At 40.0% G+C, this 265,190-nt stretch overlaps 1 protein-coding gene across 3 annotated transcripts; it reads right to left on the reverse strand.

The window, feature by feature from the left end:
* Window positions 1–22,729: 22,729 nt before the first annotated feature.
* CHD9 (chromodomain helicase DNA binding protein 9) lies at window positions 22,730–241,716 on the reverse strand. 3 transcript variants are annotated; one of them, XM_080827902.1, is made up of 39 exons: window positions 241,621–241,716; window positions 165,361–166,983; window positions 121,696–122,027; window positions 109,338–109,449; window positions 105,239–105,385; window positions 104,267–104,335; window positions 104,128–104,183; window positions 103,381–103,498; window positions 99,714–99,800; window positions 99,369–99,506; window positions 97,452–97,573; window positions 93,841–94,084; window positions 89,343–89,519; window positions 88,084–88,227; window positions 87,710–87,965; window positions 86,397–86,607; window positions 84,146–84,341; window positions 81,479–81,646; window positions 80,598–80,777; window positions 73,775–73,885; window positions 68,702–68,898; window positions 68,020–68,219; window positions 63,853–64,012; window positions 63,323–63,412; window positions 57,984–58,087; window positions 57,368–57,485; window positions 56,516–56,573; window positions 53,608–53,650; window positions 52,203–52,422; window positions 48,999–49,201; window positions 45,349–46,257; window positions 44,119–44,282; window positions 43,136–43,408; window positions 42,230–42,398; window positions 35,567–35,706; window positions 35,055–35,276; window positions 31,697–31,825; window positions 29,116–29,220; window positions 22,730–26,240 (listed from the first exon to the last, which is right to left on the reverse strand). In XM_080827902.1, the coding sequence occupies exons 2-39, from the start codon at window positions 166,816–166,818 to the stop codon at window positions 25,362–25,364; spliced, it is 8,709 nt and encodes a 2,902-aa protein (XP_080684028.1). In that variant the 5' UTR covers window positions 166,819–166,983; window positions 241,621–241,716; the 3' UTR covers window positions 22,730–25,361. The 3 variants fall into 3 exon arrangements, with proteins under 3 accessions (XP_080684028.1, XP_080684029.1, XP_080684030.1); XM_080827903.1 differs by lacking the exon at window positions 241,621–241,716 and adding an exon at window positions 188,349–188,451; XM_080827904.1 differs by lacking the exons at window positions 165,361–166,983; window positions 241,621–241,716 and adding an exon at window positions 123,179–123,681.
* Window positions 241,717–265,190: the final 23,474 nt, after the last annotated feature.

Genomic DNA, 265,190 nt, shown 5'->3' on the forward strand with positions numbered 1-265,190 from the left:
TGCATGTGTAAAATTCTTACCCTGTTATGATATGATAGCCCAAAGGAATGTCGAAGCCCCTAAATGGCAGTTATCTAGAAGTAAACTTTATTTTTACTCTGTATATATGATCTTAAAATACACGGCTTAACTGTGAATATTCACATAAACTTTTATAAGACAAAACAAACAAACAAAAATGCAGTGGTCTTGAAACTTTTTGGTTATGTCCCCCTAAAAGTACTACCTTCTAGCATATTTTAAATTTGACATCTAAATTTTTCTAAAAGTTTAATCAGGTGTAATATCCAACATGCAACTATAAACCTTTGAAAACAAAACTGTTACTAACCTATATCCAATGGACTCATAACAGTTTGATACTCACTATCATCTATTTCAAAACTCCATGAACAAAACTTTGCTTTAGCAATTAGAAATTTATATCCTACTATCGCTTCTCGGCCTTTTGGCTAAGATCAAGTGTAGAAATTTATATCCTACCTTTCTCTCCTTTACCTCATATTCCCATTCTACTCCAACATAATTTTATCCTGGTAAGTTTTGTGTTCAAAAGTTCTTTATGGATTCTCTTCCCATTTTCTTTCAGCAAAAACATACATACAAATGAATTTTTTCAAGTATCTTCTGTTTATTCTTTTACGTCAGATTCGTCAAGGTATAATTTGTATGTGGTAAAATTTACTCTTGTTAAGTAAACAGTTCTATGAATTTTGACAACTACACAAAGCTATGTTCACCACAATCATACTATAGAACATTTCCATCGCCTGAAAAGTTTCCTAGTGCCCCTTGTTAGTAAATCCCTGGCAACCATGGACCAATTTTCTGTCCCCATAGTTTTTCCTCTTTTCCAAAATGTCACATGAATGCCATCATACAATATGTAGCCTTTGAGGGGCACCTGGGTGGCTCAGTGGGTTAAAGCCTCTGCCTTCGGCTCAGGTCATGATCCCAGGGTCCTGGGATTGAGCCCCACATCAGGCTCTCTGCTCAGGAGGGAGCCTGCTTCCCCCGCCCCCCTCTGCCTGCCTCTCTACCTACTTGTAATCTCTGTCAAATAAATAATAAATAAAATCTGTAAAAAAAAATATGTAGACTTTGAGTCTGGCTTTTTTCAACTTAGCATAATGACTTTCAGATTCATCCATGTGCCCATAGTTTGTTCCTTTTTATTGATAATATTCTACTGTACGAATGTCCCAAGGTTTATTTATCCATTCAACAGTTGAAGACAGCTTGGTTGTTGCCAGTTTGGGGCGATTGTGAGTAAAGCTACCATCACATTTAGGTAAATGTTTTTGCAGAACATACGTTTTTTATTACTCTTGGGTCAACACCTAGGAGTGTGTTATGGACTAAATGTTTGGGTCCTCCCCAAATTCATATGTGGAAGCCCTAACCCCCAAAGTGATTGTATCTGCAGATAGGGCTTTTAGTAGGTATGTAAGGTTAAATGAGGTCATAAATGTGTGGCCTCATAAGAAAGTCACATGTACAGATGGAGGAAAGGCTTATATGGGCACACAGGGAGAAGTCTAGCAGACGAAGATAGAGTGGTATTACTGGGTTATATGGCAAATGTTAAACTTTATATGTAACTGTCAATTTTTTTTTCTAAAGTGGCTCTATCATTTCACATTCCCACCCACAATGAAATTTACGTTTGGGGACTAAGTGGTACAAACTTCCAATTGCAAAATAAATAGGTTATAGGGATGTAATGTACCGCATAGGGAACAGAGTCAATAATAGTCTGATAACTTTGTACAGTGACAGGTGGTAACTAGGATTATCATGAGGACCATTTCGTAATGTATAAAAATAACGAGTCACGGCAATATACACCAGAAACGGATAGAGCGTCATTATTCTTAAATTAAAAAAATACATACCTTTAAATTTATTTCCTATGATCATGAAGCTATAAGTGTTGTATTCCTTTCAGATGAGTGATCAGATGGCTTTTACAGCTGCTATGGCTTCAACTTGTGTTTGCAATTTGTTTATGTGTCTCCCACAATTATTCAAAGAAAGAAGTGTTGGTACCAGCAAAAGCCAGTTGAGGGCGCCATCAACTTAGGCAAAGCTGAGACAATGTACTTTTTTTTTTTTTTTTTTAAGATTTTATTTATTTATTTGTCAGAGAGAGAGGGAGAGAGAGCGAACGAGCACAGGCAGGCAGAGTGGCAGGTAGAGGCAAAGGGAGAAGCAGGCTCCCTGCTGAGCAAGGAGCCCGATGCGGGACTCGATCCCAGGACGCTGGGATCATGACCTGAGCCGAAGGCAGCTGCTTAACCAACTGAGCCACCCAGGCATCCCAAGACAATGTATTTTTCACCGGGTATGTGAGGAGCCTCTCTGGTTGAGACCTGAGTTAACTAGCATTTTATCTGTGATTAATTCTAGTCAGGCACCTGTGTCCCTTATGGGCCCATACTATAAGCCCCTCAAACCAGCTTTCCCTACTGGGAATCAGAATCTGCCTGCTAAAAATTCAGTTCGCAGTATAAACTACAAAAACATCTAGACTGAGGGGCACCTGGGTGACTCAGTCAGCTAAGTGGCCCGCTGGATTTCAGTTCAGGTCATGATCTCGGGTCCTGGGACTGAGCCCCCACATCAGGCTCTGCACTCAGTGGCGAGCCTGCTTGAGGATTCTCTCTCTCCCTCTCCTATTGGCCCTCCCCCAGCTTGTGCTCCCTTTCCTTCTCTCTCTCTCAGATAAATAAATTAATCTTAAACAACAAACAAACAAACAAAATAGCTAGATTGAATATACAGGGAAGCCTTGGCAGTCTGGAATGAATGCAACCTGTCTTTTCAGTCCTCTATAAACAATTATAAACAATTGTTATTATAAACCATCATTGTCTTCTGATGCCTACCAGGTCTGTTGGAATAGGTATTGGGTTACATACCTTCAACTGCTTTGTACTGTTGAGTTTTAAGACACTCTGTCTAATTTGTGAATAACATTTTTTCTCTCATTTATAACATCCCATCAGTAATTTAATTACAAGATTTAAAAAAATAAAAAATAAATGCTTTGTCTATTTTTATCTTCGTTTCTGGATTCAGGCAATAAGATGTTTCTTTTCACTGAAGTCACTGTATGACCTGCTGATAACCCAGGAGGAGGGCTTGCAAACAAAGTAACCCACCCTGAGGTGGCTGGGAATGTGTGTGTCATGTTAATGACCAATAGGGCATGAGTGAGGGCCTTGCTTTGAGTGGAGAGCACGGACACTAATGACTGAGTTTAAGTAATCAATCTAGACTACAAAAGACCCCCAGAAGCCTAAACAACCTTGACAAAGTAGAACGAACTATACTACAAAGCTATAGTAATCAAATCAGTATGGTATTGGCCTAAACAGACTAAAGCCCAGAAATTAACCCACACATATACAAAAATCAATTCAAAATGGACTTGGACATAGAACTTGAAAATGTAAAACACTTAGAAGAAAACAAAGGCAGTAAGCACCTCAACTTTGATCTCGGCAGTGATTTCCTGGATTTGATGATAAAAGCAAAGGCAACAAAAGCAAAAATAAGTAAGTGGGACTACAACAAACTAAAAGGCTTTTGTATAGCAAAAGAAAATCAACAAAATGAAAAGGGAAACTACAGAATGGGAGAAAATATTTGCAAATCATATATCTGATAAGGGATTAATAGCCAAAATATATAAAGAACTCATACAACTGAATAGAAACAAAGAATTCCAGTTAAAAAAATGGAGGATCTGAATAGAATTATTCCAAAGAGGACATACAAATGGCCAACAGATATATGAAAAGGTGCTTGTCATCATTAATCATCAAAGAAATGCAAATCAAAAATCACAAGATAACATTTCACGCCTGTTGGAACGGCCATTCTTTTCTTTTTTTAAAGATTTTATGTATTTATTTGACAAAGAGAGATGGAACACAAGCAGGGGGAATTGGAGAGGGAGGAGCAGACTGCCCACTGAGCAGGTGGCCTGACGCAGGGCTCAAACTCGGGACGCTGGGATCATAACCTGAACTGAAGGCAGACACTTAACAACTGAGCCACCTGGCGCCCCTGGAATGGCTATTCTTAAAAAGCTAAGAAAAAGTGTGAGGATGTGGAGAAAAGGACACGCTTGTGCACTTTGGTGGGAATGCAAAATGGTGCAGCTGCTTTGGTAAACAGTATAGAAGTTCCTTAAAAGAATTGAAAATACAATTACTAAGGGCTCCTGGGTGGCTCAGTCAGTTAGGCACCTGGCTCTTGATCTCAGTTCAGGTCTTGATCTCTGGGGCCTGAGTTCAAGCCCTGCATTGGGCTCCATGCTGGGTGCGGAGCCTACATTTAAAAAAAAAAAAAAAAATTACCAAATGACTCGACAATCCCACTTTTGGGTATTTACCTAAAGGAATTGAAATCAGGATCTTGATGAGATATCTGTACCCCTACATTCATTGCAGCACTAAGCACAACAGCCAAGACATGGAAACAACCTAAGCAATCATCGATGGATGAACAGGTAAAGATAATGTGTGTGTGCGTATAAAATGGACCATTATCCAGCTATAAGAAGAAGGAATTGAATCCCTGCCACTTGAAACAACATGGACGGACCTCAAGGGCATTATGCTAAGTAAAATAAGTCAGACAGAGGAAGGCAAATACTGTATGATCTCATTTATATGTGAAATCTAAAAACAAATAAACTCATAAATACAAAGAAAAATTGGTGGTTGCCAGAAGCAGGGGGTAGGGAGTGGGCAAAATGGGTGAAAGTGGTCAAAAAATACAAACTTCCAGTTATCAAATGGATGAGTGCTGGGGATATAATGGACAGTATCGTGACTATACGTCATGGTGCTCTATTGCATGTTTGAAAGTTGCTAAGAGTAAATCATAAAAGTTCACATCACAAGAAAAAAATGTGTAACTCTGTGGTTGTGGGTGTTAACTAATTTTACAACATGCATAGACACCGAATAATTATGTTATACACCTAACATAATACAATGTTATAAGTCAGTTATATCTCAATTAAAAAAAAAAAAAAGAGGGGCGCCTGGGTGGCTCAGATGTTAAGCCTCTGCCCTCAGCTCAGGTCATGATCCCAGGGTCCTGGGATCGAGCCCCGCATCGGGCTCTCTGCTTGGCGAGGAGCCTGCTTTCCCCTCTCCCACTTCCCCCTGCTTGTGTTCCCCTTTCTCTCTGTATCTCTATCTGTCAAATAAATAAAATCCTTAAAAAAAAAAAAAAAAAAGATTAGGGGCTCCAGGGTGGCTCCGTCAGCTAACCGACTGACTCTTGATTTCTGCTCAGGTTGTGAGCTCAGGGTTGTGGGATTGAGCCCCATACGGGGTGGTCCATGCCAGTGGGAAGTCTCTCTCCTCTCTTCCCTCCCCTCCTCTAAAATGAATAAATAAATTTTATGGCTATTAACTAAACTTACAGTGTTCATCATTTCATAACATATGCATATATCAAATCATGGCTAGCAGAAGAGAAGAAGGATTGGTTTCAGGTGGAAAAAAAGGCTTACAGAGAGAGAGAGAGAGAGAGAGAAGACACATGAGCTGGTGGTGGGGACAGAGGAGAGAGGGAATCACAAGCAGATTCCCCGCTCAGCGAGGAGCCCAACCCAGGGCTCAATTCCACGACCCTAAGATCACGACCTGAGCTGCAATCAAGAGTCAGATGCCAGATCCTGGGGTGTCTCAGTCATTAAGTGTCTGCCTTTGGCTCAGGTCATGATCCTCAGGGTCCTGGAATCAAGCCCTGCTTCAGGCTCCCTGCACAGTGGGAAGCCTGCTTCTCCCTCCCCCACTCCCCCTGCTCCTGTTCCCTCGATCTCTGTGTCTCTGTCAAATAAATAAAATCTTTAAAAAAAAAAGAGAGTCATATGCTTCATTAGCTGAGCCACCCAGGGGCCCCTAAACAAATAAATCTTAAAAAATAAATAAATCTTTTTTAAAAAGAATTAAAAAGAAATCAGTCTTCATTGTTCAGAGGTTTTCTTTCTTTCATTCCCTCATTCATTCATTTACTCAGAGAGCCTACCATCAACCCTTCCAAACACTCAACAAATGCTTAGTAACCATCTATTATAGGTCAAGTTTGCCAACAACGGAGGATACAGTAGCGAATGAGACAAGTGTGGTCTCTGTCCTCACAGAGCTTGTGATCTCATGAGGAAACCAGACCCAGAATAAACAACGGTCAAATATAAATATGTTATAAAAAATAAATTAAGCAGTCTACGGGAATGCATCACAGAAGCCCTTAACCGTGTGTGTGTGTGTGTGTTGTGTGCACACACATGTGCAGGAGTGGGAGTGGGGGTGACTGAGTGGTTGGAGGTGCACAAAGGCTTTGCCCTCCTCCCTTTCATTTCCCTGAAGAGAAAGCTAAAAAAGAGAGAGAGAGGGCGCCTGGGTGGCTCAGTGGGTTAAAGCCGCTGCCTTCGGCTCAGGTCATGATCCCAGGGTCCTGGGATCGAGCCCCGCATCGGGCTCTCTGCTCAGCAGGGAGCCTGCTTCCTCCCTTCTCTCTCTGCCTGCCTCTCTGCCTACTTGTGATCTCTGTCTGTCAAATAAATAAATAAAATCTTTTTAAAAAAAGAGAGAGAGAGAATAACTATGTGTGGTTATGGATGTTACTAAAATTACGGTGTTAATCATTTCATAATATATACATATATCAAATCATAGCTACAGGACGGGAAGGAGGTTTGGTTTCGGGTGGAGAAAAAAGCTTATGCAAAGACCTGGAGTCGGGAAAAGACATGGGTCATTCAGGGAATTGCAGGACCGCAAATGTGGTTTTTTGTTTTTTTAAAGATTTTTATTTATTTGACAGAGATCACAAGTAGGCAGAGAGGCAGGCAGAGAGAGAGGAGGATGCGGGCTCTCCGTGGAGCGAGAGCCCGACGTGGGGCTCGATCCCAGGACCCCGGGATCATGACCTGAGCCGAAGGCAGAGGCTTTAACCCACTGAGCCACCCAGGCGCCCCGCGAATGTGGTTTTAGTGTGAAAATGGAGAAGGAAAGGCACGATGTGTGGATAGAGATGAAGGCAAAGACCTGGGAAAGATTTGGGACTTGATTCTAAAGCTGAAGCCACTTAGGTTTTTAGGTTAAGGAGGGCAGTGACACACCTCTGTCCCTGAAACCTAGAAGAGTGTTGTGGCCTTAGTAGGTGTTCAACAAATTTTTTTTTAATATTTTTATTTATTTATTTGACAGACAGAGATCACTAGTAGGCAGAGAGGCAGGCAGAGAGAGAGAGGAGGAAGCAGGCTCCCCGCTGAGCAGAGAGCCCGATGTGGGGCTCGATCCCAGGACCCTGAGATCATGACCTGAGCCGAAGGCAGAGGCTTTAACCCGCTGAGCCACCCAGGTGCCCCGGTGTTCAACAAATATTAATGAACTAAACACCTAGCTTGATTTCCAGCCCTGCATTCCCCAAATAAAATTGATTGTGCTGATTGGATTGATTTCCTCTGGCATCATTAAGAATGGGACACCTGGGTGGCTCAGTCGGTTAAGTGGCTGCCTTTAGCTCAGGTCATGATCTCAGGGTCCTGGGATCGAGTCCTGTATTGGTCTCCTTGCTCAGCAGGGAGTCAGCTTCTCCCTCTGCCTGCTGCTCCCCCTGCTTGTGCTCTCTTACTCTCTCTCTGTCTCTCAAATAAATAAAACATTAAAAAAAAAAAAAAAGAATGTAAGGCACCTTGGGGTGTCTGGGTGGCTCAGTTGGTTGAATGGTCAACTCTTGGTTCTTGCTCAGGTCATGATCTCAGGGTCATGAGACTGAGCCATGTATCAGGCTCTGAGCCCAGGATGAAGTCCGCTTGCTTGTCCCTCTCCCTCTGCTCCCCCCATCACTTCTGCACTCTCTCTCTAAAAATAAATAAATACATCTGTTCTTTTTCAGATTTTATTTATTCATTTGACAGAGAGAGTGAGCACAAGCGGGGGGGGGTGCCGCGGGGCATCAGAGAGAGGGAGAGGGAGAAGCAGGCTTCGGGCCCAGCAGGGAGCCCGACGGGGGAGGGGGGGGTTGGGGGGGGCTCCATCCCAGACCCTAGGAGCATGACTGGAGCTAAAGGCAGACACCTAACGACTGAGCCACGCAGGTGCCCCATAAATAAATAAATCTTAAAAAAAAAAAAAAGAATAAAGAGAGAAAGGAAGGAAGGAAGGAGGAAGGAAGGAAGGAAAGAAAACAAAAGAAAAGAAAAGAAAAAAAGAATGTAAACCTTTCTAGTTATCTCGCTCTCTGAGTGGCTTCAGCCAGGATGAAATCTCCCTCTCCTTTACTATCACCTGTCCTTTTGCTGTGCCCTCTGGAACCCTCAGCATTTCCTTATATCCCACAGGCTTCAAGGTCCGGAGGAGGGACGGTGTCTTGTCCACTGCCCACTGGGCCCACCAGAACCTCACTCTCCATGTCATCAAAGCTCATGCCCTGAGCCCATCATTTCCATTTTTTCCTATCAGGATATGATTTCGACATTGTTCCCGTGGATCAGGCCAAAATACTTTGGCATCATCCTTGATTCCTCTTTCTCTCACCTCCTGCATTCAATTCACCTGCTATTTCTGTCAGCTCAATCTTCAATTATTCAAGACCTAACCAACTCTCATATCTTTCATTGCCAATCCTCCGGCACAAGCTTCCAGCATCTCTTAGCAGCATTATAGCAATTTCCTCCCAACTGGTCTCCCTGCCTCCTTCCCCCTATAGCAATTTCTTCTCAATAGAGAAGCTGTGGTGGTAATTTTATGTGTCAACCTGGCTGGGCCAGAGTGCCTAGATATTCGGTCAAACACTATTCAGTGATTCTGTGGGGATAATTATGGATGAGATTTACATTTAAATCAGTGTACTTTGGGTAAAGCAAATGGCCTTTCATAATGTGGTGGGCCACACCTAATCAATTGAAGGCCTGACTTGACCAAAAAGAGTGACCTCCCCCAAGTAAAAGAGAATTCTGCTAGAGACAGCCTTTGAACTTTAACCCACTGGCTCTCCCCTAGGTCCTCAGCCTCCTGGTGTCACCAGATGGGGGTGTGGAAGGAGAGAGAGAGAGATTGATCAATTTTAAGGAATTGGTTCACATGATTATGCAGCCTGCAAATTTTGGACTTTCCAGGCTGCGTAATCATGTGAACCAATTCCTTAAAATTGATCAATCTATCTCTCTCTCCTTCTACACCCCCATCTCTCTCTCTCTCTCTCTCTCTCTCTCTCACTGGTTCTATTTCTCTGAAGAACCCTAATAGAGCAGCTAAGATAACTTCTTTAAAAAAGTGAGTCATATCCTATCTCTCCTCTGCTCAAATTACTTCAAGGCTTCCCATCTGACTCATAGTAGAAGGCAACCTTGAGAAAACGGCCTTGTAAGGTCCTTCTGGGTCTGCCTCCTCTATCTACTGCCTCAAGCACACCTCCTGCTACCGTTCCTCTCTCTACTTCTGCTACGGCAACCTACATAAATAAAGACGCAAAATGCATAAATGTGTGATGTGTTAGGCAGAGCTGGTGTTTGTAAAGCCGTGAGATTGGGGCGGGATCACCAAGAGGGTGAGTGGGGAAGAGAAGAGGATGAAGGGCAGCCCCCAGTGTTCAGAGGTCTGAGCAAAGAGGAGGAAGAGAGGAGGGAAAGGGAGTGAGTGCCCCTGTCTAGCGACACTGATGGTGCAAGAAGATACACAAGTGGACGCTGCGTTGGTGACAACGTGGTCCTGTGGGCCAAGAGCAGTTATGGAGACCGCTGACCCATAACCAGGTCGAGGCAGGTTTACGAGAGTTTGGGAGGAGAGAAATCAGAACGCAGAGAATTTTTGAGTTTTGCTGCAAAAGGGAGAAGAAAAAATAGTACAGAAGCGGGGAGGGGTGGGAGGTGAGAAGAGTTTTGTTTTGTTCATTCATTTGCTGTTGCATTAGGATAAAAGAAACAAAGGGGCACCTGAGGGGGCCTAGTTCCTTAAGCATCTGACTCTTGGTTTTCTGTTCAGGTCATGATCTCAGGGTTGGGAGATCGAGAGAGGCAGCGGGCTCTGCCCTTAGCGGGGCGTCTGCTAGGAATTCCCTCGCTCTGCCTCTCGCCCCACCTGCACGCGCTCTTGAGCTCTCTCAAATTAATTAATTAATTAAATCTTAAAAGAAAAATAAGAAAGAAAGGAGAGCGAGCATGTTTGGTGTTGGTAGAAATGACTGGGCACCAGCACTCCCTGGTCCTCCCTGGTTCCTGTCCTCTTGGAATAGAGGAAGGGACTTCTCTCCAGGAAGAACCTACTCACTGCCTGTACCCTGGTCGCACCCCACCCCCCCGCACTCTCCCCCTCACCACCCCCCCACCCCCGTCCAGAACCCCTGCCGTTGATGACCCCTCCCTCACCACGCTCCCATAATAAAACCCCACCCCCGCGGGTGTCCCAAATTCCCCGGGGGAACCCACCCTGACCAGCCTCCCAGGGCGCTGGCCATGAAGGAAATCGGTTGCTGGACCAAAGTCTCCCCTCTTTGCCCCCCCTTAACGCTGATCTGACCTCTCCCTGCCCCTGCCACTCTCTTACCTCCCACTCTGGGACTTCCATTTCCAAGTTCCTCCCCTCTGTCCGCCAGCAACGTGGGCAGGAATCACTGTCTCTGCCCCAGAAGCTCTTCCGCACTTTCTCGCCGGCCTCTGGGAAACCCACCGTCTCGGTTTCCCTCCTACCTGTCAGATATCTCCGCGGCTGTCCCCTTTGGGCCTTCCTCAGGCCTCCGTCGCCAGACTTCTTCTCTTTCCACTCAGCCTTCCCTTCCCCAGCAAGCTCACCCATTCCCTCGGCTTTGATCTCCAGCCGGCAGCCACTGCCAAGTGCATCTCTGGGGTACACCTGTCTTCTGAGTGCCTCTACCTGCGGGGCTTGGGAACGCTATGAGATCAACACGGCCAGAAGAGAGTCAGGGTCCTCCTCCACAAACCCGCTTCACCCCCAGCCTCATTACATCTCCTAACTGGAACCTCCACCACTCACCCACTCGCTCCAGCCAGAAACCTGCAGCCCTCCTCGAGTCCCTCATTGTCATCAAGCCCTGTTGATTTCACTGTCCAGATAAGCAAAGTATATATGTTGGGTTCTGTTTTCCTAACCATGGCAGGAGACATGCTGCTCTAGATAGGATGGTCGGAGAAGGCCAGTGACCTTGGCTGAAGGTAGTGAGCCAGCGACGCAGAGATCCCGAGGGAGAGCAGTGCGGGACCAGAGCTAGTGAACGGAGAGGGCTTGAGGTGGGAGGGTGAGTCCAGTGTTGGAGCAACGGCAAGGATGTTAGCGCACCTGGAGCTGAATGACAAGGGCAAGGGTGGCAGGAATCCATGTCAGAGGGGGATGGGGAGGTTGGTGAAGGAGGGTTTTGAACAGAGAGCTGACGTGGTCTGGCTTACGATTTTATTTTATTTTACTTATTTTATTTTACTTTAAAGATTTCATTTATTCATTTGACAGAGAGAGCACAAGCAGGGGGAGCAGGAGGCAGAGGGAAAAGCAGGCTCCCCACTGAGCAGGGAGCCCAACGCAGGACTCGATCCCAGGACCCTGGCATCATATCCTGAGCCGAAGGCAGACGCTTAACCAACTGAGCCACCCAGGTGCCCCATGATTTTAAAAGCTCACCATGGTTGCTGTACGTAAAATAGACTGAATTAATGGAGATAGTAGATAGAGGTAGTGAGTGCCCAGATTCAGGAGATACACACACACATTTTACTATGAAATAATTTATACACACAGGTGTGTATAAAACAAAGTATATATACACAAAGAAGTTCAAAGAATAAAAATAACAAAACCCATACTTGGGTGCCCACCACCCACGTTGAGAGCTATAAATACTTTAGCAGGGCCCCACAGGCCATCTACAATAGTATTCCCTATTCTTTAAGACGTAACCACTAACTTAATTGTTATGCTAATAACCCCCTTGCTTTTCTTTGCAGTTTCACTGCTTATATACATCTCTAAACAATATGGTGCTGTGTTTCGAGAAACTGGGAGGCAAACACAAGCATAACAGTGTCAAGGAAAGGGGAGTCCTGCCTCTGCTTCGTGGATGCAGGCTCCCAGGAGCAGGGAAATGGCCTCAGGGACTTGGTCTTGGCTTTACTGTCTGGAGGCTTTCTAAGGTCTCCTGCTGGGAAGTCAGTGGGGAAGGTCAGGAGAGCTGGAGGGTCTGGTAGGGCAGGGATGAGTCAGGAATGATGTCCAGGAATAGTCAGAGGAAGTGGGCTTCTCTGTAGGTTCAGTTGTAAGCTTCTGACTTGTGTCCTCCACTGACTGAGGTCAGCAGGGCATAGCCTGGGGCTCATCCCCCACAGGGAGAGGAGGAAATTATCAGCCCACGGTGAAGACAAGCCAAATGCAGAGAAGAATCTGGGTCATTTACCAGTGCATCCCGTCCCAGAATTACTAAGGGAGTATCACAGCAGCAGGGATCTTTGTGATGACAAGGCAGTTTCTTGAGTCCCGCTGCTCCAGTCGGACGGGTGGCTCGTCCCACCTCCACGCGATCCCCATGTCTGGAAGTATTGCACTTGTGTTTGGAAATTGCTCGATGATCCGTTCTGTTGCGGGTTCATTTTTATTCATCGTGCTGGACATTCAGAAGTAACTCATGCCCTCCAATCTTGGGAAATCTTCCTGAATTATTTAGTTCGCAGATATTTTCTTTTGTTTGCTCTATTGTCCCTATTGAATATTGGACCTTCTAAATTGCTCTTTGAATTTTTTTTTTAACCTTCCGTCTCTTTGCCTGCTTCCTGAAACATTTTCTTATTATTCCTATTGAACAGTTCTGTTGAATTTTCGTTTCTGCTATCACGTTTTTACTGACTTTTTGTTCTGTTAATTCTATATAAATATATTGTATTGCTAATATATATTATACATGGGCTAATAGACATTTTTTCTTCTTCTTTTTTCTCTCATGAATGCAATTCTCATCTCTTTGAAAGCTTTTGGAAAGATTTCCTCTCTGTGGTTTCTGTTCCTGGCTCTTTGTTTAGATTTCTATCTTCTGTGTTAAAAGTTTTCCTCTGATGTCTGGTAGATCTTGGCAATCGGCTCATAATTAAAAATTGGAGAATAAAAATCTTTTGGGTGCAAACGGACATGAGGTTTCTTTTTAGGGTGATATAAATGTTCTAAAATTAGATTGTGGTGCTGGGGTGCCTGGGTAACCCAGGAAACCTAGGGTCCTGGGATCGAGTCCTGCCCGCATCAGGCTCCTTGCTGGGTTAAGGGGGGGCGGGGCGGGTGGAGCCTGCTTCTCCCTCTGCCTCCGCCTCTCCCTGCTTGTGTGCGCTCGCTCTCTCTCTCTCTCTCTCTCTCTCTCACAAATACGTAAATAAAAACTTAAAAAAAATAAAAATAAAGTATTTTCTCACTCTCCAGTGAATTGTCTTTTAATCTCCTGCTGCGAAATGTAAGTCTGGATGCCAGAATTCTGGGAGCCAACGAGGGGGAGATGGCTCAGGATATTAAGTTTCAGTGTCAGTCACTTAATCCTTTTGTTTCCATGTGGTGGTGACTTCCTTGCCTGAGCCAGGGGCCCCCCAGTACAGAAACAGCTTTCCATGTAACAGACCTCCAGACCTCTGCAGAGACAGGGCTATGTATGAGTGGGGAAGGGGTTCTAAGGCTTTTACTTTTTCTGTTAATAGTCGCTCTTTTATCCTTAGTTGTAGATGAATTTAGTTTGCTAATTTTTAAACTTTTTCAGGATAAAGAAAGGTAACTTGGATAAGTTTTCAGCTTTCCTTTCTCTTTCTCTCTTTTCTCTTTCTCTTTCCTGAAGATCAGATTAGTTTTCCTAAGCAATGCATGAATTTGGCAGCCTCCCATTTAGCAAATAGAAAGGAACTCCCAGTTTTCAGCTTCACCTACTCTCAATTTGGGATTTATCTTTTTTGGAGACTTGTGTTAATTTTCAGTGGTCTGCTTCAGTTTCCGAAATTTTGCAACTGTCGCCCCCCCACCCCCCCACCCCGCCCCCATTCTCCCTGTACTATGGGTTTGTCATTTAAAAGAATTTCCGTAGAGCTCCTCGGTGACTCAGTCAGTTAAGCATCTGCCTTCAGCTCAGGTGGTGATCTCAGGGTCCTGGATCAAGTGCAGGCAGGCTCCCTGCACCTCCCTCTCTGCCCTCCCCTCCCTTCCCTCCAGCTCATCCTTGAGCTCTTCTCTCTCTCTTACTCTCTTGTGTTCTCTCTCAAATAAGTAAAATCTTTAGAAAAAAAATTTAAAAATCAGTAAAAGAGTTCCCTTTACTGCAACTTAGTGGATTTCGTGAGAATGCAAAATTATAGGCATATGTTGAATCCATTCCCTTCGCCTAAGAAAATGGAGATACAGAACAGGATTTGTTGATGGATTGGATATGGAGGGGTGGGGCGGGGGCAGTTGTCAAGGATGACACGTTAGGTCTGAGCAACTCAAAGTACGGAGAGAAGTAATCAGGAGTCTGGGTTTGCCCATGTTAAATTTGAGATACCATTTGGACAAGCACGTGGAGGCGTCACGTAGCAAATCCGATAGTCTAGGCTGGAGTTCAAGTGGAGGGCAGGGCAGAGATGTAAGTTTCCTGGTCTCACCTTGGAAGTAAAGGCACAGGAGAGGAAAAGAAGTTCCAGAACTCTCGCTTTTCTTCTTGGCCCCCAGGGCCTGCTCTTAAGTAGCGGAAATGCTAGGCAGTCTGAACCTCAAGGATCAGCAAAAGTTGTAGGTGGAGGGAGCAGTGGCTTCCGTAATCTCAGGAGCTCGGAGGAGGCCCGTTGGTGTGAGATACCTGGGGGGAAATGATTGAGTTTATTGAGGTTAAAGTTTAAAAGATTTTACACTGAGTTTGTAAATTTCACCTTCTGTGTTTTAAAACAACTTTATTGAGACACAATCCACATACCATACAATTCACCCCTTTAAAGTATACAATTCAGTAGGGTTTTTTTTTTTCTTTTTAAGATTTTTTATTTATTTGATGGAGAGAGACACAGCGGGAGGGAACACAAGCAGGGGGAGTGGGAGAGGGAGAAGTAGGCTTCCTGCCAAGCAGGGAGTCTGATGCGGGGCTGATCTCAGGACCCTGGCAGACGGTTAACCACGGAGCCACCCAGTCCCCCCAAGTCCGTAGCTTTTAGTATACTCATATTTAAGCAACAACCTAAAATCTGTTCTTGGAATATTTGCATCATTTTATTAAAAAAAAACAAAAAACAAAAACAAGGGGTGCCTGGATGGCTCAGTGGGTTAAGCATCTGCCTTCGGCTCAGGTCATGATTTTAGGGTCCTGGGATGGAGCCCTGCATCGGGCTCTCTGCTCAGTGGGAAGCCTGCTTCCTCCTCTTTCTCTCTGCCTGCCTCTCTGCCTACTTGTCAAATAAATAAATAAAATCTTTAAAAAAGCAAAAAAACATACGCAGTAGCAGTCCAACATGCTGAGCCCTGGGCAACCATGAATCTACTTTTCATCTATACAGAAAATTTGCCTATTCAGGGCACTTCATATAAATAGAATCATACAATATGTGATCTTTTCTGACTGGCTTCTTTCACTTAGCATAATATTTTAAAGATTATCCGTGTTGGAGCATGTATTATACTTCATGCCTTTTATTATTTAAAAAAAATTTTTTTAAGATTTTATTTATTTGACAGAGAGAGCACAAGCAGGGGGAGCAGCAGGCAGAGGGAGAGGGCGAAGCAGGCTTCCTGCAGAGCAGGGAGCCCTATGCGGGACTCAGTCCCAGGACCCTGGAGTCATGACCCGAGCCAAAGGCAGATGCTTGACCGACTGAGACTCCCAGGTGTCCCTACTTCATGCCTTTTAATTGGTGAATAATATTCTATTATATGGATATATCACATTTTATTTATCCATTTATCAGCTGATGGACCTTTCGGTTCTTTGTATTTTGGGGCTATTATGAATAACACTAATGTGAATATTTGTTTGCAAATGTTTGCATGGGCATATGTTTTCATTTCTTTGGGTCTATAATTAAGAAAAGAATCGCTAAGGGGCGCCTGGGTGGCTCAGTGGGCTAAAGCCTCTGCCTTCGGCTCAGGTCATGATCTCGGGGTCCTGGGATCGAGCCCCACATCAGGCTCTCTGCTCAGCGGGGAGCCTGCTTCCCTCTCACTCTCTGCCTGCCTCTCTGCCTACTCGTGATCTCTGTCTGTCAAATAAATAAATAAAATCTTTTATTTCTCTTCCATTGATCCTTATTCCTATCCCACCTTCTATGCCACACCACCTTGAGGTTTTGAAATTAGGAAATATGAGTCCTCCAACTTTGTACTTAAAAAAAGAATCGTTTTGGGGGCTCCTAGGTGGCTCGATTGGTTAAACATCTGCCTTCAGTTCAAGTCATGATCCCAGAATCAAGCCCTGAGTTAGGCTCCCTGTTCAGTGGGCGTCTGCTTGTCCCTCTCTCTCTGCCCTCCCTGCTGCTTGTGCTCTCTCTCTGTCTCAAATAAATAAATTTTTAAAAATATGTTTTTTAAAGATTTTATTTATTTATTTATTTGTCAGAGAGAGAGAGCGCGAGAAAGCGCACAAGCAGGCAGAGGCTGAGAAAGAAGCAGGCTCCCCGCTGAGCAAGGACTCCATCCCAGCACCCTGGGATCATGACCTGAGTCAAAGGCAGCGGCTTAACCGACTGAGCCACCCAGGCGTCCCTAAAAAAATATTTTTTAAAAAGAATTATTTTGCCTCTTTGTCCTTGCATTTCTATATGAATTTTGGGATCCAGTTGTCAATTTCTGTAAAGACTCTGTGGATTAGTTTGGGGGTTCTTCTCATTTATTTAGTCCTCTGTAATTTCTTGCAACGATATTTGTAGTTTCCAGTATACAGGTTTTACACTTCCTCTGTTAAACTCATTCCGAGTATTTCTTTTTTATGCTATCATAAATTCATTTTCTTAATTTCATTTACTGATTATTTTTGCTTGCGTACAGAAATCCAATTGATTTTTCTATATTGAACTTGTATCCTGCAGCCTTGCTGAAATTGTTTATTAGTTCTAATGGCTGCTTGTTTTTTAGTGAATTTCTTAGGATTTTCTATTTACAAGACCATGTCGTCCGCAAATAGAGAGTTTTCCTTCTTGCTTCCAGCCTGGATGACTTTTTCTCCTTTTCTTGACTTATTGCCCTGATTAGAACCTCCAGAACCAGGTTCGATGAAAGTGCCAGGAGTGGACACCCTGGTCTGGTCTTGACTTAGAAGATATTCAGTTGTTAGGACGCCTGGGTGGGTCAACAGGTTAAGCGACTGACTCTTTTTTTTTTTTTTTTTTTTTAAGATTTTATTTCTTTCCTTGACAGACAGAGATCACAAGCAGGCAGAGAGGCAGGCAGAGAGAGAGGAAGGGAAGCAGGCTCCCTGCTGAGCAGAGAGCCAGATGCCGGGCTCGATCCCAGGACTCTCGGATCAGGACCCGAGCCGAAGGCAGAGGCTTTAACCCACTGAGCCACCCAGGCGCCCCAAGCTACCGACTCTTGATTTGTGGCTCAGGTCTTGATCTCAGGGTCAAGCCCTGCATGGGGCTCTGTGAGTGGAACCCGCTGGAGATTCTCTCTCTCCCTCTTCTTGTGCCCCTCCCCCTCATTTACTCTCTCAAAAAAAAAAAAAAAATTCAGTCTTTATTAAGTATGATGTTAGCTATAGGTATTTTATAGATGCCCTTTATCAGCTTGAGGAATTTCTCTCCTGTCCCTACCCTTTTTGTTTTTAAATCATGAAACAGTGTTGAATCTATGAATTTTTTTTTAATCAATAACTTTTCTTTTTAGGTTTTATTTACATTCCTGTGTTAACATACAGTGTATTATTAGTTCCAGAGGTCGAATTTGGTGATTCGTCACTTGCATACAACACCCAGTGCCCCTTACAAGTGCCCTCCTTAAAGCCCATCCCCCATTGACCCTATGGCCCCGCCCGCTTCCCTTTGAAATGGTTTTTTTCTGCATCTATTGCGATAATTATGTGGTTCCCACCCCCCTTTCTCTGTTAATAGTACATCAGTTGCTTCCTGTCTGTTGAAGCAGTTTTGCAATCCTGGGATAAACCAACTTGGTCAGGATGTATAATACCTTTCATACGTTGCTGGATTCAGTTTGCTAGCAATTTGCTGAAAATTCTTGCATTTTATAGTCGTAAGGGCTATCCACCGGCAGTTTCCTTAGTGTCTTTGGCTTTGGTCTCAGGATAATACTGGCCTCATAAAACTAATGAGGAAAAGGTGCTCCTTTTTCTTCCTCCCCTCAGTGAAGCCTCCTCATCCAGGGATTTTATCATGTTTTTTGTTGCTGTTAGTAATTTAATCTCAGTACTTTATTATACTCTTTGTTATAGTCTCCATTTTCTTCTTGAATCAGTGTCACTAGTTTGTGCCTCAGAATTTTCCATTTCATCTAGTTTTATCTAACTTATTGGCATACAATTATTCACAAGGTTCCATGTGATCCTTTTTTTTCTGTAAGGATAGTAGGAATGTCCCCTTTCATTTTGAATCTAGTAATTTGAACCTTTTTTTTTTTTTTTAAACTGATCAGTCTAGCTGAAGGGTTTTCAGTTTTGTTGGTTTTTTTTTTGAAGACCTACCTTTTGGTTTTATAAATTTTCTCTACTTTCTATTTCATTCCTCAGGCTCAAGTCTTTATTTCCTAACTTCTTGCTTTGGGTTTAATTCTATCTTTTCCTAGTTTCTTAAGGAAGAAATTTACATCGATTTGAATTATTTTGTTGTTGTTGTTGAAGATTTTACTTATTTATATGACAGAGAGAGACACAGCAAAAGAGGGAACACAAGCAGGGGGAGTAGGATAGGGAGAAGCAGGCTTCCTGCTGAGCAGGGAGCCCGTTTCGGGGCTCGATCCCAGGACTCTGGGATCATGACCTGAGCGGACGGCAGACGCTTAATTGACTGAGCCACCCAGGCTCCCCTCAAATTTTTTTTTCTTGATGTAGATGTTTACACTTACACATTTCTTTTCATGCACCGTCTTGGCTACGTGTCTATGTTTTGATATGTTGTGTATTTGTTTTCATTCATCTCAAATTATTTTCTAACTTCGAGATTGAGATTTCTAGGACTCAGGTTATTTGAGTGTGTTGTCTCATTTCCACATATTTGTGAATATCCATGCTTTCTAACTGATTTCAAATTTCATTCCATTGTGCTGGAGAATATACTTAGTATGGATAAATCTTTTAAAATTGGACACTTGGGGGCGCCTGGGTGGCTCAGTGGGTTAAGCCGCTGCCTTCGGCTCAGGAATGATCTCAGGGTCCTGGGATGGAGCCCCGCATCGGGCTCTCTGCTCGGCAGGGAGCCTGCTTCCCTCTCACTCTCTCTGGCTGCCTCTTTGCCTACTTATGATCTCTTCAAATAAGTAAATAAAATCTTTAAAAAAAATAAAATTGGACACTTGTTTCATCTATTCTGGAGAACGGTCTCCTGTGCCCTAGAAGAATTTTTTTTTTTTGCTATTATTTGGTGGCGTGTTCAACAAATGCTTCTTAGGGCCAGTTGGTTTATAGTATTGCTTGGGCTTCTGTTTTCTTGTTGGCCGTTTGCCTACTTGTTCTATCCATTATTGAAAGTGAGATTTTGAAGTCTCCAAGCATTGTCATTGAGTTTCAGTTTTGTTAGTTTTTGCTGCTTGTGTTTTGTCGGTCTGTTGTAGGTGTCTATGTAAGTGTTATATTTTCCTGATAGAATGACCTTTATAACCATATAAAATATTCTCATTAATTTCTAGCAAAGTTTGTTTTTAAGCTAATCTTTTATTAGTACAGCCTCTCCAGTTTTATGTTTACTGTTTACATGATATATCATAGATACATCATGCATATTTATATGACTTAAATCATTCATATATATCTAAATAATTCACATATATGTACATGAATTATTCAATTATGATCAATGAAGGCATGTCAAATCAGTGGAGACATTATATATTAAATAATGCTGGGATACTGCACAATTATTAATAAATTCAAATTAGGATTCTTATCTTATACCATATGTATGTTACCAAAAATAAATTCTAAGTCAAAAAAGGTACTAAATATTAAAAAAAAAAAAAGTAAACATGTATAGAATTTGGGGGTAAAAAGATTTTTCTGTGGAAAACATCAGGAACTTAAATGTGGAAAAAATGGAGTATCAAAATGACTGCGTAAAAATGTAAGACTTGCACATTAAAAAAAAAGCAAAATTCACAGGCAAATTGGGAAAAATATTTACCTCATATAACAGATATCGCACAGAGAACATGAACGGTTAATATACAGAATACAAATGGCCTTATGAAGAGATATGATAGACTTTATATTACTAATAATCAAAGAAATGTAAACTAAAACAAGAATCTATCTTTTTGGTCTATCAAATTGACAAAGATTGAAAAAGTATTCTAATGCCCAAGGGTGCTAAAGAGACACAGAAGGAAGTAGTTTTATGCTCTGCTGTTGGGGTAGAAAACAGTACAATCCAACTTGTCTTAAATTCAAACGTAACTATTTCATGCCTAGGTATTTCTTTTAATGAAAAGATCCTAAGTGTATGAAGAGACTTAAGTACAGACATATCATTGTTTAGACTCAAACTGAAAAATTCCTAAGTGTTCAAGAATTGGGCATTAAACAGATTATGTTGCATGTGTATAGTGGAATGAGAAAGTCCTTAAAAACGCTGTGGAAGAGTCTTTAATGACGTGGGGATATTATCATGATATAATAAATGAGAGAGAAGTTACAAAATGTATGTACAGTATAACTCCATTCTTATCAAAATAATATATAATATGTATATGCAAAGAAAAATGACCCAAAGGTTAACAGTTATCTCTGAGCATTCAACATCATGGGGGTTTTGGTTGACTTTGTGCTTCTCCAACTCCTCCTCAACCCCCACTCCCACCACCTCCCAGTTTTCTAGAATATGTAGGCCTTATTTTTTAGTAAGAAAAAAGAATAATTTAAGAATTCATCAGGATGGTATTTTTGCCTATTAATTTGGCAGAGATTACTTCAAAAGACAATACACAGTATTGGTAAGATTTTGGGGTGAGCATGCACAAAATGTATGCTGCCAGGGTAGTATAAACGGCTACGCATGGCATCGTTGTAAACTTGGCGATACAAATCAAAATCCTGAAAAACAGAGGAAGTTGTTTCACTTCTAGGGATTAAGGAAGTCCTCGGGATGGACACAAAAGATTCATATTTAAACTCCAATGTCCATTCTTAAGTACATGGTTAAATAAATTACATATGTAGGTGACAATACTATGCATTAAACATCACAACACAGGGTGCTTATTGACATGGGTCAGTATATTAAGGTCAGAACAGTAAGTATGATGTCCCATATAATACTGCTTTAATATGGAAATGTGTTGTGTAAGTTTCCTAGGGCTACCATAACAAATCATCACAAACAGGGTGGCTCAAAGTAACAGAAACTTATTCTCCCACAATTCAGGCCGGAAGTCCAAAATCCAGGTGTCGGCTGGGTTGCCTCCTTCCACAGGCTCTGAAGGAGCATCTCTTCCCACGCTGCTGTCCTAGCTTCTGGTAGTTGCTGACAATCCTTGGTGTTCCTCGGCTACATCTGTATCACTCCAATCTCTGCTTGTTGGCTCATGTCCTTTTTCCCTTTGGCTGGGTGTCCTCTCCTCTTCTTATCGGGAACCAGTCACCGGATCTAGGGCCCACCCTCACCTAGTATAACTGCGTCTTAACTAATTACAGCTGCCAAGACCCTATTTCCAATTGAGGTCACATTCTGAGATTCTGGGCTGACATAGATTTTTGGATAACATGACTCAACCCACTACTTGTATATAACATACATATAAAAACATTGGGTATCTATCTGAACAGTATTGATCTCAGGGTGGGTTTATGATGATTTAAATATTTTTTCTTTGTGCTTTTCTGCATTTTAAAATAAAAAGCTTATGTACTGGAGTTGTATTTACATAGAGACTAAGTTCTAAATTTGTTGTAGAAGATGAACATTACTTGCAGTCGAAAATGACTCTCCCTCCTATAGCTCACAAAACACAGAATCCATCATTTTGTACATAGTATATGTTCTTTCAGAAACATCTAATATAGCTGAATCCTCCTCTAGCACTGGCACAGATTACTGTTCCTCTGGGTGAGCACTAGACTAAGTAATTGATTTGTGTTTATATGCTACATTGTACAAAAAAGGGGAAAAAAGGTTTTCTAAGCACAGAAGTACAGGTAAATGGGTTCCAAGTTAAATGAGTGTATGACGAGACTCTACTGTTCTCCTTTTCTAATTAGGGGAAAACCAAAATTCTTTCATGTTTACAAAAACGCTAAAAACAATAGTGATGAATTAGGAAAGACACTTAAGACCTAGGGGAAAAATAATTACTGATATCCAAAATGTACTCCTTTATGAGCTTTGGTACATCTCTTGAGTCTTTCTGGACATTTTTAAAGGTCAGGGGAAGAAAACTTAAGGAAATAATGATACAGTGGATATAACTATAGCTAGCTTCTGTCTTTTAAAAATTTTTCCAAACTATAACTTTCCTTTTGGAGATTTAGGACTAGGGTTTCACAACTGGATTAAGATAAATTGTAGATAAAAGTCAATTAAAAAAAGGAGTATTGTCATGTACAGAGGCTGACATCATGGGTAGTCAAAGAATATGTTTAATAAAAAATAATTAAACTTCCATTTGCTCTATAGAACATCATAGAAAGTAATTTAATAAATTACAAATGACTTTTTAAGACGTTTGCTCAACTACAGAAAGCAAATTCAGACTACACAAAACACAACTGGTAAATATTGCAAATGTCCAAAAGAAGAATTGGACTAAGACTTGAATCATGAAACCTGAAACAAGGGCTATAAATACAAGGCAATAACAGCTATAATTCTTTTAGTAACTACCAACACATACTTGGATATCCTTTTAACTGCAACTTTAGTATTATGTAATTCTACTGATTTTTTTTTCCTTATAACCCTTATCTTTACACAACCATATTTGCATTTTTAAGCTGACAGGTGGACAACTTTTCCCCAATCAATACTAAATAGAAGTGTCTTGAAACCCGAGAGAAAGTTTGTTAGTATTAGCCTTAATGCTTTGAAAACTGCAATTGCCTTATTACGTAGAAAGAGAATCACTAAGATGTTAACCAAATTCGTCTGATCATAATTAGGAAAATACTTTATCTCATAAATTTGATATAAATTAGCTTTTTAGTGACAAGATCTAGGGCTTCCCCCCCCCCCCTTTTTTTTTTAATTGGGGAAAGAAAGGAATGAAGATTATGTGGATAGAACTAGAGGGAAAGAGGGAAGTATGGATGGTGTTGAAATACCCCACCAGCAAACTAAGTTAACTGTGTTTGAAAAACTTTGGCTATCTCATAGGTGTGTTCTAGTTAAACAAAAGTGCAATACTGCAAAGGGAAGATACTAAATATGTAATATATCATTTTCATGATGAAGAATTACTACCCACTTCTCCTGGATGGGCATTACAGTGACTATTGCTAAGACATTGCATAAAGAACTATCAATTCAAAGTACTATTTTGGGAAAAATACAAAAATCAATACAATCTCAATGGAACTTAAATGATTTTGTAAATACATGTAACACTGTCTCTCTAATGAGGGATTAGTTATCTTACATACAGAAACATAATTTACTGGTAAAGATCTGGGAAAATACAATATAATTGCTGGATTTATGACGAAACAACAAAGTTCTATCAAACGTACTGAGTTATTTTTTTCTGTGGGAGAGAAGTGGGTGCTTTTCCCCCTAAATTTAGCCCCACGCAAACTTTATCACTGACTTATCCAAGTATCAGAAAAATGCTAACATCTTTCTCTCCTTAGGATGTAAATGGTATTTTATGTCCAATTCAGTTCTAATTGTTTTTAATGTACATGAAGGTGATCCTGGACCTCTCCATCTTGTTGGAATTAATAGCAGCTTTAGCAGGAGAAACTGTATCACAAATCAAATATTGGACAAATTTTACATGATAAAGGGTTCTAAGAAATTGATCAGAAGCCTTGGGCTTCATTTTTGTGGTTTACAGGTATAAGTTGTATAAATTTTTTTGAGATCATTCAAAGTGCATATTCAAAATGGGCCAACTCAGTATATTTAATATAAACTGATAACCCAACACTGATTCTGGGCAACATTTAGTCTGCTTATACCTAGCAACTAAAAAAAAAAAAAAGAATTTAGACTATTTTGCATATTACTTTATCACTAAGACCTGTTCATGTTGGAACAGTTCCATGACATAAAACACAAAGAGAAATCTACACGAATAAAGCAAACCAATGGTTTCTTTTACATGAAGTATGCTGTGTGGAAAGATCTTCTCAGTGGTATTTCATGAGTTTGCCTTTTCTGAACCCTGGAAACAGACATTACTCATCAGAGACAGAATGATTTCTTTAGAGGAGGCCAAACTTTGAAAAAGTAAAACTAAGTATGTCTAGAGGGTGCCAAAGTCCCATGACACAGGACTCTTGTAGGACTTAATTTTACTGATATCAGAGTTAAGCTCAGCCGAAAGCAAGTCAGATTTCTTGCCAGATCAACATGATATAGAGGATGCGTTTAAAAAACCCCTGAAAACAAGTAGAGAATTAGAAACGAATGTAAACTTCCTAAACTAACTCAGCTGAGGTAACAGGTAGCCAGTTCAATTGGCTGATTGGGAAACTTATTTCTTCTTTAAAACACACTTGTACCTGAATTGGAAACGTCAGCAGTGCATCACGACACGAGAGCGTTTTCATGGAATTAAAGCAGTGGATGGTGATGTAGACTCTACAGCTTTCATGACATTCATTAGCTGCCCAAATTATTGCTGAGTTTTGATCTGTAAATTATAGGTGTCAAGGAGGCTGTAAAACTATATTCAAATTAAATCAGTAAATATGCATCAAGTATGCTGTGTTCTCTGCAAATATATTAAATATACAACTCTCATGGAGCATAATTTTCATAAAATTAACCCCCAACAAAATTATAATGCCTTTTTGTTGTAATTTTACACCTTTATGTATTTGATAGTACATACGAGTTCAGAAACTTATACGGATCTTAAGAAATAGTACATGCAAAACGTCTCTGAAAGCAGTTTGCACTTCTAAACAAATAACTGAAATGTTCGGTCAGTAAGTTATTGATGCACTCAACACTGGGGTATTTACAATTCATAATTAAAGAAAAAAAAATCCAAAATCAGTTCATAATTTAAGTGCAGTCTGGGAAGTCAGTCTTCGTTACTCGAGTCTGAATCCTCCGACGACGACGACGTACTGTCAGATCCAGACGAAGCATCAGCTTTCTCTGAACCCTCATCTGTGCTGTTCTCGTTGAGAGGACTTGCTTCAGTTCCCCCTTTGTCCTCCTGGTCTCTACCTCTGGACTCTTCCTCCTTTACTTCCTGGGACTTAGATGAGCCCAAGTCACTGTTTCTGTTTTTCTGTACGTCGAAAGTATTGGACTGGGACGAAGTTGGCATGTGGAGATTAAGGCCTGGAGTGAGCAGCATCCCTGGGTAGAGTATATTAGACAGCAGTAGTGGGTTAAGAGCTAGCGGGTTGGCGGCTGCAGCTGTACTTAATGCAGCAGTAGAGGACGTGGAAGGAGAACTCGACACGGAGTTTTCTCCCCCGTTCTCTGAATTTTGACTCTCTGTCCTTTCTTTTTTTCCTTCTAGCTCCTTCGAGTCATTTCCCTTTTTCTCTTCGGTTCCAGATTCAGTAGGCTTTGTCAGGAGCCCCCCCATGCCCAGCAGATTTGGTAAGCCAGTCATTCCCGACAGCAGCATGGGGAACATGGCGGCCACATTTTTAGCTTCTCCTCCAGAAGAAAGACCGGCAGGCATTCCCATCAGCCCCGCGGTTACTTGCAGAGACTGCAAGTTTTGTAGGTTTTGTTGTAAGGCCTGAAGGGTTGTGAGATCCACACCTGGAAGTAATCCGTTGGCTAACAAAGGATTGCCTGACACGCTGGTGGCAGTTGCTGCCGCCGCTGCCGCCGTGGCCTTGGCAATTCCACTTTTAGGCCGTCGCCCACGCCTGCTGACTTCTTCTCTCACAACAGGACCGGTGAGAATACGCTCAAACATACTCTCTGGAAGAAATCCCTGGGGAAAAAAAATCAGTAACAATAGCTACATTAGAATAAAATCAATAGTGATCACATTAAAATTGGTAATTATTCATAGACTGGGTCTGTACTGAAAGAACGTAATCAGTTATGAAAGAGACAGCCTCATTTCAGATAGTAAGGAGGGGTGTGAAACAGTTCCTCCACTTCCCATTTTCTCACAGGGTAAGAAAGCAGGAAGAGGCCTCTAGCTTTCTTCCACACGGTAAGGCATACGTGTGTAGAAGAGTTCTAGGGAACAGAAGGTGCAAAGACATTTTCTCATGAGGTTACTTCCACACCCTCACAGTTTCACATCATCAATTACTCTAAAAGACTACAGAAGTGCCCCTCGTCCAAGCTAGGAGAACGATAAGGAAAGAACAGAGGAAGTAAGTGAAAGGTTAAGGTTACAATGAGATGCTTCATGTGAATCTTTGTCACTTTGGGAGTAAGGGAGGGAGATAGCACCATGCTGAAAAAAGATAGTCGAGTGATTCTCCCATGACTTTCTGGGCTCAGAACTCCTAAAAGTGGTAGGAGTTGTAGAACCTCTAGGCTAGCAGGCTCCAACAGAAATATAACATAAGCCACATATGTAACTTTAAATTTTCTAGTAACTGCATTAAAAAAGGTAGAATAGAAACAGGTGACATTAATTTTAGTAATATAGCCTAACATAATTAAACCAAAATAGTACCATCTCAATATGTAATCTATGAAAATAAAGATATTTCCTATTTTTTCCAAACTTAATCTTCAAAATCCCAAACCAGGGTAGGGAGATGGGCACGATGGGTGAAGGGGAGTGGAAGACAGAGACTCCAGTTACAGAATGAATAAGTTAGGGGATAATTTTTAAATTTAATTAATTAATTAAGGGGGGCGGAATAGAGGGAGAGGGAGAATCCTAAGCAGGCTCCACACCCAGCACAGAGCCTGAAGCGGGGCTTGATCCCAAGACCCTGGAATCATGACCTGAGCCAAAAATCAAGACTTGGCCGCTTAACTGACAGAGCCACCCAGGCGCCCTGAGTCACAGGAATAAAAAGCACAGGGAATAAAATCAGTGAAGCTGTGACAGTGTTGTGTGGTGACAGATGGCAGCTGCACTTGTGGAGCACCGTATAGACCTGTCCAATCACTGTGCTGTACACCTGGAACTAATGTAACATTGTGTGTCAAAAATACTCAAAAAACCCCCCAAATCCCAAAACAGTGTTTTATACTTCTTACACAACCTAATTCAGGCAGCCACATCTCAAATGCTCAACAGCTGCATGTGTCTAGTGACTACCATTTGTGACCCCTCTGCAGAGCAGTTTCAACACCTCTCTCTCTTTTTTTTTTAAAGTAGGCTCCATGCCCAACGTGGGGCTGAACTCACGACCCTGAGGTTAAGAGTCGCATCGTCTACCGACTGAGCCAGCCAGGTGCCCCTAATGGCAGTTTCAAAGACTCTCATGGTACTATTTTAAAATTTTGTTTTGAATTGATCAACTTATTTGTTTTCTTCACAAAAACAACAACAACAACAACAACAACAAATATACAAGGGAAAAAAAATCATCTGTAATTTCACCAGAGAAAACCATGCTAATATTTTAGGGTGTGTATTTCATTTCTCCCTTGTTCATATATACAGATTCTACAATTCTCTCCACTTCCGTTTCTAAAATAAATAGAATCATAATGAACATAGTTTTATAGCCTGCCCTTTTCATTTGGATACTTGTGGAAATAGTAGCTATTCTTTATTCAGCATTTACCACATGGTCAGGCTTTGCTTTTCCGAGGGCTTAATTACTACTCCATTTAACACACCATGACCTATTCCTCCCTTGTCATTGGATGTTCTTCTAAGATATAATTTTTGCCAGTTGTATAGTTTTCCAATATATGGATGGACCATTAATATATTCCCAATTTGTTACTATTATACTATGATGAATATCCTTATATGTCTCTTTCCGCACATCTTTGGTTAATCTTTGTGGCCTTGCTCAAAGAGTTACCTTAGACGTTAAAATAAAAACAGATTAATGATCAGTATATATTGATTCTGCATTCTAACTCAACAAACATCTGAGAAATTTGTAATGTGTACTGCAAAATAAAAACTGTGAACTAAAACACTGGCACATGTTTACACAATATTGCTAATTTTCTTTTTTTTAGACTTATTTATTTATTTATTTATTTGACAGACAGAGATCGCAACTAGGCAAAGAGGCAGGCAGAGAGAGACAGGAAGGGAAGCAGGCTCCCTGCTGAGCTGAGCAGAGAGCCCAACGCGGGGCTCGATCCTAGGACCCTGGATCATGACCTGAGCCGAAGTCAGAGGCTTTAACCCACTGAGCCACCCAGGTGCCCCACACTGTTGCTAATTCTTAATTTAAAACTTCATCTCTGATATCATTAAATGGCAGGTAATTTTCTTTTTTGAGTATAGTTGACACCCAATGTTACATTAGTTTCAGGTGTACAACTTAGTGATTTGACAGGTTTACACAGGCTGCCGCGTTCACCAGAAGTGTAGCTCCCACCTGTCCCATTACATCGCTAGTCAGTGCCACCGACTGTAGTCCTTATGCTCTGCCTTTTATTCCCGTGACTTATTCATTCCATAACTGGAAGCCTGTACCACTCTTTCCCCTTCATCCATTCTGCCCATCTCCCCACCAACCTCCCCTCTGGCAACCATCAGTTTATTCTCTGTATTTATAGATCAGAGTCTGCTTTTTGTTTGTTTTGTTTTCGGTTCTAGATTCCACTTATGAGTGGAATCATATGTTATCTGTGTTTCTCAGTCTGACTAAATGGCGTCTAATTTTTAAGATGATGTGTGAGTTAGTATTTATGAAATTACTCACAGACTGCTTAACAACATCTCCCCATTCAGGAGCTACTCCGTATTCCGAATTTTCTTTTAGGAATCTACATAAGTCTTTCAAAGGGGGAGCAAATGCACCTCCAACCTGTAAATGAAAAAGACTGTTAGACACTTAAAAATTAAATTAATTTTTATTATATATATTATATATATTAAGTACGAAGACTTTCTTGCTTTTATTCTGTGCTATACAGAGCTTATTTAAGACACGTGTTTCTTGAATTACCTTTGACGTTATCTACTATATTAAAAAGGACTACCACATGCCAAAGGCACTGCTAATATACCGTGCAGACATGTGGTATGTAAATTTTAAGTGCTTTAAGTAACTAAAATAGTAAAATGAATAACCACTGTTTCCTGTGCACTCGCTATGCTGGATAGGTCATACAGCCTCGTTAAGAGCACGTGCCCTCTGGAGTCAGACTTACCAGCTACTGGAACTGGGCAAATCAGTACATCTCTTTGAGCCTCCATTTTCTGATCTATAAAAAGGGGATTACAACAACACTTCCCTCATATGGTTTTATAAGGATAAAAATGAAACCAATTCAAGTGCCTTAGCACAGTATCTGGTGCAAACAAATAGTAAGTTCTCCTTCTTCTTCTTATTATATGCCAAGCATCATGCTAAGGACTTTCAGTACGTAAATTTATTTTAGTTCTCACTATATCCTTTGAGAGAGTATTATTTCTGTTTTTCAAATGAAGGAATTAAGCCTCAGAGAAGTTATATAAGTCACCTAAAGCCAGCTAGTAAGCATTAGAGCCAGCTTTCAAACTCAGGTCCCACAAAGTCACGCTCTTACCTATTACGTAAACTAAAACCCTGAAGTATAAAATTAAACACATCTTTTGCATGTGAACAGTGATATAGCCAACTAATCACAATATGAAAAAATTTTAAAACTACATATGATAATTAGTAGGACATTAAAACAAAGTATTTTGAAACTTCAATGATCTGGATCTACCAACTTAATGTTCCTTTGGTGTCCAAAGGTAATTCCTCTTTCCATACCTCTCTGAACATATACTATCTCTTGGGAGAATACAGACAGGACTTTAATATGGCTATACTACCTAGAAGTTACAGGTATCTATAGTTATAATACCTTAAGCACTCTTTTCTAATATTTTCTATTGTCTTTACTTAGTTTCTGTTGCCTTCTCCTTTACGTTACCCCCTTTACTAAGCTCCAGTGTAAGTGGAGGCCCTTTGGGTGGTGTATGGGGATTCAGTAGGTAGATTCTTTTCAATCCTTAAGCCTGTGTGCTACAGACTCAGAACAATAAATAATACAAATTACGGGAGATGAACAGAACCCTTGTCAGGTTATAACAATTAGATAAAATTAGGAGTGTTTAATATCTAATACGTAAAAACACAAAATTGTTCCATTTCCTTAAAACTGGCTAAGACTAATTTATTCCTGTCCAGTAATGCTAACTTTTGTTAGAAGATGAAGTGCTAAGATTTGTAACACCATCTATATAATCACAAAATTAAGTAAAATGCTACTAAAATGTCATCTTGTCTTTTCCCTAATCCCCCTATGACATCATTTTAAAGTACAAACAAATGCTGAATAAGCTCTATAAACTGGGGGAAAATCAGTATTAATTTTAATGAGCTAGTGCACATAACAATATTAAAACAACTGTTAAGGTAATCTGATTTGTGAGTGAAGCAACTCAATGAGAAATTTGCTGTTCTTATTCTGAGGCCTTCTTTTTCTCTTTTTAATTTTATTTTGTTGCATGCTTATCTGCATAAAAAACAGAATAAAAATATCAGAGCTATAGGCCTACAGAAGGGTGCTGTAAGTGTTGTATCATTAACTTTTGAGATGAAGGAGACATCTACCAATCCATAAACAAAAACAATTTGGGGAAACAAATGTTGAGCCACATTTGGTTAAGAAACAGAATTTAGAAAAACTGGACTCTTACCAGTCATCAGTCAAAAAAGCAGTAAGATAAACACAGCAGTGCCTTTTTTCTGTAAGGTACCTTTGTTTAAGACATTTTATTTTCATCTGTCAGAAAATTATGTAATAGGCTCATTTAAAGGAACAAGATACTTTATGGCCATCTGATGGGAAATTTCAGTGATAAAAATGTAGTCTATGATGGCCTGATGAGAATGGTGGCTCTCTCATTAGTTTCTCACCCTCTGCAGCGTGAGGGACTGTCTTATGTGCTGCAGAAAGTTTAGCAGCATCCTGGCCTCTACCTGCTGGATGCCAATAGCATCCTTCCCCTGCCTGCCACCTCCCCACCTCCCAAGTTGGGACCTCCAGACATTGCCAAATGTCCCTGCAAGACAAAACTGCCCCGTGCTGAGAACCGCTGCTTTGGATGTCCGGCCCTTGGGCAATGTCACATGGCTTACACGCAGATGTGTCAAGTGACTTATTTTATCCCATGGCTTAGCCAAAGATGTGGGAATTGAAATTCGATTGCATAAAATTATAGTCCATGTCTCTCTCCACAAATCTGCTAGTTTTAACGCATCTCCAGGTCTGTTTATAAAAAATTAACAATAAATATAAACATACCTTCCTGGCATTTCTTCTGTTAATCAGCTGAACACGTTCGTCTCCAGTAAGACTATTAACATCGAGTTTATTAGGGTTTCTGCAACGATGCCTTTTTTGTTTGGGCCTCCCTTCATGGAGCTGCACTCTCTAAAACATGTAAGCAAAGAAACAGCTTTAAAATCTTTACTTGTGCAAACAGTGCAAAAGAGCTGATCCAAGTAATTTAATTCTATAATACTGAAGATGCATATAATATATATTATACACTGAAGAATATATATATTATACACATATTTTACCTTTAGTATATAATATATACATACATATATATTAAAGAATTTACCCATTACACCTTAAAAATACTTAAACTTTAAATATTTTTATATTTAACACAGTTGACCTTAAACATGGGGATTAGGGGTACTGCCCCTGCATAGTCGAAAATCCACATATAACTCTTGATTCCCCCCAAACTTAACCGATAATAGCCTACTCTTGACCAGAAGTTTTTCTGATACTATAAACAGTTGATTAACACATATTTAGCATGTTATATTTTTATTATATCCTGTATTCTTACAACAAAGTAGTAAGTTGTTGAACCTACTTGTCCAAAGTAGGTTCAAGAAAAGAAAATGTTATTAAGAAAATCATATTGAAGAGAAAATACATTCTCAGTACCATACTGCAAAAAATCCACGTGTAAGCAGACCCACACAATTCAAGCCCAAGTGTTGTTCAAGGGTCAACTGTCTAATAAAAATATTAAATATGACTTTAAGAAATATTATATAAATCTTTTCCTCAAATTACATATTTGAAAACATATTCAAGGCCATCATATGATCGAAACACTATCATTCTGTGTGCGTTCTCGCTCCTGAAATGAGGTCTTTCCTTAAACGCTCTTACAGATCACTGTGTTCCTAGCCTTGTCTGAAGGAGTTACCAATAACACTGGAGCAGCCTCCTCAAAATTGTACAGTTCTTTACTTTTTCTCCTGATAAATTTCATCTGAAACATCAGATGTTTTTCTGCGCTGATACAATCCATGTTTGTGCCAGTTGTGGCTTTCTTCTTCTCTTCGTCTCACTAATAGCCTTTCTTATCTCTCCTCAAGTAATTGTCACGATATTAAAAGATATTCTTATATGTTACGAATGGGAACCAAGGCTTGGAGAAGATACCTTCCTCGAGGTCAGGCAACTAGCAAGTGGTAGTATCTGGTAATGAAACTCTTTCCATCAAACCATGCTACTTACCTCTATAATTTAACAAAGCAGGGCTTGATGTCTGTTTCTGAGCAATGAGAACATTGCAAGAGAGGAATGCTCAAACTCTTCAGCGTGGCAGACCCATCCCTTCACAGCCTGGACCTCAATTCACCTTTTCTATCCTGTTGCTAATCCCCCACAGATTCCAGCACGTGCCCTGCAAAACCGGACTGGCCGCTCTTTTATGAATATGCCTTAGAGTCCTCTCCTTTTTAACTCTTCATACTCATTTTATAATGCTTAGAATATCCTTCTCTTGTGTTAACCTGGTCAAATGCCTACTTATTCTTTATCATTCACCAGTCACAGACGTCATCTCTATCTTCTTTCCACATTTCCCCAGATACTTTGCCTAGGCAGAATCATTCATTACTCTTTTATATGTTTCCACAGTACTCTATACATGGCCCCGCTATTATATAATCTGTTATAATTATTTAGCTCTAGAGATACAATAGAGTGTGAGAGCTAAGAAATATTAATGTGAGATATCCTTCAGAAACCAAAACTAATCATCTTGTATTACCACAACAAATGTTGTTTTAAAATCTTAATATTACATAACGTTACCTAAAAATTATGATAAAAGGTTTATTTGCAGTGGAAATGATGAATGACTTTGAAGTTTAAAAATTAATTAACATTCCTTTGCAGTGATGAGAGAAAGACAGGAGAAACCCTACAGACTACAGTGGGAGTAACACAAGGGCAAGAACTTCGTATGGCTCACGGTTTTATCCTCCATCCTTAAAAGAAGAACCTCATTATTGTTAGAATTGCAGTATTCATTCTATGCTTACCCATCATATTCAGCGAAAACTCCTCCCCTCATAATTATAAAAGCTTTGTTTTTTTTTTTAAATCAAAAGTATTTAAAGTTTGAGAATTAGTGGCATCCTTAGAGAAGACCAGGGATATGAAAGGCATCTGAACACCAAGCCTGAGGCAGTCTGTTGTAGACGACCAGGTTATTTCCTGATGTCAATCATAGCAACGTAAAATTCTAGACAAAGTACACATCACAGACACAAAGACCACTGTAGGGACTGGAGTGTGGAGCTTTTGTGGTTCCTTTATGTAAAAAAGTAACAAGGTAATTTTTTTCTGTTAATAAAATAACAACTTTACCTTTATACAGTAGTTTTTAGTATTCAAAGGACTTTCACTCATTGGCTCAGTAAATGTTTATAGGGAGCTAGACACTATTCTGTGGATCAGGAATTATGTACTAAGGCCTGGGGATACAAAGGTGAATAGGATATCGTCCTTCAGAAGCTCACAGAGTACAAACAGCTGCGCTGGGTTCTCCGTTCTAATGAAGGCAGATACAACAGGCTTGCTACCTTCACTATTTGGGGGATCTGATGCGAATTTGGTATATCAGCACCTGATAGTAAAGTATTGCAAAATGCAATGACAGATTTCTGTGAGTAAGAAAGTCATATGCCTGTGAGACAGTGAGCACAGAGTATCTCAGGAGACAAAAAATGCAAATGAACTGAAACAATTCTCACTCTGATGAGAGTAAACTCAGTGTGTGCCTGCAGAGACACAACAGCAGCACTGCGGCAGCTTGAAGAAGAGCTTACGAGTAGTAGTTTGGACACTGGAATTAAGACTGTGTCCTGGACTACTTACTTCCAATTCTGGTGTTTTAATTTATCCAGAAAATAGTTACAATTATGCCATTCTGATAAAGGTATTAGGAGTGTTAAATGAGATAATGTATGTTAGTATAATGCCTGGCACACAGTTAAGTCTCAATAAATGTTTAATATGATCACTGGTATCACTGGTATTTTAAAGTAAACTCCCTGAGGAAAAGGACTGGAAATTTTATACCTTTACAACCTATTCTGGGTCTAACATAGTACTCTGTATATTGGAGATAATTTTCATTATTAAATGCAGAATGGAAAAATGGAAATGGCACTGTGTTGTATCAGGGGGGAAAAAACGGTCATTATTTTTTTCTGCTTATTTTCCTTACCCTTGGGCAGAACACATATTTACATAAGTGGGTAAAAACGTATGCTTCATCATTATGGATTTGATAAACCACAGAAATAAAATATACCAAGATCTGTAAGGCATCACCTACAGGAATAAAAGCTCCTAAATCTTCCACATAACCTGGGTGCTCCTTAAGCCATTTTTCCAAATCCTTTCTCTTTGGCGCATCATCGCCTGCAAGTCTTGTCCCGTCTTTGAGGTTAATGACTGGAACTGGACTTTCCGTATCAGGAATTCCTTGAGGTTGAGTGTAGGACAGTGCTGGAGTCATCCCTGTAGAAATCTGTGAGGTGGTTAAGCCCAAAGTAACCTGGAGAGAAACAACCAAGTGAAAATTTTATTTCTATGCTTTATCATTCGATTTTTGGTCCAGTAAAGAAAATCTTTTTGAAGAGGAAAAAAGTAAGCTGTTTAAAATTCTGATGAATTTTTCAAGTTTAAAATTTTCATGAGTCTTGGTCAGTGCTAGATTCCTCTGAGATATAATCTAGAAGTACACTCTAATTTCCTAATTAATATTTTTACTCTCTAAGACATTTGTAAAATAGCAATATGTATATTTACATATTTTGGACTCAAAGATCAGTACTTTTTACTTACATGGTTAGGTGGTTTATTTCTGTTAAAAAAGAGGATGTCAACACCTTCTACATTCTTCCTCCTTCCCCGCCTTTTTTTGACTATAGGCTGGTTGTCTAATCTAACGCCATTGGCACCAAGGGTTGACTGAATGGAAGTACCTAATCAAATAAAAACATGCAAAATAGTGATCAAAATTTAGATCTTAAGCAAATTAAAAGTACTTATTTTTCTAAATAGATGAAAGTGTTAGTTCTTATTTACAGCTCCTAAGTCCAGCAATTTTTGGGCTAAAAATACCCCCATTCCTCATTTAAAAACTCAGAGAACTATAAGTAACTTTTTGACTTGTCTCTTCAAATTTTTTACCCAGATATTCACACATCTTATTTTTCCCTTTTATTTATTTATTTTTTTTTTTAAAGATTTTATTTATTTATTTGACAGACAGAGATCACAAGTAGACAGAGAGGCAGGCGGAGAGAGAGGGAAGCAGGCTCCCTGCCGAGCAGAGAGCCCGATGCGGGACTCGATCCCAGGACCCTGAGATCATGACCTGAGCCGAAGGCAGCGGCTTAACCCACTGAGCCACCCAGGCGCCCTTATTTTTCCCTTTTAGAGGAAGAAGCAAGTCTTTCTCATATAAAAAGACAAATCCTTCCTTTTTCTTTGAATCCATTAATTCCTACATTTTCTGAAAGCTTGTTTTTTCAACTATCTTTACTTTCTTGTGCCAAGATTTTTTTTTAATTAATTTATTTATTTGACACACACAGAGAGAGATCACAAGTAGGCAGAGAGGCAGGCAGAGATTGAGAGAGAGAGAGAGAGAGAAGCAGGCTCCCTGCTGAGCAGAGAGCCCCACGCGGGGCTCGATCCCAGGACCCTGGGATCATATCCTGAGCTGAAGGCAGAGAGGCTTTAACCCACTGAGCCACCAAGGCGCCCCTTGTGCCAAGATATTTTATTCTAGAGTCTTCTCCTCAACTTAAAAACATGGCCTAACTCAAACAAAAAATAAACCTCTTTCAGCCTTTTTATAACTTTCAAAACTTTTGAAAGGTTGGTCTTTGTTGTGCTCCTTTTCTTCATGACCAACGCATTCTTCAATGTCCCATAGTCCATTCCCGTGCCAGCCAACTTAGGGTATTTTAAGATCACCACTAACTTTTTAGTTGCCAAGTCAAACTGACCTTTATCATTCCTCATTTCAGTAGACTCAATGAAAATGCGTCTAAGAGGTATGAATGATTCTATGATGGTTCTAAGATGGGTTAAACGCAGTTCCTGTTCTCAAGAAGTACGTAATCTACAACTCTCTTATTAAAAGAAAATATTGGGGTGCCTGGCTGGCACAGATGGTTATGCTCCGACTCTTGGTTTCGGCTTGGGTTGTAATCTCAGGGTCGTGAGATTGGGCCCCCCCGAGTAAGACTCTGTGCTCAGCATGGAGTCTGCTTAAGACAATCTCTCCCTCTCCCCCTGCTTGTGTTCCCTCTCTCGCTGTTTCTGTCAAATAAATAGATAAATAACATATTTAAAATAAATAAACAAACAAATCTTGGGGCACCTGGGTAGCTCAGTGGGTTAGAGCCTCTGCCTTCGGCTCGGGTCATGATCCCAGGGTCCTGGGATTGGGCCCTGCATCGGGCTCTCTGCTCAGCAGGGAGCCTGCTTCCTCCTCTCTCTCTGCCTGCCTCTCTGCCTATTTGTGGTCTCTGTCAAATAAATAAATAAAATCTTTAGAAAAAATAAAATAAAATAAATCTTAAGAAAAAAGAAATTATTAAGGATGAGATTTTTTTTTCTTTAAAACATTTCACAGCTTATAGTGAGAAATGCATTTTGAATCATTCAAGGAGAATTTTTATTTTTTTATTTTTAGACAAATTTGATTGTCACTCCCTTTATTTTATATTATTTTATTAAAGATTCTATTTACTTACTTGACAGAGACAGAGACATTGAGAGCAGAAACACAAGCAGGGGAAGTAGGAGAGGGAGAAGCAGGCCTCCCGCAGAGCAGGGATCCTGATGCAGGGCTCAAGCCCAGGACCCTGGGTTCATGAGCTGAGCCAAAGGCAGATGCTTAATGCTGAGCCAACCAGGCACCACAAAGGAGAATTTTTAGAGCAAGTCCAGTGTATCCCTGAATAAGAAGTTGCCCTGTGGTTGGTCATGTAACCTTATGGAGGCCACTTATATTCGCCACATCTCAGTTTCAAAATGGTACCTTAATTCATATGGTAAGGAATAGCTAGTTACAATGATTAAAAACCATGTTTGCATATAAAAACACAATAGGAATGTCACATAATTTTTTAATTTTAGTCTTACTTTTTTTTTTAATTATTAACATATAATGTATTATTTGTTTCAGGGGTACAGGTCTGTGATGCATCGGTCATACACAATTCACAGTGCTCACCACAGCACATCCTCCTCCCCGGTGTCCATCACCCAGCCACCCTAACCTCTCAGCCTCCTTCCCTCCAGCAACCCTCAGTTTGCTTCCTGAGATTAAGAGTCTCTTATGGTTTTGTCTTGTTTCGTTTTTTTTCCTCTCTTCCCCTATGATCCTCTGCCTAGGAATGTGACATAACTTCATAAAAAAAAAGAAAATTTTCATTACCTACAAAGTGAATTTCATTATAACCAGATTTTATAACCATGATTTAAAAATACTTTCACTGTAGTACATTTTAGCTATAATAATAAACCAACTTTCCCAAGGTATCATTTTTAAAAGTACCATTCTATTTTATAAGACGTTCTCAGGGTTTTTTATTCTAATATGAATGAGATGGCTTTCATCAGCCCCTTTCCTGCATGACGCCCAACCCCTAATTCCTGTCCCAGCTCAGTTTTCATGCTGTCTATAATGTGGATTCACCTTTTCTAAGCAGCCTCTGCTTTCATACAAATCTCTCTCCAGTAGGAATTTACACACTAGCTAGGTCAGTCTTATCACAAAGCCATACTATTAAGCTTCTGGTCTATGCTGTCCCCTGCCCCTCTCCCCCCTCTCCCATGAATGTCACTTTCCATTATCTGACCTTCCTCTTACAGATCCTGTTCAATTCCACCTCTTCCAGGGGACTTCGCCTAAGTTTCTACACAGTAGTGACTTCCCTCTTCTCCAGTACTTTTTAACTATAATGTGCTGTGTAGCAAAACATATTATCTTGTTTTTTAAATATCTTGGCTAATATTTTAACATTTAGGTCTTGGTCTACCAAGTAACTGAAAGGTAGACCATGTCTTACTTACTTTCTACTTTCCCTTTGCTGCTATTCCAATGTTATATAAAGAAGTACTTACTGTAATTCTCTCTGGAAAAACAACTGTATACACACCAAAGTGTACATTTATAAACATACCCTATTTGGCCATTCATAAACATATTCTATTTGGCCAGTTAGGTACTATCGTAATATCTTTATTTTCTTTCTTAAAAAAAATCCAGCTACTGGGACACGTGGGTGGCTTAGTCTGTCAAGTGTCTGACTCTTGGTTTTGACTCAGGTCATAATCCCAGGGTCCTGGGGATGGAGCCCTCTGTTAAGCTCCCTGTTCAGCGGGGAACCTCCTTCTCTCTCTCTCCCCACCCCTTACGCTCTTTCTTGCTATCTCTCTCTCTCAAATAAATTCTTTTTTTTTTTTTTTTTAAAGATTTTATTTATTTATTTGACAGAGAGAGATCACAAGTAGGCAGAGAGGCAGGCAGAGAGAGAGAGAGGAGGAAGCAGGCTCTCCGCTGAGCAGAAAGCCCGACGCGGGACTTGATCCCAGGACCCTGAGATCATGACCCGAGCCGAAGGCAGAGGCTCAACCCACTGAGCCACCCAGGTGCCCCTCAAATAAATTCTTAAAACAACAACAACAAAACGAAAAACAAACAACCCAGTTACCTTGACTTATTTCTCAGAGTGATTTTTTAGAAACATTATTGATTTATTTTAAGCTAGAATCCAAAATGGAAAATTTAACCTATCTATTCTATAAAGCTTGTATTGTACTTATCTTAGATGTAATTATAACAATACTAAAAATAGATTCTTTTCGCTGAATGCCTACTAGGTGCCATACACTGAGCTAGGTTTAACAAATGTTTTCTTAAATCTTCCAAATCAAAACAAAAACATGGAGTATTATTAAGCCTATTTTATAAATGAGATCAGAAACAGTAAATTTTACTAGCCCAATGTCACAGCTGGTAAATGACAGAATTCAGCCCCAGGCTGTGTGGCGGCTCTACCATCATCTTCTGTTCACTTTTCTAGGTAGTTTCTGGAATGGGTTCTTTAGTTTTGCCCTACTGTAATTTAATGCTATTTTACTATTCCCTTCATTAATTAAATTACATGACAACTTGTATCTTTGCTTGAAACTTACAGATACAATTCAGAGTGTACCCACCTAAACGTAAAAAGGACTTGGCTTTGGGACATTAAACTATAATAGTAGCATTTATTCAGTATCTAATTCTAAAACCTGTGAGGTTTTAGATTTTAACATCGGTTAAATTTTAACATCGGTTTAGCATCTAATTAAGTGCCAGGCTCCGTAGTAGCCACTCTACATATATTATTTAACCCACCCAACAAGGCTACCTCTCTCCTACCCCAATGCCTCATTTCATAGACAAGAAAAGGAAGGCAAAATATTATTAACAGATTTCCTAAGAGTTGTGTTGGAAGACAAATCTAGATTTCACATTTGCAATTATTAAGATGGATGAGCTGTAACGCTTAGATAATAACTCTATCTGGTTTTAATGTTTAAGGCTTTTAAATATTTTGATTTGCTGCAGACTGTGTTACAATAACTGCTAATACTATTAACGATGATGTTATTTACCCAAGGGTTACTTAAAGGTGAAGGCTGTACAACCTTCAGCTGCAGTATCAGTAAAATGTTCAGATGACAGAAGTGTCAATCCCATTTATAATGGTGGTATCAGAGTATAAGCAGTGGTATTTCTTATTTTTTTAGAATTTTATTTACATTCAACTAATTAACATACAGTATGTTAGTTTCAGAGGCAGAGTTCAGAGATTCATTAATTGCATCTAATATCCAATGCTCACTACCTCCTTAATGCCCATCACTCATTTACCCCATCCTCCTACACTCTCCTCTCTTTTTTGGTTTTAAGATTTTATTTATTTATTTGAGAGGGAGAAAGAGAGAGAGAGAATGCGCTCAAGCATACAAGCAGGGTGAGAGGCAGAGGGAGAAGCAGGGAGCCTGATGTGGGGCTGGACCCCAGAGATCATGACCTGAGCCAAAGGCAGATGCTTAACTGATTGAGCTACCCAGGCACTTACCCCACCCTTTTCTAAAAAAATCAGAGCTCCATAAATACAATACCGTCAAGGAAAACCACAGTCTGGGGAAGTTATGCTTCAGTGACAGAAGCAGGGCTGGGTCCTATTTGAACTGCAAGCTACACATCTCTCAAAGTCTAGTAACTGGAGAATTATAACGAATGGTTAATGAATCTGTAAGAGACCAAAGTAATGATGATGATACTAATTTATAATTTAATTATAATTTATAATTAAAAAGTCACGGTAGCAGCAATTGGGAATAGCTATCAATTTAACACTTATAATAAAGCATTATGTTCCCCAGTCCTAGGAATTCCACACACCGTGCACATGCACAACAGGAGTTCTGAAATGTTTCCAAGTACTGCATGGCAACCAGATTTAGCAGAATACTGAAACAAACTATGTAGCCTTATGTATATGGAAGGTATAATGGAAATTCAAGTCATTAATGGGCTTTAATCAACAACTTGCACTTTTTAAAGATTCAGCTGATCATGAGTAAAATTCTCAATTTTTTGATACCACATTTTATAAAAGGGACACAGACAAATTAAAGCACGTTACACCAAGATCAACAAAACAAGCTTCTTATTGATTCCTCAATGCCTACAGAGCACACAACTCATGGCTCCAATTTGGTATTTAATAAAAACTGTTGATTCAAAGTGTCAAAATGTTGGAAGAGAGACAGTCCCAATTTGAGAGGAGGAGATACAATCATTGCTTTCAAAATGTGAAGACCATCATGGAGACATGGGAATAAGCTGATTCTGCGATGCATTTATAAGACAGAATTTCGGTCATTAAGAAAAACCAACTGCAGGCAGAATTTGCTTCCAAGTAAGAAGGAATTTTGTGATGATCCAAGCTGCCCAGTAATAAAAAGGGCTGTTTTAGGTCAGCACAATCTTTTCCTGCAAATATTCCATGAGAATGAAGGATTATCTTTCAGGGATTAGTTGTAACATTTCCTGTATCCTGTAGATGACTGAACTACACTATCACTAAAGTCTTTCTAGAACTTCTCATTTTAACTTCCTCTACTAGTCATTTCTAATTTGTGATTTAGGTGTTTGCCTTTACATTGATTATCTGCTTTCATGTTGAAATGCTGTCTGAACTTGTACCGATAAAAAACGACTTGACAGTATTTCCAGCCAAATATTTAGGACCCCAAAACAAAGTTGCACCCTGCTTTAAAATATTATATTAAAAGCCTCAACAGGTATTTATTAAGATCTAAAGATCTAAAATTAGATTATATACAGAAACAGAAATAAATAAAAGAGCATCTGGAAATGACAGCAGGAGTATTTCATGCCTAGGCAGTTACTGTCATCACACTCACCTGATACTGGTGTGGATTTGGGGAAATTGGCGAGGCTGGTCTCTGACGCGCTCTGCAGCTCCCGGAGCCGAGTCAGATACTGCTGCTGTCCCAGAGCACCGTCTTCACTGTCCAGTGGTCTCTTCTGAGCAAGCCCTTGCTTCTGAAATGTCAACTTCAAACCACCTTCCTGTTAATAAACACCATTATTGAGAAAGAAACAATTAAAAAACTCATTTTAGTTATTAAGAGAATTTTACTTAGAAAAAGTGAAATAAAAATGCTGAAACATTATTTAACTTCTCTTCTTATTCAGAAATCAACTAAAGAAAAAAAAACCAACTCCTTTCTATAATGAATATTAAGTTTTCTACCTTAAAAGAAAAAAATCCAGGTACTATACACACTTGTCTGAGCAAAACAAAGCTGTTCATGTGACTAGTACCTTATAACATGATCAGCTTCGGACATACATCTCTAAGTACATTATTCAAATGACATTTCAGAGGATGTTACCCATGTATTAGACACGGAGTAATCCATTTAGCTTCAAAAATCACACTGAAAAATGAAATGTTACTGATAACAGGGCATGCTAAATGTTTAAAAGAGGAAGTGCATTGACATACCACTTAAACATTATATAAAAGAACCAAAATAATTAGAATTTGTCAGACTGTTTAAGAAAAGCATTCTTGATCGGCAGAAGGACTATGTTCAGAAGTATAGGTAGAGAAACATATTAAATGACGATCCTTCTAGTAGAATATTCAAGTTTAATAACCTGGATATCAAAAAGAAAACAATCCAAATACCAGAAAACAAGTATGTGAAGGAAGTAAGAGTGAGAGCAGGCAGCCACTTGCAGAAAAAGCATGCTGCACACGTAATCGCAATCGGGTCCTAGGGCAATAAAAATAAACATACGTCTTTGATTTTCACTGTAAACTCCTTTTCTCGTACATGCTTCTTCACCTTTGACATCTGTGTTGACTGATCGTGTTCTTCTTTAACACCGGCACCTGGGGGAGTGGGTACACTGGGTTCACTGTATTCTGTAGCTGCGCCAGGACTGTCCAGCAGTTTTGTGGTATAGAAAGAAGCCACTGTGTTGGCATCATAGCTTCTTCTAGCTGAAGGCCACTTCCCTTTCAGCACTGTTTGACAAATACTGTCCAGCCGGTTGATCATCACGCGGTCCTGGAAGAGCATGCCACATCAGAGTGTGATTTTAACAATCAGGCCAGACCCCTGGAGACGAAATGGCTCAGGGCCTTGATGGATTTAACCCTGGTACAACATATGTGCATTCGGTATGTATACATATTTGCACACCCATATCATAATTCTGTAAGAATTCAAGTACAAATTTCCACCGGAGTTCAAAAGTATTTAGGATAGAGATAGTCTTCTGTTATTTTTATAACTATACAATACAGGTTCCTTGTAAAAATTCAAATGACTCAGAACTAGATGAGAGTAGAGTTCTCCTAAAGGTAACTACTCTTGTTCTAGTCTAGACACATACTGAAAGAATTGTATGAATCCAACCTGAACTTCTACCACTGAAAGCCTACGTACCTAAGTGAACTTTTTTCCTAAGTCACCAATGACTATGGTAAATTTCTCCGAGGAGACTCAGCTCAAAGCACCTATTTCATAACTTGTATGTGAACCTAAGTGTTCATTATCTCATATTTTAAACATTCTAAGGTTAGGTTGAGAAACATACACATTCAAGTACACCTATTTACTTGATGACAGCAGTTGATACTTATGATGCTAACACCAAAATGTGGCCCTCTGTTTTATGGTGACCTATTTTTCCATATGAGAAGAGTTAAAGCATTAAAGCAACAAGAAAAATACTCAAAAAATGACCTCTTCCCAGCAGGACAGTATTCATTTACCTTCGGCCAATATGAAGCTGCTAGCATGTATCCCCCTTGTAAGATGTAAGCGGACTCTGGTGTGCCATTGTTCATCTGGAAACTATCCTGGGTCTCGTCCTGGGTAGTGCTCAGTGACGCAACACTCTCTTCATCGTAGGCTTTCACGTGAGGGGTACCTTCTGCTAAGAACAATTATAACTGTTTCAAAAAGACTGCATAAAACAAGTTTATATATACTTTTATATATACTTTTCAAAACTTATATAAATATATTTATTTATATAAATAAATAATATATATTTATTTATATATTTAATATAAAGATATTTAATATAAAGATATATAAAGATATATTTAAAAAGGAAAAATAAGTCAAAACAAATGGTAAAAAAAAAAAAAGGAAAAAATTAACCCAAAATACAATTAAGTATTCATTGTTTAAAAAATTAGCACACAAGCAAAATAAGGGCATTAAGGAGCTTGAGGGGAAAGGGTTAACAAAACATCCCTTTCTGCATGAAAATGTGACCTTCAGTTAACTCTGTAGGTCTGCTTGCTGGAAAGAGAAACTCCTGACTGATCAATTGCATTTGGACTGGGGACCATTTAAATACCTGATGGGTGTACTAACGTTCCCTAAGGAGGGGATTCCTATGATGGGGCATATCCTTGTGGCCACCCTGAGACTTAGGTCTCTAGAGTTGTTACAAGGGACTCTGGCTCCTGCACCTCCTCAGTGACAACTCATTTCCCTGCACATGAACTGTGGGCTGTGGCACGCACACTCAGGAGAGGGCCACCTGACACAACCCTGGGGACGAGCTGTAGTTCCTATCCCTTACTGCTCTGAGTAGAGAGCTGCCAAATAGGGCCGAGGATACTCTTGCTGGTCTGACTGCTTAACTTAAAAATCCTGGTGGCGGTTAGAGAATATAATCCCGATTTGTTCACTGATCAACTTGTTCAGAAAAAAATGTAACGCTAAATTGAAGGTAATGACAAAGAACTAAAATTAGTGTGTAAAATGCCTAATTTCTGTTTGACTAACCCACTTTGCAATGCCTTGAATACCAAATAGGGAGTGTGTACCAGTCATGCTGGTTTCCTTCTCACTAGTGCTTCTCTAAGCAAAGCTGGACATGTAAAATTGCAGTCAACAGTTTTAAACAAGCTTAAGTTATCTGAACCAAATGTTTTTCATTTTCACTTGAAATGTCTTAAAATAGCAAAAGCACTTTATGCATATACCTCGCTTTTGGACTTCTTCTTCTTCACTGTCACTTTCTTCTGATGAAGATGAAGAGGATGATGATGAGGAAGAGGATGAGGATGAGGATGAAGACGATGCTGAAGAACAAGAGGAGGATGAGGAAGAACTAGAGCCTGATCGAGAGTGGGAACAAGAAGAGGAGGAAGACGAGGAAGAAGATGATCTGGAAGAACAGGATGATCTCTCAGAATCAGAGTCAGACTCAGAACTAGATTCGGATCCTCTTTTGTGGACTCGCTGTTTCTTAGAAGCTGGGTTTGGAGTTAGGGGTTCTGTTCTGGCTGCAACCATGCGTCTGTCTGTTTCACCTTTTCCACCAGATTTCTGGTCTCCAGTGGCCTGCGGTAAAACACCGTTCTTTGGACTTACAGGCTCAGACTTTATTAGTGTCCTGGTTTCCTCAGAAGACATAGATTCTTCTTCAGAAGACTGAGGCTCCTCTTTAAGATTTTCACTTTTAACTTTCATATCCTCTAGAATAATACCTTTAGCATCTAGGAGCCTAGGTAGAGAGGTAAGAGGAGAAGCAGAAAGTGCTACTTGATATTGCTGTAAAAGTGGGGTAGAAGTCCTTGAATGAGCCATCTTACTTTGACTGTAGTTCCTTTGAGCTGCCATAAAGGAGAGTTCAGGATCACGAAGAATGTGATAGTCTGTTCGGCTCACCCCGTGTTTAGCAGCTCCAATGAGCAAGTCCCTATCGTGAGGGCCACATTCCCACCAGACTGGTAAGTCTGGATTTGGATGGCAAAGCTTCAAGCGTTCAAACAGTTGTGGATGCCGGAGGGCCTGTTCCCGTACTTTCCTTAGAAGTTCAATACGGTACAAAGTCCTAGAAGCACGTTCTTCTGTGATTGGCTGGATAAAAATATTTGGATCCACCAATTCTATGTTAAAACAAGAACAAAAACATTAACCTCAAAAACACTTTGCTATGGAGTTAGAACAAATAATGCAACTTCTAAAATGTACCTCTACTCAGTATCATTGTGTAGTTTCCAGAATTTCTTTTTAATATTTTTAAACGAGGAAAAATAGAAATTTTAAAAAGAAGTGCCCAAATCCATACATATAATATGTAACACTGGATCTTCTGAAAGTAAGTAAAACATAACATTTTTTAGAAGTATGTGAATATAAGAATTTAAGAAATCCCCTAGGAGCTGTCTTTACTAATCGGTGTCTTAATCAAAGAGAAAAACACTTACCTGAACTCATTTATAAATACAAACGAAAACTGTTAAATCCTACCCATAAACAACATATCCCTAGCTGCACCAAGTAACTCAGTGCATTAGAACTCACAGGAACACCAAAGGCTTTCTTAAAATTTGAGGGAAATGCAGGAACATCACCAAATGCTATGTGAAGTAATGGCTTGAGCTGGTTCAGTTTCAACATTAGATCTTGTGCTCTTCCTTCTGATGGGGTTATATCTTTGTGGGTGGAGATACTGGCAGTTTAGAAATATTCAAGAAAAGATAAGGGTTTGTTGAAGTAATGCAGGGGTCACTGAAAGGAGCTCATACAATTTGAGCATCAAAATAATGAGAGTACTGGGTTATAACCTATAGGACAAAATAAATATCTGAGTCCATTCTGATATGAACAAGTAATTGAACAGCGGATGAAACAGAAGCAACAGTCCTTGCCTGCAGCAGAATTCCACAGTAAAAACTGTTATACACAAGGACCTACTCATGGATCCTTAAGTCAATGGGTGAAATATTTGAGAAGAAACAGGATTTCTGTGGTCTGAAAGTATCTCAAGGTAACTTTTAACTGCAGGGGAAAAGGTAGTGATTTTACACTGGAGAAACGTCATAAACTATTGTAACTGAGCGATCGAGGGCAACACCATCAATGTTGGACATTCTGACATTCTGAACCCATGGTACTTTCTGAGAAGGACACACCACTTCTGTGTTGCCATCATATAAAAACATAAGACAAATCCAAATTGGGGGATCTGTGGCAAAAAAACTGATCAGTATTTTTCTAAGGTATCAGAGTCATGAAAGACAAGAAAAAGTGAGGGTCTCTTACAGACTATAGGAGGCTAAGGGAGAAGACCAACCAAACAGAATGTGGGATCCTGGAACAAAAAAGGACATCAGTGGACAAACTGGTAAGATCTGACCAGCTTTACAGTTTAGGTAATGGCATTGTACTAATGTTAATTTCCTGGTCTGATAATGATACTATAAATAGTCACGCAAGAGGCAAGTTAGAGATACATGGAAACTTCTACAGGTTTTTGCAACTTTTCTGAAAGTCTAAAAGTAGTTCAAAATAAAAAGTTAAAAAAAAAAAAAAGAAGTAATGGAACAGGAAACAAGAGTGGGAGTATCCATTCTACCTCCAAGGTTTGAGAGATGTATGGTGCCTGTAGGTGTACACATCTCACTGGTAAGTAAGTGTGGCTATTTAAGAAAGAAAAGTAGTATTTTTTTCTTCAATTTATATTATGTTTTCAAACAATCACTAGACTGTTCAACATACTTATTAAGTTGTTTGGATCTAATTATTCATTAAACAGAACTTTTGGCCTCAGGTGTTGCAAAAAATTAAGAGACAGTGAGGGCTGTGAACTGAGGAAGTTTGGAAAACTGATCTAAGTAAAACTTCACTCCCATTTCCAATAGGAAAATACTATGTTTTCAATCATTATTTAGTAATTAACCCTTCCTTTTTGTTTTAAAACTGGAGTCCAAAGTGGTTAATTTATTCACTGCATTTTGCAGTGTTGATGGGAATTAAAAAAATAAAAAAAGAAATGAGGGCCTCTTGGCAACCATAAATAATAGAAGACACAATACTCTGCTTTATCTGTCTTTTTAAACCCATTGCTAGTCTTACGAAGACGTTTAGGTAGACCAAAATCTACTCTGAATCATCTGATATTTGGGTAATCAAGTAATGGGCTACTCTATCCAGCCAATTGACAGCAGATCTGTTAGGACATAAAACTAAAACAAGCGAACAAACTCACATGAAATTTACGTCCTTTTATTAGCCATTTATATTTTTACTATGAAATAGGAATAGGAAGCCACTGGGTTCAGCATCATCGAGAAGAGTTGCTGACAGGATGAGCTATTCTTCTGGGCTTCGAAGACAATGAAATTCACCCCAGAACAGGGCCTTGGCTGAGTATCAGCCCATCTGATTAGTTGTTCTTTTTTTTTTTTGAGGCTCTGGGTGATTTTTTTCTCCCCCTACTAAAACTCTTTAAAATGTTCTTTAAGCGGAGGCCTCATTCTTTACAAAATTATTCATGTAAATAAGCCCTCCAACACAGTTCCTAGCAGATGGACTAAAAACTACCATATCATAACTACCTCCCCCAATCATCAGTCTAATACTGAATAAGCACTGGCCATTCCTTAAAACTAAAGGTATGCACTGGCCATTCCTTAAAACTAAAGGTATAACTTTATTCTTTTTAGATCTCATTTTAATAGCAGGATTTACAAATAGGGAGATCTTTGAACATAGTTTATTTATAATTCTGAAAAATTACTGATGTGCTGAATTAGCGCAGAAATAAACAAGTTGGAGATTTCTGAATTTTAGTACTTTTTGCTTCTTTGACCCAAACCAGGAAAGACAGAAATTTTATACCTACCTTCTTTGGAAGGAAGACGACAAACCCTCCGACACATAGACATGAATGCATACAAATACTTCTCCAAGCTATCATCAGTTTTCTTATGCAGCCTAGCCATAGCTCTAAATTTTGTCCAATCAAATTGGCCTCTATCAGGGTCAAATACCACTCCAAATGTAGACACCACTCTATAAAAGTCAGCTTCTTCTCTTCTTGTCCATCTATTTTGAGTCAAATTAAAGAAAAAGTCACAATGGTTACTAAAATAAATATTTATTAATGCTGACTATAATGACTATAATAAAATTAAAAACATTTCAAGTATCTAACACTTTGAAGGATTAAGTGCAGGATACTGTCTTGCATATACATTTAAAAATGCTAGTTGAGGGGTGCCCAGATGGCTCTGTCGGTTAAGCGTACGACTCTTGGATTAGGCTCAGGTTCTGATCTCATGGCTTGTGGGATTGAGCCCCGTGTTGGGCTCTTCTCTCTGCAGAAGTCTCCTTGGGTAGTCTCTCCCTCTGTCCCTTCCCCTACTCGTGCGTTCACACTCTCTCTCTCAAATAAATAAAGTCTTTAAAAAAAATGCTAGCTGACTCATCTATTCAACCATGCTTCTTTTCCTTCGGGTAATAATAGTTTTTCGCACATCTACTCTGTAAGACAATATGCAGGGGATACAAGATTATGTAAGGCACAATGACCCTACCTTTAGGGAAAAGATAAAACATTTCAAAGACATTTCTAGTATAAGGTAGTAGGTTATAGTTGTATGCATTATAGAAACCAAGAATTTTAGGAGAGCACAGAAGACAGGAGGACCACTTCAGACTAGAGTGATGAAGAAAGCGTCACAGAAGTAAGTGGCATTTAAGACGGAACAAGGCGAAGATCAGCTTGGGAATTCTAGGAAGAGGTCACAGTATAAGCAAAGTAGGAAGTAATCTGCATTTTGGGCGTATGATGAGCATTCCAGATTGACAAGGATATGGCTCGTATTGGGGACAGAAGGAGATAGAGCTGGGGTCAGATTATGAAACACTCCATATACTTGGCTAAAAACAGTCTCTGTTCAGCTTTAACAGGGTAATATTATCCTCACACACCAAAGATCTCCAAACCCAGTCTAACTTATGGACACTTTTTTCCTGGTTAAGTTACAGAATTGTGTGAATGAGAAAGAATGTACGACACCTTTGCAAAACTTCAACAGGTCGTTTTTTCATCACAGTGCTACCTTAAGAAGATTAATGTAATACTGATGTAAAAATAGCCTGGGAAACCAGTCAAATCATAAGAAACTTGCATCTGGGGAACAAAAGGAGGAACGGAATACAAAAGATGGATTAAAAGATTACACAGGACACACAGAAATATGACACAGTATCCACCCTCAAAGAATTTATAACTTAGAAAGACAAGACATAGAAAGGCAAAGATCAATGTCCTTAACAACATTTCATATTAGTGTGACAATGTGTAGTTTACTTGGATAAGTGCTATCTGAGTGCAGGAAACAGAATACTGTGAGCTGGACTGGTTGAGGAAAAAATTATTAGAAGAGATAGGATAGATGCTGAGCTCTGAAGGAGGGGCTAGGTTTGGAGTAAGGAATAGGAAGAAGGGTGTCCCAGGTGACAGGAACAACATCAGCTAGGTACTGAGTCAAGAATACACAGGACATTATGGCCGAGGGAACAGTACTGTATAGAATTAGAAATGCATGCTGATGCTGAAACTGAAGAGACTCTTGAACCGAAGCTTAAAAACAAACTTTATACCTGTAGTAAATAAGGATCCATGGACTATGACAAAGCTAGACTTTTAGGAAGATTAATCCAGAACCCACCAGCCAAGGGAAAATACATGTGGGAGGTTAAAGATGGCCAAGAATTCCCTGCCACTCTTCCCACGCAATCTATTTCCCTCTCCCTTTAATCTTGGTTGGCCCTGTGTCTTTTTTTGACCCACAGAATGTGGCACAAGTAACACTTTGTAACCCTGAGGCTAGGCCTTAAGAAATCGCAGTTTCTTCTGCCTTTGCCACTGGGAATGCTCCCTTATTCAAGCTCCCAGTGCCAACTGCCAGTCATGTGGGTGAGGCCACTTTCTCCGTCTGGCCCTCTCAGCACTCCCACCAACACCACGGGGAGCAGAAGAACCACCTGGTCAACCCACAGAATCGTGAGAAATAAAAAACTGATGTTTAAGTCACCATATTTTGGGGTGGCGGCTATTATGCAATTATAGATAACTGAAACAGTGTATTTGCTGAGGCGGTAGTATTTGAAGAAGATTATGTCTAGGACATCTAAAAATCTTAAGTTTCAGACTAACTAAATTCTGGTTACAATGAATGTGTTGCAAATAATACAAAAGAAAAATGACATATTTTCCAGAGAACATCCAAGGACCCAGGCTTAACATGGAGGCCAGGTTATTACAGAACATTGCTATTCTTTTCAACATTCTCTATCCTTTTTGAGAAGTTAAAGCTTTTGGGAGGAAGAAGTGTGCCTGTCTTCTTAAGTTCTCTTGCAAAAAGGTCTACATTTGTTCCCCTTTGATATCAGTAGTTCCAAGGCTTCAGCCTCTGTATAGAGCATAAATGGACTTGTCTTCCATACATTCTTCTATTTCATAAATGTCATAATGTAAAAATAAGGTAGAATGAACTTTATTTCATGTAATTTAAATGTATGCTGTATTAATAATTTAATTCTTGAGTTTGCTTTGCAACTTCGTTTTTTAAAAAAAGATATTATTTATTTATTTATTTATTTGACAGATACAGAGAGAGCACAAGTAGAGCAGCAAGCAGAGGGAGAGGGAGAAGCAGGCTTTCTGCTGAGTTGGGAGCCTGATGTGGGGCTTGATCCCAGGACCCTGGGATCATGACCTGAGCCGAAGGCAGCCACTTAACTGACTGAGCCACCCAGGCGCCCCTGCAACTTCATTTTTTTAATAACTCCCTGTTTGTAAGCATGACAAAATAATGACTGAATATGAAGCATGGCTAGGAGCTATAAAATGCAATAATCTTTGACCATATTTGTTGTATACATGTGTGTGCATGCATAAAACACTTTGCTTTGACCAACTTCTCTCCCTATATGTGTTTTTCACAAAATGAGATAATCACACTCTAACAGCCTTCTGAATGAATAACTATATTTATACAATTATACTAATATTAAAAATTTAGTGCTATTGTCTTACCTCTGCTGTCTTTCTATCTTGGCTGCCATTTTAGGATTGAGAGTGGCTTCTTCGTAAAGAGGCTGCATTACACTGGCAGGCACTGAGAAAGTAGGCTGTATCTGCTGGATTTGTCTGTTTTTATTAGTACGCTGATATGCAGTGATGAGACGCCTTAAACGAGTAGTTAAAGCTGACTGAGTCGGCCAATAAATTTTATCACCTTCCATCAGTTGACCATCTATATTTAAAGAAACTCATGTCAATAATAATTAAAAAAACCCAGCTGAAAACCAAAAACAACCCCGCCCCTGAAGACTAAATAGATACTGAAATAAAACTCATAAAAACAGCAAAATTCCCTTACTTAAAATCTTTTTCTTTCCACCTGATTATGTGGGAAAAAACCCACACAAGCCAAACCTCTCATTATAAAAAAGTTTTCTTTTAACAACAGCTCTAAAAACGTTACAATAAACTTAAAGAACAGCTCAAAGTAAGTCACAGGGCACTAAAGAACCATATAGTATCTACTGAACATCCCTTGCACAGGAAACACAACTCCTGCATTTCCAGGTCTAATACATTTTACTGGCTGGCAAATATTCAAATGCCTTACATTTAGACGAATTAAAAGTCAAACTGAAATCCCTGAGAAGTTGAATACTGTAAACTCTTAATTAAAGCCACCTTCTATATTAAATTTATCTCCATTTATGTGAGAATCAAAACAATTTTAAAGGTCATTAGTGAGGAACATATATTATAAAAAATTTCCTATGACAATGTTATCAGTTTTAAGCTTTTATTCACCTAATAAAGTAGAGGTTCTAGCTCTCTATTTCCAGGGTATAATCTTATAATTACATATACCATAATTAAGCAGTAATCATTCTTGCTAAGCAAATACTACTCCTTCCTTCCTAGTTAAACTATGAAAGGATGAGGCCCTATTCCACTTGGGTGTTAGCTGGGAGTGAGTGAGTGTACTCTGGTGACAGCCTGTTTCTAGCTTGATAATCAGAAGGAAGCAGAAGCAGGACCCCGTAAAGAAAGGCTATGCAAAAGAGGGGTGTAAGAAAGGTTGGTTCCTAATATGGTTCTTAATATGGAACTAATAAGCTGTTGAACGGATTGCTGAATCAACATGTTAATGATGAAATCTGATACATAAGTTTAATAATCGTGCCATAAAATCATCAAAGCTTTGATTCCGTAAAAACTCAGTGAGTCATGGCATAAAGATTTGCAACTAAAAATACTGTTAAATTCCTAGTCAACTAGTGTGTCCCATAAAGATTACGATGGTCTTCAATAAAAATTTCATACACATCTAAAACATCATAGAAGTATAACAGTTTATTGATTTCATGGTATCCTGAGAATGCGAGTTTCCACTAAGTAAAAAGAGAGAAATGCAATTTACCTCCATCTGCTATAACGAGATCTCCTGGTGAAGACACATCATCCTTTTAAAAGAAAACAGAAATTTGTCATAGGGTGATTGGGTCACAATACGTTAAAGACACAAAGGGAACCAAACTTCTTAACAGTAACAGAACTTTTTGCAACAGAATTTTTAATGACGTATTTAGCAAAAAAAAAAAATTTTTTAATATATTGTTTTCAATATATTACACTTTTACACTTCTCTATTGCCTTGTACACTTCAGTCCACTTATTTTCCACTAAAACTTTCCCCTTCCATGATCATGCTTAGGCCAGGTGCTTTTCCTCCATCCTTCCTCTAATTGCAAATACACCCTAGGTTTTATCGATAACAGGTTTTTTTTTTGTTCTATATACCGACTCTCATAGCTTATTTATTCTTATATTTGATTATCAGACAACCTGCAAATCTTTCCTCTTTCAGCCTTGAGCAGTTTGCTTGTACTATACATCTCGTTTTTACCTGTCAAGAGAGCATCTCCAATCAGGTATTCCAACATTACTGTAAACACAGTCACTACTTTGGTGGTTTTATTCCAATGACTACTATTTTCTGCCATTTTAGAAAAGCCTGAAGTTAGAACTCTCATCATTCCTTTGTAAGTGGGTCTTTTTCCTTTGGTTGCTTTTAACATCTGCTCTTTGTTTGGAATTCTGTAATTTCACCAGGATGGTTTTTTGGAGTGGATTTAATTTTGTTAACCCTGTCAAGATTCGCTTTATTTCTTGAATCTCAAGATTCATGTTTTTAAGCCTGAAAAACGTCTCAGCCGTTCTCTCTCAGAGCAGGTCTTCTCCCTTAATCTCTCTGGTCGCTCCCTCTGGACTACCTATTAGACATATGCCAGACATTATTATGCCATCCTCTTCATCTCTAAAGAGTTCTTCATATTGATTTACTGCCTCCCGTACCTTTTACTGGCTCTAAGAAAATGGATCTGGGCTCTTTAAATATTTTTTGCCAGCCAGTATGATGTTAAGCTTTCTCAGTTGTGGCAGCCAGAGAGGCATGACAGGAGAAGAAGGGTTTTACTTCTCTGGTTTGGCTGAACTCCTCCCTGGTTTAGCTCCCACAGTACAGAAGCTTCCCCAGCGCCCACCTCTGCAGTTCCAGCAGCTTCTTTACATGCCTGCTGGCCAGCAGCTTTCCCTAGCAGCCTTGGCCTCAGTGGAGTTCCTTCCGTGAGACATTTCCCCAGGAAAAGCTCCCTCGGCAACGCTGGAGGGTGGATTTCCAGCAAGTTGTGCCAGCAGGGCATCCCAGTAACTGTTCTGCCACCCAACAAGGTGTAGCCATGCCCTCTCAAAAAAAAAACAAAACCAAAAAAAACCCCAAACCAAAACAGCATCTCAGCCCTGCCAGGGACAGGGCTCTTCCTTGGCTGCTCCGACAGCCCTCAGCGTAGTGACTAGTCCTCACTTCAGTGCCCCTCCTAGAGTCAGTAATTCTTTACACTGAACTTTCCCTATTCAATGGATTATGTGGTTTCTCTCTCCTGACTGGGCTTAACTGAGCCGTCATGTTACATTATAGATCCTTTCCTCAAATCTGTTTTCTAAATCATTTCTTCTCTCAAGATCTGTGTCTAATCTGCTTCCCCAGCTCAATGTTTACCCTATTTGTTGAGTTTTAATTTTCAATGACTGTATTTTCCACTTCTAATGTTACACAAAATCGTTTTTTCATATATCCCTATATGACTTTTTAAAGTCATATATCTTTCTTTTTTTTGTTCTTGGATCTTTAATGTCTTTAACCATTTAAAAACTTACTTATTTTCTATTTTAATATATCTCCATCACAGGTTCTTAGAGGTCTAATCTTGTTTTTTGTTTGCTAACATTCACTCATGGTAAATTGTTCCTCATATTTAAATTTTTGGATTTTGACCTCATTTCATGGACGGCTTTTACCTTTAGGACTCAAGTAGGGTCTATGCTGATGCTGTTTCTTCCACAATTCTTTTTCTTTTCGTTTCTACTAGATACCTCAGGGTTATTACTAGCCTGGGACCCTTTCTATAATTACATTTTTGGTTCAAGAGTTCCTGGTCCACGAAAATGATGTAAAAGAACCAAACTGTAAGCTCAAGAGAAAGCACGCCTATGGCTATGATTTCTCACAGGAAACAATTTTTTCCCTACCCAGTGCCTATGTGCAGATAAAGTTCCTTGCTGTTGCCCTATGCTGTTTGTCAGAGAGTACTGCTCTCTGAGGGTTCTCATTGTATGCAGGATCTCCATTCTCACTGCCACACACTGGCCCGAACCCTCTCTAGTCCTCCTACAGGGATGGATATCAAAGCCCTTTGGCCACCAAGACCAGCACACCCTACCTGACAGTTACAGCACCGTCTCGTCCTTTCCCATGCCCTCGTATTATAGAATCCCTCATCCCTTTTCACATCCTTGCCCCACGCCACAGAGTATTTTCACCCAACTCTGCCTCTTCCTTTTGACTTTCTATAAGCAGAACACTCAGAACTATGCTTTAGCAGCTCAGAATTCCTCTAGGCTCTACCCTCTATTTTTAACCCTTTATGTAGGTCTAGTTTCTATCTGTTGCTGGGTACTTTCAGTGTCTACTTCTCACTCGGCTTCCGGGTTTTGTCCCTGACACTGTGCACCTAGCTCCTAGTGGTGCAGCATGTGGGCAAGCTCCATTTCATCCACATGTCCACCCTGGCCTCCCGTGTGTCTAGAACGGAGATCAGGCATACTCTGAAGGACTGTTTGTGATGACTGTCAGCCTAAGCGGATCACTAACTTAGCTAACCTTCTGAAGAGCAGAATTGTATATAAGGAAAAACATATGAAGGAAAAACACACAAGAGGAACATGGAATAATCAGAAATGAGGACTTTAAAGCAGGATCCAAAGCATACCTCTATATCATCTTTAAAGATAGCTGGGGCAGGTTTGTATTCTGGATCTTCCACATCCCTGTTAAAATACCAACAGATGCTACAATTATTGTACTGGACTTAAAATTTCTCCTGAAAGGACAAATGGAGTCTTGTTGGAAGGACTTTTTAGCATGTTTTCAGACTGAAATTTCTGTTCGTTAACCTGAGGACCCTAAGTCACAGCATGAAGATGTTATATGGCAAGTCAAAAGAAATCTGCTTCTAATTGACTCTTACTACCAAGCTCGCTTTTAAATTTGGTAATATTAACCTCAACCCAGTCCCCACTTTTCCCTTTTGGTAAGAAAACAAAGACAGTAAAGACCTTATAACACTTACAATGAACAAACATCCCATTTCTCTTCAATTGTAATATTCTTTGTCTTCTTCCCTCTAATGCCCTTAGAACTGTATGGCTTTAATGGCCATGACTGTTAAAAACAGAAAAATGAAGGACTCACCACAAGGATGGGTATGAGGCAGGTGGAGTCTTTTTCTTGATCACACCATTGGATAAACACTAACTTATTAGAGTTTCATTAAGTCTTAGATTGTAAATTCCAATTCCCTTACTACAACTTCTTCTTTCTTTTTAGATTTTATTTATTCACTTGACAGAGAAAGACATGGCGAGAGAGGGAACACAAGCAGGGGGAGTGGGAGAGGGAGAAGCAGGACCCCAGGATCATGACCTGAGCCGAAGGCAGACACCTAACGACTGAGCCACCCAGGTGCCCCACTACTACATTATTTAAAGATACACATAAGCAACAGAACCTACTGCTGTTGATAGAGATATATGGAGAAATCAAGACCCTGAAGCGCACATACCCATCCATATAATCATTTGCCCTCTGTTCCGCAGCGACTGCTTTCTCATCAGGTTTTCCCACTCTTTCCAAGAAGCATAATGCTGGGTCTGCTCGGATGGTGTTATATTTTTCATAACCTGGAGGGATCACCAATTATGAAAGTAAAAATGATAAAAAGAAAAAAGATGGATGAATATAAGCATTCCTCATATTTACAGTGGGTGATGCTCCTGGACGAAAGGGACTGTATATTAAAACATACAGGGTAAGGCAGGTTTTCTAGAACTTATCATCAAAATATTACGTGGTCTGGCGTAGGTATATTTAAAAGTTTAGGCTGAATTTATTAGTTAAAATGAAAAAGAGGAAAACTGATCATACACAATACACTTACGTAAGAACTCTTCCTGAGGGGAAGTTAGTGAGACTTCTGTCCAGGAGGGGCAGGTCATGTAGGCCACCCCCTTCTGTGAGGAAGTGTAGGGACTGACAGACAAAATTTGGTTGTTTGTGCTTTACATGGTATGTATAATAACATCAGTGTTACTGGAATGATGCTATAGGTGGAAATCGTGAAAATGAGAGAATTACATTATACACAGAAGACGACTCTACCTACCTTCCTTCTCACTTACCATGTTTAAAGACTCCAATAAGAAGTGACTTATCAGCATCAAAATCCCACCACTCAGCAGGAACTTCTGAGTGGTCTGGTTCTGGGACCCAAACATCAATGTCACTTAAAAAAAAAAATCACAATACGTGGCACTATGAATTATTATAAACAAGTCAAAGAGGAGGCAAACTTTACCTAGCCTGTAAAAAGCATTATGGCTTTTAAGAAAAAGACATTATGATTTTATTTCATTGATTTTTTCCTTATTTTCCACAATTACCACCAGTTAAAATTACAAAATTGTACAAGATCAACACAGTTACTAAAAAAGTGAATTAATATCCTTAACCTCAACAGAAGACATTTTTCAACAGGTTTACTTTAACTCTTAAGGAATCACACTCTTTCCACTGATTTCCTTTATACATAAAGGAAGTATTTTATGAGAGAGTACAGTCTTATGTCAACAAACAGCTTGACAAAAATCAGCTGGTTCAAATATTTCATTTTGTATATGAGGAGACTGGGGCCCTAGTTGGGCAAATTAATTGCTTTAGGGTGCAAAACAAGTCATATGTTTTCTAGACTGCTACTAGTAAGAAAATTCTACTGACAAATTAAGCATTGCTTACAAGCAGAGGAAAATGGCAAGTTTTGGATTCATAATTTGACTAAAACACTCAAAGTGCTATTTTTATGCTGTACATAAATATCATGCCTAAAAATGACAATATGATAAAGTACTAGAACTATAGTAAATCCATAATACTTTGGTAATTTGGCTGTTTTCATGAGTATTAAACAACCACTAAAGTGCACTTACAATCTGCAAACATAACTTCCTTTGCTTATCATTTGAAATTATTATTTTCCCAGGAACCTTTTATAATAACACATACAACACCATTAAAAATGAAAATATGCCATGCAGAGGTCTGAAATGTTTACTTTTGTACATAGTGATTCACGTTACTGTCTCCCTTAGCCTAGCATATATAGCTAACATCTGACAATAATTAGCAAATGAGTATCATTTTTACACACACACACACACACACACACACACAAACACACCATTCTTATATTTTATTCAACAAAGAAGGCAGAGGGGCACCTAGGTGGGTCAGTTAGTTAAGCATCTGACTCTTGATTTTGGCTCCGGTTATGATCTCAGGGTCGTGGGATCAAGTCCCACGTGGGGCTCTGTGCTCAATGGGGAGTCTACTTTTTCTCCTTCTCCCTCTGCCCCTTGCCCCCTCAAATAAATAAATACATCTTCTTAAAAATTTTTATCTATTTGAGAGAGATAGAAAGAACAAGCAGGGGGACGGGCAGAAGGAGAGAGATAAAGGAGGGGCTGGTTCCCAGGACTCTGAGATCATGACCTGAGTGGATGGCAGATGCTTAACTGAGCCACACAGTCGCCCAGTAACTAAATCTTAAAAAAAAAAAAAAAGCCAGGTAGAGATTGGATGGGATAAATTACCTTGGGAAATCAAATTTTCTTTTTTCTTTTTTTTGGGAAATCAAATTTTCTAGTTGAGAATTTCGCTATTTGATACATGTGAATTATCAATTTTCAAAGAATGAAGATAGAACATAAAAAAATTAAGTAGAATTTCATCTCCTAGTCTTAGCACCAAAATTTCATGTTAATAAACAGGCTTATTGTCCTGAAAAAATGGGAAGTTTCCTACTTACAATTAAGTTGTGTAGCAAAAATTCATTTGTAAGTTCACTGGTCTTTGGGAACTCAAAATAAATTTTCATATAGAAATAAATTGATAAATGGTCAATATGTTCCTGAGCAAGACAAGAACCCGATATTTAGCTACTAATACAGCAGAAATAAAAGAGAGTGGCAATGAAAACAGAAGACTTACAAGTCCTGTACGTAAATAAAACATGAAGTATAGAGAGGAAATTACTTTTTACTTTTCATAAGTGTTTGCCAGCAGAAAAAAAGTTTTTAGTCCAAGGAATACGGAGAAAAGGATGGAGACATTTCTCTAGATTCTTAAAGAAAATTTCTGCACTTAAATGAACATCTACCTTTAATTTTTCTTAAAAAACAAAAGGGTTACCATCACAGTATTTTCTAACTTACTGTAGGAAAATAGAGAAAGAATGATTTTCCTGGGATACAACAAAAGCTAAAAAAGTGATGATGAAAAATACAGTTAAAGAAGGTATTTATTTTTGATTGATTTCCTGACCAGGACTAAAGAAAGCATAAAAACCCAAAGATGAAGGCAAGAGGAAACAAAGTGGGTCACGTAGTTACCCTCACCGACCATCAGGTGGCACTCTAAGCTCAACACACTGACGATCATCAGCGGTGAAAAGATTTCCAGCTCATAAAGAGCATATACCCACCCAGCGTTCCAGGGTAAGTGCCAAGTGCATGGCAAGTGTTGGTTAACTGCTAGGGAAAGGAACACAAGGTGCATGTGCTCCTGTGGTTGATTTCTGTTTTTAAAGATTCAGTTCATGTTCTGTCTCTTGCATAAAGCCGCCTTTAACTTTCCCAGACTAGATCATTCATGCAAAATGTATTTGAACAGCACTCATTATGTGCCAATAATAGAAATAATTGGGCAGACACTCCCTGCTCTTGTGAAGAGGTACCCGCAATACTGCATGGTGAGTGCTGTGACAGCCGATCTTGGATATGTGCCTGACCCGGCCTTAAGAGGCCAGGAAAGGCTGAGTTGACGCCAGAGAAGCATTGAGAGGGAGGAGTATGGAGGCAAGGGGGAAAGGAAATATTCCAGCAAGACCGCAAATGCCTGGAGTATAGTACAGAAACAAACTGACACCGCAGAAAAGATGACAGCATCCAAAAAAAGGAGGTGACAAGAAGAGGGCACCTATGAGAAGACATTTACGAGACAGGCTGAAGGGGAACTGCAAGGCAGCGAGCAGAAAGCTAGAAAGAACCTCTCTCTACAGGTGAATGCCATTACAGAAGCATTTTTAAGAAGAGGGAAGTGGTCAGCAAAGGTAAAGTAGGACAGGGGCACCTGGGTATCTCAGTAGGTTGTGCGTCTGACTGTTGGTTTCGGCTTGGGTTGTGGGATCGAGCCCCATGTTGGGCTCCATGCTCAGCGGAGAGTGTGCTTGAGAAGTCTCTCTCTCTGCCCTTCACCACCACTCTCAAATAAATAAATAAATCTTAAATAAAAAGAAAAGGGAGAGTAAGAAAAACACTCTAATATATCCATGGGTTCAGCAGTAAGAATATTGGTGGCTCAGACGTTAAGCCTCTGCCTTCGGTTCAGGTCACGATCTCAGGGTCCTGGGATCGAGCCCCGCATCAGGCTCTCTGCTCAGCAGGGAGCCTGCTTCCCCCTTCTCTCTGACTACTTGGGATCTCTCTCTCTCTGTCAAATAAATAAATAAAATCTTTAAAAAAAAAAAGAATATTGGTGAGGAACTTCTTGGAGTAGGTGGTGGAGTGAGGGGCAGAGGCTGAACTATGGCGGGGAGCGCGTCGTAAATGGGAGAGGAGAAAAAGCAGACACAGATACAGAAGTCTGGCTGTGAAATCAAGGAGAGTAATCGCATGACAGTGTGAGGAGATACTGGATCCGAAAGTGGTGTGTGTGTGTGTATGTGTGTGTGTGTATGTGTGTGTGTGTCTGTGTCTATGCTGAGGGAGATGTCAACATGTGAAAATCCAAACGAGAAGCCAGAGTGGGGGAAATTAACGAAAGGGGAAAATGTAGGGATAATTCACAGAATGTAGTTTCTAGGAAATCACAAGTGGATAGGATCCCATCAGGCCAAGGGAAAAAAGGAATCATTTAGTCAACAAATATTTACTGGGTGTTATACGTCCCAGATTCTAGGGGCTGTGAAAACAAAGATCAGTAAGATAAAAGATAGCATATTTAACCTTCAAGCAGCTTTAACTACAACGGGAGGAGAAAAGACACACAAATAAATATTACTTTAATAGGCACCATGAATGAGATAAAATAAGGTCAAGCAGTAGTGAGTGACTAAGGGAGGGAGGCCAGGGAAGGCTCTGGGAGGGCCTGAATAGAGACAGGTTTGTAGAAGACGAGTGCGAGAGCATACCAGGAGGCAGAGCCCAGAATGAGCTTAACACACGGGAGAGACAGAAACACCAGGGCGGCTGCAGCAGCGTGGGGGAGGGACAGAATGAAGGAGGAGGTCATAGATTATGTAGGGCCACAGGGAGTATGGATTTTATCCTAAGAGAAATGAGAAGAATCTGGAAGGAGAGGAGTGCCACGGCCTGATTTTCGCTTCAGACAGATCACTCTGGCTGCTGTGTGAAGGTCAGCCTGTAGAAAGGAGGCAGAGAGACCCAATTAGGAGGCCGCTGTAAAAGTCTAAACGTGGCATAGTGGTGGCTGGCACTAGAGGTTTAGCAGAGGATGTGGTGAAAAGTGCTCAGATTTGGGCGTACACTGTACTTTGTGGAGCTCACAGGTCCTCTTGAGGGATTTAAGGGGAGGAGAGGAATCAAGAATGTCATCCAAGCATCTGGGTGGTCCATTTAGTAGGATGAAGGCGGCCTGTGTGTGGGAAGGTGGGAGGAAAAGGGCTGGGGGCGGATCTGGCGAGCCAGGGACTCTGAGATGGCAATCTCACTGTCAAGTGGGAATATTAGGAGGCAGCTCTCAGATTAGAGCTCTAGGATGAACACCTAAGTTTGAGAGTCGTCTGTTTCTTGATCAGATTTGGTCTGATGAGACTGCAGGAGTTTACTGAAGGAGAGTATAGCCGAGAAGCAGAGCTGAGGGCAGAGCTCCTGGACAATCCAATGTGAGAACTAGGAGAATGAAGAGGGAAGACCAGCGAAGGAAAAGGACACTTCGTGGGTAAAGTTGCATGGATGCCTACAGAAGACAGTGTTTCAAAAAAGAAAAAAAGTTAAAAAAAAAAAAAAAAGAACATAGCATTGCAAGAAGGAAGACATAGAGTAAGGCGCTGAGAGACGAGGGCGTTGGATGGATCGTATGCGGACATAAAAGTCAGTTGCCATAAAACCTCTCCCACTGGATTAAGAAGGGAGAGAAAGAATGAGCACAGAAAGGTTAAGTTACAGATTTGGCGGCAAGAAGTTTACTCCTACTGCTGCTGCTGCTGTTTTTGTTGTTGTTGTTATTGTTGTTATTATTATTATTATTATAGCTTTTAGTGACAGAGCCTAGGATTGAGACTAATGGAGGAAAGGCTATAAATTGGCAAGGGTGAATTCTCTACATTTGGTGGAATCTTCTTGTGAACTGCACTGAATAAGGAGCCACTTAATGTACAATTTTCTCGTCCTATAATTTTTGCCTCATCATGTTACTAAAAATACCAGCAGGTTATTTAATTTACCTTGCATCAACTCCATCAAATACTTTCTGACACTCGTTTCCAATGACTTCTTGCTTTAGATAATACAGCATTCTTACACGAAGCAAAACCCTAAAAGTGAGGGAAAAGAAATCAAAAGACACAAAGATATTAATCATTAAAGAAAATTCACCCATGAATTTGGAAATTGGAAAAGAATTTTTATACAGAATTTTTATAATTAAATAATAATTATTTCTGATTAAATAAATCTCATTACTACCATATATAGTAAAATAGGTTTCTCCAAAATCTTCACAATCATCATAATTTAATATCCAAGTAAGATATAATGAGATCATTTGGAGGCCAGTTTTATTTCTCTCTCTGTTGATGAAAACAGTGACACAAGAGGTACCATGATTTGCTGAAGGATACCCTGTAAGATTAAGATTAGGATTGGTCCTAGACCACACTGTCTCTGTACTCAAAATCAGCATGCTTTAAGATTTTTAATAAATTCAGAAATATAAACTTTTAATGAGTTGTGTTAAAAACACCCCACTACCTACTTATTACAGTGGTGTTTTATATGTTTTTTGTATCCTTCATCTTGAAGTAGCTGCTCAGGATTATATTTTCGAAGCCATTCTGCTTTCTGTATATCAAATGAGCTTGTTTGAGTCTTCACTTTCTTCCCTTTTCGACCCCTGGGTACAGGGGCTGATAGGCCTGTTAAAATGAGAAAGACACATGAAATCAGGGATAACTTGTATAAAGTTTTGTAATTTGAAACATTTTTTTCAATACAAGAAATTTCTGGAGACTTTCCAGAGGTCTGTGCAGGCTCCACAGAGATCTTTAACATATTAATGGTAACAATGCTGACCCAATCACAAGGTTAAGTCAATGTGATGACAGTATACACATATTAACAGATTCCCCCTGCAAGAACCTAACAATTCTGTATCTGAAATTAATCATTCTAACTTACTTTTTGTTCCAAAATACATCATTTTTTTCCAGATGTAAAAACCAAAAAGCTCAGCCTGTCCCTCTGCTTTACTTTTAGCTTCCCTAGTTATAAAATAGTAAGTTTTGGCCTCTTGATTTTCAAAACTGGATTACGTTTAATCGTTGTGGGTTCTTGTTTAAGAGAGCTAATTCATTTTATTTCTTTGACCCCTTTGTGAAACATTTCTTTGTGTGTGTGTGTGTGTGTGTGTAAGATTTTAAGCAATCTCTACACCCAACGTGGGGCTTGAACTTAGAACCCCAAGATCAAGAGTCACATCTTGGGGTTCTACTTGGCTCTACTGACTGAGCCAGCTGGGTGCCCTGTAACATTCATTTTTTTTTTTGAAGATTTAGTTATTTGAGGGAGAGAGAGAGAACAAGCACAAGTAGGGAGAACAAGCACAGGGGGCGAACCCTCAAGCAGACTGAGCACGGACCCCTCAAGATGGGTCATGAGATCATGACCTGAGCCGACACCAAGAGTCGGACAGTTAACCGACTCAGTCACCTAGGTGCCCCTGAAATAGTTCAGAAATACAAAGAAGTATTCTTACTCTTAATCGTAACATATTCCATATCTGGTCCGTTTTTCGTTTTTTTTTTTTTTAAAGATTTTATTTATTTATTTGACAGAGCGAGATCACAAGTAGGCAGAGAGGCAGGCAGAGAGAGAGAGGAGGAAGCAGGCTCCCTGCTGAGCAGAGAGCCCAATGCGGGGCTCGATCCCAGGACCCTGAGATCATGACCTGAGCCGAAGGCAGAGGCTTAACCCACTGAGCCACCCAGGCGCCCCCTGGTCCGTTTTTCATTAAAGGAAATAAGCATACATAGGTGACGTTCAACTCACTCCTTCCTTCCCAACTCACTATCCTGAGTTTGTCTAGTCATTCCATGCCCATACGTGTGAGTTGGAGGAATATTTAGTATTTAAGTTTTCAGACATTATATAACACAAGCAATTCTGCAACTTGTTGATTATGTTGGTATCTTTTTGAGATTTATACTTGCTGACTCATAAGGCTATAATTTATCTTTTCCTGCCATGTAAAAACGTACCGTACGACTGTCACTGCATGTATACCACTGCTTACCTATGAATCTTCAACGACACTAGAGCTATTTCACTTACAATTTTCAACAATTACTAAAAAATACACTTTTGATTCCTTTCAGTTCGTATCTCCTGTATCTTTTTCTTGCTATACTCTACGAGCTAGGATTTTCACGACAACGGTAAATAGAAGCTTGATGTGGACTTGTCCATTTCTTCCTAAAATTTTGGCAATTTTGCATTTATATTTTGAGACTATTTTCTTTAGTGTATGAAGTTTATACTTGTTATTTCTTCTTCTTTTTTTAGGGGGGAAGGGCAGCCAGGCACCCCCTGTTACATGTTCTTTTATGGATCTCTTTTTTAACCCAATTAATGCCTTTCACCTTAAATTGTACTTCATTCTCTGTTACTACAAATACTGTTCTATAGTCCAGTCCTCTTCTGCTGACCTGAGATTGAGTTCTCTCTGGTTGGCTGAGTTAGTAGCCACTCATCTATTTTCTTCCAAAATTGTGTTGCTATTTCCTCTCCCCGTCTCGCTCTTCTTTTGAGGGTTTATGCCTATTTATTTTTTAATCATGGAATTAAGCATATTCAAACACAGATGGAATAATACGACAGATCACTATGTCCCATCATCCAACTTTAGTAATGACCAGCTCACGACAATTTTGTTTCATCCATACCCTGTTCACTCCCCAACCTTCCACATTATTTTGAAGTAAATCTAAGACATCACTCATTTTGTTAATAAATATCTGAGTATCTCTTAGTGATAGTACATGGCCTCCTTTTAAAAAAATACCATGACTGGCCCTAAGAAAGGCAATAATACTTCCGTAATACTTTTTTTTTCCAAAGGATTTTATTTATTTACTTGACAGACAGAGATCACAAGTAGGCAGAGAGGCAGGCAGAGAGAGAGAGGAAGAAGCAGGCTCCCTGGTGAGCAGAGAGCCCGATGTGGGGCTTGATCCCAGGACCCTGGGATCATGACCTGAGCAGAAGGCAGAGGCTTTAACCCGCTGAGCCACCCAGGCACCCCTCCCTAATACTTGATATTCACATTTACTATTATCTAATAAATAATAACAATAATTAAAAAACAACTCTGGGTTCATTTTTTTAGTCAGGATCCAGATCAGGCCCCTACACTGCAACTGGTTGAGGACTCTCAAATATTTTAGGTTATAGCAGGGTTTTCAGTCTCAGGACTATTGGTATTTTGAGCTACATCGTTCTTCATCATAGGAGGTGTCTGTGCCCTCTTGGCCTCTACCTACTAGATGCTAGTAACATGCTCAAAGCAGTGACAATGCTGAATGGTGGCAGGACTGGGTGCAAAATCATGTCTGGCTGAGAACCACTGGTTTATAGATAGCCTCTCTATCCAAACCCTTTTGTTTGTTGAAGAAACTAGGACTTTTGCCTGTAGAACAGATCAAGCGTAATGCCTTGATTTTTTTTTCCTCTTTATTGACATGTAAGTGGAGTTTCAAGAAAGAGTGATATACTTGTGTCAGTCTTCCGTCTTCATCAGAAGTCCACTCTTCACATTACTAATTTCACTGCCCCCTATTAAGACAGCCTCCAGGGACCACCCTAATTCAAAACAAGTGATTTCTGTTCTTCTCCATCTCAGCACTTACTTATTTCACAATGCTTAGCACATTCTGAAATTATTTATCTACTTTCTTATTATGTCTGTCTACCTGGCTGGAATGGAAAGTTCCTGAGCTCAGGGATCTTGTTTCTTCTTCTCTTCTCAATACCTTGCACAAGAAGCATATAGTAGGCACTGTAGCAGGTATGTGTTGATTAAATAGAACAAAACTGTAACACAAATTTCAGGACGTAATAATCTTTTTTTATCTTTACAGAAAATTCAATTACTTTAATGCTGTGAAAGAATTACTTCATGCAGAAAAGAACATTCTATCAGAAATGATGTAGAGAAAAGTACTTATATTTATCTCTGACAGAACTGTAAATTGGCACAGCCATATCTGGTGGCAAACTAAAGTACTGAGGAAAACTTAAAATGTATATCAATGTTTCCCAACTTTAATATACATACTAATTGCGAAGGAACTTGTTAAAATGTAAGTTCTGATTCAGTAAGTCTGCTGCCTAAGATTCTGTATTTCGAAGACGCTCCCAAGAGATGCTGATACCATTAATCCACAGACTACATTTTAGGTATTAGGGATGTAATAATGCTGTATCTCCATAATTCCATTTCTTGGTAGGTATCTCAGTGAAAGATTTGTTCGCCATGCAGAAGGACAACTGCAGAAGGATCTTCACTGAAACTTGTTTTTCAATTGTCTAACAACTGGGGATGTCCTAAGAGCCCATCATTAAAGCAGATGCTAAATAAACTACAGGATGTTGGCACTACGAACTACTAAAAAGGAGTTTTAAAAATGAGATAGATCTACATGATGACAGATGGGAAGACCGTGTGATGAAGACCCGCAGGTAAAGCTCCGTGGAAAACCCAACCAAACCAAGAAGTTGGCATTTTCTAAGTTGGAACTTGCATGGAGAGGGAAGTGTAAGGGTTCTGTAATGTCATCTATAGTGCTTCCATATTTTACAGGGTACTATGGTAAGTGCTACCTATATAACCAAAAGTAAATTTGGAAAGAAGCAAGAATCTTCTTACCTAGATGATTCTGTAGCTCTCGTGTCTGCCCATCTTCGGTTGGAGTAATGAGATCCCATATGAAGCCTTTAATTTTCTCATCTCCTCGGTAGTGAACCAGGCAATATGCTAAAAGGGCTCGGCAAATTATTTCTACATCGTGCTCGTTCAGCTGTCTTTTAAAACGGCCGTGAGACAGAATCTCTCTCCATCGGCCCCATCTGGTTAAAAAGGTATATTTACATTAATATTGAGTCAAGTTCTACAGAAAAACAGAACTCATGGACAAAAGGCTTGAAAACTGCCCACATGTTGGGCATGAAAACCCCACATATTGTCATTAATAGGATTTACCTAATAAAGTCTTCCTTCCACCCCTGTGAGTAAAATGCAGAGTCATGGGAGAGTGCTTTCAAGTGTATCTTATTCAATAATGGATAACAAGATTGTCCATTTAATATTACTAAATATGCAAATCTCAGAAGAAGGAATTTGACTTCAGTGATACGTTTATAATTTACAACTTAAGGATATTCCATCATTCTGCTAATAAATATATGTTAAACATAATAAATTTAGAATACTTTAAACAGATTTAATTGATTCTAACAAGATAAAAAACAATACAGTAGAATATAGTATATGTTTTCTGTAACTTCATATAGCATACTACTAACAAGAAACATTAAAAATAGTATTTTACCCATAAACTAGAAGATTTTTCTCTACTCTAAAGCATTCAGTTCTTCCATAGCCATTGGAACGGTCACAGGGTCTCCGGAGTTTGGGCTTTTCATCTCCTTCACTTTCGGCTTCAGATAATTCAGCCAATTCATCTTTTGTGGCACTAAAGGGTCTTGTTTGCTTCCTAATTCTTGGAGTGTCAATAACCAAGCTGTTCTGTAAAATTTAATAGCTATTACTTGACGGTCATTTTACTATTTTGCTTACAATGGTGTTTTTACATTTTCACCTTTCAAATGGTATAGAGAATAATTATAAAAAGCCAGAAAACAGAAATTACTAACAATTTCATCAACCTACCAAGTCAACTTAAAATTTTTTATATTCCTTTAAAATCCTTATTATCATATGCATAAAATATTGTGACTTTACAGTCATAGGATGAAAAGAATTTGGTATCTGGCTTTATTATTAAAATGAGTTATTGTGTTATGCTTCCATAATAACTATAAAATATATTATTAAACTACATTTATGCATCTTAATTTTCTTTATTTAATTTGCAGTTTAGATTGTTTTCAATTTTTTTATTATTTATTTATTTATTTTAAAAAAGATTTTATTTATTTATTTGACAGACAGAGATCACAAGTAGGCAGAGAGGCAGACAGAGAGAGAAGGAGGGGAAGCAGGCTCCCCGCTGAGCAGAGAGCCTGATGCAGGGCTCGATCCCAGGACCCTGGGACCATGACCCGAGCCGAAGGCAGAGGCTTTAAACCACTGAGCCACCGAGGTGCCCCTGTTTTCAATTTTTAAAATAAATAATGCTCAAATAAACCTTTGTAACCTAAGTTTATCCCAGAGATAAATCCCAGAAAGGGGAAATATCCAGGACTGAAATACTGGTCAAAGGATATAAATATTTTATAGATCCAGAAACATGTTTTAGTCTTTTCCAAAAGTTAAATTAATATACAAAAAGCAAGGTAATAAGTATATAAACCTCATCATGTTCATTCCATTTAATTCATTCAAAACAACTTTTAAGTTGATATGCTTTTTACCTTATAATGAAAAGTTTCTAAGCTAGAAAGATATACTTTGAGAATATATAAAAGGTCTGCTTCTCCTTCAGTCTCAACCATTAATTTTAGAATTCATCAATGGCTCGTCTGCTACCGTTATGGCTGTGGTAGGCCAATGGTAGGATTGTTTTCTTATTCCTTCTGTATCTGTTAATCGGCCTTCTTCAGTAAGAAAGAGTTGTCCCTTTGCCCTGCCCCAGCTTGCTTAAAAATTTAAAAAAAAAACACAAAAAACCCTAACTGTATTTTTTGAGTAAATTTTCAAACATCTTTTGCCCACAATCATTTGAGATTTTTTTGATGTGTTTCCTTTTTAAAGATTTATTTATTTGAGAGAAAGCAGGCAAACGCGAAGATGGGCAGAGAGGGAGAGAGAATCTCAAGCAGACTCCCTGCTGAGTGCAGAGCCCCAATGCTGGACTTGATCCCAGGGCCCCAAGATCATGACTTGAGCTGAAATCAAGAGCCAGACGCTCAACCGACTGAGCCACCTAGGTGCCCTTGATTTTGGTATGATTCTGATCACCTTATACTGGCTTTCATATAATAAAGATATTAACTTTCATGTATACTTCTGCTATAAATAAGTCTCACTAGTCTGGCTGCCTTTCTATTGTCCATTATATACTTCTTAGTCTTATATATGAGTATGCCAATCATTCCCTTTGTGATTTTTTTTTTAAAGATTTTATTTATGTATTTGACAGAGAGAGACACAGCAAGAGAGGTAACACAAGCAAGGAGAGTGGGAGAGGGAGAAGCAGGCTTCCCGCCGAGCAGGGAGCCCAATGCAGGGCTCCATCCCAGGACCCTGGGATCATGACCTGAGCTGAAGGAAGAAGCTTAACAACTGAGCCACCCAGGTGCCTCTGTGATATCTTTTTAATTTAGAATGTTTCCTCACCAAGTATTTGATAAAACAGAAATCTAGTTTTTCTATTTTTTTATGCTTTCAAAAATTTTTATTTTATTTGTTGTTGTTAAGATTTTATCCATTTAATAGAGAGAGAGAGAGACAGAGAGCGAGCCAGCGCACAAGCAGGGGGAGCAGCAGAGAGAGAAAAGGAAGCAGGCTCTCTGCTGAGCAGGGAGCCTGATGTGGGGCTTGATCCCAAGACTCTGGGATCACGATCTGAACCGAAGGCAGATTCTTAACTGACTGAGCCACCCAGGTGCCCTACTTTCAAAAAATTTTTAAAAAATTCATCACAAACTGGAGTTTACTTGGCATGGAGTATATCACTATAATGTCCCTCCAGTGCTAAGTCAAAGTCCTAATCATGATTATTAAATAATTCCTTTTTCTCTAATACTATTTCTTTACTAAAACATATAATTTGATCTTCTTCTGTTCTTTGTTCTTTGTACTTTTTCTCAATATCATGCTGTTTTAATTATGTTTCCTTTATAATATTTTAATATGGTTTAACATGTAGTAAACAACACTAGTCTGTATTCTCTGTACTTCATTTTCAGAAAAACTTTAATTTTTTTGGTGAAATATAAATAAGAAAATGTAATTATACAAGTATTAAGTGAATACATGCATACATAAGTTTATTTATAAAGTGCTTAACTCTTCAAGGTAATCTTCAAGGCCCTATGCTATGACCCATACCTACGGTCTCTGACCTTGCCTATCACCTCCTCACTAACTGCCTACATTCCTCCACAATGTCACTTCTATTTCTGGAATACACGGAGCTTATTTCCACCAGCGGCTCAATGCCATCCCCGGCACCTTGAAAGATTTTCCTTGAGTCTTTACATTGTTGGCTCTTTCTGGTCATTCAATCTTAGCACAACTGTCCTCTCAGTGACCTCCCCTGACCACCTGATTCCATGCTGTCACACCTCCCAGCATTCCCAACCATCTGACTATTCTATTTTCTTCACTCTCTGATATCATCTTATCTATGCGTCTACTTCTGTCGCACCCACCAGAATCCCTAAGCTCTATCAAAGCAGTGGTTGATCTGTCTTGTGTGCACGAGCCCTACTGTGAGAATGGTCCTTGACTCACAGTATGCTCTAGCTGGACTACTGCATAAATACATAGGAATGTCTGTGGGTTCCCAATATATCCTTTTGAAAAATCATAAATAAATATGCTATAAGCATCGTTCTATATCTCCCCCTCTTTTAAAATTTTAAAAAAAAACTGTTTTGGAGGTCTTTATGGGCCAGTAGTACATAGGGATATACCTGATTATTTTTACTTATTGCATTAAACAGTAAAGGATGTATTAATCCTCTATCATAAGAAATTTAGTTTACAAATTTTTTCTAAAACAAAGAATGTGGCAATGGGCATCACTGTACCGTATTATCACTGTACATATACGATTATTGCTGAAAGACAGGTTCCTAAAAGTCCATTTAATATTCTTTTTTTTTTTAAATTTTTTTTTAAATTTATTTATTTGTTAGAGAGAGAGAGAGAGTGAGCACAGGCAGACAGAGTGGTAGGCCGAGGCAGAGGGAGAAGCAGGCTCCCTGCCGAGCAAGGAGCCCGATGTGGGACTCGATCCCAGAATGCTGGGATCATGACCTGAGCTGAAGGCAGCCGCTTAACCAACTGAGCCACCCAGGCATCCCCCATTTAATATTCTTGACAATTCATTTTTCCAGGGGAACTTTAGATATCGTTTGGTTATATGAAACAATTGTTAGCTTTTGATTTGGGTTAAATTTCTACGCTTATAAATTCTAAAAATGTTTAAAATATGTAGTTTTCAATTTCCATCGGAGAAATCTTGCAATTAAATTTGATAATTTACTTTATTAAAATCATACACATCTGTCAGTAGGTATACCCCTAAATGTTTTGTAACTTTTTTTCTACAGTGAACAGATGTTTTCTTCCATTGTATTTTTCTACTTCTATTAGTACTGATATTTAAGAGGGCTAAATGGCATATTTGTTTTTCATCCAGTTATTCATTAAACTCATTTACTAATTTTGATAATGGCTTCAAGATTTCCCTGCTTTTTTAGACATATAAACATGCCATACCCAATGATGTTTCATAAATATCTTTTCAAATTTACTTACTTGTTTCATATAGAATTACTTCTATTTCTGAAATATATTAAATAATGATGATGATGTATGGTAGTGGTGTTATTTCTCACTGTAAAGTATTACATTTTATTTTATTTTATTTTCATTTTTTTTAAGATTTTATTTATTTATTTGTTAGATAAAGAGAGAGAGAGCACAAGCAGGCAGAGTGGCAGGCAGAGGCAGAGGGAGAAGCAGGCTCCCCGCCGAGCAAGGAGCTGGATGTGGGACTCGATCCCAGGATGCTGGGATCATGACCTGAGCTGAAGGCAGCCGCTTAACCAACTGAGCCACCCAGGCGTCCCACGTGTTACATTTTAAAAGGCTGTTAAAATAGATCCCATGCATCAATGCTTAACATAAAATTATTTTTTATATTATTTTTTATATTATCTTGATAATGGGTAAGCTGCACAAACACTGATTCCTACACAACAATTAGATGTCTTATGAAGTAAACAGTTATGTTATTATCAGTTCTACAAACTGTTCTTTAGCTTTTTGGTCCTTTCTTAATTCTAAGGGAAGTTACAAAAGAAACAGTTTAAAAACGCTACTTTCTTGAGTGCATTTTTTTCTCCTTTTATATCTGACTGGATCATCATTAATGGGAGCAGACTCCAAGAAAACAAAGTTAAAAAGCAAAATCAAAGTAACTGATGATTTAAAGACATTTTAAAAATTGAAAAACATTGTACTTTTAAGAATGTAAGTATCTAAACTTAAACTTCCCCTGCATTATCACCTATCACGGCAGATAGCAGAGGTATTAAACTGAAGCAGTGTCTGGCTCAACAGGTGCTCATTTTAATACCCCACATCAATTTATTTATTCAGATAGATTTATTTCAGTAACTACACAGTTGAATACCTTGAAATATTACAATAATATTACCAAAGTATCCCAACAGGTTATTTTTTTTTAAGGGAAAGAAATACTTACTCTGCCACTGATGGCATCTATATCTATTTCTGCCTTTTTAGCCCATTTTTGCCAGAAGTTGGGATCATCTAAGGAAATATCTGTCCGATTCCCAGATGCCACAAAGCTTGCCTGAAACACATAATGGCAGTTTCTTAAAATGTTATGAAGCTTAGAGGAAAATCTACCACAGTATATTCACAACATCATCTCTTCACATTTACTGGGGATAGACTATGAATTCATCATACACACATACATTCAAAAGATGTTCTAAATGGGATGGCCTGAAACGTAGCACAGCGAATGCTCAAGGCAAAAGCCTCACTGCCAACACAGGCTGTGGATTTAGGAAAAGATTAAGTAAGTTATTACTCTTGTTTAGCTCAAGCTTTTGGTAAGTAAGGATCAAATCCTTTTGGTGAAGAAACTACACAGGACAGAGATATGCTTTCTAGAAACATTATATGAGTATTAAGAAATTAGGTTAGCACAAGAAATTTCAAACTTGCTTGCCCCATACAATTCATTTTCTGGTATACTACTTTATTTCTATCAAATTTTAAAAAGATATGCCTCCTAAAGAAAATGTAATACAGGATATGAGGAAAAAAATCACCATCTGTCTTTACATTAAAAATATTTTTCCTTACACCAAAAATACTGCATAGTCATTGTAAAAACTTAAGAGATTACAGAGGAACAAAAGAAAAAAATAACTGATTTACTTCCTTAAATATTGTAGAAATTATACAGTCTTTTAGTTGGAAGAAACTTTAGATATTACAGCTCAACACTGGAACTTATAAACTAATAACCATTATTCGCAACTTAAGTTCCTGAAAACAGATATGCCACTTCAAAGAAAGTCATTAAAATGCTTTATAAAGTGCTTTATAAAGAAGTAGTGAAGAGATACATGGTGCTTTAAAAAAGAAAGAGCCTGGAAAATGCATGGTAACACTTACAAGAATTAAAGGGAAGAATACAGTCACATAATTTTCAAAGGAGAATATAATTCGTAAATGGCTTTAAGATAATGACTAATTATCTGGGATATAATCAAATGATAAAAATCTTCATTAGAAAACCCATTTTGATGGAATTTTAAAATGCAGAAAATTACACATTAAAGAGATAATAAAACAGCTATAAACAAGCAAGCTATTTATGACATTTAAAAGAAGTCTGGAACTCTGAAAATTTGAATACTGGAAAGCTGATGATATGAAGGAATTACTGATCGAGATTATGACCTGAGCTGAAATCAAGAGTGGGATGCTCAACTGACCGCACCACTCAGGGGCCCTGATGATTTTATTTTTATTATTTCATTTAATTTAAAAGATTTTATTTATTTATTTGTTGGAGAGAGAGACAGAGAGAGCAGGAGGCTGAGGGAGAAGAAGGCTCCCTGCTGAGCAGGGAGCCCGATGCAGGACTCGATCCCAGGACCCTGGGATCAAGACCTGAGCTGAAGGCAGATGTTTAACTGAGCCATGCAGGAGCTCCTATTTTTAAACATAATAATAAGTATTGTGGCTGTTTTAAAGAAATTTTCATATACCTTATATATATGTTCGTATATATAATGTTTGGGATTTCCTTTAAAATCATATGAAAGATGGAGTAATGATGAAGCAAGCTTGGCATGAGTTGATAATTGCTGATAAATGAAGCTAGGTGACAAGGACATAGGTTTCATTATACCACTGTCTATATTTGTAGTTTGAATTTTTATATTGCATCTAATGAGTAGAAACAAAATCCTAAATGCTTCTTGCTGAACTTTAAGATTCTGTTCATGACACTGCTTACCAAGTAATAAGTACATTCCTTCCATCAAACATGCTTTTGAGGCTGGGTTATTAAGATGCTTGTGTACAGCAAGTGGTGAAATATTATAAATGTTAAATATGTGCATTTTGCTGGCATTTTTATGAAACATAAGTGATGGAAATAAATGTTCTAACGAAATGAATTTAAATTTCTTTTCTTTCTTTTTTTTTTTTTTGCTTGTTCTAAACTATAGCTTTAATATTGGGAAACTACTAAAACTAGGAATTTTTAAAAAATAGTAATTTTTAATTTGTTGACATGATGAGTGTGATAGGGTGAGTAATAGCTCCCAAAGATATTTAGGTCCTAATTCCTGGATCCTTGTGAATGTTTATGGCAAAAGAGACTTGGCAGATGTGATAAAATTAATAATTTTTGAAATGGGGAGATTAGCCTGTATTATACAGGTGAGCCCTAAATATAATCACAACTGTCCTTATAGGAGGGAAAGAGGAAAAGACTATGTGACAACAAAAGCAGAGATTGGAATAATATGGTCACAAGCCACAAAATCCAGGCACTTGAAAAAGCTGGAAGAGATAACAAAGAGATTCCCCCCTAGAGCATCAGAAGAAACCAGCCCTACCGACACCTTGAGTTTTTGCCCTAGAAGACTCATTTTGGACTTCTGACATCCACAACTATAAGAGAATAATTTGTGTTCTGGTTATTTGTTACAGGGGCAACAGGAAATAATACGAGATACCTCTTAATGATAAACCACTCATTACACAAACTCATATCCAACTTAAAAAGAACACAGGCTAACTAGCTTAATGAAATGAAAAGTAGTAGCCCTCATCATCTGCATAAAAGTATCTGATGACAATCAAAGTGTTATGATTGAATATAAGGAACAGACATTTAACTTTACTCAAGTAATTCCTAAACCACAAGGGGATGTCTACTTGTTAACTCAGAAATGAATTTTTCTTAAGTGAGGACATAGGACATCCATACTTTCAAATCTTCATTACTATAAACTCTTCAATTTCTAGAAACACTGAAAAGTTCACTGAAGTTCACAGGGTTTTATTTTATATTATAGTTTCATTGATACTTGCTTCTTGAGATTTAACAGATCTGGCAAATGAGCATCTGCTTTACATGGGCATTGAATATGAAAAGCCGTTAAAGAGAAACAATTAGATTTTTGAAATCAAGCTTATGGTTGCTAACCTTAAAAAAATTTTATGTTGCAGTTAGATAATTGCTTTTATTCTGCTACCAGATAACTACTGATAATTAAAATAATTTACCTGGAAGAAACCATACTTCACAATTCAGTAGCTTCTGTTATACTCATTATAAGAAAAATGATACATTTATTTTTCAAATAAAATAAAAAAACATTTCTAAAGAATTCTAGATGCTATTGTTAAATGACATATAACCTATTTTCAAGATGACTTCCAAAATTCTCAAGGACTGTAATGAATTAATGCCTCCAGAAATAAAATTCCTGTTGTAGAAGATGTCATCGTACAGGTATACTGATTACTTCCAAATGTTAAATCTTAATATCCTAATTCCTCTAAAAATATTTTTCTTTAAATGTTTTCCCTCAATCATTAAATCCTTTTATTATTTACAAGGGAAGACTTTTTGTTTTTATTATTATTATTTTTTATTCTGTTATGTTAGTCACCATATATCATTTTTTCTTTTTTTTTTAAAAGATTTTTTACTTATTTATTTGACAGAGAGAGAGAAAGAGAAAGAACACAAGTAGGCAGAGCAGCAGGCAGAGGGAGAGGGAGAAGCAGACTCTCTGCTGAGCAGGGAGCCTGATGTGGGCTCGATCCCAAGACCCTGAGATCATGACCTGAGCTGAAGGCAGAGGCTTAACCCACTGAGCCAACCAGGCGCCCACATCATTAGTTTTTTGATGTAGTGTTCCATGATTCATTGTTTGCGTAGGGACGACTTTTTAAATGCAGAAATCCATCTTCCTACATCAGAAGGTAGCAGAAGGACAGTGGGCGCCACAGAAGGGCCCTTATAAATAAGCAATTCACTGAAGCTTGATACATAGACTGCTTTGTTTTTGTGAATTAAGCAATTCAAAGTCTTGTTCTCTACTAGAAAATACAGAAATCAAATGAGAAAATTTTCTCTATTTCTTGGATCCACCTGATTGCCCTTACAAAAATATCTTACAACAAGGTTTAGGTGATAGAACCACTTACAAATGAAGCTACCAATAATGAGTTTTATTTGCTGGATATGTACTAAGTCTAAATAAAGAGTCTTATTATGTACTCTGCTCCATATATATGGCTTTTCATAAAAAGAACTTTGATAATGCAAAGACTGAAATTACTTCATGTATCCAAACCACTTTAAAACAATTAAACATAGAGGAAGTCTTTGGAAATTCCAGAGAAAGCATAAAATACTATCAACTTTGCACCTTCCGTACCACTGTACAGGGGTGCTGTATTCTTTTTTTTTTTTTTTTAAAGATTTTATTTATTTATGACAGAGAGAGCTCACAAGTAGACAGAGAGAGAGAGGAGGGAAGCAGGCTCCCTGCTGAGCAGAGAGCCCGATGTGGGGCTTGATCCCAGGACCCTGGGATCATGACCTGAGCTGAAAGCAGAGGCTTCAACCCACTGAGCCACCCAGGCACCCCGGGGTGCTGTATTCTAATATGCCAAATGTCCACCATACAGTGGCATTCGCTCACAACAGTGGAAATGAACAAATTCCAACACAACTACAGGCAAACTCTCTAGACTTCCTCAACTACTAAAGTACCTCTTCAGTCAGCCTTCTTTTCAAATACAAATTACTCCATGGTCTGAGGGTTTTTCAAATAGAAATTTAAATGTTTAAGTATGTCACATTCTTACAGCACAGCTGGTTATGATTAGAGTATACTTGAATAAAATAATACTCATACAGCACTTTACTGTGAAGTGGAAAAGGCCAAGTAAGATTATGACGCTCTCCTCTTTAAGGACAAGAAAGTCTCTTAAAGGTTAATTGTCCAAGGTCACTCAGCTTATGAGTCAGAATTCAAACTCTGGTGTACTGGTTTTCCATAATGATTTTCATTAACACAGTACATGAGGAAACTTGGACTCTACCTGTGGTCATTAAACACTTTACACATGTCCACATTAATTAAAATAGAAAAAAAAAACTTTAAGGAGAGTATCTCTAGGTGCAGCGTAACCAACAAAGGTGATTTCTGTACTATCTGCACAGTGTGTTGACAACTTGGGTATAGCCAAGGAATCCCAAGTAAACAAGATTTCTCATGAAAGAAGTTAGAGTTCAATGGTGACCAGTTGTAGTTCTCAGCCTCATTCTTCTGCAGTATTCCTTTTGTTTCCACAATACTACTTTCTTCTGATTTATTCTCTGTGAACTCTCAAATCTGTCTGTTTCCTAGGCAACTCTCCTGGACACCTCCACCTGAATCCCCTGTAAGTGCCACAAATATAACAGCCTCCAGTATTTTGTTTTCTCTACATAAACTTCCTTCTCATGAATTCTCTATCTTACTTAATGATTCCATTACTTAATGATTCCAAACTATTTGAGCCAGAAATCTTCAAGTCCCTTTGACTCCCCACTTTCATACGTTTCTAACGGGTCATCAGCTCCCGTTGATTCAAGTGGTGCTCCACTACCCTTGTCACCCATCACCATATCCGATATAAGCCTCTTACCTGGTATCCTTGCCTCCAGTTCTTCTCCTTTCAAACTCATTCTCCACACTGCTGCTAGAGTTAAACTCCTCAACTGCATTCATTATGTCCATTTTCTGCTTGAAGGGATTTAAAAGCTTTTTAACTGCCTCAGGATCAAGTTCAAATTCCTCAAAATGGAATTTTTTCGAACCCTTCACAATTTGGGTCTGACCTCCCTAATCCCTTCATTTTCATCTCCATTTAATTCACCCCGTGCATCTATAATGCCTGTACCATATTCCTTCAAATCTTCCTTGTACTTTAGGAACACACGACTCATTTCTGTGACTCTCCCTGTAACACAGTGAAACTCACGCTTCCTTCAAGACTCAGCTCAGATGTGATTTTCTCCGCAAAGGCTTTCCTGAGTCTCTGGCTCTTCTATTTTATGCAAAATTAATCATCTCCTTCTTTGCTTATTTTCAGCAACTAGAATCCTTTCATTCTAGTATTCCCAGCATGTAGCAAGGTATCTGACACATGATTTCATTAGTTTGCTGAATGAATGCATGAGAAAAGTTTTCACTGGAAGACTGATTATTATTTTGGGTGCAGTATCTACACTACTTGCTCTAAAACAGAATTCTCCTAAAGATAAAGAGAGACTTCTGGAGTGAAAGTGGAGAGGAGGATTCAGAAAGGAAAGGAAGGGGAAAAGAGAAAACGTGTATGAACCACTGCAGGTGACACCAGAATACTGCAATATGAAACTCTTCAGATAAACACAAGATATAGGTTTACCCCATATCTCTTTGTAAAAAAAAAGGGGGGGGGGTGAATATAAAGGCAGTTAGTAAACTTTTGAAATGTTTTCCCAAAATAAGGTAGACTGTTATTAATACTTCCTTTCAAGACACAAATTTCGTTTTACCCTCCCCAAATTAGATTTAAGTATTTAAGATGAAATTAGAAATCCTTTCTCTTCTTTAAGTACTTTAAATTATAGTCAGTTAATGTAAGATGATTTAACCTCCTACACTATTACCCACATTTTGCTCTGGCTTCAGCATGTATGTTCTTTAATTTCTAAATCTGGTTTTAAATGTTCTATTCTGATTAATGCACAGAACTATTATACTTACTCCATTTCACTAGGATCAGAAGAGTGCATGTGAAATTTCATATCAGAGGTCAGAAAAAAAATGAAGGAAAAGAATATATAACCTGCTTCTAAGCTAATTTACTTTATTTAAATATTAAGTATATTTAATGTATACTCTGCAAATAATTAATAGACTAAAAGAGGGAAATTTTTTTAATTGTCAACATTACTAGTATATTTATAAAATATCACTCACTGCTACCTTGGCAAATGTTGACCCACGTCCTTCTGATTCAATTGTTATAGTTTTTGTCCGGCGTAGTAAAATCTGATCGATATCCTCCTCACAGAATTTAGAGCCTTCATCTTCTTCCTCCATAATGGCACCATAAGCACCTCTTCGAAGCAGATCTTCTATTTCCTTTTTGGAAAGCTGTTGAATCTAAAGAGAAAATAATTTTGGTAACAGTATTATTATGAAGTTCCTAAAATGAGAAAACCATCCCTAAAAATTTCCAAAGTACACAGAGTCAAGTTTAAACTGCCTCTGGGGTTTATCATATATACAAGAGAGAATTCTCTGAAAGAACACATTGAAGCTGCTGACTTCTTTCTTATTATCTTTAAAGTAGTATTTGCCATGTGCCTCTAATAGCTTCAGTTATGACAAAGCCTATGGGGCAGATAACCTCTGAAGGTTCTTTTTAGTACTAGGATTCTATTGCTGTTACAAGCACTAGATATAGGGTAACAATCTTGAGGGGAAAACATGCCCCCCAAAATCACATAAAACAAAACAAAGCCAATGCCAGTAGTTTGACACAAAAATTTGAAAAGCTGTTTATAGAAATAACGCAGAAAAATTCACAAATTCTGTTTTGCTATGCCATGATACAAACATCCTAAAAGCAGAGCAAAGAAGTCCAGCCTTGAAAACATTCTTAGAATTCATGAGCACTGGAGCAATATAGACAGAACAGAATTCATAAGCATTAACTAAATATAGGTCTATTCTGAAATGCCTCCTTACATGAGAGTATTTCGCATTCAGTATGGATCAAAATGAAATGATATACTACCTAAAGTTAAAATTAAATGCAAGTAAGAACACAAACACTACAAGTGAAAAGAAAATATACATACACCACCAACATTACTTTCTCTTCCACTCATGCTCTGTAACACAGCCTTATCTAGACCCAGTTTCAGACTGGCTCGGTCAAACATCTCTCTCTCATATGAGTTACGAGTTACTAGTCGGTAGACTTTAACTGCTTTATTCTGACCAATTCTGTGGCAACGAGCTTGGGCCTATAAAAAATGAAGTTACAGATTCAGTTTACTTTACAAAGTAGCACAAAAGGGATTACACAAAAGGCATTTAACAATAGACTATCTCAATGGAATATAAAAGTATGGAAGAATTTTTAGAAACTCTTGCTATAAAATTAGCTATAACCTTTATCTAGAAATTAAGGTAGTGCTTACTAAAATGAGAAATGATTCCATAATCAGCAGTAAGTTAAAATTTAAGCTTGTATTTCAGAGATAAATAAATCCATGAAGAATTAATGTTTTTAAAGAGGGTACCATCAAAATAACTTTAGACAGGAATGTAAACTGCTATGAACAGATTATTTTTAGCTGCTGGCAACTCAACCTTTAAACTTAAAACATAACCCTGAATTTCTCCAGTTTTTTCATTATCAATAAACTTTTATCATTATCAATAAACTTTACATTATCAATAAACTTTTCAATACATTTTAGTTACTCTGGGTAATTTGGAGGGGGATAAAAACTTAAGGTGAGTATCTCCAGAGACATAATTTTACTTAAACAAGGAAAGAACTAATTAGTTAATATGCATATGTATTTGAAGTAGAGACCTTGGAGATTACGTAAGAACTTTATTTTTTTCAGAGAGGGGGGAAAAAGTGAGAGAGAGAGAAAGGGGGGCAGGGGCAGGAAAGGGACAGAGAAAGTCTTAAGCGGGTTCCACACCCAGCCTGGAGGCTGAGGCTCGACAACCCTGAGGTCATGATCTGCTCTGAAATCAAGAGTTGGATGCTTAACCAACTGAACCACCAAGTGCCCCAAGAACTTCTTATTTTATCTTGGGGTTCCACAAAACTTAAAATTTGTGTTTTAAATTTAGACTCTAAAGGTTTCAAGGAATCAGCGGCTTTCTCACAAATTGCTAATCACCTTCCCATTATCTTCAGAAGACTAAATTATAATTTGTGGCTTTAAACTTACAAGCGGCATTGATGCAATACTCTGTTGACATCTTTATTCTATCATATACTCTTTGTGCTTTTTACAGCTCAGAATTGTGTGTGAACAACCTTGCTCCAGGTGTAGGGAAAGTATAAGAGGCCACATTTTTCATTGGTCTATGAAGGCTAGATCTACATTAGCAGTAAGTAGAAAAAACCAAGTGAGAGGAAGAAGTTGGGGAGTCTGATACAGTTTTTCCAGTTTCTCCTCAGGTTCTATCATGTGATTTTATTTTAGATTAACTTTTAGAACATCAAATGTGCTGCAGGCTATGTAAGTATAGACATGCATCCAAAAGGCAAAAAATTATAATTTGGGTTTCTCTTAGAGATTGGTAAACTACGCCCTGTGGACCAAAACTGGCCTGCCAACTAAGAATGGCTTTTATACTTTTAAGGGACCATAAACACAAATGACAAAGCACGTGTGGCAGACACCTTATGTAATCCACAAAAGCCTCAAATATTTGCTACCTGGCCTTCTACAGGAAGAGTGTGACGCTGGTCTATTAATTTTGGATCTTTGATATTTTGAACTAGATGATATATAGTTACACAAATGAGAGGTTAAAACCTTATTTTTTATTGAGCTAGGTATATTCTCAGTAAAAATTTACCATACTTGGTATTATAACAGCTTAAAGTAATAATTACAATACAACAAAGCCTACCATGAACAATAAAAGAAGAATTTCTTAATCTTTGTTCTCATACCTATCCTAGATGCTTATCTTCTACAAACTTTGATGCAATTTCATCACCCTACCAATATTAATACTTCTGTTTCTATGAGGTCCAAGTACTATTTTAACTTAGACGTGTATCTTAAATTTTTACAGTATTTCATAAAAGGCACAGTCTATTAGGTCTTAATTCTATGCAGATGATACTATATGATAATTGAGAAGATAAAAGTAGGATAAGTGCTTATCTTTCAGAAAGTAGATTCTGAAATTTTTATTTGTTATAAAGAACTTAAAAAAAGATTTATTTATTTAAGAGAGAAAGAGGGAGGGAGGGAGAGAGATAGGGAGGGAGGGGGAGAGAGAGAGAACGAGCGAGCGAGAGCACACACTTGTGCATGTGGGGCAAGGGAGGGGCAGAGGGAGAGAGAAACTCAAATGGGTTCCACGTTGAGTGTACAGCCCAAGGTGGGCCTCGATCTTTACCACCCTAAGATCAGCACCTGAGCTGAAACCAAGAGTCAGACACTTAACCAACTGAGCCACCCAGGTGCCCCACAAAGAAGTCATTCTTAAAGCTTGGGCCTCTCTCAAATTTACATAATATACTTCAAATAAATATTGTACTCAAGTAAATAAACCTACTTAGAAGACATATAATCTAGATAAGTATATTTTCTTGTCACTAAATTAAAATTAAGATAATTTAATCTCTTTGATTTGGCAGAGATATTCCTTAGGGAAACATACATGTTAGTTTGTTCAGATAAAAACAAGAGGTTGAGGATCAAAAACAGTTCTAGGAATGAAAAAAGAAATTTAATTCTTCTGCCAAGCAATGTATTTACCTGCAGGTCATTCTGAGGATTCCAATCAGAATCAAAAATTATACATGTATCAGCAGCAGTTAGGTTGATGCCCAACCCACCAGCTCGGGTACACAGAAGGAAAACAAATCGATCTGAATCAGGTTTACTAAATCGATCGATAGCAGCTTGTCGAAGATTCCCTCTGACCCTTCCATCGATTCGCTCATATAAGTATCTATCAAATGAAATGTCATAAATTTAGTTAGATGAATATAATGAAAATAAAGATACACTCTATCAAATGTAAAGTCAGTTTCCTTGCAACATTATGTTTACTATAAAATGAAGAGGCAATATCACCCCAACTAGTTTCTACGGTTTTAAAATTCTCAGTGCTGGTAGTAGGGAGGAAACACAAGTAATATAAAGATACAAAATCTTTGCATTCCTCTTGTATAGGTAAAATGCCATCACAATGAATATCATTTTCAGAAGCTGGAATTAAACATGCAAAAACTACCTTGCTGACCTCATTACGATAGTATATAATGACTATTTTTTTAAATAAAAAGCAAAGACTTTCATAGAAGTTCAAGAAGCCTACCAATGTTTCCCTGTCTCAATTAAGTTAATCTCTCAAGATACACTTTTTTTTTTTTTAAGATTTTATTTATTTGAAAGATCAAGAGAGAGCAAGAAAAAGTGCAAGCAGAGAGAAGGCAGAGGGAGAGGGAGAAGCAGACTCCCAGCGAGCAGGAAGCATGACCATGGGGCTAATTCCAGGACCCCAGGATCATGATGTGAGTTGAAGGCAGAGGCTTAACCCACTAAGCCACCCAGGCACCCGTCTCAAGATATACTTGATTGTAAACTCTGTATCTACCAAGGGCGAACTGAAATACTAATTTTTTTTTTCAACTTTTTAAATAAGTACTTATTGAAAGGATTTGAAAATAGTAATAAGGCTTTTTGCCTCATTTAACAGATTTTCAAGATATTAACAATATTTGAAACATTAAGAATTTACGTAAAAAACCCTGTTATCTAAAACATTCTAAAACTTGCTGTAGAATGCCAATTCTTTAGAGTGAATTACTGTTAAGCAGTTAATTTTTAACTTCTTTTATCTTTCCGCATTTACATACAATTCAGAAACGGACAGCCATTAAAAAAATTAAAATACATAAAAATTTAGAAACTAGAAGAGGAATACACAGGATATTTGCCACACCTCTTCTGGTTCAAGACACTTCTTTACAAAAAGAATTTATTAGAGTCTCAGAAGGAGCTCACTGTTGTCTCCAGTACCTGTGAAATGGGGTGTGACTTCTAATAATGTGACACTAAAGATATCTGGGGTTCTCCATGAAGTTCATCTTGATCTTATAAAGTTCTTTGTATCAGGAAATCAAAAAAGAGTAAGAAGAGCTATTTTTAGGAATACTGAAATTTTATCTTCCTTCTTACTTATATGATACGAAGTTGGGAACAAAATACATTTTGGAATTAGACCAAAGAGTAAAACACTGACACTAAAAACAGAACTAGAAATAAATGAAAAATAAAAATGAACTGCACAACTTTTGATAATCTAAATTCCTACAGACCTTTACTTATGTATAAGGGTCAAAACCCGCTGAACCAAAATCTACAGTCACATCTTTAGATTCCCTTTCAGGGTCACATGTTGGTATCTGACTGGAGCACTAACGTTCTGAGAAAATAACCCACGATGAATATCCTATTCATCTAGATCCTAGTTAGACAGTATTGAAGACTATCTTATTGTCGCGCACCAAAACAAAACCAAACCCACATGAAACAAATGATAAAAGACTGAAAGCATGAACAAGGGTCAAATGGTATACAGTGAGAGTCAAAGTACAGCAAGTTCAGGTTCTCATTACAACAATGAAAGATGTGAAAAGGTACTGAACCATTTTTTTTTTAAATTTTTGAAGATGGTTCATTTAAAGTGTCATTACTGCAAGATTTATAAATCAAGTAAGTTGGACACTAATAAACCCATTCTTAAGTCAACAAATACTTGTCAATTTACAAAGGTTTCTTCATCAATCTCCTTAGCCCTGCCTACTATTTGCAACATATGCAGGTTAGAGGAACACCTGACACGTAATCGTAAACTACCTTTACTCAGATTTAAATGGGTTCTTACCTAAAGAGCAAGAGGTGCATAAAGACAGATTACAGTACAATGATGCAAAATCCTGAAGAGCATATCCTTCGTGTAATTCACAGTATAATTCAGTAGATGAATCCTATGTCTTACCTTTTATGAATGAGATAGTCCTCCAGGATGTCAAGGCAGCGTACCATCTGAGAGAAGATGAGCACCTTATGACCTCCGGCTTTCATTTTGGGAAGCAATTTATCAATAAGGACCAATTTACCAGCAGACTGGATCATTGCTTGAAGATGAAAATCAGAAGCAGCTGGATTATATGTATCTCTAAATTCTCCAAGTATTTTCTCCTCAGCACCTGCCAAAGAAACGTAAGAAGATAGCAACAATGCACAGATACAGGTAACCCCCATTCGCTTTCTTTTTAAAAAAATGAAATTAGTGCTCCTCTGTGCTTCTGTAATACATTAAAACTTTCTGATGACAAGTATACTGTTTTCATTAGAATTATTTATGTTTGTGGCTAAACACCCATCATAATTCCACTGAGGATGTGGACAACATCTTAGAGCAAATTTCAGTCTCTCCAGACCTCTGGCTTAATGCCTTATATAAATTTATGTTTGCTAAAAGTTTAATGAATGCTATTAGGGAAAGAATTAATGAAAATGTGGTTCTAACCTACGTGAGTAAACATGTATTTTTAAACAAACATCTCCTATTTAAACACCAATACAACAGTGATCCTCACGAAAGGGTGATCATAATCAATCTGGATGTGTCTATGGGTATCCTGCTGGCCATCAAAACAAGGAAACAAGGACAATTAAAAGGGAAGTCAAGTTATAGGTCTTTGTGATGCATTCTTCCTCAGAGAGTCCAATCAGCATTAAAGGCTCTCTACCTTCCCTCCACCCGTCTGGTCATTAAAGAATAATAGGATTGCAAGAGAGTGAGCTCCAGGGCTAAGAAACCACAGGTCCTGGATAAAGATGGAAATATATTCTCAGGAATGAGTGAAAAGATACACAGAGAGAACACTAGCAAAGAACCTAATAAGACCTTAAAAAGTAACATTACTATCGTCCAAAAGCTGAGACACTAACTGCAGACCTGGACTGGCTGGAAAGAGACTGGGGGCGGGGGGGGGGGGGGTGGAGAAAAAGGAGGAATGCAGAGGCCCAAAGGTAGACTCTGCTGTCTTTGCCCAGGAGGAGGATTCAGCTGGAGAAGGAAATCCAGTCCAGGTTAGACTGAATGCGAGTCCAGTTCCAGTAAGCTGGCATGCAACTGATCATGGAGTGCCCTCATTCTGAAACACTCATACCCCCTCAGAGCACCAGAGTGGGGAGCTGGAGCATCGCTGCCTTTCCTTGTAACAGCCATTGCCGCTGTAGTGGGTTTTTAAATTTTTTTAAATTCATGAGTATTTGTTCAAGGAAATAATCTTTTTTAGCTACCTTTGATAAGATACGGATGATTACAGCACTTCCTGAGCTCCATCATGGTATTGACCAAGTTAGGGACATTAGTCTGCCCTGCTCCTTTGGATAAAAATGAGAAGTTCTTCTCCAAAATAGCCCGGTAGTATTTCTTCTGAATGTTAGTAAGTTCCACTTCAATGATGGTTTCTTCCTTTGGCGCCAGCTTCTTCTCTACATCTTCTTTCAATCTTCTCAACATCATTGGCTTTAGAATAGCCTGAAGTTTCTGCACCTGCATAAGAAAACGATGAAAAGATGTAACACGTATACACGTGCAGTTGCAAACTCACATACACAATCACAGTGATAAGAGGGTTGATGGCCTTATTTACAAAGACCAATGAGGATACCTGCTCCTCTGTTTTCAGATCCCCAAATTCTTGCATAAATGTTGATTCAGAAGGAAACCTTAAAGGTTCCAGAAAGTGAAGAAGACTGAACAGTTCTTCTACTGTATTTTGGAGAGGTGTGCCAGTCAGAAGCACCTTGTGTTCCTACATAAAGCAAGAATAATTCATGTCAAACACCACAGGACTAAAGTTATATGAAAGCTGATATAGGTTATTAAATATTCAGTGTTTCAAAAGCAAGTATTTTTCTGACCACAATTTTTAAGTCAATTCAAAATAAATCTCTAAAGAATCTTCATTAATTTACTTTCTCAATCACCTTTTAAAAACTCTGTATCATTCTTGTAATACTTGACTTAGCATGCTATTTTTACCTATTCAAGAATGCTTTTAAGAGAAAGATTCTAAATAATTAAGCATATTTTAGATTTTCTCAAAGAAACAGGCCTGAAAAAGAACAAAGAAGGTATTTGTTTCTTTTGTACTCAACAATTCTTGATATGGCAATTTGAATACAAAATGGTTCTCATTCTTTATAATTTGGTTAATCATCACTTGACTTTTCACACAAGAACAATTCTCAAATCATTAAGGCTATAATGTAACACTATGAAGAGCTGATTGGAATATGCTTCTACATTAGACTTGTATTACAAATTAAACATAATAGTAATAGAAATAAATATTTTTGATGATAGTATAAATCACTTAAAATTTAACAATACCTCTAAATTCCCAAGCTAATTATTTCTATATGTATGTGTGTATGTGCATATGTATGTATATACTGGCAAATGTTTAATTTAGAAAGACACACACCAGTCTGTAAATCCTAGAGTGGGGAGTGGAACTGGGGATGGGCATTGATAGAAAGGAAGTAAAAAAGGGCGCTTCAATATTCTATGGAATGTAGTTCTGCATACTGGAGTTATTTGTTCAAGTGTTCATGTACTAATTCTGTCATTGTAATTAAATGAAACTGTTAAAAAATGCAAAAGACTGATTTGGAATAAGCAAACATACTAGTAAGAAGATGACTTTTAAAAATCTCCTTTATTAATTATAACCAACATATGTGGAGCATGTGGAATTTTTTCTTAGTAATTAAAACAAAAGAAAACGCAACAAAACTCACAGATAAAGTTCAGACAGATATATACTCTAAAAAGGAGTGAGTTTAGTATTAGCTCTCTGCCTCTATCTGACTTTTCACTATGTAGCTAAGAAACTGCATTAAGTAATAATAATAAGTTACTTACCAGATTCATGAGTTTCAGACCTTCTAGAAGTTTACAATTTTTATTTTTTAACCTATGTGCTTCATCAATAATCACACATCGCCATTCAATTGCGTTAAGTTCTCCACAGCCACCAAGAATCATTTCAAAAGTGGTGATGATGGCTTGGAATCTGTAAGCTCCTCGAATGATACGCCCCTAGAAATTTATTATCAAATACAATAATTTGCTAGAATGTCTTCATCACAATTTTTAATTCCTGTCAAATAGCATAAAAATACATCTAATGACATCTGCTATAAAACCTTTTCCACTGGAATTTTCATATATGCACACATGCCCTTTAAATGAGGGATTTTAATGTTAAAACTGTCTTGAATTGTAGTGTTTTCAAGAATAATGTAAATAATTGTGCCAACACAATTATTTAATTTATAATTATATTCAAATAAGTATTCTCTGATAAAGTGTTTTATAGATATTAGGTGTTATAGTAACAATTTTACATCAAGAAAGAAACGACCATTACAAAATTTGGACAATGAAATTTCAGTTTTAATGTTTATTACTTATATCCGTGAGTTTACACATACAATAGCAAATCAATAGTTATTATCAAAATTAGCCACCTGAGTAATTTATTCAGCAAATATTTATTGAGTGTCTATGTGCCAGACCCTGTTCTAGATGCTGGAGATAATAGTAAACAAAACAGACAAAAATAATTATCCAAGAACTTACAGTCTAATGATTCAAATGTAGGACATAGTCGATAAGAAAAAAAAAAACAAACTAAAAAAAAAAGTCAGAAAGTGATAGAGCTGTGGAATAAAATAAAATAGGGATAAAGAATAAGTATGGGGTCAAAGGTGATCACTGAAATTTCATGGATTGGCTGGGAAGCCATTACTGAGAGGTGACATTGGAGCGAAGTCCTGAAGATGAGAGAGATCCCGAAGATCCAGGTGATACCTAGAGATCTAGAGCAGAGAATATTCTTGGAAGAAGTACCAAGTGTGAAGGCCCTAAAGTGGAAGTATCTGTGGCAGTCTTCGCATGGTAAGAATGCCAGAGAGGCTGAAACCCATGGAGTGTGGAGGGATGAGGCTGTACTGGGACTTGAAAGTGTGCTAAGGATTGGCTCCTTCTCTGTGCAAGAAGCTACTGGGGGGTTGCGAGACAGGAAGTGCTATGATTTGACATGTATTTTAACAGTCCCTTGTGCTGCTGTAGTAAAAATGGTCGTGAAGAGGCCAAAGACAGATCATAGAGGCCAGTTAAGGGACTGTCATAGTAATCCAAGCAAGAGATCATCATTGGAAGTCATGAGAAGTATTCAGTTCTGAATGCATTTTAAAGGCAGAGACAACAGGATTTGCTAACGGATAGGTGTAGAGTGAGATAAAAAGAGGATTCAAGCTTAACTGTAAAATTTTTTACCTTGAACAATTAAGGTGGTGTTGCTACTTACTTACAATGAGAAAATTCAGGATTCTGGACATGTTATGTTTGAGTCAGCTAGTGGACATCCAAGTGGAACAGCTGAATAGGCATTTGGAGAGAACTTTGGAATTCAGGAAAGAAGTCAGAGTTGGTGGTAAGATTTGGGAAGTTTCTAGCAGTATAGCTGGTACTCAAATTATGTGACTGAATGAAACCTCTGATGGAGTGAGTATGGATATAAGAGAGTCTGAAGATTGAGCCCTGGGGTCATCCCCAAGTTTAGATAGGGAAGATAAGAAGGAACCAGTAAAGGGAGCTTCAGAAGGAGTAAGTGGTGATATAGGAAAGTATGAAGTCCTAGAATCCAAGCCAAGAGAATATTTAAATGGGACTGAAAACTGTAAATTATCACAGACTACGAGAAATGAAGGGTTAAGAAAGATCATGTATTCTGATTTAGTTTAATTCCTACTAACTTATTTAGATTAATTCATATTGATTATATACAATGGCCATTGAGTTGAATAACAGATCCAGCAGAATACTCTTAAAAAAGGCATAAAGTGTACAGCTAGGGCATTTATACAGTTCTAACAACTGGGGACAGGATGCATTCAGTTAAAGTGATATCACAGTGTTTAAGAACAAGGGTTTTTGATTCTAAGTAATCCCAGTTTTGCCAGGATTTTGGAGGAAACCACATAACTTTTTACCTCAGTTTCCTCATTTGTAAATGGGGCTAATATTATTACCTATTTACAAGGTAGGCATTACAAAGATTAAGGGAAATACATATCTAAAATATCTGGCATACTGCCTGGCACACGGTAAATACTCAATAAATGTTTGTGATTATTAGTGTTATTATCTTTACCTTCTTCAGGGCGATTCAGAAAAATCTTAGCATACTTTTACTACTGCTATGATATCAGGCTATTTAATAACTTGAAAAAGCACAAGTTAAATATTCAATTAATTAATTTATTTATATTAAAATTACATGAAAGAGTTAACTCCAAGTTAAATATGTATCTAAAGCACAGATCTATTTAGAAGAGACATTTTTTACCTTTTAAAATTTTAAGCCTGTCAGATAGTATTCTTCTAGAGTATATAACATTTACCACAAAATATAATATTTAATATATACTATTTGGTTTATAACACATTAAGAATCTTTTAGCTTTTTGACTATCGTGTTTATACCAAAATCATATGAGACATATATTAAAACTATAACCCTTTTAAACAACTCAAAATCCCAATATTTTAATCATACCTTCTATAAAAAAATGAGATTGAACTAAGTCAATCATAATCATTTTTATGATTACCACACAGCTCTTTAATTCTACAAATGTATGACTGAGAAGAATAAAACACTATGGAAGGAAATCAAACTATAATCTGAGATGTCAGAGGCTTGAAAGGTACAAAGGTGTTAGTTAAAATAAAACTGAGGAATAACTAAAGGGTTATACAGCTGCTTAATTTCATAGGAATATAATTGTTTCAACCATAAAAGAAAGAGGGACTAAATCAATTAATTCATCCATTTTCCATTCTTTTTTAAAATTTTTTTTTTTTTAAAGATTTTATTTATTTATTTGACAGACAGAGATTACAAGTAGGCAGAGAGGCAGGCAGAGAGAGAGGAGAAAGCAGGCTCTCCACGGAGCAGAGAGCCTGATGCGGGGCTGAGAGCCGGATGCGGGGCTCGATCCCAGGACCCCGGGATCATGACCTGAGCCGAAGGCAGAGGCTTTAACCCACTGAGCCACCCGGGCGCCCCTCTTTTTTAAAATTTTTTAAAAGATTTATTTGTTCATTTATTTATTTGACAGACAGAGATCACAAGTAGGCAGAGAGGCAGGCAGAGAGAGAGAGGGGGGAAGCAGGCTCCCCGCTGAGCAGAGAGCCCGATGCGGGGCTCGATCCCAGGACCCTGGGATCATGACCTGGGCCGAAGGCAGAGGCTTAACGCACTGAGCCACCCAGGCGCCCCCCCCATTTTCCATTCTGAATAGGTAGAAAATCAATTACAATTGGGAAGAAGAGCAGTACAAGGCTAGGCACATTACCTTACTTTAACCTGCATCATATCACATGACGCTATCACATCATATGTTATAATGATCCTTATAAAACAAAAGATTTAGTGAAAGAAAAATAAAGTATTAAGGTGCCACTGAAGATGAATGTTAGGCAATAAACCTATTCCAATTAAAGAGTATAACTTTGTGTGAACTGTGTTTTTATTAATCTTGTTCATTATTTCTTAATAAAATTCTTAATCTAAAGAGTCCTATTACCACTCAAAACTGCAACTGGCACTTAATGCTTTCTAGATTTTAACTTTCTGCTAGAAAATTCTTTATTATAATGTTATCCCTTAATTTTATGATGTGTTTATTTAGCTGAAAAGTAAGAAATCTCCTACTAAGTTTCCTACTGAAGAGGCCAAAGTAAAATGGAAAATGTGCCTTCCGGACACAGAGGAGAAGAAAACCACCCAATCACCAGAGCACTGGAGTAATCAATCCAAAGGGGAAAACAACAGAGAGGTATGCTTGTATCTGCATACGAAACAAACAAACCATACTTTTAAGATGTGCCTAAAATCAAAATCCTTTGAACAAATAAAAAGAGAACCTGTGGTTTCATCTCAAGAGGCATTTAAACCCATGGTGTTCACTGAAGATCTGAATTTTAAAAATGGAGGGAGAAAACTGGAGGATGATTAAAGAGACAGGTAGTATTCTAAAAAATAAATTTAATGTGTGTTTAAAAGCAATTAGTAAAACAATTATTCTAGTTGAAAAATTAGGGATACAATCAAATTAGTACATTTGTATAAATCAGCATACTAGTGAACCAGAACGTGATCCTAATCCCTTGTCCCTATTCTCTTGAGCAACTCAAGTTTACTGTAAATAAAGATGATGAATAAAGAGACTGAACTAAGATATATGTAGGCAAATAAAATCCACCCCAAATTTGAAAATAATGAATGTGTAATAATTGGCTTTTTCAAACTTGGCCTTTCAAACAACAAACAAAATCACCAGTAACACACCTGTGAGTCCCTGAAGTACATCTCATATTGCTGTATCATCTGTCTGCTAATCAGGCTCCCATGATAAACCACAACATTAATATCAGTCCACGTACGAAATTCTCTCTCCCAGTTTGCAATAGTAGAAAGCGGAGCAATAATCAGGAAAGGTCCTCTTATACCAGTCAGAAGGATTTCGTAGAGGAATGTAATTGATTGAATGGTTTTGCCAAGACCCATTTCATCTGCTAAAATGCAGTTTCGTCTGAAATAAACAAATATATTATCCATGTATACAGTGGGTTTTTCTGTACACTATAACATTTTTAATGATAAATATATAAAAATAATCAAAGATCAAGTTAAAATACTTGCATTTATAAAAACATAAAAATTGCTGAAGTGTAGACGAGGCATATCATTTTGTATATATATGAAACTGTAATTTCATTATAATCCCACAAAGGGAAAACTATAGATTTCTGTAGCTCCAAAACAAAGATAACGCCTGTTAGAGGTATGATTTTGTTAAAGAATGGCAGGAGTAAGACAAAATAAATATATTATTTATTCAGGAAGCATTTGTTAAATACCTTCTCTATCTCAGGGACAGTATGAGAAGATGGGATACAAAAGAAACAGAACATGTTCTCTGCCTTCCAGGGGCTTGTATCTACTGGAGAAGCAGACATGCAAATAAGCAAATAAAAAATCATACAGTGTGCTATCACGGAAGCACAAACAAAGCACTGGTTTTCAACTCTGGCTGTGCATTAGAAGAGCCTAAAAGCCTGAAGGAAACACAGATACCCAGGGCTCTCCCCTACACATTATGGAGTAGGACAAAGCAGCTATAATTTTTTTTTTAAGTTCCACAAATGATTATAATAGAGGCCCAGTTGAGGACCCTTGGGTTAAGTTTATTAAAGAAGCTCACAGGAGTTAAGTGTCCAACTCTGGCAAAGAGATGGTAGAAAAGGGGATTTCTTTCAGGGAAGAAGTCAGTAATGGGTAGGATTTCGCCAGAGAGCACAGCAAAGGAGCAGAGGTATAAAGAACACGACCAACTGGGAGACTACAAACGTGGTTTTGAGATGAGGGTAAAAGGAGGGGGTATCACTATGATATGAAGAGGTCACAAATAAAGAATGTTGGACATCATTCTGTTATGCAGCTGGAGTCACTTAAATTTTTAAAGAAACCCAACGCGATCGCGTTTGTGCTCTGAGGTTCACTCTGGCTCTACTGTGGATATTAGAAGGTGAGGTGAATAGAAGCTGGAACACTGAGTGGGAAAGTACTGCAAAAACGCAGGGAACAATGGCGGGCACTTGGACTAAGGGAGAGGGGACTAAGAGGAGAGAACGGATTCCAAAGTTAACTATGACTGAGAATGATTTGGACTTACTGACCAACCAGATATAAGGGGTATTGGATGACAGCCAGATTTCAGTCTTGTTGACTAAATGAATCATGTTATTTATTAATTATTTAGGTAGGCTCCATGCCAATGTGGGGCTTCAACTCATGACCCTAAGGTCAAGAGTTGCATGCTCTACTGACTGAACCAGCCAGGGGGCCCTTTATTGTGTTATTCTTAATGGAAATACAAAATATGTTGGAAGAACAAGTTTGGTACAGAGGAAAGGGGAAATGATAAGGTTAATTTTGAATTTTGTGCTGATAAAAGAACAGTGAGATAGACTTTAAAGTAGCAAGAGGCAAACAGAAATATGGGCTTGGAGTTCAAGTTAGAGATATCTCAAGTTAGAGATAAAGATATGAGACCATTAGGATGTTATTGATAAACGAAGGCATAGGCTGTGTGGAGTACGGCTTAGGATGAACAAACCTGTACTACAAGGAAGGAGCAAAAGAGCACCGTTAGGAGGAAAACGCAACACTGAAAGGGCAAGCAGAGGAAGGGAAACCAGCAGATCTCCAGGTCACGGGGTCTGGAGAGAGTCCCACGGTGGAAGCTGCTGGGGGTGAGAATGGGGGAAGGTTTGCAGAAAGAGCAACCACAACCCAAAGCAGCAGGGACAAAGCAAACTAGGGGTGAAAACTACCCCTCGGATTGGGAAGTAACATGTTTCAAAGACAAATTATTACATCCAAGCAACAGGTTTAAAGCGAGCTGGAGATGAGAAAACGGGAAGAGCTCCTGGTGGTTTTCTTCCACGAAACTACAGACGGCTCAAGGTCGCTAGAAGGAAAAACAGAACCAACAAGAGAAGGTTTATCCTTTTCTTTCTTGCATTTTTATGAAAGGTCAGACCCAGATTGTTCGCAGAGTGAAGGGACAGCACTAGTCTTGAGAAGGCTTGAAGGTGCAAGAGTGCAGGAGGACAGCTGATGGAGTGAGGCTCTGAGAAAACTGGCTGTGCGGCATGTCAGAACAGACGTGTGGATGAGTCTTGGTTGTGGAGGCACCTTTCAACTTCTGGCACATGAGGACAGCTAAGAAAAGCTAAGAATGGAGACATGTTTGTTGGCCGGGCTGTGAGGGCAGGCAAGAACTTGAACAAGCTCACCTACGGGCCCTAGGCTTCTCTATGGAGCAGTCACGTTGGGGTGAAGAGGGCAGGGTTGGGACAGATGGCCCAAGGAAAGTGCTGGAAGTTTAAAACAAGCAATGTGGGCAATGGGGAAGGGCAGCAACGAGGGGATTCAAGCACAACAACACTTTGTTAACTATTTTGCCTGGAAGGATCTCTTGGGGAAAAATGATGGTTAACATTTAGAAAATATAAACATTTAGAAAATGATGGTTAACATTTAGAAAATATAAACATTTAGAAAATATTAACATTTAGAAAATATGAGCTCTAGAGGAAAGAGCTCGGTGTGGAGTTAACAGGTCCCCCCCAACTCCACATGACTGAGTCTCAGGACTCACAATTACTGAGTGCAATGACTCAGAAGAATCACGTGAGAAGTAAAAACATGGAAGAATGATTTTGAATAAAAAGTGTCATCAAACTGTCCTGTTATTACTAATCACAATGCCTTTGCTTGCTCTCTTGTATATGCCACTATACTTTCCAAATCATGGGTCCATTTTTCATTTATTTCGCAATTATCTTTTCATTGTAAAAAAGTGAGCTAATGTTCCACCCAGCATTTTGAACAACTTGGAAAATAAATAATTAATAAAAAGCATAAATTCATTACTAGGTTCTTATATTTTGATTTCTATTCCTCATCAACTGCTGACAATCTGCTTCTCTAAAGACTTAAATAATAGACCTACTTAATTCTTACTGATATAATTGCTCACACTTTACTAACTAGATTCAATTGCTGGCAGACAGCAGTATAAGCTGGTAAGTTGAAAAATACTCCATAACATAACAAATGTTTTACGATGGTGAGAAAGGCATTTCAAATTTTACTATTAATCATCTTATCAACTTTCTCCTATTCTGACTGGCATACATTTAAATGAAGCAACTGAAGTCAAAATCCTAAATTATAATTTACACAACTTCCTGAGATAACCTCACTTTCAATAATAAAGACTCCATGACAGTAATAATATAGCAACATCAGGAACTATTTTACTTAACATATTTTGACACATATAAAAAAAACAACACATTAAGCTCTTTTTCTGCTGGTATACTACATACCTATTGTACCAATTGAACAAGAGCCAGTTGAGTCCTTCCAGTTGATATTCCCTGAGTTGATTGCCATTTTTATAGTCCCTGGATTGATCAATTTTTTTCCAAATATTAGCAGGAGGACGATCCTTTGTGGGAAAACAAAGAACGGTGTATTCCAGATTTTTTAATCTTGCACAAACCCCATACATGGTAAAAACATTGCTTTTAAAATAATTATAGAAGCGTAACATTATACAACGTTATGGTGAAATATTACAAACGTCTAAAGACCATATCGGTTCTCCACAAACTCTTCCAGAAAATTGAAGAAGACAGCATATATTCCAGCTCATTCCATGAAGCCCAGGCACTAAAATAAAAGATATTACCAAAACAAAACAAAACAACAAAACAAAACAAAAAGCCCACTATACACCAATATTCCTGTATCATGACCAGGTAGATTTTTCCCAGGAATGGAAGGTGGTTTTATCTACAATACAGCGCGAGAAGAATTGGATACCCATAAGCAAAAAATGAACTTTGATTCATACGTGTACTATATACAAAAATTAACTCAAAATTCATTGTAGACCTAAACATTACCTAAAACTAAAAAACTTCTGGCAAAGATTTCTTAGCTATAGCACCAGAAGTATGATCCATAAGGAAAAGACAGATAAACTGGACTTCATCAAAATTAGGAACTTTTGTTCTTTTACACTGTTAATACAGTGAAAATACAAGCCACAGACTTGGAGAAAACATCTGCGAATCATATATCTGATAAAGGACTTGCATCTAGAACATATAAATAATTCTTAGAGCTCAATAATAAGAAAGCAAACAAGCCAATAAAAAATAGGTAAAATATATGAACTGGCACCTTATTAAAGAAGATACACTAATGGCAAACAAGCACATGAAAAGATTCTCAACATCATTAAACAGCAGGTAATGTAAATGAAAATCACAATGTCATACCAACATCACAATGTCATACCAATATATATATACTAGAATCGCTAAGATTAAAAACACTGTTCCAAGCGCTGACAAGGATGTGAAGCGATTAGCACTCTTACACAAGGCTGTTGGGAATGTAATATGGTATGACCAATTGGAAAAAGCTCAGCAGTTTCTTAAAAAATTAAACATATACCTAACATATGACCCAGCCATTTTACTCATAGCTATTTACTGAAAAGAAATGAAAGCACATGACTAGACAAAGACGTGTATACTAATGTTCATAATAACTTTGTTTATCCATTCACCTGTTGAAGAATACTTATACTGGCTATCAGAAATAAAGTTATTATGGGGGCGCCTGGGTGGCTCAGTCAGTTAAACGTCTGCCTTTGGCTCAGATCATGATTCTAGGGTCTTGGATCAAGTCCTGCATTGGGCTCCCTGCTCAGTGGGGAGCCTGCTTCTCCTTCTCCCTTTGCTGCTTTCCCTGCTTGTGCACTCTCTGTCAAATAAATAAAATCTTTTTTAAAAAAGCCCCCCCAGAACCAAAATATGACTTGAGCTGAAACTGGTATTTTTGATATTTTTATAAATGACCTGAGAGAAACAGTAGTGGGAAACTCTTAAATTCAGAGATGAGACAGAAGCATTTGGAACTTGCCGAGGGAAATGTGAAGGAAATACTCATCAAAATCATAAATGCACATATGCTCTGACCAAGTGATTACACTTCTGATTTGTCTTACAGAGGCTTGTACACATGGGTTCAATGTTCAATGCGGGATTGTTTATGAGAGCAAAAAACTGGAACACACACTAATGGAGGAACAGTCAAATTAACATACATAAGATACTATGCGGCAATTTTTAAAATAAGGTATTCATTGTACACCATAATCACAATTAAAAATGCAAATACTACATTAAGCCTGCTGAATAAAAGAAGTGCTAAGATTTTATGATTCTTACCAAATGTCTTGTGTCAGGCCTTGAAGCTTGTAACTGTTCAAACTCTTCTATTTTTGCTAGATCTACATCTTCTTTTAGTTCCCACGTACTATCTTCGTATGGTAATGAGCACCATTTTACTAAGTAGTAAATAACAGGCTGTAAAAAAAATTTATTTTTTCGTTTTACTATTTTGAAAAAGAGTACTTAGAAACAGTTTAAATATACTTAACCTACATCAATAAAAACCAATGAAACATTTTTCAGTGTTTTTAGGTCATTAATTTTTAAAAAGGAGTAAAGTTTTAATACTTGGAAAGTTTGAGGTTCTTCCTAATTAAAAAAATTTTTCCCCTAAATATTTACCTCACCAGTATCTTTATCTTCACAAAAAGAGACTTCTAATACTCTGTCTACTTCAACGTAGTCTGGGTTAAATGGTTCCTCTTCCATCTAAAATTAAAAAGTTAACTTAAGTGATAATTGACAAAGAAGTAGAAAGATGAAAGTGAAATAAACATAAATTTACTAGCTATTTTCTAGAACAAACAGAAGTTTGATTTCAATTAAATTTTCAATAAATGGCTCACTTCCCTTTTAATTTCCAAAAGATATCTAGGATACTTGTCTATATAATGAAACATCACGTTATGTGTAATAAAACCAACTGAATAACACTATGAAATAAGATACCTCAGACAAGTGACTTACTCTCGAAGATATATTCTTCAAAATTTTCCTAGAAGAGCCTCCGCACCTTTCTTGTGCCACTTTCTTCAGGTCTACGCGTTGAAGACCAATCACCCCATCTCATCTCTCAGCTGTATCATTATTTTTTTTAAAAACTGTACTTATTTATTTGAGAGAGAGAGAAAGCACGAACAGGGTGAGGGGCAGAAGGAAGGGGAAAAGCAGACTCCCCGTGGAGCAGGGAGCCCAATGTGGGAGTCGATCCTGGAGTTCCAGGATCATGACCTGGCCGAAGGCAGATATTCAACCGACTGAGCCACCCAGGAGTCCCTCTATCAAACACTATCGACTGATGACTCTTGGGCTCAGGACCCAGTTACTTCAGTGGATGCCAACTCTACCTGAGCTACCTCAAACTGCACTCATTTGCTCTTCAACCTTTGCTTCTTTCCTATAGTTTCCTACTAGGTTAATGGTAACACAACACCCCTTCCACACTTTACTCCCAGTTACACAAGTCAGAAATGCAGAAGTCAGCTCAGAGTCCTTCTCTCTCTCTTTTTTTTTAATCTTCCACCTCCAAATAAGTCATTAATTCTTACAGATTCTGTCTTCAACTACAACTCAAAGTGGTTCCTCCTTCCTCTTTTTTTTTTTTTTAAAGATTTTATTTTATTTATTTGACAGAGAGAGAGATAGAATCACAAGTAGGCAGAGCAGCAGGCAGAGAGAGAGGGAGAAGCAGGCTCCCCGCCGAGCAGAGAGCCCGATGTGGGGCTCGATCCCAGGACCCTGAGATCATGACCTGAGCCGAAGGCAGAGGCTTAACCCACTGAGCCACCCAGGTGCCCCCCTCCTTCCTCTTTCTCACTGCTTCATCACTTTTTACTTGGATCTCAACAACTGCCTAACTAATTTTCAACTACCTTCCTGCCTCCCTTTAGTCCATTTTCATAATGACCCTAGAGTGATGTTTCTCAAATATAAATCTTATCTATTGTTCCCCTGCTTCAAATCCTTCACTGACCCTCCCTTGCTTGGGGATCAGGCCCACACTGGTTTTGAGGATCCTACCTTGTCCTCCAGCTTCATCTCCTATCATTGGCACTGGTGTGCCCCAGATTTCATGCTCCCAAAGTACAAAAACACATGCTTTTCAAACTCCATGTTATGGCACACCTCCATGTTTTTATACTCCTCCTTCTCTCTTCTGAACAGACTGCTGTTCCTTGTCTCCCTGGCTGCTTCTTATTCCTTCCTGAACGCCTCACTTTCAATAGCCCTTCTTGGCTATCTCTGCTGCCTCTCGTTCTCTGCTTAACCTCTAAATACTGTAGAGCTTCATGGTTCTGTCTTTAGTTCTCTTCACTGTCTCAAATACTTCCTGAACTACAGTATCATCTCAGGATCTCTTGATAACTGCCCAACATCAGAACGGTAACGAGGTACTTTTAAGACAATCTGCATAGCTCCAATTTATGTTGTACCTGAGTCAAGTGAAAAAAATTAGTCTTTAAATTTTTGGCCTCCCAGCATCCATAAACTGACTAGGTCATCAAATTTTTCAAGGAGATTTCAGAAGTACAAAGGAAGTAACTATAACTTCATGGTGAAAAAATCTGCCAGAGACCACCATAATCGAGTGATTAAAGTTACCACCACAGGTAATGGGGCAAACAGATATCACTCTCCTCCTCCTTCAGTGAGAAGGGTACAGCACCATTTCTGTGGTGATCTTTTATTTTTAAAATATTTTAATTCCAGTGTAGTTATCATTCAGTGTTATATTAGTTTTGGGTGTACAACAGAGTGATGGTCTTTTAAAAAAAAATGCATGACTTGAATCCTGAGGCAACATTAGACAAGCCCAAATTTAGGGACATTCTACAAAATAAACCACTTATACTCTTTATAAAAAAATGTCCAAGTAATGAAAAACAAAGAAAGGCTGACAAATAGAGACATGACAACTAAATTCAACATATGATGCTTGATTGGATTCTGGACCACAATAAACACAAAAACACATTTTTTTGCTATAAAAATAGTGGAACAATTAGTGAAATATGAATAAGGTTGGTCTGTAGATGAGCTAATACTATCTCAGTGTTAATTATACCATTATTATGTGACAGAATTTTTTTTTTTTTAACTTATTTGACAGAGATTACAAGTAGGCAGAGAGGCAGGCAGAGAGAGAGAGGAGGAAGCAGGCTCCCTGCTGAGCAGAAAGCCCGATGTGGGGCTCGATCCCAGGACCCTGGGATCATGACCTGAGCCGAAGGCAGAGGCTTTAACCCACTGAGCCACCCAGGCGCCCCTATGTGACAGAATTTTAAAAAAATTAAATACTGAAGTATTTGCAATTTACATTCAAATGGTTTAGAAAAGAAATGTATGCATGGGAGGGAGAGAGAGAGAGAAGAGAACAGAGGCAGAGGGAAAATAAATGTTAGTGACAAAGCCTACATAGTAAAATACTAACATTTAGGGAATCTTATCAAAATATATGTAGGAAAATAAAACATATAGCATAGGGAATATAGTCAGTGGTATTGTAATAGTGCTGTATGGTGACAGATGGCAGTTAGACTTGTGCTGAGCACGGTATAATACACAAACTAGTGGAATCACTAGGTGGTACACCTGAAACTAATTTAACACTGTGTGTCAAGGATAGTGAAATACACACACACACACACACACACACACACACACACACACACAAATGGGAATTCATCATACTATTTTTGCAACTTAGATTTTTCAAAATAAAAACTCAAAAGGTTCTTCCAATTAAAACATCAAAAAATTTAGATGAATTTAAAATTGCTCTAAAACAAGCCTAGTAAAAGAAAAAAGAAAAAAAATTTAGAGCAGGAAAGGACATCAAAGTAACTGGTGAGGCCTTTAAAATGAATTATGCCTATGATGATTTGTTCATACATGCACAAACCTGGCATAGAAAATATGCAATGTATTTCATGTACTGAAAAATCTTAAGTTTCCATTCATTTGCTATATTACCATTTCCATTACTTGGGTAACTTTGCTGATACAATTCTTGAGATACTAATCCACTCATATTCAACTCTAAGTACTGAAATACATGCTAATTTAAAAATACAAGAGTTATCTACCACTCTGAATTATCACTGTGCCTGTTTCAGCTATTTTCCAAGCTAAATTTGGGGAGAGAAAATTACTTATGTAGATAGCATTTGTATTCAAATATCAAACTTGGAAGCCTAAGAATTAAAATGAATAATACTTAAATTTTTGATAAATACTGCATGTGTTCAGAGTTCAACACATAATAGTTTCATTTATTTCTTTTTCTTACATCAGCAAAAAAATGTGCTCTTTGTGCTTGTCTCAATTTGAATCGTTTGATTTTCTGCTGGATCCTTTTATCTTTCAAAAGCTGCTGTTCAGTGGCCCACTCACAGTGAAGATAGGAGCTAAAATTTGTATAAAAGCAATATATTAGAATGACATAGAATAACATGTTTTGGTTTTTTAAAATGTATTTTTAATCACAGCACTCAATACAGAATATTCAACTTTATGAACAGGTAGCTCATCATTTCATTTAATGTTAACAGACTCCATTCAATTTCTAAAGCCACTGTGATCACTATATCCTAAGGATGCAGTATAAAGATGTGCAATTTGCCACAGAGAAACAGGATGATAAACCAAATCACAAAGGTAACAAGATGTGATTTATCATTTATTTCCTCATTGTAACAGTTCTGTAATGATCAGAAAGCTAACTTGTTTTGAAATCAGTGTTAATTCTTTTAAAAACAGTTTTTCACCTACGTATAGGAATAAAGTGAATAAAATCTGAAAGATTCAACAATATAAATATAATGTCTATCATTTGTAAAAGAACATTTTATAAAGATTCCTGCATTTTGATGCTAATAATTAACACTTACTGAAAAAAAGTCACTTAAATTTTACCACAAAAGATTTTGAACTAATAAAACATTTTAAAATTCAAGTAAAATAAAAGAAATAATTTAATTTAATATGTTTAAGTATATTTATATATAAATCAGCATTGTCTAACTCAGATACTTACTAATTCTTGTATTTTACAAAAAATTCTTCTGTATCAATCATTACTCCAGGTGATACCTAAGAAAATAAAATCAATACTTATGATTTTAAGAATAAGGTCATGGAATATAAAGGGTAAAATGTAATGTGCGATTACTTACTTCCTTTTTTACAATTCTAGAAGATAGTATTTTGTCTACAATTGCAGCATCTTCTTCACTTGGATTCTCCTATGGGAAGGAGGAAAGAAGACACAATGTCACATTCTAAACATTCCTTTAGCTGCCACTTTTTATGTTTATGAACACACTGAAACTCAGTTTAGTTAGCATATGTGTCAGGCACTGTGTTAAATGTTAGGAATAAAAAATGGAAAATGAAATCATTGCTGTTACTGTCCTTGTCATTATCTGCATCATCATCATCATGGTAAACACACTGTGCTTCTTAATTGGCTCAGCGTTATTATCAGCACTTTGCACACATTAACTAATTTAATCCTTGCAACTACACTACGCCACTGTCATCTCTCTGCTGTACAGATTAGGAAGCTCAGGCATAGAGGACTAAGTACTTGCCCAAGGTGGCAGATCACTCAGTTGGCAGATGAGTGGTTGGTTCACAATCCAGATAAGGAGGATTAAGAGAGGAAATTGCAATATGTAAAGACAGAGAGTGCACCTATGTTCATAAGGTCAGAGGATTCAGTGCTTGTAAAGAAGTTGGAGAGAAGGCCAAAAAAATCCATACAAAGGGCTTTTTGTGATGTACTAAGAAGGCATCATTATTTTTTGTAAGACTTGGGAAGCTCTAAGAGAAGCTTTAAGTAGACAGTACAATGATCAGGTCTGTAACTTAGAAATATTTTACAGAAAAGATAGAATTTGGAGGAGTTTCAGAAATATATATTTAGGGTGTGAAAAATGTGGTGATAAACCGGATGACGAGGCAAAGGAAGAAAACAGAGAGGATGAATTCCTAGGTTTCTAATCTGAATAATTACTGGTTCTATTAACTACAACAGGAATCCAGGAGGAAAAGTTGGAGTAGGTTTTAGGAGGAAAGATAATGAAAGTATCTTAAAGTATGTTGATTTCAAGCAATTTGTAGTCATAATTCCAAATATGTCTTACCACAAATAACTGTAAAGGCTGTTCACCAGGTAAAGGAGCTGAATTCTTTTTTATTTTCATAGAACCTTTAACCTCTTCTTCAGACTGCTTCCCTTCTGCATCTTCTGCATATTTTTTTCTTTTAATTTGACGATTTGATCTTCTTTTCTGCAATGAACCATAAGGAACATACTTATATGACCAATTTTCAAGGCGAGATTTTTAAAATAATTACTTTTAGGGTGGTAATTTTGTACATTAAATTTCTGAAATTGTGTTCAACCGTCATCTTTTCTCATTTTTCCTTTTAATTAAAGGAAGATTATAACTTGCCCTTTGCCACAGGCTTAGAATCTTGTTTTACTTCCTAAAGTTTCAAATAACAAAGATTAGTAATTCCTCAATTACTTTTCTTTAGAAATTGTTAGGAATAAAAAGATTTACTTTATTTAACTATTTCATAGCTTGGACAAAACCCATTTTATTAGTAATACGTTTATTACTTAATTATCTCCTTTTAGAAACTATCATTATGAAGAGTAAAAACATGTTTTATTTAGCTATTTCACACTTTAGGCAACACATATTTTAAACTGTTAATACTGTCACAGTTTCTGCCCCAAACCTTAAAAGCGCATCAGATGAATACTGGCTAAATAATTAATCGGGGCGGGACACCTGGGTGGCTCAGTTGGTTGAGCGGCTGCCTTCGGCTCGGGTCGTGATCCCGGGGTCCTGGGATCGAGTCCCACATCGGGCTCCTTGCTCAGCGGGGAGCCCGCTTCTCCCTCTGCCTCTGCCTGTCTCTCTGTCTGCCTGTGCTCACTCTCTCTGACAAATAAATAAATAAAAAATCTTAAAAAAAAAAAAAATAATTAATCGGGGACATAAAACTAGAAGAATAAATCAAATATTTGCCACAAAATCCATGAACTTGTGTTTAAAATAAACGAATATAAAATGTTTTAGAAGAGATACACAAAATAATCAAGTAAATCTACCAAATAATTAAATGTGTATGAAAGAGGAACCAGTGTTTTACTAACTTTACTAGCTTCCCTTAAAAATAAAGAACATCACTATCAAAACCAGAAGTAAGCCTTTTGAAAAGTATTACATGTAATACCATAATTTTAAAATAAACTAAGTGATTTTAAATCACATATCAAATACACATGGCTTTACTTACCTCCCTAAAGATCTAATATTTGATGTTCCTCACTATAAAATCAAAATCTCACGTTGGCCTGACAACTTCAAAGGACTTAGGTTTGCTTTTTTCCACCTCTTTAAAATTTCATGGGTGGAGGCATCTCAGCCAACTTTTCTATTGCTCAATATTTGGTAAACCTACCCCTTCTTCCTTTATCTACGCCATTTTCTTTTACATGTTTAGTAACTCCCATGACATTCCCCCATAATGTAACCTGCAAAATAACCCATGTATTTTCTTTTTGGTTTCTGCCAATATCCTCAATTTGGCAGGCCTTTCCTATTTCCACAGCCATGACAAAGATGGCTCAGTCAGTACAGAAGGCTGGGCAGAAACTGTTATCTGCATCCAAAAAGTTGGCAGTGGCTTTTAACCTTACTTTGCTTCTTTCTCTTGAGTTGTGGACTACGGTGAGAAAGAAAGGCACTAATGCAGTAAGTTAGCTCAGCCAAATAGAGTAGATAACTTCATGGCTCATTTAGGATGGGTCTCACCATCTCTTGGCCATGAAGACATTTACATTTTCAAAACTCAAAGTTACACTTTTGTTAATATGGGAGACAGGGAAGGTGGCTATAAAAGTTATAATAAAAGGACTTCTAGAAACCCAAATTTTCCCACATCTTATTTTGAAACAAAACAAAACAAAACACTAATTTTTATTATTACTTGAGAGAAAAATTCTATGGATATCTAGTATAATACAAGGCTACAGGAATATTTAGAGTTCTACAACAGGTATCATATGGCTCTGAATATTGAAGAATAGTTTATATTAATAAACCAACAGTGACATTTATTATTCTAACAATAACATGTATTACCAATGTTATGTCTCACTGGGCATAAATCTTCTAAATAATGATGTTTAAGAATAATTCAGATACTTTCAGAAGATTCTGTCTCATGTTTTTAGCATTTAAGTTTCCTTTCTGGTCATTTAGGCATCTATTAGTTCTCTGAGATGCCTTCACTTAGGTCTTCAGTAAATTGTAAATTAGTGGCCTGAAAAATCCTTTGAACTCTCAAAAGTGCAAATTTAATAGATTCTTCACAAGATAAAATGAGAGCAATAAATTTGTAAACTGCACCCTCATGAAGACTTTATCAGTCTAAAAGATTAATTAAAAAGTCTGAGTTATATGATTATAGCTGGAATATTATAAGGTTATTATAGATATTATAAGATTACAGCTGGAATCATTACAGTGGAATAAATTATATTCTCCTAAAGTACCCAGTTACACATCAGGCAGAGCCAAACGAGGCACCATTTTCATCAAATTACTTTCTCTGTCATGTAGTATCACTACTACTTTAAAAATATAAAAACTAATTTGGTGTATACATTTTTAGCTGATGTGCTTTTTTCTGGATTTCCTTCTCTTAATGTTTTCAAAGTACAATTTAAAGTAGTGACAAATTCTTTCTTTGAATGTCTTTTTTCCAGCTTTTTTTCTTCTGTCTTAGAGGCTTCAATGGATCAGTCTACAACACTTCACATAAGTGGTCAGAAATACACTCGTTTATGACTAATACTTTGTTGGGGTAACACATTGTTTCCTATAATAATCCTAATATAATGTGCTGGGTTTTTTTTTTTTTTAAATGAAGTCTGCAAATACAGTCAGGCTACTGAAGTACTGTGTATTAAGATTAAAGGTAAAAAATTAATTATCACATTCAGATTTTTAGATTTCCTCCTGACTCCAAGCCTGAAACTTAAATTACTTTTTCGGCTTTCAAATCTTGATGGTCCCTGGTGGTTGAAAACGACACGGACCTCTCCATCATTCATATTATACATTTAAATATATCAATAATACAGATTTATAATCATTTTCTAGAAAATATTTCTTTTCTTCTCCACTTATATTTTTGTGTTAAAGCAACATGCCTATCAAACAACTAACACTGCAATGAAAGGTATGGAAGAAACGTGCACGTTAACCTATTCTACCATTTCATTGTTTGGTAATTACATAATGGAAAAATGGCCAGCCTTATGCTAGTAAAAATTAAACTGAATTTTTTCATGGTGAATAAGGTAACTGTAAGTCTGCCTGAGTGAAGGATAACATGTGACAAAAAAGCCAGGCCATATAATATTAGGAGCTCAGTTACGGCCCTTACCTCAACTCTTGCAGCAGCCCAGGAGCCTTGAGCCACTACTCTCCCATTGGATAAGAAGCTGCATAAGGAAGAAGAAAGGCCATTCAGGGGCTTTCTGGCCCCATAATTCAACAACTGCCACCACCCATACGGCCTAGAGTTGTACTTAAATTATTAGAAAGCAGAGGGTGGCCTGAATTATTATGACCTTCCCTATATATATATATAAAAATATACATTTTTTTAAAACTTCACAAGGTTAGTTTGAATAACCACCTATTAAAAAAAAAAGGCAAAATGCACAGTATGCTTGTCTACATTAGGGGATTTTTAATATAACTGGTTATCTTTTCTTTGACAGAAGCAGACCAAAGGAATTATCTCTAGGAATGATTCGAGCCATTTGCTCTATCACTATATGTGATTCTAAAACTTAGGATCTCCATCCTTAAGTTCATTCAAAAGCACTCTATAAGCATAGAATAATATCACTAGATATTTCTCCATGCTAAAAGCCATCAGGGACTTTGGACTATTACTTAACCTCTCCGGGATTTGGTTTCACTGTCTGAAAAATAAGGGGTTTAGAGAGGGTACGTAAGTTTCCTCCCAGGTTGGACATTCTACGGTCATACTTCTAGGAGCATATTATCATAATGCTGTCTTCGAGTTCTACCATCTAATAAAATGTAGTTTTCCTACTAAACTATAGTATAAATAACCATAAAGCAGTTTTAGGCTGTCTAGATAATTCTATCAGTGCTTCATTTCTCAGAAAACAAATGCAGTACTCACTTGAGAGTCTTCCTCTTTGCATGTATGCTGTGGCATCTGCTCTGTATCAGATATCTCATCTGAAGACTCATTCTTTCTTTTTTGTTTCTTACCCAATGTAATAATGAGTTTGCTGTTTCAAGAGGAAAAGAGTAAACAGTATGAACTCTCTCTGCCTTTTTCCATTTGTTGTCATATTAAGATTGCAATGATAAACTTTTTTCCATTTCATATCACATGAATGTTCAACCAAAGAGGGTAATTATCATGAAATCCATAATGACGTTTTCAAGACAAGAACTGCATTCTAGTGGAACAAACACAAACCAATGTTACAGTTAACATACTTTTAAGCACAGAAAGGCACTCAAGTTCTATCCCTTGTTTCTCAAGCTCAAAATTATTTTTCATGGGAGAAAAAAGGTCAAGTGCTACAACCATATTTAGTAATTAAAATAATTCACTTATTGTCTTATAGATTTGGAATGAGGTTTTCTCCCCTTCTACCTCTTACAAAATTCAAATTCCACTTGATATCCTTATATCCCACCTATTCCCTAGAAGCCTTGACTGTTTTTTCCCTAATTTCTCCCTTACTTAAAACACTTTAAAAATGAATTGTCCTTTAATTATTTCATTTATGCTACGGCTTATCCTAGCTGTACTATATGTTCCTAAAGAGTTAAAAACTCTTTTTTCATTTTTAAAAATATTTCCACAGTTTGCCTGTCTCTCTCATATATATATGTATATGTATGTGTGTATACATATTAGTATATATACACAGACACACAAAATACAAATGTTTAAAAAGAAAATGTGCTTTCAGTTTTTCTCCTGATCAAGGTAGAAAGTACAGAGCTTTGACATTTCCTTATTCTGGTTCAATAGATGAGAGGGCACGATTTTGAAGCACCATACTAATCATAAACCATGCTAATTGCTAATCAGGGAAATTCTATTTTAGATATCTATATTCCAAACAGAGAAAATTTCCCCAAATATTTTCAAGTATGATGTATCAGAAACATAGAAGAATTTTCTTCAACAATTACTTACTAATGTGGGAAAACTTGGAGGTTAAGAGCACACACTTTGAAATCATAGCATCAAAGATTTTTTTTTTAAGATTTTACTTATATCTTTGACAGAGAAAGATACAGTGAGAGAGGGAACACAAGCAGGGGGTGTGGGAGAGGGAGAAACAGGCTTCCCGCTGAGCAGGGCTCGATCCCAGGGTCCCAGGACCCAGGGATCATGACCTGAACCAAAGGCAGACGCTCAACAACTGAGCCACGCAGGCGCCCCAGCATCAAAGATTTTAAATGTGATTCTACCATTTGCTTATCTGTACCACACTTGGCAAATCGTTTGATCTCTTTTAGCCTTAGTTTCCCTCCCAGGAAAATAGGGATTCTATAATAGCTACCTCTACTGTTGTTGAGAAGTAAGTGGGATAATGCAAATGAGTTCTTAGCAAAGTCCTGACACGGTACTTTCTGAACTAACCTCTAATTATTATATGCCAGACACTTCCAGGTTCTAGGATTTGAAGATAAAGTAGACACAGTCCCTAACGTTAAAGTATCATTGTTAAAATATGAACACGGTTCAAACGCAGAAGTGGAAGTTAGTACTGGATGGAATGTGAACACAAAAGAAGTGCCTCTGTCTGCTGTAAAGGAGTACCTTTACAGAAAAGGTAAAGTTTGAGATAGGAAATGAATGATAAAAGGGAGTTCAACTGGTAGTGAAAGAAGACAAAGGGTGCATTCCAGGCAGGGGGTATTAGAGAAGAATGAGAGAAATACACAGGGACAAGAGCATGTCAGAGAGCCACAAAGCACTGCAGGCGGAAGAAGCAGAGAGAGATGGTCATCTAGACAGGCTGACGATCACAGAAGATCCCGTATGACATGTAAGGAGTTAACATTTTAGCTTAAGGCCAGCTTTTAAGCTCCGCAGGGCAGGAACTGAAACAGAGTGTCTTGTTCGCCACTGACAACAAACAGCCCGGAGGTATTCTGAATACATGAAAAAAAGTAATAAAGCATTTGGAAGCTATGAGAATTTTACACAAATAAGTTCTACGGATTTAACATACAGCATGGTGATCATAGTTAACAACACTGCATTGTGTATTTGAAAGTTGCTAGGAGAGTGAATCTTCAAAGTTCTCGTCACGAGAAAAAAAATTTGTAACTAGTGAGGTGATGGCGACAGTTCTGCGATAGGAACATATGTCAAATTATCGGGTTGTACACCTTAAATGAATACACAATGTTATACGTCAATTATACCTCAATAAAATTGGTGGGGGGAAGAATTTCAAACAAGAGAGCAATGCAACTAGAAGAAAACGCAAGGCAGGGAAACCAGCAGTCAGGCAAAGGACAACTCGAGTGAGGCATGAAGAGTGCAACACAGGGCCACGCTGTGTGGATGGGAGGTGAAGAAAAGCATAACTTTATTATGGAGGCACAATCAACAGACATGGTCACTGACTGGATGACTGGATACGAGGCAAGAAACCTCTGGAAAGAGTCACTCCTACATGATTCTTGTATGGCATGATTACCACCTTCAACAGGTGAAGGATGATTTTTACTGGGTATCTCACTTGCACTCTTTGGACTATATGAAGAAAGCAAGTAAGAGTACAAACGCAGCTCAAGTTGGAATCAGGAACTCAGAGAGAGTACCAAAAGATCTCCTGAAACAACATGAAGGAACCAACCATGCTTATATTTCATTCCCTCTCACCACTTTCACTGGTCACTTCTTCCCTCTTCTGGTCCCTTTTCCTTACTTGGGTTTCCCTGCTAACATAAAACTCTCCCTTGAGGTCCTATCTACTGTTACATATCACAGGATCTTGTTCTTCCTCCACCTCATCTGCCTATATGGACTGTTTCATTTTCGGTCCTCAACCCACGGTTATCTGACCTCTTGGAACTCCTTTACATCTTCAAAGCTTCCATTTAGCCATTGTTTATGGAGGCGGTCTCTGCTGACTTTAACATGCATTCTCTCATTTCATGTTCATACCATTCCAAGAAGTGAATACAAGCATTTTACAAGAGGAGGAAATGGAGGCTGAGGAAAGTTAAATGCCTTGCTCAAAGCCACACCGAAAGTAAGACTAGAGATAAAAATTAGTATGCCTCATTCCAGAGCTTGAACTGAAGCTCTCAAAATGTTCCCAAAGGCAACCCCTCACTTTTCCTAAACCTGTCTTCTAATATGAAAGTATTATATAAGTTCAGAAAAGTGCACACATCAAAAGAGAACAGCTTCGTGTACTTTCTGAAACAAACATAAATGTGTAACCAGCTTCTAGATCAACAAACAGGACTGGAAGTCTCCTCTTCCAGTAAAAACCTCCTCCTTGGGCACATGGGTGGCTCAGTGGGTTAAGCCGCTGCCTTCGGCTCAGGTCAAGATCTCAGGGTCCTGGAATCGAGTCCCGCATCTGGCTCTCTGCTCAGCAGGGGGCCTGCTTCTCTCTCTCTCTCTCTCTCTCTCTGCTTACTTGTGATCTCTGTCAAGTAAATAAAATCTTTAAAAAAACAAAACAAAACAAAACAAAAAAAACCTCCTCCTTGATGGGTAAGCTTGATGCTCCTTGTGATTATCCAATAAAGCCCAAGGCACCTGCCCAGGTAGTATTCAGTGGCAAGATCAGGGATAACTCTTAAGTAAAATTAGGTAGTAGAAATATATATGGGATGCATTCTGCCATTTGCTCAAATATTTTTATAGATAAATATTGCCTAAATCTCTAGAAAAGAAGTACTAGTAAGTGCCGTGCCCCCCTATCAACCTCAGATACCTACTCTTTTTAGCAGAGGAGGGTAGGTCCTAGTAAAAACATTGCCCATAATACCTTAGGATAAACCTTCATTATACTCATTACTTGAAAATGTTCTTCAAAACGAAAAAGGACCTTTTAAATTATGTTTTCCATATATTCTGTATTTTCTTCCGCCTGGAAGAGCATCTTATTTCATAAACTCATTAACCATTCTTAACCTATGCAAAAATCTTTTTAAAATCCTAACTTTGGGGCGCCTGGGTAGCTCAGTGGGTTAAGGCCTCTGCCTTCGGCTCAGGTCATGATTCCAGGGTCCTGGGATTGGGTCCCACATCGGGCTCTCTGCTCGGCAGGGAGCCTGCTTCCTCCTCTCTCTCTCTGCCTGCCTCTCTGCCTACTTGTGACCTCTATCAAATAAATAAATAAATAAATCTTTAAAAAAAAAAAATCCTAACTTTGTAAGAGATATTTCAGATATAGTAGTTTCCTATTAAGCCTCACAGAGTTCAAAATATTTACACATGTCCTTTCTGTTAAAAAATGGTACATTTCCATGGTAGGAAAAAGGCGATTCTAAAACATTAAGTCATGCTTGACTGATCTATTTCTGAGTAAAATACAGACATATTTTAAGATTTAAAAACTAGGGTTGCCTACACGGAACACTGACTCTTGAAAACAATGAAGTCATACTGGCTTATTGTACAGTTCCAAAATGGCATATGGGGACACTACAAAGGGGAACAAAGATTAGGTTGATATTGATGAGTAATTCCTAAATGTGTGAGAGGTAGGCTTCATTAGAAGGCTGTCTGTTAAAAATAAGGATTCCTAATCAGAAATTATCAGACAAACCCAAACAGAGAGGCATTCTACAAAAAAAAAAAAAAAAAAAAAAAAAAAAAAAAAAAAATTACAAAACACGGAGACTGAGGAATCATCCCAAATTGGAGGAGTGTAAGGAAGGATGACAATACTGTGAAATGTAGGATCTTGGCCAAAACAATGGAACAACTAACAAAATGTGCGTGAGGTATCAAAGTTAATAGAATTGCACAAGTGTTTTTTTCTGGGTTTTTGATAATTGTGCTTTGGTTATATAAGATGTTAACATTTGAGGAAGCTGGGTTAAGGGCCTAAAGGAACTCTGACCTATTTCTGCAATTCTGAGATTAGTTCAAAGTAAAAAGTGGGGGAAAAAAATAAATAAATAAAAATAAAAATACAGATTTGCAGGTCCCAACCTCAAGTTTCTGATCTAGTTAAGTGGGATTCCAATCAGACTTCTAAAAAATTCCCTAAAAGATTCTGATGTTCCACCAGGTTTGGGAACCACTGGTTCAGGGTTACTGTCATACTAAAAACAAATATTCAGGATAATAAAATGATTTTATATTTATAGAGCACTTAAAACACACCAAAGTGCTTTTGCCTACAGTATCTCTGTTGATCCTGAGAAAAACGCTGAGATAGATAAGGTGCTAGTCCCAATATACTAATATGGAAGGTTTAGCTCCAAAAGGTGAAATAAAATGCCCGAGTCTCAAGTTTAGTAAAGGACAACAAAGGTCTCTTTATTCCTAGTCTAATATCTCCAATATCTTACTGATTTTATAATAAAATAACACTGTATTTCAATCAGTCAGCAGATACTTACAGTCAATAAATATACACAGATTAATGGGTACCGACAAATATGAAACTATTATTATCTCTTAGTAAACTATTAAGGTTAAAGTTTATCTGATTTTCAAACAACCGGAAACCTCTACTGCCTGTATTATGACAAATGTTTGCCATAAATATTATGTGAGAGAAGTCGGATAATCCAAAAGTAGAAAAATAAAATGAAATCAGCTAAGTAAAATACCCAATCACCGAGGAGCATTCCATTCTTCCAACAAGGATCACAAACAGTCTACTATACGAATTATAAAATATCATTATAAATGAAACTAAAAGTTCATTATAGATATATTCTTCAAATAAACTGACAGTTTGCTTTCTTAGAAATATCACCTAAGGGGGCATCTGGGTGGCTCAGTGGATTAAGCCGCTGCCTTCGGCTCAGGTCATGATCTCAGGGTCCTGGGATCGAGCCCCGCATCTGCCTCAGCATCCCTGCTGAGCAGAGAGCCTGCTTTCCCCCTCTCTCTCTGCCTACTACAGATCTCTCTCTCTGTCAAGTAAATAAATAAAATCTTTAAAAAAAAAAAAAAAAAAAAAAAAGAAATATCACCTAAGTAAAGTGCCAAATACAGAATATATGAATGATAAAGGCTTTTTGCAAGTTTTGTTTTTTTTTTAAACATTAAAGGGCTGTGTTATCAATGTTAGCAAATTGCAGCAACAGATACTCAGGCAAGTAAAAGAACTAAATATCAAAACATAGCTTGTTTCAGACAGCAAAGGGCAATTTCAAACTAAGTATAAATTTGAAATGTTAATTCATTTGCACTAGAAAACCTCCGTGTTTATACTTGACATCTATATTTGATTTTCAGATGTAATTTATGCACTCATCTGAATCCTGCCCACATGTTTATTAGTAGAGGCTGGGTAACAAGCTGCATTCTACAGTGTCAATCTCTAATTGCCCCCTGTTGATTCTCTCATTGCAATAATTGGACAAACAATGAATCTTCCCCAATTAGTCCATTTGTTGTAATTAATGCATCCAATTCATCATAAGTGAAGGGAACAAACAAAAATACTATTTCACATTATAATATTTTTCTTTGCAAGCCAAGTGAAAGACACTGTGGCTATTTTTAAAGTTACAAAATATAAACTTTTAAAAAAAGAAACACTTTAAATCTGGTGAAATTTCTCCATTTTAAGGGTCAACTCAAGACTCCAGCTTAAACTCCTCTGGGAAAAGCAAGTTTTAAAAGGGTCCTTTATTTTAGTTAATCCTTCAGTTTGTGAAAGTAACATAGTCTTATATGCTCTTGGTAACTTGGACTATAAATTACTTCCTGTTTAAGAGCAGATAGGATTTTTTTTTAAAAAGTTGAACTCACTGAATTGTTTCATACAGTTACTAGGGGATACAAGTATTACCTCAGTATTAATAATCACGGTCAATATATTAACACAGTTTCTTATTCTTAAAAATTACTTCTTTTTTAAAAAGAGAAAGGGTGTTTATGTTGAAACAGAGTATACAGAGTAGAAGCATTAAATCAAAAACTACGTCCATGGTTCTAAGATACATATTTTTCCCATATATTAACATCTATGAAATCAAGATTCATTTAATACTCAAACACATGCCATAGTTTTAACTGGCAATATTTTTTTTCTTTCTTACTGACACATAAAATAATGGCATGCCTTGGGGCGCCTGGGTGGCTCAGTGGGTTAAGCCTCTGCCTTCCGCTCAGGTCATGATCCCAGAGTCCTGGGATCGAGCCCCACATTGGGCTATCTGCTCCACGGGGAGCCTGCTTCCCCTCCCGCCTCTGCCTACCTCTCTGTCTACTTGTGACCTCTGTCTGTCAAATAAATAAATAAAATCTTAAAAAAAAAATAATGGCATGCCTTATAATCAATGACATCTTAGATTCAATGAAATACATATAACACATTGTTTGCTAATGACAGACCTTACTAATACATTTTATGTAAAGGTATAGTTCTTAAAAAATGGAACTGCAAATCTTCATTGAATTCATAACAAATATAGGCTGTATCAATTCTTTTACAGATGAATATGTTTCAGATTTTCACTGAGTTTAAGCTTAGATCTAAGGCGGGAAGTCAATAAAACATTTCACCTGCTTGACATTTAAAAATTATAGAACCTCTAAAAACTACTAATTGCATATGATTAATAATCTTAAAAAAATGCAATAAATTTATACCATATATTTTTCAGGGTTTTTTTGGTCAGATGCCAAGAAACAATTAATATATTTGTATTTTATCCAGATATTAAATTCTTATTTTGAATACATGCAATCAGGGTCTCATTTGTTACTTTATTAACAACATGGACTATGAAGTGAAAATTCCCAATTTCTGATGACCCGTTATATTTTCCCTCAGATTTTGTTAATTCATTTTTCCCTTATATATTTTATTTAGATGTAAATGTATCTCTACAGACATGCATATGGACAAACTTACATATTAGTTTTATTTTAAAAACACACATACATATATATGTATATGTACAATGCAAGGTAATTAATAAATGTTTTTTTCCTTCTTTCTTTTTGGGGACTCAAACAAACTATAGCAAAAAAGGGTACAATATAGGGGCGCCTGGGTGGCTCAGTGGGTTAAGCCTCTGCCTTCAGCTCCAGTCATGATCCCAGCATCCTGGGATCGAGCCCCACATCGGGCTCTCTGCTCAGCGGGGAGCCTGCTTCCTCCTCTCTCTCTGCCTGCCTCTCTGCCTACTTGTGATCTGTCTGTCAAATAAGTAAATAAAAAATTAAAAAAAAATTTAAAAAAAAGGGTACAATATAATTTCAGAATTATGTTTTATTGTTTTTCCTTATAATATGATATCCTTAATTTCTTTCTTCCCTTTTTTAAAGATTTTATTCATGTATTTACCAGAGAGAGAGAGAGAGAGAGAAAGCGCGTGCACAAGCAAGGGGAATGGCAGGCAGAGGGAGGAGCAGGCTCCTGGCTGAACGAAGAGCCCAATGCAAGACTCGACTGCAGGCCCTTGGAATGATAACCTGAGACGAAGGCAGAGGCCCAACCAACTAAGCCACCCATGAGTCCCAACATCCTTAATTTCTGCTTGAATTTGATAAATACTTCCTAACTTAGAGTTTTCTGCTTTCACTCAAGAGAAAAGCTACTTCTAGCCACCTGATACCTAGCATACAGAAAGAATAATTATGAATACAGAAAAGAAAACAATAAGTTTAATCATGAAGGACTGATTAAATTTATAGGGCCACAAAACATTTTAAGTACCAAAATCATTCTACCTATGCCAGTCCAACAATCTGTAACACATAGAAGTAAGTTCTAATTGACAACATGGAAACATAATTTAAATGTTAAAGTTATAAACCATAAATTTAAAAACACTCTTATTAAATCATGTGATATACTACTAATATAATCTCAAATAGAACCATAAGAAAATTCTGAAGTCTTAGAATGAATTTATTTTAGACGCTAACGCTCTACTATTACTAAACCATTAGCTTTGTCCCTGTGGTTTCAGTGAAGGATTAGCTTGCCATTTCTATTTTTGATTTAACAAATCAAATTCAGCCATTTGGTAACATTTAATATTTAATCTTTTACTCATTCATGCATTCATTCATTCCATAAAATTCATTCCATTCCATTCATGGAGCATCTTAATACTAAAGAAATATCTGCTACTCTGGTTGAAAGGCAGCTTGTTAGAACCTGACTGCCAAGATCATGACCAACATTAAAGTAGAAAAAGGCTGTTTCCCTACTTCACTTTGTTATTTTACACCTGCCATTTCCATTTCAACTCACTCCCTTCCACATAACTGCAAATTGCAAACAAAATTTACCTCTCCTAAATGCTACGCTAGCTACCTGATAAACAGAAGCATGCTCATATGAAAAAAGCCATTAATAAGTTAAACTACTACCCCTCTTAACAATTAACAACTGTTTTAGTTTTTCTGCTTTTTTTTTTTAAGTAGACGTGCTACCGAAGTGAGCACTGTCTGCCTAACTTTTTAACTGGTCCCATCTTGAAAAAGAGCCTTAATGGAAAGAGAACTTAGGCAGACCAGTGAAACTTTAGGCTTGAAGAAAGGGGTGTGGCTCCTGGCCGCAGCCTTCTCCCTAAATAGCTGCATGCTATTTATGTTTTCAGAAAATAACGACTAACGTTTATTAAATTCCGAGTACTGCTCCATATGCTTTAAATGCTGTTAAATCATTTCATCCCCAAAATAACACCATGAGGCAAGTACTATCATTATCCCCTTTTTACACAGGAAGAAATTAAAGGTTGGAGAGGTTCAGTGTTTGTCCAGGGTCACACTGCTTGTAGGTGACAAAACTGGGATTTGAACAAATGCTCCTGGCTCCAAAGCCAACGATCTTAACCCAATTAGCACACTGTGTGCCAATGTAACTCACAGAGGTGTAAAGATGAAATGAGACTGTACTCAAGTGCTCTGAAAAGGGCCCTTTTCTCCTTGTATTTTTTAAAAAATTAATCTACAAGAGTAGCAGAAATGATAAAAAGGTTTCAAACACATTAGCAAGCAGAAGCAGTACTAGTTTTCCTCTTTCTAGACCGTATCAAATTACACGTGTGGGTGAAATGAACACCAGCTCTGACTATACATCAACCATAGCTTAGTGTTTACAAATTTAGCTACTCTCAGAATTTCTGTTTCACTGCTGGCGGTTAAGCTCCAGCATACATTCCCTTCAACTTTATCTGGTCTTTGTCTTTTGATAGTGGCAATAGCCCAATTCTTCTCAAACAAACAAAAATAAAATTTTCACACACAAAAATGTTTAATATATCATAAAATGCTGTTAATTAAAATTACACAACCTAAACTTAACTATTTAAATGACTTCACAGAAATTTAAAAATTGTCAAATTCAAAATTTAAATATACCAGCTTATTGGAAAGTACAGTAACATTTCAATTGACTAGGATAGGAACTCTAGGTTTTAATGAATTTCATTTCCAACTATGTTCCTCCAACATGACAATCTTTATCTGATAAAGATGACCAAGAAGTCATTGTTTTACTGCCACAGCTTATAAACAATATATAAGGCAAACCTCCATTTTACTTCCATTTTACTTTACGGGGCTGCAACTTATAAATTCCTCTATCAAAAGGATGCTCTTACACTCTCAATAAGTTTTTCTCTGGCAACTGCTCAGTGTCTTGCCATGTATTTATCTTTCCAATACAATTTGCACCTATTTTCTCAAGAACACTCTAAACACAACTCCTAAATTGATCAGTGCTGTGTAATATTAAAATGTTATTAATAATCTACCTATTTCTAAGAAAAATATAAAGATCACAGAATAAGTCAGACATTCTACTGCAATATATTACTACTCCCTACCATATTCACACATTTCAAAAATCCAGTTTCTCCCTGTTCTGATTGTTTCTAATTTCCCCTTATGTACATTGTTTTTCTTCAAACACATTGAGTTCTGGTATCTTTTGCCTCTACCTATTCCCTCCCAAATTTAAACTTATTGTAACTTTTGAAGTTTCCCTACCAGTTTCTCTTGGTTTGTGCACTGTTTTTTAATGCCCTTCCAAATAGTGTATATAAGCACTTTGCCTATGTCTCCATATAAGCTGAAACTAGAAAACTTAAATTATACTAGTTCTTAATACATTAAAGGATTAAATATGGGATTTCCTAATTAAAACTAGACATAATATTGGAAAAATAAGATACTTTCATGCCAAAACCTTTAAATATAACAGGAGCACAAATTTAACTTTCAAATTTCATTTTTGCTGTCTGCAAATAAAATATGAAAATCACAAACATTAGTCACTGCTCTATTATGACAAGAGAGCCCATGTTATTTAATGGTTTGGACCGAAAGGCATCAGGATATGACAATATAATTCAGTTTGGTGGTTACATTTAAAATGCTGAGAATTAATTTGTTTGTATTACAAATTTGTATTAGTTCTAAATATCTATATAATGTATCAATTATTTCTTAAGCAAATGAAGATTTTCATAATAAAGAAATTCTTTACTATGCACTTTGTGTGGAAAAAACCAGATTAAACACTTTATCTAAAATTTCACATAAAGCCTTCAAAAATGACAAAATATTCTTGTAAAAATAATTCTAAACTGTTGACCTTGGGCTATTTTTACCCTTGCATGCAAAAATTTAAATATAACACAAATATTAACATTTATTATATTTTATTTTTTGAAAATGTATCAGATGAGTAGTCAAATAAAAACACCAAAGATTAATGTACCTTCTAGAGCAATTCCTTGGCCTTATAATTGTCTTGGAGTATTAATCCTCACCTGGCCTCTTTATTACATAAAGTAAATCAGAAAGACAGTGAGGGAGTAGACCAGGAAGAGCTGAGAGCTACTTATTTAAATGGTCTTAGTTTTCTTGTCATTCCATTTAGTCCAAAGTTGTGGGTTTATGAGAAAGGATTGTATCTCACATTTCCAAACTATAAGCTGCCCAATGAAGTACAACTAAGAGGTAAAGAAATCTTATCCAAGATTTCAATGCACTTTCTGTAAAGAAAGTGAATTTGGAATGGGCACAACAATGGGTTTTGTTTTGTTTTCCTTTTTCTGTTTTATGTATGAAATATTTTCCTACTTTAAATGCCTTTTACTAATATTAACGTATAATAAGCTATGGTTGCAGAATTGTAAAATTCAGCAAATCCTGGAATATTCCCCAATTCATTCAAAAAAGGAAATAAGGTACACACAGAATCTAACAACTTAAAACTTCGAAGAGGGAGTAAATACATTACACACAAATCAAAAGTAAAAGATGCACAGACTGTGCTTTGACAAAAAAATTCAAAGGAATTAAATTGAATTCTCAACCAACTTACCCAATTTTTGTCTTCTCTTTTAACTTAGAGCAAGTTTTTGTTTTTTTACTCTCTTTGTCCTTTGGCTTGGATTTCATCCGTCTACCTTTCTTTTCTTCTTTTCCTTCAACTGAAGCACTAGGAAAGTTTTCAGGACTCATTACTCGAGGAATATTGCGTTCCCCACGTTCCTTTGCTTTTGCTATGGCCTCTGATATTATCCGATTAGCCTTTTCTTGCTTGCTTTCTGATTCCACTTTTTTTCTCTGCTTCTTCTCGGACATGATCCTCACCTGGGTATTCTGCAACTTAGTATATGTCCCAGAACCATCACTCTTCTTGGAAGATGGAGGCTAGAGAAATCAGAATACTTTTTATACAATGTATCAAAGTACACCAAAACAATTAACAATTAACATAAATAAATAACATTTAAAATTATGCTTCAAGTAAAATATGTGAGCCAGTATGCGAGTGCTACAATACAAATTTAAAATTAAAACAGTTTGCTAATCTGGAAATTAGTGTAGGTATAAAATAAAAAGCTCAACTACTGCTTTTAAAAATGAAGGTTAAAGAAGGATAATGTAGATTCACTGATATTTTCACAGCATTCTTGATTAGTTGATTCAAATTCTGTCCTGTAAACACTCTGTGCATTTGAAATAAGTCTTTTCTTTCCTCCTCAGGACTCAGAACTCTGAAAATTATTAATAAATTTAAAAGAGCAATTTTAATTTAGAGTGACTACTCCTTAGTTTATTATAATTTTTAGAAATCTAAAGCTTCTCTGTTTTACAAGAAATTAGAACTAGAACCTGAAATCACTTAAATCATTTTTTAAATGTGCAATCTATGCAGAAACATAGCTAGTTAGTAAATAGACACTCCCAAACTTAAAATTAGAGAAAGTTTTAGTTTTTCCGTGAAGGAGTTAAATGTGATTTTTTTTCTCTTTCTATATCATAATTATTCGGCTCAAGCAATTCTGGAAAAAAACCCAAGTTTTACAGTTTGACGTTAAAATTATTAATATTTTAGCAATATCACAGGAAGCAGATCAACAGCATTTAAAAAAGACTATCTTCTTCAAACACGCATTCACCCACATATACTTAGATCACAGTTTTGTTATGTTCTTACCCGTAAACATGCCTCTGACTATAGCAAAGGAAAAAACCACCAGGAATTTCCACACACATTTTCATGCTGATTCCAGTGTGCTTCACTGGATATCTTTTCTATACCTGCCTCATCAAAGGTTTCATAGCAGTGCTGCAGCACTGGGAAAGGAAGGAGGGTTTAGAACGCTGACTAAAATGCCACCTTAAGGCCTACAGGCTATAACAAATAACCAAGACTCGAGAAAACAGCAACAAGCTCAAGATGGCGATGCAGTACGACTCCCGCAGCAGCAGCCAGTAATAAGGAAGGTTATTCAATCCCATTAGCCTTTTAGCCCAAAGAACCCCTCCTCCTCCCACTCATTCAGGCTTTCACTTACCCTTCCTCTTGGCCTCTTCACTGAAGACATTTTTGGCGTCAGACAAAGGCTTGCCCTCTGCTTTTTCACCACCCCAGGCAGTGCTCAAGAAAAAAGCATTGAAAGAAGATTCCTAAATGGCCTATTTAGCAAGCTGCAACCAAGAGATGCACAACCCTCCACAAACACACATTGTGATTTATCAACACATTTCTGCCTTGGCAAGTTTATATCCACTGTTCATCCTATTTAGGTATGAAAAGGGCCGTACACCCGTCCTAAAAAGCTGAGTTTCCTCAATAGCTGTAAGCAGATAGCCAGATTCCAACAAAGCACAGAAAGAAATGAATGCACAAAGCATCAAAATGCATCAGCATGAATATTAGAGATGTCGTTAAAAATACTGACTCCTTCTGCGGAAGTAGGCCAGCAGATGGTGCTACCAGTTATTATTCCATTAGACTCTGCAATTTAACCCCCGATGGACTGTTCTTCCCTCCGTGTAACACATTAACTCTTGCTCTGCCACTTCCTGCAGTCAAGTTTTTAAAAAAACACCTAAAACCTGATTTTAAGAGCTCATCTGAAAACTAAAACTGTGGTGAACGGCTTTATGTAGCTATCAATATTAACAAACAAAATCCGGTGCAATTTTTGCTGGAGAAAAATACTTTTCTCCAGGATACCATAAAATACTGGAAGTAGGAAAATAGGCGACGAGGAGCGAAGGGTTAAGGAGCAGGTCATGCAAATGAACACAGAACAAGTGACTTCTCTTTAAGAAATTAGATAAGTTCTCTTCTGATTCTTCTAACAAAAAGCTAACAACGTTACTTTTCAGACACACGAAGCTATTTTCATTTAAGTTCTAAAGAGAAGTTTAAGATTTCGATAAAAACACAGGAGAGCTGTCAGTATGCCCACCGAGAATAAAGAACGACACTTACATTTTTTCCTTATTTAAACCTGGAGAAATACATTAGTTTATTTTCCTAACATAAAAAGCCTTCCTGACCTTTACCCTTCATGGTCTATTTTAACTGAACAGTGGAGTTTTTTCAGATAAAATTCTAGTTTCAGTTGCTGACTAAAAATAAATAACAAGTCCTCCTGAATTTCAGGAACTTTTCTTCCTGTAAAAAGTTGAGACTGTTTTAATAAGTAATGCCCTGACATACCTAATACAAAATTTTCACTGCTTCAAAATTCAAGTTTACTTCTTTATTAATACCATGTTTTTCAGTTGGTCCTGGAAAGCTATATGATTTTTCTATCAAAGAACATTTTTTGTTTCTTTCCTTTTAAGCACCAAAGGTCTCAGAATGGAGCAACATTATATGACCAATGTCCAGGAAAGACCAATCTGGGCAGCAGGGGAAGAAATTAAAGTTTAGAGAACCACTAATGGCAAGGAAAGGACCTGACTGTCCTGAGAGGTCATTCACAAGAACCAATGACTAAGGGCTAACACTTAGTGCATACTAAGTGCCAGGTACTACCCTAAGTATTTTTCACATAATAACTCATTTAATTTGGAACAGTAACAGGGAAATGGCAATAATGGAGAGAAGAGGAGTAGCAAATGGTAGATATACTCTTACAGCAGTATTACAAAATGCTAGAACAACCTGAGCACAAGCAAAAAAAGTCATAATGATAACAATAGTAGTAAGAGCTAGCACATATTTAATCCTTACTGTATTCTAGGCACTATTCCTCATACATACACTCAATCTTTAAAACAACCATGTGAGGTATATATTTATAGCTGAGGATACCGATACATGAAGAAGTAACTCACCCCAGATCACCTGGTGAAGCAGGGATTAAAAGGCAACGAGCCTTGTTATGAGCACTAGCCTCCTAATCATAGGTGTTCAAACAGCATAATGTACACAGATTGATCTGAATACAAAAGAAGCCAAACAACTTTCTCAAAATTGCAGAGACACTAATAATAAAGCTAGGATGAAATGAATTTTTTTCCTGTGCCCTTTCCAAGATGTAGAAATCAATTAGATACGAGCAGGTGAAGAGCAGGAAGCATAAATGCTTAGTTTCCAGACCAAGTGCTAGTTTAGGAGAAGGTAAAAGAAATAGGATATCTAGTCAAGAAAGGATGTGTATATGTGTGCAATAAGTTTAAAAGCTCTAGTAACTGAAAATCTGAAGACTGGATCCTTAGGGAGGTCAGGGCTGGAATGGAAGATGTCAATTCTCTTGTTTTCTTTCAATATCCTTAACTCACTGATACTATCCTCAGAACCTAGGTTGATTTCCAAAATACCTCATTTCTCCCATTAAAGCTTTTCCATTCTATTACTTGACTCAAAATCTCAATTATTTAACAATAAATCTTAATAGTAAACAACAATAATGAAATCCATGGTCAAATATTTCTTCTGCTGTTAGAAGACAGTATTCTTTTTTAAGATTTTATTTATTTATTTGACAGAGAGAGAGAGATCACAAGTAGGCAGAGGCCGGTGGAGGGGGGTGGGGGGAGGAGGCTTCCTGCTGAGCAGGGAGCCGGACGCAGGTCTTGATCCCAGGACCCTAAGATCATGACCTGGGCTGAAGGCAGATGCTTAACCATCTGAGCCACCCAGGTGCCCCTAGAAGACAGTATTTTAAAATTATATTCCCACAGAACATCCATACTGAGGTGTTAAGCAAAACATTTTTAATGTAGGTCATTTCCCAATTCACACCTATATCACAAACATGCAAAAGGGTAGCTGATATGCTTTTTTCAATGCCACAGTCTTTCTCTTTTCCCTTATATAAGCACTCATTAAATTGTCAGCTCTACGTAATTGTATTTTGTTCTATCTTTCTCCCCATTCCACAGCTCCTGCTGTATCAACTTCCCACTTGTTATGGTTACACTGTAGTTAAACAGAAAAATATCTTCCTTATCTATAGGAAATACATATTAAAGTCTTCAGTGGTGATGTAACATCAGGTCTGCAATCTACTTTCCAATTCTTTACAAAGTGGAAGAATTTCTTTGTACTTCACCAGTGACTTTTCTGTAAGTTTGTCATAGTTTCAAAATACTTTTTTTAAACACAAGTTGTTTAGAAATCAAATATAAAGGCAGAGGTCATACTCCCCCCAAACCTATATGATAAATGACCAAAAAAAAAAAAAACCAAACAAACCCCAAAAGGCTTATATATTAATATCATACCTAAATTTTATAAGACAAAGAAGTCATAGTGAAACATAATGATGATCTCATATATGATATATTAATTATGTTGATAGCAACTGAAAGGAATATATGGAAGATCTGATATATCATTTTCGTTACGGGGTAAACTCAAGGATTTATGGTATGAGTGTTTTTAAACCACAGGTCATGACCTAATAGCAACTCATGATATAAATTTAGTGGGTCCAGACCAGCACTAAAAAACATGAAATAGAACAGAATGAAAAAGTATGGTCTCTAGCCTTTATGAATGCCACATATTAGAAAATTAAAAAGCTTTCATACCACATGTTATATCTTTTTTCCTTCATGACAGAAAGACGCAAAGAGATTTGTTCCAGAAATTAGATGTGCTAAAATCTGAGGGTGAAGTCAGATCTCTCCTTTCTTGGTGGAATGATTATCCCACATACTCACCCAACCCACACTGGGAATCTGTCCATTTCAAATATTTTAGTTGCATACAAATAATTTATTACTGGCAGGAATGGAAATTATAAATTTCCAAGAAGAAGAGGAGAATAATCACATGGCTACTATACATGTACTATAGGTTACAGTCTCCTCTGTTGGGGGAACGTTCTAGTTCACATATTTTTATTTATTTACTTACTTACACACTTATTTATATTATTTATTAGAGAGAGAGAACAAGCAAACGAGCACAAGCAGGGGAGGGGCAGAGATAAGGAGAGAACCAGACTCGACTTGGGGCTTAATCCCAGGACCCTGGGATCATGACCTGAGCCAAAGACAGATGTTTAACTGACTGAGCCACCCAGGTGTCCCTATTTCACATATATTTTTTAAAGATTTTATTTATTTATTTGACAGAGAGAGAGATCCTAAGTAGGCAGAGAGGCAGGCGGGGGGGAGGGGGTGTGGGGGGGAAGCAGGTTCCCCACTGAGCAGAGAGCCCGATGTGGGGCTTGATCCCAGGACCCTGAGACCATGACTTGAGCTGAAGGCAGAGGCTTAACCCACTGAGCCATCCAGGTGCCCCTATTTCACATATTTTTAAAGTAATATGAAAGACTAAAAGGTCTCAAATATTAAAACAGAAGCAATTTCTTAGTAAGAATAAAACAAAGAAAAAGGAATTTTCAACAACACAGATAAAACTACATGATAGCTAAAAATCTTCCAACCTTTCTCAGGAGAGAGGGCTGCTAAGCTTCAGGCCCGGGGGTCAGAGTGGACAGAGAGGCTCCAATGGAAGACAATATAAACAAAACAGAGATAGTAAGCCATGAGTGAAAATGAGTGTTACTGCCTGGAGAGACAACGCGGACAAGAGAGCCAACAGGGAAACCCCAAAACACCAAGTTCAAGGAATTGTTCAATGAAGAGGAGCAGATGAAGGAAAACAAACAGCAACCATAAGAATGGTAAGATCAGTCTCAGCAAAAGGGTGGTGTCATGGAAGCCAAGAGGAGAGCATTAAAAATTCTGCAATCAAAAGGAAAGCAAATATAGTAATATGATATTAAAACTTACAAAGCATTTTAGTTCTCTTAAATTGTTTATGATAATCCAGTGTGCTAGTTTTAAACCTTTTTTTTAAAAAATTTTTTTTAATTTATTTATTTGTTAGAGAGAGAGAGAGCAAGCGAGCATAGGCAGACAGAGTGGTAGGCAGAGGCAGAGGGAGAAGCAGGCTCCCCGCCGAGCAAGGAGCCCGATGCGGGACTCGATTCCAGGACGCTGGGATCATGACTTGAGCCGAAGGCAGCTGCCCAATCAACTGAGCCACCCAGGCGTCCCAGTTTTAAACCTTTTTATTTTAAGAAGAGTTATATTATTTACTTAAATATTCATATAAAACCAACCTTCTAAAAACAATAAATTTGTAGTTTATCTTAATAATATGTGCCAAACATTACTGTGGTGACTTCTTCTGGATTTTATTTATTGCATAGAACATGTTTTTTCCACAAGCTACCAATAAAGACCTGCTTTAAATGAGAAAAGAAGGGGGAAAATTGGCCCGAGAGCAAATTATAATCTGTCAAAGACTTTTTCTAAGTTTTACCCTTAGATCTATTTTCAGAGTTTTTGACGGAAGCAAAGCAATTATTTTACTTGCTTACGTGTTCACAAACTAAAAGGCTTACTCTCATCTTGTAACCTGTACTAGTACCCAGGTCTCCAGTTCTAGCTAATCATGACATTCCTTTCTTTTTTTAGTGTCATCAATCTTGAACTTTATATTGATAAGGTAATGCTATTAGAAGTATTGCCTTTATTTTAATCATCCACATAGCAATTCAGGCAAATAGTACATATTCACAAAAGCTGTATTTTTCTTAATACTAATTTGTTTTATGGACTTACAGCAAATACGGAGAGAAAGGGAACATGTTAGAGGACATCATTCAGTGTAATCAGCAAAATCCAGAATGTGGGAAACTCTACATATAAATGACTCAGTCTCTTCAACAAAGGAACAAAACAAAGAGATTTAAGACTAAATGATAAAAAAGAAAAAAAAAAGAGAGACACTTAAAATACATATCAACCAAATGTAATGAGTAGCCCCTGTTTTGATAGGTACCTGAAAAAAATCAATTGTAAAAATACATTTATTAAACTACTAGGGAATTTTAACTTAGACCAGATACTTAATTATGAAGGAATTATAATTATTTTTTAGATATAAAACTGATTTTGCAGTGGTGTTTTAAAGACAAAAAGTGTTTGTCTTCTAGCTATTTAAGTTGAGATATTTATAGATGAAGTGATATGACTGAGATGTGCTTCAACATAATCCACGGAGGGTGCGCCTAGGTGGTTCAGTGGGTAAAGCCTCTGCGTTCAGCACAGGTCATGGCCTCAGGGTCCTGGGATTGAGCCCTGCATTGGGCTCTCTGGTCATCAGGGAGCCTGCTTCTCCCTCTCTCTGCCTGCCTCTCTGCCTACTTGTGATCTCTCTCTCTGTCAAATAAATAAAAAATAAAATCTTTAAAAAAGAAAAAAGAAATGTTATATAATAAAGAAACTTAAGAAGTTATATTCAGGGAATAACAAGTAGCTTGGCATAACAAGAAAAGGTACATGTAGAAAATGATAAGCAACAGGGACTAAAACGTAATGGTTTAGATTATCAAAAGTGTTATAAGTGATGTTAAAATACCTGGACTTTATGCTGAAGGAATGAGGGAATCGATAAATGATTACATATAGAGAAGGGTATCCAATTTTTAGATTTAGGGTTGCTAGGCGGTTTTATTAATAATACCTGAATACTTGATGAAAAATTTTATTCATTTATTTTTGAAAACTTTTATTTATTAAAAGGCCATACATGATATAAAAACAAGTAATATTTAACCTTTTATGTTAGTGTGTGTTGCTTTTTCAAGGCTATATTGTTTAGAAGTTCATCTTCTGCTTCCAGATAAATCTAAAGTATATTTCAAAAACATCAAACCACGAAACCTCACAAAGTTTACTACTTACTTGACAATATTAAATATACTGCATTCATCAGTCCATAAATAAGCTACAACACTAAAGTTATGCTCAACATAATGCTGTTATTTAGGGAACAGGCTCTGGAGTCAGCCAGCCCCAGGTTCTAGTCCTACTTTCATCATTTACTTGGGCCTCAGCTTCCTCATCTGTAAAATGGAGATATAACAGTACCTACCTTGTGATACTAGGGCTGTAATGAGGCCCAGCTGAAAATGTGCTTACTGTGGTGTCTGGCAAACAAACAATAGGAGATATTAGGTATTACTGTTGTTGCTGTGATGTGACACTGTGCCCGTCTCAGGGATCATCTGTATCAGGGGGTGTATTATGTCAGTATACCTTATTACTCATTAGGGATGTTGACTTTGATTGCTTGGTTAAAGTGGTGTCTACCATGATCTCTACTATAAATCTCTCCTTTTATAATTAATAAGTATCTAATGAGAGTAAACAAATACCTTGTTTCTCATATACATTTGCCCAGTAATTTCAGCATGCATTGACAGTTGTTGCCTATAACAATTACTGTGGTATGCAAATTTCCTATTCTTATCATTTCCCCCACATTTTTAATCGAAATTCTACTGTAAATAAAGCTGTCTCTTCTCTCATTCATTCAATTATTTATCTATAGCATATTATTATAATTATTATAATATATTATATATAATATCACATATTAATAAATAATTATAATATATTAACATATATACTATAATTATACTATTATTATATTTTTATAGCATATACTACACTACATAGACTCATGGATATTTATTTTATTCTATGGGTTACAATCTGGTACTATAATTATTTACTTGTTCAAATTGTCCCGGCTTTGGCCATGTAGAATATGCATGACCATTGCCAGATAACAATTTAAAATATCACCCCAATTAAAAAATCAAAATATTACAGATAAGTATCACTTTGGTAAATCATATTAACTTCCTATAGCATCTTTCCTAAAATTCTTCTTAGGCGAAAAAAATTAAAAAAAAAAAAAAGCGAATTTAGGTAATTTCTATAACCAACGTGGGGCTTGAACTCAGGGCCCTGAGATCAAGAGCCACATACTCTCCCAACGGAGCCAGACAGGTGCCCTGAAAATAAATTTTCTAAAAACTTGTTGAATATGTTAATTCACAAACCATTTTACAGCCCAAAAGTTTCCACAATTTCTGGTGAATTTTCTTATCTCATTTCACGATATTCCTATGTGGTTAAAAATAAAATCAAATCTTACTTCTAACTGCACATGAAAGAGGTCAGGCACAGATGAGACAAGTACATGTCTATCACACTGGTACAAGGGTAGAGTTCAACTCTTAAAAAAAAACAAAACAAAACACCATTTTGTTAAGTATTGCCTACCATTCCCACATAGGTGACAACTGATCCAAAGTTCACGAAGCATTAAAATTTATGATATTCTGTTAGGAATCAGTAATCTTTCCAATTTCCAGAGCAGTTTATCAAGTCGCCGTCATTGGTTTTTTCCCTAGCGCGAGAGGCTGGGGGGTGGTGGTGGCATTCTGACAGAACCCAAAGGTGAAGGACACTCTTACAGCCTGGACGGGTCCTGGTAAAGAGGAAGGGCAACAGCGTAAGGAAATTAACCGCGCAGTTACAGAGTTGGCTTGGTAACTCTAACCACCACAATCTCATTCTTCTAGCAACGTCTCTGTATGTATTAATAAAATAAATACCAAGCAAAACACCTCTTTCACGTCTTTTAAAGGGGAAATTGAGCATCAGTTATGTTGAAAGACACTTAGTTTTTGTATACACAGCATTGAAAAACCAATGTTAATTTTCAGAATCCTGAGATAATTTTTAAAAAACTATTAGAATACGCAAGTGATTGTTTGTTTGTTTTTTTTTAAAGATGTTTTATTTATTTTTTCAACAGAGAGAGATCACAAGTAGGCAGAGAGGCAGACAGAGAGAGAGAGGAGGAAGCAGGCTCCCCGCCAAGGAGAGAGCCCAATGCGGGGCTTGATCCCAGGACCTTGGGATCATGACCTGCGCCGAAGGCAGAGGCTTTAATCCTCTGAGCCACCCAGGGGCCCCTCAAGTGATTGTTAACAAAAATAAATGATGTGAAGGGGGGGCTGATACAGAATCATTTGCAATAAGGACAAAATAAGTCATTTAAACCTCATCTACAGTTGTAGGCAAAAGAAATAGAATTTTATTAGATGTCAAAGAGTAGCTATATACAAAGAGTCAAAAGCATTTTAGAAATCACAAAGTATATGTAATTTTGCCATATTAAAATTTCACCTTGCAGAATGCAAAGTAAGTAATGTGAGGAACTGTGTCTCTGGATGCAATTCTAATCACAAGAGAAAAAATTACTCGTGGAAGCAGAAGTGATGAGAACTGAATGAGGATGATAAACAGGCCCTCCTGGGGTTGATGACCATCTAGGCATAGCGGTTGTGTGTCTCTGACTTTATAAAGGTAGAGCTTTTAAAGTTAAAGAAGAAAAAAAGTGTCATCATATGACCTGAAGCTATAAAATGATGGGCAGATCAGTAAGGTGGGAACCTCAAGTCAGGATTCAAAAACAAAGTTCCAATATTACAAGCAGAAGTGACTCTAAGGTGGGAAAAAGTGTCTAAAAATGTTGGTTGTAGCCATTCAGATTTCAAGGAGCATAGCACAGAAACAGAATTAGTAACAACATGAGAGGCGCTGATCTGTAATACTATTGATAAGTCCACAATGCCTTAAGGTTTGACAGATGACTAAGGGCAATTAAATATGTTCCCCCGGCTGTTTTGAACCAGAACAGCTAGGATCTTGCAGGCACCGTGTGGGATGGTGGGGTGCATGGGAAAGGAAGGGTAGGGAAGGAGGGGAAAGAGGACAGAGAACATAATTCAGATAGGAAAGGGTGTCATCCTGATGTTGAGTCCCAACATGGCAGAGTCATGCTACATTTCTTTTAAGAATAGGAAAAAGCAAACCTAATCCTGTCAAGTGAGCCCCTCCAAAATTTATCCAACTGATTCTACTTCCTCAGTTTGCACTAAACCCCTTCAAATGAGTATTTTCAGTTTAAATTTGTGAACTGGTGCCATCTGGTCAGTCTCCTGGGTTCCTACTGGCCTTTCATTTTAGCCTAATCTCTCTTCAGCCACCCTACCATTAGCTCTTGATTAGCCTTCCTCTTAGTGCATACCCAAAAATGCTGATTTAAAAAAAAGTCTTATGAGGCTGAATCTATATACGGGCATGCTTGCACACATACACAAAACAACTACTTAAGTAAAAAATAAATGGGTGCATGCCTTAACAGCAGCTCATGTGAAAAATACCAGGGAATTTTAGCTCACTGTAAATGAAATGAATGTATGGTGTAATGAGCTTGCCAAAAAAGCAAATTCAATCTTAGACTGCACAAACAGAAATGTGGTATAATGAACAAGATAATTACAGTATACTCTACTTTCACCAAGAGAAATGTATTCTGTTTTGGGTTTAAGAGGAACATGAGCTAGATCAGTCATACAAGACATATTATTTGAGTACATACTACTTGCCAGACATTGTTACATGTGCTAGGAATAAAAGAGTAAACAAGATGATGGAAGTTGCTCCTCTAATGTAGCTAAGATTTTAGAGAGGGAGTGAAGAGAATAGGAAAAACGTTAGGTAAAGGTAAAGGATATGCAGATAATGAAAACAGGATGATGTGATTAGAAGTGGTAGGGTGATCATTTTAGAGTGGATTCAGGGAAGGTCTAACCAAGGAGGCCATTTAATACTGAAATCTGAATGAAAGGAAAGACTAGCCAAGCAGTCTCTGGAGGAAAGATGAATCAGAAATCATCTCAAGCGAGTATGAGAAAGTAGCTACAAAGCAAAATGAACAACATACTGGTTTTATGTCTTCCTAAGTTTCCCTACTGAATAATATTGCTACTAGCCATACTATACTTCCCAGGCTGTTCATCTAGAGACTATCCCATGGAAATGGGTACTTTTGCACCTCAATTCCTCCTAGTAAGGGGATTCCTTCTAGTAATAGGCCATCAGTATTCTCAATGATCTCATTGTTTAAGACAATGCTGGGTTTTTAAAAAAGATTTTTATTTACTTATTTATTTGACGCAGAGAGAGAGAGAGAGAGACAGCAAGAGAGGGAACACAAGCAGGGGGAGTGGGAGAGGGAGAAGCAGGCTTCCTGCTGAGCAGGCAGTCCAGTGTGGGGCTTGATCCCAGGACCCTGGGATCATGACCTGAGCCACTTTATGGCTGAGCCACCCAGGCACCCCAAGACAATGTTTCTGAACTGTGAGCTGAAATCTCCTTTTGAATCATTAATTCAGTGAATAGTCATTAACATTCTTTATAAGTGAAGCAGACCAGTGTTTTGTAAAATGTTGGTTATATCTTAATAGACACACATCCCTACAAATACACATTCCACAAACATTTTATAAAGACACTTCTATACTAGGTCCTAGTCAAAAAAGTTTGAAAAACATTGTTATAATAGGTTAACGAATGTTTCAATTTCATTTCATAGGAGAGTTCAACCTAGACTATTGTTTTGGTCTATCGTGTTTTGGAGGTGTTGGCTAACAGAATCAGAGGAACAAAATCCTACACTTACACTAGGAAGTAAGCTCTACAGAGCAGGGATGATGTCCGTGTGTACCCAGAGACCAACAACCTATATATCACACAGAATAAAAAAACATTTGATGAATGAATGAATGAGTAAAGGTTGAATAAACCTTGAGAAAACTTGTTTTTCTAACAGTAAGCATAGTAAAGAATTTGGCCTTGCCGAAGGATAGGTGTGGCCTCTGCCCTTACCTTCCGGGAGGTAACGTGGGTCATACCTGATAGGAATGTCTTTAAGGTCAGGAGCTAGCCATTTTACATCATATGGTGGGGCTGGTCACACCAGAAAGACCAATCACATGACTTGAAGGGAGGGGTTTTGAATCATCTATTATTAGTCAACCTGGAGGCTGAGATCAACCATGTGGGCAATCAGTCATGACTATTTGAGGGACCTCCAATAAAAGCTCTTGACACTGAAGTTCAGGTGAGTTGCTCTGGTAAACAATACTCTATGTCTAATATCACACATCAATGCTGGGACCTGACTCCATGGGGAAAGCTGTGTGGAAGCATAGAGCTTCCAAGACTGCTCTATGGGCTTTTTTCTTGTGGCTAATTTTAACCTGTAGTCTACTCCATAATAAGCCATAACCACAAGTATAATAGCCTTCAGTGAGTTCTGTGAGTACTGCTAACGTATTATTAAGACTAAAGGTGGCTTTGGGAACCCCCAGAGTTTTCAGTTGGTATCAGAAGTGTGGACAGGTTTGGATTTGTGTTAATTTTGCAGTGTGACTAACCCTTGAGTAATACTATTCACTGAAAAAAGAAAGTTTGATGAGAAAGAGATCCTGATCTAAAAAGTATCTTCAAATGTTAGCTCCAATTAAAAATTTTTGCAAATTTTTTTAAGACTCATGAAAGAATGGAAATTAAGATTGGTAATGATTCCATTCTACCAGAGGCTCATCCATTGGAAATCTGAACTGAGAAAACTGCTTCCCTAAATATTCCTATGTAACAGTCTAAAAAAAGTCTGTACACAGCAAAACATCCATGTAACAAGAAACTGTGTGAAGGATCCACTGGATCTCTCTGTATTATTTTTTACAACTGCAAGCAGAAGTTCATTTGTCTTAAAATTAAAAGTTTAATTTATAAAAAACTAGAGGGCTTAGGCCTTTCCTGAGCTCAGAGACACTCTCCTGCTGGCCTTGAAGCAACAAGCTCCCATGAGTTCTACAGCTGCAAGGAAATGACTTCTGCCATAACCCTGTAAGCCTAGAAGAGGACCATGGATCTTAGGAGATCGCAGCCCCAATGCACATGTTGGGTACAGTCTTGTGAGACCCTGGGCAGAGGACCCGGATAAGCTGTGCCCAGGCACCTGACCCAGGAAGCTATGAGATAATAAATGGGTACCATTTTAAGCCCTTAAATGTGTGGCTAATTTGTTAGCAGACAGCATAACTAATACATTCATATACCTACGACTGAACAATTTCACTCCCGGATACATACTCAACACAAATGCATATAAAGTTTAATAACCAACAAAATGAATCTATGAGTTCTAAGTCACAATGATGATTACCCTGAGGGCGAGGGCAAGCAGTGACTAGAAGGAGGCCTGGGGAGGCTTCTACGATTGTGATAATGTTCTATTTCCTGATTTGGGTATTGGCTATGTAGAGGAAGTTTATACTCTGGAAACTATCAAGCTGTTCACATATAATCTGTGTACTTTTCCGTATGTATATCTCAATAAAATTTACATGAAAAGATTATAACTCAAAATTAAGACTATTACTAATCTAAGTATTGTTTATCTGAGCAAACAATTCAATACATGCAGATATTTAAGGAAAAAACCATTCTAATACAGTGATATATTGAACAAAAAACAAGTAATTTTTCTTTCTCATATCAGCATATTTCAAAATCTATTTTTTTTAAAGATTTTTGTTTATTTGACAGGCAGAGATCACAAGTAGGCAGAGAGGCAGGCAGAGAGAGAGGAGGAAGCAGGCTCCCTGCTGAGCAGAAAGCCCAATGTGGGGCTCGATCCCCGGACCCTGGGACCATGACCTGAGCCGAAGGCAGAGGTTTTAACCCACTGAGCCACCCAGGTGCCCCCAGCATGATATTTCAGATGGTTTTCATTCAGAAAGAAAACAGTAAAGAGAAATTTAATATTACATATTTCTTCTAATAGTAGGAGCAATCCACAAAATGAGCCAAGAGGCTTGAGAGTTACTTAGATCAATGGTATTAGTGATGAGAAGGGTGGAGCTGAAGCAAAGGAAGCTCCTTGAAACCCAGTCAAAATGTGAAGGACAGAAAACAAAGAGAACACTGAAGTTTGTACTCAGTTATGAGGTTATGCTTCTGGATAACATGATCATCTCTCTCTCTGATTACAAGCCCAATTTTCAAACACTTATTTTACTTTATATTCCAGCAATACTGAACTACTTTTAGGTAAAAAAAAACCCCAAAAACCTCTTATAGTTGTCTAGTGTGCCCTTTCCCCAAAAGGTAGCCTAGCAAACATCCACTCAAAACTCAGTTCAGATATCACTTCTTTTTTCAAGGAAGTGATAAAATGATTTTGCTGCTCCGTTTGCCAAAGTATATCTTATAAGTCAAGGTCATATTCAATGTGTATTTCTAAAATCTGGCCAGTGTTTGATACAGTTGCATCATCTGTATGAGGATAATCATGGTATCTAACTTAACCACTGTGAATTTAAATGAGAGAACTCAAATAAAGGATCTTAGAACAGTATTTGACATAGAAAAAGAATTCAGTAAATGTTAGTGTTAATCATTATGATCAAGATTAATGGTCCTCATATAAAGAAGTCTCCAGGGCGCCTGGGTGGCTCAGTGGGTTAAGCTTCTCTGCCTTCGGCTCAGGTCATCATCTCAAGATCCTGGGATGGAGTCCCACATCGGACTCTCTGCTCGGCGGGGAGCCTGCTTCTTCCTCTCTCTCTGCCTGCCTCTCTGCCTACTTGTGATCTCTCTCTGCCAAATAAATAAATAAAATCTTAAAAAAAAAAAAAAAAGAGAAGTCTCCAAACTCCACAATATGAAAACAAATATTTCTTTAAATCGGCCAAAGTCTTAAGCACTTTAATGAAGAAGACAAACAGATGGCAAGTAAACACAAGAAAAGATGCTCCCATTATCAGACATTAGGGAAATGCAAATGCAAATCACAATGAGATACAACTACACACCTATTCCCATGGGTAAAAAATGAATTAAAAAAAAATTTCACAATACTAAGTGGTGTGATCTTACACACTGCTGGTGGGAATGCAAGATGGCACTGCCATTTGGGAAAACGGTTTGACTGCTTTTTATAAAGGTAAGTGTAAGATCATTTAATATATGATCCCAGCAATTCCACTCTGATATGTTTGCCTAAGAGAAATGAAAACATTTAGTAACACAAAAACCTGTACACAAATGTTTATATAGACTTTTTCTTTGTAATTGCCCAAATCTGGAAACAACCCAGATGTCCTTAACTGGTGACTGCATTTATGATCTTTGGCATATTCCTATGAGGAAGTTACTCAGCCACCTGAAAGAACACACTACTGATATGTGCAACAAAGAACGCATTATGCTCAGTGGAAGAAGCCAGACTAGAGAGGCAACATATCACATGATTCCATTTGTACAACACTCTCAAGAAAGCAAAATTACAAAGAAAGAAAATTAATTATTAGTTGTCAGGGTCTGGGCTTGGGGGAAAGACTAACCATAAAGGAGCATGAGAGAATATTTTGGGGGCTTATGAAATTCTCAACCTTGATTGTGGTGTTGTTACATGATGTGCTCATTTGTCAAAACTGAGAACCATACATTAATAAAGATGAATTTTCCTGGATGTCAACTGTATCTCAATAAACCTGCAAAAAAAAGATTTATGTTCTTTAGACCTCTATTCCCATATTAAGAAGCTAAACTGCTAGTATTTATGCAAAAGAAATGAAAACATGTACACAAGAAGTGTGAAGTTCAATGTTCACAGCTTTATTCATTGTAACCAAAAGCTAGAAATAATCCCCATGTTTATGAATAGGTAAATGGCCAAACCGTAGTATAACCATAAAGTGGAATGCTAGTCAGCCATAAAAAGGACCAAACTACTAACTCACACAACAATGTAACTGAACCACAAATGCATTATACTTAGTAAAAGCAAGCCAAACTCAAAGGCTACATAATTTCATTTATGTGACATTCTCAAAATAGCAAAAATATAAGGGAAAACCTCAGGGGTTGTCAGCAGCTGGTGATTGGAGGAGGGCTGTTACAAAAAAGGACAAAGGAATTTGGGAGGACTACGGAATTATTCTGTAGCTTGATTAGTGGTGGTGGTTTCTCACCTAAACATATTTGCCAGAACTATGTGCTAAAAAGAATGACTTTTTTCTATATTTAAATTACATCTCCAAAAAACCCCAATGGTACATGGAAGAACACGGATAAATCTCAAAAATATTATGCAGAGTGAAAAAAGGAAGACACAAAGGGGTACACATCAATATGATTCCATTTACATACAATCTAAAACAGACAAAATGAATCTATAGTGACAGAAAGTAGATCAGTGATTGCCTGGGGCCAGGGATGAGAAGATGACTGCATGCAAAGGGGAAAAAAGAAACTTTTGGGGGTTATGGAAATGTTCTATATACTGATTGTGGTCACGATTATATAGGTGTATACACTTGTCAAAATACATCAAATTACAATTCAAAATGAGTATGTTTTATTGTATATAAATTATACCTTAATAAAATTAATTTTAAAATGTACTTATCAAATAACATAAGTGGAACAGGATTAATTTTACCCTCATTTATCTATTTAATAACTCTTCTTCCTTAATTAGTTTTAATTACTTCACTACAAACTAAAATTAGATTATATTATCCTAATTTCTATAATTTATGTTAGTCTACTGGCCAGTGGTAGATAACCAAGTTAGAAAATAGGTGGTACATACAGGCTTTATGTCCAACAACAGACTCTCTGGGGGACAGAAAGAATTATGAGATTGAATGCTATCCACAAAAAAGTTCATGCTCTTACTGTATAAATTATATATAGACCACACTTCATATATGAGAAAAGGAAGCAAAACAATAACCGGATGTTTGGGGGAACAGCTAAATCAATATGAATCATAGAGGAAAAGGACACTTGGGCCTATGTTATCTAGGAATAAGTTAATTTTTATAATGAAGAGATAATGAGAAGATGGTCAAGGGAGGGAGCTAAGCATGAAAAAGGCATAACAACTGAAATAAGATTTGTGTAGAACGTTATTTCACAAGCTGTATTCCAAGAAATGTGAAATGTGAAAATATTCATATTCAAGGAAGATTCTAAAATGCTGCCCTGTATTTTCCCCTTCCTGGAGCATTATAATAAAGTTTAATTTATTAAAAGCTTACTCTGAGAAGGCCAAAGAAAACCAGTAGTAATTAACCTTGAATAAATTGAGTGGGCAAAATTATGAAAAACCTTTGCTTCTCAGTGTAAACAACAACCCTGTTATATCTTTTAAAAGCTATTTAAAAAAAAAAGGTTTTATCTATTCATTTACCAGAGAGAAAGTACAAGCAGGGGGAGCAGCAGGCAGAGGGAGGAGCAAGCTCCCTGCTGAGCAAAGAGCCTGATGCAGGACTTGATCCCAGGACTGTCTGATGATGACCTGAGCTGAAGGCAGATGCTTAACCAACTGAGCCACCCAGGCATCCCTAAAAGCTATTTTTTTAAAGTACAAAATGTTTTTAAAAGTTGAGAAAGAAATTAGGTTTGTCCCCACTCATCTCTACCCCCCCCAACAGAAAGCCGTATTATGAACTGCTACTATCTTTAGTAGCAATAAAGGGATCAGTACTTTATCCTTCTGCATTGGAAGGAAGCCTGAAGAATGAGTTGGGGACCAATGTGTACCAGAAGTTTGTTGGTTTGATTCTAATTGTGTGTGTGTGTGTGTGTGTGTGTGTGTGTGTGTGTATGGACGGAGGGAGGAGGAAGTATAAACCACAGTTAAATAGGGCACTTTGAGAACAGGCCAGAGTATTTTTAAATAAGAGGATGAGAGAATGAAAAATTTAATATAAAAGTATATCCCTGTAATACAAATACAAAAATAACTAGGGGCACCTGGGTGGCTCAGGTGATTAAGTGTCAGACTCTTGGTTTTGGCTCGGGTCATGATGTCAGAGTCCTGGGATAGAGCCCCATGCTGGGCTCTGTGCTCAGTGCAGAGTCTGCTTGGGATTCTCTCTCTCCTTCTTCCTGGGCCCCTGCTTCCACTTCCACTCTCTCTCTCCTTCTCTAAATAAATAAAATAAAATCTTTAAAAAATAACTAAATACAGGTCACAAAATACCCTCAACATTCATTTTTAATCTACTTTGTTGATTCTAAATATTTAAAGAAAAATGAACTTATCTTTATACCTCTTCTATTCATCATCCCATAAGACATGGAAAAAACTGCACCATCTACAATTGCATTATATTCTGACAAAGGCTATAAAATACATTTTCCCCTGCTTCCTCCTCTCTCTCTCTGCCTGCCTCTCTGCCTACTTGTGATCTCTGTCAAATAAATAAATAAATAAATAAATAAATACTAAAAAAGGGGCGGGGGGACGCCTGGGTGGCTTAGTGGGTTAAAACCTCTGCCTTTGGCTCAGGTCATGATCCCAGGGTCTTGGGATCGAGTCCCGCATCAGGCTCTCTGCTCAGCGAGGAGTCTGCTTCCTCTTCTCTCTCTCTGCCTGCCTCTCTGCCTACTTGTGATCTCTGTCTGTCAAATAAATAAATAAATAAAATATTTTAAAATACATTTTGCTAATTATTCTGTTTAATGCAATCTTCCAGGATGACCTGCTAAAACCAAAAACAAGCAAAAAATCCAAACATTGGTATAAATAATGGATTCAAACTACAGACCATTATCTCTTATTAATATAGAGACAAACATCCTTAACAAAATAATAGCAAATATATATAAATATATATTTCATGAGCAAGTGGGATTCATCCAGGAATGCAAAGTACTTGAAAATCAAGTAACACAACACAATACATCAATGGCATAAAGAATAAAAACACAAAATCATCTTAAATAGTGTAGGAGAAGGATTTGATGTTGAAGACCAAAATCTCATGATAAAAATACTCAACAAACTAGGAGTAGAAGGAAACATCCATACCTGGTAATAGATAGCTACAAAAAACTCACGGCCATTATCATACCTAATGGTAAAAGACTGAATACTTTCCTTGAGATCAGGAACAAAACAAGGATGTCTGCTCTTGCCACTTGTATTCAACACTGTACTGAATACTCTAGCTGCACAATTGGGAAAGAAAAAGAAATAAGAAGCATACAGATTGGAAAGCAAAAGGCAATACTATATGCAGAAGACATCTTTTATATTTTAAAAAACCTAAGTAAATATTTGCTAATCATATCTAATAAGACATATCTACATTAACATAAAGAATTCCTATAACTCAATAATAAAATGACACATAATCCAAATAAAAATGTGCAAAAGATCTAAATAGGCATTTCTCCAAAAGAAGAAATATAAATAACCAAAAAGCCCATGAAAAGATAGTCCTCATTAACCATCAGGGAAATGTAAATCAAAGCCAGAATGAAGTGCCACTTCACAACCACTAGGGTTGTGCTGTACCAAAAAGAGAGTAAGTGTTGTTAAGTATGGAGAAATTGGAACCCTCATACACTGCTGGTGGGAAATGTAAAATGGTGTAGTTGCATCGGGAAATAGTCTGAACATTATTCAGAAGGTTAAACACAGAATTATATGATCCGGTAATTCTATTCCTAGACATATACCCAAGGGAAATGGAAACTTGTATGAATGTTTGTAGCAGCATTATTTATAACAGCCAGAGTGGAAACAACCCAAATATCCATCACTAAGGAATAGTTAAACAGAATGTGGTATAGTTACACAACTGAATATTCAGCAACTACAGAAGTACCGACACATACCACAACACAGATGTGGTATTTATTTATTTAACATTATGTTAAATAAAAGAAGCCTATTAGAAAGGGCCATATGTTATATGGTCCCATTTAGTTCAAATGTCCAGAATAGGCAAATCCACAGACATAAAGTAGGATTTGTAGTTGTGTAGGGCTTGGAGCGGTGAAAGAACTAGAGAATGAATGTTAACAGGTATGGGGTTTTTTCTGGTGCTACAGAAAATGTTCTAAAATCAATCATGGTAATAGACCCACAATTCTGTGAATATACTAAAAATTATTGATCCCTATACCTTAAGGGGGTAGACTGGACAATACATGAACTACATCTCAATACGGCAATTTTTTAAAATAATGAACTCTATAGAAGCAAAATAACTTCTTTGCTGAGGATTGCAAAGTTACACTGAATTTATGTTGTTACTCCCATAAAATATTGTTATGGTCGTTTAAATAACCATGTTTGGGATGCTTGGGTAGCTCAGTTGGTTAAGCGGCTGCCTTTGGCTCTGGTCATGATCCTAGGGTCCTGGGATCAAGTCCTGAATCGGGCTCCTTGCTCAGCGGGGAGCCGCTTCTCTCTCTGCCTCTGCCTGCCATTGCTCTGCCTGCTTATGCTCCATCTCTCTCTCTCTGACAAATAAATAAATAAAATCTTTAATAAATAAATAAATAAAATAACCGTGTTACTTTTTTTTTTTTTTTAATGTATTCTTTTAGTCACCTAAATACTAACCTAGTCCACCGGCAATTAAAAGAAACTGTTCATCTACAGGGCCTTTCTACATAACCTTTATCTCAAATTAAAAGTTGCAACTTAAGTATATGGTGAAACGAAGTAAGACTGCAACTTACTCAAGTATATGGTAAAACGAAGTAAGACTGCACAAAACACCAAGATTAATTTCTTCTGCAAAAACACAGCATTATGCATTTTCTCAGTTTCCCAAAACAGTAATCAGAAGCTTGCTTGCTTACTTGCTTTTTTTTATGATTATTTACTTATTTGACAGAGACAGGAAGAGAGGGAATACAAGCAGGGGAGTGGGAGAAGGAGAAGCAGGCTTCCTGTTGAGCATGGAGCCCAATATGGGGCTTGATCCCAGGACCCTGGGATCATGACCTGAGCCAAAGGCAGACACTTAATACCTGAGGCACCCAGGCACCCCCAAAAGCTTTCAATACTAACTTTGTACGTTATACATCATATTCCTGGAAGTTTAGAATATATATATTAACATTTAAAATACTCATCTCTACTTTCCTCATCTTTCAACCTTCAAGAATACTCCCTTTTTCCTTTCATACTGGATACCTCGTGAGTGGTCTACAGATGACATCCTGACTTTCTTACCACTTATAAATTCCTTCTGATTTGGTTCCTGTTCCTCCATTCTTTTTCTACAAAAAGTCCTTTCTTCAAGGTCATCAATTACTTCTCATAGCTCCTCAATAATCTTTTATCTGTTTTTATCCTCTTCAGTATCTTAATTTTTGACACTGTTGCTCACCACTTTTTCTATGGCTTCAGAAATACTACAAGGTCTTATATCTAATCATTCTTTCTCTAATTCTTTGTTTCTTTTTTCCTCCTGCCCCACAAGTACAGATTTCCCAAGATTCTGGCCAAAATTCTATGTCTTCTCACTTGATACTTTCTACTTCAGTGACCTTATGATGTCGCATACCTTCAAACTATTACCTTGTAGCATATATTTGCAAAGTAAGTATCTTCTGAAAGCTAGTGTTACATTTTTCAATGCAATGTAGACTTCTTCACCTAAAGTAGTTTTACTGCCTCTGCTCTGTCTCACTCCAACAGTAAGTTAATGTGGTATAGGTTTTTCCCTACTCAGTCTTCACTTAGCCTTGTATTCAAGGCCTTACTCATGGCACCCAACTAACTTCTCAAATCATCTCTCATTGCTCTAAGTATCATTCATTCATTAAAATAAAGGTATTTTCCCTTCCTTTAAAAATAACAATCTAGGGGTTCTTGAGTGGCTCAGTCATTAAGTCTGCCTTCGTTTCAGATCATGATCCTTGGGTCCTGGGATTGAGTGCTACATCAGGCTGCCTGCTTGGCAGGAAGCCTGCTTCTCCCTCTCCCACTCCCCCTGTTTGTGTTCCCTCTCTCTCTGTGTCTCTCTCTGTCAAATAAATAAATAAAATCTTAACAAAAAAAAAAAGAAAGAAAATTAAAAAAATACCAATCTAAGCAGAAATCACTACAGATATGCACACGCATATCCTTTTAGTTCTATACATGTTCTAGTGATTGATAAATATTAAGATTATATAGAATAATTTATAGAGTTCAGAAAATAGGCATACAAAAAATATTAACTAAGTATCACACTAAGCACTGCATGGACTAGCTTATTTTAATACTGAAAACAACCTGACATAGTTGGTACCAATGTAATCCACCTTTTACAGATGAGGATAATTAAGTCTGGAAAGATGAACAAACTTGCCCAAGGTTACATGGCAAAAACAAGGTTTTTTTGTTGTTGTTGTCGTTTGTTTTTTAAGATTTTATTTATTTATTTGACACAGAGAGAGAGCACAAGCAGGGGGAGCAGCAGAGCGAGAGGGAGAAACAGGCTCTCCACTGAGTGGGGAGCCCAATGAAGGGCTCGATCCCAAGACCCTGGGATCATGACCTGAGCTGAAGCCAGGTTCTTAAACTGACTGAGGCACTCAGACGCCCCAGAAACAAGTTTTAAGCTCAAAGCTGACTAATTCCAAAGTCACTATTTTATTTTATTGTTAATGTTGAATTATACAATATTTCTCATGTACAGAAAATAAGCTATTACCATGAAATTAAATAGATATTAATATCTGCCTTAGTTTAAGTCTCTTTTATTTTTTTAATTTTTAAGGAATATTCCTTTTTTGTCTTTAAGATTTTATTTATTCGAGACAGAGAGATACAGAGAAGAGAGAGCATGAGCAGGGGAGAGACAGAGGGAGAGGGAGCAGACTCCCCGCTGAGTGGGAAGCCTGACATGGGGCTTGATCCCAGGACCTGGAAATCATGACCTGAGCTGAAGGCAGATGCTTAACCATCTGAACCACCCAGGTTCCCTAAACTCTATCTTTTAAATAAAGTCATATAACTATCCCTTTTCTGCCCATTTCCTTCCTTCCCCAGATGTTTATAGATATATACCTCTGCAATAAAGTTACAGAAACACATACTGAAAAGATACATGGTAAATTGAGAATAGTAGTTTGCTCTGGAAAGAGGAATGGGACTGGGGATTTCAGCAGTTATTCACTGTCTTATTCTAAAAAAAACAAACACGTTTCAAACAAATATCGTATTTGTTAAACCTAGATGGTGGGTTTATGGGTGTCTGTATAATAGTTCTATACTTTTATATTTTTGCACAGCTAAGTACCAAAATATAGGTTAATGCTGATTCACGACTTAGTCTAGAAATAGATATTTTTAAATGGTACATAATTTTGGTCCCAATAGCTTTAAAAAAAAAGTATGTAGTAGGAGGGCAGTTGTTGAATATAACTGTTGCAAGGACTTGTGTTCATAAACCAAACAGAAAGTTAGCTGATAAACACATTCTCACATATATACTATATTAATTTAAAATATTTAATCTTACTGGGGACTTACAATTCTACAAATAAATTTTAATGAAAAATAGGTCTTTTAATATATTTAATGCTTTATTAACAGAATTAAGGACATGAATGTATGAAATCTCCTTTTAAGTAATTATAAAAAATAAACCCATTTTTTTCCATCTAATTAGGCCAGATTTCTTCTTTGTGGCTCAAATTTCTACGTACATTTAAGTAAATATTGAAGACTGATTAATGAAGGTCTTTTCTAAACAAGAGAAATGTAAAAAACATTCAGCTCACCTAGAATATAAGGAACTTTAACTAAAATATACTATGGAAATGATAACACAAATTGCATAAACCCAAATATACGGTCCTTATTGATACTCTTCCAAAACAACAACAGTTTCTACGAAAATGTCTCCAAAATATTATCCTCTGAAGTTACAATAAATCAGACTAACCACCTACAAATAAAATCAACAATTAAAAACAAAGTAAACCCATCAAATTTTTCACAATAGCAAATACCGATATAATTAAAGTAACAAATTATAATGAGTGTACATGGTAAGTTAATCATGCATAGTAAAATATTTGTTTTACTATTTTTAATTAGAGATAACATTTCTCAACAACTTTTCCAGGATTATTACCATCAACTATAGGAATTAAATAGTGCTTTAGATGTTAACACATCCAATATCATGCTGCGACATTAAGCTTGTTTCGCATAGAGAAAAATTTTTATTTGATTATCTTTTTAAAAGATTTTTATTTCTTTGAGAGAGGGCGAGAAAGCATGCATGTGCATGTGCAAGAACGCCCCTGAAGGGGTGAGAGGAACAGAGGGAGAGGGACAAGCAGTCTCTGTGGTGAGAGCAGAACCAAATGTGGGGCTTGAACTCAGGACCCTGAGATCATGACCTGAGCCAAAATCAAGAGTCTGATGCATAACTGACTAAGCCACCGAGGCGTCCCAGGAAAAATTTTTAAACAAGTATTTCATCTTGCTTCCTCCATTAAGCCAATTTAATACTCAGAAGTGTATCTGGGCTAATGTAAAAAAAAAATAGTTTACAAAGCAACTGAGCAAAAGATATATATTCTTTTAGTTGTAATCTTTTCTAATGTTTATATTGCTCTGCTTTTCCTATAACTGTCATATAAGCATTCCAACTCTTGCTTAAGTATATGAGTTATTACATGCTAGTAATTACTGTTCTTAAAAAAATTTACATGACAAGTATAATTTATTTATCTCTGGCTTCAGCCAAAAATTAAAATTCTAAAACAAGAAACTCAAGAAATCAGGGCTTTCATACTCATTAAAGATACCCATTTCAATAACCATATCATTATTAATAAATATTGGGAATAATACTGTTGTGCACTTCAGAAATCCATAGTGCTGAAAACCAAATGTATCCCTTGTGTAAATTTTAACAAGTCTAGATGCTTTCTCCCCACCAAAGGTACTGTCATCTTTACTTCCCCTTGATATATCACTAAAATAGTTTTCAGATATATATCTCTCTCATTCTTCTCTACCCTCAAGGTAAAATAAATCTAAGAGATCCTTGGCAACTCACTTGTCTTCCTCAAATTATGCAAATCCCTTTAATTTATCCCAGTCTTAGCCAACATTTTCCCTGAAAGAAAAAGTAAATTTAGAAAGTACATTAAACCAAAGGTAAGGAACATATTTCAAGAATGTCAGAGAGGAACTCAGTCATTTACAGACTATTGCTCCTCAAAGGACATCCTGGCAAGGAGAAAATACACAAAAATCTGAATGCCAGCATACTTAGTAATTTTTTTAAATGACAAAATAGTAAGACTGGACATATTTTTAATTCCCATGTTATGATCAAAACTAGAAGGTTAAAGCATTTCATTGGAATATTTTAAATGAAAATGATAAAAAATTAAGAAGCTTGTCCTTATAAGTGGGGAAACTTGAATATGAATTAGATTTCAGAGGATATGTAAAATTATTAATTAACAGGTATGATACTGGTTGCATAGAATTTCTTCATTCTTAGGAGATGGATGATGAAGTATTCAGAAGTAAAGTCTCATGACTACAATTAACTTTCAAATCATAGAGCCAAAACCAACAAAATCTAGGTACTCATCTATAAACAAAAATAAAACAAACATGGCAAAATGTTAACAATTATTGAAGTGAAAGGCATTTATTTACTCTTCTTTATTAACTTTTCTGGATACTGAATATTTTTTCTTTTTGATATTGAATAATTTTCATTTAAAAAAAATAAACAGAGAAAAGAGCTTTCCTGATTTACTGCCTAGGTGCTAACAACTCATTGACAGGAAATACACATTTTCACAGGACAATTTCACTTTGAAGTCTGGAATCCCAAGAACACAGACAGCTTTGTTTTTAGGAAAATTTTAAAACTGTACCATCACCCATAAACTCTAAAAAGTATTTCATAAATCAACAATATTTTAACTGATACGGAGCCCAATATATAGATAATAATTTTCACACAGAGAGAATAATTCTCCTGGTTATAGCAAGCTACCCACATCTCTCACTAATTTACTAGCTCTTACCAACTAACTTATCAAATCCATGCCACTGCTCATGAAGAAAAATACTTCCCTTTAGATCAGGCAAAAGAGGTCCCCTTCCTCGGGCAGCACGATTTGGAGGGTCTGGTTCCTTTGCCACACCCCACCTCATGGCCAAAAAGATATATTATCCCTCCTCTCCCCCAAAATGTGCTCTAGGAATGCAGGAATTCTCTATCTAAAACAGTCTCACACCTCCTTGCAGAGTCTGTCTGGGTCTATTCCCTATGCTGTTCTCTCAAGGAATTCCTTGTAGGGCAAGGAATATATATTGCCAGTATGTGTCTGCTTAGGACAAAGAGATGTAGAGAGGGATGTGGAGCTTGTAGATGGAGGCTGAGAAGTCCACATTTGTACATGAGGCTCCTTGACATGTAGGATGAAACCAGGGCTGGAAAGGGAAGTAGAACAGTCCACTTTTGCTATATTCTAGATGTCCAACTCCAGAGAATTCAAGAATTCTAAATTCAAACCAATGCTTCTGTTTGTCAAGGAAGAAGGACAGAACATACTTAAACAGTTTATTGGCTTTGTTTACAACTTTTAAATATTCTGACATACAAAAATGAGAGCTTCCATTTGTACTTTCTCTGGGACCCACAAATATTAGGGACAAGGCTGCATACAAAATAAACAGCTATATAAGGAAAAAAACAATAAAAAGGAAATAGGATCAGGGAATCTTTTTTAGACTACGCCACTAGAAAGCTATGTAAACTTTACATCTGGTTCTCAGTTTCTACAAATGTAAACTTTAAAAAAATGATTCATATGAAAACTACTTCTAGTTCTAAAGCTAAAAAGAATCCTTAAAGCAAGGACTCATTAAACAAGCTGATTTAATAATTTATAAAAGCATTTTCAAATTCATTTCAAGTTTATTAATCAGAAATTCCAACAATATGTATCCATATAATTATAGATGAGAAAGCTGCAGGGAGGGTAACTTGCCTAAGACTCCTAGGATAGTATGACAGTGTCTTGAACCCAGTCCTCCAGACTCTAAATGCACTGCCTTTTCTACTTTATCAAAGAAACTTACACCCAAAGACCCACCTCTAGAAGATCTGTTGTCCTATACCGGAACTAAGAAACAAGTGACGGATGCCAAGAATAAAGATAAAATCTTATTCTTCTCCTTCATAAATAGCTCATTTATCTGATGACAAAAATTCAGGGCTTTAACTTTCTAGTACTGGGCCTCAGTTCAGTAAGATACAACCACATGAATAACATTAAGAAAGTGTTAAACTCACATAAAGCGACAGAGTCAACGACAGCCTTTTTACAAAATAAAACACGGCTACACTTTGGAAATCAAATTATCTGGGGAAAAAAATAGTACCAACTTGTGTAGTACTACAGTACCTAATGATTTAACTTGAAATTGTGTAAAATTATTTTGTAGTCAATAGTAATGTAAATTATTAAAATAAGTAAAATTGGCAGATTATGCATTATAAAATTATAACTTCTTTATCTTTTCTCAATATCTACTTTTCTTGAATCTGTGTTCAAATCTTAGGTCTGTGATTTATAAACTATGGTAACCTAAGTCTGGTTCCTCATCTATAAATTAAGATGCCACTATTAACATCATGACATCATTGTGAAGATAAAATGGGATAACATATAAAAAGGACCTACTGCAATGCCTGGTACAGGACAGGGGCCTACTAAGTAATTACTGAATGAACAAATTTTTTTTCCAAAAACTGTGTTAAATATGCATTATTAGGAAATCTGAAACTATACGTTTTGGATAGCCAACTCTAAATCACTGAAGTCTAGATCACTAGATAATTCCTAGAATGAGAAGCAGAGAGGAAACACAGAAGGATAAGATCCTCAAACAGGGAAGCTTCATAAAGTGAGGTCATAAAGTCGTAGAACAGGCCCTTGTTGATTCATTCCTTAAAGGAATATCTTCTAATTGGCCTCATTCATTGTGGAAGGCAGAATAATGACCCCAAAGATATTGACCTCCTCATCCCCAAATCTGTGAACATGTTCAGTCATATTGCAAAGGGAATTCAGACTGCAGATGAAATTAAGGTTGATCTTAACACAGAGAGAGATTATCCTAGATTGTCCAAGGATCTACTGTAATCACAAGGGTCCTTGTAAGTGGAAGACAGAGGCAGAAGACAGTCATACAATTAGAGAATGCCTTGACCAGCCAATGCTGGAAGGGGGCCATAAGCCACAGAATGTGAGTAGCCTCCATACACTGGCAAAGGCAAGAAAATGGATTCTCCTGTACAGTTTCTAGGAAGGAATGCAGCCCTGCCAACACCTTGATTTCAGCCCAGTGAGATCCATTTTAGACCTGTGACTTCCAGGACTATAAGATAATAAATTTATGTTGTCTGAAGACAGCAGATTTGTGACTATTTGTTACAGTAACAATAAAAAACTGCTACATGACTATAGGTCACTTCCAGCTTCAATATTTCCAAACCCTAAGGCAACAGAGGATAGTGTGGGCTCCAGAGTCCTACTTGAAACCTTGCATTGCCATATTCTACCGTATGACCCTGAGCAAACTATTTAACCATCCCATCCTTCAAGCCCCTATCTGTAAGAAGAGTAAATGGTAAGACCTACCTCACAGAGTTGTTTCAATTAAATGAGAAAATATATGTAAAGCCATGAATGTCAGTATAAATGCTCAGTACTTACTGGCTATTTGTATGTTTATTATTATTCATAATTATACAAGTCTTCAAAGGAAAGTCTATATATTTACCTTGATTTTCTAGGAATCTGTCTAATCATGGGTATATACAACAACTTATCTACAAAGATGTTTATTATACTATCCAAGAATAATAAACAGGTTAAATAAATTATGGGACTTCTGCATTATAAATTATTATAAAGTCATTAAAATGGCGGTTTAAGTCTTCCAATTAAGGCCAAGATGGAGTAATAAGAATTGGATTTACCTTCATACTTCACACAACTGAAAAACCAGGCAAAATGTATAACACAACAAGTTTTTCTAGACACTGGACAACATGTAACCCAGGCAGTGATCCCTGAGAGAAGGAAAACAAACTAGCTATGACTGCTTCCTATCCCAGCTTACTTCAAGGAGAGGGTTTCCAGACTTCGGAACACGGAAAGTAGGAAGCCCCATGCAATCTTATGGCCTCCTGGGGTTGAGGAGACAGAGCTGGAAGTTCAAGAAAGCTAAGGAAACCTCTTTGCAGGGGAAAGTTCTGGAGACGAGAGAGTTCACAGGGAAACACCACCAGAGATCTTCAGAAAGTCCCCTCTCAAAGCTTTAGGTAAGTACTGGTCGGTGCTACTAGTTTGTAGAGAACCTACCCAAAGCCCAGAACAAACTACCTGAAAGCAGCTGACATCTCACTAGGGCTAAGAATAGCTCATCTTCCCATGAGCCCGAGTGGAAAAGCTTGTATTTCACAAGGTATTGGACAGAGAACTCACACGGCTATAGTGTCAGTAGTGGGGAAAAATTAACGCTAGACTAAAGATTACTCTAGTCAGGCCTAACAAAGCCTAAAAACAGATCTTATACAGATAAACCAATTTCCAAGTAACTGTATCCCAGAACAAAACTCAAGAATACTTACAGGAATGTAAAAGTTTCCATCACTTAACAAGGTCAAATTCAAAATGTCTGGCATCCATTCAAAAATTATCAGGCATGCAAAGCAGCAGCAAACACAAACCACAGTGAGGAGAAAAATCAATCATCAAACACAGACTGAGAAATGACATTAATGATGGATGCAGTAGACAAGGATAGTAGTACAACTATTATAATTATCCTCCAAATGTTCAGTAAGTTAGAGGAAAGATTGAGCATGTTAAGTGGAGACATATAAGACATAAAATGAATGAAAACAAGATTTAAGAAACACACTGGATGGGGATTACACAACAGAAGAAAAAGGTGGTGAATACATTCGAATAAAAACTATCCAAAAACAGAACAAAAAAATCCAAAATGAAAGGCAGAGTTTTGGCTCAATTAGACACAGATTTTTTTTTATTATAAGTCACACCTTTGTGCATACATACAAAGGAAAATGTAAGTGAAATAAATCAGTGAAGGTACTCCTAAAACTGCTTCCAAATTCTGAGTCCTAATTCTTCATCACTTTTCCACTTAGAGTCATCAATATCCAAGTTCTGCCACATAAAATTATCCTCTGTGCCATGAGAAGAGCTAGTGATGAAGTATTTCCTAAAATAACCTGTAATATCACAAAAAGCCTCTGTGGAGAGTCTCCTGAACGTGGTTCTGTAATTATGCAGAGCTAATTTTCTTTGATTCTGGCTCTAGAAATATTGCCAGCACTTGGAACAACAATCGGTTTCCAGCAGTTAAAGGAGTGCTCTTTGCTCCTGTCTCCAGGATTTCCTTCCATGCTGTCGACACCCTGACCCTTTGAATGCATGTACAGGTGACTCCGACCACTTCATAACTTTTGCTTCCCTAAGAGAGATTCTAAAACGCCATCGGTTGAAAGATACATTCCAGTGTCAGAGGTCTTAAAATATGAAAGATGTGAATCTTTCAGTAGATGAAATAAAATACTCCTAGTCCTAAAAAAACAAAAGTGTATGGCCTCAAAAGATGATACACAAATGTTCATAGCACTGCTATTCATAATAATCCCAAACTAGAAACACATCTTCCAACAAGCAAAGGGGTAAACAAATTATGGTATATCCATATAACGGAATACTATTCAGCAACAAAAGGGAATGAACGACCACAGCTGCAACAACTAGATGAATCTCAAAACAACTATGCTGAGTAAAAGAAACCAGATAAAAAAGAGTACACATTACATTCTTTCATGTGTATAAAATTCTAAAAAATGCAGACTGTCTATAGTGACAGAATCAGATTAGTGGTTACCTGTGGTGGAGGAGGTAGGAAATGAAGAAAGGAGCAACAGGAAACCTTTCAGGGTGGTGAGTATGATCATTATCTTTTTTCATTTTTTTAAAGATTTTATTTACTCATTTGAGAGAGAGAGAGAAAGTGTGAGAGTGAGAGTGCACATGCAAGAGCATGAGCAGTGGGAGAAGCAGACTCTCTGTTGAGCAAGGAGCCTGATGTGGGGCTCGATCCCAGGACCTGGAGATCATGACCTGAGCCGAAGGCAGACACTTAACAGACTGAGCCACTCAGGTGGCCCAAGTATGTTCATTATCTTGACTGTGATGATGGTATGACTGGTATATACACGTCAAAATTTAGCAAACTGTATACTTGAAATATGTTCAGTTCATTATATGTCAATTTTATCTAAATAAAGCTGAAAATTTGATACAGAAAACAAACAGGTAAACAGAGAGTATAAGACTAAAAAAATAAACTGTGTGTCAGTGTGTCAACTTCAATACACAAAAAAAAGACTGAAAGCATAGAAGCCCCCAAATATAAAAAGGGATTATTTCTAGTTGGTGTGATGAAGCATGACTTCTCTTGCTTGTGCTCTCTAAATTTTTTCTAAATATTTCAATGAACATGTTTTACTTCTGTAGTTGTCAAATGTCTGTATCTCTTCACATACTAGGCAGTCAGTAGATGCCAGAAATAGATCACTTTCATTAACAGATTTGAACTATTACAAATTCCCAAAGAGGAAACACATGAAAATATCCTACAAAGCTACATAAACTAATATTTTAGTATCTGCTACCATTTTAGATTATTTATGTATCGATCGAGGCATACACTGCTGACAATACATTATTTGGGAGGTTCATGCCTATTTGTCATAAGGGTCTTATCTCCCCTGTAACTTACCCAAAAAAGCAGAATGCCTACCATACTGCCTTAAATATGTCAGGTATTAAAAATATATTTGTTGAATTCATCAATAAATGAGTATCTTATAGATAAAACTGTCTTAAAATTACAACTTCCTCAGTGCTTAGCATATAGCATGTTCTCAAAAATTTGTATCTATCCTTTTAAAAAACTTAAATCCCTCTGTTCTATATAAGTATATTGTACCTAAATCAAATGCCAAGAAAGGACCACTTCTAACTTCACACACAGCATAGCACCATGCAAAAATCATAGAGGTTGACAAAGTACTTAGGAAACTGAATCAAAAATTTCTGGAATTTGTTCATATGATCACAAGTTTCCAACACAAAACACAGCTAAGAAATTACATAATAATACCCGGAGATGTAACAGCATTACATAGGATAAACAAAGCAAACGAGCTCCTTAAAGAAATGGCTGATTCCTTAAAAAAAAAAAAAAAAAAAAAAAATGGCTGATTCCAGGTCTGAGGGAAATTAAAAACATCTTCTTGCACCAGAAAGTAGAGAAGTAATTAGAGACTGATGAGGACATCTTTTTTTTTATTAAATTTTTTATTTATTTTCAGCGTAACAGTATTCATTGTTTTTTCACCACACCCAGTGCTCCATGCAATCTGTGCTGATGAGGACATGTTAAAAAGGCATGGAGTTGGGGCCTGGGTGGCTCAGGTCATGACCTCAGGGTCCTGGGATGGAGCCCCGCATAGGGCTCTCTGCTCAGCAGGGAGCCTGCTTCCCCGTGGCGCCCTCCCCCTCCCCCACCGCCAGCTCTCTCTGCCTGCCCCTCTGTCTACTTGTGATCTCTCTCTGTCAAATAAATATATAAAATCTTAAAAAAAAAAAAAAAAGGCATGGAGTTGGTCTGAAAGGATTCTCAGTGGCCAAATATTCAAAAAGAATACTCACAGCAATGGCTTATAACATATTTAACGTTCTTCTAAATCTATGGGTCCAATCCTCGATAGAAAAATTCCACTTATTAACTATAAAGGGGAAAAGGTACTTTTACTAAGTGATAAAACTTAGCATCACCAATAATGGGACAAACTAACATCATACTTCATAATGTAATTCAAAAGAAATATACATCCTCATCTACACAACATTGTTATTAAAACATGTTTAAGTTATATTATGAAGAACAATTAGACAAATACAGGCAACTGGCCTGGACTTTAAAAAAATGTCAATGTCAGGAAAGAAAAACAAAAAGGCCCAGAAAATCTGTATGAGGTTAAAGATTTAAGGGGACAGAAGAGCTAAATGCATTGCCTGGCTCTTGACTGGATCCTGGATTTTAAAACAAACGTCTCTAGAGAATATTATGGGATAATTTAAGAAATTTGGATTTTGGATTGTATATATTTGTACGGGATTGTATGGGATTATACAGCATCATATTTATTATTACTATCTGTTAATTTCTTTTTTTTCTTAATATTTTTTACATTTTCTTTTTTTTTAAGATTTTATTTATTTATATGACAGAGAGAGAGAGACCACAAGTAGGAAGAGAGGCAAGCAGAGAGAGAGGGGGAAGCAGGCTCCCCGCTGAGCAGAGAGCCCAATGCAGGGCTCGATCCCAGGACCCTGAGATCATCACCTGAGCCTAAGGCAGAGTCTTAACCCACTGAGCCATCCAGGCACCCCTGCTAATTTCTTGATTATGACAAAACGATTGTATACTTGTAGGAGAATACACCTGTTCTGAGGAGAGCCATGTTAAAGTATTTGGGGGTAAATTGTCACGATATCTAGTTACTGGTGATGCTAAGTTTTATCACTTAGTAAAAGTACCTTTTATTAGGAAAAAAAAGTAACTTTTATTATAAAAATAAAACTGGAAAGCAAATATGCCAAAAATTAACCATTAGTGAGTCTGTGTGAATGGGAATATGGATGTTTACTGTATTATTCTTTCACCTTTTCGGTAAGTTTAAATTACTTTTCCAAAATAAAAAGTTAGAAAAAATAAATGATACTTTCAAAATAAACAGTTTGAAGAAATTCGTACCATTGACATTTCTAATATCACTGAAGCTGATCTGGACCCATTTTTTTTCTCTTGTAAAATAACAAAAGTACAGGACTAGCCTTAGAAGTCTCTATTTGTACTTTTAGTACTTAGCACAGCACCTGATACACAAATAGCAGGTGCTCGAGGAACATGTGCTGTTTCTGCTAAGCAGTTAGTAGTGGTCTGATTTTAGACAGGTTGTTCTCCCACTCGACACTTCAAATACTTCATCTGCAGATTCTGGGAAATATTACTAACTTGCATACACCCCACATTATTACTAAAGACTCAAATAATGTTAACAGAACCACTTTTCAAAATACTATACAAATGTTATTACTATTTCTATCTGTAACCATACTCTTTTTTTTTTTTAATTGATGTTGGATCTTTTTTTTTTAATTTATTTTTTTTCCAGTGTTCCAAAATTCATTGTAATCATACTCTTAATGTTTACCATAGTAGTTTTTAAAAAATTACTTCTAAGTCTCACTTTCACCTGAGGCATTTAGGAAAAAAAAAGCCCTAGGATATTTATCTAGTAATATCATCTCTTGGTAACTAGTTATGTCTTTTTTAAAAACAAACAAACAAACAAAAACCAAAAAAACAGGGATCCAAGTTGAAAACATAGCACAGTTTTGTAAGACTTTAGCAATAGTTTGTAATAAATTTTTTAAAATATTTTATTTATTTATTTGACAGACAAATCACAAGTAGGCAGAGAGGCAGGCAGAGAGAGAGAGAGGGAGAAGCAGGCCCCCTGCTGAGCAGAGAGCCCGATGTGGGGCTTGATCCCAGGACCCTGAGATCATGACCTGAGCCGAAGGCAGAGGCTTTTACCCACTGAGCCACCCAGGCGCCCTAGTTTGTAATAAATTTAAGTAGATTAGAAGCTCAAAAGAAAAAGGCCTGCTTTCTTGGCTTTGCCATTCACAAAAGCAATTAGACAGTTGTATATTATACGTACATTTATTATTATATGTATATGATGAATCAAATAATGATAGATTGCTAAAATGTCATGGGACAAGGAGCTAACCTAGAAACTACAACACTTCCTTTAACCCGGATAGGTCAAGGAAATTAATTTTTTGTTTGTAAATCACTTATTCCAAGTCACTTAGCTGGAGGGCTAAGAGAAAGTGCTGGAAACCACTGTCCAATGAAACTAAATCAGAAATGAAAAGAGAACAGCTCTGAAATTATAATATAGATCAATGGGAAAATATGATGCAATTTTCAATGGGAGCGCTTCAAAGGCAAAGGACCATATTCATTTTCACAACCTCATGGCCTGCATAATCTCATACACCTGGGAGACATATAGTAAAGTCTGAACAAATAAAAGCACTAAAAATGCAACATTTCCAAAACACAGATGTTACATAAAATTCAGTATATATAATTTATACCTACATTTGACAAGTAACAGTAAGGGTGCATTTTTTAGACCTAACTATAAAGATACAGTTAAAAACTTATGACACATTAAAAGCTACCTACACGAAACAAACAAACAAAAAACCCCTAAACTTTACCATATTTCTCAACTTGGAGACAACTAAGCTTTATAATACAACACAGTAAATGTAAAATAAATGTCTGACCATAGCGTGGTATCACTCTCATTTTAGATCACTCTTAAAACACTGTAGAGTTTAAACTACAAAAGGAATCTGTTAACCAATTAGCAAGCACATTATGACTTCTCTAATACTGTTATTGCTTTTTTGTGAGTTTGAGAATAGAGTAAATTCTTGTCCAGCTCCTAAATCCTATGATTTCATGAAATGGTCAATGTAAACTTGCACTGCCTTCAGGTACACAAACCTGAAAAGAAAACCTGTAGGAAAAACATTGCTTTAAAGATTGCTCTTCTTTTGTAATTCACAAGGTATTCTTGCATAATAAACGTGCAAGGTAGTATTTGCATAGTCGAGCACAGCGAATTACCAGATCTTACTTAACTCCAACTGCAGTCCAAGCTTTCCAGCTACGCACTTATTAACCTTCATGTATTACCCACAACGCATTGTATTAAAATATTTCCTTAATTTAAAATAATCTCAGCCCAAATGCCGAAATGAAGAAACCTGATCACCCACACTGAAGTATCCTAGACAACTGTGTATTTAAGTTATCATAATAGGTATAAAATTTAATGGCTCAGGAGCCCTAAGGCATTGTTCTCCATTTCAGACATTAATAAGAAGTAAATGACTGAGTAGTCCTAAGATAGTTGGGAATGCACCTCATCAATAAAATTAAATACAACAAAATTTCGTTAGACCTACTTTGAAGTTTGGCTTGGATCTCATGCTCTTCGCATACTGCACTAATCCACAAATTTCTCACCAACTGCTGCCTCTTCCCCACCCCTGGAATTCACTTCCCGTTCACCTCTCACCCTTAAGTATGCATGTAAGAGGTCAACAGCCTTAAAGCTACTGCTAAGAACTGGAGTTTCTGTTACTCTGATTCTTTACAGGCGGTGCAGAGCTCGATTTTCTACAATTTATAGTATATGGTTTAATAATTAAGATCGTATTCTAGAACTAGCTAATATTATACAAATTTCCCCATTCAAATAGAATATTTTAATCCTGAGGACATGACAGAAATGTTAAAACCAAAACTAGCCCAGTTTAACTGAGGGGGGGAAAAAGCGCAACTACATGGGAAATTCCTGTACAGAATTTCTCTTTTTTGTTTCTGGCATATACAACTAAGAATTGTGAAGCTTCTTATAAGCAATACCATGCCAAATACATAAAGATTTAAGTAAACTTGGATAAATTGAGGGATGTATTTTATAAGATTTTTAATTAGTTCAAGGAGACAGCCTAAAAATTCCTTAGTTTTTTTCTTTTTTTGTCTAGAGCACAAGTGGAGTGACAAGTTTTTTAATTGTTCATACATCTGTTGCTTTTTTGACTTCAAAAAAGTTACCACTGGGAGAAAAAAAACAACCTAGTAAACAGCTTGAGATCCTCTGAGTTCAATGAATATGAGCAATGTACAGCGAATCCCTTGCTTTAGTTTTACATAGTTTGGTTTTACATAGATTTTCCTCTCTTTTTAAAGATTCCATTTATTTATTTATCTTAGGGAGAGAGAGCGAGCATGCAAATGGAGGAAGGGGCAGAGGGAGAGGGAATCTCAAGCAGACTCAGTGCTGACTGCAAGAGGGGTTTGATCCCGTGACCCAGATATCATGACCTGAGCCAAAATCAAAGAGTCTGATGCTTAACCAAACTGAGCCACCTAAGTGCCCCTTCTCTCTCTCTTTTTATTTTATTTTTATTTGAGAGAGAGAGAGAGGTCACAGGTAGGCAGAGAGGCAGAGAGAGAGAGAGGGGGAAGCAGGCTCCCCGCCGAGCAGACAGCCCAATGCGGGGCTCGATCCCAGGACCCTGAGATCATGACCTGAGCCAAAGGCAGAGGCTTAACCCACTGAGTCACCCAGGCACCTCCCTCCTCTCTTTTTTAAAAACAACTTTACTTATACACAAAATCAGCTGTTTCTACTTAAGAAAATTTTCACATATTTAATGTGTTCCAACAAATTTTTAAGTAAGTGGGGATTCTTACCATTACACCATTACACACTCTTACCATTACACAAGACCTCCCTATAAAACTGTTTCTCTTCATCTTTCCCAGTCAAGCGTTCTAGCACCATCACCATCGCCCTCTGTGGGCCAGAGGGGGAGCTGTATAATTAAAGAATTTCATGCTTTAAAGAATACAATTGAACTATTTGGAAACTTTACTCATCTGTAATAAATCCCTGACATTGCTGGATAGCAGAGAACTTGTCATATTTCTTTACCTTTCTTCATTATTTGTAACACCACTCAGGAACTAAATAGGCAACAGGAATGATATGTCCTGCAATGAAACCCAAAATTACAACCAGTCTTAAGAGTTGTAAAGAACCTACTAACTTAATCCATCTTACACTCACTACAGGACTTCTTTCTGTAACCGATCTGGACCATTCTATTTAAGCTTTCATGGAAAGACATTTATTTCAAACTTCTTCCTTAATATCCCATGATAATCTGCTTTTCTGTGACTGACTTAGTAGGCCTATTTCTGACCTCTAAGTTTCTTCAAACACTTAAAGATAATGATCAGGTTTACCTTCAGGACATTTGTTGTTATCATCTTATACACAATTTTATAAAAAATATCTCAACACTTTTGGAAGCAACAGCTATTCTGCTCTACTTCTCTTTGCTTCGGGGTTGTTTTTACCTCTGTAATGGACAAACAATTGCTGCTATAGCCAGAAAACATGAGATGTATGCTCTTTTCCACTTAGAGATTTTAAAGCAAGTTTTTGCCTCATCAGTAGGATAGATTTTTGAAAGGAGGAGGGGGTTGGGAAAAATCATTTACTATATTATTACTATATATTACAATGTATTAACACACTTTGAAGGAAAGTGAAAGTGGTTACAACCACATATAATGTAATCAAACTTGGTTTGAATCTTGTCTTGGCCACCAGCTATCCCCACTTTGGCTGTGTGACTTGAAGTATACTACTTAAGTCCTCTGCACCTCAGTCTCCTCCCATGGAAATTCAAGGAAATAACTATAACCAAATAAAAGGACTGTTGTGAGGGATCAATGTGTTAATATTAAGTATTTAGAACAGTCTTGGCACAAAGTAAGTGCTCTATGTGTTAGTCGTCATAATTTTTGCTATTGCTGTGCACCTACTTTAAATTGGATTATTATGGTAATACATGCAAGAAAAATAAAAAGATATTTTAATTGAACTTGATTCAGATTTTTCCAGGTCTCAAAAACAACCTTATTTTTTACATGGTACTTTAGCAACCTTACAATGATAAACTATTCAGGCATTCGAAATCATTTTCAGAAAAACAGGTAATGACATGAAAGATGTCTGCAACATATTAACTGGAAGGTTAAAAAAGCCATTTGCCAAAAAGCATGAACTATAATGATTCCAACTTTATTTCTTAAAAACACAGAAATATGTCGGTGGAGGACAGGGATGAAACAGACAACAGATCTCACTAGAAACTCCTACAGAAAATGTCAACAGTGCTAGTGCTATTACAACTTATTTTTGTTTGTTTTGTTTTCTATATGGTCCAATTTTTTAATAACCACATATTAAATTTTTTATCAGACAACGATCCACTGTTTTAAAATGTGTCTTACATAGGTTGTTCAAACCTGTCTTTCTCTACTTTCTTTAAAAGCTTTTAAGTAATACAAGTTCCCTATGTTCAGGAAGAAAATGAAGTAAAAATTCAAGATACTAAAGAAAGTGATGAATTCATCAGAGTAAAAAGCCAACAAGGAATTATGTATCATTATGTCTATCCTAAAATTCTATTTTCTGTTTTGATTGCTATCTCAGCTATCCCACATATTTTTCTCTGCTATCAAAATTTTATACTAAGTTGAATTTATAAACATTGAGAGATCACATAATGCTCTATGTGATTTCTACTTCACAAATAAGACAAAAATGCAAGATTTTGTGTCATAAAATAGAAAGTATTTGTCACAAGGGAGCAACGAAAAGTTTATGGTATTTTTTTTCTCAACATTCCTTTGCTCTAAAAATTACACATGAAAATAAGGCTAGTATTTTCTGTACTATGTTTAGTGAGCACTTACATTTAGGAACACTTGCTAGCTTCCTACCTTTTTTCTTTCCTTTTTTTTTTTTTAAGATTTTATTTATTTATTTGACAGAGATCACAAGTAGGCAGAGAGGCAGGCTGAGAGAGAGAGAGAGGAGGAAGCAGGCTCACCACTGAGCAGAGAGCCCAATGCGGGGCTCGATCTCAGGACCCTGGGATCATGATCTGGGCTGAAGGCAGAGGCTTTAACCCACTCAGCCACCCAGGCACCCCTCTTTTCTCTTATTTAGTGGTAAAATTCTAGAGTCAATTATACAAGAAATGTTCTCAGCAATATTCACTGTTTTTAAGGACTGACACAGAGTACTTACTTTAAGACATCTGAAATTATAACCAAAACCACCCCATCTCAGTTGGGAAATAAGTAAAAGCAAGGCTTAGAAGTATTCTTTACAAATTCAACATTCTCTTTGAAGCTTTCTGGAATTCTGAATAGAGCGCCATCGTGAATTTTCACACATTGGGTTAAAGAATATCTTGTTCTGGCTATATAAAATGTATCTCATTTTTAAATTTTGATATACCAAAAATTATGCCACTTTATTATTTTTTAATCTTTTAACATCTATACATGTTTAGCAATGCTAATTTAGTCTGAAATGAAATTACTGCAATTAAGACAGACAGTTAAAAAAAATCTTTAAAAAAATTTATTTCCACAGAATCTGGGGAAAGACCATAACAAAACTCCTTATTCATACGACATTTTTGCTATGTAATAAACATAACCATCCAGAATATGCCAAAAATTACACAGGCAAAATAAACTTGTAAAGCTCTGTCAAAATTTATGACATATTACATACACCAAATCATTCGAATTTTACATAAGTAGGATATGTGACCTATAATTCAGTACATATAAAACCTACATACAATCCATAAAACTCAATCATAATAATCCTTTACCTTCTCTACCAGATCCATCCCTCCTCTTCACCCCCACAATCAACAACTCCCAAATATCATTCTTAACACTAAGAAATTCTAGGAAACTTAATAGCTCTTCAAGAAGTCAAAAAATTATCCCAAACCAAGTGCCCTTGATCTGTTTTTCAACATAAAGAACAAGAAGTTAGCAAAACAAAACAAACTCTGAAACAAAAAGGTAAGTACGTTTAAATAAAGCCTTATGAATTTATCAGTAGAGTAAGATGATTTTTGAAAGGTTGCTTAGGATGGTTCTGAAAAAAATTTCTTTCAGATTATACCATCTACATGCTAGCATTGGGAACTACTTTAGTTATTTAAAATTACCCTTTATTCACTCCAAATCTATAACTTCTTTCTAAGACAGTAGAACATGTTTAGGAAAACATGAATTAAAGAAAAACTACAATGATGACAAAGACCTAGAAAAATAAAAGTATAAAATAAATAAATTTCGGGCTTCACACCTTCAAGTATATGCTACACAAAATGACTAGTCCCAACTAGTCAGAAAACTTCATATTAAGAGGATAGATGACTTAAGGTTCAAGAAGTAGAGGTTTTTCCCAGGGTACTTCTAAAGAAGATGCTTGATCCTTTTCCAGTAGAGGGAGCAAAATCATAATATTCTATTCAGGCCACAAAAGAGGAGGGAAGGTAAGAGTGCCTTTTAACTATCTTAAAATCTATCCAGACATTTCAAAAAATGTACTGAAAATACCACTGGAAGCAGAAATAAAATCAGACTAAAGGAAAAGATAAAGAGTTTATCTTCTTCAAACATTTCAAGGCTTTGAGATGAATAAATGGTGCCTAAACATTTAATTTCAAGTACTGTGATATATTACACTGTCCACCAGATATCACAGGTAACCTAGGTATTGAAGCATTTTAGGAATCCTTAATTCGACAAGATTTCAGGTAAGTGATAAAATATTACATTAAATATATTTTTATTATAGAAACAATAGAGTAACATGACAGTAACTATAGAAAACAAAGGAAATAATTGCACTACCCTAAAACAATCTATCTCCTTTCAATATTTTTTTCCATGTGTATTTTCTACTGCTATGAAAAAAATTATAAAAACATTAAGTGCTTAGCTTACCATATACCAGGTACAGTTCTCAGTATTTTCACATATTATAACCCTTTTAATTTTTATCAAAGACCTATTAAGTAGATCCTGTTAGTATTCCACATTTAAAAGATAAGACAAATGAGACAGAATGAAATTCTCTAACTAGCTGAAAGTCACACAGCTAGTAAGTAACAGTAGCCAAGATTCTAATCCAGGTAGTTTGGTACCTGAGCTTGTACTCTTTAACTGCTTTACTGTGATCTTAATTTTGAATTATGGTTTTCCCCCATCACTAACATATTGTCAGTGTTAGTCTTCAAACTTTTTAATGCCTGTAATAGTCCATCTAATACTCTATGATAATAAACTATGATGCTTCCCCTTGTCCTGTATAGATAGTGTAACAAAAATATCCTTGGGTATATTACTTTTCCTGTGCTTGGGTTATTGTAATAAAGTATTTTTATATTCAAATTTACTATCAAACTGTTTCCCAAAATATTTGTGTCAAACAACAAAGCTATATAAGTTCCAATGTCACCATAAATTTGTCAGCATTAACCAAAAATATTTTTCTAATACATAAAAATAAAACCATGCTGCAAATTGAATTATTAAAGTTGCATATTATTCTGAGTGTTCTGTGTACTAATTCAACTTACCCTTTTGTGAATTCCAGCTCCTCTGCTTTATTTAGTTATCAAGTGAAGTTCTAAAAGTTTGCTTATCAATTTATATGAGCTTTTTATAGGAATATTAACACTATGTTCATTACATTTGTGATAAAATGTTCCCAGGCTATTGTACCTTTTAATTATGGTTAAGTTTTCATTTTTTTATAATAAATCATTCTGTTAAAGGCAATTATAATTCAAAGTTACAAAAAAGGTCCTAAAAACCTTATCATTTTCTAAATATAGAAGTTAATGTATTGCTTTGAACACATCAAAAAATCACTTTCAAATATAAGACTGTTAAAGCAATAGAAACTATGTCAAAATATGCCTAAGTTTGAAAAATCCTGGATATGTCTCACATAAAATTAACTCAAAAAAAAGAGGAAAAAAAAAAGCCCATCCTATCCCAAATCACCAAAATAAAAGAGCCACATACCTGTCGCTGTAAATATAGGCGATTTCTGTCATGTAAATGTTGATGATTGGAAAGCGAAGAGTGCCAACTCCGAGCCTGGCCATGCAGCTGTGTTTGAGTCATATCCGAAGGCCGAGTTACAAGATGTGAAGTAAACTGCCGTTCAAGGTCATGATCTAAAACATGACTTGAATGATCTTGTCCAAATGCGGCCTCATCAAACTGGGGAAGGAGACCCTCGTGGAGGAGGTCTTCTGGGTCAAGTCCTGTAAACGGCTCAGTTTGAGACTCCACTTGATGAAGTAAATTCTCTTCTAAAGATGAAAAGCCATTAGTTTCTACGTGATCATTGAAATGGCCCATTTGAGTTCCTGAGTCAACAGGATCTGGGAAGTTCATGTGCACAGGAGATAATTTTGAATTGCTATAATTACCCTGAGGATGTGATGAATGCAACATTTGGAAATTATTTGAATTCAACGATGTATTGGGATTTAGCATATGCTGAGTGGATTCTTGCTTGATTCCTCTATGAGGTGAAAAGGAGTTACTTCCGGTAAAATCGGATAAAGTCTGATTTGTGTGATTAGGTGCGAGCACTGCAGAGGCCTGCAGAAGACTGTTTGGTGAGACATGATTACTGGAAAAGGAATAATGTGAAGAAAACTGCTGTGAATTACTGACAGAACAAGAAGTCATATTTGGAGAAGGTCCATTGAAATTCCCTTCTTGATGATTGCTACACTTGAGGAAGTGAACTGAAGGATTTGACGTTTGGGAAAATTGCTGCATTGAAAGAGACTGTTGCGACGTAGATGCATTAGGGATTTGTGAAGGGTGGTTAACACTGACTCTGTGCGGACCAGAAACATTAACATCCATAAAATTTTTAGACTGGCTGAGAGAATTCTGCCCTGGGTTAAGATTATTTCTGTTTTGTTGTGAGCGTAGTGAAGTGCACTGTGTTTGTTGTTCACTGGCCTGAAATAAGGCAAAGTCATGGTGTACCACAAAGCTTTTATTTTGATGCATAGAGTGAGAATGTCCTTGTTGGTGAAAAGGAGACCCATTTTGATTGGAAATGCTGGTAGCTGTCTGATGGCCCCACATTGGACTGCCATCTGCTACATCTGGAAACAAACCATTGGGCTGGTTTTGGGGGTGGATCGGAGAACAATTAAACTGAGAGTGTGGAGATAACACATGTTCAGCTGGGCTACCAAAAGGCTGATTGACTTGGTGAAATTTCATTGAATCAAACTGATTTAACTGCTCATAATCAGTTATCTTCTGATGTGTTGGAGTACCTTGAACATGGTTCAGTGAGTCTATGTGCAAAGGCTCAAATTCTGCACCTAAGTTCAATTCATCAACTAGTGAAACAGGTCCTGGTTGTACAAATGCATCATCTGACAAACCTTCTAAGGTCTCACCAAAAAGATTGGCATCATCAAAAAAGTCCATCATTGGATCTGTCATCTTGAAAAATCCAGTGACAGTCTGGGCTATTCACTCCAAATGAAGTATATTCGGCTTCTGTGTAGTGGATATTATTGGATCATTGCCAAAGGTCATCAACTAATCCGAAACAGGTCAATGTTCATTATTGCTCTAGATAATGACATGTCATGAAGTGTCAGAATCCTAGGAAAATAAGAAAAACAATTCAAGTTTAATGATGAGAATTCATTAAAGTTCTACAAAGTTTATATATGGTGTAAAAAACATGCAATCTCGGTGTACAGTATTTTTTGGTAGAATGATTAAAAATTGCAAAAAGTTCATTGATATTCCATACAAGGAAAAAAATGCTGGTGCATGGGACATGACTGTATGCATTTGAAAGTAATAATGCATAGTACTTCAATTTCAAGTTCATATATATACGCTTACACACATATATACACATATACACATATTTTTTTTAAAGTAGGCTCCATACTTAGCATGGAGCCCAATGTAGGGCTCAAACTCAACTGTGAGATCAAGACCTAAGGTGAGATCAAGAGTCGGATGCTCAACTGACTGAGCTACCCTGACGCTGCTGAAGTTCATATATTTTGATGACAGAATGTAAACTTAAGAATGGTATGTCAGACTCTCTCCTATACCATGAAATGACCATCACTCCCCAGCAGCTACGGCATGTTTAAAATATATACGTATTACACTTCAAAGTAACAGCTTGTTAAGATAGCTGATACCAGATTTTCTCAGATTAGTGTGTTGTGATATTTTGCTCTAGACCTCTTGAGCAGATAAATCTTCTTGTTTCATACAGTATACGCAGAAATACATCAAGAAGAACAATTGTATGGGGTGCCTGGGTGGCTCAGCTGATTGGGCAACCAACTCTTGGTTTCAGCTCAGGTCACAGTCTCACAGTCGTTGGACTGAGCCCAGTGTTGGATCTGCGCTCAGTGTACAGTCTGCTTCAGATTCTCTCTCTCTCCCTCTTAAATAAATAAATAAATAAAACCTTTTAAAAAAAGAACAACAACAATTGCATGAGATCATGTTAAACTGGGCCAAATGAGACGAGTTAAGCATCTGGTCAGTTGACAGACAATGCAGACAGGGGATGGTTGGGATGTTCCCATATACCGCTACCATGGTTCATGGCTCATCTAAGTGGAAGATCAGCCTTCCTAACAGCCAACTGATTTAGATATTCATGTAGCAAAAGCAAGAATCTTCCTGTTAATGGTTATATTCATTACTCTGTCCCTAAGTCTCTCTCCTGCCCTCATTAAGTCATTTGGAATATAAATATTGCTTATTTACTAAACTGTGTAAATAAATGTGTGGTGACAATCAAGCTGAGGCAAAAATAAACAGTAGTTTGAGCTAAGCAATGAATGTCTTATGACAGTCTGAAGAGCAAAAATGACTACATTTACATGAATATATGTACACATACACACACATACATGCTATTTATGTGTGGAAAGGATCTAACAGGTTATTCATTAATATGAAATGGCTAGCTAATTTTCTTCCAGATCTGTAGCTCTCCAAACATTTTTAACAAAGGTAATTTATGGCTGTGCTCTACTGTCTTGCCGAGAGAACCACAAATGAAGGTTCCTGCTGTTCTACATATTAGTTTAATTAAATATTAGCAAAGTCCTAAGAAACTTTTCCAGAACTTCTATTTTGGGAGGTCCATATTAGAAAACAGAAATTTCTTAAAGAAAATGCTCACTAGGGGCGCCTGGGTGGCTCAGTGGGTTAAAACCTCTGCCTTCGGCTCAGGTCATGATCCCAGGGTCCTGGGATCGAGCCTTGCATCAGGTTCTCTGCTCAGCAGGGAGCCTGCTTCCTCCTCTCTCTCTCTCTGCCTCTCTGCCTACTTGTGATCTCTGTCTGTCAAATAAATAAATAAAACCTTAAAAAAAAAAAAAAGAAAATGCTCACTATTTTAATGTAGAAATACTTTTGAAAAATTCTATGTTAATTTTTGTAAAAAGACTTTGTCAGAGAGAGAGAGAGCGCAAAAGCAGGCAGAGTGGCAGGAAGAGACAGAGAGAGAAGCGGGCTTACCACTGAGCAAGAAATCCGATGTGGGACTCAATCCCAGAACCCTGGGATCATGACATGAGCTGAAGGTAGCGGCTTAACCAACTGAGCCACCCAGGTGTCCCAATTCTATGTTAATTTTAATTGGAAACTGCCTTATTATTAATCACAATGGTATGTACCTAAGTCCTTTAACAAATATATGATTTTGGAAGAAGAAAAATACGGAAAAAGTTATTTTTCCAGATTTTATAATTGTGAGACAGAGCAGATGAAAGGCTATGTGGTCTGAACTGAACAAAGCCATTGGCAAAATAGAAGGTAGGTTAAATCACTTCTCTGGAACATATCTTACTAGTTTCTGCTTCAGACTCCAGACTGGGGAACATGTATGTACACCTAAGTTATTAATCAGGAAAGCAATGTCTTATGATTTTATACAGCTGTATGATTATTTATCAAGAGGAACACAAAAAAAGAAATACAATGAAAGTTACCAAATCCAGTATGTCATCAAGTATGAGGTACATCATTAGTTGATATAATGTTAAAAAAAAAAAAAAGAAAATGCTGCCAGTTACACTATGGCACTATACCATTTCAAAGGATTTTAGACTTAGTCTTATTCAAAAGGATCTGATAATTTCTTCTGCCTTAAGATAGTCTGCTTGGTCCATAAAATACTTGATTATTGCTCTGTAAGTCAATGTGAATTGCTGTCATTTCTTCGACAACAAATATTTGCTTCACTAATATAAATTTATGCTCTGCTACTCTGTTTCTGTGCCTCTCTGTATAATCAGTAACATTTTGGTTAAATACGGGAAAATAGTATATTTTTTAAAGACATTTTAGGGGCACCAGGGTGGCTCAGTTGGTTAGGTGCCCTACTCTTGATCTTGGCTCAGGTTGATCTCATGGTTGTGAGTTCAAACCCTCTGTTGGGCTCTGCACTGGGCATGGAGCCTACTTGCAAAAAAAAAAAAAAAAGATATTTTAAATAACGCACGTATAGTACTAATGTACATAGCCCAACTGGTGATGGCAATATAAGCAACTATGACTAAGTGTGTGTACACACAGGTAAGTACTCCATGACCCCCACCTGGCACATGGGTACTGAGACACATCCCAATTTCAGAGACTTTTTTTTAAAGATTTATTTATTTATTTGAGAGGGAAAGAGAGCGAGTGGAAGGAGAGGCGAGAGAGAGGGAGAGAATCTCAAGCAGACTCCACAATGAATGCAGAACCCAACACGCGGCTCAATCTCATAACCCTGAGATCACAACCTGAGCTGAAACCAAGAGTCAGACGCTTACCTGACTAAGCCACCCAGGCACCACCCCAAGATTTTAGAGATGTTAAAAGTGGAAAATATAAGCATCTTAGAATGATTAAAGTAATTTTTTGAATAATTAGAATGTATTACCTCAAGAGTTCAGAACCCATAACTATAAAAATCTACAGCCCAACTGAATGCTGAAAATAAATTATTGGAAGGATATCACATTATTGTATATATTTCTTTTTTTTTTTTTTTAAGATTTTATTTATTTATTTGACAGACAGATCACAAGTAGGCAGAGAGGCAGGCAGAGAGAGAAGGGAGGAAGCAGGCTCCCCGCTGAGCAGAGAGCCCGATGCGGGGCTCGATCCCAGGACCCTGGGATCATGACCGGAGCTGAAGGCAGAGGCTTTAACCCACTGAGCCACCCAGGCGCCCCTATTGTATATATTTCTACCTTCTGCTATTAACAGTGAACTTAAAAATATAAAACATTCTGAATTTATACAGATTTACTACATGCTTATACATTTATTTTTTTAAAAGATTTTATTTATTTGACAGGGAGAGAGAGACACAGTGAGAGAGGGAACACAAGCAGGGGGAGTCACAGAGCTAGAAGCAGGCTCCCCACAGAGCAGGGAGTCCGATGTAGGGCTCGATCCCAGGACCCTGAGATCACGACCCGAGCCAAAGGCAGACGCTTAATGACTGAGCCACCCAGGAGCCCCTTATACGTTAATTCTCAAAACACATTCAACAATTCCTAGGAGTCTGCTTTGGAGATAAATACATGATATATCAGAGCAGTAATAGTCCATACAGGAAAGAACTGGTATCGTCCTTGAATTTTTGTACATGACGGTAGATTGTGCTGAAGCAGAATGTTTTCTACATTTATGTAACCTGAGGCTTACCTAAAATATGGGAGAAGTAAAAATTTTAATTAAGAAAATAATTTTGCTATTTTATCATCCAATAAACATTAATTGATAAAGAACTTCAGGCACTTGAAAGATGAGTAATAATTGATCTCTGAAGGGGAATTTTGTCATGTAAATAGAAGATTATCAATACATGTTTCTTGTGCTTTGCTAAAAGTCAGTACATAAGAGGAACATCTAATGATTAAGAAAATGAATATAGATACCAACACTATATTATGAAGATACACATTCCATATGTGAAAAGATATTTGTAAACAGTTGACTTTAGTTATAAAAATAGAGACTGGGGGGAAAAAAATAGAGACTGGGCGCCTGGGTAGCTCACTCGGTTAAGTGTCTGCCCTAGGCTCAGGTCATGGTGCCGGGATCCTGGGATGGAGTCCCATATCGGGCTGTCTACCCAGCGGAGAGTCTGCTTCTCCCTCTCACTCTGTGTTCTCTATCCCTCTCTCTCAAATAAATAAATAAAATCTTAAAAAAAAAAAAAAAAGTAAAAATAGAGACGAAAGGCAAATTACAAAAAAATGTTTATAAAATCTCATAAAGCCATATTTTCTGATTTGAACAGTTTATTCTACAAATGACACAATGCTCATGTAAGTTCCACTTGAAGATCTATTGTTGTAATTCATTCTGTAAAGGTGGCATTTTCTAACTTGATGAAAATATCACGTCAATCTAATTTTAACTTGCTATTTCATTAAGCAAATACTTATGGACTATCCATTATATCCAAAGCAACACTGCAGAAACTATGAAGTTTCTGCCCTCAGGAAGTTCAGAATCTAAACGCAGGAGGCAGGGGGTAATGCACAAGAAAAGCGTATCATATATTGAATAAAATATGGTAATTGTTGTCTAAGAGAGGTACAAGCTCATCTATAAGATAATTTATAAAGAGAAGAGAGCATACTTAGCAAGTTATTCAGGAAAAGCTTCAGGAATAAAGAAACGGCAGCAAGGGAGGAAGTACGTATTTAGGGAAAGGGATGAGTACTGCAGTGGGCATGCAAACGGAGAAGAATAGAAAGTAAAGGCAGAAATGTAAGCTGGAGCACTGCTGTAGGGACTTTCTCAATCCAGTACAGTAAAATAAAATATTTGGAGGACAGAATTCTTTTAAGGTTGAGACGAGTATTTAGAATCAAAATAAAATTACTTCTCGATCTTCATTTCTACATTTATTGATGCCAATGACATGAGGATTGTACATCAATGGGACAGAACTCTAGCCTTCCCAAAGTTCATAATCCAGAGGGGAAGAAAACACATAAACGAGCAGAAATGCATGCCTTGGCAGAGATGCATACACGGCACAATGTTATATTAGATGGCAATTAATTATTTCTGGAAAAGATGGGTAAAGGCATAGAGATGAGGCAACATCTGAACTGGGCCTTCAGAGTAAAAATAACATCATTGACTGTGTTCCCAAACACGATTTATATATATATTATATGTGTATATAACATATACATAAACTTACTTCAGAGGTAAATTGATTTCCTGAATGTCTAACAGTTGCTTTTTCTTCAAGACATCTCTATATTTTCCAAATAAATCCCTCAGTATATTTCTACTAAATGAATTAGGCTTCCCAGTAAGTTCAACACATTAAAGAGTTTCATCCCATTTAATATGAGCAGCACTGAGTCCTACCAAATTATTCCGTTTTCTATTAGTCATCCCTTCAGGATTTCTGCACAGTATTAAATTTGTGCTATATTACTTTTTACTTTGTTTATGAGCTACCCATAGCTATTTCAAATTTATACTTGGGGGAAATCCAGTTTTGGATTCACCTTCTATAGAAGGCTTCTTCTGACTCAACTGTCTGTCTTGTAACCTGTCCATACTACAAATAACACTCCATTATAATAATGTATTATATTTTTCTTTTCTCTCCACTAGGCTGTATACTCTTGGGAAAAAAAAGGAACACCATTGTCCTCTTTGTTTCCTTAGTATGTTGTCTGGCATAGCAGGCACACAATAAATTTTTGCTAAATCAGTGAATGTCTGCATAGGAATTAGAAAGAACAGGATACTTAAATAAAAACAAAACAAAACATAGACCTGAGTCCTGGCTCTTCTACCTTCTAGCTGTAGGACTTTGAGAAGATCACATACGATTTGTTTTCATCAGAAAAAAAAAAAAAAACAGCAATGCAAACTATTAACTACAGTCCTGTCTGCCTCAAAGGGGAATAAGAAAGCACTAAATAAAGGAAGCGGTAATCCCTATTAGGATAGGAAACAAGTCTTTTATAATCCCATCACTCTCTTACATTATTCCTAAAACTGGTAAGAGCACAGTGAGAACACTACAAGAAATGCCCAGAGGTGAGGGAGGACATAGCATTTCAGGAACTACTCAATAGCCTAGTGTGGCCAGAGCATACTACTAGCCAGAGATGCCGAGGCAGGCAGAGGTCAGATATCCAAGGCTTTAAATTAGCCGTGTTAAGAAATCTGGACTTTATCCTAGAGGCAAAAGGGAGCTATTTCACGGTTTAAAATTTCTTCTCTTGCTTGACTAACATTTTTACTGTGGTAAAATTCTTATCATTGTTGGTTATAAACATTTAAAGTTATTTTAAGATAGCAAATAGCAACTCTCTCAAGGACAGTGACCAAAACACCTAAGTTGTACCCAGAAACATTTTTTAAGACTAAAATGATAACGATAGGAGATATATGTCATTTTAAAGAATATCCTTATTTGGCAAAATAAAAAGGTGGCAAATTTGAATTCACCATTTCTTTGTTAAAAAACAAAAAAAAAGAAAAAGAAAAAAGGTATCTGAATTTCTAGAACAACTCCTGTTAAGGTATTCAAATTATATTTAATACCTGTTAAAAAGTTTTTTAAAAATTCACTTTTCTTCCTGCCTTCCTAGGCATCTACTTCGTGACTGTTTAAATAAACCTAATTATGACAACCTTCAAATTCTTGAAGAATTAGGTCTCCCCTACAGTTTCTCTTTTCAAAGCTACAAGCAAAATATTTCCAGCTTAAAATATTTCCTATCTAAAAAATAAAAAGAGGGGCGCCTGGGTCGCTCAGTGGGTTAAGCCTCTGCCTTCGGCTCAGGTCATGGTCTCAGGGTCCTGGGATCAAGCCCCACATCGGGCTCTCTGCTCAGCGGGGAGCCTGCTTCCCCCTCTCTCTCTCTGCCTGCCTCTCTGCCTACTTGTGATCTGTGTCTGTCAAATAAATAAAATAAAAATCCTTTAAAAAATAAATAAATAAATAAATAAATATAAAATAAAAAGAGATACTACAAAATTCCCTCAGATGAATAAAACTGAAAATACAACATAGCAAAACTTACGAGATAAAGCAAAAACAATGCTCTAAGAGAAACTCATGCTTGTAAACAACTACATTACAAAAAAATCTAACTGATAACCTAACTGTACACCTTAAGGAAATGAGCAAACTAGATCCAAAGGAAGGAGAAAAAAAGAAATAATGAAGATTAGAGTGCAGAGAAATGAAATAAAGAGAAAGACAATAGAGCAAAATCAATGAAATTTAACCTTAGTTCTCTGAAAAGATCAACAAAATTCAGAAATCTTTAACTAGACTGGCTAGGAGAAGATCCAAATTACTAAAAACAGGATCAAAAGAGGATATTAATATATAGTTTTACTGGGGCGCCTGGGTGACTCAGTGGGTTAAAGCCTCTGCCTTCGGCTCAGGTCATGGTCCCAGGGTCCTGGGATCGAGCCCTGCTTCGGGCTCTCTGCTTAGCAGGGAGCCTGCTTCCCCCTCTCTCTCTGCCTGCCTCTGCCTACTTGTGATCTCTGTCTGGCAAATAAATAAAATTAAAAAATCTTAAAAAATATATATATATAAACTTTTACTTTACAATATAGACTTTACAAGTCTATATAAGGACCTTATAAGCTCTTTTTATATAAGCATAGTAAGTCCTTTTTTTTTTTTTTTAAGATTTTCTTTATTTACTTGACAGAGATCACAATTAGGCAGAGAGGCAGGCAGAGAGAGAGAGAGAGAGAGAGAGAGGGAAAAGCAGGCTCCCTGCTGAGCAGAGAGCCTGATGCTGGAGCTCAATCCCAGGACCCTGAGATCATGACCTGAGCTGAAGGCAGAGGTTTAACCCACTGAGCACCCAGGCACCCACAGTAAGTCCTTTTAATAGAAGAATACTATTATAAGAATAATATGAACTGCACCAACAAATTGGATAAACCTAGATGAAACTGACAAGCTGTATGTCACAGAAGCTACCAAAATTGATAAGAAAATAAGTAGAAAATACAAATAGACCTAAAACAAGTAAGACTGAATCTGTCATCAAAAACCACCCAACAAAGAAAAGCCCAGGACCAGATAGTTTTCATGGTGAAGTCTACCAAATATTTAAAGAATTGACACCAATGCCTCTCAAATTCTTCCACAAAAGTGAAAAATCAGAAGTACTGTATAACTCATTTTGTGAAGCTAACATTACCCTGATAATGAAGCCAAAGACATTACAAGGGAAAAAACCCCAAACCAAAAAACACAACAAGACACTAAAGACTAATATCTCTTATGAATACAGATGCAGAAATTGTCAACAAAATACTAGCAGACCAAATCCAGCAGCATATTATACATATACATATATGTACACATAGAGTATATTATATGAACAAGTGGGAATTATCCTAGGCATGTAAAGGTAATTAACATACAAAAGCCAATCAATGTAATATACTGTATTAATAAAGGTAAAAGCACATCATATCAGTTGATGCAAAAAAAGCATTTGACAAAATCTAACGCCCTTCCAAACCCTTTTATGATTAGAATACTGACTAAAATAGGAAAAGAAAGGCCATGTATGAACAACTTAGAGCTAACATCAAACTCAATGATAAGAGAATGAAAGCTTTTGTCCCAAGATCAGGAACAAGCCAAGGATGCCCACTTTCACAACTTCTCTCCAATATAGTACTGAAAAATCCAGCCAGAGAAAATAGGCAAGAAAGGAAAAATAAAGGGCATCTAAATAAGAAAGGAAGAAGTACAATTATCTTGTTTACAGATAACATGATCTTATATGCAGAAAACTGCAAATAACACACATCCGCATGCATGTAAACTGCTAAAGCTAATAAACAAATTCAACAAAATTCTAGGATACAAATCCCTGCAGAAAAATCAGTTGCATTTCTGTAAGACAGCAAATCAACATTCTGTAAAGGAAATTAAAAAAAAATTCCATTTACAATAGCATTAAAAAAAAATAAAAATTGGGCACCTGGGTGGCTCTGTTGGTTAAGTGACTGTCTTTGGCTCAGGTCATGATCCTGGAATCCCAGGATCAAGTCCCGCATCCAGCTCCCAGCTCCATGGGGAGTCTGCTTCTCCCTCTGACCTTCTCCCCTCTAATGCTCTCTCTCACTCACTCTATCTCAAATAAATAAAATCTTAAAAATAAATAAATAAATAGGAATAAATTTAACGAAGCACATGTAAGATGTATACACTGAAAACTAGATCATTTTAAAGACAAAACAGTGCTGAGGGGCGCCTGGGTAGCTCAGTGGGTTAAGCCTCTGTCTTCGGCTAAGTCATGATCTCAGGGTCCTGGGATCGAGCCCCGCATCAGGCTCTCTGCTCAGCAGGGAGCCTGCTTCCCCTCCCCCCCAACACTTGCGATCTCTCTCTGTCAAATAAATAAATAAAATCTTTAAAAAAAGAAAAAACAGTACTGAAAGGAACTAAAGTAGATCTAAATCAATGGAAAGACATCCTGTGTACATGCATCGAAACACTTAATATTGTTAAGACAACAATACCACTCAAAGCAATCTACACGTTCAATGCAATTCCTATAAAAATCCCAATGACTTTTTGCATATATAGAAAAACTCATCTTTAAATTCATATGGAATTCCAAGGGATCATGAATAGCCAAAACAATCCTGGAATGAACAAAGTTGGAATACCCACACTTCCCGCTTTCAAAACTTACTACAAAACTACAGTAATCAAAACAAAGTGTTATTGGCCTAAGGATAGAAATAGAGACCAACGGAACAGAAAGCCCAGAAATAAACCCTCACGCAGTCAATTAATTTTTGACAAGGGCGCTAAGAACATTCAGTGGGGAAAAAAACAGTCTGTTCTACAGCTGATGTTGGGAAAACTAGATAGCCACCTGCAAAAGAATAAAGCTGAGCTCTTACCTTATACCTTAAAAAAAAAAAAAATCAACAGAAATATATCAAAGATCTAAATTTAAGAGCTAAAACTATAACACTATTAGAAGAAAACATATGGGCAAATCTTCATGATTTTGGATTGGCAATGGTTTCTTAAATACATCAAAAACACAGGTAACAAAAGAAAAAAAAACAGATAAATTGGGCTTCAAAAAAATTAAAAACTTGTGCACCAAAGAATACTATCAAGAGAGTAAAAAGATAACCCACAGAATGGGACAAAGTATATGCAAATAATATATCTGATAAAAGTTTAATATCTAGAATTAATAAAGAACTCCTATAAACTCACTACTATAAACAACCCAACTTAATTAAAAATGGACAAAGGACGTCACATTTATCCAAAGAAGAATACAGGAATGGCCAATAAACAGAGATACTTAATGTCAGTCATTAGGACAATGCAAATCAAAATCACAATGAGATATCACTTCACAACTACTAAGAATATTAATTTTTAAATGAAAAATTACAAGTGCTTGAAAGGATGTGGAAAGATTGGCAATCTCATACATTGCTATTAGTAATGTAAAATGGCACAGCCTCTACTCGAGGGATCCCTGGTTGGTTTGTCAAGCGTCTGCCTTTGGCTCAGGTCATGATCCCAGTGTCCTGGGATCAAATCCTACATTGGGCTCCCCACTCAGTGGGAAGCCTGCTTCTCCCTCTCCCACTCCCCCTGCTTGTGCCCCCTCTCTTGCTGTGTCTCTCTCTGTCAAATAAATAAGTCTTTAAAAAAAGAGAGAGAGAGAGAAAAAAAATCCTACTCGAAATCTCAATCTGTAAAATCTATAAAAGCTGAATATTCAGGGAGAAATCTTTTATTGGTGAGGAAATGGGTGAAGGTGAGGCCTAAAGCCCTCTCTTCCTTCCAGTGGCTAAAGATTACCAAGTGCTCCAAAGAGCACAGATTGAAAACCGTTTACACAGTGCTTTATGTGGATTATTTCACAGTAGGATTTTCAAAAAACAAAGGATTCAGGGGTGCCTGGCTGACTCAGTTGGTAAAGCATTCAAGTCTTGATCTCAGGGTTGTAAGTATGAGCCCCACGTGGGGTGTAAAGATTACTTAAAATAAAATCTTAAAAAAAAAAAAAAAAAAGACTCCTTGCTTTAAAAGACCTGAAAACCAAATAGCACTCATTTAATGTTTATATTAAGATCTCCCTTTGCAGATAGTGATTTCCTAAATTCAATTACTTACTTTGTTGGCATTCACACTTAATTTAGTCCTGCTTTGCATCTCACAGAAAGGGAAATCTTTAAAACATAATCTCATCTCTACTCTTGGTAAAAGATGACTGAGGATAACTAATTTTGGACTGATGCTGAAAACAGATTGTAAGTTTCCCAGTTGCTCATGAGTCAGGTCAAGTTGTCTACCTGAAGCAGTCCTGAACATCAATCATACCCCTAACCAAATTAAGTATAAATATATATTATATAACCAAATAAATTTCAATTAATGTTAAAAACAGGAAATTGATTTAAATGCACAATTTTCCAAAGTTTGAAATACACTAAAAATTGAGACCCAGGTGGATTACCACCACCTAACTTGCAGGGTTTTTGAATGGTTTAAAAATATATACAGTTTAGAAATACATTCAAAGTTCCTAAAACATAGAAAGCACTTAATAAATGCAGCTTTTCTTCTCACACCTGTCATCTCATTTCTGACTTCCCAAGAGTCATTCAAACTCTCCCATGACTATTAAGCTTCTCCAGACCTCCTCCGATTCTTTTGCTAATAATCTCTATTGCTGCAATATCCTTGTGACCATTTTCAATTCACTCAACCCACCATATTCTATTAACAATACCAATGTAATGTGACCTCCAGACCTCAGCCCAATTCAATTAACATTTCTGCATATTTATAATATTTGTTATATGGCTGGCACAGTATTAAAACAAGAATGGTATTAAAACAAGGTGGTCCTTGTTTTTGCTTAGAAAGTGTTTAAATTTATTTCCCTACGCTTTTAGGCTATCTCCTCAAGCCTTCAATCCTAACTTCCCCCATCTCACCCCAGGAAAATTCTGCCTCTTACTTACTCTTCCGAGATTTTCCAGTTGAAACTCACCAGTCATCTTTTCAGAAGCATGTTTCTCTCTTTGCTTCTATCCTTTTTTTCTAGCTGTTCTCAGAAGAGGAAGCATGACTTTTTTCCAAAGATAAACCTTTCGCATCTTAATACCATTCCATCTAGCTTTTAAGCAACTTACACCCACATACATTCCAACTCTGTCTAGGATCTTTAATCATCCCCTTGCAATTACCTGCTTCCCTTCTAACTTTAGGCAGTAGGTCTCTCCTACCTTAACAAAAATGCACACACAAAATCACCTTATGTCTATCCTTCCATACAGTGACAAATATTGAGAATAAGTGATCTACTGTCTTCATTTTCCAAATACCCACTTGCCTGTTAACCTCTTGTACTTTACTTTCTGCCCCCATAAAATTACTGAAACTATACTTCCAAAGGTGACTAAAGCTCCTAGACAAATCCAAATGTTCTCTCAACCTGCATCTGACCACTAAGAAACACCTGACATCACTAACAAAAGTGACAGAAGCTGAACTCAAAAATGCCATCTTCTATATGAAGCCTCCAATCATCCATGCATCTCCCATCTATCATACATATACCATTTAGGCACTGAATGCTTAAAGAACAAGGCCCATGACTTATTCATCTGCAGTACCAGTTACCAGTCTGCTTGGCCTATCACAAAAGCTGTATAAATGTTTCCTGAATTCAGTTCAAGTAACCCTCTGCCTTCTGGAAATTCTCTCAGCTTCTATGATACTACACTATCTTGGGATTTTCTTTCTTATAGCTTTCCTTGCCTTTCTGATTCATTTAAAGTAGTTTAATAGACATAAGGTTTTATGCAGTGACTTCATTTATATCAAATCCATTTACTTAGCATTTCGAATTCAGTCAAATGTTGACACATCTTCCTCAATACATCTTCTAAGATGCGATTTCACATTCAAATCCTTGAGAAACTCAATTCCATTTTTTCTGGAATACTATAAATTATTAAAAACATTTTTTCTTTCTACTAGAATAAAATAAAGATATAAAACTCAATTTCTCACTACCTTAATTAGACCGTATAGCATTTCATTGCCTTCCTTGAGGTCTCTGACCAAGAACATACCAGGAAAGCAATTGGTTGGGTCCCTGAGAACTTTGGCCATTTCTGATATAACACTATTCATCTCAGGAATGATATACATCTTTATAATACTTTTCATCCTCCTTCCCCAGGGCCTTATTTCTAAGTATCACGTACATGTCACCTAATAGTTACCATATTCATTTTGCTAAAAGTTTTTTCCTATCTCCTTTAAGATTTCTTAAGTTATAGATATGTTATTTTTTTCATTCTTTCCAAACCATATCCCCTAAAATGCTGTACTAGGCACTGTGTTGCAAAACCAAACATTTTAAAGGATCGAGAAAAGATCTCTTATTTGAAAACTTTGAAAACAAAAAACTATGTTTTGTTTGAATATGCCGTAATCCAACAGGCACAACAGAGGTACTCATTTATGTTTTACTAGGTAGAAATACCTACCCATCAATTCATCTTTGGAGGTTTTTAAAAAAGAACACAAGATTTTTCAAATACTATAGAGTGGTATTTTAATCAAACCACATAACTGAATATAAAGCAACTGGCATTCTCATACACTGCTAAAACAAGTATAAATTGGAACAACAAATCTGGAAAATGATACAGCATTATTGGTAAAATTGAATATATGTATACCCATGACCAATTTTTCTACTTCTAGAAATATATATGCCACAGAAATGTGTGCACACCAAAAGTCATGTACAGAAATGTTAGAAATGTTCATATCAGTCAGTATTACTCGCAACAGTTCCAAACTGAAAATGTGTTCATTCTACATTAGAATCAACAGCAATGAGAATGACTGAACTACTTCTACATGGAAAAACACAGACTGGGCACCTGGGTGACTCAGTGGGTTAAGCATCTACCTTCGGCTCAGGTCATGATACCAGAGTCCTGGGATCGAGTCCTGTATCAGGCTCCCTGCTCCATAGGGAGTTTGGTTCTCCCTCTGACCCTTCTCCCATCTCCCACTTGTTCCCTCAATCTTTCTCTCTCAAATAAATAAATAAAATCTTTAAAAATTAAAAAAAACAGATTAGTCTCATAATATTATTAATATTCAGGGCACCTGGGCGGCTCAGTGGGTTAAGCCTCTGCCTTCGGCTCAGGTCATGATCTCAGTGTCCTGGGATCAAGCCCCGCATCAGGCTCTCTGCTCAGCAGGGAGCCTGCTTACCACCACCCCCCTCTGCCTACTTGTGATCTCTGTCTGTCAAATAAATAAAATCTTTTAAAAAATTATTACTAATATTATAAAATATAATATTAAGCAAAAGAACACATACTATATGATTTCACTTATATAAAGTTCAAAAACAGCCAAAACTACTCTATGATTTTAGAAGTCAGCATGGTGGTCATCTCTGGGAGGGTGAAAGGAAGTGATGATTGGAAGGGAGTATGAGAGAAGCTTGGGGGTTGCCGATAACATTCTATTTCTTGACCTAGGTTGTGGTTAAAGAGATGTTTACTTTATAATAAATCATAAAGCTATAAACTTATCACATATACTTTTCTGAAACTTATCAAAAAATTAAAAACCTAATTGAAACAAGATGAATCATAAGTAAATATTTTTAAGTCACCACTTAGAGTACATGTCATTCAAAATAATATTGTAAGTAAATATAGGATAGTTTCTGAAATAACTTACGTAAACTTTACTACTGATCTGAACACATGTTCACCAAAACAGAACTAAGTGTATTCCTATATTTCGGTATGCAGTGAATTCACTAAATTATGCAACCTGATATAAAATATTCCCTAATACTAGAAAGCTCAGGCAACTCAGTTTCTCTGTAGCTCAGTTTCTTCATCTATAAAATGGACTAAATAAGTGCACTAAATATAGAATCTTGAATCCCTAGACTTATTTTAGGGAAAGCTTTCCAGTTCCTTGATTGAAGAAAAAATTTTAATGAATATTTAATTGCCATTTTAGAGATAAACACTATAAAAGGTAACATAACTGGAAAAAAATATAATGAATTCCAGCTAATTCCATGAAAAAAAGAGTAACTTTGAATTTACTTAGTAATGTGTAATAAAGCACAAAATTTTAAGATGAAACAAACTTTATGTAAAATACACGAAACCTAACCATTATCCTAGCCATTTTTCCCTTTTTTAAAAAAAATGATTTTATTTATTTGACATACAGAGATCCCAAGTAGGCAGAAAGGTAGGCAGAGAGAGACAGGGGAAGCAGGCTCCCTGCTGAACAGAGGGCCCCATGCAGGGCTCAATCCCAGGGTCCTGGGATCATGACCTGAGCCAAAGGCAAAGGATTAACCCACTGAGTCACCCAGGTGCCCCCTTTTTCCTCCTTCTTATAAGAGAATAAGATACATTAGCAGTTATCATTCAGAAGCATAGTCATTGATTCCCAATAGAATAAAATTTAATATACTTTATACTGCAGCTGCTTAAGTCAGGTAAACTAAACTGAAATGACCACTGAATAAGAAAAATATTTTTCTTTTTTTTCTCTTCAGATTTCGACTGTGTCCCTTTGTAGCAATAACAATATTTAAAATTACTGGTTAAAAAAAGTTTTAAAAGTACAGTAAAAAAAAAAGATATTATTTGCTAAGTTAAAGACAAATTGTAACAGAAACATCAGTATCTATAGTTACTTGATAAATAATAGCTCCTAGGGGCGCCTGGGTGGGTTCAGTGAGTTAAAGCCTCTGCCTTCAGCTCAGGTCGTGATCCCAGGGTCCTGGGATGGAGCCCAGCATGGGCTCTCTGCTCAACAGGGAGCCTGCTTCCTCCTCTCTCTCTGCCTGCCTCTCTGCCTACTTCCGATCTCTGTCAAATAAATAAATAAATAAATCTTAAAAAAAAAAAAAGTTCCTAATGGCCTGCACTTATAATTTTTACCTATAAACACCAGAAGCCTCATTAAAAATGATAAATATAATATCAGGCTGCCTACAAGCTAATAACTTTAAAGAGTGCCACTTTCTCGAGAACATCAAGATTATAAGACTTCTGAATTCTGTACCATCACCCAAATAATATCAAAACCCATCTAATACTATAGATTTTTTTTCTCAAAACTTATCTAATAAAAGCTGTATTAAGAAAATTTTCACAAATAAACTTTCAAAAATTGAACTGTATTGTTAAAAAGATCATTTCAGTTACCAATTTTTCTAACACAAATATGAAGCTTGCTTGTCTCAAAACACACCTTATAAGTACGTTGTAATATGGTGCCATATACATAATTAAACCTATTCCAACAGAGACCACTATCATTCAGATAAAGGTAGCCCCCCACTCCCAGTCTTCTACCTTCTGAAGGTCTTGCCTGGGAATGGTGTTCAAAACTTAATTTCTTGCCAAAACTTTTCTTCTCCCCATGTTCATCTCAGTAAATATCACCATCATCTTTCTAGGTCCTCAAGCTGGGAACCTGGAGATCACTCTGACATCTTCCCTTTAATATCTAATCCATCATGAAGTTGTCAATGCCCCTGCCATTCCCATCTCCTCTCTGTCTCTCTTTATCAAATCAGATGATATTGCTACCCTAGTGCCAGCCATCATCATCATCTTACCTCAACAACTGTAGTAGTAGTCTTTGCTTTCATCCTTGCCTTTCTCTAATCCATTCTTAACCAAAGTGTCATTCTTGAAATCTAAAGCACAGTACTCCCCTACTTCAAAATCTTCAATGATTGATGCAACATCCTTAGTAAAATCCAGGTCTTCAAAATGCCTGGATCTGCTCTCTGCCTATCTCTCACCTTGCGTGGTTTTCCTCTATTATTATACTCCGCCACCCTGAACTTCCTTCATTTCTTCCAACATATTAAGCTTTCTTGCCTTCATACATATTTTCTCTTCCAAGAAAGTCTTTCCTTATCTAGCTTATTTTTTGTCTCAACTTAAATATCACCACCTGAGAGAGACCTTTCTGACCACACAATCTACAATCGTCCCCATCTTTTTCACAGCAGTCTAGTCTCTTCCTTTATTGAATTCTCTACAAGTTGTAATTTTACATTTGTTATTTACTTGCCCTGTTTCCCTGCTATTTACCTTCCCTGTTATTTACTTATCTGTTTCCACTAATTGACTATAAATTCTACAAAGGCAGGAATCACTTAATAAATTGTTATATAATAAATTGATTAATAAAGGAATCAATAAATTAATCTGTTTAATGAACGAATGGATGTGAGTGACCTGGAGTTCAGAGAATGAATTACAGCTCCAAGTGGCTTTCTCTTCTCTGAGTTTTCCCTTATCACTTAATCAGCTTTCCAACTGTTTCTAAAGGGGAGGAGCAAAAGGTGTTCCCACAAAATTAAAAGAAATACAGTGGAGATAAGGTCAGGAAGTTTTATGTGATGTCAAATAAGTGAGACAAGTAATAATGCTATGGTCTCATGGGAAGGAGAAATACCTAAGGGCTACAATGACAAGAAATGATCTTATTCGCAAGGTGGAATTTGACCTGAGTATTCACAGACTGGTAAAACTCAGGGGTAGAATGGATGGGAGGGAAGCCCAAACAAGTAAAAAGAAACACAGTGTCAGAAGGCAGTTATAAGGGGCGCCTGGGTGGCTCAGTGGGTTAAAGCCTCTGCCTTCAGCTCGGGTCATGATCCCAGGGTCCTGGGATCAAGCCCCGCATCGGGCTCTCTGCTCAGCAGGGAGCCTGCTTCCTCCTCTCTCTGCCTGTCTCTCTGCCTACTTGTGATCTCTGTCTGTCAAATAAATAAATAAAAATCTCCAATTAAAAAAAAAAGATACCTCTTTAAAAAAAAGGCAGTTATAAAACTAGAATGTGGCAACTTATATTCACAAAGTAAGTAAGTGTAAAAAGGTTAAATCATCTATCATGTAAGGAATCTGTATGGTTAAGACGGGTTAATCACCCTAAGACCACAACAGCTACAAGACACTTAAAAGGTTACAACAAAATCATTCTGTCTCCTTAGTGTCCATAAATCTCTTCTGATTCCAATTTTTTGGCTTTCAAAGTTTTTCAAACATTTATGACAATATTAGCTTCATGATTAATTTTCAGTCTAACCAAATGCCTTAAGTTTCCATATTCTTACCAATGTTCTGTATTCACTATACTGATATATAATGGAATTTTCCCAGTAGATCTATTATTTCAGTTTTCCTTTATACTTAAACCTAAGATTTCATTTTTGTCTTCTCTAAGTATTTCATTGACTTTTTCTTCCACTACATTTATATGAGCGATTAACACATATAACCCTTCAGGGTATCTAAAACGTTCACATGTACCAACATTTTTATTTTACTACTGAAACTACAATAAATTTTACCTCTAAGTCTGTAATGCTTCTTCAGTTCCTACCTCCTAAATTTATACAGTAAGCACTTCCTTTAGTTCTACCTGGTTTCCATAGGTAAACTGCCAGTCTAGTTTACTGTCTTTATAGAAGGTATTCAGTTACATTAGAAAAGGGATTTGGAGTTAAAAGTCTCTAAAGATACTTCCAAGTTGAAAATTTTAGGATTTTATTAATCTAATCTTGTCATGAGGTTTTTTTTTTTTTTTTCTTTAACAATACTGCTTTCTTTATTCATACCTGCCCACTTGAGTTTATTCTTTTAAAAATATTCTTTTAGGGTAAGGCCAGCTTACCACTGTTTGTTTCAAAACCTCTGCCTTTTTTTATACCTAAAACCAGATTTAACTTTTATATTTCAATGGACCGATCTAATGGGATACTCAGATTTGGAGAACTGTAAAATTGAAGAAAACTTGGGTTCACAGAGGTTAAGAAATCTGACTACAGCTATACACCTAGTAAAGTGACAAAGTTCTGATTCTCTCCAATCAGAACTTCTTCCAAGAAGGTTTTACCAGTTACATCAGCACATTTTCCCTAATGCTATTTCTTATGTCCTTAGGACATCACCTTCTCCTAGTTAGTCAATCACAAGGTTTTTGTTTTTTAACTTTACAACACCCACTCTCCTGAAACTGTCCAGAATGACAAAGACATATCAATCAAATCTGGGAGGCAACTACTTCTTCCCCCCAGAGCATATCATGTTTATATTAAGTGACCGGTAGTTTACAGGAAACGCACCAAGCTGCTAAAGGTTGTAGAACACTATAGCTACTTAATGTGAAGTGTCTAAGCAATAAAGCAGACACAGTCTGGGAAGATACAGAATACATGTTTAACTTGCTTAGAGCAAATATTTATCCAATATCTATCGTATGGAAGGCTCCCTACTATTAGCACAAAGTCCCACTTAATTTCAAGTTCTGCAAATCTAACAGAAATGAAGAAACACTATGTTCATCCTTTTGCACTGAAACTCCCTCCCCCCAAAACTAAAACACACACTCGTGCACACACACGCGCGCGCACACACACATACCCTCCCTCCCTCTGCAATGTGGAATCCCCACCCCCACGGGGTAAGTACCTTCTGTACATTTAAGTGTTTGCAGACCTAGCCCTTCTTTTAAAAAAGTACCTGTACAATTATGCACAGTTTAGGCAGAGTAACATTACACAAGGTAAGCCCTTTTTTTCTGTTCAAGATCCTAGTCGGTTAAGTAGAACTGGAGTTTGAAATCAGAGAAAAGGAAAAGGTGAAAAGTAGCATGCAAAACTGAGAAACTAAATTGTGATAGTGATTTTATTAATGAAAATAAACTTTATTTAATACGGGGCAATCCTTAGGTAGTTATGAGTATTTCACATAATGGAGAAAAGTCACAGTAGTGTCAAATCCCAGACTCCCACGGAAGTAACTATGTAACACTGTTAATATCACAATTTAAGAAATTTTTTGGTCTACTTTGTTCCGAAAAGTTTTATTTTTCTTTAAAAAAAAATTAAAGAAAAAAAGGCAAAACAGAACCAAAAAAGGAACAAACAGAAACCCCTCTGAGCTGGCGACTGCGACGACAGGCCAGTAAGACACCCAGGCTTTCCGGGTCGTGCTTGGCTTGGGGATGGATGTCCGCGAAGACAGCCTTGGAACCACCCATCACGTCCCACACCCAGAGCCCAAGAAAGCGGCAGCAGCAGCGGGGTCCGGGCCCCGCTGCAGACGTGGAGAGACCCTCGGGGCGAAGGATCACAGGGAAGGCAGTGCGGTCGTAACCCGGCAGGCAAGGCCCGGGAAAGCGCCGGGGGCGTCCCGGGCTCGGGGACACCCAGCGCTCGCGCGGGACGCCCTGTCATGAGTCACGGAGGCGAGAAAGCAGGCGGGCGGGGGAAGAGGCTGCAGGATGGAGGGAAGCCCGACCCTCGGGAGGGAAGCGGGCGGACCGGGAGGCCCCGACCTCGCGCGGGGCGGGGAAGCGGGGCCCTGCCCACCCTGCCCTCACCTCCGCCCGACGCAACAGGCGCGGCGACCAGGTCTCGACCCCAGGGTCTGCGGGCCGGGGGGGCGGGGGCAGCAGCCCGCAGCCATGACAGGCGCGGGGCGGGCCGCGGGCGGGCTGGGCCGCACGTGCGGGCAGCGCCCCCTCCCCAGCCTCCCCGCCGTCCCCGGGCGCGGGCCCCTCACCTCCGCCGCCGGCGGCGGCGCGGCCCGGCCTGCCCCGACCCCCCCGGCCGAGCGGCGGCGGCGGCACGTACTCACCGCCGCTCGCTGGCTCTCGGGCTTCGCCATGACTGAGGCGCCCCCGCCGCCCCCCGCCTCGACCGAGACTGACACGCGCGGCTGGCCGGGCGGAGGCGGCCTCAGGCGACCACCCGGCTGACAGAACCCGCCCCCGCCTCTCCCCACCAGTTGAGCAGCGGCCGCTGCCCCGCGGTGCCCCCCGGGCTTCCTCCCAACGCCTGGGGCGGCGGGTGGCAACGGCGGGCGGCGGCGGCACTTACCGGCGGCGCGGCCAGGCCCCCCTGTCAGCGCGGGGCCGGGAGGGAGAGGAGGGAGGAGTGAAGGGGCACCGCCTCCCCCGCGCCGCCACGCACCCGCCTGATTGGCCCAGTTCACTCCCCCAGCGCGACCCCACCAGCCCCTGCGAGCGGCACTCCGGCAGCACCGGCGCATCATTTGCATATTTGTGCCCGCGCCGCTGATTGGCCGGGGCTCAGAGGGGCGGCTGTGACCGCGGCCGCTCCCGCCGCCGCTCCTGCCGCGTCGGGCGACCCGGGAGGGGGGATCCCTCTCCCCGCTCCTCTTCCCTCGCGGCCCGGCCCGACCCGGGACGGAGGGCGACGGGAGGCGGGGTCGTCGCCCCGCTCCAACATGGCCCCGCCGCGCCGCCGACCCAATCGCCGGTGCGGTTACTGCTGGAGCCCCGGGCGGCCTCGGGGCGGGGAAGTGTTGGGGCCGGGCGCCCTCTGGCCGGAGCGCGGGGCAGTGCAGTGGCCCGGGCTCCCCTCGCCTCCCCGCCGCCCCGCCGCGTCCGCCACGTCAGGCCGCGCCCTCGCGACGGCCTCTCCCCTCCCCGCGGCCCCGCCGCCACGTCAGGCCCGGCAGGCACGCCCCGGCCGCGAGCTGTCCATTGGCGGGGTCGGTGCCGAGGTCACTCACGCGCTGGGCATCTCTCCGACAGCCCGGGGCCAACCGGGAACCGAGACGGTGTCCTGAGCCTCCCTTTTCAAAGGCGTGGATTCGGACCCGCGTCCTCCTTACGCTCTGACACCGCCGTGACACACGCCTGTGCTGTAAAATCCGGAGCAAGGAGAGTGGCGCCGCGATGATGCAGCGATTTAGCCCAGGTGCTAAGCACCTGCCATGGAGAAGGCGCCAGGCTTAGGAGAGACCCAGCCCCAAGTCCTGATGCAGAGAGAGAGAGCGAGCGCGCACCTCAAGTGGCGGAGAGCTGGGGCGGACACCTAGTCTTCCCAATGTTCAGGCCCACGTTCTGATTTGCACAGCTATGAAGGGAAAGAAAGAACAAACGGGAGGGGGGAGGAAAAGGGGGGGGACACTGGTCTAGGAGCAGGTGGCCTACTAGAAAACCACTGTCCAACGAAGGTGTGGGGACACCTGGGTTCCCTCTCGCTCTGTCTCTAATTAACTGTGTGACCTACATTAAATCATAACATGTCCCAGGGCCTCGGTTTTCCCTTCTGTAAAACGAAGAGGCTGGACAAATTTCCTGAAAGCCTTCCAGCTCTAAAATTCTACGGATGCCTTTCAGACTCTGGTCTGGCTTTAATACCTGATTAAAGCGAGAATGAGAGATAGACAAAATAATGGGATGCTAGGACTTCAGTCTGTCTACCTTATGTTTGTTGGAAACTGTTTACCGTTTCAAATCCATGGCGGGTGACATTTAGTATTCATCTTACAGTGGACAGAAAACTCTTGAATTTCAGACTCCACCAAGAAGCATAGAGAAATGTCACTGTGCTTGTTTATGCCTGACCAGAGGGTAATGGCTGCGGTATACAGAGTGCTAGTTTACCAGGTAATTTCATTCTTTATATGCCCCCCGTGCAGGCCCTCCAGGGTAGATCAACACAAGTCTATTTAGCTCAGATATGGAAGGGGCTGGGAGGGAACCCTGCTGAGAGAGAAGTTACAATTACAGCTTTGATTCCTCTCAAGGATACTTAATAACAACCACATACTAGGATAAGAATGCACAGAAACAGTTCACCCCCGAGGTCCCTACACTACTTCTTATTTGAATACGGCTTCTGTTTGCAAATTCAACCTGTTGAATCAAATTTAAGGCCAGTAACAGCTCATTTAGAGATGTTAGAGAATAAGACATTCCATATTTTGTCTAAAACTTTAGCTACTTTTTACAGAACTTTTCTCCCCAAGAAAATTCACGTTTTCTTGAATCTTTGAACATTACTTATACTTGGTGATTAAAGAGCATCATTATGGGCATTATTGTATTCTATTATGATCAAGAATGCCCTCAGAAGTATGTAGACCTATTTGCCCTAATGAAAAATGGTCTCTAGAAAGCTGTTACTATTTTAAACTTACATCCATCTTTTTCTATATCTTGTTCCTCACTACTGGACTGACATTTCTCTATTTTTCCACCTAATAGTCTCCTTCCTTCCTTCCTTTTTCTTTCTTTTCTTTCTTTCTGCTTCTATTCTACTATGAATACACACTGATAAACTTTTATTAGTTTAGACTCAGGTTGGTTTTTTTTTTTTTTTTAAGATTTTATTTATTTGGGGGCGCCTGGGTGGCTCAGTGGGTTAAGGCCACTGCCTTCAGCTCAGGTCGTGATCTCAGGGTCCTGGGATCAAGCCCCGCATCGTTGGGCTCTCTGCTCAGCAGGGAGCCTGCTTCCTCCCTTCTCTCTCTGCCTGCCTCTCTGCCTACTTGTGATCTGTCTGTCAAATAAATAAATAAAATCTTAAAAAAAAAAAAAGATTTTATTTATTTATTTATTTGACAGAGAGATCACAAGATCCCCCACAAGATCCCCACCGAGCAGAGAGTCCGATGTGGGGCTCAATCCCAGGACCATGATCTGAGCCGAAGGCAGAGGCTTAACCCACTGAGCCACCCAGGCCCCTGAGACTCTTGGGTTTTGAGTAAAGATTTTCTGTAGGATTCTCTTATGGCTGAAGTGCATGACTTTTTGTGATGTCTATTTTGACTGTTCAACTTATTTCTTAAATCTCAATGGTATTCTCAGTAACTGAGGTTTCTGCATATATGGACTCTGAAGAAGTTATTGCAAAGGATGGCTCTAAATTCCAGAATTAAGAGTCTGGATCAGCAAGTACTACACTCTGCAATTTATTTTAATTATTTCTTTAAAGTTTTATTTATTTAAGTAATCTCTACACCCCATGGGGGGCTTGAACTGATGACCCTAAGATCAAGACCTGCATGCTCTTCTGACTGAGTCAGCCAGGTGCCCCTACCCTCTGCAATTTAAATGAACAAAAGTCAATTATCAACAACAACAACAAAATCTAGCAACACTGGCCTACCGTTTCCTTCAGGCAATGGAATATCCAGAGGCAGGTGGTGGCAATGCTCTCTAGGTCCCTCTATCCCACTCTAGAATAAAACTGGCTCCAGTTCTATCCATTGCCTTTCAAACCAAAGTCCTCTATTTGCAGACACAATGATTCAAGTCACCAGAAAGCATGTGCTATGACAAAGAGTGGTTCTTCACACTCTGAAGGAAACATTCCACAAGCCCAACAGGTACCATTAGTCCTTGGCGGTGTGTTAAGGGTTTACATTTATTATTTCACTTTACTTCACAACCACTCTATAAGGAAGGGCTGATTTTTCCCACTGTACAGATGAATAGGGTCCAAAATCTTGCTCTGGTTACACAATCACTGAGTGGCAGAGGTAGGATTCAAACTTTGAGCTGGCTGGTCCTAAAGTCTGAAACTCTTAACCATTACATTACATTCCTCCTTTAAGCAGTAGTTTTGAATTCCATATTTAGCAAGCAACCTCCTGGTTAGGAATTTGGCATCTCAGAAGGGGGAACTGCCCCACAGGCATTTTGGGTCAGGACACCAAAAAAGGAAGACCCCCAAACGCATACATCGAATGACATTTTCTAGCAAGTCTGAGAAATAGGAACCAGTGCTCTGTTCACTTTTGTGGGAAACTGATATATTCAAGATCCTAAAACTCACCTCAGACCTGTTAGAATGGTTATTATCAGACAAGAAGTAAGTGTTGACAGTAACAGAGAAAAGGGAACCCTTGTGCACTGTCGATGGAAATGTAAATTGGTGCAGCCACTATAGAAAACCGTATGGAGGTTCCTCAAAAATTCAAAATAGAACTACCAAATAAGCCAGCAATTCCTCTTCTGGGTTTTTAATCTGAAGAAAACAAAACCTTTAGCTTGAAAAGATATCTGCACCCCACCCCCAACCACCATTCACTGCAGCATTATTTACAATAGCCAAGACAAGGACACAACCCAAGTGTAACTTTTTTTTTTTTTTTTTAGTTTATTTACTTATTTAAGTAATCTCTACACCCAGTGTGGGGCTTGAACTCATGACCTTGAGATCCAGATTCAAATGGACACTCTTCTGACTGAGCCAGCCAGGTAACCCTACCTAAGTGTCTATTAATGAAGAAACAGATAAAGGCAATGTGGTGTGTATATACAATGGGATATTGTTCATCCATAAAAAGGAATGAAATCTTGCCATTGCAACAATACATGGACCTTGAGGGTATTAGGCTAAGTGAAGTCAGACAGAGAAAGACAAATACCACATGATCTCATTTATATGTGAAATCTTAAAAAAAAAAAAAAAAAAAAAGCCCCTCTAAGCTCACATATACAGAAAACAGACTACCAGAGGAGGGGGAAGTGGGTGGGGAAAAATGTGTGAAGAGGGTCAAAAGATACAAACTTCCAGGGAGCCTGGTTAGTGCAGTGGGTTGAGCAGCCAACTCTTGGTTTCAGCTCAGATTGTGATCTCAGGGTTGTGAGATCAAGCCCTATGTCAGGCTCTGCCTTCAGCACGGAGTCTGCTTGGGGTTCTCTCTCCCTCTTCCTCTACCCCTCCCACTTGTATTCTCTCTCTCAAATAAATAAATCTTAAAAAAAAAAAAAGATACAAACTTCCAGTTACAGAATAAGCCATGGGGATGTAATGTACAGCATGGTGATTCTAGTTAATAATACTGCATTGCATATTTGAAAATTGCTAAGAGAATAAATCTTAAAAGTTCTCATCCCAAGAGGAAACGTTTTTGTAATTATGTATGGTGATGGATGTTAATTAGACTTTCTGTGATCATTTCCCAATATATGTAAATACTGAATCATTATGTTGTATACCTAAAACCAATATATGTCAATTGTACCTCAATAATTTTTTCATAGGCCTAGAACTGCAAAACTAAGCAGTAGACCCTATCTCAGTGAGACCTCCTAAAGTGACACTCATGGAGTAGTCAAAACATCCTTGGGGGGGAAAAAGACCAAAATGAACACAACACTGTGTGTTAACTACACTGGATTAAAAAAAAAAAAAATCCTTTGGAGCACCTGGCTGGCTCAGTCCATAGAGCACATGACTCTTGATCTCGGGGTTGTGAGGGTAAGCCCTACATTGGGGACAGAGGTTACTTAAAAAACAAAAAACAACAAAAACAATAATTTTTTTTAATCCTTCATAAAAAAGAAAGAAGGTTGAAGGACTCATGCTTCCTGATTCAAAACTTGCTACAATGCTATAGTAATCCAGACACTGTGAACTGGCATAAGGATAGACATATAGATCAATGGAATAGAATTGAGAGTCCAGAAGTAAACTTTTATATTCATGGTCAATTTATTCTTTCTCTCTCTTTCTTTTTTTTTTTTTTTTGTCAATTCATTTTCAAAAAGAGTGCTAAGATGTAAATCAAGGAAGACTACTAGAGATACAAATGCTAGAGAATGAAGCCGGATCCCTACCTTATACCATACAGGAAAAAAAAAAAAAAAATCAAAAGGGATCATGGACCTAAATGTTAAGAGGTAAAACCATAAAGCTCTAAAAAGAAAACATAGGAGTAAATCTTCAGGACCTTGGGTTAGGCAGTGGTTTTATATATAGTACATGATACCACGGCATAAAAAACAAAAAGAAATATAAATTGAGCTTTGTTAAAATTAAAGAAACCAAAGAAAATATTGATATATTGAACATCAACATAGAAAAACTGCTGCGATTCAAAGGATACCATTAAGAAAATGCAAAGATACCCACAGAATGAGAAAATATTTACAAATCACACATCTGGTAAGGGTCCAGGATCAAGAACAAACAAAGACTTCTTACAACTCAACAATAAAAAGACAAATAACCCAATGTAAAAATAGGCAAAGTATTTTTGAATACTCTGAAGAGACATTTCTCCAGTGAAGACGGACAAACAGCCAATACGCACAAGATGCACAACAGCATTAGTTCTTAGAGAAATGCAACTCAAAACCACCCTGAGATACCACTTCACATCCATTAGGATAGCTCTCATAGGGAAGGCAGGCAATAACAAGTGTTGGGGAGCACGTGGAGAAGTCAGAACCCTCTTAGATTGCTAGTAGAAATGTGAAATGGTGTAGCCATTTCAGAAAACAGTTCTTCAAAAAGTTACACAGTTATTAGATGACCCAGCAACCCCCCAAATGAAAACAGGTTCACACAAAAACTAGGACACAAATGTTCATGGCAACCATTATTCATCACAGCCCCCAAAGGGAAACAAACCAAATGTCCATCAACTGATGGATAACCAAAAATGGTTTCACCACACACTGGACTATTATTCAGCCATAAAGGAAGATTAGGGGGTGCCTCGGTAGCTCAGTGGGTTAAAGCCTTCGGCTCAGGTCATGATCTCCCGGTCCTAGGATTGAGCCCAGCCTCCGGCTCTCTGCTCAGCAGGGAGCCTGCTTCCCCAACCCCCGCCCCGCCTGCTGTTCTGCCTACTTGTAATCTCTCTCTCTCTCTGTCAAATGGATAAATAAAATCTTTATTAAAAAAAAAAAGACCGCTTTAAAAAAAAAAAAGATTAGGTCCTGATTCATGCTACAATATGGCTAAACCTTGAAAACATGCAGGGAGATCAAAGCCAAATACAAAAGACTACATGTTGTAGGATTCCATTTATGTAAGAAGTCCAGAATAATAAGCAAGTCTACAAAGACAGAAAGTAGATTAGTGGTTGCCAAGGTCTGGGTTGGAGTAAAGGGGACGAAGAATGGAAAGCGATCGCTAACAGTAGTTTTGGGGGGTGATGAAAATGTTCTAAAATCAGTCTGTGGTGATGGCTGCACATCAGCAATGAAGTGTGAATTCTACGGTAAGTGAATACTATCTCAATAAAGCTATTTTAAAAAGTGATGCCTAGCCAGCAACTTCCAACTTTGTTATATAAGTATTATATACATTAAATCCATATATATGGACTGTGTGTGTGTATATATATTCACTTAACCACATGTATGAACACATGTTGAGACAAAAGGAACATAATATATACATAACACACATTTATTTATTTATTTATTTATTTTAGATTTTACTTATTTATTTGACAGAGAGACAGAGAGAGCATGAGCAGGGGGAGCAGGAGAGGGAGAAGCAGACTCCTTGCTGAGCAGGGAGCCTGGTACGGGGCTTGATCCTGGGACACCAGGATCATGACCTGTGCCAAAGACAGACACTTAATGGACTGAGCCCCCTAGGTATGCCAGGAACAGATATATTTTAATTACTTTTATCAAATTAGTTAAGCAGCGAATAATTTTTTAAGTGTGAAGATTGCTGATAGTGGCACTGTTATTTCTCATATTGTGCTTGCCAGTATTGTGACTTTAGTATAATTTACTTAATTGACATGCATTTAAATACCTACACCATACATGTGTACAAGGCTGGGTGCAGTGTCAGTTACGAAAGGGATTACTATCCTTATATAAATAATAAATTATTAATAATAAATGTGTCATATAATAAATATGAAAAATATGTGTATAAAATATCTTCTCACTCATCTTTAGCAACATTCACTTACAGGCTGAGGCACTAAAGAAAATGTTCTTTCACAGACCAATGATAAGTACTTCTAAACGCTATGGTATGCTTTTTTAACCTTTTACTCATTTTACGTCAATTTAAATTTTTATTTAAATATTTTATGCCCCATTATATTATAGAATATAACATAATTTCCACCTTTCTGCAATAATGAGTAGTAGCTTGAAGAGCTCAGACACTTTTCCAGTCCAGGAAAAGAATTTGAAAGGAACTTTAGTTGGTTCAGCACTGAGCAAAAACTAACTTCACATTATCCTCTGGGAGTTGTGAAATCTCCTTAACTCAGTGAAGAACAGAGGTTCTTTTTAGGACAGGCGTGAAGGACATCACTAGAAAGCTCTTTAACCTTCTTTTCAGGCTCTTGTTCAAGCAAATAGAAAAGAAGGCTAGGTAAGCTTTCAGCCGTAGCTTAAAGCACCTCAAAGCTCATTTGAAAGTGTGTTTCGCACTGTTTTCAAATCTGGAGGCTGCTGCTAATAACAATATCCGAAGGATATGTTCAGCCCGGCAGCCATTTTTCACACTCCTGCTCTTAAGGCCTATCTGTTTAATCAGGGACAGATCGTAGAGCCTGTAAGTTTGATCTAGTTTATTCCCGTGTTTAGCCAGGAATGTATTTCAAAGCACGATCCTGCCTGACAGTTTAGATCTTCCACTGGTCTGCTTTCACAAACAGTTGCTCGTCCTAATCTTAAAAGATCTTCAGGAGAAAAGAGGTTTCGCTGTTTCCCTTGGTCATCCTTGAGCATCTCCTTCCCTTTTTTTGTGAGTCTACTTCTCTTTGGGAAAGGTAAGCGCTCTTGGAGAAGTTACTTCTAAATCAAGTCTGGAGGGATCAAATATGTGCAATGCAGCTGCTACTTGAAAAATGAGTTCATTCAACAAATATTCCAAGAGTGTCTGTGAAGTGTTAGGCCCAGGCCTGGGTGCTGGGAAGACAATGAACGAGACAGAGATGGTCCTCTGGCCTCATGGCCATCACATTCTGTGATGTAAATACCCACTAATTAATTATTTTTATTAACTTTGGTAATACTTAACCTTCATTTACAGGTACCATAATTGTTGTGCTTAAAAAAAAAAAAGTGTGATCTCTACCATATAAACGAAGGATTGGTGGAAACCGGAGACTTGAAGATGTCTAATCAACTAGCTTGCTTTATAGGCATTAGGGGCATCTTAATTCAAGAAGAAACCCATCCTGATGCAATTTAAATCCATCTTGTCTTGTTTAAGCTCCAAGAAAGAGAGACCTGTACCAGGTTCCCTCTGAATTTTTCTTGACTTTTGTTCCATGTACTAGCCATGACTATGATCCAGTCACCATCTTTCCATGATCCCATTGGCCGAGTTTCATGCTCTTACTTATGCCATGGGAAGAGCTTATAAAACTCATATTGTTAGAAATAAAAGAAATCCTTTAACAGTTGCCATAACCTTTTTTTTTTTTTTTTTAAATAACTGGGTAAGCTTTCCCTTGCCACATAAGAATTTAAGAAGGGCTATCATTCCCATTAAGATCACCTTTTAAAGCACTCCTGTTTTATCAAGGCATCATTATGATCTCTTATGCAAAAGCATTTGGAAATTATTGGAATTCTTGGACGTTTGGGTTGAGGATATATATTAATTATAGTTATTTTCTTTGCATTGAACCCCATGGTTTGTTTTATGGAGGCTGAGTAACGACATGTTAACTCTGAAAATTAATTCCAGGTTATATGATTGAAAAGACAATTTAGATTTAATAGCAGAGAGACCTCAGAAAGTTTTGCTAAAAATAAGTGTTGGGGTGCTTGGCTGGCTCAGTCGGTGAAACATGGGACTCTTGATCTCGGGGTCATGAGTTTGAGTCCCATGACGGGTATAGAGATTACTAAAATAAATAAATAAATAAATAAATAAGCAAGCAAGCAAGCTTTAAAAATAAACCAGTGCAGCTCTTTTCTCTGCTTGCCATTAGGTGTTAAGAAGTTAGTTAGCTTGCACAATTTATATAGAAGTCTTGTGTGAAAACAAGGATGGGAGCCGGGCCTGTGTTTCTTAAAACAAGACAGTCATAGGAATAGTTAGGTTTCCTACGGGCACATAGTTGATGTCTCAAGCCTTCCACATATCTGACAAACATTCTGTCTTCCAGAAAGTTCAGTTGGGTAGAGGCCCCAAAAATAGTGTTGTCAGAGAACTGGATGTGTTCTGAAACGAGGCGAGTTCTGCCACACTGACAGGGCATACTCAGGTGATGGTTAGCAACAAGACAAAAGACTGAAGAATGAGGCCAAATCCTCTGGATATCAAATGTACAATTGAATTTTTTCCTTTTCATAGCTTATCTCAGTGGCATGTAGGACTGCCGAATTTTTTTCTCATACTCAGCAATTTTTGGCTAATACCGCGGAGCCCTCTTTGTCCAACACACAGTACCCTGGCTCCTGGAGGATACTTCTCTTTGTGTTTCCTTGGCAGAGTGTGTCCCATTTGGCAAGAACATACTGAGTGATCTGTGTGAACTCTACGAAATGTCGGGCTGGCTCACTGTCTGCCACTCCTCTTTCTAGATAAATGAAAGTGACTGTAGTCTTTTCTGTTCCTCAAACACACCACCCTCCTTGTCTCGGGACCTTTTCACCTTCTATTCCCTCTGCCTTATCCCTGGTTCCCCTTAGGTCCTGCAGAAATGGCTTCTCAGAGAGGCCTTCCTTGACCCCCCAGTCACAGTCTGCTTCCTTCTTAATACGTATCACCATCCTGTTTGCGTATTTATTTAATTTGTCTCCGCCCAGTAGAAAGCAAGCATCTGTTGGCAGAGACAGGCTGTCTCACTCCTGGAAGAATTTTCAGCACCCAGAACACAGGTGCTCAGTAAATGTGTATTTTATACGGAACAAACTGTTGACCCAACATACCTATAATGTGCTAACAGAATAAATTGCTGTCACTGGGGATTATCCCATCTGGTTTTGAACAAGACACTGGAAGCCTCTATCACAGATTCTCAAATCTTTCTGTGTATTAGAATCACCTGGGAGGAGCACCTGGGTGGCTCAGTCAGTTAAATATCTGCCTCTGGCTCAGGTCATGATCTCAAGGCCCTGGGATCGAGCCCTCAGGGAACCTGCTTCTCCCTCTTCCTCTGCTCCTCCCTGCTGCTTGTGCTCCCTTTCTCTCTCTCAAATAAATAAATACAATCTTTAATTAAAAAAAAAAAAGAATCACCTGGGAAACTTAAAAATGACCTTTGCTTAGATCTTGCCCTGACTGATGGGTGATGAGTCTCAGGCATTAGCATGTTTGAAAAGCTCTTTGTTTTGTCACCAAGGCAGCAAAGAAGGGCTCTTAGTGACATGGAACTGAATGGTTACCTGACTACCAAGGTCTCATCCTCTAGGTGAGAGGGTCACCTCTGTCTAGGGCAACCCAAAGTGTTCTTCAGACGACCCTCGTATCTTCTAAATACCCACCTGCCTCATTATCACAGAGGGGCAGAATTAGGCACAAACCATTTGAAAAATCAACCTGTAAGGAAAGAGAAAAGCATCCAAGTAATCTAGGTGCATCTCTTAGGATCTGCTCTGAAAACCTCCAAAGGGAGCAAGTTCTAGCGCACTCCTTTTTTCCTTCAAAAAAGAAAGCCACACACACAAACCCCTTCACTTAGCTCTAGACGTTGGAGGCAATCAAGCAATCAAGTTTTCAGGCTTCACAGCAAACAAAAAAACAATGCTCCCAGAAGAGGGAACTATCCAAATTTCATACTCTTCTCTGGAGGAATCAGAGGCCAAGTAGTAGTGGGTTCAGAAACAGTTGCCCATATATTTTTTTAAGATTTTATTTATTGATTTGACAGAGAAAGAGGGATCACAAGTAGGCAGAGAGGCAGATGGGGTGGGGGGAAGCAGGCTCCCCGCTGAGCAAAGAGCCTGATTTGGGGCTCCATCCCAGGACCCTGAGATCATGACCTGAGCCTTAAGTGGCTTAACCCACTGAGCCACCCAGGCGCCCCAGTTGCCCATATTTTTCGTAATGGCAAACTCTAAACTTTAAGACCTTATTTATGACTGGGACCTCCACTTTTTTTTTTTTTAATGGAAAAACAATTTTTTGCATCAAGCCATTCAATTAAGAAACAGGCTTTTTTCCTTTATTTTTCAAAAATCACCATCAGAGATGTTAACATAAACGAGGTCAATGCTGAAAGTCCATCGGTTTCCCTTCCAGTGAGAAAAGCCAAATGACTCTAATAAAATGGAGAGGACACATGATTAGAAGTAGAAATATTTGAGTTACAGTCCAGGCTCTGCCACTGGCCAAGAGAATAAATGACCAGCAATTTTTTTTCCTGCCCATGAGTTGAGAATCAAGAATCATAACACCTCTGGTGTCTGTTTCCATTGTTGTTTTTTCATAAACATTCCCTGGAAATGTTACAGTGTACAAAGGAAAATTACTGGTCTTCTGTCTTGTAGGTGAACTTTTAAGAAAAAAAAAAAAATTCCAGTGGTTACAGTAATTAAAAACACTGATCTAGGTTATACTATGTGCCCAGCAAAGTGCTTAACAAAAACATAACAAAACAAAAACTGTACACAATCAATGCTTGCCTTGTGCCACACTCTTGGCACACACCCGCTAACTAGGGAAACTGAATCCATTAGACCAGAACGGTAGGTAGATCAACAAACAGGGAAAGCCATTTCCTTTGCAGCAAGGGAAACTCGGCTCAGCCAAACACAGAAATAACTCTGAAAAATCCACTTATTCATCCCCAACAGTCTATTTCCACCCCCAGATCTAAAATTCTTTCATTTCCCAACGGTGATGTCCAGACCGTGGAAGAGACTATTCAAATTCAGAGACTCTCCTATCAGTCAAGATCCGGGCAGCAAATTTGAGTAGCTGTGAGTTCAACAAGCTTCCACTCAAGGTTTTCAGTAGATGAGAGGCTCTGGGAAGTTGGAAAATTGACAGCAGTTTTGCAGTTGATCCCAGGACAGCTTAAAACACCCAGAACCCCTGCCTCTTAACTTCTCAAGGCTAGAAACAACCTTAGAGAGATTATCTGGCTGAGAATTTGCTGGGACAGGTATGGGTTGAAAACCTGTGTGATCCAGGTAAATCTTTAACCTCATCTCCCCTTAGCTTCCTGATTCATCAGTAAAACAGACACAAAAATATCTCCTTTGCAGGGTTAATAATCTGGAGCTTAGTGGTGATATTCACAAAGTCAGTACCTATTAGGTTACCAGTAAATTATAGCTCATTTTTAAAAGTCAGCTGAGTGACTTTCAAACTTGTGAAATGTTGATGTATTTGCCAAATCGTGTGAAGCAGGGAAAGTTTTTCAGTAGCGAATATGACTGTATTGTACACGATCGAGATAATATCACAAAAAGAACACATCTGTTCACCAAAACCAAGAAAGAAAATCCCCCCCAAGCAAGCTATTGAGCTCGGTAATGTGTCAGACTCTCCCCTCTAATATTTGTTGGCTACCTGTTGATTTGATTTATGCCCAAGGTTGGAGCCAGCAGCGGCAACTGTAACCAGACAAGCAGTGGTAGGCAAAGGGAGGAAAGACCTATCCTTCTGGTGAGCTGCAGCCCTCCATAGTTTGCAAACTTCTACTGATAACGCTTTATACTAGAGCTGATAAACTAATTCGGCGATTTTGAAGCTTTTTTGAAAGCAGGAAAACGTTTTCTTCAAGAAGTTTAATGTTTTTATTTTTGGCAGAATCTCAAGATGTAAAACACAGAAAAAGCAGAAGCCCCAAAGAGAAAACAGAACAAAGGCTGAACTGTCTTTCTGCAAGCCCTGGGATCCTTCCAACCTTCCCCACCCCTCACAGGCATCTCTGAAGTCTTCCTGGGCTTGGAGGGGACACACTTTGAAAACCCTTAAATCTAGCCCCTCATTCTGCAGATGAAGAAATGAAACCCTGAGAGGCTGAGACCTACCCAAGGTTGCATAGTGAGTTTGTGCGAGAACCAACATTTGGACCGAAGCCTGTGGCTTCTCAGCTCAGCATTTTCTCCCTCCACTAGGACTACTCAGATGGGATTAGCTTTTCCAGAATAACCCATTGAGTTAAATAGATGAGGGTGAACCTTGATAAAGGGGTCCACTTGGCAGAAGTCAACTCCCTAAAAAATGTACCTTCTCAAACTGTCAGGTTGATCAGATGTCCCACCCTTGCTCACCTTTCCTATCATGTTCCAAGAGGCACCAAAATTATGTTTGTAGTAGAGATTAAGAAATTGGCCTACGGGGCGCCTGGGTGGCTCAGTGGGTTAAAGCCTTTGCTTTTGGCTCAGGTCATGATCCCAGGGTCCTGGGATCTAGCCCCGAATCAGGCTCTCTGCTCAGCGGGGAGCCTGCTTCCCTTCCTCTCTCTCTCTCTCTGCCTGCCTCTCTGCCTGCTTGTGATCTGTCTGTCAAATAAATAAATAAAATCTTTAAAAAAAAACAAAAAAGAAATTGGCCTACATATTCCCCCCCTCCCTCTGCCTGCCTCTCTGCCTGCTTGTGATCCCTCTCTCTCTAATAAATAAATAAAATCTTTAAAAAAGGCGGGGGGGCGCCTGGGTGGCTCAGTGGGTTAAGCCTCTGCCTTCAGCTCAGGTCATGATCTCAGGGTCCTGGGAAAGAGCCCCGCATCGGACTCTCTGCTTGGCGGGCAGCCTGCTTCCCCCTCTCTCTCTGCCTGCCTCTCTGCCTGCTTGTGATCCCTCTCTGTCAAATAAATAAATAAAATATTAAAAAAAAAAAAAAAGAAGAAAAGAAAAAAAATTGGCCTGCACAGTGTATCCCACTACCTTGAATTAGTTCCCAACATTTATTTTTTATTTTTTTATTTTTATTTTATTTTATCTATTTATTTGGCAGACAGAGATCACAAATAGGCAGAGAGGCATGTGCAGAGAGAGAGGAGGAAGCAGGCTCCCCGCTGAGCAGAGAGCCCGACATGGGGCTCGATCCCAGGACTCTGAGATTATGACTTGAGCCGAAGGCAGAGGCTTAACCCACTGAGCCACCCAGGCACCCCGTTGCCAACATTTAAAAATCAGAAGGTCTTGTCTAAAAATCTGGATTTCCACCTTCTATTGGGACTGAGAAATTCTAGCAACACTGAGCTCTCCAACTCAGTTGGTCACTTCCCCAGGAGCTGAAGGGAGGCATGTGCTCTCCCATTTGTTGTAGTCCCCACTGGTCCCCACCGCTTGCGGCCACTGCTGTCTGTTCCCTATAGGTGTTGGAGTTTGTGACCCACGGTCTTCTACAGCTTATGGCTACAGAAGCAGTTTTGAAGACTAAGCTTATGGGAACCATGGTAAACCTAGGATACAGCGATAGGGGACAATCTCATTTCAAAAGATGAGGTGGGTGTCATCATAAATGATGCTGCTTTCCTGCACTGACTAAAGAGGAAACGTTCACAGTTTCCTGACTCATTTATTTTCTGCGGGCTGTTAAATTAACCATAGACTAATAGAGTTACAAGTCCCAGAGCCGCTTTCCCATGTGTCCCTAGTTACAGCACAACTCCAAACGCTCCAAGCCCCTCAGAAGCTGCATTATTAAACCCCACATCAGTCTGTTCCTGCATCCCAGGCCACCTTACTCACCACCATGGTGAGAAGGAGCTGGAGGAGGGCCCCAGGACCATTCCCGGGATGGGGGGCCATGTGACCGCGGTAGGAGACAGGAAAGGGGTCCAGTCCTGCTCTCCTGGCAGTGGCAATCCACGCTCTCCCAGCAGGTTCTTACTTCCTCCCCACACTTCCCCAAATCTGTTACCTCCACACACACCTCAAATCACCTTGCCCTCCTCCCTCCTTAGTATTTACAAAAGTATCAGGTAGGGGCGCCTGGGTGGCTCAGTGGGTTAAGCCTCTGCCTTCAGCTCAGGTCATGATCTCAGGGTCCTGGGATCGAGCCCCACATCGGGCTCTCTGCTCGGCAGGGAGCCTGCTTCCTCCTCTCTCTGTCTGCCTCTCTGCCTACTTGTGATCTTTCTCTCTGTCAAATAAATAAATAAACAAAACAAAATCTAAAAAAAAAAGTATCAGGTAAATTCACACAATGCTTTCTGAAGTTGATAACTGTATATTTTTACTTTAGCCTTTTAACCTAAAAGTGTGTATGATCAATAACAGAATTTTAGGGATCGTGATTAGTAAGTAAAAAGGACATCTGGAGATTTAAAAGGCCTTACTCTCAAATTAGTGCCATAAGGCTTATTTACTTGACCCAAAGGGCCACCTCTGTATCATTCCCTCCTCTGGGACTTTGTTCAGACAATACTTTCTCGTGAGGCTGTCCCTAACCACCTTAAAATTGTGACCCTCCTCCCTCCACCCCACATTCCCTAGTGCCTTCCCTGCTTCATTCTTCTCCTTTATCACTTATGTAAGATGATACACTTATCATATTCTACTTACTTTTCTCCTCTACCCTCACTAGCACATAAGCTCCATGGGGTAAGGCTTTCTGGCTGTCCCTTACCTCTTTAGCGCCATGGTGGTGCCTGGTCTGTGTTAAATGCTCACTGAAGATTTGTTAAATAAATGAACTTGTCAGGCCCAAGCCTCAGGGTGACAATTACTTCAACAATCAACAGACACAAAGTAGGGATGCCTGAGTGGCTCAGTTGGTTGAGTGTCTGCCTTCGGCTCTGGTCATGATCCCAGGGTCCTGGGATTGAGTCCAGCATCGGGCTCCCTGCTCAGCAGGGAGCCTGCTTCTCCATCTGCCTGCCACTCCCCCTGCTTACACAACCGTGCTTTCTCCTTCTCTCTCTGATAAATAAAATATTTAATAAACACACACACACACACACACACACACACACACACAAAGTAGCACTTCTTGACGACAAGAGTGGCTGAATACTTAAAAGCTGGAAGGGACCTCAAAAGTTTCGACACTGTCTTTCCTTTATGTACACATATTTTGGAATGAACATATATACATTTCCTTTCTTAAATACTCTCAGAGATGAAATATAGTCTTCCTTTTTAAAAGAAAATCTAGAATAGATGTAGGGTAGCCCATCTGGGAAGCAAGACACTAAATGAGATGACTCCCCCCGCCCCCCGCAATGTGACGGTATGCCCACACCATGGGTAAGGTGTGATGGTGGTAAGTGTGCATGGGCGTGTGTGTGTAGTGTGGCATTGTACCTTTAACTAGATTATGAACCTTTCTTCTTTTCCTCTGAGCTAACAGTGATGGAGCCCGTCCTTTATCTGAACTGTGTCCTAGTAAATCCACGTAGTAAGACCTAATTTGAAAACGAAGCAGTGGGTGTTCCCGGCTACTTATGCCCGTAGCACTGCACGTTCCAGCCGTCCTTGGGGAAAGAGCTGTTTATTGTGGGGTGGGGTTATTTTTTGCTGGTATTTACACCTTTTCACTCTGCTTCTTTGAATTCTTCGACCAGCACACTTGGGAAACTTCGTTTTATTTCCCAAATACAAACATTATGAAACCCGAACTTCTGGTTCAAGTGTTCTAACTGGGCACCACGATCAGCATGTAAATTGCCTGGTGGATCCCAGACCAGCTCAGATTCAAGCCGGCCAAGTGTATGCGCTCTGGGTGCTGATCTAAGAGGCCAACATGCTGAGCGGAAGTGGGGTCAGAGCACTGAGAAACAGGTCATTTCACCAATCAAAGCTTGGATTTTGGAAAAATTCTCTGGGTAGACTCCTGGAAGGAGGGACAGCCCCTTGAGGACTCCTATCTAACAAGGAAGGTATTTCCTCTGTATGGGCTTAGCAAGAGTGGACGTACCATGAAGTGCTATATGATGGAGGGACGCTTCCGTGAGAAGGAAGGAACACAGAGCAGGTTAAGAATCAACAGATTTGGGGGAGCCTGGGTGGCTCAGTCTGTTGAGCACTGCCTTCAGCTCAGGTCATGCTTCTAGGGTCCTGGGATCGAGCCCCATGTCATCGAGCTCCCTACTGTGCAGGGAGCCTGCTTCTCCCTCTTTGCTCTCTCTAATAAATAAATAAAATCTTGGAAAAAAAAAAAGAGTCAACAGATTTGTGTTTCTTTCCTGAATCTACCTCAACACTTAACATAGGACCTTAATTTTTTAAAAATATTTTATTTACTTATTAGAGAAAGAGAGAGACAACGATCCCACAGAGAGGAGAGTGAGAGGGAGAAGCAGACTCCCTGCTGAGCAGGGAGCCCAGCATGGGGCTCGATCCCAGGACCCTGAGATCATGGCCTGAGTCGAAGGCAGACTGAGCCATCCAGGCACCCCCATCATATGACCTTAATTTTTGAAGTCTGAGTAGCTTCATTTATCAAATGGAATCATGATCACTGCCTCACCTACTTTCCTGGGTAGTAGGGAGGACCAAAAGACAAAAGTAGATACAAAGTATTTTTGAAACTATAAGGCACTAGAGAGCAGTGTGAGGTTAATAAACATGAGACAAAATATCTTTTGCTGCTGCTGCTGCTAATGTCAGAAAGGCAAATGTGTTCTTGAGGGTCAGACATATCAGAATGTTTTATACTTAGCCCCTCATCTGCTGTGTTACGTAGGGCAAGCCCCGGGGCCTCTCTGAGCCTTAGCTTTTTCATTGCAAGATAGGATGAATGCTCCCTACTTAATGAGGCTGCTCTGAGAATTAGATGGGGCAATCTGTCTGAAATCCTGTGCACGCAGAGACCTCACAAGCGTGAGCTCCCTTCCCACGTACCCTAGGTAATGAATCACGATCTCAATCAAGGGACTCTCCATTTGCTGTTTTACTTCATTCATCCAACTCTCTGTGTGATCTGCTCAATTCTTCTGTAAGTCTAAAACTGTTCTAAAAAGTAAAGTCTATTGATTTTGTTATTTATTGAGCACATAGGGCATAGTGATTGGGAAAGGGGGGCTCTGGAGCCAGACTGCTTGATTCTGAATCACTGCTCTGCCACTTTCTAGCTGGATAACCTGGGGAAAGGCTTCTAACAGCTCTGCACTTCAGTTCGTCCATCTGCAAGCACTATGTAAATTTGTGCTCTTAACATAAAACCATAATTATTAGACATTGTACTCATGGGAATAGAGCGGTGGACGAGGCAGTGTTTCAGCGAGTTGCTGTGCAATCACCTGCCATTATCTTCCATGGTCTGCCCAGAGAGGTTAAGTAACTCCAAGGCCACGGCAGCCGGTTAGTGAAGAAGACTCTGGAAAGAGTAGTCAGGACTACTGAGAGAATTCCAGATTGCAAGCCATTTCTCCTCTACTCCAGGCCGTGCAATCAGATTCAAGCCCGGAAACGGAAGAGTCCTGGGTCTACCAGAGGGGAATTCTGGAAGCTGGAACTGGTCCTGTAATTCTGCACATTGCTGACCTCTACCCTCTTTCTACATCCCATTCCTTACAGTGCTGTTCTTGCCCGGCTACATACAGATCTTCCTGCAAATTGGAGGTCCGGAGTTCATGGTGGAGATGACCTGAAGATACCACAGCCCCTACATTACTTGCATTTCTTTTGCGCTTATGAATCCTGAGCATGAACAAGGATTAGGTCTCTTGGCGACCTACCGAAAAGGGGACAGATCCAGGTTTGGAGGTAGGGGGGCGGGCGGTGGGGGGCTCTCAATACTGGGGGCTCTCCCTAGGAAAGGAATACATGAATTCAAAATGAGGGGCCAGGCCTTGGAAAGGATACATGTAAGTGAAACGTCCCGAAATTCAAGCATAATGAGCTTCCTGGTAATTTCAGCTCTGCTCCTACAGTCACTGAACTTCCTTCTGTTCTCCCTTCACTCCATCCCTCTTCAACCCTTTGTCCCTCTGTCCAGCTCACTAGCCCCAACTCCGACATCTAGTCTCTGCTGTGCACCAGGCAGCAACTACATACGTTTACATCCTGATTTAAAAACAGGACTTGGCTCCGCTCTGCAGGTTTTTATCCAAGTCATGATACATGCATAGCTTTTCTTGATCTAAAAGAAGAAAACGATGTACAAGTAATCTGTGGGTGATGGGCAAACACGCTACATGGGCTGTTAGACTTGGTAGACCCCACTCGAGCTGGGGCTATGGTTTTCTTTCTATCTATGTTTGTAAACAGGGGCAGGCTCTTCTATGCTTGGGACATCCAACAAGTAAAACCATCCTCTCAGATGGGGAGTGGGGAGGGTCTTAACAACCTAGAGAATGTCACATAGCTACACATAATTCTGTATAATTGATAGAATATTTTTACACACGGCACCTGATCTAATGTGGTTTTATTTATACACCCATTAAGACAGATTGGGGACTGAGGCTTAGAGTGACTTGCCGAGGTCACAGAGCTACTCGCTGGGAAAGTCAGGCTTTGAAGAATGACTCCAAGTTCAGTGCCCTTTCTAATTCGACAGGAACTGCAATCTTCACTTAATACCGCTTTGTACAGGCTTGATGCCCAAGGATGAGGCTTAATGTTTGATTCTGAACAGTTTCCTTTTAATGCTTTCATACAGCTCCCCCCCCCCCCCGTTACCCCCACACCCAGAGGACACAAAGACTTCCCAGGCAACCAGGGCACAAAGAACCCATAGACAAAGTCAGTAGAGGCCATTTTGTGGATAATCTGGGGACAAGAACGTGTTCCCTGTTGGGAGGAACATTTTCTCAAAGGGGGTGATCTGGATGAGTCATCAAAGTTCATGCTACCATTTACACGGTTTCCCACCTCTCCCCTTCCTTGTGGGCAGTGACGTCACTCAGCCCTGGAGGGACTACATCTGTCCCCCACCGCTGGTCCCCAGCAGTCTGCTCAGTCAGGGCCTGGCCCGGAGCCACGCAGCCCAGCGCAGGAGGGGAGGAAGCGTGTCTCCCAGTGGCTGTCAGCTTTCCCGGCTAAGTCTTGTGACCCCTTCTGCCTCTGCCCTGCACACACAGCCTCCAGCCACCCGACTTTCCATTTTCAGGCCTGTCTGGTGTTGTTCTGGTTCTTGGAGTGAGACAACCCCCCACCCCTGCCCGGGTGCCTTGTCTGCAGCCTGGGGCTGCCCCCAGTGACACTCGGGCTCTCTGCCTGCTGGCCTGGCAGGCCCTCTCTCAGGACAATTAGAATCTGCTGTAATGGAGAGTTTGCAATATAGGTCAAGGTGCTCTCAGAAGGGCCCAGGGGAGGATCACCTGACTGGGAGGGGGGTGACTCAGCGGGAAGGGGGAGGGATGGGAACCGGAATCTCCTGGCCCGCAGGGCCTGCAGGAGGAGGTCAAGTTGTCTCTGTCTGGCTGCCTGTCAGGTCTGGCTGCCTGTCAGGGGAGGAGGGAGAAGCTGCTGGAGACAGGAGGAGGGGCAAATGACCTCCGGTGACCCACCTAGGGTGGCATCAAAATCCCTCCCAGAGTGGCCTGTTACCCTCCCTGTAGCTGATGCCACTCCCAGGTCAGTCTGCCTCTGTGGCTTGTAAAGACCTAATTAGCCGCCTCTCTTGCCAAAGAGGGAAAGCAAATGAGCAGAAAGCTCATCACTCCAGACTCCATCAACCCAGCCCCGCCCTGCACCTCCCCCCCCACCCTCCCCCACCCCGCAAAGAAACCAAAGCCACCGGCATCTCATACAAAGGCAGCCTTCCTTCGAGCTGCGATTCGGGGTTTTCCCCCACCCTCCACAATTAATTTTGAATAGGAGAATCACTAGTCCATTTTATTTGACGTCCCCATATTGCCGGGGCCCCCTTGCACGGGGGCAGCCCGGGCCGTGCCGTTGCTGGAACAGCCGCTGCTCTGAACCTCACTTCCTCCGGCTCCAGCTGCAGGTTCTTCCAGGCCAAGCGGGGAGTTTCCTCCTTCTCGGGGCTTTCAGCTTGGCTCGCCTGGCCACCCTCACCTCCCACCCACCAGCTGCTCGCCGCCCTCTGCGGGTGGCGCTTCTGGGACTCCCTGGTTCTGTGAGTCAGAGCCAGGCTGGAGACAGAAAGCAGGCTTCCTTTCCTAAATCAGCCTCCTGCCCCGAACGCCGCAGAGGGAAGCTATAATTACCCGCTTGGCTCGGCTCTGGGAACTGAGCCACAGACGCTGGACGAGGAGGGATGGCTCCTGAGCCATGCCCTTATCTGCCGCACCCCAGTCTGGAAAGAGGAGTAAGAGCCAGGGGTTCGGGCCTGTCGCCCATCTGTCAGACACTCTGTGCGCCCGTAATGAGGTGCGCTGGACCTGGACGCCCGTGTACACGGCTGGAAAAATCGCTACAGTCAAGCTGCCAGGAATTTTTCGTTTTGTTTTGTTTTGATGAGCCTCCTGCCTCGTTGCCAAACAGCCTCATTTGAGGCAGGCGGCTCGTGGTGGATGTTGGTGTTTTAAGAGATAAAGGAGAAGGCAATGAAACATTGTTTTGGACCTTTAGGACTATTTTATCCTGCAGGTGTTTGGGAACGAAATCTCAGACCTCCCAGGCTCACAGAAAGATTTGAAACCTAAAACCTGAAAAAATAATTGGCTCCAAAATGAAAAATAAAATGACAAAATGGCATGGGTTTATTCTCTCATTCACTCATTCACACACAAGTCATTCATTCATTCACTCATTCATTCATTCACTCACTCATTCATTCATTCCCAGAAGCACACCCTGATTCCATTCATTCAACAAATATTTGCTGAGCTCCTTCTTTGTGCCAGGCTCAACCTAAGGCACTAGGGATACGTAAGTACTAAACCCATTAAAGATACAGACAGAACTAAGTGGACAAATTCTCCTGCCCTGCATGTCAATAGCACGATACAATATTTAGTAAATGATAATGTATGTTAGAGACAATAAGTGCGATTGACGAGAAAAAAAATAGAACGATTTGGGGGGACTTGTTGGTAAAGGAGGACATTTCATGACATTTGAGAACAGTGAGAGTTCTCAGCCAGTGTGGAATGACTGCCAAGAAATTTTAGCCAATCATAAATTCAATGAGTTATATTTGACTAGAGTAAAATTATAAAAATCTTTAAGCTTTGTTTATAGGCAAAGTGTGTGTATATTTTAAATATACTTGGTAGGAGAGAAAAAGGGCTACAGCAGCTGACCCTGCCTCTGGTTATGGGGAGGTAAAGGCACCGTTCAAGAAGAACTGATCAGACACCTCTGATAGAATAGGTAAGGGCTCAGGTGTCAGATGCCAAGGTTCGGATCCTGGCTCCATCCTATACTACCTGTGTGATTCTGGGAAAGATACTTAATATCAGTCTCTTGTCTTTCATAGGGGAGTAATATAGAATCTACCTTGTAGGGTTTCTGGAACAATAAAAATGAGATAATAAAAGTAAAGACAGGTGTTTCTTAGCATAGCACCTGGCACTTAGTAGGCACTCAGTAAATTTTTTAAAAAAATATTTTATTTATTTATTTGACAGACAAAGATCACACGAGTAGGCAGAGAGAGGAGGAAGCAGGCTCCCTGCTGAGCAGAGAGCCCTATTCGGGGCTCCATCCCAAGACCCTGGGATCGTGACCTGAGCCGAAGGCAGAGGCTTTAACCCACTGAGCCACCCAGGTGCCCTGGCACTCAGTAAATGTTATCTCTTATTTTTGTTGTTGTTTTGATGGTGATAACAATGATAATGATGAGGTGCCAGGCTCTATGTAGGCTATTGGGGACCCAGAGGTGACCAAGACAATGACATGATCCCAATCAGGAGAGGCTTTGCAAGCATACTGTGCTTCAAGAAATCCTCAAAGTTGGGGCGCCTGGGTGGCTCAGTGGGGTTAAGCCTCTGCCTTCGGCTTGGGTCGTGATCTCAGGGTCCTGGGATCAAGCCCCACATCGGGCTCTTTGCTTAGCGGGGAGCCTGCTTTCCCCCCACCCCCACCTGCCTCTCTGCCTACTTGTGATCTCTCTGTCAAATAAATAAACAAATAATCTTAAAAAAAAAAAAAAAAAAAGAAAGAAATCCTGAAAGCTCCCTTGTGGGGTAATCCCCACCTGACCCCTGATCATTCTAAACCATACTTGGACAGCCAGTAAAAATGAACAGACCACAGTGAGATACCACTTAATAACCTTTTGGTTGGAAACAGTTACAAAGTCTGATCATGCCAAGTGTTGTAGAGGATACGGATCAATAGGATCTTCATATATTTGTTGGTGTTGGGATTGTAAATTGCTACATTCACATGGATTTCCAGGAGACATGTACAAGAACGTTCAAAGTAGTAGAAAGCTGGTAACAACTCACCTGTCCAGTAACAGAATAAATAAATACATATGGAATGTAATAGAGATGATTATAATAGTGAAGACAAAGGGACCATAGCTCTACGATACAGTACGGATGAATTTTAGCAATATAATGAGAAAAAAATATTGTGGTCTTCTGGAAGACTACCTACAGCAGAACATTCTCTTAAGTAAGGCAATAATATGAAATCTAAACAATATGCTTTTTAGAAAACTATAATAAAGAAGATGATTTATTAGAAAAGCAAAGGAATTTTAAACTCAAGATTCAGGACAGAGAGGGGTGGGCACCTGGGTGGCTCAGTGGTTAAGCATCCGACTCTCGGTTTTGGCTCAGGTCTTGATCTCAGGGTCCTGGGATGGAGCCCTGCGTCGGGCTCCATGCTCAGCACAGGATCTGCTTGGGATTCTCCCTCTCCCTGTCCCTCTGCCCCACCCCCTGCTCTCTCTCTCAAATCAATAAATAAATCTTAAAAAAAAAAAAAAAGATTCAGGATAGGGTGAGGGAGGCAAAGTGATGGAAAAGTCAGGAACACACAAAGAATTCGGTGGTGGGTACACAGGTCTTTACCACATTATAATCAAATAAGTAAACAGGTAAGTAATAAATAACCTTGTTCAAGATAAGTAATAAATAACTAAAGATGAAAGAATATCATTTATCAAAGATCATGAATAATCCTGTGTGCTTAGACTCAATAAGAAAGAAAACGGGGAGGGGGGGGGTCGGGGTGGCTCAGTCGGTTAAGTATCTGCCTTAGGCTCAGGTCATGATCCCAACATCCTGGGATCAAGCCTCGCCCATGTCGGGCTCCCTGCTGGTGGGTGGGGCTGGGCTGTGTCTCCCTCAGCCTGCCACTTTCCCTGCTTGCATGTGCTCTCTCTGTGAAATAAATAAATAAAATCTTAAAAAATAAAAAACCCAAAAAACAAATTTACTCTTGGGATAGGTACAGAGATACCCCAGGAGGGTGTGGGCAGGTCAAAAGAGAGTGCAGGTAAAGGACTCTCAAGAAGTGTTTCCATGAGGATTAGGCAGTGGTAGCCTTGGAGGTGGGGACCCCTTCCTCAGTAACATGTTGCTATGCGGGTTCAGTACTAGACCCCGTGGTCAGAGGGTAGGCAGGAGCTGTCACTGGGATGGGGTCAGAGAAAGGCTCTGGCTGAGCCCTACTGAGGTCATGGGTCTCTCCACACAATGGCTGGCCCTCGCTGCCCTCTCCCTGGGATCTTTCCCAGGCCTACCCCTGCCACTTTCCCCAAGACAGACTTCCCGTTCCTATGAGTGATGTTCTCGGACAGCCCGACCAGGGCGGGGGTGGGGGGATGCTGGGTATGTGTGGAGACCTGTTACAACCAGGGGTTCCAGGTGCCACCCCAAGAAGATGCAATTTGCTCACTGAGCCAACAGTCCCGGACATCCTCTCTCCTGCCCAGTGAGGACCGCATGGGGAAGTGCTCTCAGACCTCTGAGCTGCCGCTGTTATGGCCAGGCCCCACAGAGTACAGCCTGGAGCAAGTGCTTTTCCTTTCCTTTTTTTTTTTTTTTCCCCCCAGATTTTATTTGTTTGTTTATTCATCCATTTAGAGAGAGAGCAGGGGGAGGGGCAGAAGGAGAGGCAGAGAGAGACTCTCAGGTGGGTCCCCTACAGAGCCCAACCTGGGCTCGATCCCACAGCCCTGAGATCATGACCTGAGCAGAAACCAGGAGCTGGACGCTTAAGCGACTGAGCCACCCAGGCACCCCAGCAAGTGCTTCTTCACAGAACAAACCTCCTCCAGGCCTCTGAAACTGGCACCAGGCAGAGGACTGCTTGGTGAGGCCCAGTTGATTCAGTTCATGGACAGAACTAACTGGGATTCTCAAAGGCACACAAAGGGTCGTCCCACCTCTTTTCTGTGCTCCTGCTGGTAGGGTCAGGCTTTCTGAGCTTTCTGAGCCTTTGCATGACTTGAAGACATGAGTGAGGACCAAGGGACATAATGGGAGATGAAGTCCTTACCAGACACAAGGGTACAATACATTTGTGCTAGAATATGAGTCCACTGAGGGCGGGAAGTGTGTCTGACTCATTCACCGCTTTCCTCCCAGGCTCTAAAACAGTGCCTGGCACATAGAAGGTCCTCCATACAAATACTCCTTGAATGAATGGAGTATTACAGACCAGAATAAAAATCAGGATGATCATGACAATTACTAACATTACTTGCATCTCTGACCATGTGCCAGGCGAAAGGCTGACGGATGGCTTTACGTAGCTAATTCCACTGAAACTTCACAACTCCATGAGGGCGGTACAACAGTGATTCCCGTTCTGCAGGCAGGTTAATGTGATTCAGGGAAGTTCGTGGGATAGGTCGTTACTTCAAGTGAAATGAATTAGTGGGTTCAGAGAGCCTCACCACCCAAAAAGTAGAGCTCAGGAGACCCTTAGTGCCTGAGAGAGGCCACCATGAAGATCACTGCATTTTGACACCATTTTCACTCTTTAGGACTCTGACAGTCAAGTGCAGATGCCTCTGGAAAGCAGTTAAACCTGAATTACTTTTTTTTTAAAAAACATTTTATTTATTTGACAGAGAGCAGGAGAGTGCAAGCAGGGGGAGCAGCAGAGGAAGAGGGAGAAGCAGGCTCCTGGCTGAGCATGGAGCCTGGTCTGGGGCTCGATCCCAGGACCCTGAGATCATGACCTGAGCCGAAGGCAGACGACGCTTAACTGACTGAGCCACCCAGCAGCCCCTAGACCTGAATTTCTAATCGAGGAATCATCTGGTCTGGCTTCCTTACTGCAGATGGTAGGGCTCTCTTGCATGGATGGGATTCGGTGGGGTGCCTGGAGGTTGCATAACAGACAAGGGACTTGCCAGAAAGGGGGCTGAGAAGGTGTCCAAGATGCACATTGACAGCTTTGTAGAGAATTGGCTTGGGACCTCAGGAGGGCAAAAGGGTGTCTGGGCTCCCCCAGATCGCCTTCATGGGGCGCTTGTGAAGGGGCAGCCAAAACTCTGGAAGGAGAAGTGCTCTGGATGACCAGAAGGTCCTCTGGGAGAGGGGGAGTGGTACGGGGGAGTTGTTAAGGGGCTTGCTTTTATGTTTGAATGTTTTGTGATAAAAATATACTCACGTTCCTTGGATCGTTAAGAGATATATTTAAATAAAGACTCAAGCAGCAGGAGTGGGGGAAGGTTGAGCAAAGGTCACAAGGGTTGGACTCTCCAAAGCAACACAGCTTCCAAGACTGCCAGGCTGGAGCTCTCCAGGACTTGGCTGATTTACTGGGGATGAACGGCAGCCCCCAGCCTTCCCAGGGCACGACGGGCCAATGAGCCTGATCCACAGCAGGGGGGGTGGGTAGCGTTCGCCTTGCAGTTGGCAGCATCTCCCTGCCTCTTGCCTCTGAGCCTTCCTCCTCGGGAGAGACTCATTATGCAGTTTGGTCACATGCCCTATGCATTTTAATGAATGAGTCAGGGGACAGACTCAATTTGAAAGAGGAATCGCGGCTCTCGGCTGGGTGAAGGGCTCTCAAGGGATGCTCTCACAGCCTGATATTACAAGGAAAGGAAAGAAGGAAGCTATTTCCTTCCGAGAAAAAAAGAAAGGAAGGTCTGAAGAGGAAGGTCAGAAGGAGGGAGGGGAGGCGGGGGAAAAAGGGAGGCTGAAGGGGCAGAAAGAACAGCCTGGAGTTCAGAAACCAGTGCTGGAACCGAGGCCGCCTGCCAGACAGTCTCTCACCCTGTTCCTTGCACTTGTTTACTGCAAACATTTAGTGCTTTTTAAGTTCCAGGCACCACACCAGGCGTGGGAGTGACCGGACAAATGAGACATTCTGCATAAGAGCAAATCCGTTTGGTCCCATGGGGTGTAACTGTGGGAAGGGTGTAATGTGGGAGGTGGGGTGGGTCCAAGGAGATAGCGCTCTCTCCTGCTCCGTGAACATCTTCCTCCCCCAACCAGGAAGCTAGGGGATCCCCCACTGATGGTCAAGGGCGACCCTGTCTCAAGCCTTCCCTCCGGCCAGACCTGGGGAGAGTGCTGCACGGTTAGCATCTCGATGAATCCTGGCCACAATCCCATGAGATAGATCCTGTTACTATCACATTTTTTATGGATGAGGAAACTGAAGCAGAAAGCAGCTTGCCCAAGGTCACCCAGGGATTTGAACTCAGGTCTGTCTGACTCCACAGCTCTTGGCAGCTCCCGTCTCTGCTGTCAGCCAGCCACGGCAGGGGGAATGCTGGGGAAGGCCTTTCCCTTCCCAGGCTTCCTTCCAAGAACACTCTGAACCCCCAAGAGGAAGAGGTTGGTGTGAATCCAGATGCAGTCAGCGCCAACCAGCCTGGGAGCGGATCTGAAACCTCATTGAGCGGGGCTGTGTGTGTGTGTGTGTGTGTGTGTGTGAGAGAGAGAGAGAGAGAGAGAGAGAGAGAGAGAGAGAGGCAGGCAGAGAGAGACCGACCGAGCCCAAGGGCAGCAGGGGGAGGAAGGAAGCCCAGCCTCCACGCGGTCAGCTGGGGCGGCGTGCCTGTTCCCAGCCTCCACACCACAAAACACAGGGCAGCAGATGCTTAGCAGATGGGTGTGTGGGAGTGAGACTTACCCTCGGATGGCGGGTGGGCAGGCAGTGTCACTGAATTACTCAACAAAGCCACCTTGGCTTTGAACTTGGAGCCAGGATCTGCTGGAACAGGGCATGGGGAGGTGGCAGCAGCGCTCACCACGGTGAAGAGGATGTCTCTGCCATGTCCCTGCCCCCACCTTCACCACCGCCCCCCCCCCCAGCCAAGGGGGAGAACACAGCCTGGGAAGAGGCCAGGAACCAAAAAGCCCCTGCACACCGACATTCGCATGCATTTTTACAGCTAGAGAGAGATACGCAAGCACAGCAGGACCCAGGGGCCTTGGGCTTCGTGCTGGAGAAAAAAGCAGCAAGGCCACCCGCCAAGAACCTGGACGGCGCACAGACACAGCCCGTGTTCACCGAGTGGTTACTGCATGCCGGGGCTGTCCTACGTAGTTACGCCTTCGAACTCCGAGTGCCTCCTTGTGAGGCACATACTGTGATTATGCCTGTTTGACCCAAGAAGAGAAGAATGCTGAGAGATGAATAACTCGCCAAGGTCACATGTCTTCTAGCTTCTGGTTTCCACGAGGAGGGATTTTCCCTAAAACTCATTTTTTTTTTGTCTTTACTCTCACTACCCACAGCGATGGAACAATCTGTCTGATTGGAATACCCGGGAAGGCCATCTATGATGATCTGCTCTGGCCCAGCCTCCTTCTAGGCTCCCTTAGGAAGTCAATTTTGTCCTCACACTGAGCCACATCCTCCATGCTAGCTTTAGTGACAAGGAAGGGGGCACTCTGGCTCTCTGCCACTCCTTTGTCTTCTTTCTTATTCAATGTGTTCAAAACCTGGATGCAGAGGAGGGGTGCTGGTTTTTTGGACAGCTCTTTGGAGATCCCAAAGACACTTGGGAGGATCCTGAAAGCTCTGGCTAAACCACTCCCATCTGACCGGGCGACCCGGGGACCAGGGGCTTCTGCTGTCCCTCTATGTCTTGGCAAAGGACACTCTTGGCTCCAGGACCAATTTCCCTTAGGAGTCAGCCCTGCGAGTAGCACTGCCTCTCCCACTCCACACTTCTTTCTGGACTGGTGTTTGTGCATGCGTGTGTGTGGTTTCCGGAACAAGGAAAACCAAGTCTTGTACACAGTTTCCCGGGGTTAAAGGAAATCAGCCACGAGAGGGTCTCCTTGGGGAGGCAGCGTCTCAGCCTATGTAACATCTCCTTCCCTTGCCACCTGGGAGGGCATATCAATGGGTACATGACCTCCAGCCTGCTACCAGTCTATCTGGCTAACCTGGGGACAAACCCAGGCAGCTGATATCAATAAAGTCCATGTTTATATGATAAGGCTCATAGATCCCAGTTTCCAGTTCCAGTGGATCTGCCCAGCAATTCCAAGCCCTTCATGTCTCTGTGGGACTCCAGGGCAGGTCCATACAACATTGCTTTCTGACTGTGGGCAAAGTCTTTTTTTAAATTTTTAAATTCTTTAACAGTTTATTTGAAAGAAAGAGAGCAGAGCAAGAGGGAGGACACTTGGGGGTAGGGCAGAGGGAAGGCAGGCTCCCCGCTGAGCAGGGAGCCTGACTCAGGGCTTAATCTCTGGACCTCCCCCCTCCATCATGACATAGCGCATACACATGCCGACTGAGCCACCCAGCACCCCCATGGGCAAAGATTTTACCTGCTCTGTGCTTTGATGTCCTCATCTTTAAAATGGGAAGATACTCCTTGCACTCCTGTCTGTCTCGGGGACTGTTATGAGATCAAATATGTACAACTTATTTGAAAAGGAATAAAAAAGTCTCCATGAGCTAGAAGGGAATTATCATTTGATGAGCTTCCCTAATGTACTCAGAGACTTGCTAAGCATGAAGACTGAGCATCTTCGGTTTGTCACGGTACTGATCCAGCCCCATATTGGTAACCATTCCCTCCAAGGGATCACGCCTCCTCCCACCCTCCCAGTCCCAGTAGGTCTAGTAACAGGGCCTGAGCAAGTGAGCCCCTCTCACTCTGCTGGAACACAGGGATTGCTTTCAGGGATGGTCATGTGACCCAATCAGGGTCCTTGAGACTTTTGTTAGGACTTTTGGAAAAGAGATTCTCAGCGCACCTGGGTAGCTCCGTCTGCTTTCAGCTCAGGCCATGATCCCAGGGTGCTGGGATCTAGCCCCCATCCGGCTCCCTGCTTGGCAGGAAGCCTGCTTCTCCCTCTCCCATTCACCCTGCTTGTGTTCCCTCTCTTGCTGTCTCTCTGTCAAATAAATAAGTCTTTAAAAAAAAAGTTCTCTATGGAGACCCTCAAAGGATCCAGGGGCAAAAACCGATGCTGCTGCCTTGTTATCACATTAACCCAAAACGAAAGTCGAAACAAATCTGGAGCCAAGAGGTAGAGTGAAACCCAGTCCTGATTTTAACAGCTGAACCCCAAATACCAGTCATGTCCATCTGTGATACTGTAATTCATAATAAGAAGTACAGATTTGGTATTTAATCACCATAGTGTCTGGATAACAACTCCTGAAAACCTGCAGAATTTCCTGAGATGGGGGAGGGGCAACGTATCTTTTGTTATGTTAATGAGAGATTTTTGGAAAGCACCTAAGAAAAGGGGCTAGTTGCCAGAGGAACTGATCATAGGATTAGAGGGTTTGAACTTTCAGTCCCCACCCACTGACCTCCAGGGAAGTTGAGGGGGGCCTGGGGGGTGATGGTTGACTCAATCACCAATGGACAACGGTTTAACCAATTGTGCCTATGTAATGAAGCCTTCATAAAAACCCAAAAGGGCTGAGTTTGGAAAGCTTCCAGACAGGTGAACACGTGGAAATCTGGTGTGCTAGGAGACAGCATGAAAGCTTTGTGCCCTTTCCCCTACATCTTGCTCTATGGGTCACTTCTATCTGGCTGTTCCTGAGTTACATCCTTTTATAATAAAACCTATAATCTACTAAGTAAACAGTTTCTCTGCGTTTTGAGAGCTGCTCTAACAAATTGGTCAAACCCAAGGAAGGAGTTGTGGGGACCTCCAGTTCAGAGCTCATCCGTCAGAGGCACAGCTGACAGCATGAACTAGCAACTGGCCTCTGGAGTTGGGGGGGGCAGTCTTGTAAGACAGCGCTTAACTAACTGTGGGATTGGACACTACCTCCATGTAGACAGTCTCAGAACGGAGTTGCACTGTAGGATGCCTAGCTGCTGTTCCGGAGACTTCCTTGGTGGTGTGGGGAAACCAGAAGCCCACCCCCAACACACGTTAGAAGGTGGGTGCAGATCCCTGGTACCACCCCCATACTTTTCAATTCAAGGTAAGCCCCAAATCCCTTTTATTCTCCAAAGGCATCTTGGGTTGGATTTTCCATCCCTTGTGACCAAGAGAATCCTAGTAGATAACAGCATTATCTCATTTCGTCTTGCATTTGGTCTCTGGAGCGGGCATTCTATCCTCTCCACCAGGCTTTGAGAAGAAATGGGTCTCCTAGCTGCATCGCATGCTTCAGTCAGCAGTAGGGCTTCTGCTGGGAGAGGAGGGCCCCCTCTCCCGCAGCCAGAGGCTAAGGGGAGGACATAATTCACCCATGTTCTCCGCCCCAGGTGCCCCTTCCCTGGAAGAAAGGCACCAGTAAGACCAGGCATTCAGCCAGTTCCTATAGGGCTTAAGCTTGATGTCAAGGGCTGGGAGGGCTCAAAATGGCCCAATATCTGCAACCGATGCTTCAACGTCCCCTTCTAGAGCTCTGCTATTTCTTCTGAAGAAAACACTGGAGTCTGGTGAAATGCAAAGACATCCCAGGCCTCCTGGGGGCTTACAACCTGAGCTGCTATCAGTCACGACTCTTGTAGGAAGAACGGCATTGAGAGGAATTCAGTGCCCAGCGGGGAGGGCAGACGTGGCCCACTGGAAAGGGGGAAAAGGAACAAAAAGGGACATCTCAGGGGAGGGTAAGTTTCAACTGGTTGGGGGAACAAGTTGGCCATTACATGTTTGATAATGAGATAAAATAATAAAATATCTCCCAGATACCTCCCATATTTGCTTCAGCATAACAGAGGGCTGGGGAACGTGGATGATAGAGATGAACTAAGATAGGCCATGAACTTATCATTATGGAAGCTAGGTTATGGGTGTATGAGGCTTTTTTCTGTCTACTTGCCCAGATGTTTGAAATTTTCCATAGTGATTTTTTTTAAAGTATAAGTTCATTATACTTTACCAAATTATACTTATATATTTATATATATACTTATACTCATTATACTATACCAAAAAAAAAAAAAAAACCAAATCCCCCAAAACCCCATGTTTTCGGCTTTATTCTTCCCAGAGCCCTTTACATGTATCTTGCTATGTACCTCACCAATAATGGTTCGTTCCCCCCTCCCATTTTATTTTATTTATTTTTTTTAAACTATTTTATTTATTTATTTGACAGGGAGATATCACAAGTAGGCAAAGAGGCAGGCAGAGAGAGAGAGAGAGAGAGAGAGAGAGGAGGAAGCAGGCTCCCTGCTAAGCAGAGAGCCCGATGCGGGGCTCGATCCCAGGACCCTGGGATCATGACCCGAGCTGCAGGCAGAGGCTTTAACCCACTGAGCCACCGAGGCACCCTTCCTTCCCATTTTAAAGATGGTAAAACTGAGGCTGGAGAGGCTAAGTCATTTATGCACGTGGAATTGCCAGTCGGACCTAGGTCAGTCTGGGGCACAGGTCAACGGAGGCAGGTTGGGCCAGCCCTGCTTGATGGGGGTGGACAGGCAGGGATCAGTGTGAGGTGAACTGCGGCTGTCCACTTCCAAATCTAGAGGTAGCTCCGTCTGTATCTGCCTGGCGTGGTGCAGACCTCGCAGGGCCTCGGGGAGTCATGGGGTGCACAGAGGAAAGCTCCCTGCCACCGAATTCACGTGCTCCTTGGCAGTTAAGAAAACACTCAGTCTAGCACCACAGGCTCTGGACCCTTTCATGGGCATCCTGAGGGCCGTTGCCTGAACATCTGGGGCTGATAAAGGGAGACCCACGTGGGCTTCCCTGCCCCCTTTCCCATAACGATTTCCGCACTTCCCCTTGAAGCTCTGTGTGCGTGTGGCTGCTCTTTTCTCTTTCCTCCCAACATATGGATTCCCAGCTCCTATTTCAAACTCCAATGCTTCTCTCCTATAAACTCCCCAAAGCTCTCAATTTCCTTTTTCCATTGCTCATTCTTTCCTAAAGTGTATGAAAAAGCCTCTCTTAGCTCTGTTCCAATTTCCTTGTTTATAAAAGAAGGACAAGGAGAACAGTGATTTCGGTGATCAAGGTTAAGCATGGCCTGATTCCTTCCTCAGGAGGAGCCACCTCCCCAGCCTGAGAGATCAAAGCTTACCAGGTACAAGAACTAATCACAGGAAAGCCCCCATTCCCCCACCCCCACCCCAAAGTCAGCCTGCAGGAGGCCTGATACAGTGCCATCTGCTCCTTTTAGCTGGCTGAAATGTCCTTTTTGAAAGTCACTAATAGAATAGAAAAAAGGAAAAGTCACGAGCGGGCATGATTCCCAGAAGGTTGCTGCCGAAGTGGGAGTGTGTTATCTGGGAAGGGAGGAACGGTCCTGACCTGCTCCGTAGCCCGTGGCATTGCACTTTCTCACAATAATGGCACCTTACCCCTTAAAGGCAGAAAAAGCTCAACCCTCAGCACTGAAACTGTACACATTGGCGCCAACCCGGGGCCAGGGAGGATGGCTGGGTCTGTGCATCAGCAGGCGCCTAGGGGACAGAAGGTCCTCGCCCAGGCAGAGGTCACAGACCGTCCAGTGCCTTCGGCTGCCCGGCAGGTAACAGTGATGGCCCGTGGGGTGAGGCAATAAAAGGCAGCTGACCCTGCTCGGCCCGGTGGCCGGGCGGGGGGGGGGGACCAATGGCTGGTGGCAGCGGGGACTGGAGCCAGCAAGTCCCCTCTGGAAGGAGCTGCAGCTCCCCACCTCCGCCTGGTTCCAGTTGTTCAGGAAGGTGAGCTCCGTGTTGCCAGATCTGTTTTTCCAAGAAGCAGAGATCAGGACTTGACATGAAGTCTCCCAACTTGAGAACGGGTTTAAATGACAGATATCGCAAAGGCTGATGGTATTGGCCAATAAAATAAAACCTCTCTAGGGGTCTGAGTTCACCTTAATACCCTGCTTGCCACCCTGACCTAGGAAGCAGGTCCTCTACACCTGCCACGTGGCAGGCCACGCTAGGAGGAGGCCAGACGAGGTCAGATGAAGCCACATGGCCAAAGGCCTTGGCCAGCATGCTGAGGAGGTAGAGCCGCTTGCTGTTCCCGGGGCTCACGAAACACTTTCAGACTTCTGTCATTTTATCACGCTGCATCTGCGGCCAGCTGGGTCCTTCCCAGCAACCCTCCCACCAGCTTCAGAAATTCTCCTCTCCACGGCCAGTTCCTAACGCTGTCTTTCGGTAGGGCAGGCCATGGCTTCCACATCTGATCAAATTTGAGTCAACTTCCAAACAACTTAAAATTCACCTGTCCACTGAAGAACCAAACGACACCGTCCTTTCGCTTGCACGGGACAAAATCGTGACTGGTGACTCTAGGTACTTAAGGAGCTCTCCCCACCCCACCCCCAGGAAACATATTGTGCTCGAAGGATAGCTTCTGTTCCTCGTCTCTATGGGAGAGAGAAGAGGGAAACCAAGGCACAGAGCTGAAAGCTATTTGCCTAAATATACATTTATTTGGCAGGGTTCCAAGGAGCCGGGGGAAACTGTTTGCTGAGTTTTTTTTTTTTTTAAAGTTTAGTGTCTTCTTGAATTGTATATAAGAGAAATAAGTAGACTTGCCTTCCAGTGAGATGTAATCTATGATGCTGAGACAGAGAGAAGGAGAGAGATGAGGAAAGATTATAGGCCAAGGTATGATAATCAAATCTCTTTCCCTGGCTACCTTTACTCCGCCACTTACCCACCTAGAGTCTTTGATCTGTGCATTTTCCTATGCATGGGGAGTGAAGATGATGGGTCGGAGGGGACGGCAGAGAGACCTTTCAGAGCAAGGTGGAGGTGCTCTGCGCAAGTGACTGCAGGCAACAGAGTGTGTGCACGCATCTCCGGGTGTGGACGGATTCACACGCTTAGTTTGCATGCAAGCCATTTTGTAGCAGAAGTGTTTCTAGGCTTCGGGGAGTACCCTTCTAGGAGAACCTGCATGATTCTGGTCTCGGTCTCCCCTCTCCCCCAACCCACTGTGGCTATTCGTTTCATCAGTATACATCCACAGGGCACCATCTTGGGGTCCGGCAGTGAGCTTACAACAGTGAACAAGAAAGACCCACTCCTTGTCCTCAGGGCTCCCACCATTTAAGAGGGAGGCAGACAGGGGAATGGGTGACTATACCTCAGTGGGCGAGCAGCTGGACAGAGGAGGTGAACCCGGAGAGGGCAAGTCGGAGGAGGCTCAGCTTGAAGGACAGAGGGGAGGAATGGGGGAGTGTATTCTGGAAGAAATGAGGTCTAAGTGGAGATCTGGAAGTCGAGCTGGTGTTGGACCAGGGAAAGGGAATGCAGGTGTTGCAGGCAGAGGAGCCAGCATGGGCGAAGATCTGGGGGCAGATTCCCAGCACCCCCTACCCCCTGGCCAGTTCTTCATGAAAATCTGCTGTTTGAGCTCAGGCCATTCCTAGGGAGGGTTTCACAGGAGTTCTGGGACCAAGTACGGGACTGATGTGGCGGTGGCCCTGTCGAGGCTGAGGACGTTAAAAGGCATTGTTGTCAGATTTAAACTGCTTTGTTAGAAGCACCCAAAATACATCCCTGTCCTTAAGGTACTCAGATGATAGGATGGAGAAGTGTTCGGGGGACACTCTGGAGTATAGCCCTTCCTCCTGATGAAGGACATAAACACTAAAGGTGACCCACAGAACCTGAGACCAAACTGACTTCGAAATTCCAATTTACCGAGGATAAAAAATGTACATACGTCTGCTCTCTCGCTCTCTCCTTCACACACACACACACACTCTCTCACTCTCACCTGGCAGGCTAGGCAGAGTAAGTGTCAGATTTTTCATGTTATTTTTCAGAGAGAAGGAAACTGAGGCTCACAATGGAAAAGTATCCAAGGTTACTGGCTCATTCATTCACTCACTGACTCCACAAACGGCAACAGAGCACCTGCTGGTGGCAGGCTTGTCCTAGGTGCTGCGGATGGAGAGGTGACTAACAGCTACTCCCTAATGAGAGAAGCCAGGGTTCAAGCCCATTGCTCTGATTCCCATCCCAGTGCCCTTTTCAACAGACTGAACTGCAGGTTGGATATGTGGGCTCAGGGCAGCACTCTGGAGGGTGGGTGTTTACAGCCCCATAGTCTTTGTCAGCACCCTCCTTCCTGCCCCTACCCCCCACCTGCAAACACACCATCAAAGAACACAGCATAGTTGCTATGCAAGTCTATCTTCTAGGCTAGGTGCAGCTCAGATTTTCTCTGCAAGTCCCTCCCATAGAGAAGCCATCCCCACCAATGGTTGTCCTGGTTCTGGTTGTCTTTGAGTCACTAAAAATTTTCCCATTCTACCTCCACCCTCTGACTAGCCTCAAGAGAGGGCTTTTAAACCCTCACCTTTCGCAAGTGTTCTCTCTAAACACTGGCTCAAGGAAGAAGGGACAGGATAAAGATTCGGGGTGCCTGGGTGGCTCAGTGGGTTAAGCCTCTGCCTTCAGCTCAGGTCATGATCCCAGGGTCCTGGGATCGAGTGGCATTGGGCTCTCTGCTCAGCGGGGATCCTGGTTCCCCCTCCTCTCTCTGCCTGCCTCTCTGCCTGCTTGTGATCTCTCTCTCTGTCAAATAAATAAAATCTTAAAAAAAAAAAAGGTTCTTTCAAAAGGACAGGGGGGTGGGGGTGGGGGACCTGGGACAGGTAGGATAAAGCCCAGCAAGAGGAGACACCAGACCCACTGCCTCCTGGATGGTTCAGCCTTGAGCCGCATCCGGCCAAGGTCAGAAATACACCCAGACAGACAGACGTCTCTCAGAGATGCTTGGGAGAGGCTGGGGTATCTCCCCAGAGCCTGGGCAGTGTTATTTCCTGGGGCAAAGCAAGTCACAAAGGATGAAAGCGGATGACTGAATGTCTGGGGCAGGGTGGGAGGCCTTGCCAGGAGGTGGGGGTGGAGCAGGGGAAAGGGAGGAGGGGCCGAGAGCTGGCTGGTTTCACACAGACAAATCTCTTCATTTTTCCAGACTGGAAAAATCTGTTTGGGCTGTGCACATTTGCAGAGAGTCACGGTATTTACTACGCTTCCTGGTTCCACAGATTTCTTTTTGTCATTCCGTCAAACGCAGCTTGTATTTTTCATAGCCAGAGCTGAACGGCCCATGGGGGCTCTTCCCCCACGCTGTGTTCCAAAACACATCGCCAGCGACTCGAAAAGCCCAGCACACATGGGCAGCGGCAGCAGGAGGGGGGGGCATGTTTTAGAGATAAAGACCCGTATTTAGACAAACAGCGTCTCCCCCTTGGAGGTGTTTAACGACACTCCTCATTTTCCCGGCACACACTGTTTCCTGAGCAGCCGTCAGAACAAACCGCTCTTCTGGAAACTGATAACTGCACTTTGTCTGTGACTCTCAGTTATCCAATCCATACCAACGGTGGGGGAGGGGAGGGGAGGGTGCGGGAAAAGTGGTCAATTAAAAAAATAAATAATTCCCTTCTTGCCGAAATGTGCCCAGAAGCGCTTGGGGCCGGATGTCAGATTAGAAAAGTTGTCTGTTGAAGCACTCTATGCTAAAACATGAATTCAATCCAAGGAACATTTACTGAGCACTTACTACGGGCGAGGTACAGCACTAGGCGTGGGAGTATCCAAACTGACCACAACTTGACATGCACTTGGCATTTTTAATAGGAAACAGAGGGTGAGCCCAATGGCGCGTGCGGCCAGTGGTGGAATTTTAGGCATCAGAAACGGAGCCAGTCAATAAGGGAAGTCTTTCCGGGGGTAGGAGAGGGGAGAGACCCCTTTACATCATACTCCTAGGCTCCTGTATGTGTCATGCCAGCCAAGTTGATGAGGGAACAGAAGGCTAGCTGAGGACAAAGCACAAGCGGACAACCCCCCCCTGCCAACTCCTGGGTGGAACGTGTATGACATTCTTCCAGGAATCTCCCCTCTTATATTAATACCTCGCCAGAGGGAAAAACAACCTTGACAACTCCCTTTTTCCTTATCTCCCCTAACCCCATAGTATATAACCCGTCACCCCTCACAACCCCAGGGGAGCAGCTCTTTCTGCCCATGGGTCCTGTCCCTGTGCTTTAATAAGCCACCAGTTTGCACCAAAGATGTTTCAAGAATTCTTTCTTGGTCACGGGCTCCAGACTCCACCCCACTGAACCTCGCCTATATTCTGGGAGTATGAGCATCAAATCTTGCTCAAACAACCTGGAGACAACTGCCTGAGAGTCGGTGAGTAGGAACCTCATCTTTACAGACGACATGACATGTTCAGGCAGTCTTGGAGCCCTTCCAGCCCAGGGAGGGCAGACAAACAGGCATCCCTGGTGAAATGGGTCAGAATCACCTGACGCAGTAGAATACAGCCTCTAACCTCCCCTTCTTGGGTTGCCAAGGCACAAAGTCATCTTGCATTAATTTCCAGAGAGAAAGGGCCCACACAGACTTCTCCTTGGACTTGCTTTTCAGTCAGGAGCCCCGGGGAGTCAGAGGGGTGGAGGCTGATGGCGGGAAGTAAGGGAGGGTCTTTAGGGGACCAGGGAGTTGTGGGGGGGGGGGCGAGGAATTCTGAATAGTCCAAGTTGACGATGCCAGATGTAGCTCAATTTTTTTTTTCTTTTAAAAGACTATTATGGGTTTCCTTTCCAAAGTGGAACTGCAGGGATGGAAAAATGAGTTTCAGTTGCTATGGAAATAGGAGTTGGCTGGAGTCTGCAGGAGCAGCAGCTGGAGTAGAACAAGTGGCCAGGAGACTGGCCCTGTGACAGAGGGGCTTCCGGCTGGGGATAAGACAACAACAGGCTTCAGTAGGGAGGAGGACGAGAGGAGAGAGAGGAGACAGGGACCATGTCTCCAGATCCTGAAGCCTAGGAGTTCTGCAGACATGCAGAGTGACAGAGATTGTGTGTGTGTGTGTGTGTGTGTGTGTGTGTGTGTGTGTCTGTGTGTGTGTTGCATGTGCATCCCCACAGGCCAAGAAGCAAAATAAATCACTGCCTGAGAAAGAACAGAGTTTCACCAGGAGACTCTGAGGTCAAGAAAGCCGGAAAACAGCTGAATGACAAAAGAGAAGAGGCCTGCTATTTCAAAGACTTCCAGGGGGTGAAGAAATGCCTGAGCAGGGACTGGCCCTCTAACTCTGTGCTCCCTCACCTTTTGTCCTCACACAACTCCTCAAACTGAAACTGATGTGGGCCAACAAAATCCCCATGGGGTTGGTTAAGGCTGTGGGGGTGGGCAAGCTGGCTGTTCTGTTTCATCTGCATTTCTGGGGGACTGTTCTGTTTCTGTTCCAGGTAGAAAGTCCGCATGACCTCGGGGAAGCTTCGAAGGGGTCTCAATGTTCTCAGCATCACATGCTGGACAGATGCTTTGATTTGGCTTATGGTGACTTCAGGCCTTTGCAGGATCCCTCAGTAGGGCCCACCTGGGGGAATATTATGCTATTCCCACTCTTAGCCCAGTAAGAGGACCTTCCCAGTTTCCTCCCATCATGGTGGGGGTGAGTGGATGGGGGACCTCACACTGATGAAGGGACTCGAAATTAGGCCCTTGACACTATATAATTCTATCACTGTCTACGTATGTTGCCCCTGAGAAACACTGAGAGGACCATACAGTTTAAGGTGACCACCAGTTTGGTACCTTGTTTTGTATTTCTTCGTTTTTCAATATATCAAGATCCTCAAAAAGTGGAAAGACTCATCAAAGAAGAATACTTGGGAATAGATATAACCAAGGAGGCAAAAGACTTGTACACAGAAAATTGTAAAATGTTGCTGAAAGAAATGAAAGAAGATACAAATAAATGGAAAGACATCCCATGTTCATAGAGAGGGAAGCTTAACATTAAGATGTCAATACTACACAAAGCGATCTATAGATTCAATGCAATTTCTACCAAAATGCCAAGGATGCTTTTTTCAGAAATAGAAAAATCCATATGGAAATTCATACGGAATCTCAAGAAACTTCAAATAGCCAAAAACAATCTTGAAAAAGAAGAGCAAAGCAGGAGGACACAAACTTTCTGATTTCAAAGCTTACAACAAAATAAAGTAATCAGAACGTTGTGCTACTGTTATACAAGTGGACATTTAGACCGACATAATAGAACAGAGAGCCTGGAAATCAACCCTCACATGTATGGCTGAATTATTTTCAATAGGAGGCCAAAAATATTCAATGAGGAAAGGCTAGTCTTTCCAACAAATGGTGTTGGGAGAACTGGATACCTACTTTACATCATATACAAAAATTACCTAAGATGGATGAAAGACTTAAACATAAAATCTAAAACTATAAACCCCTATGAGAAAACATAGAACAAAAGCCTCATGATACTGGATTTGATGATTTCTTGGAGATGACACCAAAAGTACAGACAACAAAAGAAAAAATAGACAAACTGAACTTCATCAAAATTAAAAACTTCTGTGTATCAAAGGACACTATCAACGAAGTGAAATGATGGGATGGGAGAAAATACTTACAAATCATATATCTGATAAGGGATAAATACCAGAATAAAAAAGAGAACTTCTACAACTCAATGGCAAAAGCAAAAAAACAAAAACAAAAACACAAAACTCAACCTGATTTAAAAATGAGCAAAGAACTTAACAGACATTTCTCCAAAGAAGTTATACAAATGGAAGCACCTGGGTGGCTCAGTTGGTTAAGTGTCTGCCTTTGGCTCAGGTCATGATCCCAGGGTCCTGTGATTAAGTCCCATGTCCAGCTCTCTGCTCAGCCGAGAGCCTGCTTTTTCCTCTCCCTCTGCCTGCCACTCTGCCTATTTGTGAGTGCTCTCTCTCTGTCAAATAAATAAATAAAATCTTTTTAAAAAAGGGTGCCTGGATGGCTCAGTCAGTTAAGCATCTGCCTTCAGCTCAGGTCATGATCCCGGGGTCCTGGGATTGAGCCCCATATGGGGCTCCCAGCTCAGTGGGGAGCCTGCTTCTCCCTCTCCCTCTGCTGCTCCCTCTGTTTGTTGTCTCTCCTGCTCTCTGTCAAATAAATAGATAAAACCTTTTTTAAAAAAAATCTTAGGGACGCCTGGGTGGCTCAGTGGGTTCAAGCCTCTGCCTTTGGCTCCGGTTGTGATCCCGGGGTCCTGGGATCAAGCCCCGCGTTGGGCTCTCTGCTTGGCAGGGAGCCTGCTTCCTCCTCTCCCTCTGCCTGCTTCCTCCTCTCCCTCTGCCTGCTTCTTTGCCTACTTGTGATCTCTGTCTGTCAAATAAATAAATAAAATCTTTAAAAAAAAATCTTAAAAAGAAAGAAGATACACAAATGGCCAATAAGCACATGAAAATATGCTCATGATCACTAGTCATCAGGAAAACGGAAATGAAAACCACAATGAGATCCTATTAGAATATCTATTATCAACAAAACAAAACAAAACCAGAAAGTAACAAATTTAACAAGGATGTGGAGAAATAGAAACCTTTGTGCATTGCTGGTGGAAATGTAAAATGGTACAAACACTGTGGAAATGCTATGGCAATTTCCCCCAAAATAAAATAATTACCTTATGATCCAGCAATTTCGCTCTAGATATATTCCCAAAAGAACTGAAGGCAGGAATATTTGTACGCTCATCACAGTATTATTCACCATGGCCAAAATGTGGGAGCAACCCAAGGGTCCACGGACAGACAAATGTATAAACCAGATGCCATATAAGCATACAATAGGATACTATTCTGTCTTTAAAAAGGAGGACATTCTGACACCTGCCACAAACACGGATGAACCTTAGAGACATCGTACCAAGCGAAGGAAGCCTGTCACAGAAGAAAAAATATCGCACAATACCGTGGGTACAGGGTACGTAGGGCGCCATCAAAATCGTAGAGATGGAAAGGAGAAAGAAGGGCGTCCGAGGCTGGCGGAAGGAGGGATCGGGGAGGAAATGAAAACTAAGCCAACAATTAAACTCATTGTTTCATGAGTTTCGGAAGATGAAAAAGCTCTAGAGATGGACGGCGGCGATGGTTGGTTATACGACCACGTAAAGGTACTCGATGTCACTGAACTATACATTTTAAAATGGTTAAAATGGCCAAGTTTATGTCATGTATATTTTCACATAATTAATATATATATTAATCCCCTTCCCTGCCGTGATATGGTGAGTGTACACACACACACACACACACACACACACACACAACCCCAGGTCAGCCTCTCGACCTCTGAGAAGTTCTGCCCTCACAGGCTGTCTGTCCAGTTAAGCCCAGTCAGCACCCAGGGTATGTCCTTCCCCCTACGCCCTTTGTCTTGTCGGAACTTACAGAGGTGCAAGTAAGACCACAAGCTGGTGTGGGGAGCCCCTTGTGGGCAGGCAGGATAGAAAGAGGGACGGAGATGAGGACTGCTCAGGGAGGACAGTCCCCTTGCTCCCAAGCACGGTCTAAAGGGATAAGGGCTATGAGGCAAGACTGGGTACAGGGGGCCCTCCGGCAGCTGACAGGAAGAGAGGAGACTTTGTGCCTGGCTGTCGGGTGGTGTCACAGAGGAAGTGGTGCTTTAGGGGGCTTGAAAGGAATGAGGATGTGTGTCTGTGTGAACTGGCAGAGGGCACTTCAGATGGGTCGTCTGGCTGGCTGGTGTGTGGTGTGACTGAGAGACAGAAGGTGGGAGACAATGCCGGTTCACCAGAAAGAGGAGGTAACAGGGGGAGATGGGGACAAGGTACTGGAATCTAGGTCACACAGGGCCGTGGTGTTGGAAGGTGAGCATTGGGAAGGCATATTTGGCCTCGCTGTGTAACCTCCGGGGGCAGATCCAGAAGGAATGTGAATGCCAAGCTAACAATAACAACAATGCCTACGCACAGAGGACTTACTAGGCGCCGCTTACTCAATAACTTCACATGCTAGGTAACAGCATTAGCTCCAGTCTCTGCTGAGAGTGCAGAGGCCCCACTGGCTCAGGGCCTTGCCAAGAGCACGCCCAGGGCCAGTGAGTGGGAGAGCTGGGGCCAGGAACCCAGACCTACGTGGGACTTGAACTCTCATACGTACAAGAAATGCCGCAGGAGCCAAAAGCATGCCCAGGGCCAGTTGGCGGGAGAGCTGGGGCCAGGAACCCAGACCTATGTGGGACTTGAACTCTCATACGTACAAGAAATGCCGCAGGAGCCAAAAGCATGCCCAGGGCCAGTTGGCGGAAGAGCTGGGGCCAGGAACCCAGACCTACGTGGGACTTGAACTCTCATACGTACAAGAAATGCCACAGGAGCTGGTTACAAAACACAAATTGCAAGAGTGCCTGGGTGGCTCAGTTGGCTAAGCGTCCCTCTGCCTTAGGCTCAGGTTAAGATCCCCTGGTGGGGGGGGGGGTGCAGGGGTGGTGGTGGGCATGGGCTTCCCTGCTCAGCAGGGAGTCTGCTTTTCCCACTTGCGTGCTCCCCCCTCAATAAATAAATAAAATCTTAAAAAAAACCCAAACTCACGAATTCCATTCCCAGGGGCCAGAGATAGAATGATCTGAGCAACAAGCTAAGGCAGTATTGGATTATAACCCGGAGTACAAAGTAAAACCCATGGGTCCCTGCTATTATTTAAAAAACAAAACAAAACAAAACAAACAAAAAACACAAAAAAGAGAAATGAATAAATGGGAGAAAAGAGTCAAATTACCCATGCAGAAAAGTTCCTAAAAAGGGCTGTAGATACAGTGCCCAAAGAAGGGAGAACAGAATTCCTCAGTCCCTCAAGCGTGCGCTGTGTGTAAGGACGGCCTTCCAAGAGAACAGTATGGAACAGGATGGAACGGGGGAACAGAACGCGACAGTGAAGACCCCTGACACACACTACCTCAGCTGGATGATCAAGCTTAGGATCAACAGCGGTAGGTTGTGGTGACATCGGGGGTGCCTGCCGTCATGGGACGAAAATGGCACTTTACCTCTTGTGGCTTTCTTCTCCAAACCCCATTAACTCCAGTCCCATCAGACAGCTTCCACCAAAGGGGCATACCTGCCCAGTCCTCCTCAAAACTGGGAAGGTCGTGAGAAACAAGGAAAATCCGCTCCACCGTCACAGCCGGCAAATACCTAGGACGATGTGACAAGGAAACAGGGTACCAGATGCTGGCAGAGGTCTTGGCACGGAGAAAGGACAGGAGGTAAACACTGAGAAAATCTGAATAAACTGTGGACTTTGGTTACTAAGAATGTATTAATATTGGTTTGTTGACTGTAACAAATGTACCATAGCACATGTGTTCATCTCAGTAATGGGGGAACTGGGCGTGGGGTATATGAGAACTCTCTGGGATATCATCTCGATTTTTCTGTCAGTCTAAACTGGTCTAAAAAGGTCTATTAAGAAATGGGCGTGCCTGGGTGGCTTAGTTGGTTAAGCATCTGCCTTAAGGTCCTGGGATCGAGTCTCCCTGCTCAGCGGGGAGCCTTCTTCTTCCTCTCCTCCTTGCTCCTGTGCTTTCTCTCGCTATTTGTCTCTCTCTCAAAAAAATAAAATAAAATAAAATAAAATCCAATCCCCAGGCCGACCCTCAGAAGCCATGGCCCTCTGTTGTGGCTCTGCACAAGTCTATCAGAGCTGTGAATGAAGCGGGCCCCCTTCCCTGCCTGTTGACCAACCCAAGAGAAATTGCAGATACAGTGATATCTTCAGGGGTGGGGAAATCGTTCACACCAAGGACACTGTACGCCTCTCCTCCATCGGACTCCCTGAGGCTAGGGATGGCTCTTCTCTCATCAGACTGGCAGCCTTCCTAGTACGAGAACTGGATCTCCGCTCTCAGACCAGGCAGCGCGGCTGCCCCTGAGGGCAGGGCCCACTTTTCCTCTGGAGGATCTCAAGAAGGCCTCCTGCAGTGGCCCCAGTATGCATTTTGTCTCCCTTTTAGGGAAGTCAAGGTTCTTCAGATGGGAGGGAGGAGAGGCCCTGGACAAAATGTATTTTTTTTTAAGATTTTATTTATTTGTCAAAGAGAGAGAGTGTGCGAGTGAGAGAGCACAAACAGAGGGAGAGGGAGAAGCAGGCTCCTTGCCGAGCAGGAAGCCCCATGTGGGGCTCGATCCCAGGACCCCGGGACCATGACCCGAGCTAAAGGCAAATGCCTAACAGACTGAGCCACACCAGGTGTCCCAAAATGTACATTTCTAAAAGCCGGCAAAAATAAGTCTCCCAACACTCAGAGGAGCATAACCAAAGCTCGTAACAGCAAACTCAATGATCTCTTGGGTTTGGTGCCATAGCTGCCTTTCCAAGACCCATCCAGCCTCAGGCATGGGCAAGTGATAACAGTACCAACAGTGTAACACTGTGATCCTGCCAATTCTAGAACAGAGCTCAGCATCCCAGATAGCCACTTCTCCGCTGCAAGAGGTTATTACTGGAAGGTACACAGCAAGTCACCGCCAAATGTGGGGAGCGTCTATCAGTGGAATCCACACACAGTATCTGTAATTACTGATCTGCGGAAGTTCTTAAGACAGGACAGGATGCGCCTCTGGACAAAGCAGAAGAGCAAGGCCTGGAAATCAAATCAAGACTTGACAATGAGAAGAAAAAAAAAAGGCGAATTGTATTAACATAAGCCGAAGGGATATTAGGTAGACAGAGATGGTCAAGCGTGAGGAGCTCAGCAAAAATGACACAAAAGGGGCACCTGGGTGGCTCAGTGGGTTAAAGCCTCTGCCTTTAGCTCAGGTCATGATCTCGGGGTCCTGGGATCGAGCCCCACAACGGGCGCTCTGTTCAGCAGGGAGCCTCCTTCCCCCTCTCTCTCTCTGCCTGCCTCTCTACTTGTGATCTCTGTCAAATAAATAAATAAATAAATAAAATGACACAAAAGAGAAGTCTTTGAGAGTCTATCTTCTCTCCCATTGTCCAGAGCAGCAGGATTTCTTGAAACTCTTGAGCATTACAGACAGCTCAGAGGGCCAGAGCCTCCTGGAATCCCCTCTTGATAAGGATCGTTGTAAAAAATATTTTATTTATTTGAGAAAGACGGTGAGAGGGAGAGAGATTATGGGCACGGGGGAAGGGTAGAGGGAGAAGCAGGCTCTCCGCCGAGGAAGGAGCCCAATGCAGGACTCGATCCCAGGACCCTGGGATCATGACCCCAGACGAAGGCAGACACTTAACCGGCTGAGCCACCCAGGCGCCTTCCTGATAAGGATCTTAAGGTTGGTCTGGGGGGCAGTAGGAAGGTAAAGATTTGGTCACTGATTTCAGTCACGTCCACCATGAGCACAGGGATGAGGGGACTAAGGTCAGCACGGCTGCCACCATGGACCTTTCTATCCTTCAGACGGTACAAGCACCTTGGACTACCCTGGCTATTAAACTCATTCCTCTTGCTTACCTCGTCTTGGGCCTGTGAATACCAACCTTCTCACTAGAATTTGGCTTCCTATGCCGGCTTCCCTACCGATGAAAGAATGTGCTGACAGGCTGACATAAAGTTTTCAGGCTGCCTCGCAGTGCTTGTCCCATTGTGATTTAATATATTTGTGGTCTGGCTTCCCTACCAGGCTCCTGTGAATTTGGTTAGTGTGTCCCTTTTGGCCTGATTAGCTCCATCTCTGGCCTGCAAAGAATGAGCCTGACCAGCCTCCCACTCCTGCCCCCCCACCCCATGATTCTGGCCCTGGGGGGCTTTCTCTGAGTGACAGTCTCCTTCTGGACAACACTATCCAGCTTATCTCTGCCTCATCCATCACCCCAACCACAGCCATCCACTCTAAGACCAGAATGAACTGTAGGGGCCCTTAAAAAAAAAGGTAGAACAACAAAAACAACTTTGGAAGTTCTGGGACACACAAGAAGAAGGAAGAAAGGGGCCCTTTGCTTGGGGGAAAACGCCGAGAACGCACGAGGGTATAAGCAGAAGGAACTGGCAATATTTAATCTAGAACAGGGAAGATCTGGGAGGGCCAGCAGGTTCCCTGTCATCAGACAGCTGAAGGCCTGTAGGGATGAAAAGGGGACAGATTTGTTCTCTGAAGCTCCAGAAGAAAGTATGACAATCAAGGGGCGGTCGACTCAGGGAGACAGATTTCAGCTGGGTGAGAAGGAGGAACCTCTTACGGGAGGCTTCCTCTCCCATCAGTAAGCCAAAATAATAATTCCACTTTTTTTTTTTCTTTTGTCACATTTGTGAAAAGCAGTGTCATCCTGTGGGTGGCCTGGGAGGCTCGGTCGGTTGGTTAAGCATTTGCTTTATGGCTCAGGTCGGGATCCTGGGATGGAGCCCTGCATCCTTGGGGCTCCCTGCTCAGCGGGGAGCCTGCTTCTCACTCTCCTTCTGTCCCTCCCCCCAGCTCGTGCTTGAGCATGCTCGTGCCCTCTCAAATAAATAAGTAAAATCTTAAAAAAAAAAAAAAAGTGGATCAGGACAATCTGGGTTTACTCTCCAGTTCTGTCACTTACTGGCTCTGTAACTTTGGGCAAGTTACTTAACTTCCCTATGCCTGTTTTCTCAGCTAATAATAGTACCTACATCAAGCAGGACGGAACCCATGCAACTGTGGTGAGGCGTAATTAAATTATGCATGTCCGGGGGCTTCGAATAATGTCAAGTGCCTAGTAAGTGCTCAGTAAACGACCACTATCATTTTTATCATATTTTTCTTCAAGTAGATGCATTATGCAAATGTATTTTGTCATTTTTAAAATTTTTTCTTTATGTATTTGAGAAAGACAGCATGAGAGGGGGAGGGGTAGAGGGAGAGAGAGAAGCAGACTCTCCGCTGAGCAGGGAGCCCCAAGGATGTGGTGCTTGATCCCAGGACCCCCAGAACATGACCTGGGCCGAAGGCAGATGCTTAACCGACTGAGCCACCTGGGTACCCTTGTGTATGTATTTTAAAGAAAACACGTTATATTACTACTGTGAATGTGGAGCCAGAAACACTTGCCCTGTAAAGGTGGAAACTGTATGAATAAACAAAACAGTGTTCTTAAATTTTAGCTGACCGCTCTTGTCTGTTCAAGTGTCCAGAATTTGAGGACTTCTGTCTTTTCCATAAGAAAGAGAGACAAGCCCGTCTAGTCCTTCACTAGACCTCTTTTGCTGACGGTAGTCAGAAGAGAGTCTGGCAAGTTCCAGGAAGTACCAGGCCAGTGTGGCTGGGGCTCCTGGGCTGGGGAGAGACAGCAGCAGGGCACGATCAGAGAGGCAGTTTACAAAGCAAATACCTTTCCTAGTCTGAGACTTCATGTCCTTTAGCTCCGTGACTCCATGCCACGCCAGATCATCTCAAGAGGTCCCCAGGAGTATGCGGTGCACGCTTAAAAACCCCAAATCAGAAAACACTTTGTAGGGCACCTGTGCTCATCAGCGCCCCCCGGAGGCCACCTGCAGACAGTTTCCAGTTGCACCCTTGCCCTCTGAAGGCATTTTCTGGCGGAGAGGGAGGTGGGTGGCAGGGTGGGGGGTGTTGTGGACCGCAGAGTGCAGAAGTGGGGAGGCCTTGAGGAGGCAGGGAAATACCCCAGCTCCCTAGCCTCTTCAGGGGACACACAATCTCCAAGGGTTTCCCGGCGAGACTGAGCCATTGCACTGGTGCTAACTCACTTACCAACACATCCTTCATTGGTTTTCCTCCTTTCCCAGGGGCCACATCACTCTCACGGGGCTCTCTGGGATCACTTCCCCAGTGAAGTCCTGACACCCAAATTCTTTTTTTTTTTAGACTTTTTAAATTTATTTATTTGACAGAGAGAGAGATCACAAGTAGGCCTAGAGAAAGGGGGAAGCAGGCTCCCTGCTGAGCAGAGAACCCGATGCAGGGCTCTGTCTCAGGACCCTGAGATCATGACCTGAGCCGAAGGCAGAGGCCTAACTCACTGAGCCACCCAGGTGCCCCCTGACACCCAAATTCTTGTCTCATGATCTGGGTTTGGGGAAGCCCCAACTAGGTATAATTCAAACTTCTAGCAATGGAATGAGTTACCCAGTGAGTGACTTCCATTTTATTGGGGGAACTCAAGAAACAGCCGAGAACAGTGGATGGGGATTCATGGGTCAGGTAAAGATTTTGCTAGATGGACATTTAGTATTCTTATGGCCCTCAGGTCTCATGATTCTAGATAAAGAGTCAGCAAACTATAGCCCATGGACCACAGCCCACCCACCCACAGCCTGTTTTTGTGCAACTATGAGCTAAGAATCGTTTTTATAATTTTAAATTTTTTTTAAAAAGATTGTATTTATTTATTTGAGAAAGAGAGAGAGTGTACAAGCAGGGGGAGGGGCAGAGGGAGAAGGAGAAGCAGACTCCCCACTGAGCAAGGAGCCCTATGCGTGGCTTGATCCCATGACCCCGGGATCTTGATCTGAGTTGTAAAGCAGACCCCTAACCAGGTGCCCCACATTTTTAAATGGTTTTAAAAAAATCAAAAGAAGAATAACATATTGTGACCCATTAAATTCATATGAAATCCAAATTTCAGTGTCCATAAATAAAGGTTTAAATAAAGTTTTATTGGAACACACTCATTTCCATGCCTTCTAAGGCTGCTGTTCTTCTACAGCCACAGAGGTGAGAAGATACCAACTGAAACCATATGGTCCACAAAGCTCAAAATATCTCCTATCTGGCCCTTTACAGGAAAAGGTTTGCTGAGCCCTGCTTAAGATCGTTGTCCTTCAGGGACAAGAGGCAGACTGAGACTGGCTGCCCCATGGATGGGGAGACCCATGCCAGACCTAGTATTCTGGGGGTAGAAGGTATTCCAGGTCAGACCTTCACACTTCCTTTTTCCACATCTTTGTGCACACCCTCACTACTCATTCTTCCCCTGCAGGCAACTGGGACTCTGTCATTGAGGCATTAATGGTTTTATATCAGGACTATTTTTATTTTTAAAGGGCATGATTACTTTTCTTCACCACACTCCGTGCACTGTCCCAAGTAGTTTTATCCATGCTTGATGGCTTCTGCAGCACTTATTATGACTCCTCCCCAGGCCAAACCAAATCTCTAGCCCAGGACTATGTTCTAAGATCTCGGATCAATACTCAAATGTCTGTTCAGCATTACATTAAGAGGGAGATACTAGAGGTCAGATTGCTGCTTACCAGCTGTGTAACTTTGGATAAGGTATTTAACCACATAGGGCATCAATTTCATCTGTGAGAGGGGGAAACCATCCAGCCCAGGCTGCCAGGACTACTGTGTTAATCGGATGAAATGAGAGCTGCCCACAAAACACACAGTGCCACCTAGCCCCAGCCTCTATCTCCAGCATATTACTATTATTGCTGCAATTCTGTTCTCTTTGCCCACTACACTCCCTGCACACTGGCTCTCCTTGAGTTTCCCGACCTTGCCAAGACGTTGGTGACCTCTGGGCCTTTGCACATGCTACTTTTGCTGCCTGAAACACTTTTTCCTCATCCACCCACTCCATCCCTGGCTGCTTCCAACCTTTCTGACGCCCAATCTAAGGCAGGCCCTTTCTGTACGCCTCTGCACCTTGATTCTTTCATTGCACGTGTGGTAAAGTCTAACTGCAGTCGTATCTCACTCTTCATAGCAGCTATGTTCTATAAAGTTGCCATGGATATAGAATTAGCAAATACGGAACCATTGCTCCCAGGGAAAAACCTAAAGTTAGGTTTCTGGGAGCCTCTGGTCATATTTTCATCAACAGATCAATACCTAACCTTGTGTTATGTGTGTTTCTGTTTAAAGACACCTAATGTAATATACACTGTTGATTTAATCATATTGAACTCACAGCCAAAATCATGATGACTCATGCCTGAACACAGCTTATCAGATACATGTTTTCTCAGTAAGGTATAACACAACCTTCTTACGCTTAGGAGCACTAGTCAGCACTTGAACGCGATGCTTGGGGGCAATTTCAAACAAAGAAATCACCAACAGAAAAAAGCGCACAAAAATGCAGAAAACACGGCACAAAATAGACCTCAAAAGGGACACTTGCTTACAGTATGAGAGCTAACACCCGAAGGCAGAGCTTTGCCTTGTGTTACCCTCAGCTCCAATTTCTGGCCACTCTGCTCATGTCCACGCATGACCACGGAAGCGCTGTGGATATCAATTTGAGGGTTACACGCACATTCTAGCAAGCAGGAGAATTCACGACTACATAATCTGCAAAAGGTGAGGATCTACTGTACTTTTTCTCAGTTCCCTCATTCATGGGAGTGTGAATTCGCTGAGAGCCCGTTTACCTCTTACTCACCATTTTAGGTCTAGCATCTGGGAAGCTGCCTGGCACATAGTAGGCTCTTAATAACAAATAGATCGTGAACAAATGAGTCAATTTAGTGAAAGTGCTTGGTTTTGACAAAGGCATTGACAGTCGTCGTTAATGCAAAATGCACCACGAGCTGCCCTGTGCTAAGTGTTTTCTCTACATTCTCTCAATGAGGGAAACAGTAGATTACTACTGCACGTGGGCCCTAGAGTCAGACTGCCCAGAATCTGCCTAATTATATAACCCCGAGCATGTTCCTTGACGTTCCTGAGACCCAGCTTCTTCTACCCATATGGGGGTAATTACAGGACTATCCCGTGGGCCACGATGAGAAGTCAAAATTGAAAATGCACGGAAAGCACTTATCGCAGCACCTGGCACAGGTATACCCTCAGGAAACGTGACCTTTCATTGTTAATAATCCCCACAATAACTTTAAGAGGTTTATACCATCTCACCCATTTTGCAGATGGGGAAACTGAGGCCAGGCATGGTTCCATGAATTCTTGAGCTACCTCTGGGGACGCCCAGCCCATGCTGGTAACCACTTTGCCTGTTATGCAAATACATTATCATTTTTATTACCTACGGGGGGGGCGGGGGGGGCTTACTCTGACTCCTCAGCTGCATTTACCAAAATGGGGGGGGGGTCGTCAGCTGAAGAGTCTTCTCTCACATTCCGTATCAGTGTATTTCTGTTCCTGGCCCACTTCTGAGTTTAACCCTTTCAGAACCAGCCCTGTTGGTTTGTTATCTTGGCTTTGACAGCTCAAAGGCAGAGGTATTTCCTGCTTCAAAAGCAGGAAGGGGGAGGAGGAGAGGCGGGGGGCGGGGTGGGGGGGTATGAGAAGAAGAAGAATCAGCATTCGGGCTCTGCAACAAACGTCCTCGGGTTTTCTCCAACCTTACATCAAGGGTCCTCAAACTTAATGGCTAATTGCAATCTCCTGGGAAGCTTTTAAATATCCAAATGCCCAGGCCCCAACCCAGACCACTTACATTTGAGTCTGGGGGAGGGGAGGGGGGCGCTGGTGGTGGTGGAACTGGAGGCACCCGCATTTTTTAACGCTCCCCAAGGGATCCCAACGTGCCGCCAAGTTTGAGAAGGGTGTCTGGCTCTCATCCGCACTGGGCTGCAAAGCTGGAGTCGCTCTGGGCCTCAGGAACTCTTTTTCTCCTTTTCGGAGTTGCCGTTCAGGGAATTCGGGCAGGCTTTCCGGAGGCAGAGGCTAAGCGGAGGACGTCTGCGTGCCGGCGACCTGCTGTTCCGCTCTGCCCCTAGGCCCAGCTTGGAGACCGCGGGGCTCCGGGTCCCCTTAGGCAACGACACGTGTGGCCGCTCCGACTTCTCCGGTTCCGGGCGCGGACCGCGCGCGGGGCTCGGCGGCCACCGCCGCGCTGCCCACCCCGACCGCAGAGGCTCGAGGGAAACGCCCGAGGCTCAGGAATCCTACCTTGGCTGCCGCCGCTGCCCTCCAGTCCCCGGAATCCTGGGGCTCGGGTTCGCTCCGCCGCCCGGCTCCGCCGTGGCTTTCGCCCGCGCCCGAGCGGCGCCCACTAGAGCGCAGGCGCCACCTAGCGGGCGCGCGGAGGCGGCGCGGGGGCTGCGGCCCGGGGAGGTGGGAACGAGCGCGGCCCGGGCGGAAATGCAGCCGGCCTGCCCACGTGGGCGGCGGTCCGGCTCGCCTGCGAGCCCCGCGCGCGCGGATCCCCGCCGCCCCCGACCACCTTCCCTCCCCAGAGGGCGCTGGGACCCGAACTTGCTCAACTTCCTCGGGGGAGCACCGGCGGCCAGCCAGGCCCTGGCTCCTGGCCTGGGAGCCATCCTGGGATTTTCCTGACTGCACTCAGGGGGATCTTTCTTTTCAGCCGGCAGCTTTCAGATTATCCCAGTTTGGAGCAGCCTCTTTCTGAAATAATGTGGAAGCATCCGAAGATGCAAGGGACTGGGTTTCTCTCGAGCCCTGGGAAGCCTTTTTCCCTCCCACCAATCTTTTCTTCTTCTTGCCACCCCGCCCGCCCACCTCTTTGCCCTCCTTCCTACCTTGTTCCCTCCAGTCTCTCTGGCTGAAGTTTATTAGACTCCCCTAGTTCGTGTCAGACCCTATGCGGAGCTGGGAGACACAATCAGGTCCCTTAGGAGCTGGCAAACCAGGTCATCTTTCTCGGCCAGCTGCCGATGGCATTTTCTTTCTTTTTCTTTTTTTTGGTTGGGGCTTTCCTGGGGCTTTCGCAGGATTTCTAACCTCCCATGACTTCCTGACACTAAATGCCAGGCTGGGGGTTGGGGGGGTGGCGTGGGGCGGTGGGGAGTGGGAGAGTGGGACTGCCCTAGGCTAAGAACCTAGTCCCTGGCTGGGGGTTGGGGGGGTGGCGTGGGGCGGTGGGGAGTGGGAGAGTGGGACTGCCCTAGGCTAAGAACGTGTTAGCTGATAATTAAGCAATGTCCAGGGCAGTCCCACTATCAGGCTTTTTGAGAGCGGTGAGGACCCTAAGCCATCTCCTTTTCCTGAGGCTTCCCGTATTTATTATTGTTACTATTATTATTTTAATGAAAACATGCCAAAACAGGGTTACAAAAATGATGGACTACTTAAAGTGTTTACATTTCATTTCTTTCTTCCCTCAGCAAATGTTAACTGAGCACCTACTAGGAGTCAAACAGTTTTCTACAATGGAGGGATACAACAAAGGGCAAAACACGCCAAAATCTCTGTCCTCATTGAATTCACATTGAATGTCACAAATGAACACTTTCAGCCCACGCAAATATGCAGTGGAGCTCCTCACAGGATAAGTACAAGATCTACCATACCAAAAAATCCGTGTCTGGGGCACCCACGGCAGAGCTGCCTGGTGATGGATACAAGTGTTACGGATACAAGTGTTACAAGGTTGTATGGGAAATGCCTTCTTATCCTGGCTATTTCTCTGCACCGTGACATTTGGGGATAGCATCACCAATGGAAAGATTAGAGATACTTTGTGAAAGAAAGGTCTGTGCCAACCCTCCCTCCCTGGACCTGTGTAAGGGCCTACTTCATTTTTGACCTCTCTGTACTGGTAGAATGTGGTCCAAGTGACCTTCAAGGGCAGAGGAAGAGAGGAGGGGGTATCGCCGGTGGGTACTGCCTGGAAGGGCAAGGGGCAGGGTTAGTGTGTGCGTGTGTGTGTGTGTGTGTGTGTGTGCACGTGCATGCACACACGTGTGTGACTGATAAGGCCGGGCTGCAGCTTACACATGACAGGCTGGTGCTCTGGGGAAGGTGAATGGGTCAGAGAAGCGCTGACAGAGACATTTCCCACTCTTTCACTTTAAAGTGTCTCTGAGTCATTTCCAGATTGTTCTTGCCCCAGTCCTTGCAAGAGCTCCCTCCCCCTCACCCCACTATGCCCCAGAGCATGCCTGGGCAAAGTCCTAGATCACCACCTCTGGGATTCTGACGTCAGGTATCACCTGATGAGGTTAAAGGTTTTCCTAAGGACTTTCCCTCTGAGTCCTCCTACTGGTTTTTTTTTTTTTTTTTTTTTTTTTTTTTAATTTCAGTAATCACAGTGTTTCAGAAACTGCAGTTATCAACAGGTCCATTTTCTCCGTGGGTTCTCCATCAGGGGTCTCCTCGAGGGACAGCACAGTGTTAGACAGTAATCAGAAGTATTATTATTACTGGTGACGGCTTAGGCATTAAGAATTTCAGACTGATTATTGATTTGAAACCTCACATAATCCTCACAAGATTTGAAACTTATTGATTTATTGATTTGATACCTCATATAATCCTGTGAAGTAGGCACTATTAGGTTTCCCATTTTACAGATGAAGAAACTGAGACTCATGTTGTAATTTGCCCTTGGTGGAAGAGAGCCCATGGTGTGGCTGGGATCTCGGTTTGGCTTGCCCCACTGCACAATATTTACCTTGGGAGTACTTTGCTACTGTTTATTAAGCGCCTACTTGGACACTGTTTTAGATATAGGACAGGAGGGACAAAGGAGTCTCATTTTTAACCTCTTGTTCTCTTGTTCTGTCCATGCTTTCCTTCAAAGAGAGAATTTTGCGTTTTTTTGTTTTTTTTTTTTTTAAATAATGTCATAGTTATGTTATAAGCTACAAGCTATTTTTATTAGGAATGGGCATATGTGCCTTCCAGAGTGATGTTCCATTAAAGAGAGTGAGAATCCAAAAAGCAAGGACCCACACATTGTGGGGAGCGGGGCCAGGGGCAGGGTGGCATCAAGACTCTGGCAAAGGAAGGGTAGAGAAGGAAGGAGGTAGGAATGCTAAAGAGACCAAGGCCACTTGGTCTTGGCAGGCTGGCCCCGTGGATTGAATGGCAATTTGACTTTGGGAGTGGGTCTGTGATCAGCAGAAGTAAGTCTGGTCACTTTGTGGTTATGAATTGTACCTGCAAACCCTGCCGGATGTTATGAGGTACAATGGCAGAAAATATACATGCCATCTCATTGATTTCCCCAAGTCCAGGAAACTACGAGTCAGAGATGGTAAGGAACTAGCTGAAGGCCACACAGCATATACCGTAGAGTTAGTATTCAATCCTAGGTTCCTTTCATGCGGAAACTGGTGCTTCTAACCATGACCATTGGCTGCCTTTCCATAACTGAATGTGAATTACTGAACTTATCGGGAGGGATTTGCGTTTCTTCATCTTGGCCGTGACGTCCTTTCCCTCCTCTGCCAGCCAATATTCTGTTCATCCTTCTAGGTCTAGCTCAAGGAAGCCCTTCCCTGTTCTCTCTTTCCAGTGTAAACTTTTCCCTGTATTAAAGTGCTTACCTCATCGTTTAATTCCCTGCGAAGAAATTGTCTCCCCTAACAGATTCAGGGCGCCTAGAGAGCAACGGCCATGTGGGTCATGCTAGAGTGCGTGTTTGCCTTTCCAAATCCACTTTCTGTCGTTCTCCATCCTGCTCTTAGTTCTGGGAAGCTGACCTAGATGGGCAGGACCAAATGCTTCTATGCCCACTGGCTTCAAATTGCGTTTGGCCAATGAGAGCCCTGAGAGAGGGAGGGAGGAGAATGGGTTGAGGCATTATGTCCCCAGCTCCCTTTCTGTAGCGTGCCTTTGGCTGGCCGCTCTCCTGACCTATAGTCATAGCTGTAAGGTGACACTCTGCATTCAGCCCTCTCTGCCTCATGTCCAGACCTCCTTAAGTGCCACTCACTAAGGTTCTAGAAACTACACAACACCCCAAATGGAACTTTGTAGCATATAGCTCGGTAAACAGCTGTTGAGCTCAATTAGGGACAGGTGTATTTGTTTGTTTGCTTGAGGGAGGGAGGGAGGCAGTGAGTGAGTGAGAAGCAGCAGAAAAAGGATTTAAATGATCTTGGGAACTAGGGCCAGATGGCAAAAAAGCCCCTAGGTTCCTGGCAAACAGCTTTTATTTATTTTTTTGTTTGAATGGTCTTAAAAAAAATTTTTTTTAATCTTCCTTAGTATACAGTCAATTTGACTTCTTAAAAGGTTGGTGTATGAAGTTTAACACATGTACAGATTTGGGTAACTCCCACCACAATTAGAATACCGAACAGTTCCAGGGCCCTGAGTGGCTCACCCGGCTGGGTGTCCGACTCTTGATCTCAGCTCAGGTCTTGATCTCGGTCACAAGATCTTGGTCTTGAATTCAGGTGGTGATTTCGAGCCCCACGATGGGCTCCATTCATGCAGAAAAGAGAGAGAGAATGCAGAACCATTCTACCACCCTCAAAACTCCCCCAAACTATCACTTTGTAGTGATACCACTGCTGTTTTCCAACCCTACATTTTTGTCTTTTTGAGAATATCATATAAAGGGAATCAAACAGTAAGTGAACTTTTTTTTTTTTTAAGATTTTTTATTTTTTTATTTGACGAAGAAGGAGAGAGGTCACAAGTAGGCAGAGAGGCAGGCAGAGGCGGGGTGGGGAAAGCAGGCTCCCCTCTGAGCAGAGAGCCTGACTCCAGCTCAATCCCAGGACTCTGAGACCATGACCTGAGTCAAAGGCAGAGTCTTAATCCGATGAGTCACCCAGGCGCCCTAGTAGGTGACCTTTTGTCACTGGCTTCTTTCCCTCCACATAATGTCTTTGAAATTCATTTAAACTATTATGTGCAGAAATAGTTCATTCCTGTTTATGACTGAGTAGTATCCCATTGTACGAATTTTTGAATTTATTTATGCATTCATATTTGGGTTGTTTCCAGTTTGTGCTTATTAACAGAACTGCTCTCAATATCCATGTGTGTAGGTTTTCGCGTGAACACTGTCCTCCTTTCCCTTGGACACTGTTATAGACTGTGTGTCCCCCATCTCTCAATTCATATATTGATGCCCCAATCCCCAATGTGACTGCTTTGGAGATAGTGCTTTTATGGAAGTAATAAAGGTGAAATGAGGTCGTAAGTATGGGGCCCAAATCTTAATGAATGTGTCCTTATAAGAAGAGAAAGGGACACTAGGACATTCTCTCTTTGTGAGCACAGATGATGCAGCAAGGGGGAGGGGGGTCCTCTGAAAGCCAGGAAGAGATCTCTCACCAGAAGCCAAATTTGCCAACACCTTGATCGTGGACGTAGAGCCTCCAGAACTGTGAGAAAATGTCTATTGTTTAAGCTACCCTGTTTGTGGTCTTTTATTATGATAGCTTGAGCAGATTAATACAACTAAATATTCTATGGTAAGTGTACATTTAATTTTGTAAGATATGGCCGAACTGATTTCCCGAGCGCCTGGACCATTTTGCATCCCCCCAGCCCCCAGTCTCACATGAGAGTTCCAGTCGCTCTGCAACCTTGTTGACATAAGTTATTGTTGGGAGTTTTCATTTGTGTTGATATTTTTTGATGTGCTAGGTTTTGTAGGTAGTAGTAGCCAAGGAAGCTGTTTGAAGCTGAAAATATCTTGGAAGTATCTTTCCGAGGTCCTGTCCATCTTTGGGGTTATCCATACCCCATTTCTCTTTTCTTGTGTCTCTTTTGACCTCATTATATCCCAAGGGCAATGTCCCCTTCAGAGCCCCTAGTGATCTGGTACATTACAGTCCTCAGTAGAGGTGAACCCACATCTGAGAATGTTCCGGAAGAGGGTGGGTGTGTGCAGGGCTGGGCTCAGGAGCCCTGTGCCTCATTCAAAGTTCTGTTGTCACCACATTGGAATTCTTTTTTTTTTTTTTTTAATTTTAAGATTCTATTTTTATTCATTTGTCAGAGAGAGAGAGAGAGAGCGCAAGCATGGGCAGGGGGAGCAGAAGGCAGAGCAGGCAGAGGGAGAAGCAGGCTCCCTGCTGAGCAAGGAACCCAGTGTGGGGCTCAATCCCAGGCTCATGACCTGAGCCCAAGACAGACGCTTGACCAACTGAGCCACCCAGGCATCCCACCATCTTGAAATTCTTAATAATTTTTGAACATGGGTTCCACATTTTAATTTTGCACTGGACCTCCACAAATTATGTAGCCTGTCCTGGGTGTAGGAGGTCACAGGCAGGGCAAGGCCTCTCGCCGGGTCGTTTAGCAAAAGGCCATCCTCTTCTCCTACTGACCACATCTTTAACCTAACCCAAGCACGACCTGAGGGTTACACCTGGCTCCTGGGCCCTCGTGCTGAGCTGGGTTAAGCATGATTAATTCGGAGGCTTCACAAGAGGATCGTTGCCCTAGGATCCCAGTATCCAAATGAGGATACTCATTGGATTTGCCTTAATTAGGGCCTCTTAACTGGAAGGCAAATGCAAGCTCCTTCTTCCATCCTGACCACCCCCCTCCAAAGTACTTTTGTACTTTGGCTTTTATATGGAGAGATAAATCAACAACATCATAATGTCTTCTAATTGTCTCTCTGCCAGCCCACTTGGCAAGAAGCTCATTCAAAGGAAGGTGATTTATGGGGAGTTTTACTACATTTAAGCACATCACTGAATGCCCAGCTCCGGGAGGATGAATGGTCTCAACCAGAGGCACTAGGGGGCAAAGGGTGGGAGGGAGCAGGGAGTGGGGAGGTCACAGGCTTTGGAGGGAACAAGAGGTGGCAGCCAAGCAAGCGCATGACCTCAGGCAACTGACCTAACCACTCTGGCCTCAAGCATTTCAACTCTGAAGTGGAATTGATAATCCTTCCCCATAGGACCGTTTGGATCGTAAGGAGTCAACAAGAAGGCTTCGACTTGTCTGAGGCTGGCATGCATCCGCCCGCCATAAGTGCACTGGGATGATGTCCCTTTTGACGGCTCTGCGCATGTCTGGGAAAGGATGAATTTTGTGCTTCTCTGAAATGCCTCTCCACAGACCTGCTTGATCCTCTTTCCAGCTTCGTAGGAGCTGGGTCAGGATTATCAGACTCCTTTTATTTCACTTTAGATTTATTTATTTATTTGAGAGAGAGAGGAGAGCAAGTGCATGTGTGGGTAGGGAGAGGGGCAGTGGGAGAGGGAGAGAAAGAAGCTCAAGCAGGTTCCCCACTGAGCATGGAGCCTGATGTGGGGCTCGATCTCTCGACCCTGAGATCATGACCTGAGCTGAAATCAAGAGTCAGATGCTTTTCTGACTGAGCCACCCAGGCGTCCCTAATCAGGCTTCTTTTAGGTTTAGGAAAAGGAAAGCCCGGTGATCAGAAAATAAACCAGAAGTAATAGAGAGCCCTGGGGTGGCTAACTTCAGTTCGGTACCCTGTGGGCTTCCCTCAAAAAGCATTTACATCTGAAGTCATTCACTCACAGCTTCAGAAACTTTTACCTGTGTGGTCCAGATTAAAAGAGCCATGACAGGGGCTCCTGGGTGGCTCAGTCGGTTAAGCATCTGCCTTCAGCTCAGGTCATGATCCTGGAGTCCCAGGATGGAGTCCCAGGACTGAGGACCACCTCAGGCTCCCTGTTCAGCAGGGAGTCTGCTTCTCCTTCTGACCCTCCCCCCCCATCCTTGTTCTCTCTCAAATAAATACATAAAATATAATTTTTTAAGGTTTTATTTATTTATTTGACAGACAGAGATCACAAGGTCACAAGTAGGCAGAGAGGCAGGCAGAGAGAGAGGAGGAAGCAGGCTCCCTGCCGAGCAGAGAGCCCAATGTGGGGCTGGATCCCAGGACCCTGAGACCATGATCTGAGCCGAAGGCAGAGGCTTTAACCCACTGAGCCACCCAGGCGCCCCAATACATAAAATCTTAAAAAAAGAAAAAAAAGAGCAACGACAGGTTTACCAAACAGATGACCTCTAGGACGGTGTGTGAAGATGGCCTGATGGGGTCTTGCAAATAGAATTGATTAGCACAGTGATGGAGGGACTGGAATCCAGACAAAATGGGTGTGAGTCCCAGCTCGGGCTGTTAGTAACTGCCTTAAATAGATTACTTGCTAGCTCTGTGTCTCAGCGGCTCCATCCCTCAAACGATGTTTAAGTAATATAACCTGCCTCGTCAGGTTGTTGTGGGGACTAAACAAGATAACAACTGTACGCTTTGCTTGGCGCAGGGTAGCACGCTAGGCTAGCTGGTTCTTTTCATAGCATGTTTGGGTAACCCCTGGAGTCCATGGTCTTCGGACTCCCTATTCTTCGACTCTGGGTGGAGTTGGCATTCTAAGGTAGGGGATGGTCTCCAAGCGGGGGGTCTGTGAGTCCTGGAACTGAACATGACCCTGGGACAGGGAAGGGAGCCACAACTCTGTTGCGTAGTGACAGAGCTTTCTTTGTGTGGGGAGAGACAGGCTGCTGTTTACAGGTAACTAGGTGGGGGGTTATAATCTGTCAAGAAGTTAAAGGTTCAAGGAAGGGAATTCTTCCGGGGAGGTGAATGGGACCCGGTGCTCTGAACCAGCTGTGTTGTCAAGAGGGACAGCCTCCTGGGCCCTGCCCACCTCCCAGATGACCCCCCAGATGGGGGTCTGGGGTTTATTATGCAGATTGGACTAGGCCTCTCCCCGTGACCATAGAAACCCAACCGGTTCTCTTGCAACAAAGCTCTGAGGAAGGGTTACTTAAGTCTGGAGCGGCGGGACGGGCCGCAGAACGCACCCTCCTCAGGGCAGCCCAGAGCCCTGGGCCTTCCGCTCCCCAGGGACATGGGATGCCACACGAGCAAGAGCACCAAGGTGGCGGGGGAGTCCCAGAAGCCCGGAGAACAGCCCCAGGGAGAAGAGCCAAATCTGGAGGCAGGCGCTGAGGCGGCAGATGGCAAAGACATCTCACTGAAGGATGGGGGCCCCGCGCCCAAGAGCTGAGCTGCTTTCCTCTGGAGTCGGTCCGGACCCTCGCTGCATTCCGGGAACCGCCTTTGGCCGAGGACACCTGAGAGGAGCCCAGTCCTGAGAACCTCCAAACAGAAGGAGGGAGAAATCTCTGCTTTCAGCACGTACCCTCCTCAGGCTTTGCTCTTTGGAGCCGTGAGGAATCCTATTTCCCTGGGCTTCCATGGAGAGGACAGAAGGAGTCTTCGCCCGTCGTCGTGGGACATGCACGCAGCTTCTGGAGAAGGGCGAGCCCCGTGGCGGACTGTTCTGGCTCCGGGGGAGAGCCGGGGGCTGCTGAGCTGTGACTGTCCAGGGACCCCCCGCCTGCCTCACCTTCTGACCTCCCCTAACGCCCACTGGGCTGTGCGGGTGTCGGTTTGCTCTCTTCTTCTCCTTTTTCCCAAGAGCTCGCCCAAGAGCCAACATCCCTAGCAGGGACGTTTTCATTTGGCTCGCTCCACACTGTCGGTATGAATAATTTAATATTTAACTGGGAGAAATGTTAATGAATTATGGGAACAATCAGGATCAGGCTGTGATGGGAGCAAATGGAAGGCAAATGGGCCTGGTCATCCCGGAAGGGGAGCCTTGGGCACTCGTCGGAAGGAAGGCAGAGGGTGCCCGTTCTGGTTTTCTAGTCCCCAGAAAAATGCCCCCTCTGCCGTTATCCCTGAGTCTCGTCATATCAAAAGTCTGTCAATTTGGACCCTCTAGCGTCTGAGCTATCTGAATCCAGCCCTCAAAAATATTTCGCTGTTTACTAACATGCCTGTCAGCCTTTCTTCCTCACCCACCCTCCCCGCCACACCAACCCCGCGTGTGTTTTGTTTTTAATTCGAAAGCATTTTAATTTGAAATCAAATGGACATGTTTGCAAATACGTGATGACAGACACATCTGAAAGACAGGCCTGGGGATGTGCGAAGAGAGGGCCAGCCAGAAGGGGTGGGTGTAAGTCTGTGGGGAGAAGTGAGAAGAGAAGCTAGAGAGTCTTCTCTTTGTGCCAGGCACCACGCTGACGAGTTTACAGGGGTGGTTTATGGTAGCCGGCCCGACCGCTCCCATTTTACAGATGAGGCCACTGAGGTACCTAGAGGTTAAGGCACTTGCTTGAACTTGGCTCTTCGGGACCGGGCAGAACCCAGAGTAGAAGCCAGGCTGTGTGACTCCTGAATTCATGCTGTTCATCACTGCCGAGTCCTGCTTAAAGGGGAGGGTCTTTCCTGGGAATGCACAGAAATCCAAGCCTGTGCGTAATGGGGACCCTTTCTTTTTCCTCATTTGGATGTAACTGCCTATGAAGAAGCCGGCAACGGGTCCACCAGGCGTCCGTGCCCTGCATATTCTGGGCGCCTTGAAGGATTTCTCTTTTCACTTTGGTGGTGGGGGAAGGGGTGGGTGGGGAGGACGAGGGGGCCCGGAAGGGTGGTGGTGGTGGGGGGGGGGCAAGGGGGAGAGACAGAGCTGGAGTGTGAGCACAAGCTGTTGGAAATGACCCTGCTTTTTGGCCACAGAAACGTCAGAAACGGAATGGGACTCTTTTGAGAAGACAAGACAACCAGGCTGAGGAGAAGGAAAAGGAGCAAGGATGAGAAGTAAAGCAAATCAGCCTGAAAAACGTTCCTTTTGCTTCAGCAGTGGCTGTCGTCTTCCCAAGACAGCGCGAGAGAGACGGGGCCTCGTCAGCTGGCCCAGGGCCCTGCTCCGTCCCTGGGGGTGGTAAACTTTGAGTGGGCCAGGAAACAGGCCCGGGCTTGCAGCTGGGGATCAGGAAGTTTGGGGCCTCTTTCTACAGCTTACTGGGGATAGGCCAAACTCGGGGAACTGCTTTCAATTTTTTTTTTTTTTTTTAGACAATTCTGCTTTTCGCCTTCCTCATGGAAATTCACCCTGCAAAACAGGGCTTTGTGTGGGAAGAAGCTGCTCAGCGGGCACCCTCAGGACTCCTGGAAAAAGTTCTCAGCGGCTGGTGAGGCTTTGGGGCTGGGTGGTGCCCATCTCACTGGTGACTGAGAGGCGGGACTCAAACTTTGCTTCTCACCAGATCAAACAAAGGAGGGAGGCTCCAGGTCCCTCGACAGTCAGACGGTGGTTTGTTCCGCTTCCTCCTGGGATGGGGCAAAATGCTTGTTTCATTAAATTCAAGATCTCTGAGGGCTTTTAAAAACAAGATGCATTATCCGCCTTCAGCTGGATGGGCTTGCTGCGTTTTGCCAGGAAGTTCATCCCTAAAGGAAAAAAAAGGATCCAGTTTCTTTTTAAAGACATTTCAGTGATTCCATGGGGGCCCAGTACCACTCATCTGTCTCCCTCTGAGGCTCGAGTGCTGGCGGAAAGTGGTCAGAATTATGTGCACTCAAACATAACTTGAACCTTTTCAAAGACAGGTCTGCACAGGCTCTGCCCATCACTTGAACACCATGGCTCTGGGCCACTTCCCAAACAGCTGGAAGGGGAGGGGTTTGTTTTCTAGTCAACTTACCTATCTACATAGCCTTCCGCCTATCCTTTCTTTCTTCCTTCCAGCCATCCAGGCATCTATCTATATCTATCTATCTATCTATCTATCTATCTATCTATCTATCCATCCATCCAAATATCCGTCCAATCAACCATCCATCCATCCCTCCCTTGGATTTTTCATCTATCCAAGGCAATAATTTTCCATTTCAAACCAAATTCACTTATTAAGCAAATACTTAATTGAGTTTCTACTCTTCTCTATCACTTCTTTCTTTCTATTACCTTTCTTTCTTTCTTTTTCACTCACTCACTCACTCACTCACTCCGCAGTTATGGGGAGGCTGTCCTATACCAAACTCCTCCGTGTTAATAAAAGGTTGAAGTGTGTCTTTCTGGAAGCACAGCCTGGAACAAGGGTGGTCCAGAGAAATCCTTCCAGCCCAGGGGAGGCCTGAGTTGAAGCTTCAAGGCTAAGTAGGAATCAGCTAGGGAAAGACGATGGGTGTTTCAGGAGAAGGGGAAGGTATGACGGAGCTTCATGGGGTGTGTTGTGCAGTGTTCCGGGAGCCTGACCAGCACGGCACATAGTTAGGAACATGACGCTTGCCAAGTAAAAAGGATCAGCTCATGGAGGGCCTTGTATTTTATACCAAGAGGCTAAGAGTTCATCCTAATACTGATGAGTATACTGATTTTCACTGAAGGACTTCAGGCAGAGGAACAAAGCTAGAAGATCAATTGCTGATGACTGCTTGGTATCCTGTCTTCTGGTAACAAGGCTCATCTTTTCCCCTGGCAGGACCCTTTTCTTTCTGTTCTCAGTTTACATCATCCCATTCTCAGGCTCCATGCTGAGCACTGCTTGTACCTGGTCAGAGTGATTTGTTTAGAGGCGGTCATCTGGCTCAAACCAGTCTAGGCTTTTTGTTGCGTAAGGGTCTATTTAGCCAGAGCAATGCCATCCGGTTAAATAGTGATTTTGTTGTTTATGCAGGAAAACTTAAACTGTCCCTGTCCCCCCTCCCCCCAGGGGACTTACTTAAAAGCAAGTCCCAGAAACCAGTCCCAGGTAACAAAGCCCAAATACAAGGGCGGGTCAGGCCAGGTGGAGGTATCCAATCAGTGGGGGCGCATACTGTCTCCCTAGCTACCAAGGAGTATGGGCCCCGCCCTTTGGGTGCCTTTGGGGCGCCAATTCTGACCAAGGTGATAGGCTAGTTCAAATATCTACTATCGGGTAAATTGTAATTCAATTGGTTACTTATGTGTGACCTAGCATGACTGTGCAGCTTTCTCTGTGTTACAATCTCATTGGCCACCTGTGCGTGGCCAGGCCCAACCATATGGCCTTTGCCCTTAATAGCTAGTCTGTAAGGCAGAGAGAGGTCACCTCTTTGCAAGAGACGGCCCTGGCCGTCAGTTTGATTCTCGATGCTTGGCGCGAAATAAAGCTTTGATTGACCTTCGCTTTGTATCAGTCTCGCTCCTTTGACCATGGACCCAACAGTTGAAGCCATTAGGAAAGAAGTATCCACTTTCTTTTGGGGTTAATAAAACTGTAGTATTTAAGTCTGGAATCTCTTAGTGGCATTCCCCACCGGGGAAGTCCTTAAGAATGAAACCATAGAAGAGATTGGGGCTGAGAGAAGTGGAGACCCTTTTCCTGATGAACTTGTTTGGGCAACTGGATCCAGCCACACTAGAAGCTAATACTATCCCTGGATGGTTAACACAAGCCAATAGATTTTCACTTCTTCTTTTTTTTTTTTTTTCTTGCTGAGAGTGGTTTAAATTTGGTTTCTGTCATTTTCAAAGAGTTCTGAGTACATCAGATCAACTCAGATTTGTATTTTAGGGGGAATAACTGGGTAGCTCTTTCAAAGATGGAGGTGAGAGGGATAAAACTAGAAGCAAGAATACCAATTAGAAGACAAATGCCCAAATTAAGAAAGCTGTATTAGGTAGCTCTTACTATTTATTGCAAGAGAGCCGGCCACAAAATCTCAGCAGCACACAAGCATAGATTCTCTCTCTCTCTCTCTTTTTTTAATTTTTATTTTAATTTTTTAAAAGATTTTATTTATTTATTTGACAGAGAGAAATCACAAGTAGGCAGAGAGACAGGCAGAGAGAGAGAGGAGGAAGCAGGCTCCCCGCCGAGCAGAGAGCCCCATGCGGGGCTCGATCCCAGGACCCTGAGATCATGACCTGAGCCGAAGGCAGAGGCTTAACCCACTGAGCCACCCAGGCGCCGCTCTCTCTCTTTTTCTTAAAGATTTTATTTATTTATTTGAGGAGGAGAGAGAGAGAGAGAGGATGAACAGGGAGGAAGGCAGAGGGAGAGGAAGTGGGCTCCCTCCTCAGAGGGAGCCCGATAAGGGACTTCATCTTAGGACTCTGAGATCATGACCTGAGCTGAAGGCAGACACTTAACTGATGGAACCCCCTCCCCCCCCAAGCGCCCTGACTTTCTGGTCTTGATCACATGTCTGTGGGTCACTGAGGCTCAGGGGATCAGACTACCTGAGAGTGGTCACATGACAAGTAGCAGCAGCACAAGAGGCTGAGTCCAAGGAAGTATCCTTTTGCATGGAGGGTGGGGGAGTGAATATTTGTCAGTGATATTCTACTATGATACAAAAGGAATAGAGTGAAAAGGACAGATTCTAGAAATATGTAGGGGGTAAAGTAAACCAGTTTTGGTGACTGATTTTTCATCAGGGTTGAGTGAGAGATGAGGATCAAAGGTTTGTGCTGGACTGATGAGCTGATGATGGTGCCACAATATGAGAAAGGGACTCCAGGAAGAGGGTTAGGTCTGGAGGGAGGGGGAGGAGTTGAGTGTTGGTAGGGTTGAGCTGGAGATGCTCATACGACAAAAATAATAACTTGGTGACTGATTTAACTAGACTTATCGTGGTGATCATTTTGTGATATATACACATATTGAATCATTATGTTGTATACCTGAGACTAAAAGAATGTTCTATGTCAATTATATCTAAATTTAAAAAATAGCCAACATTTCTATCACTCTTACTCTGTCTGGGCATTCTTCCAAATGCTTTACATGTAGGTCTCATCCAATCCTCACAGCTACCATATCCTCACTTTACAGATTAAAGTAGTGAAGTAAATAATTTACCCCGGGTCTTTTAGCTAGCAAGGACAAAGCTAAAAATGGCTGGTTGGCTAGCGGTTGAGAATGGAGAATTTTTTGGTGAGTTATGGGAACACTCTTGACCAACCCAGAGTTGGTATGATTGTTTTGAAATGGAAATGTTTGAGGGCTTCATGGGTGGCTCAGTTGATTAAGTTTCCTACTCTCAGTTTTGGCTCAGGTGATCTCTTGGTTGGTGAGATCAAGTCCAAGGTAGGGCCTGCCAATCAGCGGGGAGACTGCTCGAGATTCTCTCCTCTGCCCCTCCCCTGACTTAAATGAATAATTAAATCTTCAAAAAAAATTTAAAAGTGAAAATGTTTGAACACAGAGGTGCAGACAGAAATCTTTTTTATTTTTTTTTATGTAATCTCTACACCCAATGTGGTGCTTGAACCCACGACCCCAAGATCAAGAGTCACATGCTTCCATGTGGGCATGGTGCTCAAAGACTTTACAAAAATTATTTAATTTGCTCCTCATAATAGCTCCATAAGGCAGGTAAAATTCTCACATTTTGGGTGAGATACACATTTATGAAAGGTGGATGAATTGCCCAAAACCACACAGCGAACTAGTCTCAGGGCAAGGACTTGAACCCTAGAGGCGATGGTTTTAACCATGGTGGCAATGGATTGAACAATGTCCTCCCAACATTCATGTCCACCTGGAACCTTGGAATGTAATCTTATCTGGAAATAAGAGTCAAAGATATAATCAAGTTAAGATGAGGTCATATGGAATTAGAGTGGACCCTATATCCAATGACTGTTGTCTGACTAATTTCCACCTGTGACGTTCTTTTTTTTTTTTTTTTTAAGATTTTATTTATTTATTTGACAGAAAGACACATCAAGAGAAGGAACACAAGCAGAAGAGAAAGAAGCAGGCTTATGCTGAGCAGGGAGTCCCATATGGAGCTCCATCCCAGGACCCCAGGATCATGACCTGAACCAAAGGCAGATGCCTAGCGACTGAGCCACCCAGACGCCCCCTCCTATGAAGTTCTTATCTGAACTTCCCTTATCTCTTAAAGTAGAACCTCCTGAAAATACAACTGCTATTAATTTCCCTCCTAGGTAGTTTCCTGAAAATTCATTTGCCAAGAAGGTAGATTTCCCATTTCCATTGGCATCAAAGAGCCCAGCAGAGACTTCCTCATTCTCCCACTGAAGACCTAAAAACCTCCTTTTTTTAATTGGTATACATACACCTTTCCTTTGGGCAACTCCGTGAGTTGTTCATTACTTGGAGCTCTCCTGCATGCACATGTGAAAATAAATCTTTTCTTCTATTAATCTGTATTGTTTTCATTAAAATTTGCAGGCCTCCAACCACTGGACCCAAGTTGGGAGAGGTAAAGTTTCCCTCCCAATAGAGTCGTCAGAACACTTTCAGTTGAAGTCCGGGAGTAGATTAGCTTCCTGGACCTTCTCCCTCCACACGTATACCCTGAGGAGGAGAAGCCGCCCAGAGCAGAAGAGCACATGTCAAGGGAAGATCTCTGGAAAAAACAAGATTTAAAGGGTGGTGTGCTGGAAAAGCCACAAAGAAACCAAAGAGAGACGAAAGTTCAGACAGATGGAAGGTAACAATCAATGCTGTCATGTGTAGAGCCCTCACCAAGCGCTGGGCATGGTGCTCAAAGACTTTACAAAAATTATTTAATTTGCTCCTCATAATAGCTCCATAAAGCAGGTAAAATTCACACATTTTGGGTGAGATACACATTTATGAAGGGTGGATGAATTGCCCAAAACCACACAGTGAATTAGTCTCAGGGCAAGGATTTGAACCCTTGAGACGATGGTTTTAACCATGGTGGCAATGGTTTGAACAATGTCCTCCCAACATTCATGTCCACCTGGAACCTTGGAATGTAATCTTATCTGGAAATAAGAGTCGAAGATATAATCAAGTTAAGATGAGGTCATACGGAATTAGAGTGGACCCTATATCCAATGACTGTTGTCTTTAAAAGAGAAAAGAGAGAAAGATTTGGATACAGAGACATGGGGGAAGAAGACCATGTGAAGATAGAAGTAGAGGTTGGAGCCATCAAATCACAAGTCAAGGAACACCTGGAGGCACCAGAAACTGGAAGATGCATGGAAGGATTTTTTTCCTAGAGCCTTCAGGGGGAATATAGTCCTGCTATCAAGTTACTTTGGACTTGTAGCCTCTAGAATGAACTTCTGTGGTTTTAAGCCACCCACTTTATGATACTTTGTTATGGCAGCCCTAGCAAAGTATTTCAACTACTGTGCTATCACTGGCTTTCTTAGAGTAGAAGACTCTAAAGAGAGTGATGTCAGTGAATTCCAGGAGGAGAGATGGAATGTCAGGGTTGGGGAAGGGTAGAACCTGCCCCTTTAGAGGGATGTGTCTGAATCACATTTAGGCTTCTCTACGGTATGCATGCCCCCTCTCTTGATTTGGAGAGGCTTTCTTCCTATTCCTCTCATTAAAGAAAAAGTTACTCGTGATGTTTATTAATGGTGGTAAGACAGATGTACTCAGGGGGACTACTAAAATGGGGTTTTGTAGTAGGAGAGAGGGATCAGATTCAACTCTGACTACACCAAGGACAAGTGGAAATTTATTGCCAAATAGCAAGGTAAGGGTTAGTGGATGGAAATATGAGGAAACATCAAGGCTGGGGGGATTCTTGCTTGACTGAATCAATAAGATTCTTGCTGAAGGCAGACAAGGGTGATAAGAGCGGGAGTCATTTGATCAGATAGCAAGAGTGGGGGGATTTTTGCTGACCTCACCCAACAAGATGCTTGCTAAAACTGGACTAAGTGGCCAGGGAAGCCACCAATGCCAGAGCTTGAGGGCTCGGAGGAGTCTGACTAGGTAGGTCAAGGAGAGAGAGTTTTTGTCACTCTCCACACCATGGCTGTCACTAGCCCCTGATTATGAAGAGAATGTTTCATATTTATGCCTTCAACTTACCTCAAGAGCATTATTCCTTAGGGAGAGACTTAAGTCAGGTTTTTTCGGGTGTGTGGGGGTTGTGGTTGGGCTGGTGGGGGGGGGTGCTAGAGGATAATTAGAAAAGGTTCTTCCCATAAAGGGGTAATTCCACTGGGTCCTTTCAGAATCTATGGCCAGCTGTTTCCTCCCAGAGAAGGTGCCTGTGTTGTCCCATCCCTGGCACCTTTTGAAAGAGAAAAGAGCAACTTTGACTGTGTCCAGGGACTGGATAACACCTTGCATCAAGGAGCAGCAAATAGGGGCACCTGGGTGGCTCAATCGTTAAACATCTGCCTTTGGCTTGGGTCATGATCCCAGGATTCTGGGATTGAGCCCTGCACTGGGCTCCCTGCTCCTCGGGAAGCCTGCTTCTCCCTCTCCCGCTCCCCCTGCTTGTACTCCTTCTTTCACTATCTCTCTCTGTCAAATAAATAAATAAAATCCTAAAAAAAAAAAAAAAAGGAGCAGCAAATAAATTGAGCATCAAAACAGAGATCTTGAAAAAAAGATACAAAAATGATTAGTTAAACATCTCAAATAACTTCCTAACACTTCTTTTCTTCCTCTAAATCTTTTTGGAAAGTCTCCCTGTCCCCTCCTCTTCCTAATCCCCCACAGCACTCCCCCAAAACATGAGAGAACACCCTCATTATGCTAATGAAAATGCTGAGATTCTCTATTATTACATGAACTTAATTTTTTTCTCCTGAAAAACAATATAAACTTCTAGTTTCCAGTTTCACATGTAAAGAGCTTGGAAGTCGCCACTCTGTCTTAACAAGTAAAAAACTAAATAGACTGAAAAATCAACAACACTTTGGATCCATGAGGGGAGGACACAGCGCAAGCTGCAGCTTCGAGGACTGGAGAGACAGGTTTATGCAGGGAGTCCCAGTCTACCCAGAAGAGAGACATGGGTAAACGTTGCTTTGGAAACCAGTGAAGGGGAAGGAAAACCTGAACTTGTAATTGATGAGTTGCTGGAGCCTCAATGTGGACAGGTTTGAGAGTTAAAAACTCGAGAGGAAGCCAGTTATGGGGGGGTCCTCCCGCTTTCATGAGTTTTACCTCTAAGAACTCAACAAGGTTCTCACAGTAAATATCAGAGAAAAATCCCCTCATGCTTCCTGTAGGGGGCAGGGGAAGGGAATCATTGTGAAATATCCCAGAATACTGTGTTAACAAGGTCTATCCTCATAGGAAACTGATTAACCAGAGCTTAACTTGCTGGGGTATTATCCAAGCCCAACTGTCCTGGAGAAGGGAAATACTCAATGCCAGTTAGGTCTAGTCCTCCACTTGGGAGAAGAGATGATTACCTTCCAGTCCAGGGGTGCCTGGATGGCTCAGTCAGTTAGGCATGTGCCTTTGCCTGAGGTTATGATCCTGGAGTCCTGGGATCAAGCCTCACACTGGGCTCCCTGCTCAGTGGGGAGTCTGCTTCTCCCTCTGTCTCTTACCCCTCTGGTGCTGTCTCTCTCTCAAAAAAATAAATAAAATCTTAAAAAAATTATACTCCAGCCCACTCTAGCCATCCTGTCCCACTCAAGGGGGAAGGAAAAGAGACTGAAAAGCACTTGTGAATTTCACAGTTTGATGGTACAGGGTCACTAAAAGACTGAGACCTAACGCTTACTTTGGCAGGACACATACTAAGACTGAGATGTAATCATAGGACTATAAAATGTTTCCCCTCTTCCCACACCTTACTACCACATTACTAAAAACCTATTTACAATAATTCCTTTTATCCAGTACATCACGTTTAGTTATATATAACTATTAAAACATACTAAAAGAAAAAAAAAACCCACACAATTTGGAGAGACAGAGCAACCATCAGAACCAGACATAGCAGGGACATTGGAATAAGCAGACTGGGAATTTAAAACAACTATGATCAAAATGTAAAGAGCTCTCGTGGATAAAATAGACAGGATGCAAGAAGAGATGGACAGTGTAAGCAGAGAGATGGAAATCCTAAGAAAGAACAAAAAAAAAATGCCAGAGATAAAAAACATCAAAATGTAAATGAAAACTGCCTTTGATAGGCTTATTACTACATGAGATATGGTTGGAAGAAATCATCTCTGAGCTTGAGGATATAGCAGTAGATCTTGAAAACTAAAATGCAAAGAGGAAAAAGACTGAAAAAAAAAAAAGCAAATATCCAAAGACCGTGGGATAACCATGACGTACACATAATGGGAATACCAGGAGAAAAAAGAGGAAAAGGAACAGAAGAAATATTTGAAACAGTAATGCTGAGAATTTCCCCAAATAAACATCAGACACCAAACCACAGATCCAGAAGTCTCAGAGAACACCAAGTAGCATAAATGTCAAAACAAACTACACCAGGGCCTATCACTTTCAAACTACAGAAAATCATGGATCAAGAAAAAATCCTGAAAGAAGACAGAGGAAAAAAATTGTAACTATAGAGGAACAAAGATAAGAATTACATCTGTGTTCTCCCCAGAAACCACACAAACCAGGAGTGGAGTGAATATTTAATGTGTTGAGAGAAAAAAGTGATCAACCAATGATTCTGTACCCTGTGAAATTATCCTTCAAAAGTGAACGAAAAATAAAGACTTTCAGACAATCTAAAATAGAGGTAATTTGTTGCCAGTGGAACTGGGTTGCTGGAAATATTAAGTAAGTTCTTTTAGAGAGAAAGAAAATGATATAAATCAGATACTTGGGTCTACACAAGGAAAGGGAGAGGATTGAAAGATTAAGTAATGGTAAAATAAAAACTTTTATTTTTCTTATTCTTAGTTGATCTAACATATAACAATTTGTTCAAAATAGTAACAGTAATAATATACTCAATTATGTATGCTTGTGTATGTTTCATGTTTGTAAATATATATATGCTTATATATGTGGTTATCTTATGTAAGTGAAATAAATGATAGCAATGGTACAAAGAATGGGAGATAAGAATTAGAATTATTTTGTTATTATAAGGTACACACACTACTTATGAAGTGGTATACTGTGTGTGCGTGTGTGTGTATGTGTTTTAAAGACTAATCAAGTGCAGTAGTGAGAAGAGGGAAAGAGTAGATCAATGATTTCAATCTGTAACTGACTGCAAACAATTGATTGAGATAACTCAGTATCTTCAGACTAGCCTGGTGTTATTTGAAAGTGGACTTCAATTAGTTGTAAATGTATTTTGCAAACTCTAGGCAACAAAGAAAAAATAATAAAAAGAAGTATAACTCATGTACTAAGAAAGTGGAGAAAATAGAATCATATAAAATGCTCAATTAAAACCACAGAAAGGCAGAAAAATAGTGGAAGACAAAAATAAGTACAAAGGGCAAGAGAAAATAGAAGCAAATACAGTAGATATTCACCCAAGTATATTAGTATCACCTTGAATGTCAATAGTCTGAATGCACCAATTAAAAGACAGAGATTAGCACAGTGGATCATAAAACAAGTCCTAACTATTGTCTATAAGAAATGCATTTTAAGGGGCGCCTGGGTGGCTCAGTGGTTTAAAGCCTCTGCCTTTGGCTCGGGTCATGATCCCAGAGTCCTGGGATCGAGCCCTGAGTCGGGCTGTCGGCTCAGCAGGGAGCCTGCTTCCTCCTCTCTCTCTGCCTGCCTTTCTGTCTACGTGTGATCTCTGTCTGTCAAATAAATAAATAAATTCTTAAAAAATGCATTTTAAATATAAAGATACATATAGATTAAAAGTAAATGAAGAAATTATGCTAACATTAACTAAAGGAATGCAAGAGTAGCCATAATGATTTCAGACAGAGCAGACTTCAAAGCAGGGAAAGTTAAAAGGGATAAAGAAGAGCATTACATAATAATAAAGGCATCTGTTCCCCAAAAAGATAAAACAATTTTTAATGTGCATGTGCCTAGCAATAGAGCATCTCACTACATGAGGCAAAAATGGATAGAACTGTGAGGACAAATGGATGAAATCCACTATCCTACTTGGAGATACCAACACCATTCTATCAGAAATGGGTAGATCCAGGGCGCCTGGGTGGCTCAATGGATTAAAGCCTCTGCCTTCGGCTCAGGTCACAATCCCAGGGTCCTGGGATCGAGTCCCACATCGGGCTCTCTGCTTAGCAGGGAGCCTGCTTCCTCCTCTCTCTCTGCTTGTCTCTCTGCCTAAATGTGATCTCTGTCTGTCAAACAAATAAATAAAATCTTTAAAAAAAAAAAGTTGCCAGAGTGAAGAGAAGTAAGAAATTACATTAAAAAAAAAAAAAAAGAAATGGGTAGGGTAGATCCAGCAAGCAGAAAATCACTAAGGATATTGTTGACCTCAACAGCATCATTAATCAACCAGATATGATGGACATCTATAGACTACTTCATCCAAGAACAGCAGAATACCTACTCTTCTCCATTGCACATGGAAAAATCACTGAGAGAGACTACATTCTGAGCCATAAGACACACCTTAATAAATTTAAAAGAATATAAATAATAAAATATCTATTTTTAGACCATAATGGAATTACACTAGAAATCAATAACAGAAAGGTAATAGGAACATCCCAAAATACATGTAGAGGAAATAGCACAATCCTAAATAAGAAATGGGTCAAAGAAGAATTCTGAAAAGAAATTTTAAAATATTTTGAACAAAATGAAAATGAAAACACAACTTATACAATTTGTGGGCTGTAGCAAAGGCAGCACTTAAAGAAAAATTTATAACAATGAAAACATGTATTAGAAAAGAAGAAAGGTCTAAAATCGGTAATCTAATTTTCTACTTTAAGAAAGTAGAAAAAAGAATAGCAAATAAAATCCATAGGAAACAGAAGAAAAGAAATAATAAAAATTAGAGCTGAAATCAATGAAATTGAAAACAAGAAACCAATAGAGAAAAATATAAAACTAAAAGCTAGTCTTTGAAAAGGTCAGTAAAATCAATTAAGCCTGCAGCCAGGCTAACCAACAACAAAAAAGAGAAAGGGCACAAATGACTAATAATCAGAAATGAAAAAGCAGACATCACTACAGATCCCATGGACATTAAAGGATAATAAAAGACTGTTATGAAAAACTCTATTCCCACAAATTTGATAACCTAGGTGAAATGGACCAATTTCATGAAAGACACAATCTGCCGAAACTCACACAGGAAGATATAGATGATCAGAATAGATGATCTATCCTTTTGCCTATTTCATTATCAGGAATGGATGATTACATAAACAGATAATATCTATTAAAACTTGAATCAATAATTAATCGTCTTCCAAAACAGAAAACACCAGACCCAATGGGTTCACTGGTTGATTCTATCAAACATTTAAGAAAGAAATGATACCAATTCTCTACAATCTCTTTCAGAGGATAGAAGCAGAGAGAATACTTCCTAAGATATTCTATTAGACAGCATTACCCTAATACCAAAACAAGAAAAAGACATTATAAGAAAATTGGAGAACAATATGTCCGTGAACATGGACAAAAATCCTCAAAAAATACTAGCAACTCTAACAAATTATACACCATGACCAGGGGTATTTATCCCAGGTGTGCAGGGATGGTTCAATATTCAAAAACCAATTAATGTAATCCATTATATCAACAATCTAAAAAAGAAAAATCGCATGATCGTATCATTAGATGCAAGAAAAGGGTTTGATAAAATCCAGTATCCAGTCCTTGAGGACATTCCCCTTTATTCCGAGTTCACTGACTGAATACTGGATTTTATCAAACCTCACACTTAGCATTATACTTAATTGTGAGAATTTTGAAGTTTTCCCACTAAGGTCAGGTATAAGGCAAGGATATCCCCTCTTACTATTCTTTTTCAACATTGTAGTGGAAGTCCTTGTTAATGAAATATGATAAAAATAGAATAAGAGAAGGAAATAAAGATATACAGACTGAAAAGGGAAAAATAAAAACTGTCTTTGTTCACAGAGATAATGATGCAGAAAAATCTGAAAAAATTCCACCTGGGTGACTCAGTTGGTTAAGCCTCAGACTTTTGATTTCAGTGCAGATCATGATCTCAGGGTCATGGGATCAAACCCTGAATTGGGCTCTGCTCTGGGTATGGAGCCTACTTAAGATTCTATGTCTCTCTCTTCCCCTCCCTCCACTCTCTCTCTCTCTCTCAAAAAAAAAAAAAAAAAAAAAAGTCAACTAAGAAAACTCCTGGAACTAAAAAAAACAACTATAGTAAGGCTGCA

This window comes from Martes martes (genome assembly GCF_963455335.1).
Source record: "Martes martes genome assembly, chromosome: 17".
In the NCBI taxonomy this organism is placed as follows: domain Eukaryota; kingdom Metazoa; phylum Chordata; class Mammalia; order Carnivora; family Mustelidae; genus Martes; species Martes martes.

What these genes read in the sequence shown, in the direction of transcription:
- CHD9 (XM_080827902.1), bottom strand. Translation starts at nt 166,818, where the DNA reads ATGACAGATCCAATGATGGACTTTTTTGATGATGCCAATCTTTTTGGT. An exon ending in AAAGAGAAGACAAAAATTGG is followed by an intron (nt 109,450 to 121,695) that starts GTAAGTTGGTTG and finishes CTCTTGAAACAG; the next exon opens with CAAACTCATTATTACATTGG. An exon ending in CAGCTTCATATTGGCCGAAG is followed by an intron (nt 43,409 to 44,118) that starts GTAAATGAATAC and finishes ATGCTCTTCCAG; the next exon opens with GACCGCGTGATGATCAACCG.